This window comes from Citrus sinensis, chromosome 4, assembly GCF_022201045.2.
Source record: "Citrus sinensis cultivar Valencia sweet orange chromosome 4, DVS_A1.0, whole genome shotgun sequence".
In the NCBI taxonomy this organism is placed as follows: domain Eukaryota; kingdom Viridiplantae; phylum Streptophyta; class Magnoliopsida; order Sapindales; family Rutaceae; genus Citrus; species Citrus sinensis.
In genome coordinates, this window is record NC_068559.1 from 1394999 (window position 1) to 1675573 (window position 280575).

General features: G+C 34.3%; 38 protein-coding genes, 2 long non-coding RNA genes, 2 other non-coding genes and 1 pseudogene across 65 annotated transcripts; 16 read left to right on the top strand and 27 right to left on the bottom strand.

The window, feature by feature from the left end:
* The first annotated feature begins 5001 nt into the window (after positions 1–5001).
* Positions 5002–5976, top strand: LOC107178029 (pentatricopeptide repeat-containing protein At3g56030, mitochondrial-like). Its single transcript, XM_015532717.3, has one exon. It carries the CDS (start codon positions 5002–5004, stop codon positions 5974–5976), a length of 975 nt encoding a protein of 324 aa, XP_015388203.1.
* Positions 5977–6658: 682 nt separating this feature from the next.
* Positions 6659–9498, top strand: LOC102622297 (hypothetical protein). Of its 5 annotated transcripts, none has more exons than XM_052439961.1 (2): positions 6659–7599; positions 8205–8430. In XM_052439961.1, the coding sequence occupies exons 1-2, from the start codon at positions 6858–6860 to the stop codon at positions 8339–8341; spliced, it is 879 nt and encodes a 292-aa protein (XP_052295921.1). In that variant the 5' UTR covers positions 6659–6857; the 3' UTR covers positions 8342–8430. The 5 variants fall into 5 exon arrangements, with proteins under 5 accessions (XP_052295921.1, XP_024956958.1, XP_006486291.1 ...); XM_025101190.2 differs by lacking the exon at positions 8205–8430 and adding an exon at positions 7882–8186 and having other exon boundaries at positions 6662–7599; XM_006486228.4 differs by lacking the exon at positions 8205–8430 and adding an exon at positions 9132–9498 and having other exon boundaries at positions 6663–7599.
* A 777-nt stretch (positions 9499–10275) lies between these two features.
* Positions 10276–11157, bottom strand: LOC102621996 (LOB domain-containing protein 21). The gene has a single exon (XM_006486226.4). It carries the CDS (start codon positions 10964–10966, stop codon positions 10415–10417), a length of 552 nt encoding a protein of 183 aa, XP_006486289.1. The 5' UTR covers positions 10967–11157; the 3' UTR covers positions 10276–10414.
* On the top strand, positions 11038–11111 carry TRNAI-AAU (transfer RNA isoleucine (anticodon AAU)). The gene has a single exon. It is a non-coding gene; the product is annotated as a tRNA-Ile (tRNA).
* Positions 11158–15629: 4472 nt separating the features above from the next.
* LOC102616229 (U-box domain-containing protein 1-like) lies at positions 15630–18406 on the top strand. Its single transcript, XM_006486464.4, has one exon. The coding sequence runs from the start codon at positions 16198–16200 to the stop codon at positions 18259–18261; it is 2064 nt and encodes a 687-aa protein (XP_006486527.2). The 5' UTR covers positions 15630–16197; the 3' UTR covers positions 18262–18406.
* A 125-nt stretch (positions 18407–18531) lies between these two features.
* LOC102621707 (UTP--glucose-1-phosphate uridylyltransferase 3, chloroplastic) lies at positions 18532–24928 on the bottom strand. Its single transcript, XM_006486225.4, has 17 exons — positions 24190–24928; positions 23886–24063; positions 23650–23799; positions 23396–23557; positions 23115–23287; positions 22963–23029; positions 22626–22792; positions 21839–21997; positions 21201–21292; positions 20898–20992; positions 20357–20434; positions 20136–20231; positions 19762–19836; positions 19590–19681; positions 19343–19505; positions 19039–19099; positions 18532–18929 (listed from the first exon to the last, which is right to left on the bottom strand). The coding sequence occupies exons 1-17, from the start codon at positions 24873–24875 to the stop codon at positions 18817–18819; spliced, it is 2607 nt and encodes an 868-aa protein (XP_006486288.1). The 5' UTR covers positions 24876–24928; the 3' UTR covers positions 18532–18816.
* Positions 24929–25763: 835 nt separating this feature from the next.
* On the bottom strand, positions 25764–28474 carry LOC102621221 (uncharacterized). Of its 2 annotated transcripts, none has more exons than XM_006486224.4 (7): positions 28235–28474; positions 28038–28147; positions 27599–27712; positions 27074–27272; positions 26884–26929; positions 26696–26771; positions 25764–26192 (listed from the first exon to the last, which is right to left on the bottom strand). In XM_006486224.4, the coding sequence occupies exons 2-7, from the start codon at positions 28081–28083 to the stop codon at positions 25948–25950; spliced, it is 726 nt and encodes a 241-aa protein (XP_006486287.1). In that variant the 5' UTR covers positions 28084–28147; positions 28235–28474; the 3' UTR covers positions 25764–25947. The 2 variants fall into 2 exon arrangements, with proteins under 2 accessions (XP_006486287.1, XP_006486286.1); XM_006486223.4 differs by having other exon boundaries at positions 28021–28147; positions 28235–28473.
* A 2769-nt stretch (positions 28475–31243) lies between these two features.
* Positions 31244–33342, bottom strand: LOC102620939 (uncharacterized). The gene is made up of 4 exons (XM_006486222.4): positions 32742–33342; positions 32542–32618; positions 32397–32433; positions 31244–32295 (listed from the first exon to the last, which is right to left on the bottom strand). Exons 1-4 carry the CDS (start codon positions 33085–33087, stop codon positions 31592–31594), a joined length of 1164 nt encoding a protein of 387 aa, XP_006486285.1. The 5' UTR covers positions 33088–33342; the 3' UTR covers positions 31244–31591.
* A 4373-nt stretch (positions 33343–37715) lies between these two features.
* On the bottom strand, positions 37716–41538 carry LOC102620586 (uncharacterized). 2 transcript variants are annotated; one of them, XR_371475.4, is made up of 5 exons: positions 40882–41538; positions 40009–40494; positions 38697–39209; positions 38045–38202; positions 37716–37924 (listed from the first exon to the last, which is right to left on the bottom strand). XR_371475.4 is itself a non-coding variant. In XM_006486221.4 (4 exons), exons 1-4 carry the CDS (start codon positions 41389–41391, stop codon positions 38119–38121), a joined length of 1593 nt encoding a protein of 530 aa, XP_006486284.1. In that variant the 5' UTR covers positions 41392–41538; the 3' UTR covers positions 37716–38118. The 2 variants fall into 2 exon arrangements, 1 of the variants encoding a protein (XP_006486284.1); XM_006486221.4 differs by having other exon boundaries at positions 37716–38202.
* An 864-nt stretch (positions 41539–42402) lies between these two features.
* Positions 42403–45867, top strand: LOC102620294 (uncharacterized). Its single transcript, XM_015532654.3, has 6 exons — positions 42403–42660; positions 42810–42954; positions 43213–43370; positions 43600–43684; positions 43759–45006; positions 45726–45867. The coding sequence occupies exons 1-5, from the start codon at positions 42563–42565 to the stop codon at positions 44989–44991; spliced, it is 1719 nt and encodes a 572-aa protein (XP_015388140.1). The 5' UTR covers positions 42403–42562; the 3' UTR covers positions 44992–45006; positions 45726–45867.
* Positions 45259–45937, bottom strand: LOC102615938 (hypothetical protein). The gene has a single exon (XM_006486463.4). It carries the CDS (start codon positions 45935–45937, stop codon positions 45410–45412), a length of 528 nt encoding a protein of 175 aa, XP_006486526.1. The 3' UTR covers positions 45259–45409.
* A 2030-nt stretch (positions 45938–47967) lies between these two features.
* LOC102620011 (probable inactive receptor-like protein kinase At3g56050) lies at positions 47968–52602 on the bottom strand. 2 transcript variants are annotated; one of them, XM_015532713.3, is made up of 10 exons: positions 52325–52602; positions 52071–52209; positions 51564–51635; positions 51304–51447; positions 51068–51211; positions 50076–50490; positions 49906–49993; positions 49303–49493; positions 49088–49220; positions 47968–48753 (listed from the first exon to the last, which is right to left on the bottom strand). In XM_015532713.3, the coding sequence occupies exons 1-10, from the start codon at positions 52416–52418 to the stop codon at positions 48155–48157; spliced, it is 2019 nt and encodes a 672-aa protein (XP_015388199.1). In that variant the 5' UTR covers positions 52419–52602; the 3' UTR covers positions 47968–48154. The 2 variants fall into 2 exon arrangements, with proteins under 2 accessions (XP_015388199.1, XP_006486282.1); XM_006486219.4 differs by lacking the exon at positions 49906–49993 and having other exon boundaries at positions 50012–50490; positions 52325–52600.
* An 8431-nt stretch (positions 52603–61033) lies between these two features.
* On the bottom strand, positions 61034–62587 carry LOC102615634 (F-box/FBD/LRR-repeat protein At1g13570-like). The gene has a single exon (XM_052440158.1). It carries the CDS (start codon positions 62514–62516, stop codon positions 61575–61577), a length of 942 nt encoding a protein of 313 aa, XP_052296118.1. The 5' UTR covers positions 62517–62587; the 3' UTR covers positions 61034–61574.
* A 2476-nt stretch (positions 62588–65063) lies between these two features.
* Positions 65064–66484, bottom strand: LOC102619734 (uncharacterized). Its single transcript, XM_006486218.4, has 2 exons — positions 65639–66484; positions 65064–65549 (listed from the first exon to the last, which is right to left on the bottom strand). Exons 1-2 carry the CDS (start codon positions 65696–65698, stop codon positions 65190–65192), a joined length of 420 nt encoding a protein of 139 aa, XP_006486281.1. The 5' UTR covers positions 65699–66484; the 3' UTR covers positions 65064–65189.
* A 399-nt stretch (positions 66485–66883) lies between these two features.
* Positions 66884–69520, bottom strand: LOC102619031 (F-box/FBD/LRR-repeat protein At5g53840-like). 2 transcript variants are annotated; one of them, XM_006486215.4, is made up of 5 exons: positions 69356–69520; positions 68393–69271; positions 68150–68296; positions 67489–67863; positions 66884–67351 (listed from the first exon to the last, which is right to left on the bottom strand). In XM_006486215.4, exons 2-4 carry the CDS (start codon positions 69239–69241, stop codon positions 67537–67539), a joined length of 1323 nt encoding a protein of 440 aa, XP_006486278.1. In that variant the 5' UTR covers positions 69242–69271; positions 69356–69520; the 3' UTR covers positions 66884–67351; positions 67489–67536. The 2 variants fall into 2 exon arrangements, with proteins under 2 accessions (XP_006486278.1, XP_006486280.1); XM_006486217.4 differs by lacking the exons at positions 66884–67351; positions 67489–67863 and adding an exon at positions 67932–68057.
* A 727-nt stretch (positions 69521–70247) lies between these two features.
* LOC112499032 (uncharacterized) lies at positions 70248–72008 on the bottom strand. Its single transcript, XR_003066559.2, has 3 exons — positions 71897–72008; positions 71321–71489; positions 70248–70577 (listed from the first exon to the last, which is right to left on the bottom strand). It is a non-coding gene; the product is annotated as an uncharacterized LOC112499032 (long non-coding RNA).
* Positions 72009–74562: 2554 nt separating this feature from the next.
* On the bottom strand, positions 74563–75270 carry LOC102618729 (uncharacterized protein At5g39865-like). Its single transcript, XM_006486214.3, has one exon. The coding sequence runs from the start codon at positions 75268–75270 to the stop codon at positions 74563–74565; it is 708 nt and encodes a 235-aa protein (XP_006486277.1).
* A 1672-nt stretch (positions 75271–76942) lies between these two features.
* LOC102617117 (sister chromatid cohesion 1 protein 1) lies at positions 76943–82077 on the bottom strand. 4 transcript variants are annotated; one of them, XM_006486208.4, is made up of 21 exons: positions 81811–82077; positions 81580–81648; positions 81430–81488; positions 81288–81332; positions 81164–81183; positions 80987–81063; positions 80718–80838; positions 80391–80466; positions 80184–80262; positions 79881–79990; positions 79466–79539; positions 79228–79380; positions 78879–79047; positions 78706–78791; positions 78444–78630; positions 78252–78327; positions 77963–78105; positions 77779–77866; positions 77561–77673; positions 77322–77409; positions 76943–77227 (listed from the first exon to the last, which is right to left on the bottom strand). In XM_006486208.4, exons 1-20 carry the CDS (start codon positions 81861–81863, stop codon positions 77327–77329), a joined length of 1881 nt encoding a protein of 626 aa, XP_006486271.1. In that variant the 5' UTR covers positions 81864–82077; the 3' UTR covers positions 76943–77227; positions 77322–77326. The 4 variants fall into 4 exon arrangements, with proteins under 4 accessions (XP_006486271.1, XP_006486270.1, XP_052295980.1 ...); XM_006486207.4 differs by having other exon boundaries at positions 77300–77409; XM_052440020.1 differs by having other exon boundaries at positions 76943–77409; positions 81883–82077.
* Positions 82078–82915: 838 nt separating this feature from the next.
* Positions 82916–84612, top strand: LOC102616614 (protein VAPYRIN-like). 2 transcript variants are annotated; one of them, XM_006486205.4, is made up of 2 exons: positions 82916–83917; positions 84158–84612. In XM_006486205.4, exons 1-2 carry the CDS (start codon positions 82985–82987, stop codon positions 84578–84580), a joined length of 1356 nt encoding a protein of 451 aa, XP_006486268.1. In that variant the 5' UTR covers positions 82916–82984; the 3' UTR covers positions 84581–84612. The 2 variants fall into 2 exon arrangements, with proteins under 2 accessions (XP_006486268.1, XP_006486267.1); XM_006486204.4 differs by having other exon boundaries at positions 82924–83917; positions 84134–84612.
* Positions 84613–84652: 40 nt separating this feature from the next.
* On the top strand, positions 84653–86959 carry LOC107178031 (peptide-N4-(N-acetyl-beta-glucosaminyl)asparagine amidase A). Its single transcript, XM_015532729.3, has one exon. The coding sequence runs from the start codon at positions 84868–84870 to the stop codon at positions 86626–86628; it is 1761 nt and encodes a 586-aa protein (XP_015388215.3). The 5' UTR covers positions 84653–84867; the 3' UTR covers positions 86629–86959.
* Positions 86960–87090: 131 nt separating this feature from the next.
* LOC102616227 (probable methyltransferase PMT23) lies at positions 87091–91626 on the bottom strand. Its single transcript, XM_006486203.4, has 8 exons — positions 90975–91626; positions 90047–90196; positions 89535–89805; positions 89236–89346; positions 88843–89014; positions 88394–88642; positions 87885–88079; positions 87091–87733 (listed from the first exon to the last, which is right to left on the bottom strand). The coding sequence occupies exons 1-8, from the start codon at positions 91485–91487 to the stop codon at positions 87535–87537; spliced, it is 1860 nt and encodes a 619-aa protein (XP_006486266.1). The 5' UTR covers positions 91488–91626; the 3' UTR covers positions 87091–87534.
* A 1372-nt stretch (positions 91627–92998) lies between these two features.
* Positions 92999–96157, bottom strand: LOC102615936 (eukaryotic translation initiation factor 2 subunit alpha homolog). Its single transcript, XM_006486202.4, has 7 exons — positions 95634–96157; positions 94546–94602; positions 94343–94429; positions 94120–94266; positions 93875–93979; positions 93515–93613; positions 92999–93357 (listed from the first exon to the last, which is right to left on the bottom strand). Exons 1-7 carry the CDS (start codon positions 96015–96017, stop codon positions 93202–93204), a joined length of 1035 nt encoding a protein of 344 aa, XP_006486265.1. The 5' UTR covers positions 96018–96157; the 3' UTR covers positions 92999–93201.
* A 1469-nt stretch (positions 96158–97626) lies between these two features.
* On the bottom strand, positions 97627–97708 carry TRNAS-CGA (transfer RNA serine (anticodon CGA)). Its single transcript has one exon. It is a non-coding gene; the product is annotated as a tRNA-Ser (tRNA).
* A 385-nt stretch (positions 97709–98093) lies between these two features.
* Positions 98094–100797, top strand: LOC102615345 (protein MID1-COMPLEMENTING ACTIVITY 1-like). 2 transcript variants are annotated; one of them, XM_015532720.3, is made up of 7 exons: positions 98094–98787; positions 99414–99766; positions 99856–99971; positions 100089–100160; positions 100254–100360; positions 100451–100544; positions 100653–100797. In XM_015532720.3, the coding sequence occupies exons 1-7, from the start codon at positions 98401–98403 to the stop codon at positions 100703–100705; spliced, it is 1182 nt and encodes a 393-aa protein (XP_015388206.1). In that variant the 5' UTR covers positions 98094–98400; the 3' UTR covers positions 100706–100797. The 2 variants fall into 2 exon arrangements, 1 of the variants encoding a protein (XP_015388206.1); XR_008054182.1 differs by having other exon boundaries at positions 98095–98787; positions 100254–100381.
* A 276-nt stretch (positions 100798–101073) lies between these two features.
* LOC102615443 (uncharacterized) lies at positions 101074–105467 on the bottom strand. Of its 2 annotated transcripts, XM_006486201.4 has the most exons (12): positions 105118–105467; positions 104939–105026; positions 104439–104732; positions 104152–104310; positions 103514–103654; positions 103341–103397; positions 102771–102909; positions 102119–102223; positions 101826–102016; positions 101512–101553; positions 101337–101424; positions 101074–101182 (listed from the first exon to the last, which is right to left on the bottom strand). In XM_006486201.4, the coding sequence occupies exons 1-12, from the start codon at positions 105228–105230 to the stop codon at positions 101163–101165; spliced, it is 1437 nt and encodes a 478-aa protein (XP_006486264.1). In that variant the 5' UTR covers positions 105231–105467; the 3' UTR covers positions 101074–101162. The 2 variants fall into 2 exon arrangements, with proteins under 2 accessions (XP_006486264.1, XP_006486263.1); XM_006486200.4 differs by having other exon boundaries at positions 101074–101424; positions 105118–105466.
* Positions 105468–107933: 2466 nt separating this feature from the next.
* Positions 107934–110685, bottom strand: LOC102615169 (ferritin-3, chloroplastic). The gene is made up of 8 exons (XM_006486199.4): positions 110255–110685; positions 109830–109913; positions 109667–109727; positions 109481–109568; positions 108789–108850; positions 108564–108629; positions 108393–108456; positions 107934–108253 (listed from the first exon to the last, which is right to left on the bottom strand). Exons 1-8 carry the CDS (start codon positions 110563–110565, stop codon positions 108201–108203), a joined length of 789 nt encoding a protein of 262 aa, XP_006486262.1. The 5' UTR covers positions 110566–110685; the 3' UTR covers positions 107934–108200.
* Positions 110686–119502: 8817 nt separating this feature from the next.
* Positions 119503–120673, top strand: LOC102614863 (LOB domain-containing protein 12). The gene is made up of 2 exons (XM_006486198.4): positions 119503–119768; positions 120141–120673. The coding sequence occupies exons 1-2, from the start codon at positions 119613–119615 to the stop codon at positions 120483–120485; spliced, it is 501 nt and encodes a 166-aa protein (XP_006486261.1). The 5' UTR covers positions 119503–119612; the 3' UTR covers positions 120486–120673.
* A 2428-nt stretch (positions 120674–123101) lies between these two features.
* On the bottom strand, positions 123102–129196 carry LOC102612805 (cytosolic endo-beta-N-acetylglucosaminidase 1). Its single transcript, XM_052439489.1, is given in 11 exon segments — positions 123102–124081; positions 124399–124534; positions 125247–125302; positions 125488–125568; positions 125691–125772; positions 126281–126393; positions 126924–127031; positions 127109–127220; positions 127319–127428; positions 127553–127690; positions 128427–129196. Coding segments are annotated over 11 exon segments (2262 nt in total). The 5' UTR covers positions 129009–129196; the 3' UTR covers positions 123102–123337.
* Positions 129197–129346: 150 nt separating this feature from the next.
* On the bottom strand, positions 129347–133819 carry LOC102613104 (DEAD-box ATP-dependent RNA helicase 18). Its single transcript, XM_006486192.4, has 11 exons — positions 133422–133819; positions 132776–133012; positions 132127–132387; positions 131697–131776; positions 131484–131589; positions 131266–131379; positions 131082–131180; positions 130900–130989; positions 130671–130777; positions 130444–130587; positions 129347–129948 (listed from the first exon to the last, which is right to left on the bottom strand). The coding sequence occupies exons 1-11, from the start codon at positions 133680–133682 to the stop codon at positions 129678–129680; spliced, it is 1770 nt and encodes a 589-aa protein (XP_006486255.1). The 5' UTR covers positions 133683–133819; the 3' UTR covers positions 129347–129677.
* Positions 133820–136854: 3035 nt separating this feature from the next.
* LOC102614183 (uncharacterized) lies at positions 136855–159465 on the top strand. Of its 3 annotated transcripts, XM_052439490.1 has the most exons (3): positions 156834–156986; positions 157170–157215; positions 158493–159465. In XM_052439490.1, exon 3 carries the CDS (start codon positions 158511–158513, stop codon positions 159168–159170), a length of 660 nt encoding a protein of 219 aa, XP_052295450.1. In that variant the 5' UTR covers positions 156834–156986; positions 157170–157215; positions 158493–158510; the 3' UTR covers positions 159171–159465. The 3 variants fall into 3 exon arrangements, with proteins under 3 accessions (XP_006486260.1, XP_052295450.1, XP_006486258.1); XM_006486197.4 differs by lacking the exons at positions 156834–156986; positions 157170–157215 and adding an exon at positions 136855–136963; XM_006486195.4 differs by lacking the exons at positions 156834–156986; positions 157170–157215 and adding an exon at positions 157705–157862.
* LOC102613586 (cytosolic endo-beta-N-acetylglucosaminidase 1-like) lies at positions 144434–150496 on the bottom strand. The gene is made up of 11 exons (XM_052439488.1): positions 149696–150496; positions 148828–148965; positions 148594–148703; positions 148384–148495; positions 148199–148306; positions 147554–147666; positions 146963–147044; positions 146760–146840; positions 146519–146574; positions 145672–145807; positions 144434–145357 (listed from the first exon to the last, which is right to left on the bottom strand). The coding sequence occupies exons 1-11, from the start codon at positions 150287–150289 to the stop codon at positions 144620–144622; spliced, it is 2268 nt and encodes a 755-aa protein (XP_052295448.1). The 5' UTR covers positions 150290–150496; the 3' UTR covers positions 144434–144619.
* Positions 150701–155097, bottom strand: LOC102613883 (DEAD-box ATP-dependent RNA helicase 18-like; annotated as a pseudogene).
* A 2033-nt stretch (positions 159466–161498) lies between the features above and the next one.
* LOC102610506 (SNF2 domain-containing protein CLASSY 1-like) lies at positions 161499–166388 on the bottom strand. Its single transcript, XM_052439778.1, has 7 exons — positions 166050–166388; positions 165190–165331; positions 164928–165049; positions 164496–164746; positions 163408–164121; positions 163138–163284; positions 161499–162968 (listed from the first exon to the last, which is right to left on the bottom strand). The coding sequence occupies exons 3-7, from the start codon at positions 164977–164979 to the stop codon at positions 161877–161879; spliced, it is 2256 nt and encodes a 751-aa protein (XP_052295738.1). The 5' UTR covers positions 164980–165049; positions 165190–165331; positions 166050–166388; the 3' UTR covers positions 161499–161876.
* Positions 166389–173777: 7389 nt separating this feature from the next.
* On the top strand, positions 173778–178352 carry LOC102610808 (uncharacterized). The gene is made up of 11 exons (XM_006486184.4): positions 173778–174178; positions 174619–174661; positions 175012–175065; positions 175180–175243; positions 175474–175530; positions 175752–175858; positions 175960–175998; positions 176628–176716; positions 176832–176910; positions 177323–177370; positions 177853–178352. The coding sequence occupies exons 1-11, from the start codon at positions 174012–174014 to the stop codon at positions 177931–177933; spliced, it is 828 nt and encodes a 275-aa protein (XP_006486247.1). The 5' UTR covers positions 173778–174011; the 3' UTR covers positions 177934–178352.
* Positions 178353–187782: 9430 nt separating this feature from the next.
* LOC102611110 (protein trichome birefringence-like 33) lies at positions 187783–190691 on the top strand. The gene is made up of 6 exons (XM_006486185.4): positions 187783–188128; positions 188535–188739; positions 189234–189405; positions 189502–189701; positions 189813–189971; positions 190054–190691. The coding sequence occupies exons 1-6, from the start codon at positions 187951–187953 to the stop codon at positions 190391–190393; spliced, it is 1254 nt and encodes a 417-aa protein (XP_006486248.1). The 5' UTR covers positions 187783–187950; the 3' UTR covers positions 190394–190691.
* A 4992-nt stretch (positions 190692–195683) lies between these two features.
* Positions 195684–197015, bottom strand: LOC102611406 (abscisic acid receptor PYL4). Its single transcript, XM_006486186.4, has one exon. It carries the CDS (start codon positions 196659–196661, stop codon positions 196056–196058), a length of 606 nt encoding a protein of 201 aa, XP_006486249.1. The 5' UTR covers positions 196662–197015; the 3' UTR covers positions 195684–196055.
* A 6194-nt stretch (positions 197016–203209) lies between these two features.
* On the bottom strand, positions 203210–209782 carry LOC102611707 (SNF2 domain-containing protein CLASSY 1-like). Of its 4 annotated transcripts, none has more exons than XM_006486191.4 (8): positions 209496–209780; positions 209286–209298; positions 208429–208570; positions 208167–208288; positions 207734–207984; positions 205827–207359; positions 205556–205702; positions 203210–205386 (listed from the first exon to the last, which is right to left on the bottom strand). In XM_006486191.4, the coding sequence occupies exons 4-8, from the start codon at positions 208216–208218 to the stop codon at positions 203470–203472; spliced, it is 3900 nt and encodes a 1299-aa protein (XP_006486254.1). In that variant the 5' UTR covers positions 208219–208288; positions 208429–208570; positions 209286–209298; positions 209496–209780; the 3' UTR covers positions 203210–203469. The 4 variants fall into 4 exon arrangements, with proteins under 4 accessions (XP_006486254.1, XP_006486252.1, XP_024956679.1 ...); XM_006486189.4 differs by having other exon boundaries at positions 209286–209339; XM_025100911.2 differs by lacking the exon at positions 208429–208570 and having other exon boundaries at positions 209286–209339; positions 209496–209782.
* A 1816-nt stretch (positions 209783–211598) lies between these two features.
* LOC102610198 (dehydration-responsive element-binding protein 2A) lies at positions 211599–213791 on the bottom strand. Its single transcript, XM_006486183.4, has 2 exons — positions 213560–213791; positions 211599–212998 (listed from the first exon to the last, which is right to left on the bottom strand). The coding sequence occupies exons 1-2, from the start codon at positions 213616–213618 to the stop codon at positions 212038–212040; spliced, it is 1020 nt and encodes a 339-aa protein (XP_006486246.1). The 5' UTR covers positions 213619–213791; the 3' UTR covers positions 211599–212037.
* A 5279-nt stretch (positions 213792–219070) lies between these two features.
* LOC102615062 (cation/H(+) antiporter 15-like) lies at positions 219071–222431 on the top strand. Its single transcript, XM_006486460.1, has 3 exons — positions 219071–219325; positions 220069–221061; positions 221184–222431. The coding sequence occupies exons 1-3, from the start codon at positions 219071–219073 to the stop codon at positions 222429–222431; spliced, it is 2496 nt and encodes an 831-aa protein (XP_006486523.1).
* A 5526-nt stretch (positions 222432–227957) lies between these two features.
* LOC127901924 (uncharacterized) lies at positions 227958–231724 on the bottom strand. 2 transcript variants are annotated; one of them, XR_008054274.1, is made up of 5 exons: positions 231469–231724; positions 229579–230089; positions 228822–228893; positions 228599–228689; positions 227958–228148 (listed from the first exon to the last, which is right to left on the bottom strand). It is a non-coding gene; the product is annotated as an uncharacterized LOC127901924 (long non-coding RNA). The 2 variants fall into 2 exon arrangements; XR_008054273.1 differs by lacking the exons at positions 227958–228148; positions 228599–228689; positions 228822–228893 and having other exon boundaries at positions 229501–230089.
* Positions 231725–238529: 6805 nt separating this feature from the next.
* LOC102609513 (RNA polymerase II C-terminal domain phosphatase-like 4) lies at positions 238530–246088 on the top strand. Of its 4 annotated transcripts, XM_015532712.3 has the most exons (11): positions 238530–238867; positions 240024–240215; positions 240757–240963; positions 241318–241511; positions 242304–242389; positions 242915–243048; positions 243244–243424; positions 244160–244449; positions 244790–244975; positions 245064–245102; positions 245393–246088. In XM_015532712.3, the coding sequence occupies exons 4-11, from the start codon at positions 241318–241320 to the stop codon at positions 245735–245737; spliced, it is 1455 nt and encodes a 484-aa protein (XP_015388198.1). In that variant the 5' UTR covers positions 238530–238867; positions 240024–240215; positions 240757–240963; the 3' UTR covers positions 245738–246088. The 4 variants fall into 4 exon arrangements, with proteins under 4 accessions (XP_015388198.1, XP_015388196.1, XP_015388197.1 ...); XM_015532710.3 differs by lacking the exon at positions 240024–240215; XM_015532711.3 differs by lacking the exon at positions 240024–240215 and having other exon boundaries at positions 240757–240959.
* An 8097-nt stretch (positions 246089–254185) lies between these two features.
* On the top strand, positions 254186–257274 carry LOC112498934 (cation/H(+) antiporter 15-like). Its single transcript, XM_025100812.1, has 3 exons — positions 254186–254431; positions 254744–255730; positions 255997–257274. The coding sequence occupies exons 1-3, from the start codon at positions 254186–254188 to the stop codon at positions 257272–257274; spliced, it is 2511 nt and encodes an 836-aa protein (XP_024956580.1).
* A 13467-nt stretch (positions 257275–270741) lies between these two features.
* LOC112498933 (cation/H(+) antiporter 15-like) lies at positions 270742–273173 on the top strand. The gene is made up of 2 exons (XM_025100811.2): positions 270742–271593; positions 271989–273173. The coding sequence occupies exons 1-2, from the start codon at positions 270742–270744 to the stop codon at positions 273171–273173; spliced, it is 2037 nt and encodes a 678-aa protein (XP_024956579.2).
* The last annotated feature ends 7402 nt before the right edge of the window (positions 273174–280575 follow it).

Below are 280575 nucleotides of genomic sequence, written 5' to 3' on the forward strand. Positions count from 1 at the left end.
TTTGATTCCTTGGCCAGAAAATTAGGTTTATGGGAATATGTGATCCTTAAAGTTGTATAATTTTGGTTGCTGCGTAAATCTTAACGACATGGTCCCTGCAGGGACCCCCCCCCTCCTGGCTGGGCAACCATTTTTATTGATTTATTTTACATTATAAATTAGATCCTTTAATAAATAAAGATCCTTTAATAAATAATTAACTGATGGCGTCTAATGATTTTTTTTTTTTGATAATTGAGTCCTAAATGTGGGGTTTTAATTGTCGGATATTAATTCTGATTTAGACTAATTGGTTTCTGGTAAAGGTAGGCCTCTGCTCCTGGATTTCCGTAACAACTTGGATTCCTTCAATCTCAGAATTAAAATCTGAAAAAAAGAGTAGGAAAAATCCTTTTTAACTTATCTGACCTCTCTTGATAATTTTAATTCTGATTTTTTTTCAAATCTTGGGTAAAGAAAAATTTTGAGTTAAAGAAAAATCCGTAACACGTGGTTATTGCCAACGTTATATTCTACTGCAATTGCAATAGTAACTTAATCCCTTGGATGCATAAGTTTGAAACTCAAAGCTTTTTTGATAGGAGTTTATTTGACTTTTGGTTTTGGGGTAGAATAGATTTTTCTTCTGTATTAAAGTAAGAGTAGTTGTTCGGACTGTGCCATACTATTATTATAAAAGAGAGTTTTAATTAATATCTGATTATAAAAATATCAGTAGAGTTCTAATTATAATATATTAGTATATTAAAAAAATAATAACCTAATCGTGTTACAAGGCTATCTTAAACTCAATTGTATAAGGAAACTTCTTAGAGTTTTCGATAATTAATTTCCACTAATATTGCTAGCTAGACATCACAAACTTTAATTCAAAATTTTAATCTCAAATCTTGGGTAAAATTTTCACCATAAAGAAAATTTTTAGGGTAAAATTTGGGACGTTAGAATTTCAGATAGGCATCACCTGATACTAATAACGAATTCATTTCAGCTGTGTAATATGTCTAATTTTACTATTAACCAGGGATGATTATTTTTAAAAGCGTTTTGTATATATTTTACAAAATCATTTCACTTATTATTACTTAATTTTGTAAGAAAACAGCCTCATAACTCTTCATGTAAAAGCGCATAGTAACAAGCATTGAACCGAACACGATGAAGCAAATAAACAAAACGCTGCTTCCGATTTTCCAAAGACACTTTTGTTGTTAAGACTTAAGAGTACAGGCAGAATTCATCAACTTCAGACGAACATGAAAGCAATACAGGATTTCCAGTTGCTGCATATTTTGCAAGTGTAGGCCTTTTGACATCCCTCAGAACTCCTTTTAAAATTCCCTTTTAATTAAAATGACCTAAATACAATTTAATTCATTTCTTATATTTTAAACATAATTTCAATTAAACACTTAAATAAATTATTCTTTTAATAAAAATTTTACCCCCATCCCCATTTCATCACTGATATTTATATTTTAATTTTAATAAAAATAATTTTTTGAGAAAATTATAATCGCTAATTAGAATTATGGAAGTACAAATTTATTATTATACTCATCTTTTTACTAAACTCGACCCGATGACATAAATGAATGGGCCTTTGAGCCTGAGGACCCACATCTAATAACATGTCCTAATCTAAACAGAATTAAACAATACAAGTCATGATTCTCGCCAAACTCAAATCTTACAAGATAAAAGATAAGTCTTTCTTACTTAATCATACTTTTGATTAGATATCTTATATTAAGAGGTCATTAGTCCAAAACAATATATGAGAAATAGGTATATTGCAGGACGATTATACTATCCTCCAAGCCTTTCTCTTACTCTCTCTTCTCTCTCTCTCTTATTATTTATTTTTTATCGTGTTACTTTCGATCTCTGACTTAAGCATCAAAGAGTATACGTCAGTAACACCCTTGGCGACCATTGATGGGTTATTGTTTTGTAAGATTCTGATCACTGAGATCTTCATTCTCAACAATGGCTATGAAGCTCTCTTACAGTTTGTTCACAGAGTAAAACAATTTTTTTCTAACTCTTATTGTCGATCTATATTTTGGTATCAACATATACAATAATAAGAAAATAATTTAAGATTTTAGGTTTATATATATTATATAAATAAAAATTTTAAAAATAAACATCTTATAGATAAAAAATAATTAATGAAAAATAATTAATTTAATACATAGATTTATAGTTTATAACTTGAAAAAAAAAGAATATTTTAAGAAATAAAATTTGAAAGGGGAGTATAATGATTTTTGAAGATTGTTAAAAGGTCCACTGATTTTGCAATGTAGAATATAGAGCCCATCAGCCCAGTTACGAACTTTGGTGGGCCTAATCCAAGGCAGACAATTTTTCTTCTTTTTCTGAAAAGCTTTTTTTTTTTAAAAAAAAAAAACATTTAATTGATGATAAAATTCGGGATCCTGAATTTTATACTTTCAGTGTCAAAGTAAATACACTCGCACTGTAATGATAAAAATCGATTTTATAAAGAAAAATAACACCTACACTCCCATGTTTTAAGAAAATAGTCACAAATACTCTCAAGTTTTCAACGAGAGATACTATTATACTAAGACCTTTTTTTAATCATAAGACCTTTTAACTCTGTAAATCCTCAAAAAAATAACTCCAAAATTTTATATAAATGAAAATATGCCATTAAAATAAATGTAATAATATATAGACATTTCAAAATAATTTTAATATTTAAAAATATTTTAATATTTTTCAATATGGTAGACCTATTTTATTATATTAAAGTATTTTTAAATAGTAGATAAAAACATAATATTAAAACAAATAAATTAAAATTATTTTGAATATTATGTAAAAATTACTTTTAATATAATTAATAACGAAGATTTTTTAATTGTAAAATCTATTTAACCCAAAGATTTATTTAAAATCTTTATAATATTACAAGTATATTATTAAAATAAATATAATAATTTAAAATTTGAATATTATTTTAAATGCCAACAATAATTGAATATTATTAGACTAAAGATAGATTATATTGTTTATATTAAATTTGTGTTAATTAAAATTCTTTAAAGTTAATTTTTTTTATTACTATAGTCAAATGATATTATGAGTAAAAAGGGGTCTTAGTGTCATTTTTTTTTTTACTTTAAGATCTTTGTGACCATTTTCCCAAACCTTGAGAATGTAGATGTCTTTTTTTCATTTTGGAATAAAAAGGGTAACGGTCCAAGTCCCCAATAATTAGGGATGGCAAAAATCCCCACGGGGACGGGTACCCTCAGGGATTTTCCCCATTTGGGGAGGATATGAGGATAATTTCATACTCAATTTCTTATTCGGGGAGGGGACGGAGAAATTTTTTTACCCATTTCTTATTCGGGGAGGGGACGGGGATGATGTGGAATCCCCATCCCCTACCCATTTCCCCATTTTAATTTTTAATTTAATTTTAATTTTTAAAAATTACTAATAAATAAATAATAAAATTTAAATTATAAAATTATAAATATTGGTAAAAATAAAAAATATCAAAATATTTATATTATTAAATTTTTAGGCCTAATTAACTAATTAAAGTCCTAAATTTTTATTTAGGACATTAAAAAGATCGAGTAGATTCTATTAGCCAAACATTTTTTTAATTTTAATATTCTTTAAATATTTTAAACTTAAATCTATTTATTATTTATTTTTAGATGTTATAATTGTCCACAGTGAATCACAATTTTAATATCTAATCTAATCTAATATTTGTTTTTAATTTGCTCCGATTTAACTATTGTGTTGTAAAGGGAATAGTCCACATTTATAAAGTGTCCACGCCGCCATTGAAAAAGTTAATTTTGAATCTAAATTCGATTTTATTTGTAACAATTTTGTATTAAACTATTAATTTGTTCATGATAGTTTGTAAAAGAAGTTTGTATTCCTTGCATGTTGCGTTACTTACTAATTTAATGTATGTGACTTTTGTAATAGATATTAATGCAAGATATATTTCGAACTTTACTTTTATTTGAATTTTTTATTTTAATATGATTAACTCAAAATTGAAAAAAAATGTATTAGTTATTCGGGGATCGGGGACCCTCAGGGATCCCCTGTTATTATTCGGGGAGGGGATGGGGATTCTCTCAAGTAATTCTGACGGGGACGGGGAGGGGACGGGGACATACGCAAAATATCGGGGATGGGTACGGAGAGATCGGTCCCCTCCCCTCCCCTCCCCATTGCCATCCCTACCAATAATAGAAGTCCTTTTACTGACTTCATAATAATAATAATAAATTAGTAAATTGATAACAATATTAGGTGATTTAGTAAAATAGTTATTGAACCTCTTTATACTTAAAAATTGTCACATAACTTTTTTTGGATAATTATATTATTAATTTATAATGATCTATCCGTATTTCATTAAGACATAATTATTTAAAGAAAATTTTATGTAATCATTTTTTTTTTAAAAAGTGTCGCAATCATTTCACTAAAGCATAGAGTGTCGTTGTTTTCCTAATAAATTGCATATTTTAACCTATAATTTTTTATATTGATTTGGTTGTTATGATTTGAATAATTTTACATATTATTATACTTGAGCTCTTAAAGTGTACTTTTATGGTATAGTTGGCTCCTAGATGCTTAATTATAGTTTAGTCTTCTCCGGTAAATAATTTCTCGATAGCCCATGCAATGGATCAATATAATACTACAAAACTCCACAAAAAAAAAAATCAATATTGTAAGGATATTTCTTGCAGTTAAAAATAAAATAATTTTTATCATCTACTTGCAACAGCCTCAGTCCTTTGGGGAGGTTTTTAAAAATTACCCTAAAGAATTTATATGATACAAATGAACCAACTATGTCATTATTCTAGAAAACGTGAAAGATAGGGACCCAGTTGTTATTATCTCACTTCCAGTAAACAGCTCGACGTGATAAACCCTAAGCCCAATCGTCTCTCAAAATCTTGTTAAACCCTAAGCGTAATGTCACTTCTCAGAAAACTTCCGACCAAATTTCTTATCCCCCAATCTGTCCTCGTCACTCGTTCATTCACCAAATCAGGTGCTTTCCCGGACGAGCCCACCAGCGCGTATTACGACGATCTCGTCAACGCCGCAGGGCATGAACGAGACCTCGAAACTGTGCGATACCTCCTCAACAAGCGCGCGAGAGACTGCTGCTTCAACACCGCCAACACCTTCAACTTCATCACCAACACGGAGAACTCTTTATCGGTCCTCAGCGATCTTTGCAGAACCCTGGCTCGTCTCGACAAGGGCTTTCCTCGGAAAAGCGCGTACGATACACTCATTGCGCGTCTGTGTAAGTTAAAAAAGATCGATGAGGCGTTGCGCGTGGTGGATATCATGGCGGAGGGAGGGTTTGGTTTAAGCGCGATTACTTTTCACCCGATATTGAGCGTGTTGACGAGGGGGAAAAGGATGGAGGAAGCGTGGGGTTTGATGGAGGTGATGACAGAAATTAGAGTTTCGCCTGATCTAACGGCGTATAATTATCTGTTGACTGCGTACTGTTTTAAGGGGAATCTAACGGCTACGAGCGGTGTTCTTAAGAAAATGGAGGAAGAGAAATTGGGTGCTGATGCGCGTACGTACGACGCTCTCGTGCTCGGCGCGTGTAGAGCCGGGAGAGTGGAAGAAGCCTTTGTGTTGCTGAGGAGGATGGTGGATGATGGACAGTCGGTGTTGTATTCTACATATGCGCACGTTATGGGTGCGTTATTACGGTTGGGCTATTATGCGCAGGCGGTGAAGTTCGTGATGGTTTGTGGAGGGAGGGATATAAAATTGGATACAGAGCTTTTTGGGTCATTAGGCAGTAAGCTCATTGGGTTGGAGAGGTTTAATGAGGCCAATTTTATTTTGAAAGAAATGAATAAAAGGGATTTGAAAATGGGCTTTAAATTGAGGGATTATTATGAAATCAATGTTAAGTGAGGACCGTAGCTCTCTGGCAGCTATTGGTCCATTGGAGAATTGATAGTCTTAGTGATGAGTAACAACCATATTTGTAAAATGATTTATTTATTTATTTATTTTTTTAATATGTACTATCATTTATTTTTTTAATTTCAAATGCGATAATTGCTTTTGTCTCTCTATTAACTGAAAAAATATTGTAGAAATTTAAAATAGTATAAAAATATCTTGTAAGCATCATTAAAAATTAAAAATATGCATAAAACAATATAGGACTCAACTAAAATTAAGGTGATTCGAGTACGAGTAAGCCTCTAATCAGGGATTTGTGATTGCATTAGAGTTTTTTTTTTTTATATTTTTTATATTTTAGCTCATTCCTAACTTCAGTACAAGTAAAGATAGTTACAGCTCTTTAATTATAAAATTATGTATTTGAGTGCTTTATATATTCTATCAATTTTGTCAACATCCTATTTTTATGTTAAAGTATCATTAATTATCCATAAAATTTAGAAGACAAGTAGTCCATTTATTTTTTTCTTTAGGATTTTGATATAAATTTTACCAAAATATAAAAAATATTTTTTTCTTTTTAAAAACCGGAATAATTTAATTTCTCGCGGTAAATTTTGTTTGGCGGTAAATTTATATTGACAGTTGACAGCCCAAGCCAACGAAACAAGATAATCCAAACGCACACCCTTAAATTCCAAACTATCCAACCCCGTTACGGTTGCTGACGTCACCGGCGGTCACAATGCACGGCCATCTCTTCTTCTACTTCCACTTTCACTGCCCACTTGATGCCTCCTTCTTCACTCCCCCAATTCGTCTCTGTCCCACTCCAACACCTTAACCTACATCCCACGGCGTAAGTTAGCAACGCAGCGAGAGAAATGGAACTCCGTGGGTCCCACAACGTCCGTGGCACTCACGCGGCAACCACTGGCGGAGGGCGCGAAGACTGCTGGTCGGAAGGCGCGACTGGAACGCTAATCGAGGCGTGGGGAGACCGCTACGTTAGACTTAACAGAGGGCATCTCCGTCAAAAGGATTGGAAAGAAGTGGCGGAGTCCGTCAACTCCCGTGAAAACGGCGTCAAGCCTAAGAAAACGGACATCCAGTGCAAGAACCGGATCGACACGTTGAAGAAGAAGTACAAGATCGAGAAAGCCAAACCGCCTCCGTCAAAATGGCCATTTTATTACCGTCTCGATTCGCTCATCGGAAACGACGCCGTTTCTAGTAAAAAGCCAGCGAATATCACTCTGCGAGTTAAATCCAAACCCAGGACGAGTTTTGTTGGAAGATCAGTATCCACGGAGAATGACAATTTGTCATCAGACGGTGAGGCCGATGATGATGGCGACGATGATGAAATCGTGGTGAAAAAGGTGCATCGGATGGAGGACGTAGATTTATCTGATGGAGCGGCGTGTAGGGAATTGGCGAGGGCAATATTGAAATTTGGGGAGATTTATGAGAGAATTGAGAGCGCAAAACAAAAGCAGATGATGGAATTGGAGAAGGAGAGATTGGAGTTCATAAAAGATGTGGAGTGTGAAAGAATGAATATGTTTATGGGAGCTCAGTTGGAGATCCAAAAATCAAAGCGAAAACAGCGCCCTGCTAGCTCAGGTGATTGTTTTTTTTTTTAAAATGATTTTGACTTTTGAGTCACCCCCTTAAAAGTTAATCATTATAAATTTGTTGGGTCTGTCTGGGGTTAGTTGCTTTGATAAATCAACTTGAAGTTGTTGAATTTGAGTTAATTATTATGCTTTTTGTTGGTTTTGCATGACCGCTGTTAGTATGAAGGCTTAGGAAATGTGTATGGATTCAGAATCTGAGTTCTGAGTTTTGTGGTTGAATCTGTTGATGTGTTTGATTTATATGAGTTCGTTCTTGTTTCATGAGTAGATGTGCTCAGCTTAGAAGCTTTGCATGACCGCTAAACTGGAAACGGAGAAGCAGAAGTTTAGAAAATATTTTTACTTTACTGAAAGTTGATGGCTTCCTAGATTTGTCCAAGAACTCAGGGAAAAGAGCAGTGAAACTGACACTATTTATAATTTAGGCTCAACAGTGTTCCTCAATTCAATTCTGGTTGATTTTAAGCTGAGCTCAGCTTCATAGATTAGATGATCGAACAGGTTTAAAAAAAGGCCTGTTTTAGCTTATTGTGGTGAATCAGTTGATATTGGGTTGGGATTCTCCTCTGGAGTTCTGGTTTTTGTTTGCAGAAGCTCCTGAAGCCACAAAATGCTTGTGTCAGGATTGCAATCTTTTCATGTTCATTATGAATTTTCTTATCTACTGTGCAGAAGGTACTAAAGAGCTCTGGAAAGATATCGTTTGTCATTTGCTTACTGAATTTTAATCCTGTATTTGTTTGTCCTGAAACTGTGATGTTCTTAAATAAGTCAGATTGCTCTGAGCCTCCAATATGAAAGCACATCCTTTTGTCAATTGCAGAGACTGTTTGAAATTTTTTGCTTGATTCCAGTAGATGGAAGCATAGAGTTACAAAATACCACCAACTCTCTCTCTCTGTCTCTCTCACACACACACACTCTCCCATGCAGACTCTGAAAAAGTCGTTGGTGAATCAACTTCTAGATATTGTGTTCTCCTGTTACTGGTTACACTGTGATTTGTTTATTATTTGATCTGCAGCTACTGCTTAGCCCCTGTGATAGTTTACCTACCATGTTATGTTGTCTAAAAGTTGAGATTATAATTCACGATGGTCTGCTGAGCATTCTGTGAACCTTTGTACTTCAACAGGGAAGAAAAGTCAAAGTTGAAATTACATGAACACTACATTTCAGTTGAGAATTGCCACTTGATGATCCATTCCTGCCAAATTCCACTTTGGATTCCTTAATCTAACAATCGGTAGATTCAAATTTGAAGCTTTTGAAGACGATAAGCTTGCATTGTATCCATGTGTATAATGTGTTTGTAGATGAATGGCTGTTTCAGTACAGGTTTCTGTTAATTTGTATTTCGTAATCTATGAGGCGGTTGTTGTATTATTATTATTCTCTTACATTTATATATTTCCCAGTTTTTCTTCTTTAAATGATCTGTGTGATTGATTGTCAGTCTCAAGCTCACTTGCTGATGTTTTTATCTACCCCTTTTCATGTGTGTGTGTGTGTGTGTAGCCATGAGATCCAATTGATGTTGAGAAATTCAAAATACAACCATCAGCTTGTAGAGAATCGATATCTCGACGGCAATCATCTGTATACACCACAAGTATAGGCAACTCGAATGCTGCATTTGTAGTTAATCAACTCACTAGGTGAACAGATGACGATTGAGCTTTTGCCATTCGGTCTTTTGCCTGTAGCCAAAAAGTCTCAGCGTCTGTAGTGTTCGTCTGTCTTCCGTACTTCTCACTATTAGACTGACCCAAAAAAGTTCCTGGGTGAGTCTGTGGACTGTATATGAACATTACATGACTTTCGAATCTCAAGAAAAATTTGGAGTCTGATAATTCTAGTGTATATACACATATTTGATGATTAACCAATTGTTATGGTGATAATAATATGGGTTAATTTTGGATTATCTCTCATAAAATGATAAGTTTTCAAATATCACTAAATTATTATAAATTTCAACTTATTCTAATTTTCGTTAAAAAGATTAAAAAAAAAAATTTCATCACCGCATTCTTATTTTTTCCTTATTTTTTGAATAAAAAATATGTGAGTTACAATAATTTTAAGGGTATTTTAAAAATTATCATTCTATCGAGATAATCTAAAATTAAAATTAATAATAATGAGAAACGAATTTGAAATACATGAACAGGAGGGATTGTTGCTCTATCCGAGTCTTTATGCCTCGACAGTAATTGTTGCTTTCAACTTTTTCACAGTAAACAGATATCAACAACTTGATGTACTACCTATACTTATGACTCCTCAGCCATTTGGGGCAGATGATGATTCATTTCATTCAAAACCAATCTCTTTTTATTTGACTTTATTCCCGTCTTATTCTCTCTTTCATATTCCCCCACAATTTATTTCCAAAACCTGTCGTTTCACCGATTGAAAGAACAAATTACAATGATGGAACAACTCAACAGAAGGGACACACACACACACACACACACACACACACACACACACACGCACAAAACACACACGCATCATGATTCATGTTTCAAGGAATTTGGCAAAGATTTTTGTACAACAGCATGTGACTGCTGGTTGGGTTACAGTAGAGAGTACTCAAAAATCAAACGCTTTCAGTCTTAGTACCATGTATGGTATTTGTGTTGTTGCCTAAAGTAAGTAAACAGTGCAATAGTTCATCATTTGGTTTCATTTCCCCTGCAAAAGCACATTGATTCTGCACACAGTTATTCATAAAATTCAATATTTTCCCACATAAGTCTAACTAAATTCTAGATTGGAAACAGAAACACAGATAATTACATATATGGGACTTGGCTAAAATCATACATGTCCCCAACTCGATTCAATTCCAATGAATTCTGGCTAAAACTGTCGAAAAAATCACCACAAGCAGCGAGATCACTGAAAGCTGGCGACCCGCCGACGCAAAGATCGTTCAATACGGCACAAGAGCTAGCAGCAGGAGTAGTATAGCGAGCAAGCCTTGCTCTTGCAACGGCCAAATCCTGCTGAAGCTCAATCATCTTTCTTTGCAGCAAAGCTATGGCACCAATGCACCCATAAACGGGGTCTCTAAGCCGAGCCTCAGCTTCATACGCAAGCGAGTTCACGGTGTCCTCGCGTTGCTCTTCAGGAACTTCCGTCAGGATCTTGCTCACATTGCTTGCTCCAAACACCTTGTGTACTTTGGCGAATTTCTTCGGCTCATCGGACCGAAAATAAGGTGCAAAAATACAGGTGGGAATGCATTTTCTTTTCAGTAACTTGCAGGCTGCACAAGATGAGCTTGACCGAGGTTCGTGTCCCCTCATGGCTTTATAACACATCCACTTCTTCATATCTTCCATTTAAATAGGCTGGGCTGGCCAGTAAGCACAAGGTTTACTGTACATAGTCCCTAAATTAGGAGCAATAAATTGGCCTATTAGCTCAGTTGGTTAGAGCGTCGTGCTAATAACGCGAAGGTCGCAGGTTCGAGACCTGCATGGGCCATGACTTTTCGCTTTTGGAATTTTCTTTTTTGGTGCCTGCTGAATGGACTTTGCATAATAAAATGTGAAGAAATTATTGTTCTTTTCTTTTTCATTTTCATAACAAATTTCATCACAAAAAGTAACCATTCCCAAAGAAAGTTGGCTTTTTACGACAGAAAGAGAGATACCGGAGAGAGTGAAAGATCAACTAAAAAGATTCTACAAATTTACAGAAATGACCAAATATTTTCTTTATTTTCTTTATAAAAAAAACACACACACACACACAAATCTAAATTTTTCCTTATTTTTGTAGCCAAAGAAGAGCATTTTAGATAACAATGTTCTTGAATATGATCTCATGCTACTTGCGTTTGCCTATTGTGGTATGTAGTTGACATGCTGGCAGTTGATACTGAGCCACAGTCTTATATTGGTGCTTGCCCCCATTGCCTGTTGATGAAAAGATATACAAGATATACCTATTTTCTGGCAAGATAACTATGCATGGACGTTAGGTGGTTTTAGCTTTCTTTAGTCAAGACAATGAAGGCTTATCAAGGACGAAGACACACGTCGGTGTCGAAATTAATTGATGGAATATGATCCTCTCCTAATATAAATTTTACGAAATTTTTAAAATTTTTTACAATATATCTTTTAACGATAGTATAAGACACATTGTGATTTTTTTACAAATCACTAGGACATCAAGAAATACAACGAATCAAACTATTTGAATGTAGTTTTTACGCATTATTTAAGTGATTGTTATTTGTTGATGTCCTAGTGATTTGTTCCCACAGTTTTCGTGTAAATTTATTTAATTAAGCATTTAAATTGAAATCTTAGAAAAAGATATAGTGATAATCGGTCTGCACTAATAGTCAAATCCCGATAAAATAATATATGGCTAAATAAATTTAGAAAACAAAATTGTGATTTTTTTTTTTTTTAAACTTTGATTATCTTGTTTTACCCATATAAGCTATAAAGATAGAAAATTGTCGCTTCCGGACAATTTGTGGTAGGGAGGGAGAAGGGGCCAAAGTTGAAAATGATGCAATGCTTCTCCAAAAAGCCACTTGTGCATTTAATGCCTGTCGTTTTCTGAAAACAAACAACACCCAAAAAGGCCAAGGTCATAACTGCGTCACACGTGCCGTCACGGATGCATTCAACAAATGAAAATAAGAACTTGCCCACCACATCAACGGACCGTGTGCTACACCCTCCGAATCGAGCAAGTGGTGGTGAGGCCTACGGGTTTTGATGCAGAAGAGAATATGGGCCGGGCCCAAGTAGTATGATTAGTAAGCGATAGGGTTCCACTTTGGATGATGATTTTAATTTTTCTTTTTATTTATTTTAATTTTTTGAGTGATAAGACATAATTGATAATTCTTGTTTTTATTTATTTTTAAATAAATAAAATAAAATAATATAAAAAATAAACAAAACACACTTGATAATTGACGAAGAGTTAGGGACTAGAGTGTGCGGTGAGTGGCTTGACTTTGGCTCTCCATTATATGTTGCACTTTGGACAAAGCTACGTGCACGTTTGGACATTCGACTTGTTGGGGCCACATTAAGATAAAAGAGAGTGTGAGGGGGGTCGGCTACTCGAGTGGGCCTAATAATGGGCCTCGCATTTGCCACATCAAATAATAAGATTTGTGGCACTCGGACGCTGGTTTTGAACAATGTACGACAATTAATGAAGAGGAGAGGGGACGGACGGAAACTCCAGTCTTGACACTTGCTGATTTGAAAGAAAGGGCATGGCAATGTCATTGGATCCATTTGGTTTAACAAATTATTAAGAATTATTTTTTTGTGAAACCATTAAAGAGATTTGAACCCCTTCCCGGAAGATCGGAAAAGAAAAATGAAAATAAATAAACTTATTTTCGAGTCTTATCAGAGAAAATCAAATCTCAATATTTTAAGATGCATGTACACATATATGTCCAATATAAAAAAAAAAATTGATATTTGACAAGTTGATTTAGTTGTTTAAAAGCATGATTTTCACCATTAAAAATGCAAGTAGGGGACACATTTGAGTGTCACATTACATATAAGAAGACTTATTGAAACTTGCTTTGGGGGGACAGAAATTGAAATTCCTTTCAAAATGCTTTTATTGCGGTACAAAAAAAAAATAAATTAATTTCAAAGTGCTTTACTTTTGTTAATAAAAAAAAATATCAAGTGTAGATAGACGTCATAAGCAAAAGCACGTAACCAAAAAGAAAAAAGGGCCCTCACACATGTTCGTACCGTCATGTCAATTAAATGAGCAACAAAATTGTGTCCCTCGCCATAATTTTTCCACCTTGTTCTAGTGGCCATATGAATTGATGGTTCATCCATTGACGCATCCTTTTCGATTTTATTTTACATACCAACCTTATCAACTACCCCGTCATGTGAAAATCTTGAGTGCAATCGACATATTACATCATTTGCACTTCATTGGGCTCCCTTTTTTTTTTCTCTTTCTTTCTTTTTTTGTTTATTGATATATTACAATCTTTTTATTGTCTTCTTAATAATTTTATTATGGCACGATTTAAAATTTAACTCCTACTTAATTTTATTGTGAGGAGAATTGAGTTCCAATCATTATTGGGACTCAAACCCACCTTGAGTAGATGGGTTACTAATGAACTACGAACTCGGCTCCATTTCTTTTGGCTTTTGCCAACACAATTTATTATTTCTTAAAGTATGATAATTTTTTTTAAAGTCTTTATATAACTCTATAGTCTTATTCATATCATAATTTAATAATTTTTTTTAAAATTATAAATATAATTATTATGATATTTTATTAAATTAAATATGACTCTATTGTTACTTTTTTTGTTTGACATTTAAATATAGTTGGATTTAATATTTAATTTTACATATCGCATCTAGAAATTTCAAGGTTGAAGTTTGGAATTGAATTAAATTCTTTTTGTTAATTTAATATATATTTAATGGATTAATTCATTTTAAATTGATTAGATTGATAAAATACGATAAATTTTTAATTTATTAAAATGTATGTTCATTGAATTGTGTGTGTGTATACTGTTAATTTATCGATAAAATAATACATTTTTAAATTAATAAATTTTGCATGATCTTGACATTATTAATTTATAAATACGATAAAAGAATATCTTTTATTTGACAGTTAGTGGCGATTATAAAACATATATTGATTTTTTTTTTTTACAATTTTCAGATTTTAGCACCTATACCTAAACTATTGTGACATTTTGACCACCGAAATTAACAAGCCTCCAAATTTTTCTTTATACTTTTCAAATTATTGGTTTTCCTTAAAAAAAAAAAATTGAAAATTGTTACCATCTAAAGCTGTCTACTACAATATCGAGAATATGCAATCTGACTTGGAAGTGGAATGAAAAAAAAATAGAGAAATAGGATCAATAATCTTAGGAGCGTACCGTGAGGAGAAATTTTAGAATACATTTGAGGTATCATGTCAACCATACAATAAGTAAATAATGTTATAACATGTGCGTATTTATTTTTAAAAGTCATCATGCAAGTAGTGGTTGTATTAAATTCAACTACACATATCATTCATGCATCAATTGATTGTAATAAATATGAGGTATTCTACAAATTTTTCTACGGTCAGATATGGAAGTGTGTTGCATACTATTAACAGCTATAACTTGTAAGGTGAAAATACAGGAAAAAAAATTATTAATAAAAAAAAAAAAGAAGACTATGATAAGAACTTTTCTTCATGTGATACGTTACTTGTATCATGGCAGTTCAGGCATCTGGGCCCTTGGTGGGTCGGGTAAACTTTAGCAGCCACACGTGAAATTTTTCGGCATAAGTTAAGGAGCCCCAACCCTGAAAAAATTAACCACATCAATTATTCAGCCGATTGATTTGGTCTTGTCATTTACCTCCCCACCCCCAAAAAAATAAAGGGGGGGGGGGGGGGGGGGGGGGGGGGGGGGTGGTGGGGGGGCGAACCTTGTACTATATTAATATTGTATAGCAAATGATACACATTTTGTCGTTTGTATTGTCTTTATATAATGAAGCCGAACATATTGACCTAGATTCTACTACGGCTGTTAGGCAATTGAATAATACAACCATTAGAAAATTAGCAAGAGAGAAAAAACAACTTAATGCATATAATCCAAATACAAAGTTCCAATTCGCTTAGCAGCCAAGTCAAATGACGGAGCATTGAGGCTTATGCCTTTTATAGCAGCCATTGCACATCAGACCGTTGATCACAGACAAAGTCAAATGATGGATCTGCAAAGCCGATGCGAGAAATTAGAAGCAGAGATTTGAGGATTTGCTATATTATATTATATGTATCAGCCAAGAAATTGAAACGATCTGCTGAGGTCAACACATTAAAACATTCAGTAAAACAAATGCTTAACGTGTCAAATCTAAGAATGTTTTAAGATAACTTGGCAGTGAAGCAAAGCAACAGACACATATTTTCAAAATCATCAAGTGTTGCAAGACTAGCAATCAAACCCAGAAAAAGTTTACACACAGTCGAAGGACGAACGATATACGAATTATTTTGATTGATGATTTTATCTATGATGTCTGACCTAAGACTTTGCAAGATCGTGAAGGGTAAAATGGACATGTTAAGAATATCTGGAAGAAAAATGAAGCTCCCCGCTTGAAAATCAGACTTGCTAGTAAGACATTCTATAAGTGGACGATAATTTTATTTTTTATTTTTTAAATTTTTTTCCAAGCTACTAGAAGTAATCCAACAGCTAGTTTGAAAGGTTCGTTCAATATTTTAATTTGAATATAAAACTGGCGGGGAATATAGAACTAGCCCATCAAGGCCGGTAATTCCTCCAAGTGGCAGCAACCCAGCAGCTTTCTTTCTCATGCAAGTTGGCTGTCTCATATGTGCACTGTACAAACAGAAACAGTCAAAATTCATGCAACTTCTATAGTATTTTCTTTGTTGAAACAAATACTAATTAAAAATGCTTTTCCCAAGTAATCTAAAACCTAGAAGAACTTGTTATGATAATAACAATGAACAAAAACAGACTCTAAAACAGTGACCAGAAATGATGGATATGGCTCTCCCTCCATTCATGGGAAGCTCGAGCCTTTTGCCAACTGGAACTTTGCTGGAATCTTTGATTCATACATCCCATGAAATTTCTTCAATGGAAAATCTTCCTTCAGTACAAATGAGGAATGTTTCAACAATGATTAGGAGGATTAAGCTTCTTTACTCTTTGCTTGATGAAATTCAAGAAACCAAGTGTCCACTTCCTCCATCTTCAATCCTGTGTCTCACTGAGCTTTTTTCAGTGATTCGAAGAGTCAAGTTGTTGATCCAAGGGTGCAAAGATGGGAGTTCACTTTGGGGCCTTATGCAGATAGATTTAGTTTCGAATCAATTCTATGTGCTAGTGAAGGAGATGGGAAGGGCACTTGATATTTTACCTCTTAGCTTGCTTAATATAACCACAGATGTAAGAGAGCAAGTTGAGCTTCTTCACCGGCAAGCAAAAAGGGCAGAGTTGTTTGTCGACGCAAAAGAGCTTCAAAGAAGAGACGATCTCTTGGAAATAATGACCTCCAATAATGAGAAGAATAGCAAGAACAAGGGATTCATTGATATGGGAAGATTGAAAGAAATTTTAAGCAGCATTGGGTTGACAAGTCCATTGGACTACGAAGAAGAAATTTCCAAGCTAGAGGCAGAAGCACAAAAGCAGGCAGGCACTGGTGGACTAATTGTTGTTTCGAATATAAACAACCTTATATCCCTTGTTTCATTTTCCAAGTCAATCATTTTCACAAGTGGAGAAAATGAGAAGATCAAAGAAGACATCAAGCAGCGTTCCACATTGAACAGATATGATCCGTCCTTGATTTCACAATCAGTGCTTCCTAATATTCCTGATGAATTCCGTTGCCCTATATCACTTGACTTGATGAGAGACCCAGTGATTGTAGCATCTGGGCACACATATGATAGAAATTCAATTGCTCAATGGATTAATTCAGGGCATCACACTTGTCCTAAGAGCGGACAAAGGCTAATTCACATGGCCCTTATACCCAATTATACACTAAAGAGTCTACTGCATCAGTGGTGTCAGGATAACAATGTCCCGTTAGTTGAATCTGCATCATCATCTTCCACAGACTTGGAGAGAAGCAACAACAAGGGGAAGTTATGTGAGAATGCTATCGATCACATTTCTGCCATGAAAGCTGCCGCAGATGCTGTCAAAATGACAGCTGAATTTTTAGTGGGGAAACTAGCAATGGGGTCCCCCGAAATCCAGAGTCAGGCTGCTTATGAGCTGCGGTTACTTGCCAAAACCGGCATGGATAATCGTAGGATAATAGCTGAAGCGGGAGCTATTCCGTTTCTTGTAACCCTACTAAGTTCCCATGATCCAAGAATTCAGGAAAATGCCGTCACTGCTTTACTCAACCTTTCCATTTTTGACAACAACAAGATTTTAATAATGGCAGCTGGTGCTATTGACAGCATAATAGAAGTTTTGCAATCAGGAAAAACCATGGAGGCAAGAGAGAATGCAGCCGCAACAATCTTTAGCCTGTCCATGATAGATGATTGCAAAGTGATGATTGGAGGTCGTCCTAGAGCAATCCCAGCTTTAGTTGGGCTCCTGAGAGAAGGCACAACAGCTGGAAAAAAAGATGCTGCAACTGCACTTTTCAATTTAGCTGTATACAATGCTAACAAGGCCAGTGTTGTCGTGGCTGGAGCAGTTCCACTGCTTATAGAACTATTAATGGACGATAAGGCAGGCATAACGGATGATGCCCTGGCAGTGCTTGCTTTACTTCTTGGGTGCCGCGAAGGGCTGGAGGAGATAAGGAAATGTAGAGTGCTGGTGCCTCTTCTTATTGATCTCTTGAGATTTGGGTCTGCCAAAGGGAAAGAAAATTCGATAACTCTGCTGCTGGGGCTCTGCAAGGATGGGGGAGAGGAGGTTGCAAGACGTCTGTTAATAAATCCGAGGAGTATTCCTTCTCTTCAAAGCTTGACGACTGATGGGTCTTTGAAAGCTCGGAGAAAGGCTGATGCACTCCTCAGATTACTCAACAGATGCTGCTCACAATCTCATAATCCTGTAGGATAACCACTATCAGAAAAACTATGAAGAAGTGTAAATTTGTCAATTTCACAAGCATCATACGGGGTGTTCAACTGTTACTGTAATTGAGTTGAATCTTGAATATTTGCTGCTTCATTTGGTGAATTCTCTCACTATTTACAATAGCTTCTCTGTAGCGGAACTTTGCACCATAACCAAGAATTTGCCAAACAAGGACATTCACAAATATGCAATGGCCTTACTAGCAAATCAAACTTATAATAGAAGAGGAGAGGGATGGTGAAGAGAGTGAGCTATCAAACATATACTTTCATTTCTTGAACTCTTACAGTGTTTTTACAAATATATTACACAACCAACTGTAAGAAGAAAAATAAAAAAGATGATACATCAGTGGTAGCCAGGACCTTAAAATTTTTACAGAAATATACCCCATATTATTGTGAAATGACCTGGTTAAATACGGTTAAACTTATGTTCAACCAATCAGGACTAAACATTTGACTTGATGACGATAACCTCTGAGAAATTTTGTGAACCATAATTCACGTAAAGCAGAGGTGAGGATCTTTCAGCATTTTACAACTCCACCAACTCAAGGACGATATGGGAGCCGTTTATCTTATAGTTCCAGTGCCAGCTTCCAGTATCCATCATATTCTGTTCAATAGGATCTAATTGGACCACTAAGCCTGAATTGAAATTAAAATGTAAAGTCATTTTCACTGGGATGTTCAATGATCCAACACTATATGGGAATTATTTGATGAATATAGTATTACACAAAAAGTAATAAAAAACCTGAATTTCCTGAAGTAATCTTCAATTTGTGGCCATCGGGGACTTCAAAGACATGATTGCCCTGCACAAGAACAAAAAGGAACCAAGTAAATGCATTATTCAATGGATGATTAACATTTGCGGCATTTGTTATATAAAAAACCAGTATGCATGCACACTTCTTAGAACGAAAATTGTTGCATTCCTCATTTAAAGATTATGTTAGGGCCTCTCCAAGAAGGTCCTACTTATCAGGCAGACAAATAATAGTAATGTGTATAAGTTATCCCATGCTTTATATTAGCCTGTATCATGTGAATCTAACCTGTAGAGTAACATCGCTAGCCTCAAATTCAGCATTTCCATGCAGGATGACCTTCAATGCCTCAAACCGCTGCACATCATGCTTCCAGTATGTATTGTCTCCACAATCCCAGTCAATTCCTTTATTCAGTACTTTGACATTATTTAATTTACATCTTCCACACCTAGATAAATTAACTCACATATGAACACACAAAATATCGGTGATTGTTATAGAAAATTCTACGTGAGAGAACAAGATATCCTACCTGTATCCATACTGTAATATCGATTCACCATTGTCAGCAATCCTAGTTGAGCCCATCACATTTTCAGCCACAATGATAAGACTGCCGTCAAGCTGAAAAAGAGAACACAGATTAGCATAAATAGGAATGATCTGTCATCACTTAATTCAACAACTAAGCAGAAGGGTATAACCTGAACATTCCTCCACAAAAACTCTGCAACCTCTATTTGTAACTCTGAGCCCTTAGAAACAGAACCTCCTTTAAACTGAAAAAAGGAAGACAATGATATTACACATGTAACCAGTGATTAAACTAAAATTACCACAAAAAACTACAAACACAAAGGGAGAACAAGGAATGCTTTTCAAGAGAGGACATTTACATATAGGGCTTACAAGCTGCATAACAGCAAAAACTTTGTAGAATGCAAGACCAAGAGCCTTAAACATTGGGCAAGTGGGTGGACTAGATATTGAAGATATAAAATGAAATACCATTCACCAAGTAAAGCAGGAAAATTTTATAGACTGGTGATAGGTTTTGAAACAGCCACAATAAATTTACCTTCTGTCTTGTGACCTCCCAAAGTAGGCCAAGGGCAGGATGGAGAAGGATAAGATATGGAGGTCCATCATCAATGTATTTGTCATTACCTTCAATCTTCACAATGTGAGAAAATACTGTCATTTAATATAACTTCAAGAAGATATTATACCAGCAAACTTCCAGAGTCTGCATCAACTGGGATAATGCATCAAGTTAGGGAGATTAAAGAGGATATATACCTCTGGTAATTTAATATGACATTGGCACAGGATATCATAGGCATTCCGCAAGATATCCAAAAACGAACCGTCTGGAGTCTGCAGAAGAGCTGACTTAATCAAAATCAGATACACTGAATTTTATGTCACACTACAAGGTTCAACATTTTGTTCATCACAATTGACCTATAGGCCCTCACCCTCTGGTGGAGGCACCTTGTGAAGGTGTTGGAATCATAGCTTTTTCCAGCAGTCCCATTACAACAGTTTCGAACATTCAAGCACTAAAAGTTCATGGTAAGGAGCAAATGTGCTCCGCAAAACTTAAAAATAATCTTAATGCTAAGAAAAGAAATAACAGGTTCATTTTCAAAATGAAGGAGCTTAGAAAAATGAAAACTATACTGTGATGAATTAAAAAGGTTAAAAGACAACAAACGCATGGTATGTACTACACAAATTATTGACCTATATAATTAGTATTTGACCAATAAAAGGTCCAACTTTAAATCAAGTCCCATTCACCATGAATAACAGAAGACAATATCAGAAAAGCTATAACCTGGTGTAGAGACATGTCTGCACGTTTTCTCTTCTTCTTTGCAGATGATGTCACCCTTCTTCGTTCATTGTAGACCATAAATGTATCAAGATCATCTGTAGACATAAATATCCAGGATGGATTATTTAGTGAAACAAAAGCAAAAGTTGAATAAGATAATTGGAAAATTCAACGTGAAAATATGAATGCATAAAGATCATCTGTAGACATAAATATCCAAGATGGATCATTTAGTGAAACAACAGCAAAAAAAAAAAAAAGATAATTGGGAAATTCAACATGAAAATATGAATAGTCTTATACCTTCCACACCCTTATAACATCTAGATGAATATGTATTCAGAAAATTGTCTGCAATATTTTGCATTGTGCACTCCAGCCTTCCACCAGGGACACTACAAGCGAAAAGACATAAGCACTTGCTGTAACACATCATAACTGTCAACTGATAATATAGCTATATTTAATTACCCAAGGGTATAGTATTTAAAAAAATATATGTTACAACAGGAGTTTTCGCAGAGCTCTAAAGAACTCACACCCATTCAACATTCACCAAACAAAGAAATAGTACCCCATCTACTAATTCAAACCACATATCAACAGAAAACCAAATCTAACTAGATCATGGTATTGGCAAAATGAACAGTTTATACAAAGATAAATGTCATATTGACCTTTAGATTAAGAAAAATCATCAAAATAAATTTGGATTTGACAATTCATTCAAATTTAATGTGTTTAAAATATTCTCAATCTTTCCATGGTAGTCAAAATCACATCAAATAATTGAAGACACGTGTTTTAAGTTACATTGACAAGGAAAACCAAAATCTTGAGGACACACATTTTAAATGAAACTGACAAGGAAAACAACACAAATACGTCTAAAAATATAAAGAAAGAAAATCCAGCCAAATGTTGTTCAACAAATAATGTACCTGTGAGTCTCTCCAAAATTATCCATATACACAATTGGCTTCTTTGTATTTAGCACCATTCCTGGTAAGCTTCTTTCATTTTTGCTTGAACCAACTAACTCTGCAGAAGCCAAATCTACATATAGGATATTTGTATTGGCAGGGAAATCCGTCCGCAAGCTTAAACATAACAAACAAAATTTAAATAGATCATTTTTCAACCTCGAGCTTTAAAAACTAAAACAAAGGAAACTGAAAGATATTAGATCTAACTACCAGGATCTGGAGCAAGATGGCGTGAATAGAAAACAATAGAGATAAAAAGGGGAAAAAATTCGTACTCAAGGACAGCATAAAACCACAAAAGACGAGCATATAAACTCATATAAAAGAACACATATTAATTGGAGAAGACTCGTCTAGCAAATCACTTAATATATCCTAAACCTGTGATAGCAGAAAAATATGTGAGTAATTGAAAATTATCAGATCCTCAAGAGTATTCTTTACAAAAAAATCCCTACGCTCCAAACGACACCTCATGTGAAAGTAAAATCACTAACCCCAATGAATATCTGAGCAATTGTTAAAATTCCATGAGGCTTGAAAAATCCTACGAGCAATTAGATATTCTGTGTTGCAAAACTTTAAATCATGTTGCTTTACAATTTAGAGTATGCAAAAAAATAACATGTGAATAGTAAGCACAAGCAGTCATCTTGATTAAATTAATTTACGGCATGAAAAACATTGAGACATATCAAATAAAAAATACATCTAACACTGCAAGCAAGAAATGGCAGCATACCCATTCGAAGAAAAAGGTCCACGTGTGATTCCAAACTTATCAAACTCAGTGTACTCAATGCAGGATAAACCATATGCCCACTTGCCATCAAGATTCTTTTTCTCAATTAAGACATTTATTCCTTCCGTAGCCCCTGAGCTCCTCTTGCAGGACGCAAACCCCAGTTTCTGTAATACTTCAAATTAGCTATGAGAATACAAGCAAGGTACAGATCAAGGACTCAAATTTCTCATTTACTTTCTGTTTCATGATCCGCTGAAATGACTAAGAGTTTTCCCAGACATGTACAAAGCCATAAAGAGAAGGATTTTGTAATCACAAGATGATATAAAAATACCTTTCCATGATGTAACCCAATCCCTGCCAATGCCAAAAGTGTCAAATCTGTTGCAGCCACAACATTACTGCGTACCCACCAAGTCCACGTCAAGTCCAAAGATTAGCAATTCAAGAAAGTTAAAAACATTCAATATACTAGATATAGCCAACCTGACTTGGCGGACAGTTGCACCTTTTCTCCCATTATCATGAAACCATTTGAAGATTCCTTTGTCGTGAGCAAGTTTCCATATAGCACCATGACCACCTGGTTTGCATACAGGAGCAAACGGTCTCATGACCAGCCATTGCCCATCCTCCGCATCAACAGCAGGAACGAGAGGCTGGCAATTCATACATCATAAATGTTAAATAAGCAATATTCATTAAAGGACATTATTTTAAAGAAATTCTATTTTAGAGATATAATCATAGCTTTTCCTTCTGAAAACCTGTTCAAAAAGTTGGAAACTTGATTGACCTCTTCCAAACCATCTAAGTCTTTCACATAGAGAAGTGATACGTTCGTGGTTGTTCTTCGCTGAACTTGTCATGATGGCAACAGGTGTTATACACTGTTTTCCATACAGCTTGAAGTACAAAAATTCTCTGGCCTTGCAATTTTGAAATAAATGTTATTAGTAAAAACAGAGTTTCAACAGCATAAAAAGAAAATTTTCAGGCTTGAAGAGCAAAGATTTTATACCTGAAGATCTCTAATAAGACCTTCCAATAATGTCCTTCCACAATAAGGAAGCATTGCAGCAGGAAGACATTCACCCGTTTCGTGATCAACAAGACCAAGTCTATCGGCAGAGCCTCCGAGAGGGTAAATTTCTCCTAGCTCTGGCAGACCCTAAGAAGAAATAACTTCTTATTATTCAAGAAACAAAAGATGATATCCTTTCAGTCAACATAAACAAACAAACTTTAGCCACAAACCTCAATTCCCCATAGAGCTGCTTGAGCCGCATACTCCGTGTTCTGAGAAAGATCAAGCCCACTAGGAACATGAATTTCCAAAAATTGGCATTCCATTGATTCATGTACATGCTGTGATTTTGTAGTCTTCCTTTCAAATTTTGATTGAGCAAGAAGCTCCAGCACCTCCACCTGATATCTGTAGCATGTCATTTACATTACATTCACAAGGAAGTTGAAATGAATGTTTGAATAAATAGAATAATTGCAATTTATTTTTTTTGGGAGGAGGGGGGGGGGGGGGGAGGGGGGGGATTTAACTAACCCAATAATGCCACCAACGCAATCATAAAACTGCTCAATTTCAGCCAAAGTCTTCAGCAACTTATTCAAGTCTTTAACTTGCTCAATTTCCAAAACGGCATCTTTTGCTTCACTATTTCTGCCATTAACGTCCAATCTGTCAATGAATTCCACCAATGCGTAAAGCGCGCTTTTAATATCACTCCTCGCTTCGCTCTCTACATATTCAGGCTCCAAATTCAGCACGTGCTCTTGCCCCGCAGCAATTACGCACTTTATTAAAAACAACTGGTCTAAATTCAGGGAAGCCAAAACCCTAGCGAAGTAGTTGCTATGTTTATCGTTAAAGAAGTTTTTAAGGCGGGAATCGGAGTCGAGAACTGAGAGCTTGTGGCTTAGAGATTGCGAAACGGCGAGTCTCGAGCGGAGTTTCTTAAGGCGGGAGATTTCTTGGTGGAAATTGAAGTCAGGTGGGGGTGGCGCGTACTCTACAGGCGCGGTAGAGACGCGCGTGATACTTTGGTGTTGTTGCGACGAGGAGGAGGAGGACGAGGCGGCAGAGTATGAAGAAGAAAAGGAAAGGAGAGGTTTTCTTTTGAAGTGGAGAGAATGTAAGGAGTGAAACGGTGTAGTTTTGGAAGTGAAGGAGAAGAGCAAGCGGTGCCGATGGTGGTTGTTTTGATGAAGAATTGGGGTCGTGGAAGACATTTTCTTTTAGTGAGAGGAGGAGAAGAAGAAGAGGGGGGGGGGGGGGAGGGGGGGGGGGGTTGGGTTTAAGAAGGAAAATAAAATAAGATACAAACAAATTAAAAATGAAAAATGGAGGGATAAGACAAGATGCTGGAAGGATATACCGAGGCTGAACAGATGGACTTAAAAGAGAGAGAGAGACGACAAGAAAAAGAGAGGGAGATTTTTTTTTTTTTTTACCCGCTTTTAACTGTCAAAGAGTCCACACAACTGTGTGTTCCGTTTGTTGTTAGGGTGCGTTGTTGTGCTAGAAGAGAATTTGGAACCTGATCTCTGGTGTTTTGTTTTCGGGCTAGGATTGGTCGGCTGCGTGTCGTGTATGCTGACTTGGCATGCTACTGGGGGATTGTTCGTTAGTGTCAAAACAGTCATTATTTGGGCCAGCGACTTCATGGGAGCACTTGGTCTAACGGGCTCGATTGGGCCAGATTCATATTGGGCAAAACAAAATTCAGTTTTGAATAAATTTTATCGGAGTGGTGCCATACTAGGATCAATTGTTACCCAGTTGAAATTATACAGAAAATAATTATCTTGCTGTGTCATCAGAAACGCTGAAAAGACCCAATGTTCGTATTTTAATTGCAAAGAGAACATTCATTATCTTGCACAATCTTTCGTTCCGCTACAAAAATGGTATAGTGTTTTTGGTTCCGCCCTACACTATCACATCATCAGCTATGAAACTTGAACAAAAACAATCCTACTGTTAGTTTAAAAACTACAATTTTGTCCAAAAATACCCAGCATAGAACCTAACATAGAAGCTAACCTAACACATATGTACCTTTCCTGGTAAAATCAACAAAATCAGGGAATGTTTTAAATCTAGTAAATCAGAAATGCTTTGATCGGGAAGTTAAATCAGATGCTTTGATCGGGAAGTTTTAGGCTTGAAATGCGTTAACCCTGAGGGCAGTTTAATAAAATAAGAAGCCAACCATATTCACTTTCTAAGTTGATGACTTACTGGACTATACAGGTTTCTGCATTTTAAAGTTTCAAGATTCCTGCTAACTGATCTTCCAGACTAAGCCTGAAATAGTAGCTGTTCCAATTCTTGTCCAAACTCCTCATCACCACCTTGCTCATCATCCTTCACTTGCAGCTGTCTCTGTTCTGCTGCTGGCGGCTGCTGGTCCATTCGAGTTTGTTGATAAAACAATTCTCTTTGTACATTCCAGTTCTCAGTGATCTTCTCCACTACGTCTCCCATCAATTCCTGATCATCTACTATATGCTTAACATTTTGAACATCCACCACCTCACTAGCCTCTTTAACAAGAAATTAATTTGAAACAAAGATATAAGGATATTGTTAGATGATTGACAAAATAGAAAGATAAATAACAGAATTTGCAATGCCAATATTCAGGCAGTGAAAGTGAAACCATTCTGATGTGATTGGGGAGCAAGTGCAGGGCAAGAGAAAGTCAGAAATCATGCCTTAACAGTAAATATTTATGTTGAAGGCTGCACTAGGTGTTGGTGATTTCCTGAACTACGTTGACAATAATCAGATTAATTATGAATCATCATATTCATCCATGCACACAATTCGTAAACAAATGTTAATAAATCTTGGTTTCCAAGTATTTTATTTCTTCCTCTAAAGAAGAGGTCAGAGATAATTGTCACAAGATTCCAAAACTGGAAAACAATAGAATGTCTAATTTCATGGTATTAACATATAGCATGCATTTGCATATCATCTGTCCAGACGTTTTGTAACTGCCACCTAGGAAATAAACAAAAGAAAAAGCAAGAAAGAAATTTACCTTGAATGGCTTGTTTCTTAGCCTCTGCATATTCTGTTGACATTTTCTGGAGCACATTGAGATCAACTTCCATGCCCTAGTTTGAGGGTCACAAGAATGGATATCAACTATAGTTTTACTGTCAGAGTACATAAAAATTTTCCCAAGAGTGCCATAGACTTCCATTCATGAGGAGTTATTTAACTTACCAAGTCCATGTGGATAAAGTGCTCAATTCGAGTGCTGGCAAATAATCTGTAAGTCAAAGGAAGCAAATCGCAAGGAGTTAGTAAAGTCAATTTACAAAATGATAACATATATATAATCAATATTTTGACACATACTTCTCATATGCAACAGAAGGTTATATAAATTTAAAATTAATATTTTGACACGTACTTCTCATATGCAACTTGTACACGAGCATTTTGCAAGCCAGTGAGCTGGTTCACTGTCTCAGTAATGGAGCTTTCATTTAAGTCTACAAATCCAAATAGAAAATTTTTCTTTTCTAGCATCCTTTTCACTAGAGCAGGTACAACTCTTATATCCTTATTTTTTGCCTCAACAACAAGCTCTTTAAGCTTCTTCAACTCTCCTGTTAGTTAAATAGAAATAAGAGAAGAATAAAAACCGAGAGAAGTATGCACTAATCATCATGCCAAATTACATCACGCTATCCTAATCATCCCTCATAATCATTTGACACCTATTACATGTAAATAACAAATAGGTAGTATAGGACTAATTTGTGTTTCATCTAACCAAAATTCACATTTATAATTTACATTTAACTTGTCAAACAAAAGGCATAAGAATGCCACAATCTATTTCCCAAACAAGTCAGCTTAATACTGTGCTATGGTACACTGGCATCATCAAAATAGAGTTAATTAAAATATCAAGCTTGGATTGAAAATGTACCTAAAGAGATGTAGATATGAAATGGGGGTTTAAATGGTTGAGTCTCATATAGGCAATAAAGGCAATATAATCCACCTAGTCTGCGTGATAAAGAATCATTACTGACCATGTGACCTGCATATGAGGAGAAGAGATTAGGGCTGGCGGAGACAGAAAATAAAATTAATCGAGAACGGGAATTTCAACTCTCAAAAGATTTTTAAAACTTCATAATAATGCTTACAATAGTATCATGTTTAGGGCACAATTTTCAGAGTTCTCAATTAATAGGTGCATATAGTAAGATCACAAAACATCTAAACCTGTAGGATGTGGAGCTGCAAGAAAGGAAGAGCAATATATAATACATTCAAGTAACAAAATTTAACTGCAGATAAGACACATCACAAAGATTTAAAGAATCAAAATATAACAAAGCTTACGAGTTGTATGGGCGTACAAAGATTGCATGAAAAAGGATAAATTGGTAGAAGGGCTTGCTTCATAAATGTATGTGAACTTTCTGGACAGCCACACTCTCTTCATATCAGCCAAAGTTCTCAATTCGTCCTGTGAGTCACAAAAAATCCCAAATATTAGAACAATTATAGTCTCTTAAAGAAGAAAAATAATAAAAAAATAAAAAATTAAAGGCACCTGAGCAAATTCATCTATGAGCTCATCAATGTCCTGCTTAAACGGAGAAAGATCCATTGCTTTTAATGGGATTTTGGGAGTGTGATTGCGAAAACTTGGGTTTTTAAATTTCCGTTATTAGGGTTCTAAGATTCTGCGACCGAAAGGGTGAGGGCCAATTTTGGAATAAAATTTGATTTGAGAGCTACAAATAATAATGTACGCGCGGCAACGCCAATCCTGCAGTGAGAAGATGAGCGCTAAGGTGAATTTTCTTGTCATCTCAATCTGCTTCTGCATCTTTGTTTAGGCTACTGGATCAAAAGCCCAATACTCTAAGCATTAATACATTGGGCCAATGCTTATGTGATTTTAAAGAGCAATGCTTTCTACACCCCTTTAATATCCTTATATCCCCCTTCTGTTGTTACAGAGGACAAAAATGAATTTAATCAAATTAAATTATCTTTACAAATCACGGTCTAACTATTTTTAAGCTTAACATATCATACAGCTAATTTCGTTGATAAAATTAAAGTAGTTTTCAAACAATGAAGAAACGGACTGTCTAACAAAAATAATTTTATTTATGAAAAATGTGTTTAAAAAATTTACTCTAAATGATAGTGATTTAATTAAAATTCTATTGTAATTGTTTAAAAAGAGAGAGAGAGAAAGAGAGATTGGGGTTTCTTGAGAGTTTAAAAAGGGTGTTAGAAGCTCTGCTTTATTTTAAAATGTGTTGTCTAATGTTAAATTAATATCATAAAGTTAATTAATTTGATAAACATCAGATTAATTCATTTTTGATCGATTGATCTAAGTAGAAATGGATTTCCTCAATTGAATTGGTCAGTTTTTTTTCCCTGTCTTTAAAATGAAACGAATGTTTTGAGTCCCCTCTAAGGGGAATAAGGGAATTTACATAATATTAAAAAAAGAAAAAAAGAAATGGATTTAATTTTGAAAAGTATTGCCAATTTCTTTTTAAATTGTTATAATCTATAGATATCTATTGTAATTTAAGGTCTATTGATTTTCTTATTTTTTAATAAAAATAAAAAGGGTAGCCAGAGCTCAAATTTATTTTTTAACTCCTTTATCTTCTCCAAGATTCGAATCCAAACAACTAGTTAAATAAAACTACTTAAAACTCACTCATACGTTAAAAGTAAAATTTAAGTCTATAGATAGCCTAGAGTTTTACCAAAATTAAATCTACTCCAAGTCTATGAAAGCTACCTCGGTAATTTTTTCCTATTAACAACATCTGAGCAGAAATCTAATCCTATTCTATATTTTATAAAAGGATTTAAAAAAAAAAAAAAAAAACTGCATAAGGGCTCAACCTGGAGTCCTCATTGTTAAGGGCACCAACCCATTCATGGGGGACAAGCCCAAACGCAACAGCGAAGCACTACGGAATTGGAAATGGAAAATTTGATTGATTTCGCTTTGTCAAAGAATACGGGACGTTCATCATACCCATTTAGTGATTTATGCAACCTTATTTTGGATTCTGAAATTAAACACTTTCAAATTCGAGAGACAACTGGAATTCAAGTCATGGGCATGTTCCCTATTGACTGGACTGGAGGAGGTGAAGGTCATTTGCCGACACACCCAAAAAAAGAAAAAAGCTTACTTCATTTGGAATCACTTTTTCGCACTGTATTCACTTGTCTAAGGTTAGCAGCATTCACAGAAATTGAGATTAAAAACTGGGCATATTACATGTAGAAAGAATGTTCATTACACATTTCAATTTCAAAGAGAGGAGAAATTCAAAGATTGGAAGCTTTATTTTCTTTTTAAGGATGGCATTGTCAACAATTAACCATGTAGTCCACATTGCGTTGAAATTGAGCATGAAATTATTGACCAAAATCTCTCCCTCTCTCTCTCTTTCTTTCTTTAATTTCCTCCTTGCACAAAATATAAGAACAAACTTGTCAAGTAACTAATGATGATTAAGTATGCGAACGACCAAGAAATTTTAGGCCTTTGTTCCCTAAATTCTATCCTTCATGATGGTAAATCAAGATGAGATTGACCTCATGTACATTCGCTGGCATTATAAATATTCCCATCATTATGTTTATGATCCACTTCTAATTTAGTTTGAATTATTTAGCTTCCACAACAAAATTAACTCCATTTTTTCATAGGCCATTATGGGGAATAAGCAGTTCAAATTATTCAATGGAATCCCTAGAATATATAGGACTAGCGTGTAGAAATAATTAAAACACAATTGTTCTTCAAAATCTATTGCCTGAAAATGGAAATTTCATATGCATATATATGGGGTACAATAACTCTAAAGTCAGACAATCTCCCAAGAATTTATTTAGTGATCAAGGTTCCTTATTGTTAATCATTTTGGCATTTGTTTAAATAAAACATACAGTTTTTATCTTTTAATCTCTGAAGTCAGCAATAAGATCTTTAAACAAAACTTAATTATCTCCCTGCTAAATTGTCTTCTAATTTTTATTTTATATTTTTAGGGTTTTTTTTTTTCTAAAAAAAAAAAGGAAACAAGAAGATTCGAAGAAAGTGCCTAAAGCACTTCAAAGTAAAAACAAACAAGGAAAATTATGAGTTTGGCTCAAAACATGTTAAGACACAGAGAAGTGAGAGACCAAATGTATATATTCAGCAAATATTCTTGACAACTGCGATGTTATATTTGAAATTAAGAACTTTAATTAATTATTACCTGCGGAGAAAAAGAATGGCAGAAATGGGCAATCAAGACACTTGTGGGAGGTTACTTTTTGAATCTATTAAAAGGTCCATTAATTATACTCAATTGATATGATGATATATATCTTAAGTATTGGATTTTCATGCAAGCTAATATATTCATATGATTTTATCCTACAATATCCAAGACGATAGGATTAGAAAGAGATTAAGTTTTGGATTTTCATGCAACATTTTCTGACAAAAACATATAAGAAAAAGATTTATTTGTGTTAGTGTAAGACATAGATCTTGTTTCCCCATTTTCTGACAAAAACATAAAAGAAAAAAAAAATTAATTTCTTCTTGTTGAAAATTTCTGGCTAGAATTACGTACAACTAACTAGAACACAAGAAACCTTTTAATTCATGAAACTGACCAATGTTCAGTACATTTCTAGTAATGCTAAATCTGTTCATCATATTTATATATACACACACATCGATATTCAACAATTGCATATAAAAAACAATGAAATATACATCGATATTCAACAATTGCATATACAAAACAATGAAAAACACATTAATTAATATGTAATTTTATTACCTTAATATAAGCTGTGAACATGACACTGATCATCGCAGAACAAGTACTTCAAGATCTCACTTAGAATAATATTGTCTCATTCATAAAGTGAGATCCAGAGTACTTGCGGATGCCGCCTTCTTGTCTTTCTTCTTCAATCTGCTTAGCTTTGAGGGTGAAGATGAAGACAGAGAAAGACACAAGCTACTCTCAACTTCATCACGACCATCATCATCAATTTTGTTTGGTTTTATTTTCAAAGATAAATTCAAATCCAGGTCATCACATTCTGAATCCCAATTCTTCTTCCTTTTCAGCTTATTGCTTCCAAATTTTTGATCCATTAATGGCCAGCTATTGCAACCGCATGAGCTGCCGTCATTCACAGGCTTTTTTTCATCTTTTGCATTTTCCTGTACATGGGTTTTGAGGTTGGGTTCAATTGATGAGATTGGCCTGCTTGGCTTGAATCTTTGAAAGAACTCACTCTCTTCAAAAGTTTGATATGTTTTGCTGGTATCTTGTTCAATGGAATCACGTTTAAGTGATTTCTTATCTTGGCTGCTAAGAAGTCTCTTAGCTACTGCAGCATAAAGGCCATGTTTGGCTCTATCAAACATTGCATTTTCACCCGTATTAAGGCCATAACTTCGATCCCTCTGCCCTCTCCAAGAAGCTTTATCATCGAACCTTAAAGTGGAAAAATTCCTTTGATTGAAATGTGGAATCATGGGAAGCTGGCTGAAGTTACAAATCCGGTGATCGCCGCCACCGCCGCCGCCGCCTCCCAGTAAAAGCCCTGGTTCTGTCAAATGAAGGTGTGATGGCAATCCTTCAACCCTAAAAACAAACAAAACCCTAATATTTGCAGGAGTGATGGGTGACAGAGAAAATAAATGAAAATACCTTGATTAGGGTCATCAATCTTCTTGTTCCTGTACATCTAACATCAAATGAAACCAGAATAGTCAGCTAGCAAAATAATCAAACTATATATATATATTTTGTGATTATTGAATTTCATCTGAAATTTTTTCGAAGACGAAAGCACCTGAAGATGACTCTTCACGTGGGAGATGCTAAGGCCTTTGATGTTCATAAACTGAAGAACCAACTTAGGTGTTGCTCCTGCAATAATTAACAAATTAAATTAAATTAAATCGCAATCATTAGTAATTAATTCCTCTTTCAACTAAGCAACTCTTGATCTTATAATATTGAATTTGATTATGTACGATGATGAGCACTCACTGTCTTGTCCTCCTAGTCTTTCTACAGCTTGGACAAAGCAAAGATGAAGCTCAGGAGTCCAGCGTAGCCGTGGCGTCTTGGAGCGATTGTACTGCCTCGTAGATCCAGAACTTGCGGCCTTGTTTTGATCATTGACAGTCTCTTCAATGGAGCTGTTGCTTGAACTCTCTCCTTTTATCGACTTGCAATAAATATTTGGATCACTTGTACCAATTTTGTTTGAATGGTTTGTCTTCTTAGAATGATCAGAAGTACTATGATCAGTACTTCCTTTCATCTTCCTGTATAATTGGCTATAATTCTCCTCCCCAGTTTCTAATAGAGCGTTATATATAAGTGTGGGCATCTATTCATTCTTCTTCCCCTCCCTCAGACCAAGCACGCACTTGCAGTACCTAAATGTGCAACAAAAGGAATCGATAATTTTAAACCCTAGCCCTTGACGGATGGAGGATATTTCTCTCTACATGCATGATGCACTATGCATACATGAATGCGCATATTAACCTGAAGAGAATGGTACTGATGAAAGAAATTTTGCTTTGATTGATATCGATAGCGTATACAACACGGTCTAATAACTCAATAGTTTGATGAATTGATGTTGAGGGAAAAACAAAAAAACAAAAAAAATTATGAGTCAAGCTGACCGTTTGTAAACGTTTATGCGAAATTCTAAATTTACATATCTTTATTAAATATATAAGCATGGCTGATTATTACAAATTATTCGAATTTGCATGGCATTTTTAAAGCCCTCCAAAACAAAGGCGGATATATCATGTGGTTTTAATTAAGAGAAAAATGGTTGAAAATTAAACCCTTAATTTTAGATTGAGCAAATATTTTATGTTAGATCAAAGGTTATATATTTAGTCAGTGAGAACATGAGGATCGAGGGGTTAGGTAAAGAAAATTATTTGAAACTTTTAGCCCTCAACCTTTCCATGATAAATTCAAGCTCGAGTGACCAGCACCTAAAGAAAATTACTTGAGAAAGAGCATGTAATTAGATATGATGATTTTTAACATAAACATACATTGACTTAATATTATTGGGTTACTGTATATGCCTGATGCTGTACCTCCAATGTTGTGATTTCTTTCGATAATTAGGTCTAAGTTCAAATTAGAAGACTAGAATGCATGTGCATTGCATACCCAAATGAAGCGGAAGCTGTTCTTGTTGCTGGCCTGTCAGCCATTCACAGGAATTCACACAAACAAATTAAAGAAAAATGAAAAATATATATATATATATATACACCCAAGACCCACTGCGTTTCCGTCGAGAATCACGGATCTGTCTTTCGTCGCTATTTGAACTTTTGAAGACTCTTTATCAATCCAACGTCAACACACACTCTCTCTCTCTCTGGGCTCTTTACTGTCACATAATAAGATTAGCGATGTATGTTCGATCAGTCCTCATATTCCCATGCTGATTGATCAATCAAGCTGGCCTCTCGCAATCTTTAACCCGGACCCCACGTTATGAAAACACGAAAAGGGCAAGCTTCTCACATCCTGATTGGTCTTTGAGTGGGCCACCTAACAACCAAAGAAGAACGAACGTGCGAGGAATTTAAGCCCTTTCGATGTCGATCATCATCATCACCACCACCACAACAGTAGTCATTACATTAGTCAATAAGTCAGCCAGCCTCACCTGTGTTTTTTATTCTCCGCCCTCCAGGCAAAATCTAAGAAATTTTTTTAATACGATGTGTCAGATATGCCCTTGGGCTTCGAGTACATTGTTATTTTGTCTATTTATTTTTAATTTATTATTCACTATCATTTCTTTCAGTTTACATCCCTTTGTTTTGGATCAAGGGAAAAAAAAATTAATAGACCATTATTAGTGCCTGTTACAACTAATGAAGCGTCACCACTAACCATCTAAAAAGAAGAATTTACCATCAAGTCACTGTGATAAACTTTTATTTGGTTATTATAAGATTAACGTGATATAGATCAAATATTAATATTGAATTCAATATAAATGTTGTGTCATGTGTCTCATTGTTCCACATCTTGACATATTTGTATACAAATTGTCACCTCTAATTGAATATTTGAATCTATGAATCTAATTATTCGAAGGTTGGCAGATTCGAAGGTTGGCACAATCTTTACCCATGAATTCAGCATTCAAAGTTTCTAACTAGCAACAGAAGAAATTTAGGAGGAAAATTAAATTGAATAATCTTTAGTTTTCATTCACGAGCGATAACTTTGAGCCAAGGTTGGCATATTTATTAATGTCAACAAGAATTCTACACACGTGTAATCTCACACGAGTTAGTGGATTTCACATGCAACTTTACATTAATACACATATATCAGATAACCACAAACAGAAAGGTTTTCACTTTTCTTGGCTCAAAAGAAACTGCTCGCATCACGGGCATCTTGAGGGAAACGAGAAATCACAGCCGTCCAAGAAATGCTTTAGCTATATCAACTATCATTTGAGAATTCACTGGTAACTTGTAGCCACTAATGTGGGGGGAGTAATAATTAATTCCATTTGCTTACACCCCGACCATTTGCTCCTCGTTCAAACCCCAAAGTTTTACATTACACTTTTCAATTTTCCCCATCGTTGAATTTAAAGTTTTTGTGGACTACATTGATTCTCATTTGAAAATTTTACAGATTATCTTAACAAAAATTAACACGTTTGTTATGATTTTATTGATTAGTCTGACAGAATCAATCATACCTACGACTATCTCTAATTTTTCCATCACAATAATACTATACTTACATATACAGCTTTATATCCCAAATGATATGTCCACGAAGCAAAAATTATCATATGCTAGGTAGATGCTATTGATATTACTCTCCATAATTAATGTAATGCTCATACTCTATTTACTCATAATAACAAATTATATATCACGTTAATTGAACTGTACCCTAATTACGTGCGTACAGCATTTGCACATTTCAATTGGAAGAACAGACAAGAGTTGCGAGCAAATGGCCAAGCGTGTGGGTCGGTAAGTATGAGCTAAGTAGCCTGTGAAGATCATTAAAGAAAAGGTTTAAGCTGACAGATTCCGGCCTCACGCGCACAGCCTGTGAGTCAACCCTTAAATGTTCTGTGTTTTTTGTTTTCTTTAATGTGATTTTTATATTGTGCCTTAGAATACGTGAACCAATTAATGCGGATGTCTGTCTTTTCATCGGTACTTTCAAAACATATGAATACACATCATCACATCATCATCCCTTGTTTAAGTAGCCATGCATTTGCATGTCAAACCATAACCATAAGCACAAAAATATAACCACCATGCAACAGGAAACTCTTGATGCTATGGTAATATGACAACAAGAGAATCTAAGATGCACGATGGGTGAGAAATTCTTGTCCTTAGCAGCTGAGGAATTCCAAGCCTTTAAATTTCTAAATTAAGATAAAACATTTGTTCTTCTAACCAAGAAATTTTAAGTAATACGCAGAGACAATAACAACTCCCCGTGGGACTTCTAATCAACTGTACCCACCATTTATAATTCTAGTTTGACGTTTACAAGTCTGGATTAAGAAAGCTTCAGCTGTTAAGAGTCACAACTGCTCCCAAATAGTTTACCATATTTTTGGCATTGTATAAGGAATATTAAATATTGCAGTCCTACTTACGCTACAGAAACTTTCCACAAGTATCAACTCCCTAACAATAATTGAGCAAAGCCTCAAATCAACAAGATAAATATTATACAATTATATAAAATAGTACAGAGAGTAGAGTAATGCGAGCAGTCACCCCAAACTTATGATAAAATTTGAACCCAAATGATGTGGCAGTCCGCATTTGGAGGGTAAAATATTGAATGTTACACAAAATTATCACTCACTCAACAGATGCTGCATCACATAACACTTCGTATGGAATATGATGTTAGGGTGGTTAGCATTACTGGTCCGCCACATACAAATGATTGATAATAAAAAACAAGATAATGTCGCAATGATATAATGGGGTCACATTAGATTGTATAGATAATTTGTACGTGTAGTGTTATTCTATAACTACATGACTGAGGATAAAGAAACGTATAACGCAGTAGCTATGCTGACAATTTCACATGAACCAAGAGCTTTTAATACCAGCATCACTATGGTTAAAAGATTCATCAGTCACACATAAAACTAATCCGGGACTACCACAAGTGGAACAACTCTAACAACAAAATGCTGCACATTACCAGAGTTATTTCTTTGGGTAACAATTTTATACAATTTATCTGAAAAGTGAAAAAAGTAGAAATATTCAGATCGAATTATGGAAGTGATAGCTATTCATTAATTTACAACTTAATTAATTGATATGTAACAATCACATAAAACTGTATGCACGAAGTGAATGGAATAAAGAGTTAAAAAAATGCATTTTAATTTCACAGGTAGTTTCAGCATCCTTTTCAAGCACGATGTGTGCCCCCACAAATGAGACACGTTACCTGTCATTTATAATTCAATGGCATAGAAAGAATATCATTTCACAATTGCAATACAGTGTGACAGTGGAAATAGTGAGTATTAAAACATTGATTGCAACGTTGGGGGCTGAATGCTGCATTTTTAATTATATCTTTCTCTTTTATTGGCATTGTAAAATCTGAACTACTTCACAAAACACCAACCAGATATACGAACTTTGTGCATGATGAAGTATATTAAGCCAATTTTGCCCAACCCCCTACCTGAAAAAAATGAGTATATTAAGCCAATTTTCATGCTCTATGGCCTTCTGATCCATCAGCTTTTGTAAGGTAGGTCTTGTGGGTGTCTCAGGGAAAAAAAAAAAGATGTAGGTCTTGTGGGTGTATCAGGAGCAAAAAGGTAGATCTTCTGGGCATTTAATTATTTTCCATTAACTCTCACATTTAAAGGGAATAGGGATAAACTATTAACTGAACACATACTAAGAAACTGTAGTGAAGATTTGAGGAAAATATAAATAAATGAAACATGTTATTTTGAGCATTCAGTCATAATACCAACTCACAATGAAGTATGATTTCCTTTTGGAAATTAGACCATTCAAAAGTTTTGTCAAACACCCTGAAAAAAGGGGCCAACACACTTATCCAATATCTGAGATACCACATTATTGCCTCTACCTTCATGCATCATAAACTATCATTCTTTCTGGACTTCCTGTCTAAATATAAAAGTACATTTCAAAGAAGAAACCAATTGCTGTCTCCATTTACGTATCCAGGCCCAGCCACAAAAAGGTGAAATTACCGAACAGCCAAAACAACAGAAAAACTCAAAATACCTGAAATTGATAGGCTTTGTGTCAAACTCAAGAGGTTGCCAGACATCAGATATCAATCCAAAAGAGCTTAAATCCTATAACGGGGCAGATAAGCTAATCTGGATGCCATTTTTCCCATGGTCATGACTGGACTTTTTCAGTATGCGGCAATAGTTCACCTAACAACACAATAAAGCTTGTCAACTTAAGGATATAAGACCTTAATCTTGTTAAAATAAATAGTAAAATAACTACTCTTATAGAAAAAGGGAAAGGGAAATTCCTTGTGGTTGCACTCATGCAAATAGAATGATCTATTAATTGAATTGGATCTTTCCCAATTATAGAGTTACATGTTTGCAAATATCACTTATGGATAATGACCCACAAAGTAAAAATCAAACATTTCCCTTAACAGTTCTTGATTAAGGAAGTATAGGACCTCCTTTTCTTCTGAAATGAATTAACTTTTAATCGTTTTAAGACAGTGTTCAATCATAATTATTTTTCAAAGAAAAATCTGGTCCTGAAGAACTCTAAATACTGAGGCCAAGATACCTTCAGATCCTTGATTGATAATGCATCACATATCTTTCCTCAATCTTACAACCACCCAGATCAAAGCATCATATGTTGCTTAAATTCCATAAACTTAACAGAACAGATAACTCACCTCCAGGCGGAATAGGTTTGTCGGAAAAACAATCCCAGCTCCAACAGAACTTCGAGTTGACTCCAAAAACTTTGGCAAAGAGAAATTCCGGTATTCATTCTCTGTCAACTTGGCAACGTTCCCAGCACATGCAAAAAGATGTCCATGAATTCCTTTTTCTCTAAACCACCTCAATGGAAGATCAAAAGAAAGATCTGCAAAGGCTGAAACAGCAAGGTCTCCTCCAAGAAAATCCCTTTCAGAAGCATCAGCATTCTCATCAGAGGAATCGCCTCTAACTTGCCTTCTTGGCTCTGCAGGGCCCAATCCCCTTGTCTTAAACCCCCACAATGCCGATGGCCCTCCCAAAGAGCAAATTGGCGATAAATTACCACCCAAGAAGAATCTCTCAGGCAAAGATGTAGACATCCTCAAGAAATCTCTTCCAATTGGAAGAACAACACCACTAGATATCCCGAAATTTAGTGCAGTACGATAAAATCCAAATGGAACAGCAAAACGAAGATCAAACTCCTGTTACAGTAATAGGCAAAAGAACTAAAAAGGTTCAGTCAAAATAATGATCGACCAAATACAATCCATACAAGGACATATCATTCATTTAGGAAAATATGAAGTTGTATGCACATGCATGAATGCCCACGCATACACACACAATGGATAAAAGCAGAGCCAAGTCTGATCCCATGAGCAGCCTGTCACATTACTGATGAGCAGTATCCTGTATAACCTGGGGTTCTAGCGCAAACAATGTGATGATAGACTTTTGTGACCAAAAATACAGGATGGAAAAGGAAAAGAATCACTAAAATGGCCTGATTTTCTCTTTTTTACTCTCTAGGATTTTATTCTCCTAACTACCTAATAAAATTACTAGATCGTGAAACAAAGCAATTTCAAAATAATAATCACAGGAACCACAATGCAGTCATTTGCATGTGGAAGGGTTAATACATGTAATCTAAATGAAGCACACTGGGGTTCAAAAGTAAACCATAGTGATTTTCATTCTAAATCATAAATTAACAAAGCCAAAGCAATTTCTTCTAAGTAGAACAACAAAAATATCAGAGATATGATAGAAAGAAAGTCACAACCACACTGTCAAATCATAATGTATGCATCAACGATACTACACAAGTTAAAAATTTTTAAAAAAAAAAGAAAAAAGAAAACAACAACAATAACAAAGTAAGTGTAACAAAAGAACAACAATAGCAGAACACTTAAAGTGTAACAAAAGAACAACAATGGCAGAACACTTACTACATAATGCAAAGGAAAATAGCAGGAACGAGCACAAGAATCAAACCTGGCGCAGAAACCGTAAGCATCGACTGTCAGGTGCAAGGCCACCAATTTGAGTGGTAGAAACAAAAGCATATCCTCGAGTTGGCCGCAGAGGAGAGTTTCTCTTGTCAAACTTAAATGTATACTTTAAAGAAGAAAGGAAATCGTGTCCAAGCTGCCTCCTAACAGTATTGGATGACATATGTGATGGATCTGTTAAAGTTCGCCATGCAAGGTTGTATACCAAGTCATGATGCCTGATTGAAAATAAGCCGAGAGAGAGTCCCAGTGATTGCTCTTTGTAAGATGAAAATTTCAGCCAGTCTTGTGATTGCAGAAATACTCGCGCTGTCATAGGAGTTACCAGACCTTTAAATCTTGGTAGATACACACCAGCACTAACCTCAGCAGATCGGTCAAAGCCATATGCCAAAGAGGCATCCCACAGATCCCCATAACCAAAACCATTTTTATACTTGAGTGATCCTTCAACTGTTGAAGATTTAGCCTACAAAAAAATTATTTATATTAAGAAAACATTGAAGCAATAGCTGGCTCATAAGCAATCATTGGTCATTAAGGATCAAAGCATACCAATTATTTAAACAGACAAGCTATAAGCAAAAAACTTAGATATTTTGTCTCAGATAATTGTTCAATGCAACACATTTTCCACTTTCATTTAATCAAAATTTCTCACAAAATGCAACAATTCAAGTATCGAAATGCAACTTTCATAAGGAAGTTCTTAGGATTCTCATCAATTAAACACGCAATGAGCTTCATTCATAACCTAGTGAAAACTCCCAAAAACAAAACCCCAATAACCAGCTATTTCAATACTTTTTATCCTAAAACAAACACAAAATAAGCAAAATGCGCTACTTGTATATACCTCCCCCTTGGTGTAAGTTCCGATTTGACCGGAAAGTGGAGTCTTAGTCTCAACGACCTGGATGATCACATTCGACGTTCCCGGCAGCTCTGGCGGTCCAGAGTCGAGCGTTATCTCGACCGAATCAAAGCACTCGAGCTCTCGCAATTTGTAATTGATAATATTCGCGGCCTGGATAATCTCTTGCATTGTAGTCGCATTCCTAATCGCATCCAATTCGGCTTCGATTAAGCTGTCCTTCGTCTTCGTGTTGCCTTTCACGATGACGTCGTGGACGCGCAGTGGAACGGGGCCGTTCCGTATCCGCCGAAACAGATTCTCAATCTTCGGCCTGTCCACTCGTAATTTCCTTTGCGGCTGGGCCGCGTCGGAGTCTTCTTCAAGATCATCGTCGTCTTCTTCTTCTAAAACGTCGTCGTCTTCTTCTTCCTCTTCTTCTATTTCGTCTAAGTTAGGATTAAGTGCATCGGGTTTTTGTTCCGGGCCGGGTATTCCGCCTGCGTTAGCCATTGAGAGGGGCGCGCTAATTTAGTTGGGAAACCACTAAGGAGTGAAACGGTGGGATTTCGAGTGGAACTTGATTTTTAAGAGTGAGAGAGACGAGGTCTTTGCATTTGACAACAACTGCCCTTTTTGGTGTGGCTCGTACGAAAAGAATTTTTTGAGGACTATATTGATATATTATTAGTGATTTGGGAGTTGAGACTGTAATTGATATATAAGTGATTTAGGGTGGAAATGTTTTTGAGATTGTTTTTGACTTTTTTGGGAAGTTAAAAAATAATTTTAAAAAATTAAAAGTTAGTTTTAATATTTAGTAAAGTTTTAGAAAGATCACTTTTAGTTAATAAATTTTATTTATATTATATTCAGTTTAGTTATTTATATTTTTACAGTAATTTAATAATAAAATTTATTAGTTATGTACGATTATTTTTAAAACTTAAATTATTTTTAAAAATAAATTTTATCAATGTTTAATTAATTGTCTTTGCAGTTGATTATTTTTATAACACATGTAATAACAATTATTTTTAAAATGATAACATTACCAAAGCAGTCCTATGTCTTATAACAAATTTTGAAAAATAGTTGTTTTTCAAAGTTCTACACTTATTACAAACTCTATATATATATATTATCACATGTATTATAAAAAACTAAAATGGTCTTTATTTAATTAAAAATAAATCAAAGAAATTTAAAGAGATTAATATTATTATCAATAATATTGAGATAAAAAATAAATTAAATAAAATTAATATTTGTATTCTTACAATAATTTGATACTAAAATTTATTAAACATATACGATTACTTTATATAGAGTAATTTACATGACATTTTAGGTAATTTTTTAAAAATATAAAGATTATCTTTGTGATGATTTTCTTTTATATTTTTCTTCGAAAAGAGGGACTGCAATGTCAAATACCCAACACAAATTAAAAAAGAAAGGTACTAAAAACAAATTGAAAAACAAGTGATAAAAATCAGTCAACGACGATCGTCGATCAACGCAAAAAAGGATGGAGGGTCATGATTGGATTTACAGGCTCGCATAGGCAAACTTTCCCCAAGTAAGCGCCAACCTACACGAATTCAAAATCAAGTCACTCAGACCGTAGTTTCAGGTCCAGTTCCAAACTCGCCATCTTCGAACAGCGTCTCTCTCCAAAACCATGGCCAAATCCGACGCCGTTTATGATACTTTCTTCTCTTCATTGATACAAGACATCAAATCTTACTCCGGCACCGACCCTCTTCTCCCTTGGCTCCAGTAATATTCAATCCATACGACGTCGTTTCATTTATGTCTTCGCCTCAAATTTATTGAATTTTAACTTAACATTTACGATTTTAATGTCTATGAAATTTTGATTCATTTTTTTTGCTTTTATATTTGTGGATTTAACATGTTATTAATAGAGGGATAAAAAAGATGAAGGACTCATTGCCTTCTAAGCTGTTAAAGGAGAAGCTGCCTCGCTTTCTGCAAAAATGCGCTCAGACATTTGAATCCGATCGCCGTTATCGAAACGACATGCGTTATCTTCGCATTTGGTTACATTTGGTAACTTTACTGATCTACCCTTTTGCTCTCTTAAATTATTTCTGCTATATTACGTTTGTATCGCGGCTAAAGTGTTATAAACAGCCAATTTCATTTGACAGCTAATGTTTAGATGCTATGTAATCACTGGATTAAAAGTCACGGTACCTTAATCCAGAACAATACCATTTTTGTCTTTAAGGCAAAATTTAGCAGTCATGATAATTTGCAATTTTAATTTTATTTGCTTTGTTGTGTGTGCTTGTTGACATTGATTAGATGGACTTCGTGGATGATCCAAGAGTGATGTTGAGAACAATGGAGGTGAATCACATTGGTACAAAGCGGTCTTTGTTCTATCAAGCGTATGCTTTATATTATGAGAAGATGAAGAAATTTGAGGAGGCTGAGAAAATGTACCATCTGGGCGTGCAAAAGTAAGTTTGTGTTGTATCTCTGCAAATGTTCATGCGATTGGTAAACATGTAGAGCTGGCTCAATAAATGTATTTTGATACTAGAATTCTGAACCAGCGAAAATTAGTTTTAATAGAAATAAGATAAACAAATTATTTAGAGATGTCATTATTTATGTACTTTGTTGAAGTATTTAAATGTATTTTGAAATTTGTCTAGCTCTGTTATTCTTGTATCAACTGTTGAACAGCCTTGCAGAGCCTGCCGATGAGTTGCAGAAATCTTATGAGCAATTCCTTCATCGCATGGAGAGGCACAATAAGAAGAGAATCCAGGTAATGTACAGTTTTCATCCATAGTGTAAATTAGTACATTATTTGTTATCTAATTATGGGTAGATATCTTGCAGCAGCAGGAGCGGAAAACTTCTAGAAAGCCTCTGTCTGCAAGGAGCATCCCTTTCCATTACAATGAGAATGAACAAAAGAGTGAATACATAGGCAGAGTTGACCATAAAAATGCTGAAATCAAGAAGATATCGAGGGAAAGCTCCCAGAATGTGAAGCAACTAATGCAAGCTAACCATGTTAAGCTTTCGGCGACGACGTCTAATATTGGATCAGGTGATATGAAAGAGGAACATATTGGTAACACGGGAAGTATTAATATATCCAAGCAGCAAACAACTGCTAAAATAGAAGCCCATGAACCTAGAATATCTGCTGGTGATGAGACAGTTGTGGTGAAGTTTGTTGATACTGCTATTGTTGGGAAAACTGAAGCAGAAGATGCATGCCATCATGGTTTGGTGGATCCTACAATAAACATGAAGGAGGCCATAAATGCCATTAACAGCATGTTTAGAGAGCCTCTAGATACAGCAAAAAATGGAAGAAGATCACACAGAAAACAAAATGAAGAAAATCTTGGTGTGCAAAATGGGTTTGAGGTGTTCATCGATGAAGATTTTGATAAAGGAACTGAGAGTAAAGAAAAAAAAGGAGTTTCGCTTGAGCAGCATAGTGGAGCTCAAATTTGCCAGCCTCAGCAAGAACAGTTCAAAATATTTGATGATGATGAAGACAGTCATGAGAATGGAGCAAGAAATTATGACAAAGAGAACTTCGAGCAGATTGATGATCAACATTTGTCCCAGGGCTCCAGTTCATCTGCCACATTTTTAAATGGTTTTGTGTTTCTCCGTCCAAGTGATCTTCCTTCTGAAAATTCTGATGATATGGATGCAGAGAGATCACCTCGAGTAAAGCTTAGAGAGGATACAGTTGTTCATAGGTTTGTTGGTTCCACTATCTTGGATGAGCCAGAGGTGGAAAATGTCTGCCACCATGGCTTAGTGGACCCCACAATCAACTTGAAGGAGGCGATGGAAGATATTAATAACATGTTCGGCAAGCCAATGGATTTTGTTAGGGCGAAGAGACCCAAGAAGCAGGAGAAAGCAGCAGTTAGAAATCAGGATCCTGGTGGGTTTTCAATACTTCCTGATGACGACTTGAAACCTCAACATCCGGCTCCACCAAAGCCATCCAGCAAATCAAGAGATTCTGATTTGCTTGAGCCAACTATGTGTACAAAGGAAGCCATGGATGAGATAAATAAGATGTTCGGAATGCCTTTGTAACTTCTAGGGAAAAGGGTGAGTTCTACTTCTGCTAGCAAAGTTACATCTTGGTAGTTGATATATATATAATTGATTTGGCTGTCATCTTGATATGCTTAATGAACTTGAAATAAAGATTTTTGAGAAGATGCCTCTTTGCTTTCCTGCTTCTTATGAAAATATTAAACTTCTATTTCTCTGTCTTAATGTTGCAATGAGTTGTACTCTTAGAATACATTGTGAGACAAATAACTTAAAAGGAAAATAAAAGAGGCTTAAAATCACTGCTGCGAGGAAGCAAAATTCAATTTAATAAAGAAAAAGAACAAGATAACAGCAGAACTTACTAGGCATTGTTACATCAGCAGAAAGTGAAACAAACCAGGATTGAAATTTAAAACAAAGATCAATCAAGGGTTAAGGAAAATTTTAAGTAAATTTAGTAGTGAATTGTAGGACAATCAGCTGGACGGAAAGCCAAGGGGCCAGCAGCATAGATAACAGCTTCATAGTTCCTTCCCATCAATTTTTTCTTTTCGTAGCGAAGTGGGGCACCGTACATTCCGTAGTTAAGATTGGACAGGAGGCTGCAATTTTCAAGAGGAGATGAAACAAGTTTAACCAGGCATGATTGGAGGGGATGTTCCAATAAATAATGGCTCATCTTGAAGCCTTCAAGTTCGGCAAAGAAGTAGCCGTTGCCATCTGTTTCAAAAGCCTTGTAGTAACTGACTTGATCTCTTTGGTTTTTGCAGATGACACTGACTTTAGCTGAAGGGATTGGCTCAGCATCGGACAAAGACCATGTTCCAAAATTTTTGCAGCTCTGGCAGTAGACCATGCCTTCAACAACCACATCAACTTTCTTCTCCGCTGCTGGGGCATACTCATTATCGGCGAAGGCAGTGAAGGCCAATTGAAGAAGCAAGAGTGATGAGATGACAATTGTGAGATTGTTGCTTGCCATTTTTTTGAAAGCTGCCTGAAATGAAGAGGGTATATATAGTTTGTTGTTGTACGCTAATTTTTTTTTTTTTTTTTTTTTTTAAGTTTCGATGAACGTGTAAGCTACTAAGCTACATGTCAATGATTATGTTTTCCTCAAATGTTGTTGTTTACGTGAAGGCCACCTTCCTTTACCCTTATTTTATTTAAATATATTTTTGTCTTCGTCTTCGTCTTCTTTAATAGGGTTATTTCCACCTAACCCCCAAATCTTTCAACATTTTTCACCGTACACCCAAACTTTTCAACATTTTCTACTGCACACTCAATTCTATAAATTTGACCGTTAACGGAGCTATTTAAAAGTTAATAAAATATTTGAAATACCCCTTATCTTGAATTAGAAAAGAATTAAATGAGATAAAATATTAATCCAATAATTAATATTTACATTAAAAATTCTTAATTAAAAGTAATTAATAATAATCCCATCAATTAATTTATCAAATAAATTTAATTTATCATTATCAAATAATATTTAGGGCATAAATTTCTAAATTTACCCTTTGACCGTTAGAATAAATGGTCAAGTTAACAAATTTGGGTGTGGATTGAACATTGTTGAAACATTTAGGTGCGCGGTGCAATATGTTGAAACATTTAGGGGCGACGAAATTAACCCTCTTTAATATGATGCGTATGAAAGGACTGTATAATGCCTGTGTGAGTAATGATTTTTCATTTTATTTTTCCTCCCTAATTTTCTTTTAATATTTCCGTCGTTTTGTCTTGGCGATTGGTATTTGGAATGCATGATAAGAGTATCTCAAAAAGGTTATATTAATTTTACTCTTTAAATATTTATTTTACTTTTTTATGTGATAAAAAAGAGAGTAAAAAAATATGTTATTCTCTAAATAAAAATAAGTTAATATTATTTTAATTAAATAAATATTTAAAAAAAAAATAAATGATAATTAAAATATTTTTCTCTCTCTCTAATAAAAAGTAATAAAATAAATTGAAAAAGGAAAAAACAATTCAACAAAATTAAAGAGAGAGAGAAATTTCTTATTAAAGAATTTTAATTAAAATATTTTTTAAAATTTTAAATATTGACGTGACTCTTTAAATAAATAATAAAATGTGATTCTTTAAATAAGTGATAAAACTTTAATTGAAAAGTTTATTGAAGATACTGAGTGTGGTGGCCCAGGATATTTCAAATAGACTGATTGGGATGGGTCACCGGGGATACACGCTTCGGGCCAACCGCACTCAATCGGCCTAGGCTTTGGTTCAGCCCGCTCTAGTTTTATTTTATTATTTTTTAAAATCATACTATAATTTACTTTGAATGAATATAATTATAACATAATTTAGGGACTATTGAGCATCGTTCAACAATCATCATCAAATAACGACAATTTACCCTGCACTTATATTTTGATTTAGTGAGCGTTTAACTTGAACAAATCTTTTATGTTAGGGAAAAAAAAGGTCAAATTCCCATTGTAAATAGATTCACCACGTTTGACCTTCTCTTTAACTTAAGATTATTCCTACATTTATAATTCTTTTATTTCAGCATTCTGATCAGGTCGAATTCTTAATTTGACAATGCCATAGTCTGAAAATTTGCTCCAATTAAAAAAATAAATAAATTATGAAAAAAATTGTATCACAAAATTGGGGAAAGTTCCCACACTGCATTTGTCTAAGAAAGTTCGTTTGGCCACCGCGTCGAATTTCCCTGAAACCTGGTCATTTAATAAATTAATGGGCAATATTTATTTCAGGATCCTCAGTTTGTCAAACTTAGCAACTGGCACGCGCCTTACAACTCGAGCACCTTGAAACAGTCAATCGATCCAGAGAGGCGTATCAGTCAACACCCAAAATTAAAGCAACCTCCACATTTAAAAAAAAAAAATGAAACTTCTACATTTAATTAGATGACACAATGCCTTTTTTTTTTCCTCCCCCTTTTGGGTTAATCGTATGCATCTTCACATCCAGTCACCCACCAAATTTTTTAAAAAGAGAAGCAAAAAACAAAGAAAATATCCCCGAATTTACCACTTATCTCGGATTATATTTATATACATCTGCAATTCCATCAACCTATACACAAAGTAATTGAACCAAAAGGCAATGATTTTTTTTTTTTTTGCCTAACCAAACTAGAAAACATGGTAAAATTTGAAGCTTTTCATACTTGCAATCCAAAATTCATAATCTAGATTGCCTCTGTAGATAAAATCTCAATCTCTGCCCACCAAAGAGGGGAAAGTTTTGGGATTGCTCCATCTGGTGTTATTCCGGTTATCTCTCTCAATATTGCGGCAATGTCTCTCATTGTCGGTCTTTTTTCTGGGTCGGCGCGGACACAAGATTTTATCAGTTCACCAAGTTTCTCTAGCTGCTCCTCATCAAAAGAGCTTAAAGTTGGATCAACAAATTGTTGAAGGGGTTGCACTCCACTCAAATAATCAGCTGCCCAGTCTTCTAGAGAGCCGTTGTCCACCAAATAAGGGAGCCTACCCGTTACCATTTCAAATAATAATACTCCAAAGTTGTACACGTTGCTTTCAAGGCTTGCTGAGGGTGCACTTGAAAGTTTTTTGCTAGTTGCTGCCATTTCAGCCATGGCTATCTCATTCCAGAAGCTTAAGTCTGATAATTTGGCTGCATAGTCCTCAGTCAGATGGACAGCTGAAGAGTTCAAGTAATTGTGGGCTATGGGTGGGTTCAGCTGATGCATATGCTCTAGGCAGTAAGCCATACCCATTGCAATCCGCAACCTCATTCCCCAGTCCAAATGCTCTGATTCTTTAACTGCAGCAACGAAAAAAAATAGTATCTTATGCATGATCTACCATAAAGTCAAGTACCTGAAAGAATGGCAAATAAAGGATATGCTACTAACAGAGTATGTAAACATTAGAAAAGTTAATTTAATCAAATTGATAACTTTCTTCTCCAGGATAAAATGCTAAATGTAGATGTACCTACTTCCTACTAAGCTAAAAAGACACCATCCCAGTAACAAAAATTTATCACCTTCTTCACAAAACCTAGTACTTATATTACGAGATAAGCAAGCTCATGAAATCATATGACTATATGATTTGTCCATACAATAACCTGATAAGAACAATGAGATACTTACTGTGTATATGCTCAAAGAGTGTTCCATTAGGAGCATATTCAAACACCATCATTCTGGTGAAAGGCTCCTCTTCTTCACAAAATCCAATAAGATTGACAAAATTTTTGTGGTTCACTTTTGATAACGTGTCAATCTGAAACCACAACCACAGAAAAAATACAAAAGGTCAGATAGTGTCACCAACACTTAGAAATCAGTAGTTGCTGATAGATTACCTTCTTCCTAAACTGCACTTCTAAGTTCTTAGGCCAATCCTTGGCAGATGCCACTGAGACAGAGGCCACAGCTATTTCAACTCCATTAGACAATGTCCCTTTGTACACCGTACCAATCGGTGAAGAACCAATTACATTACTGAAATCTTCACAAGCTGCTTCAAGCTCGGATCTCTTAAGCTTTGGAACACCTGAAATGAATAATCACAATCATTTGAGTATATAGACAAAAACCTGACTATCAACATGTTAAACATATGTAGCCTAGCAGGTGGGGAGCGGGGAAGGGATGAAGGGATTTGGTTCTCTGGGATCTTTGCTTGTTATGGACACGCCTGTGGTCAAACATTTAACATTTACAGCTTTAAATGCAATAAAAAAATAAAAAAATAAAATACATAATAAACAATATGATATGAAATCTATGATCATAGCCATTTAACTTGTGTTGCTTATAAACGAGAAGTATGCTTTGAATAATAAACTATAATATGTGTGATGAAAATTATTTATAGTGAAATATGCATAGCCAGTTCCTGGAGTAGGAAATTGAATGGGTCCAGGAACTAGAATGGTGCCAACCATTAAAGGATACAATTCAACCTCCTGAATATCTTCTCTTTTCAGCCACTGGTTGACTGTTTTCAATTGATTGATTGGCACCATAGATAACCTTAGAAATGATTGTCACCTGAGAAAGAATAGTTACCAGTTACAAATGCTTTCTGAAGCTGTCCGCTCAATCCTGTGGCCCAAGGTTTGACAGTAGATACCTTATTGCTTCTGCAGAGATATATGCCCACAATTGCTACCACAAGTATGGCGCCCCCTATGACTCCGCCCAGAATAGCAATATGTTTTGAAGAACTCCCACCTGATTTTTGGAGGCTTTGTGATGAGGAAGGCCTTGGAATTGAAAGGGAAGGAGTAGGAGTTGGAGTTTGATTTGGAGCTGGAGCTGGAGCTGGATTGGAAAGTTTTGGAGGTGAAACGGAATCATTACGATCAGAGCTTGTTGCATTTCCCTTTGTGTCGTTTGAGGAAGCAACAGCAGTAGGTGGAATAGCATCTGATGAAGGAAGTGGAGAAGAGGTACGCGCATTTCCAAAATTACGGTCTTTGAGATTTCTGAAAGGATGAATTTGCAGCAGTCTCCTTTGAACAGTATCTTCATCAAGGACACCATTCCTAGGAAAGATTTAGGGGAGCATTAGGGGAAAACTGTAAAAGTGAAAAGGAAAAGTACAGTAACTAATATGCAAAAATTACACTATGAAAGCAAATCACAAGTCATTAAAAGGTCCTATAGAAAAATACATAGAGCATTCTTTCTGAAACTTTTAGTTGTTTTACATCGTCAAAATATGCTGTGTAAGATGCACTGTAAGATGAAAGACCAAGACACAGTGTATTTGCACCACTAAACTTTCCTTTAAGAACCTTTTTTTTTTTTTATCTTGACTTGGCCAAAATATGGGGAATTTCTTACTTTTCTCGGAGGATCAGACCCAGCAACTGGGTGAACCTATCAATATCCATAATCTAGACCCATGCTTCGAGCTGTTTCATGCCATAAATTCCCTCCCCATCCATGTCTGTGGGTTGGAACCTTAGACTTCTTGTGTTCAACCCAATAATTTTATCAACTAAACTAGTTGGCACCCACAAACATAAATTCTCTTATTTTAAGACTACATATGATATATGATTTGGAATATTATACTAAAGCAAAGAAATGTATATCAAACGCACTTCAGCAACATACCATTTAATCGATCTTTCGTACCAAGACTGTTCCTTTTTAGCAGCACTAGATAGCTGGCCTTCATCCACTTGGGATTCAGAAAGCACCTGAAGTTTATATATCTCGGGAGATAGGCTTCCAACAAAGTCATTGTTGTCCAATAAACTGCAACGTAAACAGAGAATTTAGTCACTATACCAGAGATAAAATTGAGCTGTTTTTTAGTGAGATTGAATCATTCGATGCTATCAACTTACAGAATTGTCAGTGAATGATTAATGCCCAGGTCATTTGGGAGAGGTCCACTAAAGTTATTGTGTCCGAAATCCAACACCTCTAACTCCTCCAACTCTCCAAATCCTTCAGGAATGATTCCACTAAAAGAGTTGTTGCGTAAAATACTGCAGAGAGACACAGAGTCATCACAATGCCCATATAAATATAGAAAGGAAAAACTCAAAAACCAAAGTAACAACTGTCATCAGGAATCTGGCTAGCAAAAGCTATAGATACTTACATAGACTTTATGTGAGTTAGGCTTTGGATCTCCGGAGCCAGAGTTCCTTCAAGGCATAGATCCTTCAAGTTCCTGCACATTACACACATTTATTCTCAAAACCAATTTGAGAATATAACCAGTAGTAAACTCACGATATCCATAACTACACCTAATAACCTATTGACTTCAAACAAACACCATCATTAATAAAAAATGAACCCCTTTCATTAAATCCATAATTATCGACTACCATAAAAAGAGAATAACTCTAGCAATACTTTTCAGAACCCATCTAGTTTTGTCATTATTGTTAGGTAATAATCTCTAGCAATAACAGCTATTCAATAAGTGTTGGAAAAACAAAAAAGGAAGTTACGGTTATTTTTAGGCCAATCACAACTGGATATAACAAGCACTAACAGTCCATATTAAGGTTTAATAAAAACACTCAAAATTTAACTTGATTGCTTTTCTTTGTAGCAGACAGAGAGCAAATAAGCCAATACTTTTTGAGTTTTTACATACAAATTTACAACTTTGCCATCAGAGCACTCAACGCCGAACCAAGAACACGGATTATTCTCTGTATCACAACTTCTCCAACTCGTTAAAGCACCATATGGATCACGCACCACTCTCTCTCTCAATCTCAACAGAGCCAAACCTGCGCTCGCAGCCAGACAGTAACATAAATTCAGAAACTTTCCTCCATTTCCCGGCTAAACAAACAGAAAAGAGAATAACTTTAAGAAAAAAAAACAATATTGTTGATTTTGTACCTTCGTCGTTTAAAGACCAACACAAGCACAAACTTTGAGAAATTAGAACTACGAACAGAACTCCTAATCTGGTGAACTTCCAGTTCTGGTCCATTTTCCACCGGAGTTGAGAAACGATGTCGGATCGGAGAACTTAAAGTTTTAAATTAACTGAAGTTTTAAAAATTAAGGATTTAGATTGAAACGGAGAACACAAATGTGAAATATCTGAGTTTTCAAGTCATCTTCGCGTGCCCGCAAGCAAATTTAGACCGAAAGAGAATACCAAAACCAACAGAAACCTGTACTTTGAAAACGCGTACTGCACTATAACTGTTCTTAGGCTTTTATCATGAAGGTACCTAAGTTCTTACATTTTTACAACAGAAGGCATAATTTCTTTATTTGCATGACATATATTGATATATAGACCAACAATACCCTTATAATAGTTATACAACATCAATTGAAGGATATTTTAATAATTTTACTAATAAAATATTTAAAAAGATAAAAATTTAAAATCTAATACGATACAGTATAATAATAATATAAATAATATTTAATCTAATCATATAAAAATTAAATCTAATGTGAACTTAAATTTCTTGATTCAGATTGACATGATTGTAACACAATATACACTTATACTAATCTCTACGAAATGATTGGAATAGATGCCTAATTTAATAATATAATTCCGTGATTTAGATAGGGCTTGCATGATTGGGACCACTTTAATATAAGTGGAAAATCTAACCACTTTAATATAAGTGGAAAATCTATGTCCTTGCTTGAAAAACTTAAAAAAAAAATTAAGGGACCTAGATGACAATATTTTCGAATTAATTACGCCCCACGGCAGTGGTGAAAAACGACAGGTCGTTTGAGTAAGTTTAGGGGGGTGGGGGTGCCGGCAAAGACTTTTGAATTATGAGCTGGACTCAGTCATTTTCATTGTACGAAGGTGCAGTGGCCCACTTGCCTTGTAATTTACTGTAATTAAAATATTTCCAAATTTCTTTCTTACTGTTGCTAATATTGGGGTTGGTCGCTGGCGTTGCTTCCTTGATGCTTCCGGTGTAAATCTGAACTGGTTCTAGGTATATTTTCTTAATTTACAGGGAAAAGGACCTAGATTCTAAGATTTGTCATAATGGGCCGTTAAACTCTCACAGTATCAACAATATATCCCTAGATTTTTATTGTTTCAAAAATAAAAAATGGACATTTAGATCTTCGTATTGAAGTTCGACAATTTGATAGCCACTTGGGCTTAGCTCAAGTGGCTAGAACCACTCCCTCAATTTTTAATGGGTTTGAGACCCCGCAGGTGTATTGCAGGAGTTTAATTAAAATGTTTTTCCTTAGAGCTCCAGAACTTAAGTGAAGATAGTCTTTCTCGCAGGAGTGTAGTTGGGCGTCCCTCGAATATTTGAGAGAGTTAAAAAATTTGAGCGCTACCATATCGGAGTTGATGTAAACGGATCTCAGTAATTTATATGGCCTAAATAGCAGGAGCAATAGTTCTCTTCAAACTCTTCAAAAAAAAAAAAAAATTCGACAATTTAATTGGAAATAAAATAATAATGCATTAGATTTCCACCAAGATTAATATATTATAATGTTCTTATCTCTATTAAAAACGGATAACTTCACCAACCAAAAAAAAAAAAGTCTAATTGTCTATGTATAAAACGACATAGGATCAGACATTTTTAAATAATGGTCTAGATTTTGATATACTGCAATGCCATTTATTTTTATTAAAATAAATGGAACTCACTAACTGAAGGAAGTAAATATTTCTATAAAAAATGATATGATTTTCTCCTAAATATCTCTCAAATTTGGGCATCATTTTCCATCGTGTTTACAATTAATAATTTGTTTTACATATATTGTTGTTAATAATGATACCTAAATAATGCCCACCATAGTTATAGTTCTAATGAAATGAAGTTATGAAATAATTCAATGATTTTTAATTACATCCAACACGTTGAATGTTGACCTTACATTTGTCATTGTGCCTTCACCAGACAAAGCAAATACATCCAATAATTTATCTAAATAAGAAAATTATTATTTTTTCTTTATGTCTTTGCTAGCAGGGCAATCTTAGTGTCGAGTTTTATGTTTTAGAAGAATTTTAATTTCTGATCATTATAAACTTCAATTATATCACATGGGCTGTGGCTGTGGCCTCCGGTGGTGGTGGCTACGATTTAGTAATGAAATTTAGGCAGTCTATTGATTAATTCCAATCATGTGCGTACGAATATTACATGATTTTTTTGAACAAATGAGCCGACCAAAATCGTCAATTTAGAAATTAACTCAACTTAATCTTTACTATTTTTTGCTTCTTTTTCTTTTCTTTTCTTTTTTTTACATGAAAAGTATCAGCTGCAAACACTAACATAATTTAAAATACTAATTTAATTTATATAGAAATAAGAATAGAGATTGAAAAAAAAAAGGGTTAATTATGCTTAGGTGACACATGTTTTGACAAATTTTAAAAAAGTGACATATTTTAAAAAAATATTTCAACAGGTGACATTTCATTAACTTTTTACCGTCAATTTTAACAGAAATAGTAAATTAGTTATAAATTAACATTTATACTCCTATAATTAGCTAAAATAACAATTTTACCCCGCCTATAATTAGTTACAAAATGATGTTTTTGTCCCTACTCACTTATTTTTAATTTTTTAAATGGAAAAATATATATTAAAAAATCTAAGTAGAATTAATAGGGTATTTTTTGGTTAAATCAAATAATTTTTTTTTAAAAAAAAAATCTTGTTGAATCAAACTGATTTGTAAACATAAAGAAGTAGATCTATTATGAATTGTAAAATATTAGATAAATCCAATACTTTTATCACTTTAGCTTTATAAAAAAAAAATATTTTTTTTTCAATTTTACCTTTCGCCGGTTAAAGTTAACTGCAAAAGTTAACAGAATGTGAGTATTTTTAAAACATATGTCATCATTTTAAAATTTATCAAAATATATGTCACCAAGACATAATTAACCCAGAAACAAAAGGTTGGTGATATTATCTTCTTTGGGTAATTTGAATGTTAATCTACTGATGTTGATGGATTCTTCATTAACTGCAAATTGATATAATTTTACCACTTTTTTAATTATTTCCTTTCACCATCATAGCTGGATTCTCGTCACAAAAAACATGCTGAGCTTTGAATGATTTTAATTATTTAATACAAACCTAACTTTTCATTAATATGAGTTGTAGTATTTATCTGCCAAAACCAAAATGCATTTTTCATTTTAAAAAAATGTTTCTTATGTTAGCAGCGCGTTGAATGAGGCAGAATAAGTTTACCCACAAGCCACCAAAACAAAGCCTAGCGGGCCACAAATTATCGACACTTGTTCAATAGCTGACAGTTTTAGAAATTTTCTATGGATACCAATTTCGTTCGTTTTTCTCACCTTGTCACCAAAATTCTTCTTCTCAAGTCACCATCTTTTCTTTTTTTTTTTTTTTAGAAATTTATAATCTAGGATAAAACTGTGGTGCAACTATGGTACCGTGCCACAATTGCACCCAACTGTTGGATTCCTACTTATTTAAGTGGACCTCACTCATTTGAGTGGATTTAACGGCTGGTGCAACTGTGGCACGGTACCACAGTTGCACTGTAGCCTGACCCTATAATCTAACACTTAGATTAGCTAAATATATTATTTGCAATCAAAATTTAGTTGATTCACAAGATACATCTTTGCAAAAGAAAAAGAAAAAAAAAAGGAAGTTGTTGAAATAATTTAACTGATATTAAATTGTTCTAGTGTATAAAGAGTTTTTTTAATTATTATATAATTCACGATTGCTTTATCATTTGAACTAAATGTCACTCAATTCTTATATAAAAAAAAAAAATTTAATAATCCTTTGATGTGAATGTCTGCATGACTTTAAAAATAAAATTGAGGATGAACTTGCAATTTAGTCTAAAATTTTTATCTTAAAATAGGTGGACAAGTACAGTAATAGATGACTTATGCACATCAATATTGTTGAACTATAAGTTGATAGCTAGCTTTGTACCTGTCAAAATTAAGTGCCCCGACCTGATATGTTATTTTATAATCTTTATAATTAAGACTCTATTTATCAATGTTTTGAGCAACTTTATTTCATATCTGAGTTAGAAAATAAATAAAAAAATTTTAAAAAAAAGGTCTTGACTTCAAGTAAGTATTAAAGATTATTTGCATGGAGAGGGTCATCAATCATCATCCACCACGAGACTAACTTGTGCATCAGCCTACACGGCATTAAACATACGTGGACGGCCCGGATTGTCTTTCTTCAATAATGGTTCAAATTATAAAGCAATCGTGAATTATATAATATAAAATTCCAAGTCAAGGATCATGGCTCTGTCTCCCTCATGACAACTTACCCTTGGACTTGATATGGGACTCAATTGATTTTTCTTCTTCTATCTTTATCTAGTTGTTGCTTTGTCATTTTGGTAACTTTTGGATCCATAGATTGTATAGGGAAGCTTCTCAATTCTCATTAGTCAGGTCGAAGACCACCTCTCATCTACGTAGGAAAATCGAGTTTCAGTGTATATTTGTAAAACATATACATACATACATACATACATACATACATACATATATATATATATATATGTGTGTGTGTGTGTGTAATTTTCCAAATATTAGAAGGTAGATTCAATCCGTTCTAAATATAGATATTTAGAATGTTTCGGTTAATTTTTGGGCTTAAATATTTAGATTACATCGTAATAGTCTAATAGAGCACATAATTCTAAACATAAATATCTGGTTAATTACGGCGCCTTATGAACATATATATTTAGAGTATGTCAGCAAAAAGTTGAACTACAAAAATAAATGGTTGTAAATATGAATATAGTTGTAATATTTATACTATATTTTTAAAAATAAAATCAATAGAAAAAACAGTAGTTCGACTCCAAAGCAGCAAATATTTATTTTATTTATTTATTATTTTTTTCGTTTTTTGGTCAGCTTTACGTGGTGGAACATTAAATCGAATTACAGGTGGGATTGCAAATTTCTCTGGAACCAAAATAGTTACCTCTTTCAACGGTAAGATATTTAAGTATTTCCTTCTGGCAATGGCGATCATGTAGACCATATGTAACATATTTTTCCTGAGAGCGACATGAAAGGAAGCATTAGCATAAGTCAATGGCATTTTATTTCCGAGTAACAAGTCAATCCCTTCACTTTCAATCAATCAATTTATTTATTTATTTATTATTACAGTCCTTGTGCTTTATTCCAGATTCAAGAATTTTGATGCAATCTCTGTTGTTGACCTTGTCAACATTCATAACAAAGCAAACGATGGAGAGATAGATTAGGTTCACTGTTGATAAGTAACCTCTCAAGATAAGGGAAAAGTACCATCAGCCATTCATCACAAAGCACAAATAGTTAGTGATAAGCTACTGCTTCCCTTTTTACATATATTACTGCTGAAACAGTTCATGAACAGAAATTATACAAGCTGCAGTTTCGGATAGCACATATTTGTTAGCTAATGCAACGACGTATAGTTTTATCAAACAGCGACGACACCGCATGAAAATTTGAGAATTGAGAGTGCGGTTTGAGGGTTTTAACTTCTGATGGTGAAATGATTGGCATGTTTTGAAACTTCTGCTTTTTCCTACAACATCATGCACGCCCCTTAACATTTTGTGGGATTTCTGGACAAGTGAACTAATGAGCCTTAAAATGTAAGCCACACCTTGCCCACTTATCAGTTGTATTAAGAGCATAGCCATTGACACCCTTTTAAGGACAAGGAAAATCACTTGTAAGAGTGATTTCATGCATTGGGTTCAGCATGGTAACTAATGCATTCTAATAATATTGCAGAATGCGGACAACCCAACCTGCTCAGTTGGGTTAGTTAAGAATTCAGTTGGAAGCATTGAAATTGTTTTAACTATTACTATTGCTCCGATAAATAAAAACTGATCAAATTATTTTTTTGAAACGCTTTATTTCAGATAAAAGAGTAGCAGGGTCATATCTTCAACAGTGTATGAAATTTTAAGAGATCAGAAAATTTCCGTTGAGGGAGTTTTGATGGCAACTCAATAGCACTCATACTGATGATGTGACTCTTTTTTGTTTTTGTCCCCATGGGGCAGGTATCACATTTTACATCTCAGTATGAAAGGAATATGAAGAATCATCAACATTTAAACCTTAGGGTTAGTGGCTTAAGGATGGAGGCACAGCTCGTGGTGTTGAGTTTATGGCAGACTTGCTTGAGAGTGCTACACATTCGGAGAAGGTAATTATTCATCTGGTGTAGATTACGCTTACGCAGGAAGTATTCACAATCATCGCATGCAAGAAATAGAAATCTCAGAAAGAGTACTTGGAACGTTTTTAAAAATAAACATCTAACTCTGCTCCCTCAATAGTGAAATTATACGAGATTCAAAATTTCTCAAAATGATTTAACTCTTTAAGTACTGCAACTCGAGCGATGGACTAGAAACTAAGACTGGTCAGAAATATCATACACCTGAAGCGACAACAGACGATAAGATAACAAATTTTCAAAATCCTCTTTTGTTACTTCAACATTTGCTAAGCGTGAGGATGTTAGGGAACTGAAGCTGGAACCAATATCAAGATGTGATAGAAAAGTGCTTGTGTGTGTGTGTGTGTGTGTGTGTGTGTGTAAATGTAGTCATCTTTCATTTCGAAGTCCAAATCAAGCCTTTGAACTTTCTACTCCTCGATTTTCCTGTGCAACGATTCCCTTGGATTTCCCAAATGACATAGTTCAAAAGTATTACCTTCTCCAATAGTGTAGCACTCTCAATCTAGTCCATCAGAAATTATTTTTGATATTCAAACTACTTGAACCCAATCAATTCTACAGCCCTAAGGGTATGTTTGGGATTGAAGCTGTAATTTAAAAGTTACAGTACTAAAGTGTTTGGTAAATACTAGCTGCTTTATCTTGTAAGCTATGTTAATATGATTTTTCACTTATACAATAAAAATTTTATTATATTTTTAATAATTTTTTCAAAATTATTATTTAAATTTTATATTTACTACATATTATCTATTTTTGTTTAATAATTATAATTTTTTTTTCCACAACAATTATAGCTTAAAAGTTGCAGCACCTTAATTTCAAAAGGGACCTAAAGCCCAAATGTAAAGGATTCTTCAACTTCCGTTTATATCCACGTTGTTCACGTAGCAATATAACATTATAAATGCGAACAAACAAACAAACAATTATTTTAAACTGGAACAAGATCACGAATACTCAAGAACATTAAGCCACACGGCCATATATACACCCCTTCAGAGTATATATGAGATTTAACTCTTCAGTTTAACACAAAGATTCAGCTCTTCTCCAGAATACACAAATGATATGAGATTCGCGGTATCGAGTTCAAGGTATTTTAAGTTGCACAAATTCTTCAACTCTAGAACTTCAACTTGAGCGATGCACTAGAAAGTCTAAGACTCGTCAGACAACTCATACTCCCAGGCTTGAAGCCCCAAGGAAGGGGAAATCACGTAACAAACTTTCAAGATCCTCTTTTGTTACACGAAGTTTTGCTAAACGTAGGTGGAAATAATTAATTGGTAAAAATCTCCATTTGAACAAATCCTTAAATTTGACATTTTAGGGATCCCAAAACTTGATCGATCGATGTGACTAAAAGAATTTTTCCGTCTTACATATAGATTACTGTACAAAGTAATCACGATATGAATCTAAACTCATCTCCAAAGCCTCTCATGTCGATAAGATCATGAACCATTAAAAATGTCCGTAAAAATCTCCATCTACTTGATAAGACGCTAGTTTTTGCTGCCTCTTTAATTATTAAGAGACACAATAATTATGATAATATCTTCGAGTAATTTACTAAAACTATCTTCTGTCTCATCTTGTTTTGCTTTCTAGAAATTTTGGGTTTTTTTATTATTGTTTTAAATTGTTGTTTCAATTTCGAAATCTTATAGTATTGGGATTTTGATTGCAATTTGCTTTTCTACGTGATCACGGATTCTAGGTCGGCTAATAATTAAATTTTGTTAGTACCGAGTAGGAGGATTGGTAGCAAAATCCTTTGTTTCTAGAAAATCCAAATAAATAAAATAAGGAAATTAACAGAAATTACTGAAAATTTTAATTAGTTTTCAAACAATAAGACCTGTTTGAAATTGAGATTAGCATTAAAACATTTAGTAAATACTAGCTTTTGTAACTTGGAAACTAAGTTAATTTAATTTTATAATTGTATGATGGAAAATCTATTATATTAATTTTGTCAAAATTATTATTTAAAAATTATATTTACTAAATAATATTAACTTTTATCTTATAGTTATACCTTTTTTTTAACAACGATAACTCAATCCCAAATAAGCTTTTGGTTTTTCTTACTTTTTGTAAATGAAAGAAATTGTAATTTAATTTGACAATAATACCCCATGTACATGTACGATGGCAGGCGTCTGCCAACAATTGACGCCCATATCACAAGTTAATGCAACGAAATGTTGTTAAGTTACATAATTGTGTAACATACATCAATCCAACATTTGTTATTAGTAACACAAAAGTATAACCAATAAAAATTAATTATGATATCTCAAACTTCAATTGAGGGAATATTGATGCCAACTCCATGGCCCGCGCTCTGGCAGACTGATACTTGGAGCTATTCCTGTACAACAATTCCCTCGGACTTCCCAAATAATGAGGCCTGCAATTATCAATAATTACCTTCTCCATCGTCGTGGCACTCTCATTCAAGTCCATCAGAAACTCAACATCATCCGTATGCCACTCGAACCCCACGAATTCCACAACCTTAAGGCTTAGATGTGGATTGTGCTCGTTGATCTTCCGTTTATATGGACATGATAGATCTGATGACTGCATGCAATAAGGGAAACTAGAAATTAGTCATATCATAAAATATGAACATTAATTGCAATTATTAAAAACAACAACTGTTTAGAATCTCAAATCAACGGCAGAGGAAACACAATCCACCTTCAGTGTGAGTTTATGTAAGAGAGGACATGATTTCAAGAAAGCAGCACAAGCAAGAAAGCGATCTTCAAATATAAAGAATGCCAATTCCAAATGCTTCAGATTTGGTAATTTAGGAATACCGTAAACGGCATCCTCAGGAACCTGAAACAATAATTAATAAATCTTTAGGATGAAAAAAAAAACACATAAACAGAAAAAAAATAATAAAAAAAATTATAAATACTAACTGTTGCAATCCCCAGCTCTAGTTTCAGCGTCCTTAGTTGCCCAAGAATCAAACTAGGAAACTGGCGTACATTGTTCACAAATGATTCACAATAACAGCCTCCCACAGACATCCGAACAAGACTCGGAACATGCTTAAAAGAAAGATTATTCAAATCTTGTCCAGAATATTCAAACGATACGAGACTCGCCGCGTCGATTTCGAGATCCTTCAACCTGCGCAGGCCCTTCAACTGCAAGTGCTTCAGCTTGAGTGAGGGACCAGAAACTACGATACTGGTTAGACAAAAGATCCAGCTAAGGCTTAACAGCCCGAGAAAGGGACAGTGACGTAACAAATTTTCAAGAGCCTCTTTACTTAGATTAACCATTGTTAAACGCAGGGACGTAAGGGAGCCGAAGCTGGAGCGGATATCAAAATGCGAAGGAAAATTAAAAGTGTACTCATCCCTCCTCCTCGGGCCACGGAAGTCCAGTTCAAGCCTTTGAACTCTTTTCCGGATAGCAAAATTAACCCAATTATTAACATCGCAGCGGGGGTTAATGGGGAGACAAATCTTTAGCTCTTCTACGGCACGGGCTTCAAGTGATCCCAAAACTTTATCAATACAGCCAAGCACCCTTTGCCTTCTTATTAGGTACGCTTTGGAATAAGTATATTCCGTGGTCGAATCTAGGCTCATCAATACGTACTCCCTCATGTCGACGATATCGTCGAAGTCCAAAGAACCTGTAAAAAATGTCCACAAATATCTCCATCTGCTTGATAAGACGCTGGTCTTTGCAGCCTCTTTAATTGTTAATCGAGACAGAATATTTATCAAAACATCGTCGGGCAATTTACTGATACCTTCTTCCGTCTCCTTTTCTTTTGCGTTCATGTTTTCGAGGCAAAACGGAAGCACAGCGATGCGCGGAAGCAAAATCTCCAAAAGAAAGCAAGAAACAATTTTATTTTATTTTTCCTTTTGCAAATAACGAAGGAATTTCGTAATTAAAGAATGAGATTACCTTGTACGTTTACGCTTCTATTGCTATCTGCTTGTTAGGGTTTTGGAATTGCTTTTAAGGAATACAGTCCCTGTTGTTTAATGAAACAACAAAATACTAAACTTTCAATTATTATTAATTATCTCAATATTTTTATTCAAATTATCAAGTGTCATTAATTCATTGTATGATGGATTTTATTACTAGTAAAACTATTTCCATTATTAGTGAAAGATCAGGATCATCTCATGATCTGATCATGTCCTGAGTAAATAACTCAATCACTGATTGATTATTAAAAAATAAAAAAATAAAAGAAGTTAAATTTTACCCATACACTACCACTAAAAGACATGATAAAAAATCATTAAAAACTCAGTAATGCTTAGATCAGGAGAGGATCTTATTCTTATTAGTGAAACCTGATAGGGGGTAAATTCGTAGTAGGCATGACGGATTACTCTAATTACCAAAATTATTAACATTAGGAAGTTCTAACTATAGATAAAAGAAATTACCTTTCATTGATAAAATCATTAACTGTAGATAATTTAAAATTTTGGACATTTCAGACTAGAAAAATTAATAATGGGCCTTAAGATGTGAGCTAGACCTGGCCCATCAGGCTTGTACGATGAGACATGCAGTTCTTTAAACACCTCCTAAAAGGGTGCAACTATTTGAACTCACTAAACTATTCATTAAACCTACTTTTGAAAATAATTTTTTTATGATTAAGATACCCCTAAAAAAATTACGGTTATGAACATTAAAATATAATAAAAAGAGAAAAACAGAATTTTTACTCTTTGAACCCATCTTTATATTCAACATAATTTTATTAAATTCTAATCATATTTTCATTAATCTCTAATCAATTAAGAGGTGTGATTCTTATGTGAAGTCATATATTTTTGTTGCTCTTTTGCCGTAATTGGAATTGCAATGGCAATAGAAGAGTCAAAAGCATGCACTCCAAAATTAATCATATTTTTGTCAATCATATGTACAAGCATTAATCAAATACCCAAATATTAATCCACATGATAGCAAGTATCAATTGTAGAAGGATAACATCTAACCGAAATCATTTTATCATTTCAATTTCTTAGTCCAAAATAATTTCATAAACTGATCTGGAACATGCCGAAGAGCAAAATCCGTTGGACGCATATGCAACCTACCTTGAAGCAACGGCGCAGTAGAAACTGAACTGTCATACCCTTAAGCATGATGGATGCTGCAATAACGGGACCAATAGAAGGGGTAACAGAAAAATCTTTGTTTGCAGGAAGAATTTGCCCTTTTCACGATATTTTCAACTTGCTTTTGTTCCAAGGGCTTTCACTAGGAGTGCTTTTGCTTTGCTTGTGTTTTCTCTTATGTTTGAGAAATAATATTACTTTACCTTTCTTGGTAAAATGGTGTAGAAAAAAGAGTGTTGAATTTTCAATGAAATACCACTATTATTATAAATGAAGTTAATGAGTTTAACGAGTAAAATCACTATTGTTATAAAAATTGGGTTTATGAAGGGTATATTAAATATTTAAGTGTTCTTACTGCGTAAAATTTAAATTTTCAAAATTTGAGAGTAGGTTTATTTAGTAAATAAGTTTATTGAGTAATTTGGTGGGTTTAAATATCCCCACACCCCTCAAATTCCTCACAATGCCTTTTTTTTAAAATTAATTTCATTTCCTAAAATACCCTAGTTACATCAATAACATACAAACCCATGTATTAAAATTAACTATCTTCTCATAAAATTTCATTCTATTTTTTTGATAGAATTTTTTTAAATTTTTTTACAAAATTGTACAAGTCCTAAAATTCTAACTACATACAGTAAGGGATCAAACTACTACCATCTTATGATGATCATTTACATAAGCTGCAGATAAGAGTAGCTCATACATTTGTCTTGCCCACCGCAGCAGCACATATTTCATCAAACAGCCAAAACGGGGCATGAAATTTTAAAACATCACAAATTCACATTGAGGGAATTTTGCAGCCAACTCAATTGCGCGTTTTCTATATAATTTATACTCCGCGGATTCCCTGTACAAAAGTTCCATCGTACCTCCTGTAGAGAAGTCAATAAAGTGGCTTCCAAATTCAAAATTGCAAGCTGTAGAATACCTGATTTTTTACAATCATGAACCGAATGAAGAAAAATGAAAAAGGTTAGCAAAATTTATCAAATTGACAGATAGGAGAATTGACAAATTGCAAAGCAGATGGTGCAATAGTGCAACATTTTTTGCTATAAATAGAGATGCATTCTTCATTTGTAAAGCATCCCAAAATTGTTAAGTTTATAAGTTTCTAAGTTTTTGAGAGAAATGAGAGAAGTGTGTCTGAGGAATTTATCTTTCCTGCAGAGTGTGAGAGTACTGGGTATATTTAGGTTTCTGAAAAATAAGATTCGTCACTCAAATATTTGTACTCTATTAATTGTTAAATAAACAATTATTCTTTCTTACCTCCGTGGATGTATGTTTAATTACCGAACCACGGAAATTTTGTATCCTTTATTTTTCAGTAATTATTTGGTGCGCTTAATTCCACATTCCACGCACAACACCTCCAACAAACATTGGTTCCATAGGATCAATAATTACCTTCTCTAACCGTGTACCACACTCAAGCAAGCCTGATAGAAACTCAATTTCACCTATAACCCATGTGAAACCAATCAATTCTACAACCCTGGGACTTGAATGTGGATGCTTCTTCATCGTGTGTCTGTGTTTATAAGTTACATCTTCCACCGTGACTGTGAGTTTATATAACGAAGGACAAGCCTTCACAAAAGCAGCAGCAACACCGAGAAAAGAAGCGGGACGTATGTTGCCTTGCAATTCAAAATGCTTGAGATTTGGTAACTCAGGAATGCAGCAGAATTCATCAAAAGGCACCTGAAACAGATTGATAAAATAAGGTAGAAAAAAAACACCAGTGATGGTAAACATCTAAAGGTACGTTAGAAATGGCAGCCACCACTCACATGTAATTTCAGTGTCCTTAGATGCAGGAGAAGCCTAGGAAGCTGGTACAGTTTGTGCATCTAGTAATGACAACAGTCGCCATCAAAAGACATCTCAGCAAGACCTGAAACATGTTTAAAACAAACATTTGACGCTGCCCCAGAATATACAAATGATACTAGATTTTCAGCCAGTACCAATGTGAAGATTCTTCAACTGTTGCAAATGCATCAACTCTAAATACTTTGGCTTGAGCAATGGACCAGAAACTCTAAGACTCGTCAGACATTTTGCATAGCTAAGACTTAACACCCCAAGCAGCGGACAGTATGATAACAAATTTTCAACAGCTTCGTTTCCTACATCAACCCTAGTAAAACGCAGGGATGTAAGAGAACTGAAGCTGGACTGAGTATCAAAAGGAGACGGAAAATTGTATGATTCACATTCCGTCAAGCAAGAATTTTCCGAATCAAGCCTCTGAACTCTCTTTTCAACTGGAAATTTAACCCAATTATATACATTTCTGTTGGAGTCGAAACAAATCTTTAACACTTCCAACAGTTTGACCCTTTGAGGGACCCTATAATTTGTTCTATCCAGCTCACAGACTTCTGCTTCCTCCCATACAAATTATCAAAATAATCGGGGCCCAAACCAAACTTCTTTAACAATCCCCCCATGTCGACGAGATCGTTATTGTCGATAGAACCAGTGAAAAATGTTCACAAAAATCTCCATCTACTTGATCAGATGCCTGTACTCGCTGCTTCCTTAATTGTTAAGCGAGACAAAATATCTATCAGAAGTTCATCTGGCAATTTACTTATAACATCTTCCATCTTGTTTTCTTTCTTTTCTTTTCTTTTCAATCTTCACTCAGAGAAGCAAAATCTACCAAATATCCAATCGGAGCACACAATTTCAGCTGGAAACTAACACTTTTTTACAAAAAAGCGAAAAATCTTGGGAATTTCATTACGAAAGAGAAGCGAATTACCTTGCTAAAAGGTAAATTTTATGCTCCCCATTTCAAATCCTCGTCTTCGTCTTCTTCGATCTCGTGTCCGATTATTAGGTGTTCTAAAGTTGCTTTATCTAGTATGAAGTTTATTATCACAGCTTTTGCAACTTGCAAGGCAATAAAAATTCATTTTCACGCCCACTTTTTAAATATCCATCATTAAAAATTTAAAATTAAAAAGAAAGCTTGTACTTTAGGCACCTCTCGTAAGACTAAAAAGAGATGGCCAACATGCCGAATGTGTTAAAATAAGGCGATAAATTAAAATTTTTTAAAAATAAAGGAGTAATTCAACCGACAATCAATTGGTGGATCATCTCAAAATTAGCACAAATATTTATGCCACCACAAATTCCCACCGTGGGAATTTTTGCTGCCATCTCAATTCCACAACCCTCAGGCTTGAATGTGGATGCTTTCTTAAATACTCATCCGAATGGTTATGGGGAAACCATAAAACAATAGGTGGTATACACACCAAATACTAAAATTTTGTCAACATTACCAAATAATATAAACAACATATGTTTAAAATCTAAAACCAACCGCAGATAAAAACATCCACCTTCAGTGTGAGTTTATGTAGAGAAGGACATGCTTTCAAGAAAGTAGCACAAGGACGAAAGCAATCTTCACTTAACAAGGTCGTGAAATCCAAATGCTTGGGATCTGACAATTCCAGAATGCTGCAGAGGACAGCCTCAAGCACCTGAAACAATTTGATAAAGTAAGAGACAACATGTAGCAAAACTCTGTTATACAAAACAAAATATATGAGAGAACACAAGCATGGTGGTTCTAATCACATAATTGATCGACGTTATTTCTAATAATAATTTCACCAACATCTATTGGAGTATCTCATATTTGTCTTTGCAAGTGCCACAACACATTTCATCGATCAGCTAACGGCACAAAGATTTCTGGTATTACAAATTCCACATGAGGGAATTTCTCTGCCAACTCAATTGCACGCTTCCTAGCACACTTGTAACCCTCACTTCTCCTGTAATACCACATCCCTGGACTTCCCATAAAATGATATTTACAAGGATCAATGATCATCTTCTCCAGCCTCACAGCATTCTCAAGCAAGTCTTTCAGAAACTCAACATCTACCTCGCGCCCCTCAAACCCAATGAATGACACCGCCCTAAGATTTAAATGAGGATGATCCTTGATGTTCTGTACATATGCACACGGTTCCACAGTATGGGACAACTGCAACATGGGAATAAGACATCATAAATATGCAATTTGAAAATGAAATTGGAACACTCTCAAAATGGTTACAGGAAAATCATTTAACTAAACACGTGCACACAGAAATCTGGATTATTCAAAAACAAAGACAACAAATATTTAAAATCTGGATTATTCTGTACATATGCACATGGTTCCACAGTATGGGACAACTGCAAACACGTGCACACAGAAATCTGGATTATTCAGAAACAAAGACAACAAATATTTAAAATCTGAAATCAAAAGCAGAAGAAACATCCACCTTGAATGTGAATTCCTGCAACAAAGGAGATGCTTTTAAAAAAGCAACACAGGGATGATAGCAATCAAGATCACCATTAGCGAGAGTCATTTCCAAGTGCTTGAGATTAGGAAATTTAGGAATACTGTTGAGGAAATCCTCAGGCACCTGAAACAATTTGATAAATTAAGTACATAAAAGCCTTCATATTGGCTAATCCTTGAAGGTGTTTAGAAACAAAAAGAACAAAAAAAACATACTTACAGAAACAACCATCAGGTTTAATTTCAGCGTCCTTAATTGTGGAAGAAAACTAGAAAACTGATGAAGGGTATACACAAAGTATGTGCAATAATCACCTTCAATAGACATCTCAACAAGACTTGGAACATGTTTAAAATTAACAGTCAACTCTCCCGCACAAAACTCAAATGATATGAGATTGGGTGCATTAATTTCAAGATTGCTCAAGTTAGGCAAATCCCTTAACTCCAAGTACTTCAACTTGAGTGATGGGCCAGAGACTCTAATACGGATCAACTTCTCGGCACCCTTAAGCGTTAACACCTCGAGCAACGGACAGTAACATAACAAATAATGAAGAACCTCTTCAGCTATATCAACATCGATTAAACGCAGGGACACGAGTGAACTGAAGCTGGAAGTAGTTTTGAAATATGGTGAAAAGGAATGCAACTCATGACCTTCTGTCTTCGACTCACTAAAGTCTAACTCAAGCCTTTGAACTCTCTTATCAACAGCAAATTGAACCCAACTATCAACATCGTAATCAGAATTAACGGGGTAACAAATCCTTAATTGTTGTAAAGATTTAGTTTGAAGTAATCCGATAATTGGATCGACAAGATTTATAAAGTTTCGCCTTTTCGCGCGAATGAAATAATTATCTTCACACTTGTAATATGGGTCAGACAAAATTGCCAAGCGCCGAATTTTGTAGGGGTCAACAAAGTCCAAACAACCAGTGAAAAATCTCCATAAATATCGCCATCTGTATGATAAAATGCTGGCTCTTGCTGCTTCTTCAATTGTTAAGCGAGATAAAATACAAATCAAAATATCATCTGGTAGTTTACTGATGCGATCATCCATGTTCTTTTCAAGGGCAAATGGAATCACAATCTTCAAAATCAAACAGCAAACAATAAATAATTAGCGTTTAAAACTTAATCTGAAAGACACAAATTCAAGTTAGAGGAAAATCACCTTTGTTCTGTAGATGGTAGAATTATGCCGCCATTAAACTCGCCGCCGTTGTTGTTGTTGGTTTTTTTTTTTTTTGGGGGGGATTTCGAGTCCTATTTTTTTAGTTGGGTTAGGCACAAGGCAGAAGAGGAGTCCCCATCTTCTAGGAATATTTTATGGACCATTGAATCAATGAAATTTTAACGGACGACATTTTGTTTTAAGTGGGCTAGACTTGATCTCAGCCGTTGAAACTTACCAATCTCTCTCTCCTTTTGTTTACGTGGATCAGTCCGCCCAACGGTGGTAATTACCCAGATACCTAATACAATTACGGTGAAACTACTAAAAGCTAATCAAAATGGGTTTTAAATGAAATGAAAAATTAAAGTTAAAATAAATTAACTGTATGAATTAAAATCAAAATAAGTTTTATTGTTATTTATATATTTACTTTTTTCTTAAAATTAAAATAAATTATTATAAGTTACAAAAATCACCTTAATTTATTATTGTCATTATTTATTATAATAGTTTTGATTATTAGTATTGTTAAAATTACTATTACTATTATCATTATTAATATTAACATTATTATTAAGAATTAAATAACAACAACAACAACAACATTTTATTTAAGGACAAAAGTGAAATTATCAAATTTAAATTGGGTAAAATGAGAAGTTCATGATTCGGCAATTCGCTATCTCTCTCTTGAGAATCAAGTTTTCATTTTTTATCCCAAAAATATGTAGACGACCTCACATATTCCGTTTATATTCCCACCTCTATTTTAATAAGTAAATAATATCAATTATTTTTATTTTGAATTCTGATCTCCTAATGCAGTAAGTAAACGCATCATTTAACAATTATATGGCTAACAAAAATTTATGACAACACAATACTTGCAACAATTTCAAATTCTGCAGTTAAAAAGAGTAGAGCACATTAGTCTTTGCTGTTGTCAAAAACTAAACAGTTCGTCAAGCAACACAATACAGTGAAAAGTCATGTCATCGTAAATTAACAGCAAGGGAATTTCTATGCCGACTCGCACAGAAGCTTTCTACTTTCTAGCGGATCCACACACCTCAGTTTCCCTGCGCAGAAACGTTTCCACGAAAGTCACACTTGGTTTGACAGTCATCTTCTCCAGCAGCGTAGCACTCTCAATCCAAACAATTCCACCACCCCAAGACTTAAATTCCCATCCTTGATAGATGAGCGTGACCCATTATAACTGTCACAAGGGAAAGGGCATTCGTATCATATATATGACCATACAGAATGACTTATGAACATTGTAAATGGAATAAGAAATTGTTAGATTTATTTCTCACATTATGTGGACTGACATAAATTATTTTAATTATTTTTTATATTTTACCGAATTAATACGTGACTAAAGTTAAATATTATTGAGTAATTTTGACAGACTCATTTATTAAGTGATCAAATATGGTGTTAATGAGTCTAATTTTGACATACCCTGTACAGTAGTATATTATGGACAAGTATATCTTTAATTGTGTTATTTTAGCCCATAATGAGATGGGCAATTTTGTACTAACACATGAGGGGTCCCTGCGCTCAACCGCTGTATTTAAGTAACTTCAGCCCATTTTGGAAGTTAACTGTTGAAAAATCAGTTGCATGTGCGCAGTGCACCTCTCTCTCTCTCCCTCTCCCTCTCCCTCTCGTCTCCCGTGTGTGTATGTACAGTAAATTTTGAAGCAAGCCGATCCTTGAGCTGAAGCAAGGGAAACTGAATTCAGAAGCTAGATCAAGCTTGTAACAACTCGATAAAGCTCCATAACAAGCTTCCAAGGTCGGATTCATGGGAGATCATGGTAAATTTCGAAATTACCTAAAATATGTGTTTGCTTGGAAATGCACGATTAAGGGCATAAAGTTTGTTATTGTTTCAACAGAATACTCTTAAAATGATGAAGATCTTAAATCAATAGCAAAGACGAGACACACCTTCACTGTGTACAACGACAGAGATGCTTTCAAGAAAACAGCACGAGTAAGAAGGTAATCTAATCTTCATGAAGCAATCCAATTACCATATCCAAAAGCTTGAGATTAGGTAATTTAGGGACACGGCAGAGTTCAACCTCAGGCAACTGAAGCAATTTAGTAAAGAAATCTACAAAAAAGATCATCAACGAAGGTAAATATTAAGGAAGAAAAGAAGCCATTTAAAAGAATCATAAACAGTGTCAATCAGCCGGTGCAGGCGTAATTTCAGTGTCTTTACTTGTGGAAGAGCTGGTTTAGAATATTCACAACATGTTCCTATATATTCAAAATTTTCGGCTATATTAACATTTGATAAACATAGTTTTGGAAAAGCGTATTGCTGATTGATAATTCAACTCAACCCTTTGAACTTCCATTTTCATGACCACAAGCTAAGTATAACAGCAAAACAGTTGAAGCAAAATTAAAATTTCAGCCAAAGGAAACCGACCAAAAAAAAAAAAAGATTTTACAGAACAACTTCCAAGTTTCATTAACGAATTGGAAGATAAAAAGAATTGAGAAGAAAGTTACCTTTGTACACGGTACGTTTCTGCTGTCATTTTAATTTCTTTCTACCCATCTTCGTCTTTGGCATTTGGGAGATTTTTTGCCGCTTTTTAACATGGATTACCCAACATGCCCGTTTTAGGCTTCGGCTTCAGGTATCCTTGTCAAATTTACCCAAATGCCCCCCTCTTTTCATTTTCTTTGCTTTATATTAAAATACACAAAGTGTATATAGATTTTAAAAACAATTTCTAAGAGGAAAATATCATTCATGTAAAAAATTACAAGGTACCACTGGAATGGCAGCGGGTCAAGTTGGATTCATCACAAGTTTGGCTGATTGGCTGGAATAACAACTTGGAAAAAATTAAGCTCGAAACTGGTCCAAATGAGATAGGTCTTTGGGCTTTGGCCCCTCCTGTCTGAGTGATTTTAAAGACATTTATTTAATTTTTTTCTTAAATAAGAGATTAAAAGTTAATTTGATCTTTACACTTTAGGGATGGCAAAATTCTCCATAGATTTTGAGCCTTGTAAGGTGAATTTTGAATAATTTTTAAGGAATGAGGCGGGGAATAGGGGAAAAAATAATTCTTAAATTCTTAATAGGGTGATGTTTAGTTTTGTATTCCCCACTCTACCCCCACCTCAATTCCAAAAAAAATATAAATATTTTTTAATTTTTATTTTATCTATTACAATGTTGGTTAATAAATTTTCATTTTATTTTTACATAACATAAATAAGTTATAATTAAAAGAAAACCCTACATTATAATATATATTCAACCTTAAAATATTATTATATTTTCTTTTCTCTCTTGTGTTGCTTTCTTCAAATATTCTTTTTAGTTTTGACATCATTTAAGAACAAAAGGATCAAAACTTGTTGATAGGAAAGGAGAGAAAAACAAAGCAATGCTAAGAGTTCGTCAATCTGTTGTTCATCGATAGACAAAGCTCTCTCTTTATCATCTTGTGCCATATGCAACAAAGGATGCGTTCTTTTTCCTTCTCGCTAACCACGAGAGTGCCTAGTGCCCAGAGGACGATGAATTTTCCTTTCAAGGTAAAGCAGCGCATAAAAAAGGGTTTGTCCGTCAAAAGCAAATGCCCAATTCCTTCACAAACAAAGTTTAGAATCAACGAGGGTCGTAGAAAAAAGGGGGTGTATAACTGGAAGAACCCACTTTTTTGTTCGTAACAAGGGAGAGATAGAATGGAGTTCTTCATGAACTTTTGGAGATTTTTTAAATAATTTAAATATTTTATGATATAGTAATGATTTTATTTAAGTCTTTAAAATTTATTTACTGAAATTATTTATCTATATCTATTATAAAATAAGTAAATGAGGAATGAAATGGAAATGAAAAAATCATTCTCCACATGAGAATTCTCTATCCTCACCCCACTAAATTTATTGGCAGATGAGGTGGGAAATGGAGTCGAAATTTTTAATAAGGTGGGGAATAGGATATGCCTCTCCGCTCCCACTCTACCCCGTTGCCATCCCTATTACACTCTCCATTGCATGATAAATTTTCAACCCTAATAAATACTAATTAGTAACAACACTATGTGTTCATACTTAAGAACTAACTTAGTTGGACTCGAGCCGATAAATTAACCATTATTAATTTGATTTTTTGAGATATCGGATAAGTTCATGAATATTAAAGATATTAAAATAACTTATATTATTATGTAGCTTAACAAGATCTCTTGTTGGGTTTGGATATGAGAGGCAAAGTCGGATCCACCTCAAACCCCCACTAGAGAAAATAATTTTAAAAAAAATTAAAGAGAAAATTATCTAAATTACTTATTAGGTCTCGTTAAATTTATAAAAATAGTCTCATAAGCTTATAAACCCATAAAATTTAAACTTTAATTTCAAGAATTATAAAAACCCACACCGTAATTAAAAATAAAAGCTCATAACTCATACGGGTGGTTTTACTATTATTTAATTTTATTCCCACTAAATTTATGAAAATAACCTCTATAAACTCATTAACTCTAAAATTTTAATTTTACAACCTCTATAAATTTATTATCCCATAAAATTTTAATTTTTACATCTTAATGTTATTATTGTTATGTAACTTAACTTCAGCAAACCATTGAGGTAGTAATGCTGATGCAGAACGTGCTAACCATATTTTAAAATTTTTGAAAATGAAAAAGCACTCACTAATAGAAACAAATTAATTAATGAACACAACATGGGAACTAACTTATTATTTATACATATATACATGGACCCAAAATGGAAACTCATTAACTCCATTACAGACAACCCACCATGCCTTAAATGTTGACTTTCATCAATTTACCATTTTTTACTTTTTCGCCATTTCCACTGGAACTTTCTGGAATCTTTCTTCATAAACCAAATACATTATTAGAGAAATTGACGAATTTTCAGAAAGTATCTTTTATAAATTTAAAAATATTTAGATTTACTTAAGAATTTTTCCAAACCATTTTTCAACCTCCAAATAATAATTACATTGTGAGGGTACATGTGAAACTATTAACATCTACAATATTTGTCACACGTCCATAATCATAATGTCACCATCCAAAAATAAACATGGGTTATTTTCCTTAACGGCTATAGAAGGAGAAAAAAAAAGAAAGAGAAAATAACCCTATTTTTCTATACTTTTTGTCCTGAAGCTACAATCAGGTGCATCGGCGGAGCACGGGACAACAGGAACGACACCTGATCAGACCGTTGACGTTACAAGCCGTGCAACTCCTGAACCCGTACTTCTCCGTATAGATCTTATGACTCCCGCTGCACTCTTCACAGAGAATAAATCTCAGCCCTCCACAGAAATCACAGAAAGTTGAGCCCACAAGCTGGAGCCCACTGATGAGCTGTAACAACTCCCCAGTCTCGTTCATCCGTTTAATCTCCTCGGCCCCACCTATGTATCTCCCGCCAATGAAAACTCTAGGCAGGCTCAAGCTTCTACTATGATTATTGTTACAACCGCCAATGATACCCTGCAGCTCGTCCAGGAACTTGTTATCCATGGACAAATCTCGTTCGTCGATCGGGACACAGAATCCACGGAGGATTGATCTGACGGTCCTGCAGTCCTCGTAAGTCCTGCGGACAACGCGGAGGCTAGTGAAGTACACGACAATGCCTTGGTTGGGGATTCTGAGGGACGAAGGGATTGGGTTTTTGTGGGCCCAGGAGCGGAGGACAGAAGCGGAGATCCTGACCCGGTGGAAGACGGAGGGGCTTCTGGGGGACCTGGGTTCGGATTCGGGTTCGGAATCTTCGGTGAGAATGGATTGGATGTCTTTGAAAGATGAGCACGAGAATGATTTTGAACGAGGGTGACCCCTGCTCGGCGATCTCAACCAATCGGGCCACATTTGGTCTGAGTGGGAGAATGAGAGAGAAATGGGGTTTTGCGTTTTTTGGTGGGCAAGTGAACTGTGGGAGGGTGACAACAGAGGCGTTCCGTGGATTTAAGTAGAGGTATTTCGAAGGAGGGCTTGTGGATTGCGTGGGGGTAATTGTGTCATTGAAACTCTCGTGGGGTATAATGGGAAGGTAAAAATATAAAAAAACCCTAGATAAAGGGGAAAAATGGGGATAAGGGATGATTATATGGAATATTAATAATGTTTATCGCAAAATGTATATTTATGTATGGTTCACGAATAATGACTTTTGTTATATGAGTTGGTGATTATTTATTAGTCCTCAATGATTGAAAAAAAATGAGTAAATGACCAAATATGTACAGATGATATAATTTTTATCAAGATGAGAATTCCTTTTAAAGAATATTTCTTTATTTTTAAAATAAAAATTTGAGTTCATTCGAATTATATTAAAAAAATAAAAATTTGAGGTTAGACATTAGATAATGTGGACTAAGGGTGCGTTTGGGATTGAGGCTGGGCAGCCGTACTTTTAAAATATTTAGTAAACACTATCTACTACGGCTTAGAAGTTATATTGATATGATTTTTCACTTGTATTATGTAAAATTTATTATATTTTTAATAATCTTGTTAAAATTATTATTTAAAATTTATATTTACTACAAATTATTAACTTTTGTTTCATAGTTATAGTTTTTTTTTTTCACAATAACTGTAACTTACAACACCTCAATCGCAAATAAGACCTAACTATATTGCCCTATAAATAATATCAAGAAATATTATTTGATTCAAGTCCGCATTTTAAAATATGTGAATTTTGAATGAAAAACGATTATTTATATAAGAGAACACCACACTTCCCAAATAATTTTTTTAAGAAAATAAAACCTAGGTAATAATTTCTCAAAAAAAAATGCATCCAAATAATGTGTCATTTATTTATCAAATGATAATTTTTCATAAATTATGAATTTATTTGTTTATCTAGCCATCCTACCACCTCGCGAATGAATACGAAATTGCTTTACAAACAAATTTACAAAGGAGGATAAGTTGTGTGTATAATGTATACATATCTGATGCCCAGTGAACTGAGATCCGTTTGCTGATTTCATTTAATTTTTAATTTTTAACAAAACTCATCTGCTACAGGCAGCGCTAAAAGCTTTTGAGTGAAGTTTTTTTTATTTTCTCTTCAAAGGAATGCCATGCATACATATCCTGTGGATTCATTTTGCCAGTTTGAGAATTAAGGGAGTCAAAGCATGTGCAGGAACAACTAAGAAAAAGTTATCAAATATTTAATTAAATGGTGGTATATGAGTTGTTGATGAGTGTTATATAAGGTGTCAGTCATGTGACCATATTTTCATCTAATCAAAATCATTATGGCTCCTTTCTGTTATTCCCATCTTTGCTGTCCCCAATTCCCAAATACCCACCTACCATGATAATATTTCCAGTAATGCAATTAAAACTACTTCCTTTAATGATTCAAAACTGCTTTCAAATTGCAACAAATTCAGAAAAAGTTACTTTCAATTTCAACAAGTACTGTATTCTGTTCATATAGCATTTAAATCTTAATTTATTTATCATTCATGTCCTTTTGGCTCTAGGATGGCCGCATAGATAACGGAGTCTACTGATATTTCCCAAAACATAAAAATTAAATTGATGCCGCGAAAAGCAATTACCGAAATATAGACAGATTCTAATAGACAAAGAACTGACTTCAAAATTTGTTTCTCTACAATCTGAAACATCGTTCCCCAAAATCAACTGACAATTTTTTTTAGCACAATATTGCATTTACAAACAGATTAAATTCTTCATTTCCGAATAGTCCGCATATAAAGTGCATATGTCATGTATCTTCTATCTATCTTTACTAGTTTACTAAACCGAACAAATGTGATGCTGCAGCATAAATAACCTGTTGCACTATCAAAGTTAATTATTTTAAAAGTCTTATGAAGATTGAAGAAGGAAAAGATTAGGAAGGTACCATTTGAGATGCTTAAACTCACTTCCTTCACATCCTCTTTCCTCTGGATATGAGAATGTCACCGTAAGGCTTGTTTTGTTCAACTTTTAGGACATCAGATGTAGCAAGAACTGCAAGACATTCGGCCACTCATCTCTGTTATTTGTTAATAATAGCTGAAACTTGAGATATTACTTTTGGATCACTGAACAGAGGAGCAGTCTGTTAAATCAAAAAAAAAAAAAAAAGGACGGCAGGGAGAAACATAAAATGTATAAATACCACAAGTTTGGTAAAAAAGCATAGCGGCTGCTTTTCGGTTCAATCCAGCGGCTAGGTTGTTCAGTGATTCTACTTTAGGAGCTCCGGGCATCTCAAAATGTGATTTCATCTGCCTGTAGGCATTCAAAATTGGAAAAGGGACTAATATTTATCAATCATACTACCAAAACCATTACTGTTGAACAAAGGGAACCCAACAGAAGTGAAAGGAATCATACATTCGAATAGAGTCAGTAATCTTGTCAACAGGAGGAGGATTGGTTACAGGAACTGGAGTAGGCGTGGGTGCTGTCTCCACCAACAATTCTGTTGAAGATCACACCAGTTAAGTAATACTTGATAAGGAAATGATTTCCAAATCTATGCTATTGTAACTTAAGAGTAGGATTCAGATTAATTTACCTGGATCAGGTGTCGAGCTCCTTTCAGACAACCTTGATAACCTGAAATTTGGATCAGGGAACCGCGATGGATTTTCCTCAGCAACTGGTTCCAGACCACTGCCACTGTGCCTAGATGAAGAACGAGGCCTCTTCTGGTTGGATCTGTTGGCATTCAGCATGTCCAATTCTTGAATTAATATGAAGAACAACACTCTCTGTTAAATGCTAAATTTGATGACTCCATGTAATGTGAAAGAACAGATCTTCAAATTATCACTTGATAGTTTGTCTCGAGATGTTTTACCGACCTGCTTGAATTGACTTCTGAGTTATGGGAGAGGATTCCATGTCCGGATGCTGAGCTCGGAATGGATCTTACATCATCTACAGCAATTTACATCAAGGAAAAAAAATATTTATGATAATAGTCATTTGATACCTTTAATGCTCTCACGAGAGAAGTAACAAATGCACAGAGTACTAAGAAAGGTGAAGCTTACCTGAATTCCCAGGTGTGACCATCCCATTAGCCTCATTTCCTCCAAAACCAATGTTAATAAAGTTGGCCCTGATTTCTTGCATCAGGTTTTCGATTGGTTTGTCATTGTTAGCAACGTTTACCCTTATCTTCTCAAGTGATGCTCCAAGTGACTGGGAGCCGACTCCACTGTGAATATCTTCGAAGGGCTTCACTTTCAAAAACTCAAATCAGACATAGTTCAAGTACTTTTCCATGCAGAATAAAAGAGTTTAGTGTCTTACATATCCAGCTGCAGGTTCTTCATACCGTCCTAACCCAGGTGGTGATGACAATGATGGCTCTGGTGGTTGTGGTGGAGAGGTTCTTGCTGCACACAAAAAATACATAAATTTCAATTCCTGTATATTCTACAACTGAGAAATAGCTTAAGAAAAAACCGTGAGGAAACTTTTACCAGAAGGCGAGTCATGGGGAGGCTGGGTACTCTTCATCCATAGCTTTAGCAGTGGATCTGGATAATGAATTTCTCGATTGCCTTTTGTAAATAAATCTTCAATCAATACCACAGGTGGCATCTCCATGACGCTAGCTATCTTCATGGTAGACAACAAATCCGTGCTTGCCTACATCAAATTGCATAGATACTCATCTTTTAATCAGTCAACATGAACGAAGAAAGTTATAATAACTCTTCATGTATCTGTCTATCGTATCATGGAGTCAGAAATAGTGTCTAGGCTATTCACAAACTTTGGATGGAATAAGATGAAATGGAAAGATGCATAGTAGAAATAGTTATAAACCTTCCTCTTTCTTCTTCTTCTTGAACTAATATCTGAAGCATCTTTGAGCCAGGACTGGTATACTTCACCAGGAATCATTGTTTGATCATAATCCATAGCAAAGGCAGCTTGTTTTCTTGTTTTCCTTTTTAGCGGACCTTTCCTCTGTTGATCCTGCTCCATGCACATTATTGAGATTGGTTTGTGCAGTTTCTTTTACTATAATGTTCACAGAATGCTTCATAGATCCACATATTACCTGTCTAGCTTCTTCTTTGCTTTCATTAGATTGCTGATTTTGTTGTTCTGGATGCTGGTCATGGATTACATCAGCTATAGGACATTTGGAAGTTAGCAGACAAATACAATGCACAGATTTGATGTTTCAAATGCACAATTACTAAAGTATGAAGAAGGGTAAAAGAGCAAGCAAGATATGAGAATGTTGCTGGTGGGGAAAAGAAAAGGAAGAAGCGTGCAAATAGACATGTAAACACAGTTCTAGTGACTGTTTTGTTAAACATTTAATGCAATCTTACTAGTTTGCCTAAGATGAAATAGAGAGGCTTAATGCAACATGAAGAGAGTCCCCTGCCTAGCAAAACCAGGGAATAGAACTGCATAATTGTTAAAGTGAATATTTCGTTTGATTCTTGTCTAGAATTAGTGCTGACCTCTCTGGGGTTCATCTTGATGGGGTGGCGACGGCATAAGTTTTGGTATTTGTGTTTGCTCTCTGGATGTGAAGTTCAGCTGTGTCTCCGTGTCCTCTTCGATATCAAATCTGTTACACAATCCACAGAATCACACATAGAGGTACAATGTTTGAACGAAATGCAAATATTGGAAGATGTGAGATCACTTGATGATCTCATGGAACCTCAACATCTTCACCAACTTCCACATGAATATTTTACCTATCAGAACTACATTATGTTAACCTAATGATCAACAATGAATCATGACTCGAAATTTACCTTTCAAACCGATCATAAGTGTCTGCATTTGCCTGATATGTATCAAAACGCTCGGTCAGGGTAATATCATCAACATTTGCTGGGAGAAAGATGACAAAACTTTAGCATATGGGAGCATATTTGGATTGTGGGCCAAATGTTTGTATCTCTGTCACTCTGTGGTCATAATTGATAACTAGGAAGGCAAAAGTTGGAGGGAAATAAAACCTTGATGCAAGTTTTGTAACGAATCGTCCACTCCAACATTGCTTTGAAGAAAGGAGTCATCTACATCATCTAGCCGCTGCAACAGAGAAAAGTTATCAATAGATTGCTTTGAATATCACTGTGGTGAAAAGGCCAAGGCAAAAGATTTAATGGGTAATTACTTGGGTTTATTTGTCAAACACTTCTCAAACAGGCAAAATATTTCTAACATCAGTAAAATAAAACCCACATGACACAGATACCCAAAACAGAACTTGCATCATAAATTCCATTCTACATTTGAAACTTAGAAGTTGAATGACGTAATACATGAACTCTTAAAATTACCATAGAAAAATAAGCGTTTTGTTGAAACTCCATGGTGGCTGTAGCGTTTGGGTAATTAAGGAACTGTTCAAGATCCTCAACATCTGTCTCCTTGATTTCGGGCAATGTAACAGCTTCTCTCCTGCAAACATGGACATTAAAACTAATTTAAGCAAATTAATCAAAATAAATAAAATTAAAGTTTATAAGTAAACCTAAACCATGCTAAACTACACCGTTTTTGCGCTTTCAGGAATAAGAAGTAAGAGATGTTTGCTTTGCCTGCTTACTTGGCTTGTGATTTTCCTTTGGGTAGCAAAGTTGGGTCTCGAGCTACTTTCGTTTTCCATGCCGCGTTTATTTCAATCTGAAAACGTCCGATCAACAAAACGACACGTCGTTAGGCGATGTTATTCAAACGAAATATGAAATGGATTCATTTCAATTTTCGAAGTTTCTGAAAGTACCACAAGACGATTCACATCATCTGCGACAAAAGAATTCACGGAAAAAAATTAAAAAAAGAAAAAAAGCAAAACGCATCACATAAATTTTTTGTTTCACCGAATTTTGATCAAAAAGAAACATTACCGTAGAGGAGCTTCACTTTTTTCTCGTATACAATTACAACTCCACCTGAAAAACAACAAAAATAATATAAATTAAACATTAGATTTTGAAGGACGAGAAAAAAAAAAGTATAGAGAGAGAGAGAGAATGAATGAATTACTACCCATGAGAATTCCAGAGAGCCTAAGAGCCATAGGAACCGCTGGATTCAAAATTTCTTCACTGAAATTAATTTTTAAAAAACTCCGCATTAAATAGAAAAGTTAACTGAGTTGAAACATAAAATCATAAAAAAAAAAAGGGGAAATGAGACCATATTTTGATGAGGTTAAGCTTATTGAGCTTCTTCCGATTCATCTTCGCGTGCATGGTAGCAGCCATCCTTCATTACAGAGATGAGTGAAAATAACTTATCATTATTTTGGAATAAGTTAATGTTCTATTAAGTTCAAAGAACTTCGAAAAGCGAAAACAGAGAGATGAGCAAAATTTACAAAATATTAGTTGATAAAATATTAGTCGAGAAAATTTGTAAAATCATCACCATATTTGGCCAAGAGAAGCCTTGCGAGCGAGAAGCTGGTGAGAGTAGAACATTTTTGGTTCAGAAGCTCACCAGTATAGAAACCAAGAGAAATTTGAATTGAGTTGTTTTGTTTGATCGATGGGTTTTACAAGAAAGAGAACGAAACGCAGCGTTTATAAAAAGGAGGAGCTCGCGAGTCACGAGTGATGTGCGTTCCGTTGATTCTCTTCATTCTTTTATAACGATTTTATGTACCCGCCCATTGCCGAAATACAGAGGAGAGGTGAGGGGAGAGGCGGGGAGCACTGGCCACTGTGCTGAGTGAAAAAGTCTTAAGTGTGATAAAGTTACCTATTTCAGCATGGAAAGTTTCGTGCTACTAAGGTTTCTAGTACGACACGTGTTATCCCCGATGGATATAGCTCATGGTGAGTTTCCTATGATTGAGGGATTGTAATGGCATAGCCGGGTGACGGTAGTAGAATTCTTGTGCAGCAGCTGGGTTCGTTATTCTGGGCCCCAAATTTGTCTGACGTGGACGTGGACGATATTCTCATGCATTATGGTGTGCGCCACAAGCTCCTTGCTGGGCAAGATTCTGAGTTATTTTGTACTTTATTAAAATGTATCTCAACCACTTTTCTTATAAAAATTTCGACGATAGATGAATTACAAAAAAATTGGCAGGGGGAAGTTTTAATCTAATTGTAATTATCATAGCATCTTTGTAATCGCCATTATTATTTAAATCGAAAGTAGATCTATTTATTCCAGTTCAAATATTCGAACTACTCAAAATTTAATTCGTGAAATTTTAGAAAGACAAAATATTGATACGAATTTTAAAAAGTACGTGGGGCATTTCTTTGTCAATGGTAAACGAAGGTTCAATATTTTTGTTTCTTACATCCATAAATATTTTATTTGTGGTAAAAAAGATAAATTAAACGATGAATATCATAATGTTGTGATACAAAATGATACATAATCACACACATCGACGGTGCTGCGCCACCCCCACTTTATTCAACCAAAACGACAACCCCAAAGACCGTTTTCAATTTGTCACTTTCCCGCCTTTCTGGTCCCCACAAGTTCACGTGCGTTCAATCCCCATACCCAAAAAAATCGAACACATCTTTAATTCTTTGTACTCATAAATCGAATCAAATTCTCTCTCAATCACTCAACGATGGAGAGACTACTAGCAGTCTCAGAGCAAGAAGTGCTCATAAACTTCACACTGAACTCCAAGTGTCGCGCTAACGTGCGCCTCATATCACTCTGCGCCACCAGCCCCGTCGCCTTCAAAGTCCAAACCTCGTCCCCTCACAAGTTCTTAGTCAACCCACCGAGCGGACTCGTTCAGCCGTTAGCACAAACCACTCTCCAAATCATCCTCAAGCCCCAGTCCCAAATCCCTCCCACTTTCCCGCGGTCTCCCTCGGACCGTTTCCTCATCAAAGCGACCGTTTTCGGCTCGGCCGACTCGGTCAACTCATTATGCGTGACTCTCCCCGACGGGTCAACTCAGGACGTCAAATTTAAAATTGCCTTTGTCGGCCCATTCCTTCTGAGACATGCGGTGAGTAACGGAGATTTTAACGCCGTAAAGAGTATACTCAAGCGGCAGAAGATGATTCTCGCTGGGTTGTCGAGTGCCGAAGCCGAGTCACTCTACCGAGTTGCTACCGAGTTGGCGGCTAACTCCGAAGATATGGTCAGTTTGTTGCTTCGGGCCGGACTGAGCATTGAGATTGACGAACGTGTGAAGACAAAAGATGGGTGGAGTGAGTTACACGTGGCAGCGGCATTTGGTCGGACGGAGGAGATTTCGAGTTTGGTGAGAATGAAAGAGTACGAGTCATTGGATTGTAGGGACAAGGAGGGAAGGACACCGTTGCATTTGGCGGTAAATAAGACAAGTATTGGGTGCGCTAAGGTCTTGTTGGAATCTGGTGCGGATAAGGAAGCTAAGGGTAAAGATGGGAAAACGGCATTGCATAATGCAGCAGCTAACGGTGACCGTAGGATGGTGGAGATGTTGATCGAGATGGAAGCCGATCCTACCATCAAGGATGATCGTGGCCGTTCGTGCTTTGACGTTGCTCGCGACAAGGGACATGTAAGTAATTAGGAATCTACTAATTTTATCCTTATGTTATACAATTTTTTTTTTTTGGTCTTTTAGGACGTTATAAATCCAATTGCTGACTGTTAATACTCTCATTATTAAATTGAAAAAAGCAGATCTCAAATAAGAATTAAAAAAAAAAAAACCAAAAATTGATACTAGTTAACACTCAATTAGAACGCATCCTTGGATACTTTGATTATGCAGATTGAAGTCTTGGCGGTTTTACAGCGCGGAGAAGCGGTGCTGACGGCAGCAAGACGAGGAGAATTGGAGGGTCTCGAGTCGCTGCTTGATAAAGGTGCCAGCACGAACTACTGTGATCAGTACGGCCTGACGCCCCTCCACGTAGCAGCAATCAAAGGGCACAAGCATGTAGTGTTGCTTTTAATCGAATTCGGAGCCGACGTGGAATGTCAGGACAACGAAGGCCACGCGCCGCTGCATTTGGCCGTGGAGGGCGGCAGTACAGAGACGGTGGAGGTGTTGCTCGACAACGGAGCCAATGCTAATGCCAGAAGCAAGAGTGGAGCCACTCCTCTTTATACGGCTCAAGCTATGGGGTACGATGGTATCTCACAGTTGCTAATGAACAGGGGAGCCTCCGCTTCCCTTCCTCAATCTTCCATGCTAGCTTCTGTATTAGAAGACTGATTATTTAATAAGATCTGAGTTAAGAATTTGAAGACCTATCAAAGAAAATGAACACTATAGTTTCACTCGGGATTTATTATGAAATTTAGATGAGTTAAAAAAGGAAGTAAATTTGAAATTACACACAAAGGCCTTAGCAATCATATACTGTTACGTATATTATGATACAGTTAAATTCTGTTAAAACTTCTCAATCAAATTGAATTTAACCAAATGGTATAACCTGGCATCACCATAAAGGGCCTACATTCGAATTCCACCCGTTTTACCCAAAAAGGCCCGAAAAGATGCATTACACTTTCGCTCTATTTCTCCTCTTCACCGCCACGTCACCACCATTCTCCCTCTCCTTCTCCTCCCCTTCCGCCCCCGCGCCCGACCGGTCTTTCAAGCCATTTCCCAGTCGAAGCGCACCCCAAGAGTTCATCGAGATCACCCACCCACTACCCTCCGATTACGCGGCTCAATTTCCAACGTGCACTCGCGCTCTACTCAGCCACTCCTTCGCCGACACCATCAACAAACCTCCCTTCACCACCCGCTACTCTCCGCCGTCCAATTGCCCCCGCCCCTGGGCCCGCGTGATCCTCGAGTTTCACGCTACGTGCAAAGGCGAACAATACTCCCGCATTGCTGGCTTGTGGCTCGGCGGCTGCGAGCTGCTCCGCACGAGCACAGCCGAGCCGAGCCAGTCTGGAATTTTCTGGACTGTGCGTAAAGACGTAACGAGCTACTCCTCTCTGCTTGCTCGATCCAAACTTAAGGTTACGATGATGCTTGAAAATGTCGTTAACGACGTTTATACTGGCATCTACCACGTCAACTGCACTCTCTTCTTCTACAACGCTGGCGCCGTCATGGTTCCGTCTATTCTTTCACCTCATGATTTTAATTCAAAATTGGGGCCTCAATCTTTTAAATACTTCGGCACACCAGCCGATTTGATCATTCCAATAGCTGATGATGGCGAAAAGGGGCATTGGTTTCGCATTGAATCTGCATCGGATTTGAAATTTAAAAAAGTTAAATTCCCACTTAATGCTTATAGAGTGGTCTTGGAATTGTATGTTTCGTTTCATGGGAATGACGAGTTTTGGTACTCAAATCCGCCAGATTCTTACATAGAGAGTAATAATTTGCCTACTGATCGAGGTAATGGAAATTTTAGAGAGGTTTTTGTAACAATTGATAGGAATTTTGCTGCGTCAGAATTTCCATTGCCGGTTATTTATACTGGTGGGATCAATCCGTTGTTTTGGGAGCCTATTGTGGCAATTGGTGCTTTCAATTTACCGACTTATGACATGGATTTGACCCCCTTTTTGGGGAGGGTTTTAGATGGGAAGAAGCATGAGATTGGCATTGGTGTTAATGATGCTATCTCGTACTGGCTTGTGAATGCGAATTTGCATATTTGGTTAGATCATAAGGCACCTAGGGTTTGGGCTCGGTCATCTGTTTATCATTATCCAAAACTCAGTATTGATCGTGGTGAATATTTTAAACTGCTTGATGGGAGATTTGAGATTAAGGCAAAGAGAAAGACCAAGTTTGCGGGGTGGGTTAAGTCAAGTTTAGGTAATTTGACTACTGCTGTATCTAGGCACTACGGACTCAAGAGCATCATAAAGTTCAAGAATAACGGTACTTATAAGTTGGTTCATCAGAAGGCTAAGGTTACGGGAAGAGTTCAGGTGAGGAATGAGATGCTTAATTTGACTGCTCACGTGTCTGTTAGGAGGAGGTGTCCTCTTGATGTCGCTACCGCAACTTTGCCTGGATCGAGGAAGGATAGATATTTGCAACATACGAATCTAAGTCATCTTATTAGGGAGACAAGTACGGGTGAATTTCGGAGTTCACTTGCAAATCATCAGGTTTCCACTGGACGGATGAAGGTTAAGGATCATTCTGTGCGCTCTGGTAAGGCAAATACCACGCAGAGTTTTAGTTATCGGGATGCCTTCGCTTGCTACAATAGGTATGTTTTAGCAAGCAATGGTAAGCTCGTCAGTGACAAGCCGAAACCTTGTGTTGCTTCTTTCTAGTTTTGTTCTTGTAGTCTTTTGCGGCCCGAATGATTTCTTGTTTGAAGTGCTCTCACTAAGTCTTTGTTGTTTGTATCAACGAGTGCGACATCTGTTACTGTATTAAAATGTAAAGCTTTTGAAGCTCCAATCTACAGATTTATGTTGTCCATATGAAAAAAAAAAAATTATGCAGAATTTTTAGCGTCGTTCATTTTGACCTCTCATTTAGGATCTTTTTTTTTTTTTTTTTTCTCAGCATCTGGTTTCCTTGTTATTTCAGGTGTTTAAGGTAAGATAGTCTAAATTTTCATCATTTAACTAACAGATATTAACTTATGGGATCAGATTACGGTGGAACTGTGGTACCGTGCCACAGTTGCATCCAGCCGTTGGATGCACTTGGATTGGTGGGATCCACTGACATCCAATGGTTGGGTTGATCGAGTAATAACAAAGTAATTGGCATTTTCTGAGATCGAGTAATAGCAAAACGGAGAGGCATATATTTAATCTGCATTAAATTTGAATGCACTAACTTCCATATGAAGCTTGATGACAGTAATCCTAATTGTCCTATATAATTTCACATGCTTTCTTGAAACTTCCTAGAAATCACTTGCCTGGATTTTATGGGGTACTTTTCAGAAACCTCCCGAGGTTTGGTGTATTCTCAACTAGATAGAAAGTGGCATACCTTACCACTAAAGCTGACCAATCTGATTCAGTTCCTTGTTTTCTTAATCCATAAATGCTTTCTTACCTCTTCAGATAACTGGTTCAAAGAATATTCACTTTAATCCCCAAAACAAGGGAATATGGCAGACCACGAAGTGATATCTGCAAACTGTAAATTCTCACCATAATCGGCAAAGAAAAATCCTTCAAAAGAATATTTAAGCCTGTGGGTGACATCTCACATGCAAATCATGTTTCGCCACCTGTTGGACGCCAGAAACCCTTCTTGCCAACAAGAAATTGGTCATGGTAGATGTTTGTAGACCACTGAAGTGAATGCAGTACTGGTTTAAGCTTGTTAATCATTTCTAAGGTATCTTGGACCAAAACGTATCCACCTGGTCTCAAAATTCGATCCATCTCTACAGCCACATCTGCAATATCGCATCTGAAAATTGCAAGTGTTAGATAATATAACAACCATGAAACCTGCCTAGTACTCAAAATGGAAATGCTTAGAGAAAATTAGTCCCAAAGAAGAAGCAAGGTCTAACTCGATTACAATTATAAATCTGAAGGGTGGGTTGGTGAAACAGTACCTTTGTGTTACATCACTAAGCAGAAAACTAGAATGCAATAGATCGTAAGTTCGAGGGTAGGTGTTAAAGGACTCGCACCAATCATGGTACATTCCAATCAATCCTCTATCAAAAATAATGGATAGAGTATCTGGTGCATCAATAGGGACGACATTCATGACCCAAAGAGGTTGATCAATAAGTGCTGCCGCAAACCTGTGAGAAAGAGCAGCAGCTCTAAGTAAGTGTGAGATTGCAATAACAAAGCACCAATAGTATCACCAGATACCAATAAAATCATCAAGTTAGAGAGAGCAGTGGACAAATGTAATCGTGCTACACCATTCTTGTCAGGTGAATGTTGAGTGGCATCTAGATGTTAGAGGTTAAACAGAAAATGAGAGAGGAACAATGAGTCAAAACATGATGCAACTAGGATTAACAACTATTCGATAAAATCATCACAGTCAAAGCAGTTCCACAGTAAAGTATGAAGAAGAAGAGTTAATTTGCATATCAATATTTCTTACCCTCCATAGCTGGCATTCATATCCATCACATTTCGCACGCTTGACCAGTTTATAGCTAGGCCCCCCACATAAACATCTGACACAAGTGCGTACCAATGTGTGGTGTCCTTATTAAACGCTTCTTCAGAATCTGGTGGAAGGCTAGGAGGTTTACTGCTAAGCCTTTGAGGCCAAGGTGTGGGCCAGCTGTGCAAGTTACCCTTGCTATCTGTTGGAAGTCTGGAAATGCAGTTGCTTAGGGGCACATACCTAGCACAAAGAATAACAACATCTTAATGGAAATTGATAAACTTATACAAGAACATAACACATGAAGGATTATAAATCAACTTGCACAGCAAGTGAAGTTACTCCATTCCTGAAATCTGACCAGCCAAAAATTTCTTTTTGTTTTTTTCCTGTGTGAATATATGAAAAAAAATTGTTGATAATATATACCAAAGAATTACCATGAACTATTCAGATTATTTTTCCCATCACACAAAGGTGGAGTATTTTCTTCCCGATTTTTATAGCAGGAATACGAAACGGGTTTCTGATATATAACAAACCCAATTCTATTGGAGTCAACAGACCTAGCCACAGCCTTCCAGCACATAGATTCAGTAAGATTTACCATAGCTGCCAAAGAAAAACGGATATGAACATTAAAGCTTGATAAATTACAGCATTCAAGCCCATACGATAGGTTAACCGCTAAAACTGTTACCACCAGTAACAGTGTAACACCGAACATCAATATTAAAAGAGAAGAATAGCACAAGTCATCAGAGAAAATTAAGTAAGAAGTGTGTTTTGTATGTGCGTGATGGCAGGTGCGTGAATGAGAGAGGCTAACAAACCATTCCAAACACTACGATGTCTATCATCGTGACGATAAACTGGTGTAGCAGACCAAATAAAAAAACCTCCAGGCCTAAGAATCCTATTCAGCTCCAATAGTGGTTTCCCACCTGCATTTTTCATCCCAAAGCATTAGTTTCAACAATTCCATCACAGGCTTGCACAGAGAGACAAATTTTTCCAATAAAAGATTGTAATATGAAAAAAAAATTATGATTTGTGATCTTGATGGGATTTACAACAATAAAATAATGCAAGATCCTTGAGCTTAATGCTGCTACGGTATAATGCAGAATACCTTGTGCATCCCAGTGAACTCTACATCGTGCACAGTGAATCAAATCATATGCATCATCTGGAAATGTCAGTTTCTGAGTTCCAATGACAGAAAGTATGGCTGGAATTCCTCGCTCTAGAGCAAACTGTATCTGCGCTTCATGTTCATCCTTTGGGGCCAATGACATGGTAATGACATCTCTGTCCAGTAAATAGCCACCAAAGCTAGCAACACCGCATCCAACATCTAAAATGACCCGTATGTTCTTCCCCCATTTAATTTTAGGTAAAGTCTGGAGAAAACCCCCCCAAAAAAAAATTAGAAGAAAAAGGGACAAAAAAAGAACAGTAAGCAAAGAGATAATAATATAACCCAACTCCTTATCCAATGTTTTAAAATCCAAAACCTTATTTCTTCACCCAATCTTGAGCCACACAAGAAAAAGATATGACAAATCAAAAGTTTTGGTATACTACATACACTGATATAGAAAGACAGACATTTAGACTAAAAAGTCTGTGTATAATAAATACCTTTTCTACAAAACCAACATAGCGAGAAACTCCTTCCTTGAACTGGGTACCACCTCCAGGAAAAACAAAATAATCACCAGACTTACGCACCCAATTCTGATCCTTCTTGTATTCAACAAGCTTAGGGTGAGGAACATTGTTGTACCAGATCTGGACACAAAGTTAAGAAGCCACATCACCAACATTTTCTAATCTAAGCAGTAATAGACATTAATGAAAACTTGTTATCCTAACAAATTGCCACTAAAGTAATCATGGGAACTTCATTTTGGGAAATTGATTTCTTTGTTTCGTCAAAGTCAATATTTCAGTTAATAGATTTCACCTACACTTGAACCTTTAGCTCCGATTAATCAATATTTAATAGAAAATTTATAAAATCAATAGAGACTAACACATTGTTATCTGACCTCACTAATAATTAAGCTAAATTAGGTCCAAAACATCTATGAAGTCTTTCAAAAAGATCAACCTATTCAACACTCACTCTATTCTTAACCAAGAATCTAACTAGTACCAAATAGAATGAATTAAAGATGCATCAAAATAAATATTAAGCCAACTTAGCCAATAATTCAGCCTATTTAAATTCAGATTAAACACATTAAGCACACTTCCCATGCACCAATTCAAGTAACTAATTAAAGCAAATTAGGAGGAAACAAACAACAACAGCAACACTTAACACAATTAGATAATTAATTAATCTAAATGAGGTCCCACATTGTTTATTTATTTACTTATTTTGTCTTGAATATTTTCATTCTTCCACTACTTCACCAAAATTTTACCTAATTAATGATTAATTACAAATTAAACATCAGTATCAATTCAAATCTTAAAGAGCAGCACCCCACCACCCCAAAAAAATGTAAAAATTAAAACAAAGCAAATCATCTTACCAAAAAAAGGTATCAAACAATCTCACCATGTCCTTGCTCTTTGGCCACAGAACCGGCAGCTTATATCCAACAGGCAACGGCGCCAAACATCTCGGGCTCGGACTCGGGCAATGCCGCTCCCGGTGCTCCATGTGCCGAATCGATGGCAACTTTTTGACCGCTTCAACATTATCCAGACACGGAATATAATCAACGGCCATCGGCCCCGTACACACGTCCCATTTTATTAAATCGAAAGCCGCGTCATCACCAACGGCGTTACTGCTATTATCATTTTGATCGGTTGTTTCATTAGTGATGAGTGGTGGTGGAGCGGCGGCGTTTTGGTTAGTGTCGGTGGATGAGGTGTCGGTGTCGGTGTCGCGGATGAGTGGTGGTGGTGAAAGTGAAACGGTGGCGTTTTGAGGCTGAGCTTGGAAGTAGGAGACGATAGTGGAGGTGTCGGTGGAGGTGGAGCTTAAGAGAAAAACGACGACAGTTAAGAGTAGAAGTAAGAGAGCGACAATGAAAGGGTATTTTCTGTGTGTTATGAAGTCCATTTTTTCGGTTGATAGCTTATTATTCTCGGTTAATTTTGAGATCTCTATACCATGTTAATGAGAATCTTGGAGCTGATCGAGATCGACCGAGATTTAAAGACGATGATGCATTATATTTTATTTATTATGACGTACGCACGGACCCGCTATTTTTTGACTTTGGTTGCCGCGGGTTTAATACGTAAGTTGCCAGTCCATTTGATTGGGAAACAGTGTGTGGCCCCTGCCCATTGAGTTAGCGGAAACGGTGTCGTGGACCGCAGAGATACAGAAACCGGTGCCGTAAGTTTTGGGCTGGGGCTTTGCAACTTGAGTAGGAAGTTACAGTAAGATTATTGGATTTATTATAATTAAACATAAAAATTTGGACACGTCGTGTAATTTTTTTACTTTGAATATTGTGCACATAATAATACAATATAAAATATCTTTTAGAATGGACTTCGTATTGTGAAGTATGAAAGATCGATTGCTTGTAATTGAGACGATCGACTTGAATTATCAGAGAAACGGTATCAATTGATATGACGTTATTATTCTCGACTAAGCAAGGAAATTCAAGTTACGAAGAGGAATAAAACAGATCGATGGCTAATCTCTCACCAAAGACAAAAATAAAATACAAAAATATCAGAGAAAATTATCAGCTACTAGTACTAGAGCATGCACAATAACACAGGAGACTGGAGAGGGGAAAGGTAATCGCTAAAGCATCATAAACTTGGTTCATTCCCCACTAGCACTAGCACTAGCACCTTCCTTGGAGTGAAGGACTACATACAAAATCAGTATGCTGCTTGAAGAAGCTAAAACACGATGGCTGCCCGAGGATATGCTGTTTATATTACATAATAACAAACAGTGGCCCAACCTGAAAATCACTGAAAGGCCACCTTGTTTTTCTTCATAATAGGAGGAAGCCGAATTTTAATGTATTGGCCATTGGCGTACGAAGAAGGAGCGAAACGGTGCCAATAATTAAGGGGAACAAAAGGATCAAGCTTGGAGATTGCTTTTGCATGCGAAAAAATTATGGATAACAGCTTCCCTTCAGTCAGCTAACCGGTGGATAAGGAAAAATTGCAGACACCGCCAAATCTGATTTTCCGAATTTGTTTGGAAAGTTTTTTATTATGAAATTACCAACAAGAAATCACACGATGCCAAATGGAATACAAATAAGAAGGGAGATACAATCTATGGACGTGATAAGACCCTAAACCTCAGGGAGGGCATCTAAAAAACTATGAGCATTTGCCTCGTGAGCATTCATTCTTATACAAACTACAGGTAACACAAATGTCTATAAACTTCATAAGCAATTTAGCAGAAAATGAGAAGAATGTACTTAACTAACGCGAGCTCCTTAAGGACATACTTTTTAAAAATACAACAGACAAGAGATGATAATCAGTAAGCATTCACTGAGACACACTCAGCACCAAGCGAGAACAGAATATGTATTCAGTATTCAGTTCATTGCAAGCACATTAACAATCAAAGCGGAAGACTCAGAGAAACAGCTAGTTTTTCACATAATTATGAACTCAGTTGTTTGAACAATAATATATTCTTGTATTTCCCTTGCTCTAATCCGCCTCATGAATTGCTAAACACGAAAAACAGCTCCAACCATACAATGGTTTAAAAATTGTCTTAACGAACCAAAAAAAAAAAAAAAAGGAAACAAAAAAATCAAGCTACACTGCACTTTTCAATCCATAAACCCAGAACTTGAATTTTCCACATCAACTTCTCCCATTCCTGTGTCTTCCTCTTCTTCGCTATCTTCATCACCACTTACCTCCTCATTATCTTGATGTAGCTTAGCCATGTGCTCGGCGAGCAATTTGTCATCTCGTTCACTCACCTGAATCAATGAAACAGAAGTCAGAACCCCAAAAAACAACAATAACCACCCATATTAAGTAACAGCTTGACCCAAACTGAGGGTTTTCAATCAATGGATTCCCATTGTCAACACATCAACGGTTAACTGGGAGTAACAAAATTTAAAAGACACTCACCGCTCTGGGCTCTTCCTTCACAGTAAGTTTTCCCTTGTGCTTCTCTATAGCTTCAGTGCAAGCCGCAATTGCTTTATTGAGAACTGAGATCCCTTGCTCCTGTCCAACCAAATATAGTGCAATAATTTCAATATGATACTGCTCTTCAATCATCCATAGATAGCCTAGTGCAGGCAGTATCCATGCATAAAGTACAGGAACAACCCAGTAGTATGCCATATGATTGATTAAGATATCTTGAATTATACATGATAGAGGTTTTTAAGATACAAGTATATGCAGGGACACAAGGGCAGAGGCAAAGTTCAGCTACACATTTTCATTATAGCAACCTTCCAGGACAAAACTAGTGGTGCTGACCTTGTCAAGGGTCTGAGTGGTAAGCACATACAAGGGGGGAGCAACCAATTTGATTTTCACAGGGCAGTCATTGTTGCCAGCAGCCTCAGCTTTCCGCATGGCATCCTGCAATATCAAAAATAAACATAAGCAAAAACATAACAGCAATCTAAAATTAGTTGCCTTCACGGCTAAACCCTATAACTCTAAATTAATACCAATCAAACAAAGGAGTACAGGGAACAAGAGAAGGATGTAAAAACAACCTTTATATGAAGAACTCCATCAAACTGGAAGCATTTCATTTCAACGTCAGCTCGAATCTTCAATGGCTGTGGGGTCATTCTTCTCCTAATATTTTTTACCAAAGCATCTTTCACTTCCTCCGTCACAGCAGGAATCACCTTAGTTACCTAGAATGGGACAACGATGACCTGAGTAATCAATGAAGAGAACGAGACAAAAAAAAGCCTACCAAACAAAGTTTACCTCCTGTCCATCAGGGCCAATTTCTTTGACTTCACGAGTGAGGGAATTCAAAACAGAATCAGGATCAGTAACAATGATTTTGAATGCCTGCACGTAAAATAGAATAGAAACTATAATCAACAACTATGAAAACAATACAGAACTTCAGATCTCCAATTACAAACTTGGAAAACACATCTCAAAAAAGTTGTTAGCTCTTTCACCTCAAAAGCATGACCATATTTCCAGTACAAGGGCCAGCCAATATTGACATACAGTTCCTGCAATTGAAAACTTATATTTAGCAGTGGCCAATCAACTGATACCTTGGGGAAAAAACCATACACTAAGCTAGACAGGATAGAAGCACCAAACCCCAAACAATAAATTGTGTGGAGCAAGTCTTTGACAAGCCAATGAGAATAAGCATAATAATAACAAGTACAAGTTCAACAGCAACTAAAAACACTAAAACAACTAAGCAGGTTGCATGGATTAGATTTGTCCAAACTCTCTTTAGGCTTCAAAGAATTGTAATTTTTAAGTCATAAATATTGATCAATGAAAAAGCCGCCAACTACAAGTTTACATAATTTCCAAAATATGAAAATAATAAGAAACATCCAAAACTAAAATCTCTCAAACTTGCTTCTTCAACACTGGGATCCAAGAGGACATAAGACTACTCTGCCAACCCCAATCTCTTTTGAAAAACAACATAAAATCATAAGAATCATAATTTTCCTGTATTGAAATTGATTTCATCCTCCAAAGCACAATTTGTAAATTACTTCCATAAGTTAACTAATCCACATTTTCAAAGGCAAACTAACACACACATGCAAAAGCACCAAAAGTTTATTTCCACAAACCTCTCAAACTAAACAGAAAGTATAACATGAGAACTAAACAAACCAACGTAACACCATGTGCCTTGCAAGATGACTGAAGCAGAAATTATTCCTCATCCCGCACTCTCAAAAACTAAGGCCCTAGTCAACTGACACTAAATCAGTTACAAAAGCCAAACTCTTCATAATCTATCCAATTTGCCTTAATATTCCCATCAAATAAACAACAGCAAAAGAAAAAAAAAAAACAAGCATTATTACCCAATTCATTCAAATCTGAAAGTAAATGCATAAAACCAAAACTTAATTCGTCAATAAACCTAAATTACTACGTAATTCATATTCATAACCAGTCAATCATTATAAAATATCAAAAAGCAAATCCCAAAAGTACTCCAATTAAACCCCCAAAATTACTCAAAAAATTAACAATATTTCAACAATCAAATCAAAATCATTACCTCTAAATCGATGCCCAAAGTCTCAGCCACGTGTCGCATGATAGAGTGAACGAGCTTGCTCTTGTTGTACCTCTCCTCACAGGCTTGAATATCCTCTTCACTAACTCTTCTTTTACTCAAATCAATGTAACCTTTTTCCTTGTCGACACGCAGGACCATGACGGGCTCTATGCGGCCGACTTTAATGAGGCTACTGACACTACGAATACGACGTCGCGAGAGCTCCGAGAAAAGGATCATCCCTTCGATGTTGTTGTACTCGAGCAGCGACACGTAGGCGCCCATGTCGGCGATGTTCTTCACTTGGATCATCACGGCCATGTCGACTTCCGGGTACCTCGCCTCGTACATCCGGCACTCCAGGTTGGGCGAGTGGCTTGCCATGATTGGTTGCTCGGAAAACTTTTTAGCTTTTGCGTTTTCTCGGGAAAATTCGAAGGGAGTGGGAAGAAGAATTAGGGTTTTAAGACAACCGGAGAGAGAATCCGCGAGACAATGCAGAGTAGTATGGTGTTGTGCGTTTTGTTGTTTTCGATGGATATATGTGTAAATTATAGATAAGGGAAGGGTACAGAGGTAGTTGCACTACGGTGCCGTTTATAACAAAGCTTGAAGCTCAAGCTAGGGTGCATTTGATTCGATTTTCCTCTCCGTGCTTATTTGGCATGTCTTATTTAATAGTTATAAGTATCTATTTAATCTTATAAATTCTTATCATAATTTTTATTCTTGTTTGGTTGTTTTTCTAATAGAACTTTTTAAGGTTAAATAAATTATTTTGTCTTTATTAGTAAAAACTCAAATTTTGAGCTTTTGGAAATACATGTTGAAAAAAAAAATTTAAACGTTAAAATATCTCAAATATCCTTTATTTATTTAATAATTTTATTTTATTCTTTTGATAACATCATTTTTAAAAAACTTACCTCTTAAAGTAATTTAATAAATTTTTAATAAAAGCTCTTATTGACAACCAAACAACTAAATTGTTTTATAGTAAAAACTTTCTTTATAAAAGCTATACTAACAATAACTCTATTTAAATAAACTATACTTGAAAAACTGTACCAAACGGAGCCTTAGCAACAATTTTGTGTTAGAAACCTATAAGTCGAACTGTTTTATAAAAATAAAAAGTGTTAGCTATCTATAAGCCGATCGGTTTTATAAAAATAAAAATAAATCAAGTGGTAATTATTATTTGTTAATTATTGTTACATAACTTCCCAATTTCTTAAAAATAAAAACTATTTAAATTGGGGGAGCAATGATTGCGTGGGATGAAGCTATGATTAATCAAAGTAAGGGAACAAGGATTTAGTTTAAAGTATTTTAATTTTAAATAGAGTATGCATTACTTACCTAGTTGAGATGTTTGTATTTCCAATTGATGTGATAAACGATATATCACTATCTCATTGGCTCAAGTGATAAATAATTATTAAATCTTATCATTTATAATACAAATAATAAATTTTTATTGGTGACACATCAATTGAAATATAAATTAAGTATTGCAATTGAGTAAGCATACCTATCACTCATAAGAAGGAGTATTGACATAAAATTAACGTAAACTGCAAAAGTAATAAGATGAATAACAGTGGAAATATCTCAAAAGATATGTTTTGTACGTTTTGATTTTTCGATGGAGAGATATATGTAAATTTAGAATATGGGAAGAGTATATGCGATAATTCTACAATGGAAGCGTATACGGTGAAAACATTTCAGAAAATGTGTCTCGTGCGTTTTGAGTTTTTAATTGAGAGATATATGTAAATTTAGAATATGGGAAAAGTATATAAGATAATTCCACTATGATAAGGTATAAAATGAAACTTAATGCCCTGAAAATATTTAAAAAGATGTGTGTTGTAAGTTTTTGATTAAGAGACGTGTGTAAACTTAGGATATAAGAAGGGTATAAAGATAATTCTACTACGACAACCTCTAAAAATGAAACTCGATAAAACTTAACAAAATAAATGCTCGTCGACAGCAGGATTCGAACCTGCGCAGGCAAAGCCCAACAGATTTCGAGTCTGTCTCCTTAACCACTCGGACATATCGACCATTTAGTGACTTAATTACGTCTAGTAATAAATATCGATATCTGCAGCCAAATTTTTTATTTATCATATGAATTAATTTTGGAATTGATAATAAATTTAAAAGATAATTAAATAATAATTTATTAAGAATAGATCATGTGTTGTAAAATCCTTCAAGTTCATTAATCCACCTACCAATAGCTTTTGTTTCTTAAAGATGGAAAATAGATCCCTTAACCCCATTAGAAGTCCCAACATTAAATCATATCAAACAAACTCGAAACTTCTACTCAATTGAAAATTACTTAGTTTTTCCTAATCAATCAAATCATTACAATCATCTTAAGTAATCATGTAGACATTCTCTCAAGTACACATAATTAATTAAACAACAAAATTACAATTACGAATTTATGGTAGAAAGCATACAAAATAATGAGATGATTAGTGTTTTATTACTTGTGATGCAACATACACCTTACTATTAAACTGAATTACAAATCCGAATTTTCTTTAATACAATAGTGGGTTAATGCATTAACCATTAAATTTGCACAATATCTATGAACCAAAAAATAAAGTAAAAGGAAAAAGCAGCAGAAAACAAACAAAGCAGAGCAATATAACCCCGAAAGAAACAAAACTGATCAACTCACTTCCAACACAAAACCACTTTCTCTCCAAGCTTGATACGCACTGAAAACACTACTACCATGGCAAACTTAGCAGTGCAGGCAGTAGCAGGAGTGGATGCTGTAAGCCTTGTGAACACGATCATATCATCGGCTCGAAAGGCAGCAGCTCACCGGAGGAACTGCGAGCAGCTGGCTGAGCACGTGAAGATGATAGGAAACTTGTTGGAGAAGTTGAAATCAACGGACCTGGTGAGCTTGCCGGCGATAAAGGAGCCGTTGGATTGCTTGGAGGAGGCTCTGAAGAAAGCTCTGGACTTGGTCGAGAGCTGCAGGGACAAGAGCTATTTGTACATGCTTGCCATGGGGTGGAGCGTAGTGTATCAGTTCCGCCAAGTCCAGGCTGAGATCGATCGTTACCTTAGGCTAGTGCCCTTGATTTCTCTGGTTCATGAGTTTCGCATGCAGGTCAGTTAGTTCAAGCATAATCATTCGTTTTTGTTTTAGGACTTTTGGTTCAACCCAGTACTTCCCTGAAGTTCACTAGAATCTGGACCGCTCAATATATGTGGGTCCTGAAGCGGTGGTGGGGCCTCTAGTGATAAGATTTCTTGAATCTTGCAAGGCTTATAATATGATTAAAGATCAAGAAATTAAATTTAGAAACTCGCAACTTATTATTGAATAATTTGTCGGTGGTATTGACAAAACTTATACGTGTGTTTTCCACTTCTTATCGCATGTCATTTTCCCTTTCTCGGTCACTTACAAGAGGTTGGAGAAAACTTACATGGGGCACCACATCATCCTTAAACTCATTTAATAAAATATTTTGATATAAACATATTTATTTTAAAATTGACTAATTGCGACGTAAAAAGAAAAATAACTGAAAATACATGTATTTATTTGACGATCTAATTGCGGCCATCCCATATAAATTTGTTGTGTCTAGATTAAAAAAAAAAAAAAATTGCCCAAGTTGTCACTAAAAACTTTTATCGTTCTAATTTTTGTCGGAAAAATTCTTCATGCAATTTTTACTTTGACGATGCCACCAAATGATCTTTCAATGGAATGGTGATTGAACCCAGCATTTGAAGGATGGCCTGCAAGCCATTGAAGCGGATCAAAGAGAGTACACTCTTGATGAAGAGGATGTTCAAGCACAGAACGTGATACTAAAACCTGATCGTTCAAAGAAAGATGCAAGCATATTGGAGAATTCACTGTCAAGAAAATATCCTGAGCTGGGATTCCAGGAAGCTCTCCTCGAAGAAAAAGAGAAACTGCATATCGAGCTCCAGCGATCAAGAACCAACAATGATACCAAGCAGTGCCAATTGATTGAACATCTCATTGATGTTACCGAGAATGTTGTTAATGAGCTTCCAGGGAAGAAGATGCAGAAACTTGTTGCTAATGAACCAACTTATGTCATCTCAGGGTAAGCGACCAATGCTGTGCGAGAGTATATTGTATAAAGACCAAATGATTTTGAATGATATACTAAAATGTGATTTGATTATGGCACAGTTACGTGACCAATGCTGTGAACTCTGGCTATGGGGACCCGGGATCAAAAGCTGCAGATGAGAGTCGATCAGAATGGGAAGCTGATCTTTTTGGTTGTCTTAGAGAACCTTGTTTAAGTGAGTTCTTATAATTAAAATGGTGATAGCTAGTCTAGAATTTTTTTTTTTAACTTGAGCTGAATTTATTCTTTTTGTTCTTTTTTTTTTTTGGGGGCTTGATCTGTGTTACTGCAGGCTTGAAGACTTGCATATATCCCTGTGGAACATTTTCAAAGATAGCTAATGCAGTGACAGAAGGGAAAATATGTAAGCGGATAGAGTATCATTATGAAATTGTCAATGTAGTAGTGTAGATCCAACTAGATTCTGATGAAGCTGCCTGTTCAATTGTTGCTACAGCTCGTGAGCAAGCAATCAATACTCTCATGGCATATTCTATCTTCTGTGGATGTTGCTGTTATAGCTGTTGCATAAGGAAAAAATTGCGAGAAACTTTTAACATTCAGGTGCCCTTTTCCCCATTTTAGGTGAATCCTGAGACCTCGGTTATGATGATTAGAAATGAAAGAACCCCTCGACTTAAATCTATTTTGCAGGGCGGTTCGTGCGATGACTTCTTAACTCATCTCATGTGTTGCTGTTGTGCGATGGTTCAAGAATGGCGTGAGCTTGAACTCAGAGGGTTTGAAGGCAAGTGCAATACGTTTTAACTTGTATTTATGCAAAGATTTATTTATTTATTTATTTTTAAAATGAAAAAGTTCAATGTATCATGACACAAAATTCATTGCTTTCTAGGTTGCCAAGGGAGAAAGATGATTCCTCCGCCGTACCAATATATGAAGCCTTGAATTCATTATAGTCATATACCATGGCTTCTTTATCAATCAACACATGCATGTAAAGAGATATTTGAAAAAACAAGAGTCAGTTTGATAAAGAGTCTAGTGTTTCTTAAAAATTAGCAAAACAAATTCCAGATAAAGCAATTAGCACCATCCATAAGATCGAATTCCTAAAGTCACTAATATTTTCATATAAAACAAACTAGTAGCCAATCAAATAGTTAATCATACAAAGCATGGCCAAACGATCAATTTTAGAAAGGAGAGCCCTGGATAAAACTTGGCTCGAGGCGGCTGAGTAGCAGGAGCAACTTTTAATTTATTATGAGCCCAAACGATGGATTCAATAAGTTCTTGCAGGTAGGAATATGGAATTGAACCAGCAAAGTCCTATTGTGATTAGCGGCAAAACTGTTATTGATTATATAGGTTAGAAGTGAATTCATTCCAAAATGGAACTCTGCTAGGAGGAGCTGGCCATGGCTGAAAATCACATCAAGGAGTGCCAACAACGAAAAAAGCATGTAAGAAAATACAACATTTTCTTAGTTTAAAAATAACTACAACTCTACTTTGTGAGATTGGGTATCATCATTCCACCGTGGGAACAGCCAACGAAGCAGTAGTGACAACTTACTAGTTTTAGACTTATGTATGGCTTGTTCCGTCTGAACATTACAGAGCGTATTGTAGTCATACTTTAAATGTGGAGCAACAATTCTTTCCTGTGGAAAGACAAAACAAAACGGTCGCATGATTAACATGTGGGAAGCAATAATCTCTAATGATATGAGTTTGTAAGATTTCTGTACCTTAAAAACATCAAATGGACAGAAATCTGTACCATTGCAACCCTATTCACAAATATGAGAAATATTAGTACATATAGAATTGCTATAGCACAAATCAGAAGGCAGACAAATAATAAGGCATGAAGTAATAAAATCAGCTAGGCTTTACTTTGTAATTCATATTTAATCTGGCCACTCAAGCACATGACAGAAGTAAAATTCCATATCTTTCAAGTAATGAAAACATACGCATGCAATCAATTGCAGGTGAAAAACCACACACCACAAACAACGCGAATCACTTAAGAAAAGGAAAGAAAGAATCCAGAACTTACTGGCATTGAAGTCGGATGTTCATTGTGCAATACTTGTACAAAGTACTTGTCGGAAGAGTTGGCAGGACAGCTGTACAGAACCAGCATGTTATTCCCAGTAAAGGGTGCCAGAATGCTGCCTCTCCAATTTCTACTCTGGGGAGGCTTTGGCGGGAGTGCCAAGGGTTCTTCCTTTTGTATTTGTTGGAATTCTACAATATTCAAAAGTTCATTGAGAAAAAAGGAGGTTTTAAACAGTTTAATCCTTCCAAATATCACACGAGAATTCAAGGAAGTAATGGCAAGGTCCTCACCAGATCTTTCAAGGAAAAGTCCAAGCAAACAAGTAAAAGGAATCACAGTTTCTGCATGTGCAAACCGAAGTCTCGCCTTTTCATAATTTCCAGAAGTATGTTTCTCTACAAGATCCATAGGCAACATTAGAAGCTAGAGAGAAAAGATGCCATTAACGATAGTACAATATCCTTTCACTGTTCCACAAGCTGAACCAACTTTTTTAGACAAGGGAAGACAACAAGCAAAAGCTTATAAGTGCATGAATAGAAAAATCAGTTGCCAGAGATCTCAAAAGCAAAGCCTGTGCTATTCCTGAGGCACAAGAAGCGGGAACTCACTAATTATCAGAAAATAACAATAGATATACATCTGGGCAAGCCAGCAATGGTTCGAGAATTATTAGCAGGTAGTTTGGCAAAACCTAAATAATATCCATAAACAGTTGATAGTCGCTAACAACAATAATTGGCACCAATTGCACTTCTAGCCCACTAGTTTTAGAGCTGTTCCATGGAACCGGCTGTTCTAACAGCACCATTCCCTAAGAATCTCAATTGCAATAACCCACATGAAAGTCCAAATCTCCCCCCTTCCATTAAAAGTAAAAAATAAAAATTTGTGGGATCATGCGTGTTGGCAAGCAATAAGAAAAACAGAGATTTATGATACCTTCTTTAGCATTAATAGCTTGTTCCATTGATTGAACAATGTCCTCAAGCAGAGGAACTCCCATTCGATAATTTAATGATTTACCATAACCCTTCAATATAAACACCTCTAAGTCATCTGTCCACTCCAGCAAAGCAACCTGCAACATGTGAACACATTTTGCAAGTTAATAACATGATGCAAGGAAAATAGAATAATTCTTGTATTGATGGAATGGTATTGATTGAGAGGTTTAACTTACAAATTATTCAAACATACAACAAAAATCATAGTTTTCTTAAACTAATCAACTATATAATGTATTAATTACTTCAACTTAATTTTTATAGTCAAGAGACAAAAATGCTGATTATCTGAAAGAAAAAAAAATGTGATCTAATTAAAGCACTATATGTTAATGTGCACAAGCATTACAATCAGTAATAATAAGAGTCAACAACCCAAATCTTAAATAACTTCAATTTAAACACATGATAATGATTTATCACTATGGAAGGACATACAGAGACAAAAGAACAAAATAACAAGAAATATGATCAAAGAACAAAATGAAGATATCATTTCCCGTACCTCAGAAGGACTGAAGAGGCCACAAGCTTGATCAGTTATATCCAACAAGGATGCTTCCTGTCAAATTGAAAGCGAGTAGGATATCTCAGCATAAGTATATCCCAACGGGATATTAATTTTGGACTCATGAGAGAATTTTTTTTGTTTGCAATGAATGCGAATTAAGAACTCGCCTGTTTACATAAGAACCAAAGAGAGGAAACATCTTGTCTTGTGAAATTCAGTTCATATTGCCTTGCTATCGAAGAGGTAATTTCATCAAGAATCGGTTCCTTAAGCCTCTCAACTGCAGGGGCCTGACTTATCCTAAAATCCTGCATCCATAATAACTTTTAAGCAACTTTAGGAAAGAAAAAAGTAGGCCACAGCAGCTCAAGCTTCTATGATCAAAGATCCATTTCACCACATAAATTTTTAGAATATCAAAATCAAGAGCTGTTTTATTATCTTGAAATTTCAGATTTTGCCAATTGTAAGATTTAGGTGTGACAAGGTAAGATCACTCGACATGATTCTTCACATCCATCAAGGGAAACTGAAAACACCAATATTGTAAGCAGACATGAGAGACAAATGAGCAATGGTTGGGGAATTGGAGACTATAACTATAGATTTATAACAACTAATTCAGAATATGGTTAATGCAAAACCAATATGAACAGGAAATAAGTAATTCTCTCCTTCAGCCATCATAATAACTTTAAATTTAAGTAATTAGATTGAATACTAACATCCTGCTAGAGAACTAAAATATAAGAAATTCACTAGCCTGACGAAAACCCAAATAGAAAACACCAAATCATATAAATACCTTGTAGTTGTCACAACAATCATGAAACCTCAGCTTTATATCACTTGCACGGCTTTCACTTGTAACAGCAAATGCTCGATGGCGCCCAGGTCCTAGAGTCCCTCTCTCGTTAAAGAGCCCCATGCCAAATGCTACTGCACTCGCAGATGCGCGAGGAACCTATTTCGTCAAAGAAGAAACAAATGTAAGACAGTAATATATCTAATATGCAAATCATCTTAGAGTTAAACACAAGAAGCATTTCAATATAAGGCAGAATTACATGATTAGAAGAGAAGACACCCAACCTGAGTAGCCTTAATGGGATAGACATCCGGGTGATATTCCTCGCTAAACAAATCTGGATATTTTTCTCTAATCCTGATTCCGAGATCATATAACTCATCTTCTCCTTTGCTAATCAATTCACCACCCTTCAGTTTCCCTTGCCAGGGAGACTTCCATCCCTGTAACCAGCCCGGAACTTTCTGTAAAGACGAACCCTTTTCTTTGGCTTCCCTTATAAGTACTTCCAAATGATCAGCCAATCTTTCCAACTCCCTCATCCGTTTCTTCGTGGGTGCACGAGTCCCGTGCCTTGCCTGGCAACCCAAAAAGACAATTACTTTCATTTTGCGCCATTTTACAATAACATGAAGCTAATTTTTTATCTCACCGCTCACTAGCTCAGCCGTTGTTAATATTAAACAAAATGTAGTGCTTTCAGTAAAGAGACAGGTAACACATTATATATATATATATATATGTTAGATGGAACAGAAACTTAAATTTTAGAAAGAAAAATTACCACAAGATTTAAGTGAATTGGAGTACATCCATCGGGAATTTCAGAAGGTACAAAGTTCTTATCAACGACGTCTTTTACGAAGTCGTATCTGCATACAAAAATAATAAACAAGCAAAAATGCTAAGGAGAAGAATTAACAAGAAAGAAATTTAAAGCTGTGGCAGCAAAACGGTAAATACCTTGAGACAGTCGAGAGGTGCCGTCGAACGTCGAAATTTTGAACGGCGTCGTTTAGATGCGTCAACAAAAGTACGCACAGGATCAACATAAAAGAAGCCGTAGCTTTCTTCATTTTCACCGTCTCTGGTTTTGTGCTTTGATGATGAAATAATTTCTCAGCTTAGACGCTCCGCTCACGAACGAGTAAGATTCGGTGTGTCGGTAACTACAGTGCTTATACAATCGGGGATTTGATTGACGATTGATTTGGTAGCAAGCAACGTTAGTGCCCTGCCACGTATTTATAGTTTTTACACCTCGACAATGACGCAATCATCAAATTAGGGTGCCTCGCGGCGGACCGGCAGTAATGTTTATGTGCTGCTTTTAGAATTAAATCATTAATTTTCGTCTCCTTTAAAAACAGAAAAAAGAAAAAGAAAAATTTCCACGTCGGCAAAGAATTTGACCTTGCTTGGGCCTGGGCCTAGGATCGGGTTTAAAAATTAAGAATAGACAGGCCAGTGCGGGTCGGGTAAACTCCAGGGGTTGTTATTTTACTTGTCAACAACCTGCAATTGCAGTGTCCTGGCCTCCTGGGTGCATGAAGGCGACATACACGCAATGCAACTAACCTATGAATAATGGGCAAGTAACAGTTCCCAATTAAAGATAGATTATAGTCTTTTATTTTAAGATGATTGTTAAGTTATATAATTATGAAACATATATTAACCCGACAATTATTACTAGTAACACAAAAGTATAACCAACAAAAATTAACTGTTCGTTACTGATAATAACTATTGGGTTGATGTATGTTACATAATTATATAACTTAACAAAGTTTTTATTTTAATGAATAAAATTGTTAGAAGTAAGAAATAAAATTATGCTTAGATTATTCATATTTTTTTTCAAATCAAATAGGATCAAGATAGGTGTGGTCTTTTAGCTACCAAAGAAAGTCTTCTTTGGGACAATCTCAATAGGAGACAAGGGTAATTGATAAAGCAAGGTCATGTGTTTTTTAGCTCTCTCACATATGATAGCCTTGATCATAATTAGTGAATTTGTCCTTTAAACAATTAAACGACTAATTTTTCAGAAAATAGAAAAGACATCATCTCGTTTTAAAGCTATGGTTATATGACATGCAGTGCATTGACACACATTCAAAATGTGACTCATTTGTTAAACAAGTAAACGACTTGTCGTTTTTAATTTGACGTAATACTTTTCTCTCTGTGGCGGGCTCATGAGTGATGACAGTAGGTCGGCAAAGAATTGCTTGGGCCTAAGCCCAAGACGGGGTTTGAGGCTATGAAAGAATTTTTGGGTTTAAAGTGTGACATTGCTGTAGGCTCTTCCAATTTGTTGCCTCTAAAATCAAGGGTAGCCTTCAATAGAGAGTTCTAAACTTGGCCCAAAAATCAATTGTTGGAAGCTGAAGCTTACGCCCTTATAGGAGTGATGAAACTGTGCAGGCAGACAGAGAAAAAGAAGCAGCACATTCAGGGATTAGGGATTGTTGATTTTGAAAAGTTAAAAATTAATTTTGGTGTTTAATAAATTTAAAAAAATTAATTTTAAAAAAATAATTTCATCTTATAACAGATTTTGAAATATAAAGAAAGAATAATTTTTTAAAATCTAATTTTAAGAATTACTTTATATTTAATACAATTTCATATACACACACTCTATAAAAATATAAAATTATTCTTATTAATTAGAAAACAAAATCATTAATTTAAAAAAAATTATTATTATTACCAATTATAATGAGATAATAAAATAAATAATAGAAAACATTTTTTTAATTTTCAATTATTATATATTAACAATTAAAAACATTTTATATACATGTTTAAAAATATGTAAATAAATTTTATTCAACATTATGTCTAATTTAGTCATTAATATTCTTACTACAGTTTAATTGTAAGATTTAACAAATACATATAATTATTTTTAAAAATAAATTCTACCAAATATTTAACTAATTCTTTTCACAGCCAATTATTTCTATAAGTGAATTTTACCTTCTTCCATACAAAGAGATCTATAAGTGGGTAAATCAATTATCTGTGTGCTTAATCATAATACGATTGACTTGAATTCAAAATTTTGAGCTTCCTATAGAGACCCACAAGTGACATGCAATGTCATCCAAATGAGTACAAAATTAACTTAATACAACATATAAGTAACCAGTAAGTGAATGAGTAAGTGACAGCATCAAATTATATTCTCAACAGTTTAATGAATAAAGTTGCGACAAGTTGTTATAAAACTCATAATTTATTTTTTAAAAAATCCAGATGGGATGGTGATAGGTCTGATGTTGCTTTGTTCAAAGTATCCGATGCGCATCTGAATCCATGTTCGTTTTCCTCAATCGCAGCCTTCGACAGCTTAATAGCGGGCTAGATTTGGTGGGCAGGTGGCGGATGAAATAACCTGATGATATAATGGAGCATAATTTGTGGCTTGTATGTTTCTTTCAAGTCTAAAAGGTCTATTCAGCGGCGTTATGTTTTGATGCAGTTATAATAGAGGAGACGACACTTATGGCCATAACCAGAACAAGTAGACACATCAAAGCAGATACCAATAATCAATAATGGTCCCTCCTTGAGTGAAAACATGTCACACAATGCCACTTGCTCATGTTGCAGATTGCGACAGAGCTTTTACAAGAACGGCATGTCATATATGACCTTGGTCCCCATAAAGGGGACCAGGTTCCATGCCCTCCATGAATTCAACAAATAGAACATTCGCAGCCCAGAATACACTGTCTAGCTGAGATATTATGAGATCAAGCCATTCATCAACTTAAAATCAAGCAACAATTATATATTATATAATTCACCCAAATTGCAAGATTGAACTTCAGAGGACTCCTACAGAGAAAGAAAGTCAGATAAGCCTGATGTACCCCATATGCCATTCATCTATCAACACAATGTAAAAGTTTCTGCACTAATTGCATGCCTGAAAGTTTCTAAATTAAGAACTAGTGAACAAAAAAACAAAAACAACATAAAGATCAAGCCTTAGTAGGGATAGTCAGGTGACAAGCAAGATGTGTCCACCATCATGCGACGACTTCCTCCCCATGGAGCAGCATTTGATCAAAGTGCCAGACACCTGAAATTCCCCACCATAACAACCCGTTTAGAAGGAGAAGACAGAAGACAATTCAGATAATTGATGATCATATTTAAAAGGGGGGAAAAAGTCAAATTTGTAACATTAATTAAGAAAGAAATTTTGTTTTGGTTCCTACCATGCCCCTGGCCAACTCTTCTCAGCTGAGCAACATATTCAGATATCTTTTTGATGGCTTCTACCTGCAAAAGACAAACAATTGAAATGGCAGATTTGAGGTCATAAAGCAGTCTTCTCAGGGCATGGAAACAAATCCATAACAGCAAATAAAATGAAAGTTTTACTTTACCTGCTCATGTAAATACTCGCTTTCAACGAAATCTGCCAACTGCACATCATGGTTCTTGTTGGCCACCTGTTGGTCCAAAATAAACCGTGGTTCAAGAGAATTGACGGGAAAACAAATCTCAACTTAAGCATTTGCATTTCTAAACACTATGACCTTTATGAACAAGGCTCTGATACCATCTGCTAATTTAACATCATAATATGTTCGAGGAAGTAGTGAACTTACCTTGTGCAAGTTGAGGAGTTTCTCATTTGTTAGCTTCTCCAGAGACAGCGTAAGCTCCATGGCTGAATCATCACAGTTGCAAACAATTAGTGTCAAAAAAATAGATAATTTACTCACAACAAGTGCATCGTAATGGGCAGTTCTCAAAGGTCAAAAACAGCTCCATGACTTCATCTATCATCACCCAAGTAACCACTTGATTATTCATCTACATCTAACCACCACACATGCAAACCAACAAGACATTCAGATATTATTGTCTACATCTCCCTACATGTTATCATCATAAGATCAAGTCTGCACTCATTAAACAAATTTAACATGCATTAATGACGTACACCCCATAAAGACTTGCATAGAAAGCATTCCGTATTCCATATTTACCAATAGTCTCATGCAACAAAATGCAGCTAAATCCTTTAACAACAGTAACAGCAATGCTAGGTGAACAGATATTAATTCACAATTCTCAAAGTAGCATAAATGAGATATTGCTCGGTGCATTGTATTGAAGCACATTCCATAAGTGATCAAAATCATACACAATTCACATTTTGGGCTAATTTTCAAAAAATAACCATCCCTCCAGTAGAGTATACATCTCACTATGTCAAATGATACTTCGTAAAATGCAAGATAGCATCATGAAAAACATGCGTCATGAAAAGCATGCATTGAATCATGACACTTACCATACAAAGCATCTCCTTTCTCAGCATGATCAAACTCAGAGAGAGGCATCAATATTGATTGCAGCTTCACTTTACCTCCTCGTTTGTTCTAATGATTAGAAACAAAGAAAATTTAGAAAATCAACTAATGAACGTCTGATGCACAAAAACAATCACAAAAAACCATGAAAGCTGCCAATTAAACACCTGATATTCCATCAATTTCTCAGCATGCTCTCTTTCCTCTTCACTTGATTCCTTGAAAAACCTATTTACAATGCAAAATAAGAAGTAAGCTTTAACCAAAACAAGGAGAAAGCCAAAACAACTTTAAAGTGTTGTAAAATTTTTTTTGGAAAAAAAAAATTACTTGGCGAGACCCTTGAGCGCGACATTGTCTCTGTCAAAGTAAGCAAACATGGCATGATACACATAGGAGACATTGTATTCCACACTGTCACAGCACCCAAAAAAAAAAAAAAAGAAGTCATTAGAAGAAAACAAACATCAATACATAGAAAAGGCAACTTTTTTATCACGGAAAAACAGAGCTTTTAAGCAAACACTGAAAGTTACAAAGAAACTTTACACGCCTAAAATACAACAGATTAAGAAAGGAATCCAACAATTTTCACAAGCATATAACAGAAACTAAGACTGCATGAACAATCTTGCAAAAAAAAGAACTAATTTAAAAACAACATGCAAAATAACCTAAAAAATAAATATTTTCGAGGAAAAAGATAAATTTTTAATTATCTAAAGCGTTCAAAGCGAAGAGAAAAAGCAACCCACTTGATCTGCTCGTTGATTGCGGCCTCACAATCGTCAGTGAACTTGTGTCTGGCAAGAGACAGTTGAGGCACAGTTGGGACCAAATCGAGCTCCTTTTTCACCTCTTCAAAGGGAGCAAAAATGACGCCGGTTAAGGGGCTGTTGTTAGCATTTTTAGAGGCGCAAACCACCACGCCGTTATCATTTTTCGGTGAAGAAAAACGGAGACTCGGGTTCGGCGGAAAGGCTGAAGAAACAGAGGAAAACAGAGGATTTAGAGCCTCCTTTTGGGGGCTCACGAGGGATAAAGCTGAAGATGCTTCGAGCAACATTTTTTTTTTTTCAAATGTTTTTGTTTACGGATTTCAAGGACAAAAAGATTTGAAAAGAGGAGCAAATGAAGTGAAACGCAACGGTGGCTGTGAGGCTGTGAGGGTTGATGATGATGATGGAGTGTGGTGTGTGGTGTGAATATAAAATACGAGGGTGACTGCTAGCTGGAGATGGGGTGGGCCATTGGATCGTAACACGTGTACGGCTATGATTGTGAGGTGGCTGTGGGCGCGTGGCGTGCTCGTGTCACGTCATCAATAGAGGTTTCTAGTAGAATATTTGGGAAATATCTGGCCTTCTGGGGGGTATTATGGGAATTCGATATGACGAAAATTATTGTTAATTTTTTTTCTATTGTTGGCGGTCTAATCACTTTCTTAGCTGTATGGCTAAAATGAAGACAAAAATTTTAAGAACCAACCATGAGTATCGATTCTATTATAATTAGCAAATGACTGTTAATAAGAAGTGATTGACTTATCCAACTCCATAAACTTTTATTTTATTGCTGTTTAGCTTTTGTTAGTAGAATTTTTAAAATTTAAATAAATTATTTTATTTTTATTAGTTTGAACTTTTGAAGTGGAGATTGAGAAGTTTTTTTTAATATTAAAATATTTAAAATATCATTTATTTATTTGATTATTTTATTTATTTTTTTATAATATAAATTTAAAAAATTTACATATTAAAGTAATTTCATAAGTTTTTAATAAAAATTTTCATTGACAACCAAACAACTAAAACTTTTAGGTTAAAACTCTATTAATAAAAGATTTAATTAAATAAGTTTTACTTCAAAAGCTGCAGCAAATGAAGCTTAATAGTAATTTCAAATTTTTATCTCAAATTTTATTCTAAATAATATTTAACCAACTAATGAATGTCATATTCTTATTTGAGATAAAATTTTACAATGTGTAACACTATTTTAATAAATAATGTTATTATTTAAAATAAAATAAAAAGTCTTTTTATATTTGTGTAGATTGACCTACCGCAGATCTAAATATATATAATTATATTATCATTCAGAGGTCTATTTATAATAACTAAAATATCTTTAATTAATAAAGATAAATAAGTTGAGAAGATAGGGATTAAAAAAATTGATTTAAATCTTATTCGTTCCCCATCTTTAAAAAAAAAAAGTAAAATAAAAAAATCTTATCCCGTATCTGTAATTATTTAATATTTTAATACATATAGAAATGGATTTTTTTTTTCTTTTAATTACTATATGATATTGACATGTTAATAAGTTATTGCTTTTATGGAAAGGCAAGTGTGCTTTTTTTAATTGTGGGAAGCAGGTGTGAAAGGGCCTGTCAAAACGATCTTTTGGGACTGGTTATCAAAATGATTCGATAGGGAGAATAAAGTAGATATGGGCTTATAGAGTATCTTAAGGATAAGATGAAAATAATCCACACTAACAATCAAGCTAATCAAACATGGTTAAGGTGGGAGTATTCATAATTGCATAATAAAATATTTGTATGTCACCTGTAGATATCCTTATTTACCAATTACCATATTTGGACTGATGTTAGCAAAACGACATCGTGTGACTTTTTTTTTTTTTTTTTTTGCCCTTTTGGGGGATATTGATTGAAGATGGTAATAGAAATCATACATATAGGAGCAGTAAAGAAGGATTCTCATATCGAAAAGGAAAAGAAAGAGGTTAAAAAGATCGTGACTGAATAATCCAGCCCACTGGATCATTCCATTTCACAATGATTTGGGCCATCAGAAAGGAATCCTATGGGTCTGCCAAGTCACCCCGAGTGTTCTCTAACTAATTATTGGGCTCACAAACATGCAAAATAGATTTTATTGGAAGGGGTCTTAATAGCACCAATCTTTTAAGAAGGAAAGTCCAATTGCAAAAACTCCGAGCCCGTCCAGTTTATAGTTCGATAAGGAATTTTAAAGAAATTAGGTTATAATTTTATTTTCAAATATAAAACGTATTTAGTATTTTGTAAAATTTCGGTACACTCTTGATGCTAATATAAAAAAAAATTGTTTAGTGAGTTTTTGGATTGATTTTTAAACCTATAAACAATATTTTATTGCGTTGGTGTCGAGTTATTTACCATTGTAATTTGAATTTCATTTTTTAAACGTATAATAAACAAAATAACTTTTTTTTCGAAAATGGATGACGTGAAAAAAAATAATAGTTAATGAAAGAGAATACTTTGGTTTGTTTATGGAAGATAATTACTATTTTACTTTACTAATTTAAGGAATTGATTTTAGAAAACAAAAGAAAAAAATCTTGGCTATCCACGCAACTTATTGCTACTTGTGAGAAGATCCTCAAAGGACTAGGAAGAATGAGATTAGGATAAAATCCACATCCAATAAATAACATTGTTAAATGACATCTTATTAAAAAAAGTACTAATTTTAGTTAATAATCTAATTTTATTTAATATCCTCAACAAGAACTTCAATGCTATATAAGATTATGACGGTTTATCGTATATTTGTCAATGCAACCCTATTATGAACATATTTCTAAGATCTTAAACTCCTATTCTTATTGAAAGTTACTTTGTATAAGCTATAAGCTAGTTTGAAATATGGTCAAAAGAGGAATTTCAGTCAAACACCCATCTATATAAATTAAACATGTACAAAATAAATTTTTTAAAAAATGCACGAAATTATCAAAATTTTACTGACCATTGACATGGATCTCGCTTTGCATATCTAAAAGATGAGGAATTTCATTGAATACCATTCGATAGGGGGTGAAGGTAGAGGTTAAAGTTCTTTGAACCCCTTAGCCAGATGTCTCAAAGTACGTAGATAAACTTGTTTCAGAGCTTATGTGGTTAGATTTTCAACATCATTTCCCATCTCTCTTCACACATAATCTTCAACTCAGTAACTCAACCACTCGCATCAACTTATTACTTACTCTTCGCTGCTCGTCACACCTCCACAACTTGGTAACTTAAGCCGCTTATGCTTTTTCTTAAGAATGTAATGGGAATATAGGGTGGCAAACAACCGACAAGAAGCAATTTTGTTATATTATTTTTAAACGTAAAATCAAGACTCAGCATCAGCAAGGGCTTATGTCGTCCACGTGTCGTGCTGCTATATATAGACCTCGTGTCATACATATTTTGTGTTGATATAGGCCTCGTGTCGTGCGTGTATCGTGCTTATATCGTGCATGTGTTGTGGACAATATATAGACTCTTTTATATATGTTTGATGTATTGTATGTACCTTTTTAGAACAAAAGATTGGTGTTATTATATACATATATATATATATATGAAAAGATAACATTATATAGAAAGCAGATCAGAAAGAGTCATAACAACAAGGACGATTATTACAATTGGATAGCTATGGTGATCACTTAAAAGTCACTTAAAGTCACATAGAACTTTTAACTTAGATAGTGGATAGAAATAAATAATAAGATCAAAATAAGAGCAAAATTATTTAAACAACAGTAGCGACTTACTAATTGGCGGGAGGCGGAGCTATAAATTCAAATTTTTCCACATTGCCACAGGCCACTCTATTGCCTTGAGTGCAATAAAAATCGAGTATTCCAAGTTCATCTCGGGGTGGCATAGTGCAAATGAAGTGAGCTAGTGTACCCTTTACCACGGGAATTTCACCGATCATGCAGCATGATGTTCTTCTATAGTGAGTATGGGTTAAAGTGACGAGTTGGTTCCATTTTATTAAACCTTAGTCGGATGAAATTCAAGCACATTAACAAGCAATTCATTTCCATTATTGTTAGCCATTTGTTGACGAAGGAGTTTATTCATTTCCATCCTTAGTCGGGTGAAATTAAAGGATAACGAGCAGCTATCGGCGTCACGTCTTGCATATTTCATGCTGATATAGCCTCATGTCGTGCATGTACGGTGCTTATGTTGTGCGAAAGACCATAAGAAGACATTGTTCTAATTAGACGCTTTTTCTTCTCCTTCAAAATGTAAGTGTTGATTATGTGTTGCAATTTACCTGTACTCTAATATGAAGTCCATCGGTCCAACTAAGTTTGAAGTTCACAAAACGTACTTTCTTACACCACTTGTCTCTCTCGGCAGGGTACTTTTCGCCTATCTAACTAGCAAACTTTTTTAGTGTGGGCTAAGATTTTTTTAATTACCATTCATGGTCAAAGTGCAACGATATTTTTAACTTTACACTATAAAATAAAAATAAATTATAACAAAAACAAACCTTTGATTTTGCATTATAACATTAAAATAAAAAGCAACAAGAAACTAGTCATATTCATATCTCTCATTAAAATGTTAAAGTAAAATTCTTGTTTTTCGAAAGCTAAAATAAGATAATATCTTCTTGTCATCATCTCCCCCAAATTTGTAAAATAAGTAGTCCTCTTCTTCTCTAAACTCAACAATACTAAGTTGGTGCCATCCTCACATTAGAACCTGAAAGTCGACCCTTACTTCACCTAACCGTCAATGGTTGCCCTCCGTCAATGGATCCAATTCATGGAGCCATCAACACATTTAATTGCCAATGCTAAGCCGCCGTTAGTTTACAATTTGTTATGTTTAAAAAAAATTTAATGTCAAGAAATTTTTTTTATAATTTTTTTTTTCAAAAATCTTAACCCTAGGTTAGCCTCTCTTTAGCTTCGCGGCTGCTCCTATCATAAGCTTCTGCTACATGGCCTTTGAATAGGCTTTGAAACAGTCAAGAGGTTGTGCTACTATTCATAATTTTTCAACATGCATATGGGAAATGATTGAAATGGCAGATTTGAAGCGTATTAAATGCATTATCGTATTAAGATAATATAAGTCATAAGAAATGAAATGAAAAAAAAAAAGTTGTATCGATCCAACTCATCTGAAGTTAGAACTGAACCAAATCGAATATATCAGTTCAAACTAAAGACTGGCCCAGTGGCCAACCCTAAAATTGAATCCCATCAAATTATTATCTTTGATTATTTTCTTTTAATGTAATATGTACTCCCGTTAAAAAAAAAAAAGGAAACCTTTATGTTATTACAATTATCATACTAGCCAAAAAATTGTCGTGCACTCATTTAAAAATTTGCTCTCTCTAATTTTAAAGATAGATAAATCCAAATATTTTGAAAGGATATGAAGTCTAATAAGAACGTGAATACGACAGGACGATGCACCTAAATTAACTCTAGAACCATTTAAAATGAATAAGAGTGAAGTTTATCATATTTCTCTATCTTGTACACTTCACAATTCTATACCTACGAAAGACTTTTTCGTACAAAAATGAGCTTTCTACCAATCTCGTCTGCTAGTAGTGAGATTACCAAAACGAAAGACAAAACTATGATCATAATATCCTGATAGAAAAATATGCATCTCGAAAACGAATCTTGCTTAGCCACGATGCTCATTTAATGCATGCATTGGATGTCTCATGTTTTCTCTTATTTTCCTTCAAAGTTGATAAGATGTCTGTTTTTTTCCTTCTAAATTATTGCCTCAAATTTCGAACATTAGTTCACAGAATCCAATCAAACAACAGAGATCTAGTTTCTTAACGTTGTCTTTATGCATGGTCTCATCTTTCTAGAACTTCGGGTTTTGTGATTATCAGAAACCCCATTTGATTCCGTTTTCTTCTTCTTCTTCTTCTTCTTCTTCTTCTTAATTGTATAATCTATGATAAAAGAGACCGACATATTTAATGAAAATGGAGCTGTTTTGTACTGGAAGTGAAAAAAGAAGCTTTGGAATCATGTGATGGGTCATTAATGCAATAGTGAGTAATAGAACTTAGGGTTCCACAACTCGTATGCAAATTTCAATATTAATCTCCCCCTCGAAACCGGTTTTCATTTTAATAGTCATCACAGCTTAATTTCATGTCAGTATAGCATTAATTTCTTAGTGGGGTTGCGTGTTTTCTTCGATTCCATTATCATGATCGGATTATTAAATTTCTGCTGAGATTCATTAGCTTACCCTGCAATTGCACATTTGTATATCTTGTATCTAACAACATTGTTTCTTACGGCCAATTGGTCATTGGTGTGCAATGTCATGATTCATGACTAACAACTAATGTTTTTGAATGTGAAATGAGTCAATGCTTTTAGTATAATTAAGTTGGGTTAAATCCCTTTACAGGATTTGGCATCGTCTATAGTTTTGAATAACTAAATTCAATTGAGAATCAATACCTAATTCTAAATATTAAATGAGAATTTATATGATTACAAGTTTCATCATAACAAGCGGAAGCAAAAAATGTGTTTACTCATAAAGATAGAGTACTCATTCTTTTGAAGATAAAAAGTTCACTTAGTCTTCATATTTTCGGTTAAATATCTGTTTATTTTATATATTTAAAAAAAAAAACTCAAAACATCCTTACTCTTAAATATATTATACTCCTAGCATTACTTTTTCCTTCCTTTTACAATAATATCCTTACAACGATATTCTTGGGGATATTAATGAAAAAAAGATAATTTATCTAATTAATTTTAAAAGTAACATAAAAATTGACACAAATATTTTTATTGTTATTTTAATTTTAAGATTAATTTAGTAAATTAATTTTTTATAAAATAATTATCAATAAGATTACTGCAAGAATATTAGACATTGTTTTAAGTTTACTTATATTAATTTATTTATAAACAATTATTAGAAAGATTGTTGCACTGTCTAAAAAATGCTAGTTCTTTCACACTAATAGTTGTTGGTTAATTTAATAATAAGAGTCACAAATTAATTAATGTCAAGAATATTGTTGAAAGGATATTATTATAAAAGAAAGGAAAAAATAAGAGTAAAACTGTAATATATTTAACTACATGTTGTTTTGAGGTACTTTTTAAAACATAAAGACTAAATGGACATTTAAATAAAAATATAAAAAATAAACGAACACTCAATTTCTTTTGATTTTGTATTATTGTTTAGTAAAATAAGAGTCACAAATTTCTTCAAGCCATATAGCCAAAACTAATGATATAATGAAATCAGAATGAATCTCTTCTGCTATTCTGTGAAAACGATTATGAAAATGACTCGTTCACGGGTCAGTCTACACTCTCCACTTACCCACTGAGAACTAATTATGAAAGCCAAAATATATGAAGAAAAATATTAGCAGATATGTTTGGCTGGTCAATTAACTAATTCTTGATGCCGAGTATCTATTTCTCAGCTTGTTTACTTACAAGTCGTGTTATTATTATTGTCCTTTTTAGAAGACGACAAGTCATGTTATTGAATCAACTATAAAACAAAGCTAAAGCAGCAGAAGCACTTTAAAGTGTCCAAAAGAATAAGACGGTTCTTATTTCTTCTGTTATGTAACTCTAATCATTGAACATCACAGATGAACTTTAATTATATATTGTTTAATTTATATATTGTTTGTAATATCGTACTGGTTAACATCTCAACGTTAAAGGGAGTTCTATCGATTTTCAAAATGAGCAGAAATTGGTTAGTTTTAGCTATCTTCCCAATTCATATTTGCTTATCAAAGGTTTTTACCAGTTTTATACCAAAATATATAATTCTGAAATCGATGGTAATTATCTTTGAAATTAACCATTTATATCATGGGAATAAGTCGAATTTTAATCTGTTGATGCACCACCAGATTAGTTCCTCCACGCATATAATAATGAAATTGTTATTTAAGTTAATATGATTATTTAATATGACCAGTGTTTGTTTGATCTAAATAATGATTTTGAGTCAAACCATGTGGTCTGGGGAGAAAATTAAAGAGGTGTTTGTCTTTGTTTTGTGCATTCACGTGAATGTTTGTGTGCTTAACAAACATTCACGTTGAGCCTCTTCTTTGGTGTCTCGGTCTTGGTCTTGGTCTTGGCTAATTAGGGTTTCCCGTAGTTCACAACTTTTTTCTTGACCATCTCTTGCCCTAATTTAAGAAACAAAAAAAAAAAAAAAAAACCCAAGCTCATGCACGCACAAAGAGGCTTGAAAATTAACATTGGCTAGAGCTCTTTGATCAATTTTATTAGAGCTAGAAAGAAGATTAAAATAGGGAACGTGGATGCCATAAAAAAGCCTATTATTAAATTTAGTATAGGTGCCAACCCAACACGCCTTTTGGTTAAGGTCAACTACAGTTGGGTTCACTCAAACTTTATATTGATTAGCTAGGTATATATGTATGTAAATATTTGTTTTTGAAATATTGTACATGGCAATTAGTGTGGTCTACGTTTTATCAAGAGTCTAATTAAATTATTATAATTATAGCATAATTTAGTGGTTCGTTTAAAAATCTGCCTCAAATTAAGACTTATAAAGTTGAAAGTTTGAATCATTAAAACTCAAACCCATTAATCCCATTCATTATGAGATTAGAGTTGATTCTACATTCAATTTGTTGTCTCTATTTTCATCCTTTTTGAAATTCTATAGTCATACTTAATTACTGTAATTAGCTAACAAATGAAAGGACCAAATTACTTGAAGTATACCATGGGCAGGTTTTTATAATTTATTTTAGACAGAAGCTTTCTTTCAAGATTTGTCTTGAATATTCTTTAGCAAGTTGTTCTTTTATGAAAAACTTTGATTTTTTCAAAGTTTATAGATCCTTCTCCTACATCGTCATAATCAATAGTTCATTTTGCACTCATCCAATAATCTATAGCCGCCCTCCTGCTTTGATCTATAACGTGCTGCTACAGCATCAACATGAGGCCTCTCTTAATCAATACTCAATCATATACTTAAATCAATTACTCTCCTCCCTCAGATATTAATATTAATTAATTAATCAACTAAACCCAACTCATATCTTTAATAATTATTATCATTGGTATGTAGCTCCTAGCCTTTTTCTTTTCTTTGCTTTTGATCTATAGTACACTCGACTCACACACTCATCACATGTCCTTAACTACTATAAATACACAAACCCCCTATCTCATTTCTCTTCAAGCCCTTAAAAGCTAGCTCTGTTGTATCTCTATAGCCATCTTCTCCTTCCTAGAAGCACTTTTTTTTTTTTTCTTTTTTCACAGAGGAAAATGGGTGGAAATTCTCCATGTGCCTCTTGCAAGTTGCTGCGTCGCCGTTGCGCCAAAGACTGCATCTTTGCTCCTTACTTCCCTCCTGATGATCCCCACAAGTTTGCCATTGTTCATAAGGTCTTTGGTGCTAGCAACGTTAGCAAAATGTTGCAGGTCTCTGCGCTTCTCTCTCTCTCTCTCTCTCTCTCTCTCAATCATCGGCATAACATGCATACGTACATAGATGCACATGTATATTTATGTATATCTAGTTATGTCTTCGTACGTGTATATATGTATGTATATAGTTAGATGTGGGTGCTAGCTAGTTAGTGGCAGAATCGTGATTTTCCTTTGGGGGAGACACAACGTATAAATGACAAACCTAAGAGGGCCATATCATAAAAACAGTAAATCTGACTATCTGAGGGGAAAGGGTCTCAACATAGTTCAGCCCCTGATACTAGTTGATTTAACAGATAAAATCAGAAAAAAGTTTGTGGGGTTTGAACCTCGCTTAACCTTGTATGTTTCATGATGATGCAGGAGCTTCCGGTGCATCAAAGGGCAGATGCAGTGAGCAGTTTGGTTTATGAAGCAAACGCCAGAGTGAGAGACCCAGTATATGGCTGTGTTGGTGCCATATCTTTTTTGCAAAACCAAGTGTCTCAGCTGCAAATGCAACTAGCAGTGGCTGAAGCAGAGATATTGTGCATCCAGATGCAGCAAGAACCGATGATGCCAACTCCACAAATAGACCCAGATGACAAGTCGTTTCTTCTCCAAAATAACCTCCCCCATCAATACCTCAATTTTACTTCATCGAGCAATAATGTAATTCATGACTCCCTCAAGAGAGAGAGCATCTTTGGACATGACATGGTTTCTTAATTAAAATCTGCCCTCTGTACGTTTTTCAACTTCTTGTTAATTAAATATTATGACTGGTAGTTAATCATTGTGAAAGTAGGTCATTAATTTGACACAGATGAATTTGTCTTAAACAAGGGTTGAGTAAATAGGGTCAACTTTAGCATGTGCATGTGAGAAGTTAACTAAACTAAAATCTTTTTCAAGTACGTACTTTAACTTGCTTATTAAACAAATTATGCTTCTACTTGTAAACTTGTGAGAGTTGGCAGGGCGGGTCGGTGACTTCTTAAAACTATATTAATTGACATAAATTCTTCAAGTTAATTTATTATTAGTTTATCAAACACCCATCTACTTTTCCTTGATAGCTAATGCTTCCATTTCATAACAGCTATAACTTCAAAGTCATGAAACCTCAATCCTGAAGATGTCCTACTAAGCCAACTTCTTGTAATCTTTTATTTTCTCAAACAAGTAAATATAAGAATTCTCCAAGTTACAGAAATAAAGCAGTGTTTGGTTGGCATGTAAGATAGGGCCGCTATTTGTATATATGCTTTTACATTTTGCAAAGATATAACCATTAATTCCACTTGACAAGGCCAAAATCTATCTCCCTACCACCAATGGAGAATGACCAAAACCAAGACTCCAGCATATAAATGAATCTAAGCGTAGATCATTGAATAAATAATGTGGCTTAGGCTGATATGCATAACATAAATTAAATTTTGAGGTACCAAAGTTTGCAATATATATATAGAGACACACACACACACACACACGTATATATAGGAAACAATAGATATTATTATTATTTTACTGTAAAATAATGTCGTATTACTTAATTTTTGTAGTAACTCGATTTCGTGTGAACTCCACAAAAGTGAAGAACTAATGCTTAACAATAGCTACATATTTTCCAATTATATATATTATCTCTAGACTACTTGCATAAATAAAAAAAAAAATCTCTAGAATACTTGCAAATCAAACTATTGATTATATGCTAATAAAATAGAAGAGAAAAGCATGAACTTGGCTTACTAATGCGTACGTGCCATCAGCTCACAAGTTCGTCTTCAAGTGTGTTCACGTGGGGCAGTGTGAGCAAGTGCTCAGTTCATGGGAAGTAGTATATGTGAAATTTTCAATATTATAATTTAATTTCTAAATCCATCTCTGATACAATTATGTGTCGAATCAAAGCAATAGTTTAAAAGAAGATGATATGAAAAAACAAAAGGGGGCAGGAACTGAGTGAAAGATTCCTCATTTGGCTTTGTTTAATCTTAAAGCATTTTTACAAGTCAAACTTGAAAGTTTTGCAGCAATATCCTTATCAACATACAGCTTTTTGTATAGCCCTTTTGAAGCAATTTGTAGCTGTACGCATGAGCTTATCAAACTCTATGATTATAAATTAGTGATTGATAGGCTTTATGGCTAGTTTGATTTGTCAACTTGTGTAACACATTCCACTGAGATCACGTCTTTTATGATTTGATTTTTTATTTTTTTTGTCTTTCTTTGCATTGGCTTCTTCTGACTCAACGTGTTTCTCTGGTGTTCATATATATGAGCTGCAATGAACATGCAATAAGTGTTTCATTCTTTCATGCTTCAATCGGACGCTTAAAATTTGTTCATCAAAAATTTGAAAATTACACGATCGTGCCACGTACTGGTATTATTCTCTAGAATGGTGATAGCGTCCTTGGGTACTAGAACAAATAATTTCCTAGCAACAACGGAAAGACAACATTTACCTAGATCTTAAGGTTTATTTTAATGGACAATTAGATTTTTTATTTTCCCTAACAACAAAGATAATGTTCACAGCTTAAATGTCTGTGCAAGTTCACATGATTCTGTTTGATAATATGCACATCAAATACTCGACCATTCTTATGAAAAAGTCAAGGCAGCCGAAAAGAAGCCATAAGATTTAATTATCTAATAAATAAGACAAAATTCGGGCATAGAACTTCTAAGAAAATTGACCCATTTTGGTTTAGTACATGAATGAACTTCCCGCCGGCTAGATCAGGATAGAGGTTAAGTGAGAGTCAAATGAAGTTTAAAGAAACAGAATTTAATTAAAAGTCACCATGAAAAGACTAAGGAACGCGCTTGCCTTTTTTTTTTTAAAAAAAAAAAAAATCAACTTCCATTTTTTTTTCTTTTTCTTTTTATAAATCTCAATGGAGACAAGAAAGATATGGAATCCTCATTTTCTCTTTTGAGGGCTCGAGGATAATACTTCCAATTCAATCAAATATCTTTCATTCTTTCGATTAATTATCTTATTTCTTGATCACTCTCATTTCATATAGGTTCCATTTATTTAAGGCCCTGTTCACGGTGTAGCTCTTCCTTTTTATTGTTCTATAGCAGTTAGTTTTGGAACTAAGCGCAGAGTCCAGTGTTCTTGATTCTTCAAGCCATGCATGCCTATACCCTCTTTCAATATCTTTGTTTAGTCTATGCGTTGGGGACTCACTGAACTCGAGAAAAATATTACCTAGACAAAAGACGATAGTCTCTAGTTTTGACTAACTCAGCTCTGCTCTTTTTCGGTAGAAAAAATGGAGAAGTTTGTTGTGTGGTAAACATATTACTAATGCCAATGTGTCATCACAGAACAGTTTTAGTGTAAGGAATAATCATACAACAGTTGCCAGATACAAACAACATTATTCTTCTTTTAAGGGGATGATAAAGTGCTAGAATATTAAGATTACTTATCTTTGACATCCAGTAGAAGAAATGGAGACTTGTCCATTTCTTGGACAATCATACAACAGTTGCCAGATACAAACAACATTATTCTTCTTTTAAGGGGATGATAAAGTGCTAGAATATTAAGATTACTTATCTTTGACATCCAGTAGAAGAAATGGAGACTTGTCCAGATTCTGGCTTGTCCCCTCAACACTGCATACTTGAATAATGAACTTGAGAGCATCAGTGTTTGAAGGAATGATGAGGTCGGAAATGTAAAATGATTCAACTCGTGCCACCCCAAGATACTCTTGTGTTGACTCTACCCTTCCATCCAGACTTCCGACTGCCTGTTTTGCTGGTTTCCCAAGATAGATATTATACTGGGGGAATACAGAATCATTCCCGTCTTTTAGTTTCCAGATGATCTTAGCACTTAGTGTTTTAGTACCCTGAGAATCTGAAGCAAATTTAACATATTGTGCCTCAACGAGCCATGAACTAGACAGAGGGAAGTCCGAGTTCTGTCCACTAGTTTTAATAGAAATATCCCCAAGGATTGCAAAATATTCTGCCGGAGTGTGAACTGATGCATTATCTTGAACATTTGATGCGGACTCTAGAGTCCGCCTGCTGTTTTCAGGCTCTGGCCTGTAGCATACAGCACTGATTCCTGTTATTGTGTATCCACCCATTATAATTCTAGCTTCCCGTGTGGCCCATTCTGTGGTAGTTTCTAGCATTTTAACTTGGCGTGGAACAATCAATTCACTGAATTTGGTTGAAGATTGGTCAATTCTACGGGATGCAAGAAGTACTGACTTTCTTTCTTTTCTGGCCGAAGAGAACTCGAGAAGGAGGCCAAGTAGAGAAGTTTCTTCTGATTTTACCTGCAATGGTGGTAATTCTCACAGTTAGTCTAGATGGAAGTAGAATTACACTGTGGATTATACTAAGGTAATTGGTGGGAAAAAGAAAAAGAAACTCAAAGTTCTTGCATGGATCCTAATGCCTGCTTGTGTACAGAATGTTCTAAGTTTCTAGTTTCAGAATGCAGGCATTGAATCAATCTCATTTGCACGCATGTTCTCATCAAATGGCCAGGTGAACGTAAGACATCAACATAAAACTTAAGTCTAGTATTAAAGCTGGTAATAATCATTTGAAATTGTGCTTTTCCTTCTTGATCTATAAAGAAATAGCTTACAGAATATGTGATATAAACAGGCAAATTCCCCAACAGAAGCTCTGCCTGAAAAAGCCTTGCAATGAAACTGGCATTCTCTTCAAGAGTTCCTTTAAACGTTACATTCCCCCCTCCACTATATGATGCTTCCTTGAAACTATAATTGCAAATAAATGATTAGGTGAGGCAGAGCTTTGATGCACAATATAGATCAATGGGTAAACTTCAATTAATCCCCTACTTAGAATGACAATCTTTAATCTACCCCCTTTTGCTGTTAAGAAGACAAAAAAATTCCTCAAGAAGCCCTCCATTTACCCTCATTTTCTGAACGAAAATTGGGGTAAATTGGGGTTTCACACTTTTGAGGGGTAAATTGAAGATGGTTATTTTATTTAGGGATGAATTGAAGTTTACCCTAAACAAATTAATGAAAAATAGAGATTGTGAACGAGGAATGCACTGTTGAGGTAATGTATGACAGCTTAAGCAACTAACAGCAAATCCCACCAAAACATGGAGATACTGATGTATTCTAATTCCATGCTTAGATCTAATTTTACTTTGGATGCTTTGCTCTTGAGTTTTGATGGCAGGAAAAATAGAGCTGTGCAAGAGGTTGAGCAGACCATTTTTCATCCTTTGGGACAACATACTTTCTTATTCTCATGATAAGACCTATAATCTGATGTATCACAGAAAGATCAAAATATATCAAATCAGATTACAGTACTTAATGGCTTAGACAACTTCCCATTACCCACATAAGAAAATGTATATCATGTGGCATACCATCCATGGAAATGGAAACTGTAAATCAGTTGAGATTTTACAAATATTAGGAGAAATAAACGATCTTTAAAACTTACTCAACAAGGACTTGAATAGTATCTGGATTAGGGTCATCTTTAAACTCAAGCATAGGCTGCCACAAGTATAGGGGAAAGTTAAAGCGGATAAAGAGTTTGATGGCTAGAGCAACAACAGGTCATGTTTACGTAGAACATTTTCATTTCTGGAGTAGTATGACTATTATTATTGTCAATATGACCACAGTTTTAAACTACAAAAAGTAAGAACAAAAGAAACACAGGTCTAATCAGTGCTTACCTGAAAGCCTTGGGAAGAAATGTTATTCCACGGAGTGTCTAACATTTGCTCCCCCTCAAGAGAAATATGTAAACCATGACCCTGAACAATGTTGTGATGGTCAGTATTCTATGAACTGGCATCTTATGAGCAGCAATTGACTGGTGCCCAGCACTAAGGTTTTAAATACAAGAACAGAGTATGAAATTTAACATAGTTGCTACCTGATCAAAATTTGAGTAGAATGGTAATACTTTGGGGTAATTTTGTAGAATTCCCCATGACTTTTCAACAAGGGACCACCAACTGCAGAAACGAACGTATATGAAAATGAAGCTTACCAAACCATTGTATAGATATTAGAGGAAACTATCTCAACAATGAAAGTAAGAGTTACACTGCTATAGATGAGCAGCATTGGAAAGATCTTCAAATAATTGAAGTAGTAAAACAGAACATAAATCATAGTCCGGGACAGGTCAGGTAAGAGGAACCCAAGTATCATTGAAAGAATTCAGCAAATTTTGAAAATTTGTGTGGCTTTAACACTAAAAGATATGAAAATCTGTTGCTATGAGGAAAAAGAGGAAAGTTTTGAAGACGAGAATAAGTTCAGAAGTGAATAGTGACATTTTTCAGCTATTTATGCTCCTAAGAAGAGGGTCCATATGGCGTCCCAGATGAGTGCTGTTCCCACCTTTGTGAAATACAGTAAACAGGGTATACTGATAGTAGCAAAAATACACAGCAGCTGTGTGTGTATGTGCGCAGAACTTCCACATTCATGGAATTTCACAAAGGATAGGAGGATTACTGATTTTGAGCAGTCTGAAAGTCAGGTGGCTGCTTAGTCTCATAGATCCATCCAGGAGCAAATATGGCAGCTGACACATCATCCTTCTTTATCACATCCAGAGCGACATTTGTCTGATTTACAAAGAATATAGTTACGAAAGAAAACTTTCCACACTTCAAAAAATTCAAACTACCAGAACTTGTACATAACTCTGTTTTACATAATAATATCTGGCATCATGATGTGAATATACTTTAAAACATGTCTAGTAAGTAAAGACTCAAAAGTACATATTACATGGGAGTTGAAGATAATTTCGCAACCAATAAATGAAATACGTCGAAGTATGCTACTTCAACAAGAAAAACAATCAAACAGGTAATCTTAATTTGGTTTGACAGAAAGATGAGCTAATTTATCTTGCTTACCGAACTAGTATGTCACCACAAGTGGGTAGAAGAGACTTTTGAAAAAAAAAAAAAAAAAAAATTCATAGAAGCGACTTAGAAGATGGAAAAATTCAAACTTCTCCTAATAGGGTCCACATTGAATGAAATCAATTGGAAGATTAGATATAATATAATATAGAATTAAAACGTAGACTGTAAGAAACTTTTAAGATGAAGATTCACAAATCTCATAAAGTTAACAGGTCACATACATTCCATTTTCCACCTCCAAAAGTGTTCCTTCCAAATACATCTATTCCCATGTAGACATCAAACTTCCTATCACCTGCAACAGCTGCTGAAAGCTTTGGATAGTCTTCCTACGAGGCAACCAAGAATTATTGAATACAAGAATCCACCATTAAGTTCCATACAAGGGGCAAAGATAAGGGCTTACCTTCCATGTATAGTTTACAAATATGCCGTCACATATATCAAAGAAAGGTTTATTTTTTTCATTCAGTTGGTCTTGCCAGTCAAGTTTCCCATCAATTGTAACACTGTCATACCTGCAAAAACAATATTAATCGATAAAATATAAATTCAAGACAAATTACTACAGCACAAAATTCAAGAGAACGTAGCATATCCTAATGGTCACACTCACCAGATAGCCAAAGATCCAGGCACTGAGGAGTGCATAGTTTGAGTTAAATGGCTGACAAATTCTTTCAAGTTAGGGATTTGATCTACATCCAGTTCAACCTCCATATTAATCTGCAAGTAACAGTTCCCATATCAACAACTGAAAGGGAGTGCACAGACGACACTCTATGTAGCACATAAAACTGAAAAAAGCTAGAAGAAAATCAAAAAGTCAGAGATTTAATAAAACCTATACCAGCCACCCATCAAAGCCCAAAGCAACCGCAAGCTATGCCAAGCGCTCAGCATAAGTATGAGCAGACTCCTTTGTAGATAGCAATTCAGTGGCAATAACTTTTCCTTCATCCCCTTCTGTGATGAAAGTCCCTAAAACCTATTATTCCATGAGCACAAGAGAAATATCATCATATACAATTAAAATTCCTCAAGTCATTCACTTATCACTCTCATGGATTGAGAATAAAGTACACCATCAATATTCAAAATGTCAAGCTACCAAAGGAATAAAAAATAAAAGGCAAATCATGGTCTATAATAATAATTAAAAAAAAAAACTCCCAATTGGATAGCCTTGCACCACCATGTCGTAATCATATCATGGATACCATCTAGACATTGTGAGCTTACACTGCACCAACTGTAAAGCATAGTACTTGCCCTCGGAAAAAATTTCTGCTCAGTCTCTATAATTATTGTTATAACAGCTATGGTCATTTCCCATAATTGATCAATCTTTCATTCAAGAATTTAACCCCCCACCCCCTACTCACACACAAACTCACAGAAAAAAAGGAAAATCGTCTTGATGAGTACATTGTCGTTGAACATATTATATTAAAAGATCATTAATAAAGTTGAATAAAGAAAAAGCAAACACTACAAAGAGTAAAAGCTTATATGAGGTTTTTATCCACAATCAATCATTTCCTCCCTTAAACTCCATACACTACAAACAGTGAAAGCAAACACAAAATTAAAACCAAGAAGCAAAGAAAACAAAAGCAAAACATAAAAGGCATGTCTTTTAATTTTCAACTAACTAAGCACTTATTGTTCAAGAACGAAATATAAATTAAAAAAAAAAGAAAAAGAAAAAGAAATTGCACTACCTTAACGCCATGTCTGTGAGCAGTGTTAGTCCAACAAGGAGGAGGCAAAGTGACCAAACTATGAGAAAAATAAACAAAAACATCCATCAAATGCCAATGCCAAATAGCGTAGGCGTCGGCATTGGTCCCACCTTGGACCCACTTATCATCCACGTAGCCACCTTGCATGTCATGGCAAACCAAAATCCTCGGCCTGGCAGGTAGAGTTGGAGACGCACCGTTCAGAGGATGAAGAGGAACAGTCGACTTATTAAAAGGGTAGTGAAAGGAGTCAAAGTAAGCGCGAGAGTGAAGATCTTGGAGGGTTTTAATGGGGTAAGAGATGGGAATCGACGGCTGCAATGGGTCGAACGGAGGAGGATCGACGGCTGAGGAGTCGTCGTTGGAATTGGACATGGTGATGAAGAGAACGAGGGAGTGGAGAGTTTTTTTAAGTGAGAGGAGGGAGTTGCGGAGAGTTTTTAGAGTTTGACGATTGATGTAAGTCCGAAGAAGATGATGAAGTATTATTATTATTAAGATACATGGGACGACGACGAAGACGAAGACGAAGGTCAAGTCTTGACAGTGAGTTTGGAACATGGCAGGAAGCTTCGCTTTTGCTGTGCCTTTAAATGCTTTTGTTGACTTCGTTCTTGGTCTTCGTCATCGCTTACAGTCAGTCAGTCAGTCAGTCGACTGTACATCAACAACTATTCTACAAGTGCTGGTGAATATAACATTGAAGCTTGAGACTACTCAGACACCTTCACCATTATAGAAGCATATTTCTTTCATCCATCTCTCTGTTACTATTCAGTTCCGTAAATTTTACCAACAATCACAAGGAAGAGCAAGTAAGCTAAGATATTTCTGGAAATTCGGATCCAATCAATTTCATTTGTACCGGTGTTTATCACATGCTTTAAAGTCATGGTTACTTCATAGCGAATGGCATAATTTATTCAACTGAATATAACAAGATCAAATACAGAATTACTGATTATTAAGAAATGCACAGGGAACTCCAGTGAGAGACAGTTCTTCTAATCTACAAAATTATTTAAATATTTTTGTATTAAGTGCCAATGGGGCAAGAAATTTCCCTGAGGTGTGACAGAACACCAATAATGCATATCATTAGAGGAGGGCAAAACAAGCTTTACATGGGTTGGGGCACAACCAGACGGCAGGTTAAGATTTCTTCTCATTGAGGGCTGACAACACCCAATCAACATCAAAACTTGCAGAATCATGACCTGCATGATGCACTTATAGCAACTCTTCTGTCCCCGTCATCTTTGCAAATTCACTTTCATCTATACTACCCTTTTTTAGCTTTTTTAATAGGCGGTAATCCCGGGCCAGCTCATCTTCGTCTTCGATTGCCTGGGTAGCACGTCTCTGTTTTGCTGTTTTCTTCCTCATCACAGTAGTTGCAGCATCTGAGGCCTTGTTTGGTTTCTGTCGTTTTGGTTCTTTCTGCTGTGCCTCTTTCTTTGCTTGCAAATTCTTCTTCCTTTGTTTCTCACGTGATTTATCCCTGATTTAATATAGTTATCAGCTATGGTCACAGGCGTACACAGATCTTAAAAATAAAAAAATAAAAATTAATTCCATCAATGCTGCATATGTGAAAAAGCATAAATGATAAGAGGAATGTGATGTTGGATGATTCTTATACAAAAATCATAAGGTTTCCCATCATTTTCCTTTCAATACTGAAAAAAGAGGCAAAAGAAATTCAGCTAATTTTGCTGCAAGTTTGCCTTGGAAACCAAAAAGGTTTTGAACAATGGTCTGTCTGAACTTGGTTGAAAAAATAAATTTATCTTTTAAAAATATTGAAAGAAGTCAATATCTTGCTAAATGAAAAAGAAGAAGACTGGTTGTGAAGTGAAAGCATTTAAGAAATTCACAAATCGAATATGGGGTTTCTTCCTCTATGATGACTTCCATGTCAATTGTCAATGCAAATTATTAGGCTCTTTGATTCTATTTAATCAACAAATTTTGATAACACATTGTTAGTTCTTACTTGTACTTGATGTCCTCCAACTTGATGTCTTTAACTGGGACGAAACCCTTGGTGGAAAGAGAATGGATCTTTACCTCAGACATTGAAGGAAGTTGTAGTAAGCCATAACCCATAGCCAATTTCCCGACCTCAAGTTCTTTCCACCTATATAATATGATGGATAAAAAACATTATAACGAAACAATAAAAAATGCAGAGAGAAATTATGGATAGAAGGCAGTAGTGACCTGAAGATATACGAGCAGTGATGCTCTTTATATGCACGTATATAAGAAACAAATGCTCTGAGACCTTTCTCCATGACATCACGGTCTTTTTTTGCTGCAGATCGAATCTGAAACAAGTTTTGATACTATGTTGGATCAACCATTTTCTTCTCACTACACACCGGAATATATAGAACAAATTTCCAAAACCAAAAACAATGGAAGAGAATAAGATAGAAATCATGATCACCTCAGGAACTACATCAGAAGCATCATCAGAGCATTTCCTCTCTTGAAGAGGAACCCTTCTTATCCGCAGGAATTCTACATAAGCTTCCTCCTGAACAAGTATAATTAAATTAATTTCCCTAGAAATTTTTCTTTAACAAGAATAGTACATGATAAGGGAGTCAGTATGCGGGTGAAAGACACCTTGGGTGATAGGAAAACAATGGAGCGCCCTTGTCTACCCAACCTAGCAGTTCGACCAACTCTGTGAACGAAAACATTTGGATCTTGAGGGGGATCATACTGCAAGATAACAAACACATTAACCACCACACATAAAGTAACACGGATAATGACTGGTCTACTTTTCTGCAATTTACAAAGTCACCTGCACTATACAATCAACACCAGGAATGTCAAGTCCACGTGCAGCAACATCCGTACATAGAAGAATGCCACTTGAAAGAGATGTAAATGAAGCTAATGCTTTCTCCCTAGCAGTCTATTTGTAATCAAAATCAATCAAAATGAGTAATAATATACACCAGCCGACTTCTGAAATTGTAATATAAGATTCTGAGGATATTTCAATAACTAACATCCTACCTGCTTCATCTTTCCATGAAGAGGAATCAACGAGAGACTCTTCAAAACAGCCAGACGTGGAAGAACAACTCCCCAGTAGTCAACACAAGCACAAGTCATGAAATATCTGAAGACATACATTAATCCTATTATGAAATTATGATTAATCATAGGCCATTAACTACAAAAAGATAGCATCATCCATCCTCTGAGAAATTTCCATGCTGAACTTACATTATAATCTTTTTAGACTTGTTCTTTATAAGCAGATCAACAAGTTGTGATGGTTTCTCATCTGGTTCACATTCCAAATACTGCAGAATCAGAGGAGAAATTAATTCAGAATAAATGCAGAACTTACAAAGACTATTAGTGTTCAAATCATAACAAAGGGTTACTATTTTTGTCAAATTAGGGGGGGGAAATCCAATTAGTCTGAAATGACATCAAACATGAATATTTAGCACAACCCAGAGTTTGCTTTATGGCTTTGAAGAAGAGGATAAAAAATTAATTCAAGTGACTTCCAGATTCAATAAATGTCTTCCAGGATCTAATATGTCAAATTAAAATTCCAAAAATCATTATTTGAGTTTATTTGGCTTCAATTCTGTTTAACCACATGCAACGTAAATTGCAACCAAAATATATTCACACACAACACCTCAAGATGAAGGCCTAAAGGTGTTTTCGAAGAGGCTAGTTGCTGCGATGATGCCGATACATGATGTGATTTTGATTCTGCTCGCACTTCAACCCTCACAGGATTCCTCAGCCCTGCTTTGGATAGCTCTTCAACTGCCTCAGTTTGAGTAGCTGAAAAAAGGCCAGTTCTACGAAGTTTAGGCAGGCGAGATATGATGTAACTGATCTGTTTCTGGAATCCCATATCCAAGAGCCTGTCAGCCTCATCTAGAACCAAAATCTGCACAACCAGCAAGATGAAGCTGTAAGGTCACCAAAGTACAGGATCCAAGTATTATCTTTGTGAAAAATTGTTCAAAAATTACATTCTAAATTAGTGTAATCTTCAGTCATAATCATTAAACATCTGTCAATTGTCTAGTTAAGTCTTCATTAAACAAATCCAGAGGCTACTGATCCTTGCACTCATTGTGCATTGTCAACTGACAAACTATAAATTCAGCAACATGGATTAAAAGTCCTCTAGATAATCACTAACAACAAAAACAAGGTGTGAATTGAAGCCAAGATTTCCATAAAATAGAAAAGACAATGAAGATCATCAATCTCTATCCAAACCAAGATTAGAAATTAATACATTATAGAGAATCAAACATCCAAGCAACTACCTCAAGGTTCCGAAAATCCAAGACATCCATACGTTCCATTATATCATATAGCCTCCCAGGTGTCCCGATCAACAAATTTGCTCCTTCTTCCTCTATTTTCTTCACATCTGCTTTCACCTCCACACCTCCCACAAGAAGCACAGACTTAACATCCGGTAAAGTTGAGATGAACGGCTGTGCAACATGGTATATTTGCGATGATAGCTCCCTTGTTGGTGAGATAATCATCCCCATTATCTGCTCTCAATTCAAAAACTAATTTCTCAACAAAGTAATCACTAAAAGCAAATGCAATTCACTCGATACATAATAAAATTGCCAGTGCAATGCAATCAATTTATTTAGAATCAACTACAACTAGAAGTAAAAACTATTCAAGTACTTAGAAGAACTATTTGACTATTTTCTAGTGCGGTGCTAAGAGAAGCAAAAGTGCTCACGCAAAGTGCTTTTCAAAGAATCAGTAAGAGTTTTTGTAGAAAATTTAACTGAAAAATAAATCATATGCATTTTTTGGGTAAAAAGTAAAAAAAAAAAAAAAGCTATTTGAGCTCGTTGAGTTCATTTAAATATAAATTTCTATGTTTTAATTTAATTTTCCTGAAGCTTCTAGGCAGCCAAACACAAATGAGAAAATGTTTTGGACCTGGTGGGGTTTCCGAGCAGAAGAGGCACGGCGGAGGATCTCCACTAGAGGGACGACAAAAGCTAGGGTTTTGCCAGAGCCGGTGGCGGCGTCCACGGCTACGTCCTTGTAGCTGCATAACAAAGGGATTGTGGCAGCTTGAACAGGCGTGCAAAACTCAAAGCCGGCTTCAGCTAAGGCTTCGAGAACTGGCTCGGAAAGCGCCGGCTTCAAATCGGAAAAGCGAGTTTCTGTTAACGCTTTGTTCGGGTTGGACTCCATTCTAACGGTTCAAGGCAAGCGCGGATTCGGAGTCAGATAGCATCCATTGATACCTACTGAAAACATATCAAATCAGTCCCTTAATTTTATATTTATTTCTCGATGAAAAACAAAGGCTTCGGTAGACAGTGGAGTTGTTCTACTGTAGAGAACTGACGGTGATCCTTACGTTATAGTAATAAGTGTAGATTTAATATTTATTTTTATGATCGTACGGTTATCAACAATATTTTACCATTGAGTAGATAATTTTTTATGATTGAGCGGTGAAAATTATGAGCATGACCCTATTATTGAATAATGTAGTATAACTACTATAAATTAACATTCTTTGAACCATAAAAAATCTATTAATTTAATAAATATTAGTACATCGAGTACATCGAGTAAAGTTGTATGATACATTTTAATTAAATCTTGTTTAAATGTATCAATCACTTAATAATTCATTGATTAGATTGTACAACTAGATTACAATTATATAGTAACACATTAGAAGAGCACTTGGAGGAAATATATTAAGTTGACCTCTCTCTTATTCCTCTTCACATATTACATTAGTATAATAACAGAAATTAATTTCAAGCACGAAACATTGAAAATTTATTTATCAAAAACCTCATAGACATATGATATATATTTAGTTTCAATTCAGGTAATTATTAATATACCTATTAATTGGGTCGGTAGAAAAACAAGAATGTTTTGAAAGTTTTTTATTTAATAACTTCTCAAATGATTAAGTTATCATGTTGGTCCCAAGTTGGGAGAAAAAAGTAATTATTTAATCAAGATTATGAATTTATCGAGTATTAATTTAATGAAGTTCTGTTGTATAGTCAATTTTTTTATTTTTCTATTTTTTACTAATTTTATAGTCAATGGACAAAAGTAGCCATCATTAGAACCCCCTTTGGGATTATAGTTAAAATGCTATAAATAATTTATTTCATAAGTTTTGGTAAAAATGGTGTTTGATAAATTTTTTAAAATGTTATTTATTTTATAAGTTTCTACATTTTTGCAGCAGACTTTTAAAGTTTTTTATAAACAACTTATTAAATAGAGTACCACACTTTTTTAATTTTTTATTGTAATTTTAATATTTTAACAAAAGGATAAGTATATCTTACTTTTTCACAAACTCTTATATGCTTATATACAAACAAAAGAAAATTTACACTTATGTTTATTTAGGCCATTATATAATAAAATAGTACTTTGATAATAAATTTACCAAAGACACATACTTTTTTTTTAAAAAAACTGAAAGTAATTACAATAACACAATTTACTAAACACTGAGTTATTTTTGTTAACATATATGTTTTCATAATGTTGATTTTGATGATAACAAACAAGATTAAGAATGATATATTTTTTAAGCTCAAATTATTTTTGTGAAATCATTCTTTAAATACATGAAATGTTTGTCATCATAAAAAAGGGGGAGATTGTTAACATATATGTTTCCATAATATTGATTTTGATGATAACAAACAAGATTAAGAATGATTAATCTTTTAAGCTCAAATTAGTTTTTATACATTTTAAATAAATCATTATTTTTACATTATAAAGGTTTTATATTTAATGGAAAAATGATTTTATGAAATTGATTGTTTTTAGTTTTTTAAATAAATCATTATTTTCACATTATAAATATTTCATATTTAATGGAAAAATGATTTTATGAAATTGGTTGTTTTTCAAAGTTTATGGTTTAATTGAAAGAATTTTGAATACTTTGAAATAAACAAGTATTGCTTGAAATTTTGGTAAATGACTTATTTGAAAAGTGTCATAGCATCTTTGGCAATATCATAATTTCAAAAAGTTTTGGGATTAACAAAATATTATTTAGAAATTCTGAAATTGGACTTATTTGTAAAGTTTCATAACGTTTTGGGCCGTAGTATAGTTTTGTAAAGTTTTGAGGTCAAACTATAATTTCAAAAAATAATGCACTGTGAGTAACGGCTAGTTTTTGAGTTCAAACTATATAAACTCAAAACCAATTCATTTTTGCAAATCCAAGCAAGCAAGAACAAGTGCACACAACATATATTGAGCTTCAACTTCTTGAATCATCATTCATTAAATCATCTTTGTTCTTCAATTTGTATATCCACTCTTAAAGAGAGATTCATTGTTGTGTTTTTCATTTCTCATCAAATTGTGAGAGTACAAGTGTGAAAAACACTTGGGGTGAAGAGATTGAAGATATAATCTCTTGTTGTAAAAGTTCATTGACACCTTGAAGTCAATTGTAAACGTTTGAAGTCTTAGAAAGGCTTGGATAGTGGAATCCTCAAGTTTGGATCGCTTGGAGGCGTGGACATAGGCGGGGATTGCCGAACCACGTAAAAATTCATGTGTTTGTTTCTCTTCTCCTTTACTCTTTAATTATTGTGCTTTTGTTGAACTTATTGCTTTCAATTTTTATTAAGACATTAGATTACTTGTTGTGTGAATTTGCTAGGATAATTTTTAAATTTCCAATTCACCCCCCCTCTTGGGTTGCAAACTTGTATTTTGAATTTTTTCAACTAGCAACTTATTTCAACCGCACAACATAAAACATCTTATTCCATCCACTACAAGAATTCTAAACTAGTCCTGAGTCTATTGCTTAGTCATTTGTGTACACTATTTGAAATGAAGTTGTGGGTTTGAGTTTTCATGTATTTATGGTTTTTTCGAAATCCACACAATAAAAACTAATGTGGGTAAGCAAATAAGAAGTGTAGGCCAACAACCTCATTAGGAAAGCACTGGCCATGGTAATGGTGTTTTAAGGTTTTAGGATTTTATGGGTGGGTAGAGAATGGTGCATTTTAGAAAGTGAGTGTCCATAGTATTGATATTTTATTAAATAAGAATATAATTTACTTATTTATATTAAATGTGTGTTTTTAAAATTTTTCCAAATGAACTACCAAACAGTTTCTTAATCTTAGACCAATGACCAGCACTCACTAACGTAAACTCCTGAGACCGGGAATTTGGTCTTCTTATGAGGACTTGGTTAACAGAGCACTGCAAATTATGCATTTAATTAATAAAATATTAATGGGCAGGGATCTAAATGATAATATCCCCATAATAAACGAAAACCATTCATAAATAGTAAAAAGGATTAAACAACGTCGTTTAAAAGCCCTATAAATTGTACAAAGACAAGCGGCTGCAAAACCCTTTAGCTTTTCTTCTCTTGAACCTCTCATCACACTAAGCAGTAGCCGACATAGACATCGAGGAGAGAAGACGGCTCGTATCTGGTAACTTAACAGCCCTTCTCTTCGTCATTCATTTAACTTTCTGTCGATGCAAAATGTATAAACCCTACTAACCTTGAATAGTACTTTTTTTTTTCTTTTTAATAGAAGAAGTCGTCATATGTATTAGATTGAAAACGAGTTCTATTTATTTATTTATTTTTGTTAGGCCGAACCTGTGATTGCTTGACTGATTGATGTCCGTTAATTGGTTTTCACTGTGTTAATTTGATAGTATGTTTTTGATTCTTCATGAATAAAATTATAAATTTTGTGCGTGAATTCTGTATACAACTATTATTTGTGTGCTCGAATTCAATATTACATTAACAGAGATGTATTGAACAAATATGATGTTCTGCCTGATTCCCAAATTATTATGATTATGATGATGACAACGATGATGATGATGATGATGATGACAACGATGATGATGATCATGATGATGATGATGATGATGATCATGATGACGACGACGATGATGATGATGACGACGACGATGATGATAACGACGATGACGATGATGATGACGATGACGATGATGATGATGATGATGATGATGATGATGATGACGATGATGATGATGACCATGATGACGACGATGATGACGATGATGATGATCCATAGAACCCAAATTAGCTCAACCATCATGGAAGGCCAATCTATCACTAGACCTCCATTTTTCGACGGAAATGATTATCCTTATTGGAAAATTAGGGACTGGTCGTTGAAACAAGACATCTGTGCTTTAGCAGCAAACTAAAGTCGCAAAGGGGCAGCTGATGTAAATAGCTGGTGATGCGAAGGGTAGATCAGGGATGAAACTTTAATTGGAGTTTGGTGATGGACGGATGTGATTGGTGATGAGTCAGGATTTTGTCTGTGGGACAGGTTTTGAATTGCGAAATTTGATGCGTTGGAGCACGTGTGAGAGTTGTCACTCGCTCCTTCTGCACTTCTTGCTTTTACTAATTGTGGCTTGATTATGGCTTAATGGGTACTTCCATAATTGCTTACCCAATCTTCAATTTTACAGCGAAGGTGTGTGTGTATATATACATATATAAATATATCTCTAAAGGCAAGTCAAAAAAAGGGAAAAATGCAAAATTGAGTTACTAATAAATATTCGTAATGCGCTTTTAAATATGCTCAGATTTTTTTTAATCTTTTTATCGGATAAATCTATAGAAATTTCCCCCCTTAAGATGAAGTCACAACGACTATCAAATAATCCGCACACCCACCCACCCCTGTTATGGCTTAATTTGACTCCTAGCTTCAATTAACTAAACACGGTTCAATTAAAAAAAAAATTGAAAAAACAAATATAAATGTTTGTAGGGTCCAACTATGATATCTATTTGTATCATATGTTACACTGCTAAATGATTAGAAAATCAAATAAAATAGATAAAATCTGATTATCTAATAATGCCTTCACAACCTTAACTTTAATGCAGAATTTAAATAATTTTAGAGTAATGATATAGTCAAAAACTCTTGTACAAACTTATTTTGTATAAATTGATGTGCCATAATAAAATTGGTTAAAATAAATATCTCTTGCCCCACATAATTTATTTATATTATTTTATGTTTTCATTCAACCAATGAATTGATGCCACATCATTTTGTATAAAATAAATTTGTATAAGAGTTTGTAGTTGTATCATCAATCATAATTTTAACATTTTTTCAAAGTAAAAATGTGTTAGATCAAGACTTTTTGCCGACAATCTTCAACTTAAGAGGAAGATATTTTGCAACAAAGGTTTTTCTATTCTGTAACTCATTGGCACATCAACCTTTATTTATGCTCTTGTGCTTCTTCTTCTTCTTCTTCTTACGACATTTGTATGTTATGTATGTTATGTATAATATACATCACTAAGAAGACAAGTCGGACAAGTGGGAAGAAGAATGGAATAAAGAAGCGCAATGATCTAACTAGATAAAGAAATTTCATCCATTCATTAATCTTACAACAGTTGTATGTTATGTATAATAGTCCTCATCGACTTTTCACTACGATCTTATTACCATGTGATAAATTTGTATCGAATGTAAGATACAACTATTCGAGGGTAGCACCTCTTCATTCCATACAATTATATCATAAAAAAAAACTTTAAAAATAACAGTTGTATAAATGTTATAACAGTTACACATTTGATTTTTTTTTTTACTCAATATCATCATCGTGGATCTTATTAAATTACATATGATATAACTTGTAGTAACCAATAAATAATTTTTTTATCTAGCTCAATTGTAGTTAGCCAAATAACTAATGCGTTATGGGAAACAACTCATAGGTTGATCGTTGATGTAAGTTACGTTTGTTGTAACTTAGTTGTTTCCCATTATTGTACCTTTCAATATATATATATATATATATATATATATATATATATATATATATATATATATATATATAATCAAATAAAAATATTTTCTTTTTAACAGAGCAAATATGCTACTAATAAATAAAAAAATACAAAATTTTAACACATTAACAAATAAAAAGATGTAATACAGTTAATGTAATAATGCAAATCAATGCGTTAAACGCATTGAATGTCAAAAGTTTGACAATAGCACTAATCTTTTAGTCTATTATTTATCCTCAAAATATTTGTCTAAACAATCTACAGTCTAAACCGTTGATAAAAAAACAGTGATCTAACTAGTGATGTATTAAAATCCAACAATAACTAATTTTTTTTTCTATGGCAACTTTTAAGTTACAGGATGAAAATAAAGATAAGAGTCGACAAAATTTTGTACATATTTTACAACGTTTGATTAGTGAAGTTTCAAAAATTGAATCAAGTCCAATCCGCTTAGAACCAAACGACGTCGTCCGTCAAAATTTCGTTGATCAACGCTCCATAAATTGTCTAATATAATTTCCTAAAGGATGAGGACTATGCCTGTTGAGTCTAGTCTAAACCCCAGCTCAAAACATTAAAAAATTTGACATTTTGCCCCTAAAAAGAGCATGGATGATCGTATTGGTGAATTGCCAGATGATATTTTGATAAGTATTTTATCTCGCTTAACAATTGATGAGGCAGCAAGAGCCAACGTTTTATCATACAGATGGCGATATTTATGGAGATCTTTCACTGGTTCTTTGGACTTTATCAACCCCTACTAAATTCGGCGCTTGGCAATTTTTTCTGATCCATTACAAATCTGAAGATAATTATTTCATTCCCGTGAAAAGGCGAAACTTTATAAATCTTGTTGATGCAATTTTGGGATTACTTCAAACTAAATATTTACAATAGTTAAGAATTTGTTGCCCCCTTAAGTCTGATTATGATGTTGATAGTTGGATTCATCAAAGGCTTGAGTTAGACTTTAATGAGTCAAAGAAAGGCGATCATGAGTTACATACTTTTTCACCATATTCAGATACTTCCAGCTTCAGTTCACTTATGTCCCTGCGTTTAACCGATGTTGATATACCTGAAGAGACTCTTCATTATTTGCTATATTACTGTCCGTTGCTTGGGGAGTTAAGGCCGAAGGTTACTGAGAGATTGATGCGTATTAGAGTCTCTGGCCGATCACTCTATTTGAAGTGCTTGGAGGTTCAATTTTTTAATGCCAGTTAAGCTAGAACAATCCATGTTAGTTGATCTACGCGCTTGTTGGTAGTTTTCTTCCACAATTAAGTACACTGAAAGTAAACCCGATGCCTGTTACTGTAAGTAGGTTCAATTTTATTCTTTTTATTTTTACATTACCCTCGTGCATTAGCCAATATGGAGACTTCTATGTATTTCTAAATTTCCTAATCTGAAGCATTTGGAAATGACTTTGGCTACAGCTGATCGAGATTGCTATCATCTCCATGTTGCTTTTTTGAAAGCATCTCCTTTATTTTAGGAATTCACGTTGAAGGTGGATGTTTCCCCTTCTTTTGATTTGAAATTTGAAATATTTGTTGTTTGAATTGCTGAACAATAAAATTTCACTTTTGATTCTGTGTGCACGTGTCTGGTTAAATGGTTTCCCCATAAGAGTGTTCCTATTTCATTTTCAAATCGCATATTTATGATACGAATGTGTTAATCCCTTGTCTGCTGTTATCCCATGCAGTGGAACCTTGTATATACGTACAAAACATCAAGGATGATCCTCATTTAAATCTTAGAGGAGTATCATTCATTGGGTTTGAGGGGCGTGAGGTAGATGTTGAGTTTCTGAAAGACTTGCTTGAGAATGCTGTGAGGTAGGAGAAGATGATCCTTGTAAATCACATTTTACGGGAAGTCCAATGTGTTGTGCGCGGAATGCGGAATTAAGCGCACCAAATAATTATAGAACAATAATGGACACAAAATTTATGTGGTTCGGTAATTAAACCTACATTCATGGGAGCAAGAGAAAAATAATCGTATTATTAACAAATTTGAGTAAAGAAATCTCACTTTTTCAGAACCCAAATACACCTAGTATTCTCACACACACTTTTCAATTGCTCACACTCTCAGAACTCTTAAAAGCTTATAAACTTATAAGCTTAACAATTTTGGGATAATTTAGAATGAAGAAATGGCTTCAATTTATAGGCTTTAAGCTTGCACTATTCCACCTAATCCCTCTGCAATTTGTCAATCTTCATCTCGGTCAATTTGACAAATTTTGCTAACTTTTCTATTTTTCTTCATTTGGTGCAAGATTGTCAAATGCCAAATATTTTACAGTTTGCAATTTGGTGCCGACTTTGAAAAACAAAAACAATACATGTGACTCACTTTTCTTTTTCAACCAAAACTCTTTGACTTTTCAACACAATGGTGTGGTCTTACAAGAGAAGTAAGGGTTACAAGTGTGGTAGGATGTGTGAAATTGAGTCGGCAGCGAAATTCCCTCATCTAGAACTTATGACGCCAGAAATCCTTGTGCCATTAACTGATCTATGCAATGTGTTATGCTAGATACCGAGACAAATACGAGATGCTGTAATTGATGTCTGCGAAATTGTTATCAGAAATAACTTCGATCAATTCTGTGATTAAAAACACCATGTTTGTGTACCCTATATTTTACTTTGTAAACCACCACACAAAGCAACCCAAAACCCGAGAGCTCCCCACTCAAACGATGGCGACCTTATCCACGTCATCATCGCCACCAGAACATTGCTGGAATCCTTGGCAACAACATGATGAAAGGCGCTGCTGCCTACATATGCAAGGAGCACCGGCTTAGCTAGCGAAGGGCTAACTTCGTGTAGAACCATGTATCTTTAGTTAATTAGATATAATTGTTTAACTTAAACAGTATTATACTATTATTTTATTCTTAATATCACGTTCTTCCAATTTTTTTTTTAATATTTTTATTTGTATGAATACTTGTTTTCTGAAAAAACAAGCAATAATGGTGGGAAAAGTGCCGAAGTCCCAAATAACGAATTCTAACTATGCCATTAGTGTGTTAGCAGTTATTTAATCTTTTAAGTTTTTTAATAGTAGGTTATAAAACACCATCGTATTGCGATGCAATTTAGAAGCTTTAACTCGTATTAACATTAATCAAGTAAGAGACTAATATTTTAATTAATTAAATGCAAATCACTTTCGCATATTATTTTTTTATTTTCCAATAATGTAATATTAGAGTATAGATTATAGAGGCGTTTGACCTAGAATTCGGTTGAGTGATTTCAAGCATTTTTATTTAATTAGTCACCCGTGTTTAAATCTTGGATGAGATAGGAGGTTATAAATTGATTAGAACTTTGTACACTCGTCAGTCTTTGCACTAGAACTTAGAATGAATTAGTTTGGCATTAATCTCATAGTTATCTAATTGAATTGTTTAACCAAAGCATGTTAATAGATTTGATTTTTAAGAAAAAAAAAATTAATGAAGTTATTGTTCATAAAATGATAAAATGACAAAGGTAATCCAATTAAAGTAGTTTTTTCACCGAAGATTTTACCAAATTTTTACTGTTAATCATTTCTTTCAACTTCCAAATGGATGTTCCAATATATCTTCTTGCTATTTCTTCCCCGTTACTAGATTTAATAAGTGTTCATGACGAATTACCAGAGCGTCGGGATAATTACTTTTTGCTTCCCTTTTTCTGCTGCAATATGTCTTCAATGATCGTAACACCGAGCACTTTCATGCTGTTGATCATGTCGTCGGAGATCATCATAGCGTTGTCTCTTATCAAGTCTACCAATTATAACCTCTTGAGACTGATGTCGGTAATTTGTGCAAATGTGCTCATTGTAGGTTTGTTCCCTTCGTTGGTATGGTCACTTAGTTGAGCGAAGCTCCTCTATGAGTTGTTGTACGAGCTATCATTTGTCGTTGAGAGCATATTCTAATTGTTCTTGCCACTAATGCATGTCCTCAAGTTAGAGGAGCTAATTCATTTTCAACTTGATCTCTGTCATCCTTGGGATTATTGGTGCCAACATCTTCAGAGGATCTAGAGGAACAGTGCCATTCAAGTCTTGAGTCACTATTATGAAGGAAATGGCGGAGGCCATAGGCATTTTGTGTTTCAAGAAATGAGGTTTTTTTTTTTCAACGTTCCCCATAGACGGTGTCAACTGTTGACACCAAAAATTCACATCATATACTGTTCACAGCTTAAATGTCTGTGCAAGTTCACATGATTCTGTTTGATAATATGCACATCAAAGACTCGACCATTCTTATGAAAAAGTCAAGGCAGCCGAAAAGAAGCCATAAGATTTAATTATCTAATAAATAAGACAAAATTCAGGCATAGAACTTCTAAGAAAATTGACCCATTTTGGTTTAGTACATGAATGAACTTCCCACCGGCCAGATCAGGATATAGGTTAAGTGAGAGTCAAATGAAGTTTAAAGAAACAGAATTTAATTAAAAGTCACCATGAAAAGACTAAGGAACGCGCTTGCCTTTTTTTTTTTAAAAAAAAAAAAAATCAACTTCCATGTTTTTTTCTTTTTCTTTTTATAATTCTCAAGGGAGACAAGAAAGATATGGAATCCTCATTTTCTCTTTTGAGGGCTCGAGGATAATACTTACCAATTCAATCAAATATCTTTCATTCTTTCGATTAATTATCTTATTTCTTGATCATTCTTATTTCATATAGGTTCCATTTATTTAAGGCCCTGTTCACAGAATAGCTCTTCCTTTTCATTGTTCTATAGCAGTTAGTTTTGGAACTAAGCGCAGAGTCCAGTGTTCTTGATTCTTCAAGCCATGTATGCCTATACCCTCTTTCAATATCTTTGTTTAGTCTATGTGTTGGGGACTCACTGAACTCGAGAAAAATATTACCTAGACCAAAAACGATAGTCTCCAGTTTTGACTAACTCAGCTCTGCTCTTTTTCGGTAGAAAAAATGGAGAAGCTTGTTGTGTGGTAAACATATTACTAATGCCAATGTGTCATCACAGAACAGTTTTAGTGTAAGGAATAATCATACAACAGTTGCCAGATACAAACAACATTATTCTTCTTTTAAGGGGATGATAAAGTGCTAGAATATTAAGATTACTTATCTTTGACATCCAGTATAAGAAACGGAGACTTGTCCATTTCTTGGACAATCATACAACAGTTGCCAGATACAAACAACATTATTCTTCTTTTAAGGGGGATGATAAAGTGCTAGAATATTAAGATTACTTATCTTTGACATCCAGTAGAAGAAATGGAGACTTGTCCAGATTCTGGCTTGTCCCCTCAACACTGCATACTTGAATAATGAACTTGAGAGTATCAGTGTTTGAAGGAATGATGAGGTTAGAAATGTAAAATGATTCAACTCGTGCCACCCCAAGATACTCTTGTGTTGACTCTACCCTTCCATCCAGACTTCCGACTGCCTGTTTTGCTGGTTTCCCAAGATAGATATTATATTGGGGGAATACAGAATCATTCCCGTCTTTTAGTTTCCAGATGATCTTAGCACTTAGTGTTTTAGTACCCTGAGAATCTGAAGCAAATTTAACATATTGTGCCTCAACGAGCCATGAACTAGACAGAGGGAAGTCTGAGTTCTGTCCACTAGTTTTAATAGAAATATCCCCAAGGATTGCAAAGTATTCTGCCGGAGTGTGAACTGATGCATTATCTTGAACATTTGATGTGGACTCTAGAGTCCGCCTGCTAGGCTCTGGCATGTAGCATACAGCACTGATTCCTGTTATTGCGTATCCATCCATTATAATTCTAGCTTCCCATGTGGCCCATTCTGTGGTAGTTTCTAGCATTTTAACTTGGCGTGGAACAATCAATTCACTGAATTTGGTTGAAGATTGGTCAATTCTACGGGATGCAAGAAGTACTGACTTTCTTTCTTTTCTGGCCGAAGAGAACTCGAGAAGGAGGCCAAGTAGAGAAGTTTCTTCTGATTTTACCTGCAATGGTGGTAATTCTCACAGTTAGTCTAGATGGAAGTAGAATTACACTGTGGATTATACTAAGGTAATTGGTGGGAAAAAGAAAAAGTAACTCAAAGTTCTTGCATGGATCCTAATGCCTGCTTGTGTACAGAATGTTCTAAGTTTCTAGTTTCAGAATGCAGGCATTGAATCAATCTCAGCACGAATGTTCTCATCAAATGGCCAGGTGAACGTAAGACATCAACATAGAACTTAAGTCTAGTATTAAAGCTAGTAATAATCATTTGAAATTGTGATTTTCCTTCTTGATCTATAAAGAAATAGCTTACAGAATATGTGATATAAACAGGAAAATTCCCCAACAGAAGCTCTGCCTGAAAAAGCCTTGCAATGAAACTGGCATTCTCTTCAAGAGTTCCTTTAAACGTTACATTCCCCCCTCCACTATACGATGCTTCCTTGAAACTACAATAGCAAATAAATGATTAGGTGAGGCAGAGCTTTGATGCACGGTATAGATCAATGGGTAAACTTCAATTAATCCCCTACTTAGAATGACAATCTTTAATCTACCCCCTTTTGCTGTTAAGAAGACAAAAAAATTCCTCAAGAAGCCCTCCATTTACCCTCATTTTCTGAACGAAAATGGGGGTAAATTGGGGTTTCACACTTTTGAGGGGTAAATTGAAGCTGGTTATTTTATTTGGGGATGAATTGAAGTTTACCCTAAACAAATTAATGAAAAATAGAGATTGTGAACGAGGAATGCACTGTTGAGGTAATGTATGATAGCTTAAGGAACTAACAGCAATCCCACCAAAACATGGAGATACTGATGTATTCTAATTCCATGCTTAGATCTAATTTTACTTTGGATGCTTTGCACTTGAGTTTTGATGGCAGGAAAAATAGAGCTGTGCAAGAGGTTGAGCAGACCATTTTTCATCCTTTGGGACAACATACTTTCTTATTCTCATGATAAGACCTATAATCTGATGTATCACAGAAAGATCAAAATTTATCAAATCAGATTACAGTACTTAATGGCTTAGACAACTTCCCATTACCCACATAAGAAAATGTATATCATGTGGCATACCATCCATGGAAATGGAAACTGTAAATCAGTTCAGATTTTACAAATATTAGGAGAAATATACGATCTTTAAAACTTACTCAACAAGGACTTGAATAGTATCTGGATTAGGGTCATCTTTAAACTCAAGCATAGGCTGCCACAAGCATAGGGGAAAGTTAAAGCGGATAAAGAGTTTGATGGCTAGAGCAACAACAGGTCATGTTTACGTAGAACATTTTCATTTCTGGAGTAGTATGAATATTATTATTGTCAATATGACCACAATTTTAAACTACAAAAAGTAACAACAAAAGAAACACAGGTCTAATCAGTGCTTACCTGAAAGCCTTGGGAAGAAATGTTATTCCACGGACTGTCTAACATTTGCTCACCCTCAAGAGAAATATGTAAACCATGACCCTGAACAATGTTGTGATGGTCAATATCCTATGAACTGGCATCTTATGAGCAGCAATTGACTGGTGCCCAGCATTAAGGTTTTAAATACAAGAACAGAGTATGAAATTTCACATCGTTGCTACCTGATCAAAATTTGAGTAGAATGGTAATACTTTGGGGTAATTTTGTAGAATTCCCCATGACTTTTCAACAAGGGACCACCAACTGCAGAAACGAAGGTATATGAAAATGAAGCTTACCAAACAATTGTATAGATATTAGAGGAAACTATCTCAACAATGAAAGTAAGAGTTACACTGCTATAGATGAGCAGCATTGGAAAGATCTTCAAATAATTGAAGTAGTAAAACAGAACATAAATCATAATCCGGGACAGGTACAGGTAAGAGGAACCCAAGTATCATTGAAAGAATTCAGCAAATTTTGAAAATTTGTTCAGGTTTAACACTAAAAGATATGAAAATCTGTTGCTATGAGGAAAAAGAGGAAAGTTTTGAAGACGAGAATAAGTTCAGAAGTGAATAGTGACATTTTTCAGCTATTTATGCTCCTAAGAAAAGGGTCCATATGGCGTCCCAGATGAGTGCTGTTCCCACCTATGTGAAATACAGTAAACAGGGTATACTGATAGTAGCAAAAATACATAGCAGCTGTGTGTGTATGTGCGCAGAACTTCCACATTCATGGAATTTCACAAAGGATAGGAGGATTACTGATTTTGAGCAGTCTGAAAGTCAGGTGACTGCTTAGTCTCATAGATCCATCCAGGAGCAAATATGGCAGCTGACACATCATCCTTCTTTATCACATCCAGAGCGACATTTGTCTGATTTACAAAGAATATAGTTACGAAAGAAAACTTTCCACACTTCAAAAAATTCAAACTACCAGAACTTTTACATAACTCTGTTTTACATAATAATATCTGGCATCATGATGTGAATATACTTTAAAACATGTCTAGTAAGTAAAGACTCAAAAGTACATATTACATGGGAGTTGAAGATAATTTCACAACCAATAAATGAAATACGTCGAAGTATGCTACTTCAACAAGAAAAACAATCAAACAGGTAATCTTAATTTGGTTTGACAGAAAGATGAGCTAATTTATCTTGCTTACCGAACTAGTATGTCACCACAAGTGGGTAGAAGAGACTTTTTTTTTTTTAAAAAAAAGAAAAAATTCATAGAAGCGACTTAGACGATGGAAAAATTCAAACTTCTCCTAATAGGGTCCACATTGAATGAAATCAATTGGAAGATTAGATATAATATAATATAGAATTAAAACGTAGACTGTAAGAAACTTTTAAAATGAAGATTCACAAATCTCATAAAGTTAACAGGTCACGTACATGCCATTGTCCACCTCCAAAAGTGTTCCTTCCAAATACATCTATTCCCATGTAGACATCAAACTTCCTATCACCTGCAACAGCTGCTGAAAGCTTTGGATAGTCTTCCTACGAGGCACCCAAGAATTATTGAATACAAGAACCCACCATTAAGTTCCATACAAGGGGTAAAGATAAGGGCTTACCTCCCATTTATAGTCTACAAATATGCCGTCACAAATATCAAAGAAAGGTTTATTTTTTTCATTCAGTTGATCTTGCCATTCAAGTTTCCCATCAATTGTAACACTGTCATACCTGCAAAAACAATATTAATCGATAAAATATAAATTTAAGACAAATTACTACAGCACAAAATTCAAGAGAACGTAGCATATCCTAATGCTCACACTCACCAGATAACCAAAGATCCAGGCACTGAGGAGTGCATAGTTTGAGTTAAATGGCTGACAAATTCTTTCAAGTTAGGGATTTGATCTACATCCAGTTTAACCTCCATGTTAAGCTGCAAGTAACAGTTCCCATATCAACAACTGGAAGGGAATGCACAGATGACACTCTATGTAGTACTTAAAACTGAAAAAAGCTAGAATAAAATCGAAAAGTCAGAGATTTAATAAAACCTATACCAGCCACCCTTCAAAGCCCAAAGCAACCGCAAGCTCTGCCAAGCGCTCAGCATAAGTATGAGCAGACTCCTTTGTAGATAGCAATTCAGTGGCAATAACTTTTCCTTCATCCCCTTCTGTGATGAAAGTCCCTAAAACCTATTATTCCATGAGCACAAGAGAAATATCATCATATACAATTAAAATTCCTCAAGTCATTCACTTACCACTCTCATGGATTGAGAATAAAGTACACCATCAATATTCAAAATGTCAAGCTACCAAAGGAATAAAAAATAAAAGGCAAATCATGGTCTATAATAATAATTCAAAAAAAACTCCCAATTGGATAGCCTTGCACCACCATGTCGTAATCATATCATAGATACCATCTAGACATTTTGAGCTTACACTGCACCAACTTTAAAGCATAGTACTTGCCCTCCGAAAAAATTTCTGCTCAGTCTCTATAATTATTGTTATAACAGCTATGGTCATTTCCCATAATTGATCAATCTTTCATTCAAGAATTTAACCCCCCACCCCCTACTCACACACAAACTCGCAGAAAAAAGGAAAATCGTCTTGATGTGTACATTGTCGTTGAACATATTATATTAAAAGATCATTAATAAAGTTGAATAAAGAAAAAGCAAACACTACAAAGAGTAAAAGCTTATATGAGGTTTTTATCCACAATCAATCATTTCCTCCCTTAAACTCCATACACTACAAACAGTTAAACAAACACAAAATTAAAATCAAGAAGCAAAGAAAACAAAAGCAAAACATAAAAGGCATGTCTTTTAATTTTCAACTAACTAAGCACTTATTGTTCAAGAACGAAATATAAATTAAAAAAAAGAAAAAGAAAAAGAAATTGCACTACCTTAACGCCATGTCTGTGAGCAGTGTTAGTCCAACAAGGAGGAGGCAAAGTGACCAAACTATGAGAAAAATAAACAAAAACATCCATCAAATGCCAATGCCAAATAGCGTAGGCGTCGGCATTGGTCCCACCTTGGACCCACTTATCATCCACGTAGCCACCTTGCATGTCATGGCAAACCAAAATCCTCGGCCTGGCAGGTAGAGTTGGAGACGCACCGTTCAGAGGATGAAGAGGAACAGTCGACTTATTAAAAGGGTAGTGAAAGGAGTCAAAGTAAGCGCGAGAGTGAAGATCTTGGAGGGTTTTAATGGGGTAAGAGATGGGAATCGACGGCTGCAATGGGTCGAACGGAGGAGGATCGACGGCTGAGGAGTCGTCGTTGGAATTGGACATGGTGATGAAGAGAACGAGGGAGTGGAGAGTTTTTTTAAGTGAGAGGAGGGAGTTGCGGAGAGTTTTTAGAGTTTTACGATTGATGTAAGTCCGAAGAAGATGATGAAGTATTCTTATTATTAAGATACATGGGACGACGACGAAGACGAAGACGAAGACGAAGACGAAGGTCAAGTCTTGACAGTGAGTTTGGAACATGGCAGGAAGCTTCGCTTTTGCTGTGCCTTTAAATGCTTTTGTTGACTTCGTTCTTGGTCTTCTTCATCGCTTACAGTCAGTCGGTCAGTCAGTCGACTGTACATCAACAACTATTCTACAAATGCTGGTGAAGAAAAAATTGAAGCTTGAGATTAATCAGACATCTTCACCATTATAGAAGCATATTTCTTTTATCCATCTCTCTGTTACGATTAAGTTCCGTAAATTTTACCAACAATCACAAGCAAGAGCAAGTAAGCCAAGATATTTCTGGAAATTCGGATCCAATCAGTTTCATTTGTACCGGTTGCTTTATAGCTAATGGCATAATTTATTCAACTGAATATAACAAAATCAAATATGAAATTACTAATTTTTAAGAAATGCACGGGCAACTCCCGTGAGAGCCGGTTCTTCAAATCTACAAATTTATTTAAATACTTTTGTATCGAGTGCCAATGAGGCAAGAAATTTCTCCGAGGTCTGACAGAACACCAATAATGCATATCATTAGAGGAAAATAATAACAAATCAACAGCTGAATCTTACAAGTTGCTTAGGCCCCCCAAAGAGACTAAAACTGGGGGGAGTAGCTTTCTTCATTGAGGCCTGACAACACCCAATCACCATCAAAACTTGCAGAATCGTGATCTGCATAATGCACTTTATAGCAACTCTTCTGTCCCGGTCATCTTTGCAAATTCACTTTCCTCTATACTCCCCTTTTTTAGCTTTTTTAGTAGACGGTAATCCCGAGCCAGCTCATCTTCATCTTCGATTGCCTGGGTAGCACGTCTCTGTTTTGCTGTTTTCTTCCTCATCACAGTAGTTGCAGCATCTGAGGCCTTGTTCGGTTTCTGTCGTTTTGGTTCTTGCTGCTGTGCCTCTTTCTTTGCTTGCAAATTCTTCTTCCTTTGTTTCTCACGTGATTTACCCTGATTTAATATAGTTATCAGCTATGATCACAGGCTTACACAGATCTTAAAAAAATAAATAATTCCATCAATGCTGCATATGTGAAAAAGCATAAATGATAAGAGGAATGTGATGTTGGATGATTCTTATACAAAAATCATAAGGTTTCCCATCATTTTCCTTTCAATACTGAAAAAAGAGGCAAAAGAAATTCAGCTAATTGTGCGGCGTGTTTTCCTTGGAAACAAAAAAGGTTTTGAACAATGGTCTGTCTGAACTTGGTTGAAAAAATAAATTTATCTTTTAAAAATATTGAAAGAAGTCAATATCTTGCTAAATGAAAAAGAAGACTGCTTGTGAAGTGAAAGCATTTAAGACATTCACATATCGAATATGGGGTTTCTTCCTCTATGATGACTTCCATGTCAATTGTCAATGCAAACTACGAGGCTCTTTGATTCTATTTAATCAACAAATTTTGATAACAGATTGTTAGTTCTTACTTGTACTTGATGTCCTCCAACTTGATGTCTTTAACTGGGACGAAACCCTTGGTGGAAAGAGAATGGATTTTTACCTCAGACATTGAAGGAAGTTGTAGTAAGCCATAACCCATAGCCAATTTCCCGACCTCAAGTTCTTTCCACCTATATAATATGATAGATAAAAAACATTATAACGAAACAATAAAAAATGCAGAGAGAAATTATGGATTGAAGGCAGCAGTCACCTGAAGATATAGGAGCAGTGATGCTCTTTATATGCATGTATATAAGAAACAAATGCTCTGAGACCTTTCTCCATGACATCGCGGTCTTTTTTTGCTGCAGATCGAATCTGAAACAAGTTTTGATACTATGTTGGATCAACCATTTTCTTCTCACCACACACCGGAATACATAGAACAAATTGCCAAAACCAAAAACAATGGAAGAGAATAAGATAGAAATCATGATCACCTCAGGAACTACATCAGAAGCATCATCAGACCATTTCCTCTCTTGAAGAGGAACCCGACTTATCCGCAGGAATTCTACATAAGCTTCCTCCTGAACAAGTATAATTAAATTAATTTCCCTAGAAATTTTTCTTTAACAAGAATAGTACATGATAAGGGAGTCAGTATGCGGGTGAAAGACACCTTGGGTGATAGGAAAACAATGGAGCTCCCTTGTCTACCCAACCTAGCAGTTCGACCAACTCTGTGAACGAAAACATTTGGATCTTGAGGGGGATCATACTGCAAGATAACAAACACATTAACCACCACACATAAAGTAACACGGATAATGACTGGTCTACTTTTCTCCAATTTACAAAGTCACCTGCACTATACAATCAACACCAGGAATGTCAAGTCCACGTGCAGCAACATCCGTACATAGAAGAATGCCACTGGAAAGAGATGTAAATGAAGCTAATGCTTTCTCCCAAGCAGTCTAGTTGCAATGAAAATAAATCAAAATAAGTGATAATATACACCAGCCGACTTCTGAAATTATAATCTAAGATTCTGAGGATATTTCATAACTAATATCCTACCTGCTTCATCTTTCCATGAAGAGGAATCAAAGAGAGACTCTTCAAAACAGCCAGATGTGGAAGAACAACTCCCCAGTAGTCAACACAAGCACAAGCCATGAAATATCTGAAGAAATACATTAATCCTATTTTGAAATTATGATAAATCATAGGCCATTAACTACAAAAAGATAGCTTCATCCATCCTCTGAGAAATTTCCATGCTGAACGTACATTATAATCTTTTTAGACTTGTTCTTTATAAGCAGATCAACAAGTTGTGATGGTTTCTTATCTGATTCACATTCCAAATACTGCAGAATCAAAGGAGAAATTAATTCAGAATAAATGCAGAACTTACAAAGACTGTTAATGTTCAAATCATAACAAAGGGTTACTATTTTTGTCAAATTAGGGGGAAAAATCCAATTAGTCTGAAATGACATCAAACATGAATATTCAGCACAACCCAGAGTTTTCTTTATGGCTTTGAAGAAGAAGATAAAAAATTAATTCAAGTGACTTCCAGGTTTGATACATGTCTTCCAGGATCTAATATGTCAAATTAAAATTCCAAAAATCATCATTTGAATTTATTTTGTTTCAATTCTGTTTAACCACATGCAACGTAAATTGCAACCAAAATATATTCACACGCAACACCTCAAGATGAAGGCCTAAAGGTGTTTTTGAAGAGGCTAGTTGCTGGGATGATGCCTATGCATGATGTGATTTTGATTCTGCTCGCACTTCAATCCTCACAGGATTCCTCAGCCCTGCTTTGGATAGCTCTTCAACTGCCTCAGTTTGCGTAGCTGAAAAAAGGCCAGTTCTACGAAGTTTAGGCAGGCGAGATATGACGTAACTGATCTGTTTCTGGAATCCCATATCCAAGAGCCTGTCAGCCTCATCTAGAACCAAAATCTGCACAACCAACAAGATGAAGCCATAAGGTCACCAAAGTACAAGATCCAAGTATTATATTTGAGAAAAATTATTCAAAAATTACGTTCTAAATTAGTGCATTCTTCAGTCATAATCTCATTAAACATCTGTCATTTGTCCAGTTGTCTTCATTAAACAAATCCAGAGGCTACTGCCCTACAAAGGCTACAAGGAATTTTAGCTGATCCATGCACTCATTGTGCATTGTCAACTGACAAACTATAAATTCAGCAACATGGATTATAAGTACTCTAGATAATCACTAACAACAAAAACGAGGTGTGAATTGAAGCCAAGATTTCCATAAAATAGCAAAGACAATGAAGATCATCAATCTCTATCCAAACCAAGATTAGAAATTAATACACTATAGAGAATCAACCATCCAAGCAACTACCTCAAGGTTCCGAAAATCCAAGACATCCATACGTTCCATTATATCATATAGCCTCCCAGGTGTTCCGATCAACAAATTTGCTCCTTCCTCCTCTATTTTCTTCACATCTGCTTTCACCACCACACCTCCCACAAGAAGCATAGACTTAACATCTGGTAAAGTTGAGATGAACGGCTGTGCAACATGGTATATTTGCGATGATAGCTCCCTAGTTGGTGAGATAATCATCCCCATTATCTGCACTCAATTCAAAAACTAATTTATCAACATAAGTAATCACTAAAAGCGAATGCAATTCACTGGATACATAATAAAATTGCCAGTGCAATGCAGTCAATTTATTTAGAATCAACTACAACTAGAGGTAAAAACTATTCAAGTACTTGGAAGAACTATTGACTATTTTCTAGTGCGGTGCTAAGAGAAGCAAAAGTGCTCACGCAAAGTGCTTTTCAAAGAATCAGGAAGTGTTTTTGTAGAAAATTTAACTGTGAAAGAGCTTCATATGCATTTTTTTGGGTAAAAAGTAATTAAAAAAAAGCTATTTGAGCTCATTGAGTTCATTTAAATATAAATTTCTATGTTTTAATTTAATTTTCCTGAAGCTTCTAGGCAGCCAAACACAAGTGAGAAAATCTTTTGGACCTGGTGGGGTTTCCGAGCAGAAGAGGCACGGCGGAGGATCTCCACTAAAGGGACGACAAAAGCTAGGGTTTTTCCAGAGCCGGTGGCGGCGTCCACGGCTACGTCCTTGTAGCTGCATAACAAAGGGATTGTGGCGGCTTGAACAGGCGTGCAAAACTCAAAGCCGGCTTCAGCTAAGGCTTCGAGAACTCGCTCGGAAAGCGGCGGCTTCAAATCGGAAAAGCGAGTTTCTGTTAACGCTTTGTTCGGGTTGGACTCCATTCTAACGGTTCAAGGGGAGCGCGGATTCGGAGTCATTTAGCACCGATAGATACCTACTGAAAACATATCAAATCAGTCCTCATTTTTATATTTATTTCTTGATGAATAACACAATTTTGGTAAGGTTTCGAGGTGGAGGTAGTGGGCCTTTTATACCGTAAAACATGATAATCGTTAGACCATGTCAGCATAGTAGTAAATATAAATTTAATATTTATTTCTACTTTACTGTAGAGTAGGTAGTTTTCTATGATTGAAAGAGGTAAAAATTAAAAATATAATCCTATTATCTAATAATGTAGTATAACTTCAATAAATTAATAAATGCTTTTTATTTTTTTTGCAGATTCACGGATTTTCAGAAGTAGATCCATATCCAATCTACTGATTGCGGATGATCAAAATTTTAATCCAATCTAATCCACCAATCCACGAATCAGATTTTTACGGATCAGACGAATTGAGCGGATCGGATAGAATTGTGAACAACCCTAATAAAAAGCATGGTAGAGCAAATAAAAAGTGTAGGCCAACAACCTCATTATGAAAACACTGGCCATGGCAATGGTGCATTTTAGAAAGTAACGGCTGCTGAGCTTTTTGTTTTGCAAGAGAGAAGCTTGACGCTGATTTGGGCGCTTTCTTATGAGGAGCTTCGTGCTTATATGTAATGTGAGCAGATTTACTTTAATATGTTTCTTTTGAGTTTTGGCAAACTTTTGATGTATTATCAATAACTATAACTTGTTTTTAAGTGAGTGTCCATAGTATTGATATTTTATTAAATAAGAATACACTTTACTTATTTATATTAAATGTGTGTTTTTAAAATTTTTCCAAATGAACTATCTAACAGTTTCTTAGTCTTAGGGCCAGTTTGGGAATGCTGTAGCTTTTAAAATAATTGTTGTTAGCTGTGCTGTAGAAATAATCAGCTGTGAAGAGAATCAGTTAAGTGTTTGGTAAATTTTGTTTCAAGAAGTACTGCGAGTTTTGAAAGCAGTTATGGACGTTTGGTAAATTTTACTGTTAAACTGCTGAGAGAAAATAAATGACTAAAATATCCATAATATAAGATAAAATTTACTTATATATATAAAAACATGTACATATAATATTTTTACTTGTGTATTATAATAATTTTTACTAAAAATAAAATTTATAATATATTTATTTTTTTTAAATAATTGATAATTAGATTAATAATATAGTGAAATAAATTTAATAATAATTCGACCAATAAATTGATATTAATAAATTTATATTTATGAATTATAATACAAATTTTTTTATAAATTATTTTGTTTCCAATTTGAATAAAGATAATTTTGGATTTAAGTAATAATTTTAAGGATATTTATGGAATTGTATTAAATGATAAAATTGATTTTCAAAATCACAATCTAAAAGCTACTCCTTCTCGTCTTTTCAAAATCAGCTGTAGGAGAAGCTGATTTTGACAAAAGTAATTTTGATTTTTTTTTACCAAACACTAAAATTAGCTTTTAGAGTTTCAAAATCACTTTTAGGTCTCCTAAAAGCAATCTCAAACGGGCCCTTAGACCAATGACTAGGGATGGCAGTTTAACTCGGACCCGGCCCGGACCCGGATGAACCCGGAAAATCCGGGCCAGGTTGAACCCGTATCGGATTGTAAAAAATTCGGTATCCGGAATGAATTTTAGTAACCCGGATATATCCGGGTCCGGTTCCAGGTTTGAGTTAACCCGTATATCCGGAACCCGGACACGGATATCTTATTTTAATATTATTTTTTTAATTATATTAATTAATTAATATAAATACAAACAACAAAAAAAAGAAACCTAATTTTATCTATTCCTCTTTCTCGTATCGCAGCTGCCGCCTGCTGCAGGAAAAGTGCCTATTCATCATCATCGGTCTAGGCTGCTGCCGTCGCAAGCTCGGGTTCGCCACCGTCGTCGACGCCTTGCGTCTTCTCTCTTCTCTCAGATCGCTCGCAATTCGACCTCAACGCCGCTCCTTCATTCGGTTTGCCCCGCTCTCTGTCTCTCTTAAACTCCATTCGTTTACATTCGATTTGGCCGCAGGAGACCAAATGGCTTGATTAATCTTTAACTAATCCATGGATCTTCCTTCACTTCTTTCGCAACCAAACAGGGGCTTTACCTTGGATTAAGGTGCTAATTATTTTTGCTTTGTCACATCATGCAGGACAAGAAAGTCGTCGCTTTCAAGACATCAAGCCCGCTGCTTGCAGGTTTCATAGAAAATGGAGAAATATTTGTGTTTGTTTTATTAATTGAAATATTGAAATTTATGGATTTATATTATTGGATGTGTTGTTGCTTAGAATTTTGTATTGTTTATGGATGATTTACAATCCGGATGTGTTATTGATTGGATATGTATTAAGATTTTACTTTTAGAATTTTAGAAACTGATTCATTGATCCGGGTTCAAAACCCGGAATCCGGAAACCCGGATTGTTCCGGGTTGAACCCGGTCCGGACCCGGATGAAAAAATCGGGTTTTAATCCGGGTCCGGGAAGAAGAAAATGGTGTCCGGGTCCGGAACCGGGAAGGCCAAACCCGGACCCGGACCCGGATTTTGTCATCCCTAACCAGCACTGGCTGACGTAAACGCCTCAGACTGGGAATTTGGTCTTCTCAGGACTTGGTTAACAGAGCACTGCAAATTATGTATTTAATTAATAAAATATTAATAGTTAGGGATCTAAATGATAATATCCCTTTAACATATGAAAGGATTAAACAACGTAGCCCTAAAAATTGTACAAAGACAGCTGCAAAACCGTTTAGCTTTTCTTCTCTTGAACCTCTCATCACAGTCACACTAAGCTCTAGCCGACATAGAGATCAGGGAGAGAAGACAGCTCGTATCTGGTAATTTACAGCCCTCCTCTTCTTCATTCATTTAAGTTTCTGTCGGTGCAAAATGTATGAACCCTAGTAACCTTGAATCGTATTCATTTTTTTTTCTTTTTAATAAAAGAAGTCGTCAGATGTATTAGATTGAAAACGAGGGTTTCTATTTGTTTATTTATTTATTTTTGTTAGGCCGAACCTGTGATTGCTTGAGTGATTGATGTCCGTTAATTGGTTTTCACTGTATTAATTTGATAGTATGTTTATGATTCTTCATGAATAAAATTTTAAACTTTGTGCGTGAATTCTGTATATAGCTATTAATTGTTTGCTCGAATTCAATATTACATTAACAGAGATGTATTGAACAAATATGATGTTCTGCCTGATTCCCAAATTATTATTATTATTTTTAATTTTAGTTTGAAGTTACATTTTGTGGGCTTTTTCTATTGTTTATAATAGGAAAGAATTTGATTAACATTAGTCTTTTAAAGGTTGGTGTTCTTGCTCGCTTCTTGTTCGTTTTCTTGCAAGGTTGAATGTTCTAAATATGAAAATTAAATCAATGAGTTATGGAAGGTTTTCTGGTAGTAACTTGCTGATGTTTCTATGTAACTCCTATCTGTTAAATTTTCTGTGGAGCAGATCTTGTGGTTGTTCACAATGCAGACTTCCATGGACATTGAAACAGTTCCATCTCAACTGCAAAATGAATCCGGGTCTCTGCCACCAAAGCCCCTGTTTGGGCCATTGAAGGCTCATGAAATGTCTGGTGGTCGAGTTCAGTTTCGGAAGGTCAATGTTACACCTCATCGGTACTCGCCTCTCAAGAAAATATGGATGGAAATATACACTCCAATTTATGAGCAGATGAAGATTGACATCCGTATGAACCTCAAGGCTCGTAGGGTTGAATTGAAGACTAGAGCAGACACACCCGACATAAGTAATCTACAGAAGTGTGCGGATTTTGTTCATGCATTCATGCTTGGTTTTGATGTTATCGATGCCATTGCACTTTTGCGTTTGGATGAGCTGTATATAGAATCTTTTGAGATCAAGGATGTTAAGACACTAAGAGGTGAGCATTTGTCACGTGCCATAGGAAGATTATCTGGTAAAGGTGGCAAAACAAAGTTTGCTATCGAGAATGCCACAAAAACAAGGATTGTGATTGCAGATTCGAAAATTCACATACTAGGATCCTTTGCCAATATTAAAATTGCAAGGGATTCCCTTTGTAGTCTCATCTTAGGATCTCCTGCTGGAAAGGTGTATTCAAAACTTAGAGCAGTGACTGCCAGATTGGCAGAAAGGTTTTGATCATTCTTATTTTTTGTTGTGCATGCAAGGTTTCTCTATGGTGAGTATATCTATGACAGTGTAACCTGGTGGTTAGGATTTTGTCCGTCAAAGTATCAACCAAGTAACGTTAAATCATAGTAGTATTATCATTACAAGTTTTTATTATATTTTGTATGTTTGAATTTGTTTTGTGTATCAATTATCTTTCTGTGCTGGTGGATTCACTTTTTTCCATGTCAAACACTTATTGTTATTGTGTAGAAGGGATTATCAGTTATCAAATAGACGGTGACAATTTGGGTTTCTAAGAACACTTATTGCTAGCAGCATTTTATTATGACTTATTGCATTCTGTTATTGACTTATTGCGCAAGTATATTAAGCTACTGATCAGATAATTTTTATTTTCAAAAGGATGTGGCAAGTCATTTAACCTAGATAATTTTTATTTCCTATGTTCAAGTTGGAATTTTTTTAAATTGTGCCGACTTGGTTTTGGTGTTTGGTTCATAGAAGCTTCTGGAGGGAAAATTAAAAGATTTTCCAAGTGCTGTTAATTAAATCATACTTGATTATAAGCTAAAAATTTTGTGCATGGTTGGCGTCATCGCATTTCTTAATTAGTGCTTACACAATCTTTCGGCCGCCCGCATATTTGACAACTTGAAATTTCTCTCCGTCTTTGGAAATCTAAGATTTTATAAAAAGTTTTTATTCTTTTGGGCATAAAACATGGAAGCCAAGACAAGATTTTACAACTTTAAAAGTTTATCTCAAGCTAGATCGACCCAGGTTTTTCGTATTTATCGCCCATGGTTTTGGTGCAAGAAATTTTCTCAGCCACTATTCTTCTAGCATGTTATAAGGTGAAGCTTTACACCCATTTTTGTCTACTATTTCCTCTTTCCTTTAGTTTGATAGTTAGATTATATAAATTATCATTTTTCAATAGGGATGGTAAAAAATCTTAGGTCAGTCCGTCTATTTTCACGGGCTTTAGCTGGAGCCTTCTACATTAGAGGTTCAATAAGGATTTAGGAAAAAAAGTGTGGCTAGATTCAAGTCCTCTATTTAAAAAATAAAAAATAAATTTATAAATTAGAATAATAAATTTAAATTTAGAAAATAATGAAAAAAATAAAAATAAAAATAAAAAATCTTAAATCACTAATTTATATATTAATAATGAATCAAAGAACTTAAAATTATAATATTGAACTCAATTTTAAGTATTAATTAATTAAGAGAGTGCTTAAATTAGAGAATCTAATACTAAAAAATTAAATCTCTAAACTTTTGTTCGCTTCATTTTCTTTATTTATTATTTCATTTTGAAATATTTATTTTCTTTAATTCATTATTGATTATAACAATTTAATTATTATTAACTGATTTCAAATTTATAATAATTTTTAAAAATAAATCAAAATCCAAACTCAGTCCAGGCCCAATCCTTACACTTTTACTCTAATGGACTTGGGCCTAAACTTGAAAAAGCCCTGCCCAAGTCTTTAATTTGCCAACTCTATTTTCACTTGTGGATACTTTTTTTTTTTTAATCTAACATACCATTAAGCCATGCGGATGATGGATGACGGATGTCCGTACTTACCATTTCGTCTTTCCTTTGGTTTGACAGCTAGACACACACACACAAAAAGAGAAAACCTTGTAAATAAGAGTTATACGGATGTCCGTATTTAATAACATGTGAACTCGAACTCGAACTTGGCTCCCTAGGAAAACAACATCGTTTGGTTATAAAACAAAACTGAAAATTGTATCGCTCTCAAACTGGTTCAAATGTATGTGCACTTTCATGAAATGCCTCTAAATGTACGAAATTTATAGCAGGATCTACTGTAAAATATTTCCTTCTGGCGGTCCTGGATCAACCTTTCAAAGGGGATTTGGCCTAGTTCAATTATACATATATATAAGCATGGCAAGTTGGAGTAGCAACATCATAATAGTTTTTTATTGTCTGATATAATCTCATTTTTTTCTACCAAGACTTCACAATGATGGCAAAATTCTGTTGATTTGGAATTCTCTGTTGCACTCAAAACTGATACATTCGATCTAAGGGCTGGGTTTTCTCAGTTGAGTGGTTTAACAGCTAACAGGAGTTGTAGGAATACCAGCATACACAAAACTTTAAGATGCACTAGAGCAAAATTCTGGATGACGCGATTAGAAAAAACTACGTACTAGATAGTCTATATGCAATGTGCAAGTAATGTAATTTCAGGTGGGAAGCATTTAGATCAAAAGCCAGGATATGTGTCACCAGAAACTTTGGTGTATAAAATTAATTACCAGCCAACAATTTTGTATAAAATCAGATAGTTCAATAAGACTTTCATAAGAGATGTATAAAATGATTAGCAGGACTTGCATAATACATGTAGTTATGCTATAAACCGCAAACATGGTTATAATGGCGATCAGCAATGAATTACGGTAATAATAATCCATCTCTTTATTAACATCTTGTCAACAAACAGCATAAATGAAAGACACACACAGACACAGAGAGCGAGAGAGAGGATCTGTAACAAAGATGAGATGGCTTCTTACACTTTGTGTTGTTGTTTGAAGCTGAGCTCTGATCAACTCGTTGAAGCCTTCTCGTTTTTCATAATCGCATGGAAACATAATCTTTTGTAGTTTCTGCAAAACCTCAACTTGTACTTCAGTAGAATTCATCAACAAAGTATATATTTATAAACCAGGGAGATTGTCAGAAGCTCCACCCTCGTAGACATCAATAAATCCACTTGTGATATTTCTCAACATGTTTAAACCTTGGATTCTCTCTTCTCCATTGTCAGAATTGATCTTCCTTGCAATGGTATCCACGAAAATTTTTCTTGCTCGTGATTCTAGCTGGCGGGGATTCTTCATCCGCATTTTCTTTCTCTTGAAGTTCTGATCTAATTCCCTCAACACTTCATGGATAAACTTAGGTCGAGCCAAGCAAAGGGTGTTGAAATATTCACAGAAGTTATTCTGAAACAATGTACCTGAAAGCAATACTCTCTGGGCGGTTTCAACTTTCATCAGAGCCTTCCTTAATCTTGACTTAGTACTTCTGGGTTTGTGCCCTTCATCTAGTACCACAATGCCTGGACTTTCCCGCAGCACTTTAGCCATATATTTTCTATGTGCAAACTTTGCATCTTCATGTATTAGTGTTAGAAATGAAGTGTAACCCATAACAAGAATACTGGGTTGCGCATGCCACTTCTGTATCTTCTCTAGGAAATCTAAAATGTGCATGACATCAGGAGTAGGTCTTACATCTCCTTTGAAGGAGCTTATCCTTTTCTGTCTGAAGACTCTATGGGTTCTACGACCATGGATCAGATGAACTGGTAAAGGAATTTTCCACTTAATAAATTCCTCGCACCAGGTATAAAGAGTTGTCTCCGGGACAAGAACTAAAGCTCGTTTTCCTGGGAATAACTTCAAGTAGCTAACAAGGAATGCAATAATGAGAAAAGTTTTTCCAGCTCCAGGTGTATGAGAAATCACGCAACCACCTGTGTTCTTGGATTCTGCATCCATGCTTGCTGGTACTAAAGAGCCAGCGATATTTCTCCATAGAAATTCAAAAGCCTTTTTCTGGTGCAAGTGTAATTTCATTTTAAGTTCAGGAATTAAGGCCCACACATTGTCATTCTCATTTGGCGAGAGAATATCTGAGGATGCCAGATTGCAGCAAAGATTCAAGCCCTCATTGCTATCAAGTCCATGCTCAGTATCTTCTTCATTGTCCACCTTATTGCTAGTAATCCAGCGTTTGGGTTCCAACTAAACAAAAAAGAAAACAAAGGTAATCAGAAATGTATTTGTATTTGACTTTATTTAACACAATATGCTCACGAGGAAGCACAAGGATAACAAAGGTTTGCCAGGACAAGTTAAAAAAAGAAAAATAATAATAAATAGGTAACATTCTTCAACTGTAAACTTGACTTACAAATGCTGGCGTCACATATTTTATTTCAGTTTTCACAAAACCACATTTAGGACATAAAATACCAATTTCTTCATCTAGTGTGAACTCGTGTTGGCAGACTATACTTGATATTTGCGGATCCTCAGAGGATAGTCCAGCATTAGAACCCTGAAACCATTATCAAAACTGGCTGAGCCATAAAGGGAAAAAACTTAAATGCATAAAATGTCATGAGATGAAAATCACATAAAACAACAATCTGATCTCGATGAAAAGTTATTTGCAATACACCTCATTGTCCTCGAGAATATAAGCTTCAGCCATAGCTAATTCCATTTCTTTCCATAATGGTTCATTTTCTGAAACTTCGCTTTCATTTTTGCTTGACGATTTTTCAATTTCCATTTCTTTCCATAAGCGGTCAGGTTGTACATTTCGACGTTTAGAGCGCTGCAAATTCATAACATCGTAAATTGGCAACAGTCCAACTTCTTCTGTGCCACCAGCAATGCTGACTTCTTTAGTATCTGGTGGAATAAACTGGAACAAATGCGAGGAAGAAACACCGTCTTCAACTTTAAAATTTATAGCATTCAGATTGTTAATGGAGTTCAGCGAAGAGTTGTCATCATCACTACCCAAAATTTGATAGACAATTTTCTTTTGCACAGATCTTATGTCAAATGCAGTCTGCTTCAAAACTGATGCAACAATTAGAAATGAAAGATCAGATGAGAATTTCCCCAATAACATTTTAGTTTTTTGCAATGAAGAGCAGTCCTCAGAAAAATTCCATCGATAGTATTGATCTTCACAAGCATCTCTTCCAAGCTTTTGGAGGATAGTTATTTGATCAATGCCAACTAGTTTAGTCTCTTTACTAAGTGCTCCTCTCTCTAAACCAAGAGGACCTGGGTTAACGTAGAACTCAACATAAAACCGGCACGAGCATTGACCTTCATGGGGTTTCCTCTCAATAGAACTTATCTTAGCATCAACCCATACCTACATAAGAAAGAGAAGATAAAGGCCAAAATTAAATTGGGTAATAGAACTTTCAAAGCAAACAAGTATTTCCAAATTAAACATTCATCTAGTAAAGCATATTAGTCTTATTAGCATAGCAATCTATCATGGCATGCATAGTAAACTTCAATGCTGATATAAGAGAGGACTTTAAAATACTTGGAAAATATTGCAACATGCAACACGTAAACATTCCTTTTAAGGGAATCATACCAACCAGCGAAGAAAGTATAGCTCTTCAAATCAGTACCAAAGATTTTTTTTTTTCCGTTGCCACTGAATCTAAGGAATTGAAGTCCCTCTTATCAGTAGCAAGTGGAAAAGAGATCCATACAAACTAAAATGTAACTTACAGGTTCTTCATTTTCTTCATCCAAACACTCTGCATCTTGAGAGGCTGAAAGGACACAGACATCAATCCCCGGCCTTAAAAAGCAGGTGCAATCTGATGACGTTGCTTTCCTCGATCTTATACGAAGATTCGAGAATGGCCGTCTCTTCTCAGTATAACATTGATTATCCTTGAGATGCATGGTCATAGTCCCATCCTTGATTCTTATAAGCTCCACAGTTCTCCATGAGTCATGAAAAAAGGCCTCAAAAGCTAAAGATGGAAATCAGTTAAACAACATTCAAATAAAATCCTTTGCCAATTTTCTATAGTGACTTTCTGTTCAATCTCAGTATTAAAAGTTATTTTAAATCGCCTTGATGAATAAAGGAACTTCCAAGATTTGTGTATGACCAATTGCAGTAAGAAAACAAAGAAAGGAGGAAATGCTTACGATGATCATCAAAAGGTTGCTTGGATTGATACAAATGCCTTCTCCTCTTCATTTTTTATCAAGTCCAAAGAATTAATATCTCCGAAAATCTCAGCTACAATTATAACAATGAGGACACGTATCTGTAATAATAGTCGGTTAAGACACATTATAAAGTTAACATGAAGCTCACCTGCCATATTCCAGAAAATATGAAATCCAAAGAACCCATCATTTATGTGCTTTGAGAAATGAGATCATTTACGTCAAATTACATTACTACCTAGTACAACATTTTCAAAATGTTTGACTGCCCTTGTGATGGGGAGCACTGACATCCGTTGTCACACCTGCCCTGTTATTGGTCCAAATTAGCGCACGCCCTGACCTAGTTCCTCCTCCACATGCTAAATATACGCTGAGCCCTGATGGTACACGTGGAGGGCAACATTACGATTATACAACTTACAAGTGCCACAAGCCAATGATTGGCATTAATTCTCCATCAATAATAGCATTTAAGCCACAATGACATTACCTAATAAGAAATGTAACCTAAGATCACAACATATACCAACTTTTTCATTCTCAATTTTTTATTCTTATCATACATATGCTAAAAAGAAAGGGAAAAAATCAAGCCAAACAGTCGTATCTTTCCCACGTTTTGTTACAGAGTTTACAATATAAACAGAAACTACAGCCAAACAACATTTTTCCGGGAAAAAAAAAGTGCATTCAACACAAAAACACCCATGTTTTTCTTTTCTTTTCCCCTTAATTATTATTATTATTATTATTTTCCAAAAATCAATACATTACCAAACAGAGAAAGCTACAGTCCTCACTAGAAAAAGATGTTTGATAGCATAGCACTAATGCTACAAAATAATATTACATCATCTAACCACCGAAATATCAGAGAGAGAGTAAATATTTTACTTCAAATGGCAAATTATGCATGTGACAGAAAACCCAACGAAACAGGAAATCAGAAATAAAACAATCAAACACCGCAACAAAACAAACACTCATCATTGATCAAATACAGGTTCGTACAAAGTACACCAAGCAACAGCATCAGCCAGAGCATTGGTAAGATTAAGAATCATCAGTGAAGCAATGAACTTTGGAAAATTTTACCTGAAACGGCATCTGGGTAGCAGAGAAATTGAGATTCCGGTTAGATTCTGACCTGAAAACGAAGATTCAGGCAATGATAAAAGTCTGAAATTTACTGATTGATCATAAAAGAGAGAGAGAGATAATTTAAAAAAAAAAAAAAAAAAGAGAGAGAGAGATGTAAAGGTGAGCAAGTGACTCAAAATGAAACTGAAACAAAAGTCAGTCGGGACGGACAAACAAAAATTGCTGTGAGTTCTGTGTCTGTTGTCAGAATCTGGGTTTCTGTGCAGAGCGTTTTCTGCCTGTTTTGCATAAGAATTGAAGTTAGGGACTGGTCGTTGAAACAAGACATTTGTGCTTTGGCAGCAAACTAAAGTCGCAAAGGGGCAGCTGATGTAAATAGCTGATGATGCGAAGGGTAGATCAGGGATGAAACTTAATTGGAGTTTGGTGATGGACGGATGTGATTGGTGATGAGTCAGGATTTTGTCTGTGGGACAGGTTTTGAATTGCGAAATTTGATGCGTTGGAGCACGTGTGAGAGTTGTCAACTCGCTCCTTCTGAACTTCTTGCTTTGACTAATTGTGGCTTAATGGGTACTTCCATAATTGCTTACCTAATCTTCAATTTAAAGCGAAGGTGTGTGAGTGTGTGTACATATATAAACATTTCTCTAAAGGCAAGTCAAAAAAAGGGACAAATGCAAAATTGAGTTACTAATAAATAGGATCAGGCTACGGTGCAACAGTGGCACTGTGCCACAGTTGCACCTAAGGGGAATCCTAATAAATATTCGTAATGCGCTTTTAAATATGCTCAGATTTTTTTAAATCTTTTTATCGGATAAATCTATAAAAAATTTCCCCCCTTGAAGATGAAGTCACAACGACTATCAAATAATCCGCACACCCACCCACCCCTGTTATGGCTTAATTTGACTCCTAACTTCAATTAACTAAACACGGTTCAATTTTTAAAAAAAATTGAAAAAACAAATCTAAATGTTTGTAGGGTCCAACTATGATATCTATTAGTATCATATGTTACATTGCTAAATGATTAGAAAATCAAATAAAATAGATAAAATTTGATTATCTAATAATGCCCTCTTGACCTTAACTTTAATGCAGAATTTAAATAATTTTAGAGTAATAATATAGCCACAAACTCTTGTGCAAATTGATGTGGCATGATAAAATTGGTTAAAATAAATATTTCTTGGCCCACATGATTTATTTTTATTATTTTATATTTTCATTCAACTAATGAATTGATGCCACATCATTTTGTATAAAATAAATTTATATAAAAGTTTGTGATTATATCATCACTCAAAATTTTAACATTTTTTCAAAGTAAAAATGTGTTAGATCAAGACTTTTTGCTGACAATCTTCAACTTAAGAGGAAGATATTTTGCAACAAAGGTTTTTCTTTTCTGTAACTCATTGGCACATCAACCTTTATTTATGCTCTTGTGCTTCTTCTTCTTCTTCTTACGACAATTGTATGTTATGTATGTGATGTATAATATACATCACTAGGAAGACAAGTCGGACAAGTGGGAAGAAGAATGGAATAAAGAAGCACAATGATCTAACTAGATAAAGAAATTTCATCCATTCATTAATTTTACGACAGTTGTATGTTATGTATAATAGTCCTCATCGACTTTTCACTACGATCTTATTACCATGTGATAAATTTGTATCGAATGTAAGATACAACTATTCGAGGGTAGCGCCTCTTTATTCCATACAATTATATCATAAAAAAACTTTAAAAATAACAGTTGTATAAATGTTATAACTGTTACACATTTGATTTTTTTTTTTTACTCAATATCATCATCGTGGGTCTTATTAAGTTACATATGATATAACTTATAGTAACCAATAAATAATTTTTTTACCTGGCTCAATTGTAGTTAGCCAAATAACTAATGCGTTATGGGAAACAACTCATAGGTTGATCGTTGATGTAAGTTACGTTTGTTGTAACTTAGTTGTTGCCCATTATTATACCTTTCAATATATATATATAAATAAATATATATATATATATATATATATATATATATATAAATCAAATAAAGATATTTTCTTTTTAACAGAGTAAATATGCTACTAATAAATAAAAAAATTACAGATTTTTAACACATTAACAGATAAACAGATATAATACAGTTAATGTAAAAATGCAAATCAATGCGTTAAACGCATTGAACGTCAAAAGTTTGACAATAGCACTAATCTTTTAGTCTATTATTTATCCTCAAAATATTTGTCTAAACAATCTACAGTCTAAACCGTTGATAAAAAAAACAGTGATATAACTAGTGATGTATTAAAATCCAACAATAACTAATTTTTTTTTCTATGGCAACTTTTAAGTTACAGGATGAAAATAAAGATAAGAGTCGACAAAATTTTGTACATATTTTACAACGTTTGATTAGTGAAGTTTCAACAATTGAATCAAGTCCAATCCGCTTAGAACCAAACGACGTCGTCCGTTAAAATTTCGTTGATCAACGCTCCATAAATTATCTAATATAATTTCCTAAAGGATGAGGACTATGCCTGTTGAGTCTAGTCTAAACCCCGGCTCAAAACATTAAAAAATTTGACATTTTGCCCCTAAAAAGAGCATGGATGATCGTATTGGTAAATTGCCAGACGATATTTTGATAAGTATTTTATCTCGCTTAACAATTGATGAGGCAGCAAGAGCCAGCGTTTTATCATACAGATGGCGATATTCATGGAGATTTTTCACTGTTTCTTTGGACTTTATCAACCCCTACAAAATTCGGCGCTTGGCAATTTTTTCTGACCCATTACAAATCTGAAGATAATTATTTCATTCGCGTGAAAAGGTGAAACTTTATAAATCTTGTTGATGCAATTTTGGGATTACTTCAAACTAAATATTTACAATAGTTAAGAATTTGTTGCCCCCATAAGTCTGATTATGATGTTGATAGTTGGATTCATCAAAGGCTTGAGTTAGACTTTAATGAGTCAAAGAAAGGCGGTCATGAGTTACATACTTTTTCACCATATTCAGATACTTCCAGCTTCAGTTCACTTATGTCCCTGCGTTTAACCGATGTTGATATACCTGAAGAGACTCTTCATTATTTGCTATATTACCGTCCGTTGCTTGGGGAGTTAAGGCCGAAGGTTGCTGAGAGATTGATGCGTATTAGAGTCTCTGGCCGATCACTCAATTTGAAGTGCTTGGAGGTTCAATTTTTTAATGCCAGTTAAGCTAGAACAATCCATGTTAGTTGATCTACGCGCTTGATGGTAGTTTTCTTCCACAATTAAGTACACTGAAAGTAAACCCGATGCCTGTTACTGTAAGTAGGTTCAATTTTATTCTTTTTATTTTTACATTACCCTTGTGCATTAGCCAATATGGAGACTTTTATGTATTTCTAAATTTCCTAATCTGAAGCATTTGGAAATGACTTTGGCTACAACTGATCGAGATTGCTATCATCTCTGTGTTGCTTTTTTGAAAGCATCTCCTTTATTTTAGGAATTCACGTTGAAGGTGGATGTTTCCCCTTTTTTTGATTTGAAATTTGAAATATTTGTTGTTTGGATTGCTGAACAATGAAATTTCACTTTTGATTATGTGTGCACGTGTTTGGTTAAATGGTTTCCCCATAAGAGTGTTCCTATTTCATTTTCAAATTGCATATTTATGATACAAATGTGTTAATCCCTTGTTTGCTGTTATCCCATGCAGTGGAACCTTGTATATACGTACAAAACATCAAGGATGATCCTCATTTAAATCTTAGAGGAGTATCATTCATTGGGTTTGAGGGGCGTGAGGTGGATGTTGAGTTTCTGAAAGACTTGCTTGAGAATGCTGTGAGGTTGGAGAAGATGATCCTTGTAAATCACATTTTATGGGAAGTCCAATGTGTTGTGCGCGGAATGCGGAATCAAGCGCACCAAATAATTATAGAAAAATAATAGACACAAAATTTACGTGGTTCGGTAATTAAACCTACATCCACGGGAGCAAGAGAAAAATAATTGTATTATTAACAATTATTTGAGTACAAATTTGAGTAAAGAAATCTCACTTTCTCAGAACCCAAATACACCAAGTACTCTCTCACACACTCTCTAATTGCTCACACTCTCGGAACTCTCAAAAGTTTATAAACTTATAAGCTTAACAATTTTGGGATAATTTAGAATGAAGAAATGACTTCAATTTATAGGCTTCAACCTTGCACTATTCTACCTAATCTCTCTGCAATTTGTCAATCTTCATCTCTGTCAATTTGACAAATTTTGTTTACTTTTTCATTTTTTTTCATTTGGTGCAGGATTGTCAAATGACAAATATTTTACAGCTTGCAATTTAGTGCCGACTTTGAAAAACAAAAGCAATGCATGTGGCTCACTTTTCTTTTTCAACCAAAACTCTTTGACTTTTCAACACAATGGTGTGGCCTTACAAGAGAAGTAAGGGTTACAAGTGTGGTAGGATGTGTGAAATTGAGTCGGCAGCGAAATTCCCTCATCTGGAACTTGTGACGCCAGAAATCCTTGTGCCATTAACTGATCTATGAAATGTGTTGTGGTAGATACCGAGACAAATATGAGATGCTGTAATTGATGTTTGCGAAATTGTTATTAGAAATAACTTCGATCAATTATGTGATTAAAAACACCATGCTTGTGTACCCTATATTTTACTTTGTAAACCACCACACAAAGCAACCCAAAACCCGAGAGCTCCACACTCAAACGATGGCGACCTTATCCACGTCATCATCGCCACCAGAACATTGCTGGAATCCTTAGCAACAACATGATGAAAGGCGCTGCTGCCTACATATGCAAGGGGCATCGGCTTAGCTAGCGAAGGGCTAACTTCGTGTAGAACCCTGTATCTTTAGTTAATTAGATATAATTGTTTAACTTAAACAGTATTATTTTATTCTTAATATCACATTCTTCCAATTTTTTTTAATATTTTTATTTGTATGAATACTTGTTTTCTGAAAAAACAAGCAATAATGGTGGGAAAAGTGCCGAAGTCCCGAATAACGAATTCTAACCATGCCATTGGTGTGTTAGTAGTTATTTAATTTTTTAAGTTTTTTAATAGTAGGTTATAAAACACCATCGTATTGCGATGCAATTTAGAAGCTTTAACTCGTATTAACATTAATCAAGTAAGAGACTAATATTTTAATTAATTAAATGCAAATCACTTTTGCATATTTTTTTTATTTTCCAATAATGTAATATTAGAGTATAGACTATAGAGCCCGTTTGACCTAGAATTCGGTTGAGTGATTTCAAGCATTTTTATTTAATTAAGTCACCCTTGTTTAAATCTTGGATGAGATCGGAGGTTATAAATTGATTAGAATTTTGTACACCCGTCAGTCTTTGCATTAGAACTTAGAATGAATTAGTTTGGCATTAATCTCATAGTTATCTAATTGAATTGTTTAACCAAAGCATTTTAATAGATTTGATTTTTAAGAAAAAAAAATTAATGAAGTTATTGTTCACAAAATGATAAAATGACAAAGGTAATCCAATTGAAGTAGTTTTTTCACCGAAGATTTTACCAAATTTTTACTGTTAATCATTTCTTTCAACTTCCAAATGGATGTTCCAATATATCTTCTTGCTATTTCTTCCCCGTTACTAGATTTAATAAGTGTTCATGACGAATTACCAGAGCGTCGGGATAATTACTTTTTGCTTCCCTTTTTCTGCTGCAATATGCCTTCAATGATCGTAACACCGAGCACTTTCATGTTGTTGATCATGTCATCGGAGATCATCATATCGTTGTCTCTTATCAAGTCTACCAATTATAACCTCTTGAGACTGATGGCGGTAATTTGTGCAAATGTGCTCATCGTAGGGTTGTTCCCTTCGTTGGTATGGTCACTTAGTTGAGCGAAGCTCCTCTGTGAGTTGTTGTACAAGCTATCATTTGTCGTTGAGAGCATATTCTAATTGTTCTTGCCACTAATGCATGTCCTCAAGTTAGAGGAGCTAATTCATTTTCAACTTGATCTCTGTCATCCTTGGGATTATTGGTGCCAACATCTTCAGAGGATCTAGAGGAACAGTGCCATTCAAGTCTTGAGTCACTATTATGAAGGAAATGGCGGAGGCCATAGGCATTTTGTGTTTCAAGAAATGAGGGTTTTTTTTTAAACGTTCCCCATAGACGGTGTCAACTGTTGACACCAAAAATTCACATCATAAAGTGATTAGGCAACAAGAAGGTCGGGATTCAATGAGGCTGCTAGTTGAAAGAAATCCTGAACTCTAGATTTAACATCCTTACTTGCAAAACAAGAAAATTGTAAGGGCGCCAATGTTATTACCGATAAAAACATTCTCATGCTTAAGTTCGGGATCAAGAATTGCCAAGATAACAACTTGAGAGAAAAAGTTTTTTTTTTTTTTATGCTTCAGTATCAGGATGCTTACCTGTCAAACAGTATGGTCTTTTTATAAGAAAACCTCCTTAAATCCATTTTTTGTTAGAATATTTTAAGGAGGTGACACATGTGCAGATTATTCATAATTGAGGTAGGAGAATAATATCATAATTATAGTCTTACTAGGTTTTTCAGCCTGAGGAATGTGGAAAAGAGGATTGAGAAAATAGAGTACAATAGTCATAAATAATGGAATCTAGTACAATTTTCTAGTATTCCACATTTGATGGTTTTTGCTTACAATTAGCATATGACAATTGCCTGCAATAAAATCTGCGAATGTCTTACAATTGCCCGAATCTTATGGTTGCTGCATTCAACTGTAAGTGTGGGCAGTCATTGCCCTCGACCAGAAATGAGCCATCGAGACCCAAGATAGGGCTGATGAAAAAAAATCACATACAGTAGCCTAAATACTTGACAATTTTAAATAGGGAAAATATCCACCGTCCCGTTTTTTACACATTTTTTAAAAATATACAATTCCTTCATTTTTTGGCTGGAATCCACCTAAAGTTATATTTTGTTTCACTTTTCCACTTCCGTTTAAAATCCGTTAAGAAAACTAACGGAAACTTAAAAAAACGACTATTTTACCCCCAAAACGAAAATTACAATTTCACCCTAAAAATGCCAAAAATAATAAGATTTAATGATGAATATCATTATTGGTACGTTAATGAAGTACAAAAAAATCTTAACTACTAGAGATTATAACTCAATGAATAATAAAACTCTACTTACCTTAAATTCAATTGATGGTTTGAGAGATTGGACTATTTTTAATACTACTGTTATAATTTAGCATTCTAATTACATAAATATTTTTAAAAAAAACATGCATTTGATGGTTGTGGAATTAATTTCTTTATTGACCAATGGGGAAAATAATTAGATTTAATCTGATTATTTTTGGTAATTTTTAAGGTAAAATTGTAATTTTTGTTTTGGGGGTAAAATGATTATTTTTTTAAGTTTCTGTTAGTTTTCTTAACGGATTCCAAACGGAAGTGGAAAAGTGAAATAAAATGTAACTTTAAGTGGATTCTAGCCAAAAAATGAAGGAATTGTGTATTTTTAAAAAGTATGTAAAAAATAGGTAGACGGTGAATATTTTTCCTTTTAAATATCCGAAATTGACGATACAGGTTTGTAAATTTCTGTGTCATTTTTGTAAAATCCAGTATGTGATTTGGGAGACATCCACGAGATGAGATTCAATTTTGTACACAAATTTTCAACGCGGATTCCTTAGCTTACCGCGATCTGAATTTCTTAGAAGTTTTAGGGGTCTAAATGAAAATAATTTAAAATTAAGTGGTGTCACTGTCCATGATTAATGCATCGTTAATTTAGCGAATAGCGACGGTCATTTCTCCTTACGTCCCGCCCCCATCACGGTGAAATAAATAAAAATTAGGAAAAGAAAACCCGGGAAAAAGGAAAATCTTGGCTACTTGTTGATTACGGTGACGATGGGTGGCGATTCGATAAAATGGCTCTGCATCTTAATGATTCTTCATCGAGTTAATTGGGTCTGTGGCGTCTGCGAACTCAGCTTAATGCACAACGACAACGTTTATAACTATAGCTTGACCTCTCCCCTTGATAAATATCCCCACGGAGTCCTCAGCGAAGATGGGTACTTTCTCTTTCTCTCAATTTAGTGCTTCAGTTTGTTTCTTGGCTGGGAAGTCTTTGTTTTGCATGAAATGTGATTTGGAGCAAAGAAATTGAACCATTTTTTGTATTTAGAGTTGATTTTAGTACACCATTTTTTTATTATTTTGTGCTTTTAAGAAACTGTTAGCTCTTAGTACCCAAAGCTTAGCTCGTGGCCGTAATATTTAAGCTTTTACAATGCTGTAATGGGTTGCAAGAGTTGCAACAGCATCTTGGTTTTAATTGCTAAGTTGAAGGACTTGGAACTATTGACTTCCATAGTTTGGATTTGGGTTTTATGGGCAACTAGTGCCCACATTTGAAGACTATTAATTTGGGTTTACTTTGCTTGCATAAATGCATATGTTAGTTTGGTCCTATTTGAATTAAGTGGAATATGTTTATGCAACTGTTGTGCAGGTTCTACAAGGTGGCAGTGAATCAGACTGTGCTCTGGTTTCAGGTTGGCTCCATCAGGTTACATTTTAGTTCTTTATATTCTAGTGATCTTTCTTGTTAAAATTGTCTTTGTACCTTTTAGGGTGTACACATAATGTTTCTTGTTTGACTTGCTTATAGCAAACTAGCTAGTTTACTGATTTAAATATTTGGATGCTGACATAGGCTCTATTAAAACCTTGTTTGATTGAGAGACAAGATTTTGTTGATTAAAGTCCAATTGTTCAAACAATGAGGTTGGATTCACCTAGATGGTGACCACTTAGAAGCAGCTATTCACTTAATATGGTATTATACTACTGCTTATACTACGATTTCTTACTGAGTTTCTCTTTCTCAAATTCTTTGGAGCAGCTTTGCGATGGGATGATTTTCAATCACGACCCACCTCTATGTGTTGACTGCTTGGTAAATGCCCATAGAATCTTATTGAAGTTATAGTCTTGTCATTGAAGAACTTGAATCAAGCAAGTAAAGCATTTAACCCATTGGAACTTAATTGATTTTCTCATGATGTTGTAGGACTGTGGAGGTCCATCACACTGTGGATTGGGATGTAGTGCACTTGTAGAAAAAAGTATTGGAGGTAAATACTATTCAAATTTGAAATGAACTCAATTATTTCAAAACCAAAATAGGAACAAGGAGCAGATATGTAGAGGGATCTAAACCTAATAAAGATTACATAACCCATTTTATTGTCAAAACCAGAAGTTAATTGAAGGTCTATGTTACATGTTTGGAACATGACTGACAATATGCTATTGTAGGATATGATCATTCTTATGCCTCTAATAGGAGCTGTGACATATGCAGGTTACCCTGTATGCACCAGTCTCGGGCATGTCTCAAGCACAAATATAACTATCAGGGGTAACAAGAATGATACTTATTATATTCTCAATAAAATTTCCTGTGTTGTATTTTAGCATTGATGATGTTTTGTTCACCATTCGCCAATGTAGCTCTGTTATAGCATCGGGTGTTTTTCATCTTCTTTTATGTCATGGCTTAAGACAGATGATTATTTACCATTCTATATTTGAATTAAGTTTGAGAGCTTGATTATTTCTCTGTTCCCATGAACACGACAGATAAAAATCATCCCAACAATGGTGTCATTGTTAAGATGACACACAGCGGCCCGAAGTACAGTTGCTCGCTCTCTGTTTCTGTCATCTGTGATTCGAATGGACTTCAAGTAAGGCCTTGTTCCTTGATATCATTCTAAAATATGATTAGATACTTCTGCTGGAGGGGTTTCTATATGATGTATGACTTATTTACTATTCCATTTCACAGGGGCCACAGTCTATGGAAAAATTAGGTACCTGTAATTATGTGAGTATCCAGTAACTAATTCCCTCTTTCACTTATGTTTTGTAACATGGGTTTTTAACATGAATTGACTGTCATTGGCGAGACAAGATATATTTTGGTGTGTGGTGAATGTCTGTGCGCTCAGATATGCATGCACACATTTTGTAGCCTTCAACTGTTATACTTTATGATTCCTGCAAATGTTGCATTAATAGATTTTATAGGACTAGTTTAATATCTATTTTCGATATTTATCACATCTGCATTGCATGTTGGTATGAGAACTATATGTCTTGCCTTTTCTGGTAATATGATATGTTGGTGGAGGATTCATCTGTGATTTTGGGGTTAGAATTTAGGGAAATACAGGGTGTCAGGCACTGCAACAGTATGACAATCGTTTATGGGAGTCTGAGCGAGGAAGGGACACCATTGTTTGGAAAAAAAAAATGTTGGAAAGTTAGCTTTCCTGAATTGCAAGCATAGTGCATGTTATATTTCGAAAATTGATTTGGTAAAGGCTTTGAATTGCTATTTTGATTTGCTTAATGCAATATCCATTGTCTTTTTCCTCTACACATGAAGAATGGGTAGATTGGTAGTTGTTTCATGCATGATTAGCATTCAGGTTGATTATATTAGTTTAACAGGCTACAGAGATACGGCATCCTTCTGGTTGTGCCACAATTATACCTGCTGAAGGAGGAGGATGGGGCTGGTTTGGAACCTTCGTAACTGTGTAAGGGGTTACCATCTGATCTTTTTTAACTTTTACTTACTTTCAGTGGCAACAATCTGGCTCATGTTATAGTTTGAAGGAGAAATCTTAATTGACAATTTTCATTGGTTTTCAGAATCTTATGCCTTTTTGGGATCTATCTGCTTGCTGGTACAGCTTATCGATATTTTTTCCTGGGAATTCATGGTCTACATGTATGATTTATTTCTTATGTATTTTTATAGCTTATCTCTTCAGTTAAATGCATGTTAACTTGATGTCACTCGTTTCCCTTTTTCATTCTAATTATAGGCAATTATGAACATTTTGCTTCAATTTTTCTTGGTGGTATATGATTCCCTATTTTCAGACTGTTATGGTTCATTTAAGTCTCCTGGAAGCTGTTCCATGTAATGTGAAGCTAGTGAGCACATTGTTATGTTCTTCTGTTAGGAAGACATTAATAGTCTTACTTACAAATTAGTGATTACCAACTGACTTAGCAATTCGAAGACATGTAAAGTTTATATGTAATAAACAACCTGTGTGAGTAGTTAGACTTTTTGGTCCCTTGATACTTTGACCAATCTTCTATCTTTAACTTTATCCTCCATCTTGTTGCTTTAGGCACTTCCAAACTTGGATTTTTGGGGCAGCATACTACACAGAATGCAGGTACTCTTTTTTTCTGCTTCAGTATCTAGAATCTCTTCTTCAGTGGTTGTATGTGAAACACACTATTTTAAGTATAGTCATTTCTTTATGCAAAATTTGTATCAATACGAGTATATTTAGGGTGACTTCTCACTTAAGGAGTCGGAGCCTATGCTTAAATTTTAAATCCTTGTCATTTCCTGGCACTTTCTACTCTGAAGTAGATGATTGCACGTATACAAATATATTTTCACTGGATTTTAGGTGCAGAGGAAGATGACCGTAAGAAAGATTCAACCGACAATTTTAATATCGGGTCATATGAATAGACCTTCTTTTTATGGGAATATCATATAGTAAGCTAAATAAATCACAGTGATGCCAGGGTTAAGTAATCCAACCGCTAGTTAAATTTATGGACACGTCTTCTATTCAATCCCAACATTTAAAATACTATCGTGTCACGTTTTAACTTTGCAATTATTTATCTTGTTCTCATGCAGAACTTTTTTGCATCATTTGTTCGGAGATTTAGAGGACCTTCTGAGGGGCATCGAAGCACCTATTCTCGCATCAACTTCTGAGCAGTTACAAGCTTACTCCGGGATATATAATTTTTGCAATATCTCAGTTTTTCTGTGAAGAATCTGCAGAAGACTGCAATTATAGTTTTGTAGTACCTGGGCAGTGGCCTGCAGTTTAGCTTGATTAGTGATCACTTCGTTGAAGCAGATTCTTGAAGTTAATAGCAGAGTACCGCCTATTGGCTATTGTACACTGCCATATAAAGGCACTCCTGGTCTCCTTCATTTCCAAATCAAATTGATCAAGGATGAAATGATTTTATTAGGCCAAGTAAAAGAATCAACGACAATAGATTGTAATCACCGTTAGAAATGCTGACTAGAAAATGTGTTACCATTTTTTATTCCGACTTTTAATGTATTTCTTGTAGACATTCTTTCAGCGTTGCTCAAAAGCTCAGACTTATAATTTCTGTTTCCCCTTTTCTGATAAGCCTGGCCTGCAAGTTTAGTGCTTTCCCTGCCTGATTTACATATAGAGTGTAGTATCTGTGATTTGAGAATTCAACGGTTGAATTTCATGGGGCCACTATGATGTTTCTCTTCACAGTAAACAAGTTCTGCTTCTATCACATTCTGTAGATGGTGCCCGAAGACTGAAAAGCATGCAGCGAGATAAGATCTCCTGCTTGAGGACCAAAAAGAAGAATAATAAAATCTAGAATTAGCCAGTGAAGCAGCATAGCTTCTGCAGTAGCAGTTTCCCTTTCCTTGAGCCAATTAGGTTTGGCCTTGGTTATTGCAACCTATGTGCACGAAACTTGTAATGTGAAAGGTTTATTGTGTTTAAGGATTCAAGTTTTATGTTTTAGGTTGTAATAGCTATGCTATTAACACTAACTGCGAACTGACTGGCACCAGAAATATATAAGCTTACCTAATGAGTTCAAACCATCAAATGGCTCTGCATCTTTTTTGACATCAATTGCTGTAAACTTTGAAAGCAAGGAACTAGTGTATCAAGTTGAGTTGAATTAGTGGGTTTCGTAAAATTTAATCATAGTAAATCAACACTTAGGCAGCAAGTTTTGGTATGAAATAAAATAAAGTTGGTTGGGTGAAATAATTGCTTCGATAAACAGCAATCGCTTTGAAAAAGCCATAAACAATTGAAGGGTTCTTCATGATCGTGAAAGCAAACCAAAGTTTGGAAGCAATAGTGTCTTGATTAAGCATAAGATTCTTCTAATTTATGCATAAATAATATGATAGGTAATTTATTAATTAAGCCGGCTTATATTTATTGTATTTACAAAGTTATATGTGTTACTGACATGTATCAGGTCTATTTAGCGAAAAATCGTGATGATGATTCAGATATTGTTCCGATGATGAAATTATTGTGACCAGTTTGATTTGAAGAACGTCTCCAAAATCAATCAATCATACCTTCGCCTTAATATTTCTAAGATTTTGAAGGCTCTTAAAGCAATTGGGGTGGTTGGGCTATAGATTCTCTATTGGTTCATAAACCTGGTACCGTTCACATGATTTCCAATTTTTGCTTTTTTTTCTCAGTTATTTACGATTTCTAATGGTCCTGTTCAGACTTATCTTTACTATTTTTTAACTCAGGTTTTGGGTCAAAATGTTATTTTGCACGTGTACACAGTTAAAAACTTTGATCTTGTTTAATATTATAGTTTTACAGTTATAATTTTTAAACCACAATTTTAAAGTTTTTAGTAAATACTTATTATTGTGGCATAAAAGGTAATTTAATTATATCTCACATTTGTAGGATAAAAAACTTATAATTATCTTTTATATTTTATCCAAATTATTATTTAAAATTCATACTTATCATACACTATTAATTTTTATTTCGTAGTCACTATTTTATTTAATTTTATTTTCACGACAGTTATATTTTAAAAGACACAACACCTTAATAGTTAATACCAATAGAGCATTTGTCTTACGTGTATACCGTATGGGTGTTACTTTCATTAAACATGTACAACAACAACAACCACGACGTATGATTTTATCAAGATAATAAAATTTTGAGTTTGTTTAGTGGCAGAAGTTTAGTTTAATTTTTTTAATTTATTTTATATGTATATCCTCCCAAGAGTTTTTAGGAATTAAATTGCATATACTTTTTTGTTGATATTTTTTTGAATTAATCTCTTAGATGTTAGGATACTCTAACTAAAAATGTTTGATAGAAAATTTAACGTAATTATCAAACGACATCATTTAAAGTTAATAGTGATGTCGTTTGATAATTATGTGATAGCCGTTTATTTTTATAATGTTAAAAACACTGTACATTTTAATGGCACCAAAAACATTATAGCCGTTGACGTTACTTTCTAATTTGGCTGCAATTTTTTTTTTTTTTTTTTGCTACTTCGTTTAACAAGGTTTTTTCCCCAATATTTGGAGTCATATTTTCAACTTCATAAAATGTGTTATAATCTTCAAAACCATATTCATGTTTACAACACCAACAACATTATGGTTAGTAACATGTGGTTTTATATATAGGCAAATAAGGTGGTCACCTATATTTTTTTGAGTATTTTCTTAATAATTCTCTAATCAATAAAGTTTTTTTTTTAAATTATGCATTTTAAGAAATCAGAGAGCCTATTAAACTTCTCTCTAATTATTAGTTATCCTATAATTAAGAATTATTTTTATAAAAAAATATATGTTTGGTAACCTTGATGTTAAAGAGATATAATTTATAATATTATTTAACCATTAATTCATTCATTATTAGTTTTTCCGAGGAAAAAAAATTAAATTATTTACCTTTTCAATTTCCTAAAAAAATTAAATTATTTAATGTTAAAATCTTTGACTTTTAATATTTCTTTTAATATTTATTAAAAACCTTGTAATCTAAAAAATTAGTAGATGAAAAAATTTGTTGCTCTCTTCTCTCCAAAGAAAATTATTATATTCATTGGTTCATTTAAAAAATATTAGTTTTTTGAAATATGAAGTACATTTCTATTATCTGATCATCAATTCATCATGTTCTATCATTCTAAATATTCTATTGAAAATAATATTGTTATTTATTTGTTTATTTTGTAATGATTCTAATGGAATAAAAAAAGATATTTTCTTCACTATTTTTTAGGTTTTATTTTTGAAATTTTTTATCTTTTTTTATTATTGTTGAAATTCAAGAATTAAAAAAAGAATGAATTTTGAGCCTTTTTATATTTGTTTGAGTATTAAAATTGCAAAATAAATAGAGGCCTCACAAAAAAAAAAAAAATTCTTAGGCCTCAAATACTTTAAAGCCGGCTTTGGTCATTAACATCGCTTTCTATTTTTTTTCAAACACATTTTGCCCATGTTTGGAATCTTTTTTAACATTATAAATAAACTTATTATCTTGTTCGCCTAGTTCTTGAGCCGCCTATATTTATAATGTTGAAAACATTATTCGCGTTGATGACACTAACAATATTATGGCAATTAACCTAATTTTGTGACTATTTATTTTTTTTTTACCAAATTTTACGCATTTTGTCTCTCTTATTTTTTTCTTGTTTACGGAACATCACTTATATAATGCATTACCAATTCATTTGAAACAGTAAATCACAAAGCTAGCCAGCTTTAGGTAGCATGTGTTGATGGAGCCCTAATGAGCTCGTTACCGCCTTATACGGATTCTAGTTCACTCGGCTTCTTTGCACAACAAAAGCCTGAGCCAAAACGATCAAGAGATACGTTCTCACCAATGCTCTAAACTTCTCTTTAAAGACAGCCGTTTGATCGTAAGACCTTTCTTGCAAGCCGTGCTTGATCCTGTTTTGACAGTACCATGGCAACATGTTACAACTAGGTTTCAAAACAATGATCCTACGCCGTTTGACACGGAACATGGGATGGCGATTCGGGAGTATCAGCGGCGCCGACCGAGCATCACTTGCCATTGCTTCGTTGAAGAAATTGTCCAGCTTTGGCTCGTGCCTAGCATGCTCCAAAACGACATTCCGTGTGTTGTGTCAAACCACGTAGGATCGTCGTTTTGAAATCAAGTGCTAACATGCCGCCATGGTATTGTCCGAACGGGATCAATCACCGGTTGCAAGAATGGTGGTACACTCAACAGGTTGTCTTTAAGGAGAAGCTTAGAGCATTGGTAAGAACACAGCCGTGGTCTTGGTCCTATTGGCTAAGTTTTTGTTGTGCAAAAAACCCCGAGTGAACTAGTAGTGCAATAAGAAGTTCAGTAAGGCTCATGGGTTTGTGATGATTTTGGATTATGTCTGATATGCCTAATTGAATTGCAAATTAGTTTGAGAGACTTGGAGTTTATGAAGTTGAAAATGTGATTCCAAACATGAACTTTTGCTTGAATTGCTTACTATCATGCTCTCTTTCTATCAACTTCATCTTTAGAGTAAGTAGGGTTAATATTGATGCAAACTTAGCTGAATTTGAGCTCTACGTGTGGTAGCGCAAGACTCATATGTAGAATGCATAATTTTTTTTTTTTTAATGATATTGCTTTTAGTCATATGTAGAATGTATACATTTTTTTTGAGTAATGCTACACATTCTAAATTTTTTATCCCAAAAAGTTATTCCAAATGATGTGTCATTTATCAATTAGTTGGTGAGATAATACAATTAATTCACTTGGATTTTATAAAGAATTATCAACCACTCAATTAATGACACATCATTTGGGATAACTTTTTGAGATAAAAAATTTGGGATGTGTAGCACTACTGATTTTTTTTTTTATGATATTTACCTTTGGTATCATTTAAAATTGTTTCTTAATGTGGTTGTATGTTTTCATGCGATCTTCTTAATGTAGTTATATGCTTTTAGACGATCTTCATTAATGATCGATATTTTTTGGTATGTGTTGTTTTGTTAATTTGTTATATCAGTGATAAATACAGTTTAATCCTTGTATTTTAACAATAGTACCCGTTTACTTCCTTTTTTTTTCTAAAAACTACTTCAAAATAATCCTGCAGTTAAATATGTAACCCTTACTTGTTGTTTGCTAGCTTTTGCAATAATACCCTTCCAGCAATATTTTTGACATTAATTAATTTATTTATAAAAAAAAGTTAATTAGTAAATTAACCAATAAATATTAGTGAGAAAGAGCTGATAATAATTTTTTTGTGCATGTGAAATAATCTTACTAACAATTATTTATAAATAAATTAATATCAGTCAACTTAAAGCAATGTTTAATATTCTTACAACAATCTTACTAATAATTACTTTATAAAAATTAATTTACCAAATTAATCCTGAAAGTAAAATGATAGTATAAAAATTTGAGTAAATTTTCATGTTACTTTTAAGATTAATTTGATAAATTACTTTTTTTTTCTTTTCATTGATTCTAAAAATTAATCCTAAAAGTAAAATCATAGTATAAAAATCTGAGTAATTTTTTATGTTACTTTTAAAGTTAATTTGAAAAATTATAATTTTTTCTTTTCATTGATGCTAAATTTTTTTACTAAAAGCAATTTGATAAATTAAATAGATAATTAGTTAAATTTAATCATGTACATATGATTAATTTTGTAAATTTACAATTAATGATTTGCAGCTGATAGAAGATCAGCTTCTGATATAATAATCTTATCAAAAACAATATAACCATCAGAGAATTATGATTAATTTTACAAATAAGATTGTTTGGCAATTACTGATCAATGATATAATAAACGATCTTCTGAATAATTTGCTAATATAATTGAGGACTTTGTGTAGGAGAACAGCCGGTTGGATTTTGATATATAATTATTTGATTAAAAATGAGCTAATTATTTGGCAAAAATCATCTTGATATTTATCTATTTTATTAACCTGTTATAAAATTGCGAACTATTTACCAGATAATTAGCTAAAGTATAATTATACCAACTATAATCAGGAAGATCGTTTGTTATATCGGCTAATTTAATTAAATAATGAGCTGATATATTTTCAAAATTTAAAATCTACAGGATCAACTTCTGGTATAATAATATATAATTAATCATCAGATAATTATGATTAATTTTATAAGTCCTATGTGATTAATAACAAGGTCGTGTAGGGTGTAGTATCTGTGATTTGAGAACAGTAGATTTCTTCCTCTCCGTCCTTTGATCTAACAACAAACGTCCCGAACTCATCGTCACCGTCTGTTTTCTTAGACTCCGAATACGGTTTGTTCACTATCGTACGGATGCCTGCTTTTATTTTTTGCTTTTGACGATCATAGTGCCAGTCTTCCTCGTCATCGTCTTCTTGAGGAGCGGCGCCGAAATGCTTAGGGAGGCGTTCGAGGACTGGAGGGAGGGAGTCGTCGTCCTCCATGACGGCGTTGCTTTGCGAATAGTTGGTTCTGGAATCTGAGTTGTATCTGTTCTCTTCTTCGTCATCGTCGTCGTGAATTATGACTGTTGAGTAGATTTCCGATCTCGACGGCGGCTTCGGACGCCCATTTTTCGCCCAAGCAAATTGCAGCCGTTATTAGAGTATATTAATATATCTCAAACGAGTTAAAACAACGTTCTACGTTCGTCCGTGGGATTGAAACAACATTTTTCTTTAATACAGAAATAAGGAAATTAAACTCGCCCGATGCATGCATATTTTCCAGGACTTACTTGTAATTAAAACATTCTACTACGTACGTACCACTAGCTAAGCTAAAGCTAGTGGATGTTACAGATTCTGTAACGTAGCAACCTCCATTAAACTAATGCTTAATTTCTTTGAAGGGATGGGAGTTCTTACTTTTTGACGGCAGCAAAAGCACTTCCTAATCAATACGGAGTACACTCATTTGGGCTTATTTGAACCCATTAAATTATTTTTTAAATTTCTTTCACTTTTAAATGAGTAGTGATATTTTACTCCTTTAATTCACCAAATCAACCACAATTTTTTTATGACATACATTTAATTATGATTGTTCAAGGTCTAATTCAATCTCAATGAATTCAGTTTTTATTGAATTGATATTTTAATTGGATTGGATTGTAAAATGAGTGGTGATATTTGACACCTTATTTCATAACATACATTTAGTTGGGGTTGTTCAAGATGTAATTCAATCTTAATCAATCCATTTTTTATCGACTTGATATATGTTACTTTTTTAATCATAGATGAAAATAGTTTTCAGCATCTAATAGAAGAAGATGAAGAAGTAAGTTTAAAGTTTTTTTTCACCTTTAATTTTTGTACTCAATTTTATGATAAGCATTTAAGCTTATCCATTATTCGGAAATTAAAATTTAATCAAATTACAAAATTTCAGAGAAATTTAGGACTCTTGCTCTATCATCTCGGGACAAATTCATGCATTCCAATTCCTAGCCCCCACAAATTTCATCGCTATATAGCTCTACTTGGATTCAAGTCAGCAAAATTCTAGTCTGGACTGCAAGTTTAGTGCTTTCCCAGCCTGATTTGGTATAGAGTGTAGTATCTACGAAGTACGAATTGAGAACTCAACGGGGAGTTTCACTGGGGCACTATGATGTTTCTCTTCAGAATGAACTAGTTGTTAGTTCTACTTCTATCCCAATCTGTAGATGGTGCCCGAAAACTGAAAAGCATGCACCCAGATAAAATCTCCAGCCTGAGGACTGAAAAGAAGAATAATAAAATCTAAAATCAGCCAGTGAAGCAGCATAACTTCTGCAGAAGCAGTTTCCCTTTCCTTGAGCCAATTAGGTTTGGCCTTGATTTAATATATATAGGCACGTCCACATTGCAACCTATGTGCATAAAACTTGTAATGTGAAAAAGTTATTTCTTGTGTTTAAGGTTTCAAGTTTTATGAATTAGGTTGTAATTGCTATGCTATTAACACTAAGTAACTGCGCATTGACTGCATCATTTTTTAAATTAATTGATGTAAACTTTTAAAGCAAGGAACTGGTGTATCAAGTTCAGTGGAATTAGTGGGCTCCGTAAAATTTAATCATAGTGAATCAACATTTAGGCAACAAGTCTTGGAATGAAATAAAATAAAGGTGGTTTGGTGAAATAATAGCTTAGATAAACAGCAATCGTGTTGAAAAAGCCATAAACAATTGAAGGGCTCTTCATGATCACGAAAACGGTCCAAGTTTGGTAGCAATAATGTCTTGTTAAGATTAAGATTCTTCTAATTTATGCATAAAAAATATTATAGATAATTTATTAATTAAGCCGGCTTATATTTAATGGATCATGAAAAGATCCCTCGTTTGCTGTACAAGAATCATTTAAAGAAATTAAACGCTTCAATAACGTAGTGCTTGATGACAAGAAAATGAAATCTAATTCTAGTAATTCACATTAACATTGAGGTATAAAAATTAAGCATTATCCTTATTGTTGAGGGCCAGACTTGTGGCAGCTACTCCATCGTTTTGGATAAGAAATATTGCACTAATTAATTAAGATATAAGAATGCGAGTGCCCACCAACTGATTAATTAAATAATATTATTGGTGCGTTTGGGATTGAGGTATTGTACCTTTTAAACTATAGCTACTGTGAAAAAACAAACTGTAATTATGAAATAAAAGTTGGTAATATATAGTAAATATAAATTTTAAATAATAATTTGATAAAATTATTAAAGATATAATAGATTTTTTATTATACAAGTGAAAAATCATATCAACATAATTTTAAAGTTACAGCAGTTAGTGTTTACCAAACACTTTAGTGTTGTGCCCAACCTCAATCATAAACGTACCCTATATTGAATAAAGTTAATCACCTGCCATCCATTACACTATTTAAGTGGATGGTGATATACTACTGAATTATTATGAATTCTTTAATCACACAATCTTAAGTGCTCTTTGTTTGCTTCTCAAGAAAAAAAAAAAAGTGCTCTTTGTTTGGAGTTTAACCATTGCCTTTGTTGGCATATATGGTGTTTGGTAATATAATAAAAGAACTTAATTTAAAATTAATAGATTCTTGAAACCCAAAACATGACTATAGCTCGCGTTACATTAATAAATAGTATTACATTTGTAACAGTACCTCTTCTATATACCTAAGAAAATTCTTACTAAACTAATAATCATTAGATGTTAATTAATTATTCGATCTCCTAATTAGTCAATACGTCGCTGTTTTTCTCAGCTGCGCAACAACTGCTCCATTGTATATATGGGTGAGGATTAGGGAAAATTAAGACACATGGTGAGAGCCAACTACTTGAAGCTGATATGTAACCATATGCTCACCTAAAATCCTAAGAAAAAAAATAAAGAATTATGGTTCGAACCTTTTTTTCATAACGTTGTGATCATTATGAGTTAAACTCAGAAAGTAAAGACAATGATATACAAACTTTCTTGACACACTTACCTTACAAGTTAAGTGATTTCATGTCTTCATTCACAATCATGAATATTATCCCCACTCCACTTTTAATTAATATTTTTCTCAATGCCTTTCTTAAATCTAGCATGCATATGGCGTAAATCTAACCCATTGTGTGATACTGCACATTCATACTTTATATACTGAGTGACATGATGACATATGAGATGTCATCATTTAATAAATTATACATCACTTGAGATGCAAATTATGAATCTCAATTATGTAAAATCTAATACTACGCAAACACAAAAGACTTAAAAATAAAAATTACGCCATCCTAGAACTATTCTAGGAGGTTTTGATAGATTACTAATAATAATTAACAATAAATATATATTTAGAAATTTTTACGAACTAATCACTCTATAACTATCTAATATGAAAATTAACAACATAGTTATTTGGCACGTAACCCATATGATTTCACTCATAACTAGCTTTTAGAATTTAAGTTAAATTAATTAAACCCACTAATATCATTTCATTTAAAAAGTACAAACCTAAATTTAAAAAAAAAATTGTAATATACACATGAGCATCATTTCATTGAGTAGTCCCACCTGTAGTCATCCTATATTTATTCATCAACTACATAGAAACAACTCCTGAAACCCACTAGCCATCGTTTCATCTTCATTCACACACACAGAAACTTGTACACAACGCCTCAAAACGACAATGAAGCCACCGTTTCCTTCTTCTTCTTCCTCCTATGTTCTCAGAAAAGCTCGGCTCTCTCCTTATCTCTTCACTCTGTTAGTTTTCATCGTCTTCGTTACCATTCTATACGGCGAAGACATCGGGTGCATCTTTGGTCAAATCGACGCCATCCCTCCTCGACCCATCAGGACAACCAGTGAGTCAACTCATACCAGTTTTTTGATCATTTACAGATAAGCAGACAATAGCAGCATAGTCCCTATATTTCTTAAAAAAGAAAAAATATAAGCTCAGTTTATATTTTTTTAATTTGGACGCCTTCATCATATTAAGTCAATAATTTGACTACTATATGTCTTCTATATCCTCCAAATAAACGTCAAGTGATTATAAATTAGGAAGATGCTATTTGCACATGACATTTACATTTTATGTGATGTGCAGTCCAATCAATAGTTATAAAAGAAAATCCTTAACAAAATCCGATGGAAGGACTCGGGTAAAAAATATATTGAATGTAACTTTGCTTGTGATATTTATAGAAATTTAAGGGACTCTGATGCTATTACCCTACTGCTGAGTTCGGTTTTGTTTTTGGGTAGGGAAGCTGCCGTTCGCGATAGGGAGGACGCCGGAAGGATGTGACGTGTTCAGCGGTCGGTGGGTCAGAGACAAGGCAAATCGGCCGCTTTATGAAGAATCAGAGTGTCCGTACATTCAGCCGCAGCTGACGTGTCAAGAACACGGCAGGCCTGAGAAAGATTATCAGTACTGGCGATGGCAGCCTCACGGCTGTGATCTTCCAAGGTAAATAATATTTCTTATTATCTAAATAATAATTTTATTTATTAATTATTACTGGATATTTTAACTTGTTTATTAAGATTAAGCCTTAAAGAAGAGACTTCGGTTTCAAGAATCTAATTTTATATATATTCTTTTTCTGAACTGCTTTTTGATTTATTGTCTCGTTGAAATTGGGCGCCGGCCAATGCCATGCATGGCACGTACGTGGCCAATTGGCGGAAATTTTTTTTGCTTTTGTTTTGTTTGTTTTTTTTTTTCTCTCATGTCATTAGGTAATGGGACCCATATTATCAAATAAATGTGAATTCATACAGACGGGACGTTCATTTCATGGTGTCAATGCATATCAATCCGTCAAAAAAAACTTGCCACGTATATATAGATTCATCATAAAATGGACAGATTGATTACAAAGTGATATTGGTCATGATACTGGATTTTCAATTTTAACTTTTTAAGAAGATTTGTACACTAATTGACGTGAAATTATGCAGTTTTAATGCTACATTGATGCTGGAAACACTTCGAGGAAAGAGGATGATGTTTGTTGGTGACTCGCTGAATCGTGGCCAGTATGTTTCCATGGTGTGTCTTCTTCATAGACTCATCCCTGAAAATGCCAAATCCATGGAAACTTTCGATTCATTAACAGTCTTCACAGCCAAGGTAATTGAAATGTACATATGTACGTATTAAACTACAGAACATTGATTATTTTCATATCCCTGATCAATTGATTTCTTTGTCCAATTTATTAATTAGGACTACAATGCGACGATTGAGTTCTATTGGGCACCATTTCTTCTTGAATCAAACTCGGACAATGCTGTGGTTCATAGAATTTCTGATAGAATTGTAAGGAAAGGTTCGATTAATAAGCACGGACGAAACTGGAAAGGAGTTGATATTTTGGTGTTCAATACTTACCTCTGGTGGATGACGGGTTTGAAGATGAAAATCTTGTAATTAATTAATCAACTTCTCCTCTAAAACATGTATTAAATATTCATTATTCTCATGGCATTTGCACCGTGGCTTACGTTACTTTATGTTTTGTCTAATTTAATTTACAGGAAAGGATCTTTCGATGATGAAGAAAAAGAAATTGTGGAGATACCAACTGAAGATGCTTATCGAATGGCAATGAAGAGTATGTTGAGATGGGTGAAACTGAACTTGGATCGGAAGAAAACCAGAGTGTTCTTCACTAGCATGTCGCCATCGCATGGCAAGTGAGTAAAATAAATTAATTGTATTAAAATTTGATATGCCCCCTGAGCACAGATTTGAAACTAATGTTTTGAAGTTTGGTAGGGGCATAGATTGGGGAGGGGAGCCGGGGAAGAACTGCTACAACGAAACAACTTTGATCGAAGATCCCAATTACTGGGGCTCAGATTGTCGAAAGGGCGTAATGCGAGTGATCGGAGAAGTGTTTAGTCGTTCAAAGTTTCCGATTACATTTCTGAATATCACTCAGCTATCGAATTATCGGAAGGATGCACACACGTCGATTTACAAGAAGCAATGGAATGCACTGACACCAGAGCAGCTTGCTAATCCTTCTAGCTATGCTGATTGTGTTCACTGGTGTTTGCCTGGCCTTCAAGATACCTGGAATGAGCTATTGTTTGCCAAGCTATTTTATCCCTGAATATGTACTTTCAAATTATGATGGGCACCTGTGATCATGAGAGCGTGCAAATGGCATTGGCATCTAAACTTTTTTCAATACAAGTTGTTGCTTGATTGAATGAGGAAAAAAAATGGGAAAGTGAGGATCTGTGTAAAATGATAGAATTGTTTCCACTTCATGCTGTGATTGGACTGAGTGAGATTGAAAAAAAGGGAAAGAGAGAATCCTGTTTGTTAAAAATGATGGTGATGTCGTTGCAAGGGGAATTTGAGAAAGAAATTGAATTGATTTATTCATTTTTGTTTGAGTTTCTGAATTTCCGAAATATATATTTCTCTTCACTCTCTCCTACCATCATGGCACAGCACATTAATGTGAATTTTTTTGTACACAAATTTTCACGCGGATGTGTGTTTTAACTTTTATCTTGGCATGTATGTATAACAGTTATTAATTTTTCACACGTTTCGCCATATCACACTGTTCTTATACTTTTTTGATATATTACACTGTGATTCACTAGTTTTGACAGATTTTACCGCGCACCCAAATCGCTATTTTTTTTTTTTGGTGGCCATTGACTTTGACGCGGGGGGGGGGGGAATGTAAATTTGCTCAAACGATGTTGTGTATGAGCTCGTAATGTTAAATCTATTCGAACATTCAAGAGAAAGAACGAATGTTGTTGAAGTTCAGGATGGATTAGATGGAATCCGAAAAGACAATAAAAATAAATTCATTGTTCGTAATGGTATGCATAACGTATTTCAACATCATAACTTTTATTAGAACATAATCAAGTTATTAAAATATGTGGAAAATGCACTTTTTTCCCCCAAATTGTCTATGTAGAAAGTTTTGTGGTATATACAATCTTTTGATAATTTACAAATTGTAAAACGTTAGGTGGTCTTGGATCTATCTTGGACCTCTCTCAACTCTAAAAGATAGCTCAAGGGGTGAGTTTTTCCCTCGTATTTATAAAGTCACTACCAACCTCTTCCATCTCCCTCATACGTCTGGTCTTAGGTAAGAAGTATAGATATTCATTCTCCCTATTAGACTATTGGGTTGAAGCACATCGGGCCTTGGATTAGAAGCATAAACATACATTCTCCCTATTAGACTGTTGGGTGGAGGCACATCGGGCCTTAGGTCAGAAGTATAGACACCCATTCCCCCTACTAGATTATTCGATTAAGGTGTTGGTGAACTTGGACTCTAATACCAGTGTTAGGTGGTCTTCCCTCACAATTATAATGTCACCAATAGGAACGGCAATGGTTTGGGTCGGGCTGGCTTGACCAGAAAAAATCCCGATTATTTACATTTTGGGTCGAGTTGGGTCAGACTTTTTTTGAGCCTACACAATGATTTCTCTCTCACCTTTAATATTTGGCTTTCTTTGTCCGATTTTGCTTTGTTTGTCAATGATGTAACACAAAATTACTTTGTTCTAGAACTATTATATGTCCATAATTTTTCAATAAAAAAAAAATTCATATCTTATACAAATAAAAACACACAATTCCACAACCTAACAACAACAACAACAATAATAATTATTATTATCCATAATTTTTGCCCTATGTATTGCACCCAAAATTACTCTTTTATACATACACACACACACACACACACACACATATATATATATATGTATGTATGTATGTACATATGTATAAAGTGTGTGTGTGTGTGTGTATGTATGTATGTATGTATGTATGTTGTATTCACAACTCAAAATTTCATAATTTTCATAATTTTTTTTTTTAATTTTGGGTCAGGGCAGGTCGGGTCAATGAAGGCTCGAACTTTGACTCGAATTTAATTAGACCTTAATTTTTTGGCCCGAACTAGACCCAAGACCCGAATTCGGGTCAAAGTCCAAAAAATTTAGGTTGGGTCAATCAGGTTAAAATTCGGACCAAGTCAAATTACCATCCCTAGTTACCACCAAATCCTTTTTACAACTGATGTGGTATAACCCAACACAAAGTCATATCGACAACAATGAAATTTCAAAATTAAGAAGATTTTGTATTAGTTGACATGAAATTATACACTTCTAATGCTTCAGTGATGTAGGAAATAGTACAAGGAAAGAGGATGATTTACGTTAATATGTTTCAATTGAAAAAAGAGGATGTGCTAATATTGTCTTAGCTATTCTTGCTCAGCTCCATGATCACCACGACGACCATGAGACGAGAAAAAGCAACAAACTAAATCCTGAGAGAGAGAGGATATGAATAATTTTGGTAATAAACTAAATTAATTAAAAAGTAAGAGCTGGAAAGATAATTCGAGCTAGCCTAATATCTCTACACAAACATAAAAGGAACCTGATTAAATACCAATGAGGCCCATGAATAATAATGGGCCAAAATCCGGCCTAAACAAGCCCACCATTTTCACGAGTGAGCCCTAACGTGTCGGGTTGTAATCTATATTTCCATAACGAGTTTCCCAAGTTTCTATGTATAAAACTTACGGCTGCTCGCGGATTGGATTTTATGAATTGAATATTAATTTATATCCGATTCATGATTTTACAGATTCTAAATTTTTAATTTAATATAATCCACGAATTAATGAAATTCAATTCAAATCCAATCCATACATATGCAGATCAGATGCAGATTTGACCAAATTCACCATTTTGCAGATTGATTTACGGACTGAAAATTTTTAATTATGTCAAATTCATGAATTAACTAAATAAAAAATAATATAAAAATAAATTTACTATCAATTAAATTTAAAATTAAATAAGATTTAAATAAATTAATTGTTTAAATAAAGTTAGAAAATACATTTAAAGTTTCAAAATATAACACCCCAAAATGAAAAAAATCTCATTCGTTTAGATCATTATATGGAAATTAACTATTGAGGAAGCTATATTTGTTTATTTAATTATTTTTATTTTATATTATTATTAAATAAGATATAATGTAATGTTAATGTAATTATATTTTAACTTATTTATTTACTAGTAAGTACTAATGTCGTATTTACAAGTTTCATTTTTTAATTAAATAAATACATTTATTTTTTTGTGGATTCGCGGATTTTTACGAATTTATAGAAGTAGATCCATACGCAATCCACCAATTAAGGATTACCAAATTTTTAATTCAATCCAATCCACCAATCCATGGATCGGATTTCTACAGATCAGACGGATTGAGCCGATCAGATTGGATTCTGAACACCCCTAATAAAAACAACAGAACGCAAATCGTGTTTTTTTCTTCTAATTGCAGCTGCAGGATAAAAGATTAATTGTCTAAGAAAATGAGACAATTGCAAAAGATTTCAAATTAATCTGCTGGTAGAGACAATTGGGCATACTTTTTGCCTAATCCTTTAAATGGAAGCAAAGCAGCAACAGCTCGAAAGGGGTCCCAAAATATTAAGGGAGTGAATATGGGCCATATGGCCACTGCTGCTTGCTGTTGACTGGTTCTACAATGGGTAATTTTTAAAAATCTCCCCTGAGGTTTGGGCTTGTTGCAAGTAGATGGCGAGAATTTGTTTATTTGTAAAAAACTCCATACCGTCAGTTAACTTTAACATTGACCGTTAGTTGACTGTGTAAAGACAATATTACCCTTAACAATAGTTTGTAGATGGAAATAACTAAAAAAAAATTAAAATTATTGGCTATTTTATCCTATTTAAATTATTGATATTTTCTTAAAGTTCCTACAAGAAAGATAAAATTAAAAATTTGAAAAATCCTCTTTAAATTATTGATATTTTCTTAAAGTTCATACAAAAAAAATAAAATAAAAAACTTGAAAATGAAATAGTTATAATATTTACCTATGATATTGTAAATCTTTGAAATTGACAAGGATAAAATTGTCAAAAAATAAGGTTTGTGCTTTTCGCGCCAACAATTTTAATTTTTTTTAGTTATTTCCGTTTACAAACTGTTGTTAAAGATAATATTGTCTTTGCACGGTCAACTAACGGTCAATGTTAAAGTTAACTGACGGTAGGGGGTTTTTTACAAATAAACAAATTCTCGTCATCTACTTGCAACAAGCTCAAACCTCAGGGGAGATTTTTAAAAATTACCCGTTCTACAATATACGTGTATTAGTTATCTCTTGGGTTGAAATACTGCTCCATATAAAAAATTACCCAATGAACACTATTCTTTGTAACAATGACTTTCGCCTACTAAAGCTCTCTCTGCTATGTATACAGCTTTATCCCATAATTCGTGTTACATGAATCTCTCACTCGGCTAGAAAGATGGCTTGCGGGAAAAGCTTAAAGTTCTGCTTTCTTTTTACAACAATCTCACTATCCAAACAAGAATTTTCCTGGAAAAGTCGATCCATATTGCAAAACCCTGAAACATGTGATATCATTCATATATAAAGCGGGCAGTAATTGTCAAGTTGATTGTACACATCACATGTTGGCTCGAGAAAAATTTGAGTGATGATGAATTCAAATGCGGTCAAAATCAAATCCCCATAATATATGGGACAGAAACGTATGGATAGCTTTGAAATTCACTGACTAAACTTATTGAATTGAGGATTCATTAAAAGCCCTTTTCCCACTTGCAAACCCAACTTGCAAAAACCGTCCTTTCTCACAACACAAAAATTAAAACACAAATCACACGCCAAAAAAGAATAAAAAAAAAGGTGGCAAAAATAAGCAAGTTGCCTTGTTTTTCTATAACAAGTCCAAGTTGCCTTGCAGCTGTTTGATTCCTCCCAAAAAATAATAAAAATAATAACAACAACAACATCAATAATGAGTACTATCCCATTGCAGTATTCAAACTCTCTCAGCATGCGGTGATAAGAAAATTAAAAGTTAGGGTTTTTAAATTTTTTTAAAGTATATGTAAGTTGAAATCTTATTCTTCAAAATTTTATTGCCTGATACATAATGATCTCACCGACTGTGCCATAAATGACCGGCGAATAGGTGAGATACAATTTGCAATTTATTTATTCAAATAAGTCGTACAATTTCTGTTTGTATAATATTAGCCCCCAACAATTGCAATTAGATACTACTATTTACAGATTGTCATTGAGAAGGCATCTTGTCAACATTCAACACTTTGCCTTATCTTATTTTTGTAACTTTCTTCAATGCATATGCTTTCTAATTGCGTGCATCACATGGCCGTAGCTAAAAGTCTTAAAACTATACGGGCATGGTTAATTATTGTACTCAGAGAATCAATATGTATTAATTCCCGGTGAGATATAAAGAATATAAAGTACAATATTAATGGCTCAAAAAATACATACGGTACATAAGTACAAAGAGGAGAATGGAACTAGCATGAAATTAATTAAACTGATAGATAGTTCAAAAAGACTATCCACTATTTTTTGGTCTAATTAAAATTAACAACCCACTCCCCATGAATCAAATTAACCACAAAGAAAGAAAAAAAAATTACATAAATGGTAACCACATTATATAATATGGAAAACATAAATTTACTGTATATAACTATTTAAACTAATGTGACCCAACATATCAACGATCTACAATTTCCGATTGAGCAGGCATCAACGATCCATCATGATTGATTGTTAAATGATCGAATTGAACCGAACCCAAATCGAAAACAAAAAAGAATATGAACAAGAAAATCATTCATGATGATGATGATGATCGAGTTTCTTTTTTACTTGTTCGATCTAGCAGCCATGTTCTCCGAAATTTGAGCCAAAGATTGTAAGTTGCAACGTACTATAGTCTCAACAAAAGTGCAAGTTTCCTCCCTAGTGTTGCCCGGCGGTACATCACAAACGTATGATTCGACGACAACTGTGCCGGTGCCGCATGGCGAAGCGTGTAGTGTGGTGACAGACCGGTAATTATTAAGCCTGTGATCACCCCCGATGACACTGAAGCTCAACACATGATGCTCATCATCAAGAATCTCAAGCCTCTCCGTGCTGTTAGCTGCGGGCAACCCGGAGATGACGTGGACCTCACGGAGAGTGCCCACGTGCCCATCTCCGTTGATGACGTGGCAGCTCTTGAGAAAGTGCTTGTAAGCTTGAGGGTTATCGAATCGCCTGACCACGGACCAAACGGCTGGCAAGGGAGCGTTGATGGTTTGGACTGCATAGGAACAGCACTGGTTGGGGCCCACAGTGTGCTTGTGGTAAAACGGCAGCGTTTCCGGGACCGGGAACCGACTTAGGGTTGTGGGTTGTGGTTGTTTTTGTGGTGGTGTTGGGGTAGTGTTGTTGGCCCTTCGGACTTGTATTGATGAGGCAGGCATTGCTTTCTGAATTTGTTTTCTTTGCTTCCTTTGTTTTTGGTTTTGGCTAGGGTTGCACCTTCATCATAATTGTGTCTGTGTACGTGTATATATGTGAAGAGATCGAGAGAGAGATCAAAGGATTGCGTTTAATATTTTTGACTACAAGTTGGGAATAAATTTGAGAGAAAAATTAAAGAAGAAAGTAGAGATTGAGAAATATTATTTCCTAGGGGAAAAAATGTAGATGGGATGGTCTTATCAAACAGGCTTACGCTGGAAGATGCAAGTGGATGAGCAAGTTGCAGCTTCTTTGGACTAAGTTTAAGAAAGATTATCCTTTTATTTGTTTAATTCAATCAACCAGACCGCTACTTTATTATTATTATTTTTAGTTTTTAGCTATAATTATTTTTAATACGCATGTTGTTTTGGTGATGCTTATTTTAATTGCCAACTTTGTATTTTGTTATGTGTAGAAGATTGCATGTAGATATTTGATTTCTCCCTTCACTAAACAATATTAAGGGCTGTGTTGTATTAAATAAGCAATTTTTGTTATGCGGATATAATAAGCTCCTAATTAAAAAAGTAATTTGATGATTGGTAAATTATATTGTTGCAGGTTGCTGTAAGTTTAAAGAGTAGTGTATATGGGTTTAGTAAATTTTATTACAGACGTGTTATTTTATTATTTAATGACCAAAACAGACGTAAGTTTAAATTATTTTTCTAGAGTATGTTTAATAATGTTTAGACATGTCTTCTTTTTTTTAAAACACATAAAATTACATAAAGTCAAAAAAAAAACTCAATTAAATAAAATCTGATGAAATTTATAATTTGTTACATATAAAATATGATAAAATTTCATACTAATACATAATACAAATAAAATAAAAAATAATATGCATTACATTCACATTAAACTTGCAATATACACCATAACTATAGAAAAAAATATATATAACCAGATTGAACATTAAAAGCCATGATTATGAAATTGATTTTAAAAGTTATGGTTAACTTTCATGTGAAATTGTGCATAGTTAAAAAAAAAACTTTACATAATCATATGCAAGTCTTATTGAATCTTATAATAGAAAATAAAAGTAAAACATTAAAAAAATAACTTTATTAGATTAAAACTTTGATACGGGAGAGAATACACAATAGTTGTGGCAGTAGTTTGGTTGTACTAGTAATGTGATATCTAACGGCTTATACATTAGGGTGTATGAAAAAGTAAGACATAATGATTATTTTTTTAAAATATCAAAGTTGTAATGAGAACTTCAAAAAAATGTGGTAGCTTATTTAATAAGTTGTTTATGAAAAGCAACCCCCTAGTTGTTTTTAAAAGTAGCTGTAAAAATGAAGAAAATTATGAAATAAGCAGTTTTTATAAAATTTACCGAACACTAATTTTATCACAACTTTTGAAATAAACAGTTTATTAAGTTTCAACTTCAATTCTAAAAGGGGCTAATATACTCTTTTTTTTTTTCTATGTGAGTGTGTGTGTCTTTTTGATGATCATATACATATGGTGTAACTATTATTGTTGATAAATATATGAATGCTGTTTTACTGCTCTGCACAACAAAAAGTAAATTTTAGAACTTATGGGGTATGTTAGCCGTCGGATGTGCAAGAATAGATTAGACTAATATTTAGGAATACATTAGAATAGATTGGCTTTATATATAGTACGACTATTGATTTAATGGGTGACCATGTTCACCTGGTTAATCTACAACTTAAGTATTATTCATAGAAAATTATAAAATTATGTCACATATTCAAGTGTACACCATATGATGGACACTAGTACACACTAGTAACTAAATCATATATACAGATTGTACTATCTTTTTTATTCTATCATTTTTATTTGACGAATTAGACTAAATTATATTTAATGAAAATAGAATGGATGAAAATGCGATTCCCACTTAAGATAATATCTTATTTTTTGTAGTTTTTAAATTCGGGGATGTATTTTATTTTTTAAAAAGTTATAAAAAAACTAAAAATAAATCTTCACTTCGTTTTGTGTACCATTTGGATCAGTTTTGACAGTGCAAGTATGGCCATGATCAATTGTCGCCCTTAATCTCTTATACCAAACATAATCGTGTATTTCTTGTGCACTGCATTCTTCTTTTTTTTTAATTTTCTCTATTTCATTTTTTTTTTGTTGAAAAGTTGTCTCTTAATTATCTCTAGAATATTGAAAGTATAAGTAGCCACCATGAGTTTTCGATAATTTCTTAAAACCATCTCAAATTCTAGTTTTATATTAACTAACTACTTTTTTGTTAACTCCATTAACCACGTTAAAGAATATAAGATAAAAAATTATGTTATCCTTGGATTTATAAAAGAAGGCAGAGCAATGTTTTGGAAGGCTCAAGGGATAAAATTATCTTTAATCTTAAATTATTAAAGAAAAAAGTGGCTGGTGGATATAAAACTAAAATTTGATGTAGTTCTATGATATTATTAAAAACTAATTAATGTCGGCTTCTTATACTTTTGATATTCTGAATGTGATTGGGGGATAATATCCCCCTTTTTATTTTTCATAATTAACTTGTTAACGTCCATTAGTTTTACAGTTCTATTCTCATAATCAGGGCAGTCTCATTCGCATCCCTAAATTTGCTTGAATTTGATTAAAAAAAAAAAAAGTTCTATGACCGTATTAAATAAATAGGCAAGCCTGTATCAATTGTAAGGTTTTGTTTAACAACTTCTACTAAAACTCGAGCCGTTTTTATGGGGAGGGACGGAGTTCGGTGTGTATTTGTTAGGTTGAATTTCTTTTAGATATTTGAAAATTGATTTCACCTAATCTAAAATTAGATAGCGTTATCACAAAATTTATTTACTATATTTCCAATACATCTCTTTTTTCTTTTTCTTTTTTTAAAGCAATACACTTTTTTTTTTTTACTTTCATTTTGTCATTGTTTTCTACTCAACCAACCGATATAAAAATATCCTGAATGTTGACGGGAATTTTTCTTTTTAAATTATTCACGTTTTAGTCTGGGGTTATTAACAGACGATATTATTGTCCATTTATTAATCTACATATTTCCTGATAGCGGCTCTTTGATATTTCAAATGGTGAAAGTGATTGAATTTAAATCAAAGATAAAACGCACACACACACGCATCAAGGCCATTAAAGAGGTATGATGTTTGCTTAAAATTTTCACCCTTAACAAAGAAACTAAAAACTATATAAAATGGTTTAGCTGATTGATTGTTCAACGACGATAATGAATGTTGAATTTAATAATTGACACCAATTTCTAATAATACATTAAAAATCAAATTCCTATGGAAAAAAAAACAACCTCGAAGATATTGAAAAAGAGATAGAAAATATCACGGTAAAATCAAGATTTTAATTCCGTCAGCTTCTAGACTCCTCACCTGCTTCCTACTTGCAATAACTTAGTAGGGATGATATTATTAGCTAGCCCACTAGTTGACGAATGCTCTTGATGTACAAACGTTATGGTGGTGATAATTCCACCCCGAATATAGAGTTATAATGGAAATACAAAGAGCTTATGGGGTCAAGTGATCATAGAAATGATATCTTAAGATAACAAGTTGTAAGTAATCATCCTTATTTTTAAAATATATATATATTTTTTAAATTTACTTCCTATGTATCGTTAGAGGCCAAAAAAGAAAAAAAGAAAAAAAAGAGCAAATGGTGATGTTTTGGGGCCTAATTTAATAAATTCATCCATCCACTTTGTCCTATTTTATTACCCTAATTGTCATTTGTGTATTTAGATTAACCTTTGACATGATTAATGCTCCATTTACTTTTAATTCTCCTTTCTTGTTCAGTTGTTCTTTGTCCATTTCATATTTTTTTTCCCACCAACTTCCATCAACTTGATCGTTTTCCTAGTTGAAAATTTGAAAAGCACATTTTCCTTTAGTGCTTTTATTTGCAACATAATCTCTTTAAGCTAATTGGTTTCGCAAGCACATCACCTGTTTATTTGTCTCAATCATAAGTTTGAATTTTACTTCAACGTTTTATTTAAGGGAATTTTGGAAAGAGAGTTTTTGACAAAGACTATTAGTTTGCATATTAAATTAACTATACATTGACAAAAATATTGTAATAAAAATAAAAGATTATCAACTATACCATACAGTGCATGTGGTGACAAAAAAAATCTATTCATCCACGACTAAGCATAATAAAAATAAAACAATAAAGGAAAAAAAAAAAAAAGGCATACAAGACGATCAATTGTGTGAATAAACAATCAATCAAATTGTTACCTTAATAACCAACAATCGAGATATTAAAATAGTAGCCAAGTTGACTCATTTTACCTCATATATAGATGTTAATGACGTGCCATGGATTTTATTTATCTAAATATACATGGCTAAGGACATGAATCTTGTTGAGACAATTAATGTGTAATACAAAGATACGAAAATATTTTCCTATGTTCAAATTGGAATTTTTTTAAATTGTGCCGACTTGGTTTTGGTGTTTGGTTCATAGAAGCTTCTGGAGGGAAAATTAAAAGATTTTCCAAGTGCTGTTAATTAAATCATACTTGATTATAAGCTAAAAATTTTGTGCATGGTTGGCGTCATCGCTTTTCTTAATTAGTGCTTACACAATCTTTCGGCCGCCTGCATATTTGACAACTTGAAATTTCTCTACGTCTTTGGAAAGCCAAGATTTTATAAAAAAAGTTTTATTCTTTTGAGCATGAAACATGGAAGCCAAGACAAGATTTTACAACTTTAAAAGTTATCTCAAGCTAGATCGACCCATGTTTTTCCTATTTATCGCCCATGGTTTTGGTGCAAGAAATTTTCTCAGCTACTATTCTTCGAGCATGTTATAAGCGTGAAGCTTTATACCGTGCGTGAGACGATTTTTGTCTACTATTTCCTCTTTCCTTTAGTTTGATAGTTAGATTATATATATATTATCATTTTCAATAAGGATGGCAAAAAAACTCAGGTCTATCCGGTCTATTTTCATGGACTTTAGCCCGAGCCTCTCACATGAGAGCTTTAATAAGAATTTAGGAAAAAAAAAAATCAGGTTAGACCTAAATTTTTTATTTAAAAATAAATTTATAAATTAGAATAATAAATTCAAAATTAGAAAATAATGAAAAAATAAAAAAGCTTAAATCCTTAATTTATATATTAATGATGAATCAAAGAACTTAAAATTGTAATACGAAACTCTCTTTTAAATGTTAATTAATTAAGAGAGTGCTTAAATTAGAGAATCAAATATTAAAAAATTAAATCTCTAAATTTTTTATTCGCTTCATTCTCTTTATTTATTATTTCATTTTGAAATATTTATTTTCTTTAATTCATTGTTAATTGTAACAACTTGATTATTATTAACTAATTTTTAAGTTTACAATAATTTTTTTAAAAATTAAAAAAATAAGTTAAAGTTCAAACTTGGTCCAAGCCCAACTTAGACCTGCAGTGGGCCCGACTCAAGCTCAACCCTTATACTTCTACTCTAATGGTTCAAGCTCAGGCCCAAGTCCTTAATTTGTCAACCATAATTTCGAGTGTGGATGCTTTTATTTTTTTCCAATTTAACAAACTGTTAAACCATGCGAATGAATGATGCCATGATGGATGACGAATGTCCGTACTTACTATTTTCTCTGTCCTTTGGTTTGACAGCTAGACACACGCAAAAAGAGAAAACCTTGTAAATAAGAGTTGTACGGATGTCCCGTATTTAATAACATGTGAACTTGAACTTGGTTCCCTACGAAAACAACATCTTTTGGTTATAAAACAAAACTGAAAATTTGTATCGCTCTCAACCAACCTGGTTCAAATGTATGTGCACTTCTATAAATCCAAACGTCCGCACTTAGATAATTATATATTGTCTTCAATCCCACTTCACTAACAGTCACTAACTACCGCTTATATTCGAAACCTTTGATTGCGCACATTCAAGTTACTAGAGTCTTACCTTCATGAAATGCCTCTAAATGTACGAAATTTATAGCAGGATCTGCTGTCAAATATTTCCTTCTGGTGGTCCTGGATCAAACTTTCAAAGGGGATTTGGCCTAGTTTCAATTATACATATATATATATATATAAGCATGGCAGGTTGGAGTAGCAACATCATAATAGTTTTTTTTTGTTGTTTGATATAATCTCATTTTTTTCTACCAAGACTTCACAATGATGGCAAAATTCTGTTGATTTGGAATTCTCTGCTGCACTCAAAACTGATACATTCAATCCAAGGGCTGGGTTTTCTCAGTTGAGTGGTTTAACAGCTAACAGGAGTTGTAAGAATACCAGCATACACAAAACTTCAGAAGCACTAGAGCAAAATTCAGGATGACGCGATTAGAAAAAACTGCGTACCAGATAGTCTATCTACAATGTGCGAGTAACGTAATTTCAGGTGGGAAGCATATAGATCAAAAGCCAGGATATATGTCACCAGAAACTTTGGTGTATAAAAATTAATTACCAGCCAACAATTTTGAGCTCAGAGAGTTCAATAAGACTTTCATAAAAGATGTATTAAATGATTAGCAGGACTTGCATAATACATGTAGTTATGCTATGAACCGCAAACATGGTTATAATGGCGATCAGCAATGAATTACGGTAATAATAATCCATCTCTTTATTAACATCTTGTCAATAAACAGCATAAATGAAAGAGAGAGAGAGAGATAGAGAGAGAGAGAGAGAGGATCTGTAACAAAGAAGAGATGGCTTCTTACACTTTGTGTTGTTGTTTGGAGCTGAGCTCTGATCAATTCGTTGAAGCCTTCTCGTTTTTCATAATCATATGGAAAGATTTCATCCGATCTGCCGCCACAATCTCTCTTAATACATCATCTTCCATCTTTTCTGCTTGCCAGCGGGAAGGATCCTCCACAAGTTCCTCACTGAAAATCATACGAGACACCCACTCCTTCCAAGTTGTCCTCCGATACTTGTCTTCTTCGAGTGTCCCTGATGCCAAGAGCTGATACACATAAACCATCTTTTGCTGACCGGGCCGAAAGGCACGCGCAATGGCTTGCTTTGTCTTGGAGGGGTTCCACTCTGAATCCAACATAATCACACGCGAAGCAGCTGTCAAACTAATGCCTTCAGCGCAAGCTGTAATTGATGCAATAAGTATCCTTGAAGGCCCACTGGGTTCCTCAAACTTATCCATTATTCTTCCACGTTCAAACAGCTCTATGTCCCCTGTGAGGATCAGAATTTCTCTACCCCTCTGCCACCTAAAAATTTTCTCAAACAATTCTGCAAACAACATGATTGGTGCAATGTTGTGGCAAAACATCAGAACCTTCTCTTGCTTGATAACTCGATGCACAAGATTTAGAACAAACATCACTTTGGACCCTTTTCTAATTTCATACTTGTGCTTCTCAAGTCTTGCCAGTGCTTTGAGATCAAAAAATTTATTAACACAATTTGATGTTTTAACCAACCATGGATGTATTGCTGCAAGGGTGATCAAAAGCTCCAGTTCAAGAGGATAGCCATTGTATGTAGACATAATCTTTTGTAGTTTCTCCAAAACCTCAACTTGTACTTCAGTAGAATTCATCAACAAAGTATATATTTGTAAACCAGGGAGATTGTCAGAAGCTCCACCCTCGTAGACATCTATAAATCCACTTGTGATATTTCTCAACATGTTTAAACCTTGGATTCTCTCTTCTCCATCGTCAGAATTGATCTTCCTTGCAATGGTATCCACAAAAAATTTTCTTGCTCGTGATTCTAGTTGGCGGGGATTCTTCATCCGCATTTTCTTTCTCTTGAAGTTCTGATCTAATTCCCTCAACACTTCATGGATAAACTTAGGTCGAGCCAAGCAAAGGGTGTTGAAATATTCACAGAAGTTATTCTGAAACAATGTACCTGAAAGCAATACTCTCTGGTCGGTTTCAACTTTCATCAGAGCCTTCCTTAATCTTGACTTAGTACTTCTGGGGTTGTGCCCTTCGTCTAGTACCACAATGCCTGGACTTTCCCGCAGCACTTTAGCCATATATTTTCTATGTGCAAACTTTGCATCTTCACGTATTAGTGTTAGAAATGAAGTGTAACCCATCACAAGAATACTGGGTTGCGCATGCCACTTCTGTATCTTCTCTAGGCAATCTAAAACGTGCATGACGTCAAGAGTAGGTCTTACACCTCCTTTGAAGGAGCTTATCCTTTTCTGTCTGAAGACTCTATAGGTTCTACGACCATGGATCAGATGAACTGGTAAAGGAATTTTCCACTTAATAAATTCCTTGTGCCAGGTATAAAGAGTTGTCTTCGGGGCAAGAACTAAAGGTCGTTTTCCTGGGAATAACTTCAAGTAGCTAACAAGGAATGCAATAATGAGAAAAGTTTTTCCAGCTCCAGGTGTATGAGAAATCACGCAGCCGCCTGTGTTCTTGGATTCTGCATCCATGCTTGCTGGTACTAAAGACCCAGCGATATTTCTCCATAGGAATTCAAAAGCCTTTTTCTGGTGCAAGTGTAATTTCATTTTAAGTTCAGGAATTAAGGCCCACACATTGTCATTCTCATTTGGCGAGAGAATATCTGAGGATGCCAGATTGCAGCAAAGATTCAAGCCCTCATTGCTATCAAGTCCATGCTCAGTATCTTCTTCATTGTCCACCTTATTGCTAGTAATCCAGCTTTTGGGTTCCAACTAAACAAAAAAGAAAACAAAGGTAATCAGAAATGTATTTGTATTTGACTTTATTTAACACAATATGCTCACAAGGAAGCACAAGGATAATGAAGGTTTGCCAGGACAAGTTAAAAAAAGAAAAATAATAATAAATAGGTAGCATTCTTCAACTGTAAACTTGACTTACAAATGCTGGCGTCACATATTTTATTTCAGTTTTCACAAAACCACATATAGGACATAAAATACCAATTTCTTCATCTAGGGTGAACTCGTGTTGGCAGACTATACTTGATATTTGTGGATCCTCGGAGGATAGTCCAGCATTAGAACCCTGAAACCATTATCAAAACTGACTGAGCCATAAAGGGAAAAAAAATTAAATGCATAAAATGTCGTGAGATGAAAATCACATAAAACAACAATCTGATCTCGATAAAAAGTTATTTGCAATACACCTCATTGTCCTCGAGAATATAAGCTTCAGCCATAGCTAATTCCATTTCTTTCCATAATGGTTCATTTTCTGAAACTTCGCTTTCATTTTCGCTTGACGATTCGTCAATTTCCATAGTCTGCTCCGAAGATTTTGCTGCCTTAAACTCATTCCACTGGTCAACAACATTTGGTTCTTCGTCTGTGATTGTGGAATCAATGTTCTTCATGTATGAATTTATCAGTCTATTGAATGCCACTGCACTTAAAGTTGATTTTTTATGAGTCCCTTTTTCACTGAATTCCTGACTCTTTAAACTCACAGGACGATATTTGTTACTTTTGACTTTCTTGTTGGAGGGCCTTCCCCATGACCTTCTTTCAAGCCCCATATCCTCTACCTCCAAAACATTCTCACCCTGAACTTTCTTGTTGCTAACTTTTTCTTCCCACCAATCATCAAGCTCCTTATCTTCGAACTCAGAAGTAGTCCTCCTCTGTACTGAGTGGGAAGTATTTCTCCCCCTCACTGAATGGGAAGTACTGCACCTCCGTACTGAATGGGAACCTTTCAAGTAAAACTTAGGAGAAACTTCATTAATTTTTCTTGATAAATATGAAGGAGTCTTGGAAGGAAGAGGATCTGGATAGAACGCTAGTGGATCACCTTCAGTAGGCACAGGAACAATAGCCAATTCTGATGCATGGTCCATTTCTTTAGTCAGACTTGATTCCATCTCCCTTAGTCTACTCCGACTTTTTCTCTTGATGGGATTTCTAATTTCAACCTCTGCATTCTCTTCTGAAAGACTAGAACCCAATGGTCCATCTAACAGGTGTGATAATGGTAAGTACAACTCTTGCTCTTGTGCTTCTTCTTCTTCTTCTTCTTCCCACTTGTCCGACTTAATTGGAAACATTCGAACCCAGCCAATGTCTGATTCTGGAGGAATATCACAGCCAATAAAGCGGTCAGGTTGTACATTTCGACGTTTAGAGCGCCGCAAATTCATAACGTCATAAATTGGCAACAGTCCAACTTCTTCTGTGCCACCAGCAGTGCTGACTTCTTTAGTATCTGGTGGAATAAACTGAAACAAATGCGAGGTAGAAACACCGTCTTCAACTTTAAAATTTATAGCATTCAGATGGTTAATGGAGTCTGGTGAAGAGTTGTCATCATCACTACCCAAAACTTGATAGACAATTTTCTTTTGCACAGATCTTATGTCAAATGCAGTCTGCTTCAAAACTGATGCAACAAGTAGAAATGAAAGATCAGACGAGAATTTCCCCAATAACAGTTTAGTTTTTTGCAATGAAGAGCAGTCCTCAGAAAAATTCCATCGATAGTATTGATCTTCACAAGCATCTCTTCCAAGCTTTTGGAGGATAGTTATTTGATCAATGCCAACTAGTTTAGTCTCTTTACTAAGTGCTCCTCTCTCTGAACCAAGAGGACCTGGGTTAATGTAGAACTTAACATATAACTGGCACGAGCATTGACCTTCATGGGGTTTCCTCTCAATAGAACTTATCTTAGCATCAACCCATACCTACATAAGAAAGAGAAGATAAAGGTCAAAATTAAACAGGGTAATAGAACTTTCAAAGCAAACAAGTATTGCCAAATTAAACATTCATCTAGTAAAGCATATTAGTCTTATTAGCATAGCAATCTATCATGGCATGCATAGTAAACTTCAATGCTGATATAAGAGAGGACTTTAAAATACTTGGAAAATATTGCAAAATGCAACATGTAAACATTCCTTTTAAGGGAATCATACCAACCAGCAAAGAAAGTATAGCTCTTCAAATCAGTACCAAAGATTTGTTTATTTCCGTTGCCACTGAATCTAAGAAATTGAAGTCCCTCTTATTAGTAGCAAGTGGAAAAGAGATCCATACAAACTAAAATGTAACTTACAGGTTCTTCATTTTCTTCATCCGAAGACTCTGCATCTTGAGATGCTGAAAGGACACAGACATCAATCCCTGGCCTTAAAAAGCAGGTGCAATCTGATGACGTTGCTTTCCTCGATCTTATACGAAGATTCGAGAATGGCCGTCTCTCCTCAGTATAACATTGATTATCCTTGAGATGCATGGTCATAGTCCCATCCTCGATTCTTATAAGCTCCAAAGTTCTCCATGAGTCATCAAAAAAGGCCTCAAAAGCTAAAGATGGAAAATCAGTTAAACAACATTCAAATAAAATCCTTTGCCAATTTTCTGTATTGACTTTCTGTTCAATCTCAGTATTAAAAGTTATTTTAAATCGCCTTGATGAATAAAGGAACTTCAAAGATTTGTGTATGACTAATTACAGTAAGAAAACAAAGAAAGGAGGAAATGCTTACGATGATCATCAAAAGGATGCTTGGATTGATATAAATGTCTTCTCCTCTTCATTTTTTATCAAGTCCAAAGAATTAATATCTCCGAAAATCTCGGCTACAATTATAACAATGAGGACACGTATCTGCAATAATAGTCGGTTAAGACACATTATAAAGTTAACATGAAGCTCAACTGCCATATTCCAGGAAATATGAAATCCAAAGGACCCATCATTTATGTGCTTTGAGCAATGTGATCATTTACATCAAATTACATTACTACCTAATATAACATTTTCAAAATGTTTGACTGCCCTTGTGATGGGGAGCACTGACATCCGTTGTCACACCTGCCCTGTTATTGGTCCATATTAGCGCATGCCCTCACCTAGTTCCTTCTCCACATGCTAACTATACGGTGAGCCCTGATGGTACACGCGGAGGGCAACATTACAATTATACAACTTACAAGTGCCACAAGCCAATGATTGGCATTAATTCTCCGTCAATAATAGCATTTAAGCCACAATGACATTACATAATAAGAAATGTAACCTAAGATCACAACATATACTAACTTTTTCATTCTCTGTTTTTTATTCTTATCATACATATGCTAAAAAGAAAGGGAAAAAATCAAGCCAAACAGTCGTATCTTTCCCACGTTTTGTTACAGAGTTTACAATATAAACAGAAACTACAGCCAAACAACATTTTTCCGGGAAAAAAAAAGTGCATTCAACACAAAAACACCCATGTTTTTCTTTTCTTTTCCCCTTAATTATTATTATTATTATTTTCCAAAAATCAATACATTACCAAACAGAGAAAGCTACAGTCCTCACTAGAAAAAGATGTTTGATAGCATAGCACTAATGCTACAAAATAATATTACATCATATAACCACCAAAATATCACAGAGAGAGTAAATATTTTACTTCATATAGCAAATTATGCATGTGACAGAAAACCCCACGAAACAGGAAATCAGAAATAAAACAATCAAACACAGCAACAAAACAAACACTCATCATTGATCAAATACAAGTTCGTGCAAAGTACGCCAAACAACAGCATCAGCCAGAGCATTGGTAAGATTAAGAATCATCAGTCAAGCAATGAACTTTGGAAAATTTTACCTGAAAACGGCATCTGGGTAGCAGAGAAAATTGAGATTCCGGTTAGATTCTGACCTGAAAATGAAGATTCAGGCAATGATAAAAGTCTGAAATTTATACTGATTGATCATAAAAGAAAGCGAGAGATAAAAAAATAAAAAAGAGTGATGTAAAGGTGAGCGAGTGACTCAAAATGAAATGAAACTGAGACAAAAGTCAGTGGGGGCGGACAAGCCAAAAGTGCTGTGAGTTCTGTGTCTGTTGTCAGAATCTTGGTTTCTGTGCAGAGCGTTTTCTGCCTGTTTTGCATGAGAATTGAAGTTAAGGACTGGTCGTTGAAACAAGACACCTGTGCTTTGGCAGCAAACTAACGTCGCAAAGGGGCAGTTGATGTAAATAACTGGTGATGCGAAGGGTAGATCAGGGATGAAATTTTATTGGAGTTTGGTGATGGACGGATGTGATTGGTGATGAGTCAGGATCTTGTCTGTGGGACAGGTTTTGAATTGCGAAATTTGATGCGCTGGAGCACGTGTGAGAGTTGTCACTCGCTCTTTCTGTACTTCGTGCTTTGAGCCGTTTGCATTGATATCTAGTCATGGCTTAATGGGTACTTCCATATTGGTTACCTAATCTTCAATTTTACAGCGAAGGTGTGTGTGTATATATACATCTCTAAAGGCAAGTTAAAAAAAAAAAAGGGAAAAAAATGCAAAATTAAGTTACTAATAAGGGAAAACTGTGGTGTAATTGTGGTATTGTGTCATAATTGCATTCAGTTGTTGGATGTCAATAAACCCCATCAATTTAAGTGCATTCAATAACTGGATGCAACTGTAGCACAGTACCATAATTACACCATAATCAAATTCTACTAATAAATATACAAAACTCGCTTTTAAATATGCTCAGATTTTTTTTAATCTTTTTATAAGATAAATATATTGAAATTTCCCCCCTTGAAAAGATGAAATCATTACGACTACCAAATAGTCCGCACACCCACCCCTATTGTGGCTTAATTTGACTCTTAACTTCAATTAACTAAATAAGGTTTAATTTTTTTAGGGTCCAACTATGATATCTATTTTTTTTTTTTTAAGGAACTATGATATCTGCTAGTGTCATATACTACACTGCTAAATGATCAGAAAATCAAATAAAATAGATAAAATCTGACTATGCAATAATGCCCTCACAGCCTTAATTTTAATGCAGAATTTAAATAATTTTAAACATTTTTTTCAGAGTAAAAAAGTGTTAGATCACAATCTTCAACTTAAAAGGAAGAAATTTTGCAACAAAGGTTTTCTATTCTGTGACTCATTGGCACATCAACCTTTTTTGTGTTTTCATTTATTTATTTTTATTAACTGCTTCACTAGTCAATCCACTTTTACTTGTTGGATTAGTCGGCACGCACCTTTTTCCCCTTAATTATATAAGTGTTGTAGAGTTTTTGAGTTTCCTCAATAGTCGTGGTGAATATTCTCTTAATTTCTCATTTTGGATTTTAGTGAACTTCAATTATTTGTTAGATTTTAATCGGATATTTATAATACGCCTTGGGCTTTTCATTTTGTATACAATATTATTAAAAAAAAAAAAACTGATAAACATAGAATCCACTAATAACTGTTTTATTTAACTAGGAAAGATATTACATCACTTCCCTTAAAAGAACGAACTTAGATTTTAGTTTCACTTGCCTGAGAAACATAAAATCTGCTGCATAGAAAATAATTTATTTTCCTGTTCGATGGGGGACTAAATAACCTTATATTTGCTCCACAAGTAAATCTTGCTGTATCATTAACCGATAAAATTATGCGAATTCGATGTCTTCCAATTATGATGAGGCTTAAAATCCTCAGAAGTCAGAACTCCGCTGATATGAAGGGCTCTCTTTTCAAAGAAGCCAATAACTCTCATTTTACTTTGTGTTCCATTGTTATAATGATTTGATTTTTCGATCATTTTACTTTTATCTGCTGAGGGGGTAAAACTTTGACTTGTTCAGGAGTTCATCTGACCAACTATGGCCAACCCCCCTGTTATCCCTTGGTTTAGTTTCATTTTCACTGCGAATATATACACACACAAGCACGCACGCACACAGGAGATAATAAGAAGCATTTGACGAGCAGATTATTACGATTCCCACAACCTCTCATCAGAATTAACGTTATATCTTACTCTTTGTGCAATCTACACGCAGCATCCCACGACACTGAAGTAAAATTGTGAAAACTAAAGAAAGCACCCTCTAACAAGAACATCACATAGTCAAACAACAAATACAATACACCATGAGAAGTGCACTCAAACCAAGAGTATCCCACTGAAACACATATCTTTTTTTTTACATAAACACTGAACTATGTAGAATTCCCACCGAGGTCATTTTTTACTGCCATATACAGTCAAAGAATTTCAATTAAACTATAAAAGGATAGAAGCAACTTTCCAACCCCATATCTGCGGTAGCTGGCTTTAACAAATATTGTGGCCATATTTCTCCAATCTTAAAAAACCTATAGAGAATAGCCGTTACACCGGTCAGTACAAAAGAACAAAAGTTAATGTTTATCATCGAAAAACACCTATATATTTAAATAGGTATCCCAGCCCTCTTAGACCAAGAGATCAACAAAACTTAGAAAGAGAAATCAACTATGGAAACACATCACTCTTCAACTTAATCAGCTGGGACATACGACACAGCTTAGTCCTGGCTTACTGAGCTACAACGAACATCCAGGATATGGTACACTCAAAATCCAAAATCTGATTCCTCCTCTTTCAAGAATTGAAGTCCATAATCTGAAGCACCATGCTCAGCATAGTTAACTCCAACAGGAAGCTCCATATCAGGATTCCGCAATTGGAAAAACGGGTCCAATGGTTTCTCGTATCCAAATTGGCTTTGATCAAGTGATCCTGCTTGAAGATTATAATAACTCAACTCACTCTGCTGCTCGGAGCCACAAAGGGGATTATTATCTAACAGATCTAACAGATCATTGACATCAAACATTTCATCCTTAGACCAGTCGTATCCCTCCAGCCAATCAATTCCTGTAGCATCTTTACGCTCATCCCCTGTCTCTGGTTTAACGTCACAAATACTGCCCAGAATAGGTTCGTCTCTTGCTTCCGGCTTGCAATCTAGCTGTTCACCCCAGTAGTACTTTTCATTATCCTCAGCCTCATCTTTAGCTTTTGGTTTGACTGGACTACTTAGTAACTCGGCCTCAGGTTGGGCAATTATTTTAGATTCGGCTTCTCTTGCGTCATTCTTCACTTTAGCATCCTCAATCTCAGACTGGTTTGATGACGTCGTTGAATCAGAATCCTTCGAAGACTCATTCAATCTTGAAACATCGGGCAAATTAAGCCGTGCACAAGGACCATACATAGCCCTAGCAGCATGATCATAAGCAAGGGCAGCCTCAACAGCACTTGGAAAAGTACCAAGCCATAGCCTATTTCCCCTGTTTGGCTCCCTTATCTCCGCAACCCACTTACCCCAGGTCCTCTGCCTCACACCTCGATAATCACACCGTCCATTCTCCGGTCCTCCTTTACCTTTCATACAACCCTTTTTCGAACCCTTGGCCGGAACTCTTCTCATTGGTTTATCCTCGCCATTGCCAGATTCAAGCGATTCATTATATCGCCTCCACCGTTCAAGAGTCTCAGCAACATTAACGCCATCTCTTCGTTTCCTTTTCCTGGAGGAATCAATTGCAGACACGTTAGAACCTTGCTTACTACAAACAGCCATCTTCCTAATAACCTCGATAATGTGGCAAAGCAACCACCTTTATATAGAAGGAAACATTTTTATGGGTAGGAATCCAAAAACAAGTTGGCAAACGCTACGTCGAAAAAACATTAAAAAAAAAAAGGTTTTTGTCCACTAGTGATAATAATCCATTTTAAAAACGGAATTCCTTTGGGGGCAAGTAATATCCTTTCGCCTAACTTTAAAAGGATTACTTTAGCTCCAAGTAATTAAGAAATGAAATATAAAAGTCAGATCCTATAGACACAAAACCGGGTAATTTTTTTTTTATAAAAAAAAAAAACAAATTATAAACCCTAAACTACTCAAATTTTGATGTATTCAAAAATCAGAAAAATTAAACGCAAACTCCAAAAAGCCGTTTAGGATAAAAACAAAGCCCTAATTGATTAAATGCCCACTTAAAGAAAATCTAATCAGATCAAGGAATCAAAAACCCTAGAAACAGAAATAAGGGAAAAAAAAAAACTCCAAAAATCAAACTAACCTGTCACTACTCAGTGGCATCATAAGAGACGGAGAAGAATCTTTGCTTTGAATAGCCATTGTGGTTTCCGTTCTGATAATCACAGACTCAAAAGTGTTTTTGGTCGCCTTGTTTTGTGTTTTTGGTTCGCTTTTCGCGTTTTTGTTTCGCGTTTTTTCGAGAGCTGTCTTTTTTTCCGTTTCTCTGCTCTGTCTTAGGCTTTGAGAAAGTTTCAGATTAAAGGAGAAATCTTAAGATATTTGCGGGTTGAGAGATATTTATAGCCTTTCCCTAGATATTTATTCATTAAAATATATTTTTTGGGTTGGATGACGTGGTAGATCTCTAGTCGCGTCGTGGCGCTTCGCTCTCCGTGCCCGGAGGCACGTGTCACCTCGAAGCTTCGCGAAACCACTAAAACCCCGCCACCATAGTTTGCTTTGCACTGAAGTAATTTCCCAATTTTAGTCCCGCTCGCTCAGCTCTTGCCATCGACTTTCCACGAAACCTCGATTTTGCCACTGAGCTTCCCGGCACCAGGATTGGAATTGAATTGGGTCAAACTTTATCGCCACAGCCGCAAATTACCAAATTTGGAGAATTTGGGTAATATTGTAATTATATATTTGTTAGTACTTTTAACTCGACTAAATCACCAAGTCATCACAATTTGTTCCAATCCGAATGCTCGACAATTAATAAACGTCCAATTGCATGATATGTGCCTAATTTAATGATGAGATTTAAACGCCAACATTTGTATATATCTTAGGCTTTTCTTTTAGAAGAATATTACGAGAAAATAAACTAAATTCGACCTAAATTTTGACGTGTAGGTTAATGGTAAACAATGATTATTAAGTAAAAGTGCTGTCTATATAAATCTTAGTTAATGTGCTCCGAAAATTGCGCCAGCATACCTAAGTCTGTGTTCTAACTTATATTTCGTAATATTAGAAAATAAACTTGAAAATTGGTTTGAAAATGAGTTGTGTTTAGGTTTTGTGTTATTTTCTTATCGTGGCGTGTTAAATTGTACTTACTCAAATTTACTTAATAACTTTTTTGGATATAAAAATAACAATTTAAACTTATTTGTTATCATTATTATACTATCCAAATCAACTGGTTTAGACCATTTTTTTTCAATTTACTTATTAAACACAAATAATAATTTAAAAAATTAAGAATATAATACTAAATAAGGCAATAAAATTCTATTTGGTATTGAGGTTGAGCATTGTAAGTTAAAAGTTATAGCATTAAAAGATTTGGTAAACATTAGCGCAGCGGCCCTAAATAAATTCTAAGTTGTTTTGATCCACAATTTATATGATGAAAAATCTATAATATATTTACTATTTTTATCAAAATTATTATTTAAAAAGTCATATTCATTATAAATTAATGTACTTACAAATTTTTTTTCACAACAATTATAATTTTTAAGTTACAACATCTCAATACCAAACAAGGCTTAATTCTTCATCTTTAATACGATGTAGTACACGGAATTATTATTAAAATTCAAAAATTAAATTTTAAAAAAATAATATGGTATTTTGATGCTCTTTCACGAGAGCAAGAGAGACACAAAAATGAAAGTTTGCTTCCATAAGCCTCATTCATCAATTGGCGTCACGGTAGAGTGATCATGCTTGGGCCAAAAAAATTGATACAGTAGCTGCATGTAATTTAAAATCACTCTCTCTTTTCCGTAAAAAAAATTAGTAATTATTAATGCTAAACGTGTTTGAACGAACAAAATATTTTCCGATGATTTAAACCAAAATTAATTTGTATAATTGGAATGAGAAAGAGAATCCTAAACTCCAACCCAAGTTCCTAAATTAAATTTGGGAGCTTAGGATTCGTGGGGCCGGAGCCCAGCAAATGGAGTTCAGGAAAACTAACAATTATTTGTAAAATCGCGACTCTTCTTCTACAGCATACTATTGGAGTAGTATCAGCGATCTGGAAGGACAAACCAAAAAAAAGGAACACGTGTAAAATAAATAAAAGAATAAAAAAGGTGGCGCTGTCTCCTCATCCTCATCAACATCAACGGCGAAGCAATAGTAGCCCAGTCGATAGACAGCTTAACTGCTCCAGCCTTGCATGTGCTCCACGTGCGTCCCCAAACCGGCCAACAAATCATCAGTGACGTGGCAACTGCTTAAGCTAGTAAGATGTCATCGGTGACCTCTGAATAAGAGGCAGCTATTATCAATAAGCGGCTCTGCTGCTTCCGGCTGACGTATCTGCTTACTGTCACTAACGAACGTCTAGAAGAATTGTAGAATGGAAAGTTTAGTTCCACATTATCTTGAAAAACAAATGTGCGTTGAACATTAAAAAGTTATTTTGACCAACCTAGGCCTTGGACAAGGAAGGCAGCAAGTGGGGTTTTATTTGATCCAATTTTATTTCCAATTTGGTCTCTCTCTGTCATTGTCAACTGCTACTACCGAATACCACCAATGAGCCCAAATGAGTTAACTAACATGGTACCATGGTTTATAAATCAGGGTCGGAACAAGCCAACTTTAACTATGGGGGTCGAAGAATTTGTATAAAAAAGCGCGACAGATATTATTTTGCTCATTCATAGAATAATTCCATATTTATTGACACAATTTTGGATCAGGTTGTACAGAGTTTAAATTATCATCTTTTCTTGATTCAATTCATGGAGATTTAAAAGAGATGTTACTATTGGTTAAGAGTTAAAGGTTTTACATTAGTTGAACTCAGAGTTAAAGAAATTAGATTTTTTATTGTATCTTTTTTCTTAAAGAATGCATCTAGAATCATTTGTGATTTAACGATAACCTACGAAAAAATTATTATTTATAAAAAGGCTGCATCTTTTCTCCTAAAGAATGTATCTAAAGTCTTTTGTGATGTAAGAAAAAAATTATTTATATATATAAAGGTTATTGGATTATTAACAATGCGATGTGAAAAAATTATTATTTATAAAAATAAGTGGACTTTCATTACTTTTTAATTTCTAGTAAGTGGAGAGGAGATTCTTTTTTTTTCTCTCTCCTAATTTGGCTAGCTATTAACTATTTGCTAGTGGTGGAAAACTGAAAACTAAAAACTGGAAATTCATTATTTTAGAATCAAGATAATTAAAAACTAATATTAATAAAATTAATTAATTCAAAAAATAATAATAAAATTAATGTTCAAGGTCAAGATTTGCCTTCAATCGAGAAGTTCTACTAATTCGTTGCCACTAATTCGTTGCCAATCAAGCATTACCCATGGTAAGAAAAATGATTTTAAATTTGGATAAAAAAATTTCTTTTTGGGTCTTCTTCTTCTTCTTTGACTCTTTTTCTTTTCTTTCTTTCTTTCTTTATTTTTTTTTTAAATACAAGTAAATGATAATTTGCAAGTCTATAACATGGGTATTAGATTGACATCAATTCATTTTGATAAAAAATATTGAGTATTAAAAATTTTTAATTTTTTTTAACAAGTATCGTGCCCATGCTAGTACTTTAAAAGACCAGCCCCTAATTTAAATGTTATCACATATAATATCACGTAAAAGATAAATTGCATGCCATCATAGTGTAAGAATTATGTTTATTAAAATTAATTATTTTGATTCTATAAACATGAATTAGCGACACTTAAAAGACAAGAAATTTTATAAAACAAGATAATAATTAAAAAAATATAAAACCTCTACTAAACATCAGTTGTATATTATTTGAATATTTTAAAATTGTATTGTATTTTTTAAAAAAAAAAAAGGTGAAAGTTTCGGATAGAGCTGGATAGAGATGAGAAATCAGAATTTACTCTTTATTATTACTTAAACTGAGCAAAATACCTTTACAATCAGTTAAGTTGCATTTATAGTCCGTATTCGATATAGTCAGTTAAGTTATATTTATAGTCTAGATTGTATGATGAATTGCCCTAGTTGAAACAATTTTCTGACTACGTCCATGTTAAGTAGAATCATCATGTTCACCTACCATGGTACACTAGATTCACACACTTCAATGCAATTTTGTAACAATATAGACGTACTAGATTTTGTGACCTTTTTAAAATATTATTTTACAACTGGATAATAAAAACATAGGTTTAGGCCTCATTAAAATTTATGGTCATGGCTCACATGAGATAACACTTAAGATATGTTCACTTCCCAAATTGAGGAATCAGAATCTAGAATCAGATTCAATGACAACGTTTACTTTGCAAAATAAAGTCGCGAATCAGAATTGAAATCGTAGAGTCCACCCGAATTTAGGAATGGGGAATGAGAAATTGATTCCTATGGGGGGTGGTGGGAATGAGTCTCCCATTCCCAAGAATGACCAAAATCCTCCTCCCCCCAAAATAAAAATTCTCATTTCATCATCAGTTATAATTAATTAATATACTATTATAATGATTAATTGATATATTAATATATTATTAACAATAAATTTGAAAAAATAATCACTATAATTAAAATATAAACTAATAATTATGCAATAGTTTATTAAGTACTTTTTAGTAATTTTTTACAATCTAACTCATTCCAATTCCACGACAAAATAAATACATTAATGGCAATCCAGCTTATTTCGATTTCGATTCTTACAATTTAAATAAACAATTTGTTCTGATTTTTATTCTCCATTCTCATTTCACCCCACTTCCATTTCTGCCTATCTCGATTCTAATTTAATAAACGCACCATTAATCCATTATAACCATATTAGGTTTGGTAATTCATATATACCCCACCTTCCGCCCAATCCCAAAAAAAAAAGGAAAAAGAAAAAAAGGAAAAAAGAGTTTTCGAATTCAATTTTTGGCTATACGTATCACTGTATGAGCCCATAGTCCCCCAGTCAATATTTCACACTCATGGGCTGGGCCTATAAAAGTTAACTTCAAGCCCGTTAAGAAAATATTCACCTACACATATTATACAGACATATAATAACGAAGTTAAATATAAAATTTGTTATTTTTTATAACAATGCATTTAATATAAAATTATATATAACTTTTAACAATTTTATTATATTTACAGAGTTGGGTTCAAAAACTTGAATCTCAATATATATAAAGTTATAAACTTTTTTCTGGTTCAACGAAATAGCAAATTGTTTACAATTTGTTTTGTGAGTTTACTTACAAACAAGATAAGGGATTATTCGCTAACACTAAATATATAAAGATAGTTCTCTAAATTTATTCTCTTGATGAGAAGCCACCACCCTGGTTACAGCTCATTTCATATTTTCACTCGGAATATGGTTTAATATTTACTAGGCCAAAAACTAATAAAAAGAAACTGCAACGAAAAAACCAATTTCTTGCTAATTGCCTTGTGTGCGCTTCACAAAATCTTTTCACATACTGCTTATCGTTAAAACGTTTAACATCCAAAGCTTAACCTCTCTTTTCGAGTTGATGTTGCAGTTTAGTTGTTGGTTACTTATATAAATAATACTTAACGTATGCATAAAGGTGATATTAATCAAGAATTGAAGAAAATAAATCACAGGAATGGCGACCAACTATGGCTATGAATCATATTTGCCGAGCAATACAAACATCGGCCTGAATTACACGATCTGCGTGATGTATAACTCAGGGGTTAAGTTCTTGAAAGGCATTCATATTGGCAAAGAACCTCGCGTTCCTGACAGTTCTGTGTTTCCATATGTTATGCTTCAATTAATCTTGTCTTTTTTCATGTCCCGATTGGTCTATTATCTTCTCAGACCATTGAAGCAACCAAAACTTGTCTGCTATATCTTGGTATGTTCTTGGCCTCCGGTTCTATATTTTGCAGATCGAATTATACTGCTAGCTTTTGTTCTTTATTATAAAATCTAAATCAGATACGTTGTTGCTCATGAGAGCGTACGTCCTCATTTCACATGTTGTCATGGATACAACGACTATACATTGTTCATGTGTTTTTGGATTTTTAAGAAATCAAAATATTATTTATTATAGAAATGTTATTTTGTCAGGGAAATATTGCCCGAAATTTTTTGAGCAAGCCAAACGTGAGCCTCGCCAAAGCTAAGAGTTCACCTTGCCCAAGAAAATTTCGTGCCGTATTTTCAGGAGAGTAGCATTGCTTCAATATCTATGCCTACTCTACTAGGTGGAGATTTCCTGAAACACGTATTCAAGGGGGTTATATTAATACAGTATAGTATTTCCTGCAAACTCTAACAGGAAAATTTTTAAGTGCAAACATTTTGATAACGTCATAAAATGTTTGGCATTGTTTAATTGTAATTTAAGTGCAGAGACATTCTCATGTTTTAAAGTGTGGATTTTCGTTAGGAATGGCTAACTGTCTTAACTATAATTTAACATCATATTATAACTAGACAACATTATTTAGCTGTAATTTAATGCAACATCATATCTAGTTGTCTAGTTAAGCCATTAAAACTAGACAGATATTTTCCAGCTCAAATTAGCATTTTACAGATTAACTGTTAACATATTATATATTTCTGAAATTGAATAATTTGGTCCTGCAGGGTGGAATTGTACTAGGACCGTCGGTTCTATCCCGTAACAAGATAATCATGGACACAATTTTTCCTCGAAGAGAAATGATGGTGATTAATACATTGTCCACTCTTAGCGGTGTGTACTTTATCTTCATCATTTCAGTGAAAATGGACACCGTTAAAATCTTAAGAGCTGCAAAACACACATGGTTTATCACCATAGCATGCCTTGTGATTCCATACATGATTGCCATGTTTCTATCTCGTATTCTATCAGATTACACTCCTGGAGTTGAAAGGGGACTGTTTCGATTATATTTTACCTCCCTTTTGTCAATGACTTATTTCTCTACTGTTGCGGATGCCGTTAGTGAACTCAAGTTGTTAACTTCAGAATTAGGCCAACTTGCCATGTCTTCATCAATGTTGGCTGAGTTGCTGGGATGGATTGCGTTAATGGCTGAAGCAGTGTTTAACAAAAGCCTGGGGCATAAAGCTGAAAGCTCGCTTTGCTTAATTGGATTATTGTTCTTCTCATTCTTAGTTGTTCGGCCAGCGGTACTGTTGGTAGTTAATAGAACGCCAGAAGGGAAGCCTGTGAAAGAAGGTTATGTTATAGGATTAATGATTTTACCCATAGCCATGGGAGCTTTAACTGACATGTTAGGCGTTTCGTTTGCGCTTGGGGCTCTAATTGTTGGCTTAATAGTACCTGCTGGACCACCTCTGGGTTCAGCACTAGTAGAAAAATGTGATTTCGTCATCTCTAATATTCTTTTGCCTTTCTTCTACCTTCGAATTGGGTTGCTCACGAATGTACATTCGATCAAGAATTTTAAATCTTTTGCAGCACTTGAGACAATACTAGTTGGGGCCTATGTTGGGAAGCTTGTTGGAAGTTTATGCACCGTGCTCTTCTTCGGAACAAGTCTAAGATTTGGTATCTTGTTCAGTTTCATTTTGAACGTCAAGGGTATAAATGAGTTCATGTTACTCAACCGGTTGCGAGTGAATTTCAAGGTAAGATTTAGAGCCAGCAGTGGATTAGGGAATTTTATGTTTTAACTTTAATTTTTGGAAAAAAAACAACTTTTATTAATGAGATTAACGGAGCATTGTTATGGTATTAATTTATTTTGCAGACAATAGATGAAGCCTCTTATGCAACGATGGTACTGTCCCACTTGGCTGTGAATGCAATTGTCACGCCTATTATATGCATCTACCACAAGCCTCAGACGAGATGTAAAGTGACTGAAGACAAACAAATGAGGACATTGCAAACCACTCCAATCAGTAGTGAATTACGAATCTTTTGCGGAGTTCACTTTGAAGGGAATATCCGCAGCATCGTCGCTCTGCTTAAAGCATGTAACCCTTGTGAAACAAGCCCAATGTGCGTATATTTAGTCCACCTAATCGAGCTTGTTGGTCGAGCATCACCAGTATTAGCACCTTACAACGCCCAAAAACTGAGATTAATAAGGGAAGATTCCACTTACCGTATTATGCATGCTGCGGAGAAACAATTTAGAAGCTCTGATATTCCCTTTACTATTTTGCCTTACAAAATGATTGCTCCGTATGATACCATGCATGAAAGCATTTGTGAGCTAGTGAAAGAAAAGTTCATCCCTTTGGTTGTGCTTCCGTTTAATAAAAAAAGACAAGGAAGGACAACCAACTTACAGAATTTTAACATGAACATTCAAGCACATGCACCTTGCACTGTTGGGCTCTTGGTAGATAAAAGCTCCACTACCGGCCATTTCTACTCAATCGGCCACTTCACTTATAGTCTTGTAGTGCTCTTCTTAGGTGGGGCTGATGACAGAGAGGCATTGGCGTTGGTCTCGCGCATGTCTGGCCATCCTGGTTTGAGCATTACTGTGTTCAGAATCACCGTGATAGAGGATGAACAAAGTGAATATGATTGCGAGAGGCATTTAGATGAAATTGCAATAAATGAATTTATTACCAATAATATCAGCAATGCATGTGTGGCGTGTAGTCAGGTGATTGCCAAAAACACAACGGAAGTAATAGATGTGATTAGGAGAATGGACGGGTACTACAACCTTGTAATTGTAGGCAAAAAGCGAGCGGTGACCTCGCGATTGGAGGAAGAAATGAAGCTTTGGGTTGAGTATGAGGAGCTTGGAGTTATTGGTGATACGCTTGCTTCGGTGGATTTTTGCAAAGGCATGACATCTGTTTTGGTCATACAATGCGGTATAGGTTCAGTAACAATTAGTGAAGCAAATAAAAGTAATCAATATTCACCGAAACGAAGCGATCATTTTTCCTTCGCCTCATCAAATAGCGATAGAATTATTAGTAATAATGCAGTATCCGAAAAAGGTGATGGAAAAATTTGTACAAATGTATAATTAAATCCACTGCTTTAACTAGTTTTTGTTTCTAACTCTCGTTAGTGTGAGAGAATCAAGATTTCTAGACCTCAGCTGGATAACAAAATGTGTTAGATTTTGTTAGCCGAAAAATCGTTAATTTGTTTCTATTTATATATGTACATATTTTTTTCTACTAAGTATTTTTATGTGGCATTTGAATTGGTTTTTGAATCTTAGATTGATCTTTTACAACAAGCCTCGATCAATTTCTACACAAACATAAGAGAAAAAAATGATTATGTGAGAAAAAAAGAATTATGTCATCCTCGGAGAGAATTAACTTTCATCTTATTTATTCAACCACGAGTCCTTTTGAATATAATATAACAAAGCTAAATAGTCGAGTACCATAATGTGGTATTCATTTTTTCATATTTCAAAGCAGATAATTTTTAATTGAGTCCTTACTATTTGTAGAAAAAAATTCTCAGACCGGAAGTTTATAAAATGAATCGAATAAATCATTTCAAATACAAATTTATGTCATTCAAGTCCTAACCTAATTCTTCTGTTAAAAAGTTACAGAAAATGTTAACTTAAACATAAAATGACAACTATACCCCTATATATTATATTAATTATTTAACATACAATTTTACCCTTGGGTATTATTTCTTTTTCAGTCTAATTGCCTATTTACCAATTTTCGGTTACAAAAATCTGCAAGAAATTAAACAAAATCTTTAGTCAATTTTTATAAATTAATTCAAATTTAAAGAGCATCATTAAAAAACATAACCATTATAACTCTTGGAAATTACACATGAAAATGTAACTTGCTATCCCTATAACTCCATCACATCTATAAAATAACTATGCCTAACATGATCTTTTTTTTTATCTTATTAAACTCAAAAACTCTTGGGTTGCATATTTCACCATAGCCTCTTTTAATAATGCAATAGATTCAAACGTATTTTCTACTTTCAGACTACCTAAACTATTTGGATTTGGTTTCCACTCATTATCAACAATGGATTCATACATCTATAAGAGATCATTCTCTTCATCAGACGAGTGCCCTATAATAAAGTGATCCTCACTAAATTTTTCAAACCTATCACTACCTACTCTAACACCTATATTGACAAGATTTTCAGATCTTATTAAAACACTTTCATGACATGACTGACCACCTCAAAATCAATGACAGGACAATTACTAATAAGAAAGAAAAGCTCCTCAAAAACCCAATATAAAGGACTCCTTAAGTTACTTGCATAACTTACAGTCCCTGATTTGATTAACTAACCAAAAAAAAGTGCCATATGTACATAATAGTAAAAAAATGTGACTGACTGAAACAGTTGGAGACGATGGCAAAAACATGTCAACCCAAACAACTCCTTTTTACAATGGTCGCCATAAAGAAAAACAACCTCGTTTCACAATTAAATTTTCAAATATTAAATTAAAAAGACCTAAAAATGGACTTACAAATCAAGGTGGCGCAAGCTGTTCATGTCTTCAATCATAAGATCGAATCATACAATCGTGTGGTAGTGAATTAGTAGCTCGTTTAGTTTCAACAAACCGACGCTGCTTGGGAGGTTTCCACTTCTATCCTCATCTCTGATTGCTGGTCCTTCCTCGCCGATTTCAAAGTGGAGTTCTTCGTGCTCAGATTCTTAAGAGAAAGGTAAATTTCTAGGGTTTCGATTTTAGTTCTACACTTCTTGTTGCAATTTTTTTTTTCTCAATAACCTTTTTTTTTTACTTTTTTTTTTGTTAACAAAATGGAAGCTATTATGTGGGGGGAAATACAAATTCATAATATTTTTTTTTTTGACAACTGTTATGATAGTCAAAACATGTTGTTTTGTATATTTTTGGATGGTAGAATTTGGGGGGGGGGGGGGAGGGGTGGAAGCAAACATTTTTTCTTCATACTTGTGCGTTTTCAATGGTTTTCTCTCAAAAATACTGATTTTCAAATACATTAATCGCATTTTTGATATTTGGAAGTACAGATTCTATTTCTCATTTTTCACTTCAGACTTTTTTTTTCAACAATTACCAAGAAGAGCCTTAACTTTTATACTAATTGTAGTAGTTAAGGTCTTAATATTCTAGCTTGGAATATTTCTCCTATAGTTATTTGTATGCATGTTATCTTATATAAGACACATTTTTTTTACTTACACCATAGTGCTAATTGCAATCAATACTTGTCCATATATCGTTTTTTGGGTTGATAGAGAGATGTTGTGACTGGGCTTGTAAATTGAACCACTCTTACATTGGGTAAAGTTTTGGCTCCTGAATAAGTATAAGCTAAAGTATAGCACATGGATTACTGGTCTTTTATGATGAAGGAGCTAGGGAAAATATTATTTTTTTAATGATAAAGTGATGGAAGAACTAGAGTTAGTATTAATGACAATGAGGTTGAGTTTAAAAGAAGAAATTGGTTTCAAATGTTACTGTCTTTCAGTCGGCTTAACCACATAGGAAATAACAAGAGAGTGATTTACGTGTAGAATAAGAATTCCTAGTCAAGAAAAGTTTGAACAAAGCTAGTTTTGTAATTTTAGATGATATGGAAAACATACTTCTCATTGTCTAAGTTGTGACATTTGTAAGTCCAGCGCATTAATAACACTGGTTTTCTTATTGAAAACCATACGGTGAGTCCTTTGGCAGTTTTAGCCATATGGATGATAGTTCAATCGATGTTCCTCCTATATTCCACCACGATAACTCTATGAAATGAGAGTTATCATGATTCTTTTAGCCGCAAACCAATATTACTTAGAAAGTAAATGATGTGTTTTTATTGCATGAGAGTCTATTTAAGTATATTTTCAATAAATTGATTTTTTTAGATCATTTTGTGCTCAGATTATATGCATGATTGTAGGTGACCAGAAAACTCAAGTTTTATGTATGAAATACTGTTGCAGCAGACTTGTAGAGATGATTAGAGAACTTAACTGTAGTGGAATTAAAACAAGTTTGAAACAGTAAAGATGTTGTAGCTGTTGCTGCAACAATTTCGTAACAACTGCAGTTGAGATTTCGTGCGTGTTTACTAAAAGATTACGATCCAAGGTTTCCAAAAATGGAAGACATACAGCTACACAATTCTGGTTACTCTAATTCTAAGATATAAAAGGAGCACGCATGAAAAGAAAGAGAGAGCCGTCACTCAAGGAAAAATAGTAGAGAAAAATAAAAAGAAAACAGAGAATAAAAGAGATTTGAGGGCTGCAACATAGGATTTAAGGAGAAAAAGAAGGAGAAATCGCAAGATAAGCGAACTTCACTTTCTCGTTTTTATTTTCTTGTTTTTTAATATTTATGAGAATGTATCTGGTAGCTAAAGCAATTCTTGTTCCTGTTTTATTGCAAATCATGAACTAAACTTTGTTGTGGTTGAGTGTTAAGCAAACTTAATGATTATTTGACTGAAATATGTGTGTTGCGTTGTATTTACTATAACATTTTGTATTAATTTTACTTATTGCAATTCCCTATTTCGGCTGACCGCCCATTTAGTGGGATATTAGCTAAGAAATAGTCTAAAAAATGTCTGACTTAGTGGAACAAATTAAGACAATACATGGTTTTAGATTGGATTTCTCACGTTGAGTTAATCTCGATTTGAATTGAGGCATGCCTGATCTAAAATTAGTGGAAAACTAGACATAAGGATTCACCTTGTAGGGCAATTAGAACCTAGTACGTATAATGTTAAATCTAATGTTAGCGTAACAACTGTTCATTGTTAGGTTGTATTTAGATATAAGATATCTAACTGACAACAACTGAGGATACATAAGAGATTCTGTCTAATGCTGTAGTAGATGTTGTAGCAACATAATCTTAATTGCAAAAATAGTAAAAAACATTCAGTGAATTTAATCACTCAACTACTCATTTCCTATTGATTACATCCTTATATTTGACTTAAAATTTTCCTTATTGCATTTTGTTATTTCCATTTTTAATTTAATTAGTTCATAAGTTTCATAAATTATTTTAATTTAGAGTTAAATTACACTATTAAAATTGTTGTAACAAATCCGATAACGTCAATCCCTGTAGAGACGATATGAATACTCATCAGTATATTACTTGTTGTGTACACTTGTACATTAACATGACAAGCATTTATTTATTGATTTTACTTTCGATGATTACGGTTTTAATTTTAGTCCTAAACTTTTATGTCATTCTATTTGAACAGTAGTTGTAATGGTTATGCCAGTGGTATTGATTCTGTTGCCCCAAACTCTTTAACTCAATGTTTGAACCAGTTTAGTACCTTTGGGTTCCTGCGAATGAAATGATCTTGTTATTATGTCAAATATTGATAAAAATGTCAATTTATCGAGCTTTACCAATTTAGATTTATTATCTATTTATCCTTTATATGTTCATTTAGAGCAAGTCTCTAATTTAGATTCTAAGATGAAGGGATGAAATTAGAGAACTCATTATTCTGCACAAAAATTGTTTATAATTAGAGCATGATTCTCTGAATTCCCTTTAAATTATAGAGGTATTGCAAGATCCCATAAGGATCGTACAACTTTATATTATCTGATTTGGATGTCCTGTTTTTCTTCTAAATAGCATATAAGTTTCTTATGCAGTTGTTCCATAGACTGAAGAGGAACATCAGATGTCTTTACCGGATTGTATAAACTGGGCAAAGTTGATTGGCATGGAATTGCTTGCAATTATGCTATATCTAGAACTCCTATTAAAATTTCTATCAACGCTCAGAAATAATTTTTCAGGCAAAATAACATGTCTAGCAGAAAAGATGTTCCAGCTTGTTTGATTTTGTTGCAAATGAAGTTAGTAGTCTTACTCTCTCTCTCTCTCTCTCTCTGTGTGTGTGTGTGTCTCATGTATGCTTTGACTAGGATGTCATACGTTGCGTGCACACATGTACAAAAGTACAACGTAGTGGATACTCCTTGCTCGTGGATGTAGATAATATTGTTGGATAGATTAGTGTATTTTTGAAACTTTACTTTTGATTAGCTTTTTTACTTTAACTGATTGTCATTCTCACCTGCATAGTTAATATGTTTTTGATTTTGTACGCTTTTGATAGTCGAGAAAGTGTTGTAGATCTTCGGACCCAATTGACTTAATACCAAGTGCAATGTTGATTGGTTATTGGTCTTGCATCTATAGAGGTTGCTCAGTGTGCTTTTTGTTGCTCCTTTCTCATTCTGTAAGGCTGCTTGAACAACCAACACTTTTTCTACTGTAAGCCCACTCGCTTTGATGCTTGAAAAGTGAAAAGAGATTACATCCTTCATTAGGATAGGACTTAAATTTTGCTTCTTTACTGGAAGTTCAATTTCACTTCTTTGCTGGAAGTTCAATTTCACTTCAGCATTATTGGCTAATATATACATTATTTATATGTTAATTGGATAGGTTTGTTTACATTTTCCCACTGATATAACTAATAGTAATTTCCCTCTCGAATCTTAAACAATTAGGAACCAATAGTCTTAAACAATTACGAACAATGTGACAATTAAATAAATTATTGATAACTTCATAAATTTACAAATTCACATATTAATTTTTAAATGAATCTATTACTAGAGCAAGAAACCATCTAGCCATCTCAGTCTCGCCCATGTTATTTCAATTTCAGCATATGGAACGAAATCAATTCTTTAGGGCTGAGCTTATTTGACCTCTTTTCATATCAACCGTGCTACCTGCAAACAAATGAAGCAAATCCCAAAAACAGCTACAAGATTAAAAGCAAAAACAATGCCAAACAATCAAAGGCCTAACCCAAAATTAAAAATTTAAATTGCCAAGTTGGTTGCCTTACACAGTGGACTAAGCTACTAATTTGGAGAATTTAATAATGCAACTATAATGGTCGGAATTCTGAATTTTCTCTTATTATGTATATAGTGTTGCTACATTAACAGATTTTATTCTATAAAACTATAATTGATTGCATAATTCTTATCAACCATCACAATGAGGAATTAATCCATTTATGCAACCATCCCACGAACACAAATATTCTTCCCATTTACGTTGACGCTAAATGTTATTTGGTTACATTATCATCATCATCATTACTACATCAAAAAGTTGCATCACTATTATGTCAAAAGGTTGTGCAACAATATATGCTTTGCAAAAGATATTACCAGCTTTAATAACAAAAAAAAGCGATCCTTAACACTTCCCCCTCTATGTCAGCAAAATAACATCACTCCTTAGTTTGTCATATCTGCAAACCTGGTTCATAATAATGATTGCAAAATTATGGATATGTTATCAATTCTTTAGCAAAAAATATGAAGGATAAGCACAATATCACAGGAATAGATTGATTATAAGCCTGTGCAGACAAAGTTAGAAATAACTTACTGCTATAGTCCTCTGAGCTGCAGTCATGGCTGATTGTTGTGAAAATTTTAATATACTCGCAAGCGCACGAATCTAGAAATAGAATAGTGGTAACGAGGTCGATCCCACAGGGATTGTTATAAATTGAAAAGTCTAATTTAAATCTAAAATTAATATTAATTCTAACCTAGTTGAGCAAATTGAGTTCTTAAGAAAATTAAACCAATTAAACTAAGGAAATTAAAATAAAGGAGAATTCAATAAGATAAGAATTACCAAGGTTTCAGAATCCACCACTATTCAACTAGTAATTATCTAATTATTAATTAATCCCCAATTTTAGAGTGACAACTCGAAATCAATCTATGTCATCTCATGGATATAACAATTAAGCCCAAGTAATTAAATCTAGTGTAGGTTCTTTTTCTGCTTAATAATATGACATCTAAGAATCTCATGTAAACATATTGAATAACAAAGAGTCAAAGTTTCCTAAGCACTCCATGTAAATAATTTAATGAAAGACATAAAATCAAAGATAATCATGTATAAACTTTATAAATCCAAGCATAGAATTAATCGAATATTAATCCTAACAATCAATAATGCATGACAGAATTGATGAAAAGATTTTATTAACATCCAATTAATCATGTGAAATAAAAACCATAATCATCAAAGAACATATATAGGGAATTAATTAAATAAAAAGATATAATTATTTCATTGAATAGGGTTTCATCCTTAACCTCAGTATACGAAAATTAGCTAGACATACTTGAATTGGGAGCAACAAAATAAATAAATTCAGCCATGGGGAAGCCGAATTGCTGCAGATTTTCTTCTCTATCTTGAATCCTTGCGTCTCCAGTTCTCCCTTCCTCCCGTGGCCCTCTTGCCTTTATATAATGTTACTGACTTGCTTAATCCTTATTGGATTCTAATTGCATTAATTCTTCTCCACCGACTTATAAAGCCCACTCACCAAGGCCTTTTAAAATTATTCCTTACTAAACTTTGAAAACAAAGCACACGTTTGACCACAAAAGCAAAAGGCCAATTAATGATTTCTTCTTTTAATGCCCAGCACATGCATTCCAAATTGCCAAATCTTTGCTTTCCAAATGCATGCCCACCGTTCATCCTTTGAAGAGATTGACTTCCAATTTTGGTCTTCTTTACTTCCATTAATTCTTGGTTGCATTTTTTTGTATTCCAATTTAATCTTTATTCCTTCTCAATTTGAAGTGTTTTCATGACCTTTTTATCAACAATCTCCAATTAATTCCCTATTCAATAAAACAATTCAATTAATTAAAAATAACAAATAAATATAACTAGCAATTATATTATTAAGGGTAAAATATGTATATAAATTATGCTCATCACTGATGCTTTCAAACAAGTTTTTAAGAGAGTCATTTGTTTCTTTTTTATCAAGTAAATCATGCAAACATGGAAGAATGAAATTGCAAACTTATACAAGCAGTATTTAAGACAAAGAAAGTATAGGCCTAAATTCAATAAAGAGATATTACCAGAAACTTCTTTTACGCATGAAATATTGAACTTGCTCTTTTCTCCTCTATGATAAAAAATTTCATATTGGAAACGCAAGCCTCATAAACCCAAAATTACTCAACATGAGAACACAACTATGGATTCATAACTACAATTGAAATTCCATGATAAAAAATTGATTATTCAATTTAATCTCTTAAATGCTCTAATAAAGACGAATAATTTTCTCTTGCAAACAGTTAAATTGAAAAACAAAAAATTCTGATTGCATGTTTCAAGCAGGACTAGCACATGTAACTGCTTCATTTTTCTTTCTCATTTCTTCCCAAATGCATCCCATTTTCCCTATTCACCAACTCCATGTAAATAAAATACCATCAAATTTGACAATAGTGAAAAAACTCAAACCAAATAGAGCTGTTAATATTTCTGGTAAAGAAAAGTTAACTATTTTCAAATTGCATTTATAATGACAATACATAATACAAAATAAGAGGTGCCTATTGCCTAAACACTAATATTGTGTAAACAAAATCATATTACTTTATATTTCCATTACTTATCATATAAAATGGTAGGAGATGGAGTTTAATCATAACTATTTTCTTATCTATTTTTTTTTAATTTCCATACAAAGTGCCATTTCTACTATTTAAAGAGTTGATTCCATTTTTCAAATTTAGCATGCAGATAAAAAATGGCGGAGTCAAATTAATGTCTTTTCCTATTATTGTAAATATTATTTAACAAACAACATATAAGTGCTAAAACCCAATACGAAAATTCATAAATACTTAATTCAACTTTGAAATCAGTATTTTCAAAATCAATCAATGACATAGATCAGTGCTCAAATGGCCAACTATCTAAAAAGGAAACAAGTTAAATAGAACATAATTCAGCAAAAACAATAATCAGTATATTCGGCAATCAAAGCAGGCAATGGGTATGTATTGAATGATCTTTGCTTTTTACTAAGAGTGACCAAAGAGAATATACAATAATGTAATGTCAATTTAAAAAATTAAAATAAAAAACAAAAGGAAAAGAACATGTAATCAATTGAATAAAGAAATATTAGCAACTAGAAATGATCGATCAAGGAATTTATCGAATCCATATGTGATATGTTTGATGATAGGCTTACGATGTTTGCTTAACGAAAAGCCAATCCGTGAAGCAACATAATGACAAGCAATCTTTCTGCCTACGTTCGACCGATCAGCCAAGCCGCATGAGGAAGAAACGCTGACAGCAACCACTTGCAGATGAATAGGCATCGACTTTGTTGACGGGGTCGATTATGTTTTGAAAATTTTCTTTCACGGATAGTTTTTTCCCTTTTGATAAACCCTAAAGCATTCCCTCTTTGATTTTTAATTTTTCTCCCTCCACAAATAGTCTTCAAACCATTTGTTCCGGTTACTTATTTTTCTAAACAAACCAATTCACCCAGTTTCCCCTCCATTGCTACTTTTGGACAAATTAAACATTATCCGTTCGATTAAATTTTAATACTTTGAGCGGGTGAGATTTCCCTGATTGTATGTTACGTTAAACATAATTTAGGAATTACCCCCACTATAATTCACTATCCTTTGAGATGAGCTTCCTCTGCCTACTTGTAGTTCATGGTAATACAACAGAAATTTCAATCATATCCATATGACTGTATCCATGCTTAACCATGATTTCTTGAACTTCTTGAAACAACATAATAATCTTGTATTCCTTTGGTTCCCCTATATCCTATTCCTATCTCATACATCACCCCCATTAACTTTAACCAACAAAAGAAAAGGTAACACAAGTACCTGTATCAATTTTAAACAAAAAGTATTGCATCAAAAAATGCTATACTAATACAATTTTATTTAGTAAAAAAAAAAGCTCAACCTCAATGAAATTTTAAATGTAATTTGGTTAAAAAAAAATACAAAAGCAAATTCAATCTAATACATATAAAAAATAGAAACTGAAAAGAGAAAAATAACCCAACAAAAAAGAAAGCAAGTAACAACTATGGTGAATTTAGTTTGATATGTATAAATATTAATACTGATAATAACACATAGAATTCAGTTTTAAATGAACAAAGAAGCAAATACGATGAATTTAGTCTTATGAATATAAAGATACCAATTAATTGAAAAGAAATATAGTATATATACAACAATTTAGGAAAGCCCATAAAATAGGCAAATTAAGTTCAATAAATACATAAACAAATATGGTATATTCGGTCTAATAATTACATAAATAGCAAATTATAAAAAGTAAATTAAAAAAATACAACATTCAATAAAAAAATCCACCAATAATTAAACATAGTTCATCATTTAGAAAAATGGACTTGACAAGCCTAATTTTTCACAAAGATCATTAAACACGGGAACAACTTTACCAGAAAATACTTGCAAAAATAACTAGAAAAATGGAGTTACCAACCTTTAAACTTAGGTTCTCTCCAATAATTGAACTCAATCAATGCTGACAAAGGTTTGGTCAAAGTCATGGTAGATTTATACAACATTTTTGGCGCGATCCCATGTTCTTTCGATCTATTCTCTCACACAAAGAATGCGGCAATTTTTGTAACATTAACTTAGATTACTTGAGTTTACTTTAAACTATTACCTCTTGTCAAAAATAAAGAATGACGATGTGCTCAATTATTTTTTACTAAAATGTCCTCAATGTTGTTAATATTTTTAACGGAGGAATTAAGTTAAGGACTTGAATGACATAAATTTGTGCATGAAAGGATTTAATCGATTCATTTTATAAACTTCTGATCTCTGAATTTTTTTCTACAAATAATAAGGACTCAATTAAAAATTACCATTTCAAAGCACATAATATGATGGTCATGATCCTTGATCGAGAACAATCGCATAATTTATGTGGATATCAATAATTTTTGGAGAAATTATAAATTCACTTTTCATAATTTTTTTAAGGATCTTTATCCTTATTTACAGGTGGCAGAAAACTCTTTAAAAATTCAAAAGAATTTAAATTAAGACAGGATTCTAATCCAAAAATTATATACAAAATTCTCTTTTTTTTAAATTAAAAATTTCTTGTTACTAGTTAATTAATTAATTAATTTTAAATAACCAAGTCAGAGTTAAATATGCAAGAAAGACCTAAATTATAGTATTTTCTAATAAACCATCCATCATTATTCAACACTTCTTTTTATATGGGAATTAACAGCATGTGATTAGGAAAAATATTTCCGCCACCTTGTATGTGTGTGTGTGTGTGTGTAGGGGATGGATCAGCAGCCCCCCAAAAATATTTTCAATTTTATACTAATTAATATCCATTAGATTTGAATTGAATCAATAGATGAGATTTATTGAAATTAAATCTTCAAGATCTTTTAATATTTTATCTCTCCATATGGACCCCACCTCAAATCTTTCTCACTCTTTTATTTTCTCCATTCCTTCATGTGATGTGCTCTCTCTCTCTCTCCCCTCCACTCTTCTCTTCTCTTCTCTAATTCTCTAATTCTTTTTAATCTATAACTTTTCATTTGCTTTTTTTTTCCTCAACTATTAAAATTTTTTAACTCTCTCCCACAAAATTCTTTACTCTCTCCAACTATTAACCTCACAACTCTTGGTGAAAATACTTGAAAATATAGAAGATTTGATATGTTGTAATATTTTTATTTATTTTTTACAGTTAATTTTAGCTAACTTTTCTAATTCATAATTTTTTCAATATTTTTATCTTTTATAAATTATTTATTTTTTCATTTTATTAAATCATTTTGTTATTTCAATTATTTGACACATTATAGGGGAATAATGGCGAAGAGGTTGAAAAAAATCTTGAACAATTAGGCACTATATGTGGGGATGATTTTTTAAACATTAGAGCAGGCTAGAAACTACTATGAAGATTACGGTAGATATGAGGGGTTTTGGATTCGAACTCAATCTTCTTCCAAGAGTAGAGTGGGCTATAATGAGGTGACCAGTGGACAATTTACTTGTGTCCATCAAGGGCAGTATGTGCCTAAGAGTAATAAGCCTAATTTTATGGAAGAACACAATGAAAAAGATGCAAGTGAGGTAAATACAAAAAAAGAGTAGAAATTGTTCAACAGTCAAATACGGGTGTGAAGCTAGTATGCGGGTTATGTATGATAAATGGTCAAACAAGTGGAAAGTTATGATTTTCAAGGACTCTCACAATCATAAAGTAGTTACTCCTGCTAGAAGAATGAAGATGAAGTCAAACAAACATATGACTAAAGCTGCTAAGAATTTGACTAAAGCTTTTCATAGAGAAAATTTGCTTATTGCAAAAGTTTGTTCAATTCTAGAAGGTTCGAAAATGAGATTTAACAATAGAGATTGTTATAATCATTTGAGGAAAGTGCGTCATAGGCAATTAGATGAAGGGGATGCCCAATTAGTCCTTACATATTTTAGTAAAAAGCAAGCTGAGAATCCTCAAACTTTTTTTATGCAATCTAATGTGATGAAAAAGGGCAAGGACATTAGAAAAAGGGCAAGCAACCAATTTTTTTTGGGTTGATACTTGATCACGGTTGGCAAATCACTGTTTTCAGAATGTAGTTTCATTTGACACAACTTATAGAACAAACAAGTACAATATGCCATTTGCACCATTCACAGGAGTGAACCACCATTTACAGTCAATACAATTCAGTTTTACACTTATATAAGATGAAACAAAGGTAACATTTCAATGACTTTTTGAGGCATGGCTTGAAGCCATGGGAGGACGTACTCCAGTTTCTATCATTACTGACCAAGACTTAGTAGTGAAAGGGGCAATTGCGAGGTTTTTCCAAATACTCACCATCAATTATGCCTTTGGCGTATTAAGAAGAAGTTTGTCGAGAAACTGTCATATGTGTATTTCAAGAAGTCCATATTCAAGATCGGATTGAAAAAATGTATCATGTTTACTTACAAAGTAGAGGGATTTGAAGAAACTTGGAAGAGTTTGATTATAGAAAATAAATTGGAAGACAATGGATGGCTAAATCATCTATATGAAATATCTGCTTCTTGGGTACCTGTTTATAATCGTAGTATTTTTTTTTTTTTTGCTAGAATGAATACTACAGGACAAAGTGAGGGCACTAATTCATTTTTTTATGGCTTTATAACATCCTCGACAAATCTTAGAGTGTTTGCTGTGAAATATGAGGAAGCATTGAAAAGGACTATTGAAAAAGAAAGTGATGAAGATTTTGAATCAGAACACAAATATCGAATTGTCAATGATGGATAATTTCTTTTGAAACATGCATCACAATTATATACCAGAAATGCTTTTAATAAATTCAAGGATGAATGGAGTCAAGTTAATCAATAAAAAGTTGAAGAAAGTGAATGTGATGCCGAATTTCTCAAATACCTAGTGAGAACAAAGTTTGGAGAATCTGAAGAGTTTATGGTAAAGTTAAATTTGCAAACTTATGAGGATACTTGTGATTGTAAAAAAATTGAGTTTGTTGGAATACTTTATAGACATATGCTGAAAAAAGTGTTTGTTTGTTTAGACATTGATAAGCTGCCAAATCATTTTATTCTTTCAAGATGGAAACAAGAGGCAAGTAAATTTAGAAAGATAGATTTGAAAGATTTTTTTTTTTTAAATGATGGTAAAGAAGAATTAGAGGCTTTGAGACTAAGCCATATATGCCACCAAGCTACTAAATTAGGATGTGTTGCTGCATCTTCAAACAAGGCATACTTTATTTACATGGATGGTATAAACGAGCTAGCCAAAAAGCTGTCATGTATTTCAAACCAACCAGCCACCGTTTGGCAACAAAAAGATGATCTTGCTTTAGTATTAGTTCATCTCAGCCATTACTTTTGGATCCAAATATTTCACAAACCAAGGGTCGAAAGAAAGATGTTAACAACACTGGCTGAATCAAAAGTGGTATTGAGTTGGCTCTTGGCAAGAAAAAGAGGAAGTGCAATTTATAAGGTAAACTTGGATATGATGAGTGTATTTGTCCTTTGAATCCAATTAGAAAAAGTATTGAAACATGAAATCTAGATATATTGCAAATAAATCTTGTGATAATTACCTTTCAATATTAAAGATCTCTTTAAAAAGTTTATTTTTAATTATTTGCAGAAATATTAAAGAATGAAGCAATGCGTTAAATTGGTATCAATAGAATCATGAAGAGGATTGTTGTAAGTATGCTTAGACTTTGATTGATTATGTTCACTTAAATTTATATGTTTAATAGCCAACTTCTTCAATTCCTATAGTATGGTAAAATGATGATTATGTTAGTGTACTAGTTTTGTGATTGAATTCTTTTAAACCACTTTTTGTTATTGTATTGTTTTAAAATATCCACTGTGTTAGTTCATAAATCTGTTATTTGAGTTTTTTTTAGATTTTTTTTTTAATATTGAACTAATTTAATGCAAAATGTTTGAGTTAAACATGTTGTAATATTTTAGGGCCTACCTCCATTATATATGGGATATCATTTCCAGACTTGTTACACTACTCATATATGAAGTTGTTTTGGCTTTTAGTTCTTCACTTGTATCTGTGATTTGAGTTTTATTGTGCATAGTGATTGCCTCAAGCTATAGGCTTAAGTTGTATTCTGCAGACCATTGATACTACTTATTTTTCTTCGTTGTTGTTTTCATTCATTTCCCCTCTTATTTTCTTTTATTGTTAGTTTTGTGCAGCATTGTTGTTGAAATCCTTCTAGGATGACTGAAGGAGTTGAGCACCAAAGTCATTGATGAGGAAGATTGAAGCAACCAACTTGTTTCATTGGTTAAAGAAGTCCAAATTGCTTGTCATTTTGTCTTATTAAGTTGTTTTGGACTTATTTTATAGACCACTTAAAGCAAATTCTCATATTAATTATGACCTAATACTATAAATGTTAAAAAGCATAAGGGAAAGTTTCTATTTGTTTGCTCAAAATTACTATTATTTTCTCTTTCTTTATTTGAATTCATAATATAGAGTAGAGATCATGTTCCCATTTGCACATCCTTTTTCATGTACTTAAGATTATAAATTTGATAACTTAGAACTGCTCAGTTCTTTTATTGTTGTCATATATATTGGCAATAAAAGTTATTAGCAAATACTTAATCCAAATATTAACTGCCCTAAAATATGAACATTGCAAGCAATCATCTCATGACTCATGAGTCAACTAAATTTCATTCCCTATATTCTCAAATAGATATGTTTTCTTGAATTCACTTTCACGTTGAACTGGCCTTTACTAAAAGAGTTCTTTAAACCATTCGATCATTCACTCTTGCAGGGGGAAAAAACTTAAATGGGCTATGACTGTGTGGTAAATCTTTTTACCAATCAAATCTAGAGTTGAGATTTGAAGTAAAATTTCTAATACCATGTATAACAAATTAATTGATTCCAAATCATATTGAAGCAAACACACAATTTGGTAGTAATGCCGTTGTCAATAGACAAGCATAATCACAAATTTTTTTGTTAGACTTGTGTTTGATGAATTTTTCGGTGGGGGACGACGAGTTCTGGTGGTTAAAATTAATAATTTTGTGCTTTCAAATGATATGTAGAGAGGAAAAATAAATGAAACAAAGGGTTGTGAGGTTAACAATCAGAGAGAGTAAATAATTTTTGTTTGAGAGAGTTAAGAATTTTTATGGTTGGGGAAAAAAAGAAGCAAATGAAAAGTCATAGATTAAAATTGATATATATATATATATATATATATATATATATATATATATATATATATATATATATATATATATATATATATATTTCATCATCTTAAATTTTAAGAAATGAAAGACTTTAACTCCAATTAACTAAAATTATTTGGAAACTAAATCTACATAATTTTCTTTCTATTCCTTAAAAAAAAATTGTAACTACTAATTATTTGAGAAATACAATTGAGCATTATTCAAAACAAAATGTAAGGAATTTGAACAGCTAAACTACCAATTTGAATTCTCTTTTAGTTTTTTTTTTCCTCGTCCAGTTATTTTTTGTTGTAACCTTTTACATTTTTTTATTTTGATTCGGTAAATTCTAATTAAAAATCCAAATAGTTTAATCCGAAACCGAATCCAACCACTCGGTTCGATTTTTGGTTCAAAATTTCAGAACCGAAACCAAACCAATTTCCAATAGCATTTTTATTACTCTGAAAACAGGTAAAGTTATACACACAACATATATTTGAACCCTAATTTCTATTTTCTAAATTCTAACCCAAAAATCTGCCGAATTTCGCTGCCGCTTCCTTCTGGAGCTGCTGCCGCTGCCGATTTCTTCTGACCTTGCTGCCGCCTGCAGATAACTGTCTTTGCTTCCTTCTGGCTTCACGATCTAGCAGCCATCGCTGCTTCCTTTATGTCCACTGCTGCTGCTGCTGCTGCTTCGCTCTGGCTCGGCTGTGGTCACTGCCGCTGCCGCTTCCTTCAAGGTTGTTGACTCTGTTGTGGTCACTGGTCACCAAGTTCTCTAAGCCCCTCACTGCGTATTACAGCTCGCAGGTACTTTAATTTGGTTTCATTTCGTAATTTTAATTGGAGTGCATTCTATTAATAGATCAAAATCACCCTGCAACATGATTTTGTTTTTGCTTTTATACACACTCATTTTTGCTGATGTCCGTTTTTGCAGCGTAATTATGCATGGAGAATATATATATGTATGTATGTATGTATGTATGTATGCGTGTATGTATGTATGTATGTATGTATGCGTGTGTGTATGCGTGTGTGTTTGCTGTAAATTTTTTATGTTTAGTTTTTCTTCACAGCTAATTGAGTTGTGTGATTGTGTTCTGTGCATTCAATAAAAATGGTGAAAAACCATATATTTGTTGTTGCAGAGAGGAGATTCCCCAGGTCCGATCTATTACAGTACCTTTAATCAGAACTGTTACTGAACCGAACCCATCAGTTCTGGTTCGGTTATTATTTTATTTTAGTGTTATTCGGCTTTTGAAATTTTCAAGCCGAACAGAAAAATTTCGGTTTTCTCCTATGCCGAACCGACGCCCACCTTTAGTTTTACCCTCAAGTCCTCAACATTGAGCTGGTCATCAGGAAAAAAAAAAGTAGATGAAAATTTTGACCAAATTTCTCTTATTTCATTTTTTTCGTCAAGACAAAATGAAATTGAAACACTCTCCAAACTAAAAAGAATTTTAGTTTGGCAAATACAATCGGTAGTTTTGCGTTAACTAGCGCAATTTCACTTCTTGCTTGGTATATAACTGGAGGGCGAAATTCTCTTACCATGGCATTAATCTTAACAAGCGGATTATCTCTTCTGTTCTCCCCGTTGTGATGCTTCAAGTCAGCTTGGCTTTTTCAATCTCCCAAATACTTTACTTTCTTCCCAGACCTTTGAATCAAATGAAATTCGTATTTTTGATGATTACTATTTACTCAATTTTATGAAATTTTCTGGTGCAGACTTCTTTACATTTATGAAATGTGAATCAGAGGATTGTATGCAATACTGCAATCTGTAACTCCAATTCCATCGCATTTTACAAAATGCAGACATATTGCATTTTTTAAAATGTAGATGTCTGCGGAAGAGAATCTTAGGCACTAGTTGGTTGAATTGGTAAAATTTTTGCCTCTAGTAGCATATCATGTATTCATATTGAGTGGACATTATTTTTCTGTGGCACAGGGTGGAATTATCTTAGGACCTTCTTTCTTAGGTCGAATCAAGATGTTTTGATATCGGACCGTAAGAACTCAAGCAAGAGGGATGGTGTTTGCTCATACAGTATCGACAATTGGGGGAATATATTTTGTCTTCATAAATACATTAAAAATGGACAAGGCTATGCTTATAAGGACAGTAAAGAAAACTTGGAGTGTTAGTATGACTGCTTTGTTTGTTCCTTTATTAATCAGCCTTCTAATTTCTCATATGTTAAGAGACCACATTCCTGGAATCCATAAGGGAAGGTTCTATTACTATCGTAGTTCTCTTGCGTCGATATCTTCTTTTGCTGTTGTTGTGGACGCCACTAGTGAGCTCAATTTATTAAAGTCGGAGTTAGGGCAACTTACAATGTCTACAGCAATAATTCATGATATAATTGGATTGTTTATATCTGCATTATCACCTATATGACATGCAAAAGGATGTCATATTGATCTCAATCCAGAGACAAAATCATGTTGATATGCATATAACTTCTATTTCGCTTTTTATGATTAATGCACATAACCATTAACTCAAAACAGATGGCACACCAACAAATCATGCCTTAATAAAGGTTAATCAGTTAAATTCATTCATAACCTTTGCTTATTTATGAATTTTTATAGTGGGTTTTAGCTTTTCTACGTTGTTTGTTAAATAATATTTACAATACTAAGCATTTCACTTATTTTTATGTTTTTGATACCAGGTGGCGGCGAACAATTGGTGGGCTCTACAGTCAAATCCCGGGTCATGATTAGAATGCAGCCAGTTCCTATCCAAATATTTTAATCTTCATAGTATTAACAGTCTCTCTTCTCCCTCTCACTCTTGTCCAGCCAAAATCGACCGCCAAAGAAACCAAATCGATCAACCCTCTTGCATCTCTCAGCTGAGCGGCCACACCGTGAGGCAAGTAAGCCCCTCTACATTAACATTATTAACTTTATTCTAAAGAAAAAAATAATGTTTTTTGCATGGGCTTTCCGTTTACCACCATTTAATTGCCATGAAAATGGAGATTTTCATTTTTCTTGAGTGAAACTGAGGGTTAAGGTTAAAGAAAAACAGTGCCATTCTTTTATTTTTTTTAAAAAAAAAACTTGAATATTAATAATTGAAAAGAAATATTGATAGTTGGAAAATAATGTGTCAGAATTTTTTTTCCCTGCCTTTTGTGTGTGTTATAGTTTGTAGGTTGTACCTTTTGTTCTCCAACTTTAATATTTCAACATTTAGATTACAATGTTGTGTTTGATGAATAACTCAGATGAGCCTCGCGACTGATTCTCCAGTAAACTCATCCAGCAGTGATGACTTTGCTGCATTTCTTGATGCTGAGCTTGATTCTAATTCGTTAGGGTCGTCTCCAGAAAAAGAAGCTGAAGATAAAGATGAGGACGAAGAGTCTATCGACGAGGAAGCTGAGAATGAGGAAGCCAGGGATGACAAAGACCTCGAAAGGTAGTTTATAGTTCCTTTTGGGTTATGAATGAATTTAACTGATTAACCTTTTTTAGGGCATGTTTTGTTGGTGTGTCAGCTGTTTGAGTTAATGGTTATGTATATTAATCATAAAAGGCAAGGTAGAAGTTGGATGCATATCAACATGATTTTGTCTCTGGTTTGAGATCAATATGACATCCTTTTGCATGTGCATACTAGTTGTATTGCCATTATTGCAACATGAGTACTCTTTTACTTGGAGCATTTTTATGGTAAAATGCTTCTTTCTTTTCTTATTGTAGCTTTTTCTCATTCTATATGAATGGTGTAATTCATCAGGGTTCGTCGAATTTCATTGATATTTGTTATATTTTTCATTTTTGTGGAAGTTTTAACCTATTGTACTGATATATGATGTGCCTGTCCAAATTATTGATCTTCCATTCGATCATTTCCTGTTGAGTTTACATATCTAACATATTTTAGTTCAATTCTACTCTTATACATAACTGCTATCACATGCTTAAATTCATTTTGAATAGGGAGAGATTCTAAGGTTGCTTTAATTTTTTTTATTTTGAGAGCAAATTGATAAGCTATCTGACCATTTGGAAATGTTTGGGGGGATGAAGATTGGATGTGGGGCCAAATAATAATCTTTTGATAATACTACCTTTTTATTGGGTTATATATCGATACATATTTACTTACACTGGTTATAGAAGTCATAGGGAAGAAATGTATTCACTTTTTCTTTGTCCTTTTCCCTGTTATTTTCTTCAATCATTGCTTATATGAATTAACTTACAGGATAAAAAGGCGCAAGACGCAGATAGTTGAAACCATACAGGAGCGTCCGGGGCCAACCTTACTTGGAAATCTTGAAGAAAAGACAGGTAAACTTTTTCCATGTATGTGATCTATTTTTATCCACTGGATGAACTGTTGGAGAGTTGCCTAATTAACGGTGCAACACTGTGAGCGGTTTTGGATAGACAACCCACCCTTTGCAGGAGATAAATCATGAAGTCATGTGATTTGCATTCATTATTTTAGTTTTCTCAGGTGGTATGTTTAAACTACTGAACTTGATAGATGCCCAAGGATATGAGAAAACATTTGTTTTGGAGAAATGGGATATATAGGACTTCAAAGGAATTGTAAACCTCAATCAACATGTCCACCTGGTTGAGTTTGAACTATTGGTAATAGACTAATCCAAGTAGTAATTGGTTTTTTTTTTCTGTATTTCACTGCATTAATCTTTAAGCTGTCCAAGATATGTGTGCCTCACTGTATCACGTAGAAACCACTTTTATTGGAATGGCATGATATAATGTCTTAGTACATCATGCACTCCTTCATTTTAGGTTTACTTTTATTAATTCAAACACTCAATTGGCTGGATTGAATTGGAGCAGACATGTTGTATTGTGCAGAAGTGTCCTTAGAAATGGATAACTGTCCACATCCGGGATCCCTTGGGGGCATGTGTTACAGGTGTGGAAAAAGGTTGGAAGAGGAATCTGGTGTCACATTCAGTTACATATGTAAGGTATACTTTTCAGAGATTACCAACAAGTACTTGTAGAATCACGAACCCTGATTGTTGACTGTGCTTTCTCTCTCATTTTATCTTCCAGGGTATTCCATATCGGTATATGAAAACATGACTATACTAGCAAAGTGTAATATGCTCTCTATTACTTTTAACTTGATTAATGAGTTGTAGTAACTACTTTTCTTGTAGGGCCTAAGGCTTGGAAATGATGAAATTGATCGTTTGCGGAACACAGATATGAAGCATTTGTTACGTCATAGAAAGCTTTATTTAATACTTGACCTTGATCACACGCTACTTAACTCGACTTTGCTTCTCCATTTGACTCCGGAGGAGGATTACTTGAAGAGCCAAGCAGATTCTCTTCAAGGTAGATAGTAATAGCTTAATATATGATTCCATAATTGGCATATTAGGCACTGTTTTCTTGTTTCACATTGTTCGTTTAATTCTAAATTTTGATTATTTTTATTCAATGTTTCACATCATTGGTTTAATTCTAACTTTTGATTTTTTATTCAGAAGAATAAGCTAATCTACAAGTAAAAAGGCTTAACAAATAAAAATTCTTTGGCATTAAGAAAAGAATGAGAGAAATAGTAGTTACAAAAGCTAAAGTTCGACACTTCTAGGTTGTCTTAACTGTAGTAGCAATTGTGATGATGTTGCTAGTATGAGCATGGAAGCAACTATTTAAATCCAAAGAAAAGGATAGACCAGCTTGTTATTGCTTGAAAAAAAGGCCGAGAGGGGTAATTAGAACCATTATTAGGTGCATGGAAGAGCAGATAAGATGAAGGTTATGGTAGGATCCTTTAAATCAATGATGAATTGAAGAGTATGACAGAATTTAATTCAGAAGTAGGATTATGCTTTGTGTTAGTCAGTCCTGCAAATTTAATACGAGCTCTTATTGAGAATCTTAGCTATCAACTTTGCTTTTGACTTCATCATGGTTTGTTTTTGCAATTATGTTTTGAATGATGAGCTCACCAACATATTTGTTGGTTATAAGTTTTGCTGTGTCGGATTATCATATTCCACAATATGGGTTTTATTGGCTTCTTAATGCTTTATGTTTTTCATTTTGTTGTGAAACAAGTAGATGTTTCAAAAGGGAGCCTCTTTATGTTGGCATTTATGAATATGATGACGAAATTGAGGCCATTTGTCCACACATTTTTGAAAGAAGCAAGTGAAATGTTTGAGATGTACATATACACTATGGGTGACAGGCCTTATGCCTTAGAAATGGCTAAGTTGCTTGATCCCAGCAGAGAGTACTTCAATGCTAGAGTGATTTCACGAGATGATGGCACTCAAAGACATCAGAAGGGCCTTGATGTGGTACTGGGGCAAGAAAGTGCTGTTCTGATTCTTGATGACACAGAAAACGTAAGTTTCAACCTCCTAAATTTCCTACCTAAATTTCCTATCTGTTGTTATCTGTACGGTAATAAATCATCACAATAAAGTGATGAGAATTGTTATAATGTACATCTGAATAATACTTGGGGAGCCTATTAATTTTGAGCTAGTAAATTTTTCCCCCTTTTCTATGATTTGCTTGGGGGTAATTGCATGGCTATTCTTTTTTTTCTTGCAAATATTAAAGGGAGTTCAAAATATACAAAACATGCTGAAGAATTGTTGATTTCCTTTTTGACTTGAACTTTTCTGAAATGAAATGATGGTGTCTATCTGAATCATTTTCGTGATGACGTCCATTATGTAGGCATGGACGAAGCACAGAGACAATTTGATACTGATGGAAAGATATCATTTCTTTGCTTCAAGTTGTCGCCAATTTGGCTACCACTGTCAATCTCTATCTCAGTTGAGGAGTGATGAAAGTGAGCTAGAGGGTGCACTTGCATCTGTTCTTAAAGTTCTCAAGCGAATCCACAATATTTTCTTCGATGTACATCTCTCTTCCTCAGCAGTTGTTGATGAAATTCGATATTGTTTGTTTAGGTGCTTGACTCTATTTACTGGAAATCATTTTGTAGGAACTTGCGAACGATCTTGCTGGCAGAGATGTGAGGCAGGTAAGACATTTCTTGGATGATTGACAGTGATCATGACCAGTATCGGTTGGGTCCTTAATATTCTTCTATGAGTGATATTTACCATGACTTTTTTTGTTTTTTGGTCTTCATATGCAATCTAATTCCAATGAATCTGTTTTCTGTCATTGCAAATTGATTTATTATCTCATGTATAAATGTTGGTTTATGAAAGTCATTTCTCAGTTATAGAACTCCATTTATTTGCACACTAACTCCAATAGGAAGATCTACGTTTATGAGGACTTTTGATCATCATATCTTGCTGGCAGGTGCTCAAAATGGTCCGGGGGGAAGTCTTAAAGGGGTGTAAACTTGTCTTCAGTCATGTTTTTCCAACTAAATTCCCAGCAGATACTCACTATCTATGGAAGATGGCGGAGCAGTTAGGAGCCACGTGCTTGATAGAACTTGATCCATCAGTGACACATGTGGTTTCAACAGATGCTCGAACAGAAAAGTCTCGCTGGGCAGCAAAGGAAGCTAAGTTTTTGGTGGATCCAAGGTGGATAGAGACAGCCAACTTTTTGTGGCAAAGGCAACCCGAAGAGAACTTTCCTGTGAAACAAAACAAACCTGAAGAGAACTTTCATGCGAAACAAATGAAGGATCAATAACGGAAAGATTTATGTAGCTGCTAACCCTGCAGTGAATCTTTATGTATGTAGCAAGTGTTGATGAATTGCTGACATGGGAAATTATCAGTAGAGTTTGTCACAACACTCGAGATAACTCAGCTAGATTACGGAAACTGGAAAGCTTATGATAGTTTTGCTGCGATGCTGTTCTTCTGTTAAATTTTCTGCGTGTTTATAGCTGCTAATTGTTGACATATAGAAATGTGACAGAAACCTCAACTGCATTTTGGTTCACTTTGACTATGAGATGTAAAAAGCGGCGTTTCCTTGATCGTAGTCTCTTAATGTTTTAAGCAGCAGAAGTTTGTATAGCTGAATTAGAATTCTTTACTTGATTTGTAGAAGTCGTTTATCGGCAGGTATTCATAATAGTGAAAAAATTTCTGGATAATGGAAGCTCAAATGACACATCTTAAAACTTTTTCTAAGGCCTTATTTTCAGATTTCAAATCAAACCAAACAGATAGCACTTGAAAGTTGAAACTTCATAGTCAATTATCTTAATAAATTGGATTGAATTCTCAAATTTTGTCACCCCCTTTCCTTAGAAAAGTAGATGGCGTCGTGGATGGTTCGGATATTGTTCTCAATGTCTGTTTTTTATTTTCTAAATTTAGAAAATGCTAAATATATATTCGGTAGATTATTTCTAAAAAAATGTTTAAAAATATAAAATTTATTTTACACTTTTATCAAATGAAATAAGAAAATAATTTTTCTTGTTTCACAATAAATATTAAGTTTTAAAATGAGCAATTTTCTTCCACCATCTCTCAATAATAATAATGATACCAACAACATTATTATTATTATTATTTCTTCTAGAAAATTTTATAACAACATTACTACTACTACTACCACTACTACCACTACCACTACCACTACCACTACTACTACTACTACTACTACCACTACCAGTACTACTACTACTACTACTACCACTACCAGTACTACTATCACTACCACTACAACTACCACTACTACTACCACCACCACTACTACTACCACTACCACTACAATTATTACTACCACTACGACTACTACCACCACTACCACTACTACTACTACCACTACTACTATTATTACCACTACTACCACTACTACTACTACTACTACCACGCTACTACTAACACCACCACTACCACCACTACTACCACTGCTACTACCACTACTACCACTGCTACTACTACTATTATCACTACTACTACCACTACTACTACTACTACTACTACCACTACTACTACTACTATTACTACTACTACTATGACTACGACTACGACTACGACTACTACTGCTACTACCACTGCTACCACTACCACTACTACTACTATTACTACCACTAGTATCATTATTACTACTACCACTACTACTACTAGTACCACCACCATTATTACTACTACTTCTACCACTACTAACAATACTGCTACTACTACCACTACTACCACTAGACTACTACTATTACTACTACCACCACCACCACCACCATTACCACTACTACCACTACTACCATTAGTATCACTACTATTACTACCACTACTACTACTATTACCATCACCATTACTATTACTACTACTACTATCACTACTACCACTACTGTTGCTGCTACTACTACTACTACTATTATTATTATCAAAAAATCAATTTATCTGGTAATAATCTTTTTTTTATATACATTATAATGTTTATGTTTTAATATATTAACTAAATTAAATATGAAGAGTTTATCATTTTTCTTTAAACAAAAAAATTAACAAGATCACCTAATTTGTTTTTTAAATTAAAATAATCAAACTAATTAAATAATGAAAATGATTATACATTGTTTAATTTTAAGTTTATGAAAATTATTCTAAAAATAATTCTTTAAAATAATCCTACCGAATATGTTTTACTTTTTCTTATTTTAAAGATTATTTTTTAAAATAATACTGAATATATTTTTAAATTTTAAAAATAAATTTCAAAATAACATTTTGATTCTCATTTTTACTTCATGCAAAACAGCGATTTTGAAAAACAACATTGAACAATAATTTTGATTCTCATTTTTGCTTCATGGAAACAGCGATTTTGAAAAACAACATTGAACAATAATTTGGTCATAATACTGCAGAAGCACATGAAGCCATGCTGTGAAAACAAATTCGAATGAAGATGATAACGGGATTGTATTGCTCACGTCTTGAACACAAAAGATGGCGGAGCGCGAAACACTCTCAGTTGACAGCAAGATGATATTCAAAGAAGATTGGTAAAGCTTGTTAGATGATGAAATTTTTTTACTGTTATGAAAACACAAAGTAAGAATTTCCCGTCATCTTTTTTAAAAACGTCTTGCGTGCTCTAGAACTGCCATGTCATTTGTCAACGTCGTATCAACTTCCTACTCCAACCAATGACAAATCTCCACATGCACACACACACACACACACACACATATATACATACATATATGTATGGACCTTGCTATGTTACACATTCTATTACTAACAACTAACCGTGCTGAACCGTTGGATTTAAGGACAGAAATCTAACGCTAGTAATAAATGCTCCAGAACAAAAGTGCAACCGGATGAAAAGGTTTCATTAAAAGGAAATCAACTTACTATTTTTCTTCCTTCCTATTATTACTCCACACTTCGTTTTTTATTTTCTCATTTCTTCACCTTTGCAGTTCCTTATAACAACCCAGATTATGCACATTAAAAATCAAACCAAACATCTTCATGGGCGCCCTAAAATGACCTTTTCATCGTGGGCAATTTTTTCCTTTAGCCATCGAAACGATGCAAATTCCAGAGTTAAGAGCAAAAAATTCACAACCGCAAAATTCATACAAGAAACTGTCAAGCCTATTAATGTTGAATTCAGAATTCCATATATGAAATACTAAATTTACCGAAATAAATTATTTTAAACTTCTTGTTATTATGAAATATGTCTCATTTTTTCAATAAGAATTTTTTAAAATATTTTCCTCTTTAGGAGAATTTCTATTTTAGTAATAAGTAATGTCCCTTTGGAACTTAATTTATTCAACGAGGAATATAACTTACATAAGAAAATGAATATTTTTCTTATAAGAAACAATCACTACATATAAGGAGATTGAGTTCATTTGTTAGCATAACATAACAATCAATTTCTCTGCAAGTAGACAGCTTCTAATTTAAGAGAAACGATAGGTCTACTGAGAGATTGTGTGTTATTGGAATTTTGGTGTGAAGAAAATATTAGACTGATTATAATAATTTTTTACATTGTGAATTTTTCTCTCGTCGTCCTTAGTGACCGTGATTTATCTCAGGTATAACAATTTTCCATGTAAATTTTTATAATGTGTGATTGATTTTTTTCTCTATCTATTTTCTACTTATCATTTGTTTAATATTTTTACTCGTTGGATTTTGGGTGAGATTAAAATTCCCTAACTCTTTATTGTTATGTGAGATATTTTCGAAAATATAAGTGTTTTAGACATACATATGAGAACACTCTTACTTAATAAAATTTTGTCTCAATAGTGAAATGATTAATTATAACTCATGTATTTATTTATTTATTTTCTTATAACAATGGCATTATAATGTGAGGTACACTAAGGTAAGTGGTTACATTTGAAAGATAAAGTAAGAGGGCAAACTAGACTAAATTGTGTGATTACTATTCTAATATTTCCACGTTTTGATTGTTAATTGGTTATGCCTACTCCTACAATAATCAAAATTTATTCCAAATTCATAAGATTCGCGGCAGACCTAAGCTAGAAAATTTCGTTTATAATAATAATATATTTTTATTTTACTTTTAAATATATCCCCAATTCAACTCTTTCTTTTCCAATTAGAGTTAGAGAGTTGTTTTATGTACTAATTATGTCATATATTTATGGAATAAATTTAAGGATGGCAAAATCCAGATCTGGATCCGGATGTGAGTGCATCCAGATCTGGATCCATATTAATATTTTTCATATTTGGATTTGCATATGAATCCACAAAAAAATATGCGGATCCGGACGCAAGTAATATCTGCACAGATTGCGCGCGGATATCCCAGATATCCAGATCCACATAAATTAAAATGTAACAATTTGAAAATATAATTTAAAATTTAATAACTTACCTAATAATATCAAATAAAATCTAATCCTAATTCAATAATTAACAATTCAATACCTAGAGTAACATACAATACCATAAATTCACAAATAAAAATACCACGACATAAATTAAACATAAAAAATAACATGAATTCAAGTCGAACACAACCAAAAATTCACAAATAAAATTATAAAAATACCACAAATCCACATAAAATAATGAGGATCCTGATATATCTTATAATTTAATTTAGCTTATATATTTTTTAATTAATTATATTACTTTTTATTTAACTTATATATTTTTATTTAATAAATAATTTAATTAAAAAATAATGTGGATCTGGATATCTGGTTTTCGGATGCAAATCTGCACGGATCCTAACTTTTAATATCCGGATCCGCTTTTTTTAATGTGCGAATCCAGATTTTTCTAGATCTTTGTGGATCCAGGTGAGACCCAGATATTTTTGCCATCTCTAAATAAATTGAATTAAATTAGTACTACTTGAATTTATTATAAAAAATGCTATGGTTTTGTCTAACTAGAAAAAAATGTCAATATATATATATATATATATATATATATATATATATATATATTATATAACATTATCACTAGTATTAGAAAGTTATAAAATGATATATTAACAGTTAATAATATTTTTCATAATTTCATGGTGTATTTCTTTTATGGTCGTATTCTTTATTTCTTTTCATTAAATCAAACTATTCAAATATCTCACATTCTAGATCACTAAAATAAAAAGAATTGATAAATAATTTTTTTAATTTAACAATTGACACTATAAGCTTATTTATTGCATTATTATCATTCTTTTATTAGATATATGTATTTATTTATTGCATTATTGTCATTCTTTTTATTAAATATATGTATTTATTCTTTTATTAAATATATGTGTTTTACTAAAAGTTTTGACATGGTGTTGCTTAATATATTTGTTGTTTTACTCCTACACATGAATCAATATTTACACAAATACTTACCATAAATTTAGCTCAGCATAATAAAAAGTGATTGATCTACCCCTGTATAAGATAAGTTGACACCATGCTTGGTAGATTAGAATGAGAGTCTTGGTTTGAGTCCTATTGGCATGTCATGGGAGTCAAACCCACGTATAAAATGGTAAGGATAATTTTTTTTTTTCTACAAATATAGGTAGAGCATGCTCTTGATTATTAGTGGAAGTAGAAATCTAAGCTGCACTATAATAAAAATTGATTTAGATTAGTCTCAATAGATATTAATTGTAAGGGTCCGCCTACGTTACATGTAGTGTAACGTACACTCAGCCTGTGAAATTTCATCTAGCCCCTTATACTTTCTGTTATTTATATTTTATTCATAAATATTATAAATTTTTTGAAATGTACAATTTCGTTTAACCCCTTATACACTCAATTTTATTTTATTAAAACCCTAGAGTATGAATTCGCCCCTATAATATTAAATTCTCAAAATAACCTCTATTTAATTAAAAAATATAATTATTGTTAAATGAATTATAATTATAATTATTATTTTATTATAATCATAAATATTTTTTTAATAGATTATTGTTATTATTAATAACAAGAATAAAAAGCATTATAATTAATTAATCTATTAACAATAATTAATAATATTTTTTATTAAATTGTTAATAATAATAATAATTAATGATTATCTAGATTTTTTTTAATATTTGGTATAAAACTTATTTTTATAATAAAAATTGTTATTACTCACACACAAGTCACTATCTAAACGCAAGGTATTTTTCCAGCCTCCGCTCTCCTGGCAGCCTAAAAGTCCACACACGCATGAGACCCCCTTGCCCAAACAACTCAAAAAATATTATTATAATCATAAATATGTTAATCGGAACTAGTTTATTCAAAATAAAAGCCTCCGCTCTCCTTTCATATTTTATTATAATCATAAATATATTAATTATCATTGATTATTATTATTATTATTATTAACAATTTAATAAAAAAATATTATTAATTATTGTTAATAGATTAATTATAATGCTTTTTATTCTTGTTATTAATAATAACAATAATCTATTAAAAAAATATTTATGATTATAATAAAATAATAATTATAATTATAATTCATTTAACAATAATTATATTTTTAATTAAATAGAGGTTATTTTGAGAATTTAATATTATAGGGGCGAATTCATACTCTAGGGTTTTAATAAAATAAAATTGAGTGTATAAGGGGTTAAACGAAATTGTACATTTCAAAAAATTTATAATATTCATGAATAAAATATAAATAACAGAAAGTATAAGGGGCTCGATGAAATTTCACAGGCTGAGTGTACGTTACACTACATGTAACGTAGGCGGACCCTAATTGTAAACATCCGTAGATTCATTGTAAAATATCACAGTACTAAAAAATCATAAAAGAAGTTGTCCCGTGATTACCAATGAAATTACTTGATATTATACTATAAAAATATTTTTTTAATTACTCATTTATAAGAAAAAATATTATAAATGGAGTGAAAGTATTTCAAAGTTAATAATAAGAGTAATATAGTATTAATTATTATATATATGGGTGGGTTCTCTTAACTTAAAATGTCGACCTATAGAAGGGATTTAATTTTTCATCCATTACATCTACATACATCATAATTAGTTATTTCCTAATCATATTAAATAATTAATAATTGAAAGAAATCATCTTATTTATCTAATTTAAAAATATTAATATTTTGACCTAGATAATTACAAAGATATGTTGATGAAGAGTTCAAATTGTTTCACCTCTTTCCTTTTAACGTAAAAGGAAAAAAACCAAGAGGAGTTTCATTTTTTCCAATTCATTTGGCCTATTGCAATTTTGCAACCAAATAGGAACCGGTAAAGCCCGTTAATTTTCATTATCTGTTTGTACACGTGGCAAAATCTTATCAATTTACATGTCTTTTTCACTATCTGTTTGTTACGTAATAGAACAATTTTACTTGAAATAAATGTAAACCTCAAATTTCCCTTTCCTCTCTAAAAATTCTCATTTTTTTTCTCCCTGATTTTTTTCCTTTTTTGTGGTCGATTTAATTAATCAGAGACCAAGCAGCTCCAAAAAACTTGATAAAAACAATAGTGAAATATACAAAACCTTCATTTTACATTTAAAATCTTTAAAATTTGGTACCTTGCAACTGTTGCAAGGTAGCTGGACCCTAAGATAGAGTAATACAAAAAATTATTAATTTTTCAAAATTTTTTAAATTTATTCACCCAAGTATAGGTAAATAGAAAAAAGAATTACGAAAAAGAAATGTGGATGCGATACAATAGAAAATTGTTTTAGTTAAGAAAAGGAATAAGAGTTTGTGTTGAGAATATTTTGAGAGATTATAAATTTAGCAAATGAATTGGGAATCTCAAAATACGATAGAAATCAGAGAAAGTATTGTTTTCACCCAAAGAATTTAAGATGAAAAAATAAAAAAAAAATTACTGCCACAGCTCATTATTTGGTTGAAGCACAACATTTTACATCTAACTTTTCACGAGTAAATTTATATTTTCTAAATCTTTTGAGAGCAAACTAAATATTGTCATTCTGAATGTGAGTAAATCATTATTTATTGAGTGCTGATAGGTATCTAGAAAGGCGAAAGAAGCACAAGAAAATTTATTTTTTTATTATTTTTTATTAATATTTTTAATTTTTTTAATTAAATATGTTTCACTTGCCCTTCTAGATACTAAGCATTTTCCTTATTTATTTTTGTACTCCACCCTCATAAAGCATCCACAAATTTTGTTACAGAAGAAACTCGATCAAGGGAATCCTTGCCCATTATACGTATTTATTAATTTTAATGATGAAAAATGAAACACAAAATTCTTATGGCTATTATCTATTTAATTTATTAATTTTATTGTCGATATATATAGAATCTGTCCCGGAGTCAAATCTACGAGTGACACTTCTGCAGAAATACACTTTTACCTGCATCCGGGGACATCGTTGACTGCTCAACACTTCTGTACCTGAGAATTAACAGCATGGACTTGAGAATTAACAGCATGGACTTGAGAATTAACAGCATGTATTTCTGCCATCTCGATTTGACCCCAGTAGACCCGCATGTAATACCCTTAAATTAGCTACAATTACCTGGAATATTAAATATACATCATTTTCCTTGTATTCCTGAAAGAGAAAATTTTTTGGTTACAACCACTTGTTTGGAAAATACATTTGACTGCTATACAAACCAAAATGTAAGGAGCTTGAGAAGAAAACAAAGTTCCCAATTTGAAGTTTCTCGGCAAACAAAATGGGTACCTTCTTGTTGAATGACACAAGGCACAGGCATTGGATAGAAGACGATAGATTCACGACTTGTGTGTCATATAACGAGAGCACGAAGTTCTCTTACCATGGCATTAATCTTGACGAAGAGGCTGTCTCTTCTGTTCTCCCTGTCGTGATGCTTCAAGTCAGCTTGGCTTTTTCAATCTCCCAAATACTCTACATTCTTCTCAGACCTTTGAAACAACCTAAATTTGTCAGCAATACATTGGTTCGTATTCATATGCTTTAAATTTCCTTTTACTCCCCCCTCCCCCCTTTCTAAATTATTGTTCTAGCTTATGATCATTCACTTATGTGATAATTCTCTCGTGCGGACTTCCTCTTTTTTATGAAATGAGAATTGAAGTAATAAAATATTGTAAGATTTGTAAACCACAAATTAATATTTTTTGCTAAAGAGAAGAAGTGCTGATTTATTTAGTTGGTTGAACTGGTGAAGTCTCAGACTTTATTTTTCCTATCAGGCACGCTGAGTACGTAAATTTTGCATACCTGATGACTTTATTTTCCTGCGGTGCAGAGTGGAATTATCTTAGGACCTTCTTTCTTAGGTCGAATCAAGATGTTTGACGCATATGTTACTGGAGGAAGAGGGATGGTGTTTGCTCAAGCAGCATCGACAATTGGTGGAATCTACTTTGTCTTCATAAATACAGTAAAAATGGACAAGGGTATGATTCCAAGGACAATAAAGAAAACCTACAGTGTTAGCTTGACCGTCTTTATTGTTCCTTTATTAATCAGCCTTTTAGTTGGTCATAGGGAACAATACAAGATACCCAGAATTCATGACCAAGGGATATCTATCAGTTTTGTGGCATCAAAATGCGCTTATCCTGTTCTTGTTGATGCTATAAGTGAGCTCAAGTTGCTGAATTCTGAGTTAGGCCAACTTGCCATATCCTCTGCACTACTTCATGAGATAGTTGGACTGCTAAGACTCTTAATGGCACCTTTAAGCAAAGCAAAATATCGCTCGGTAGCGATCAGAATCGAGCTTTCCCTTTGTGCAATGTCATTGTTCACGTTCTTGGTTTTATGGCCAACAATTCAGTGGATTATAAGAAGAATACCTGAGAGGAAGCCAGTGAAGGATTTTTATATCGTTGCAATACTAACTGGAGCCTTAGTTATGGCAGTTGCGTGTGACAGCATGAGAGTAAATTACACGATAGGGGCAGCAATGCTTGGCATAGTTATACCAGCTGGACCACCGTTGGGCTCAGCGTTGGTAGAGAAAAGTGAAGCCATACTCTCAAATTTTTTCCTGCCTTTCTTCTATATTCACGTTGGCCAGCAAATTGATATATATTCAATCAATAATTGGAGGGCATTTGCCGCACTTGAGTTGATCATTATGGCAGCATACATAGGCAAGGTGGTCGCTAGTATTTTGGCCACCACTTGTTTTAGAACAAGTTTCCGAAATGCTCTCTTATTCAGCTGCTTCGTGAATATCAAGGGTGTAAGTGAGTTGGTGACTTTCTTGCGATGGAGACAACGTGAGGTAAATTCATATTATTTATTTCTTTATTTATTTTCTTTTAAGAATTACAATTTCATCAGTTAAGAGTACTTGATTAACAAAGAAGACATTTGGTAAATATGACATTTTCCTCTATAATTAACTTGTTTATTAAAAAATCTTATTTGTATAATAAACAATGTGTTTAAAAAGTCATTCTCCGATTATTTCTAAAACAAGCTAATCGTCGAGATTAATGATGTAATGGAAATCTAATAGACATGGTTCCTGTTTTAATTAATTTGCAGTTGATAGATGTACAGACTTACAGTGTGTTGGTGCTGACGAATTTGGCTGTGACTGCAATCGTTACGCCTTTAATTAGCGTCTATTACAATCCCCAGAGAAGGCTTGAATCGATCGCCATGGGGACGCTCCAAACAGCGTTACCAGACAGCGAACTACGAATCCTTTGCGGTATTCACGATGAAGATCATATCAGCGGCATCGTTCATCTGATTAAAGCATCAAATCCAACCGAAATGAACCCGATATGCGCCTATGTAGTCCACTTGGTCGAGCTTGTCGGTCGAGCAGCACCTGTCGTGGAGACTTACAGCACCCAAAAGACTAAAGCAATGGCTAATTCCACAGATCACATTATGCGTGCTGTTATAAAATACGCAGAAGGCTCCAATGATGCTGTCACAATTCAGCCCTTCATAATGATTTCACCATATGAAACAATGCATGAGAGCATTTGCAAGCTAGTTAAAGATAACTGCATCACTTTAATTCTTCTTCAATTCATTCCACCAAATGAAGAAACTGAAGGAAGAGCAGCGTGCTTGCACGGTTTAAACAATAATGTCCTCGGTTATGCTCCATGCACTGTTGGGATTTTTGTTGATAAAAGGTTGAATAACTATTCTAACTCAGCAAAGCCAGCCAACTTCTGCTACAACGTTGCAGTGTTCTTCATAGGGGGGCCTGATGATAGAGAGGCAATGGCATTGGTTTCGCACATGTCTAGCAATCCTGGTGTGAGAATTACGCTTTCTAGGATTTACTTGGAAGAAAATCTCGTGGAAGACGAGGACGACAAGTGTCTTGATGAAGTTGTGATGAATGATTTCATGGCAAGTAATTTTGGAAATCCAAATGTAGTGTGTCGTCGGATAGATGCAAATGACTCTAAGCAGCTAGTGAATGCGTTTCGTTCTTTGGTGAGTGATAATGACCTTGTAATTGTAGGTAGGCAGCAACCATTTAGCTCCCGATTGCAGGAAGAAACAAAGCCTTGGGTTGAGTATGACGAGCTTGGAATTATTGGTGATATGCTTGCTTCTGCGGATTTTGCTGAAGGTATGGTGTCTGTTTTGGTGATACAAAGTGTGAGAATATTGAAGAAGGATCCAAAAACTGTGAAGGCATTATCTAACTCTTCATCAAACAAGGCGCCAAAAACTGTGAAGGCATTATCTAACTCTTCATCAAACTGCGATATAGATATACGGACATTAGGTAAAGGGGAAGTTGAAGCAAGTGATTTACGAACTCTAAAAATGTATAAACTGAATCCTTGAGTTTGTAATTTTGCTTCCATTTTTACTTCGCTCCCTTTTTATTTTTATTTTTTCCCCTTTTTAATTTGAATAAAACCCTTGTTAAGAGGCAAAATAACAGAGTAATCAATCAGGGGGACGATAGCCCATAGCCCAAAGGAAAATGATATTCTCACAACACTTAAGCACAACACTGGTGCGTTTTGTGCTCAGTATAAAATCTGATTTTTGGGAGAAAAATTTGCCACGCACGCGCATGCAACAAACTCTCTCACGCGTCTCGCTCTATTCAACAGCCAGCGTTGCTCGAATTTTCCCAAGTTTCCTCATCGCGGAGTGTCGGCTCCGATCTCCCTCACCACGCAGCAGCCAGCAAGTCTCAACTCTCCTCACGCAGTGTCGGCTCTGATCTCCCTCACTCAGTGATAGTCATGTCTCCGACAGCTACCGTAATCGTCTTGTTAAGGTAACTCATGTAGGACATTGTGTTGTTCATGAGTTGACTGTTAGGGAGTTGAAGCTCATTGCCCTGTAATTGCAACCTTCGTGATGTTGAGGAAAATTTATCCTGTAATTGCAGCCTCCATGTTTATTTGTTTCAAAGAAAGAGTGGCTTTATATTACTCAAATCTTTATGCTCTATTAATAAATTATATTGTCCATTGTTTCTGTTAAAGTATGAGCTTTAAATTGATTTCCAGAAGATCAACCGTCATGTCAGTTTGTGGTCCTGTTGGTATACGACATGTCATCCGAAGATGATACAAGCTTGTATGACAAACTTTGGTCGTCAACCAAAGCTTTAAGTGAAGCACGTTAATGTCACGTGCTTCCACTTACTCTGAACGGCATAAAAGAATGTCGTTTTGGGGCTTGTTGTTTGTAAGAGTTCGACACGTGTCCTAGAAGCTGTTAAGTCAGTTATAAACAGGCGGGAGAATTCTGGGTTTGTTAGCTAACAAACCCAGATCACAGCTGATTGACAGGGAGTCTTGGTAACGGGCTCTAAGCTAGTATAAATAGTCTAAGGGACTGGGAAATCAGAGGGGGTGTTGCTTGTAACTTCGTCTTCATACTTGAAACTTGTTCTTGGTTATTGAATAAAAGTTGTTGCTCTGTTCTTCAGTGGATGTAGGCTGCCTCCAGCCGAACCACTTATATTTGTTGTTCTTTGTGTATTGATTCTGGGTGATTTCTTTGTGTGAATTGATTAAACCATTCATTAGATCTTGATTAGAGAGTTCAGTTAGATCCTGGAGAGTCTTGATTGGATATTAAGTCTGGTCTAGGTTCAACAAATTGGTATCAGAGCCTTATCTCTGATCTTTGATCCAAGAAATGGGAACCTCTAAGTTTGAGGTAGAAAAATTCACTGGAGAAAATGACTTTCATCTATGGCGGCTCAAGATGAGAGCTCTGTTGGTTCATCAGGGGCTGGAGGAGACTTTGGGTGATCCAAGATCTGAAAAGAAACCCAGCAAACTTTCTGATGAAGAAATGCGAGATGCTTTAGATAAAGCTCATAGCACACTAATCTTGAGTCTGGGAGATGGAGTTCTCAGGGAAGTGGGAGACCAAATTACTGCTGCAGACCTCTGGAAAAAACTTGAAGACCTATATACCAAGAAGTCTCTAACCAAAAGACTTTGTACCAAAAAGAGGCTGTATACTTTGCAAATGGAGGAAGCAAGCTCTCTGGCAACTCACATTGATAACTTTAACAGGATCATCTTGGATCTTGAAGATATCAATATGAGTCTTGAGGATGAAGACAAGGCAATAATCTTGTTATCATCTCTCCCACCATCATATGAACACTTTGTAGATACACTGCTTTATGGAAGGCAGTCAATATCAATGGCTGATGTAAAGGATTCTCTCAGCTCTAAAGAAGTCACAAAGAAGGCAGAAACTAAAGCTGGGGAAGGTCTGATGGCAAAATGAAGACCTGAGAAGAAATATTACAACAAAGGGAAGAAAAGAGACAAGTCAAAGTCCAAGAATAAAAATCTGAAATGCTTTCACTGTTACAAGGAAGGGCAGTTCAAAAGGGACTGCCCAGATAGAAAGAACAAGGGAAATGAAGGGCATGGGAAGAATGGTGATGCTGCTGTTGCATCAGAAGATGAAGGATATGACTCAGCTGGTGTCCTTTTGGCTTCTGAAACTCAGACAAACAGTAAGTGGATTCTTGATTCTGGATGTTCATATCACATGTGCCCTGATCAAAATCTTTTTACTACTTATAATGCTTTTAATGGAGGTGAGGTTCTGATGGGGAATAACACAATGTGTAAGGTTGTTCGGTTAGGAACCATTAGATTTAAGATGTTTGATGGAATGATTAGGGAGCTAAGAGATGTGAGGCATATTCCTGATCTAAAAAGAAATTTAATATCTCTAGGCACTCTAGATCAAATTGGATGCTCCATTAAGGTTGAATCTGGAGTAATGAAGGTTGTTAGAGGGTCTATAGTGGTTATGAAAGGGAATAAGCAAAATGGCTTATATGTGCTTCAAGGCACTGCTGTAACTGGGGATGTTAGTATCTCAGCAAGTCTGGGTTTGGATAAAACTCTCATATGGCATCTAAGGTTAGGACATATGAGTGAAAAAGGGGCTAAAAATTCTAGAAAAACAGGGAGTCTTAGGGGATGATAAGTTGGGGTCCTTGGAGTTCTGTGAGGTATGTGTCCTAGGCAAGTCCTCAAGAACTAGTTTCAAAACTGCAGTGCATAACACAAAAGGGACTCTAGATTACATCCATTCAGATCTGTGGGGACCATCACAGACTGTCTCTCTAGGTGGAGCAAAATACTTTCTCTCTTTTATAGATGATTACTCGAGGATGGTATGGGTTTATGTCTTGAAAGGTAAGGATGAAGTCTTCGAGAGGTTCAAACAATGGAAAACATTGGTAGAAACTCAGAGTGGTAGGAAGATTAAGAGACTAAGGACTGATAATGGGCTTGAATTCTGCAACAAATTCTGCAACAAACAGTTTGATGATTTTTGCAAACTCAATGGCATAGCAAGACACAAAACAGTGAGTTACACTCCACAGTAGAATGGGCTAGCAGAAAGAATGAATAGGACTTTGATGGATAAAGTCAGATGTTTACTGATCCATTCAAAGCTTCCTCAAACATTGTGGGCTGAAACCTTGATGACAACATGTTATCTAGTGAATAGAAGTCTATCCAGTGCCTTAAACTTCAAGACACCAGTAGAGATGTGGTCATGAAGGGCAGCAAATTATTCAAATCTTAAGATTTTTGGTTGTCCAGCTTATGCACATGTCAAACAAGGGAAGCTGGAGCCAAGAGCACTGAAATGTGTATTCATGGGTTATCCTGAAGGTGTCAAAGGTTATAAACTCTGGTGTACTGAAATGAAGCCACCAAAGTGCATAGTCAGCCGAGATGTAGTCTTCAATGAGTCAGAGATGTTAATGAAAGGACATCAAAAGGATCCTGCTAAACCAAAAGGAGGACTTGACTCACAGGGACAACATTTGAAGGTGGAGTTTAAAGGAAAATCAGCTCTTGACTACCATGATGAAGCTGAAGACATGGAGAGAGAAAATGCTGAAGATATCAGTGAAGCTTCTGGAACTCATACAGATATTCAAGACTATCAACTGGCAAGAGACAGACAAAGGAGAGTTATCAAAACACCTAAGAGGTTTGCATATGCAGATTTGATTGCATATGCACTAACAGCAGCCCATGAACTAGACAATGATGAGCCCAAAACCTACAGAGAAGCTGTTTCAGGAAATGATGCAGATAAATGGATAAAAGCTATGAAGGATGAAATGGAGTCATTACACAAAAATAACACCTGGAAGCTTGTAAAAAGACCAGAAAACAAAAGGGTAGTAGGCTGTAAATGGGTTTACAAGGTCAAGCAGGGTATACCAGGGGTTGAATCCATGAGATATAAAGCTAGGCTAGTTGCCAAAGGCTACACACAGAGATAGGGGATTGATTTTACAGAAGTCTACTCACCTGTAGTGAGACATACCTCAATAAGAATGATCGTAGCTCTGGTTGCAGTTCATAGCATGCATCTTGAACAGATGGATGTTAAGACTGCATTCTTACTTGGTGAGCTTGAAGAACAAATAGTAATGTCTCAACCTGAAGGCTTTGAAGACCAGTCAAATAGTGATTGGGTATGCCTTCTGAAGAAATCACTTTATGGCCTCAAGCAGTCCCCAAGACAGTGGTATCTCAGGTTTGACAGCTTTATGATGAAACTTTGTTTTCAAAGGTGTAATCTAGACTGCTGTGTTTATTACAAAGAGATATCTGGGGACATGGTTTATCTGATTCTGTATGTGGATGACATGCTCATTGCCAGCAAAAGCATGGAACATAAAAACTTTCTGAAACAACAACTCAAAAGTGAATTTGAGATGAAGGATCTGGGACCAGCTAAAAAGATACTTGGAATGCAGCTGATCAGAGACTAGAAATCTGGCACTTTGTTTCTTACACAGGAGGAATATATCAGGAGAGTACTTGATAAGTTTGACATGACTACTGCCAAACCAGTGCAAACACCATTACCAGCTCACTTCAGATTATCATAACAGCAGTGCCCAACAGCTGATACTGACAAGTCTGAAATGATAAAGATACCTTATGCAAGTGCTGTAGGTTGCTTAATGTATGCCATAGTGCTCACCAGACCTGATATAGCACATGCAGTCAGTGTGGTCAGTAGATATATGTCCAATCCTGGAAAAGAACATTGGAAGGCTGTAAAGTGGATACTCAGGTATCTAAGGGGAACTTCTGGGCATGGTCTGATATATGGGGGACAGAGAAGAGATGACAATTTAATTGTGGGATATGTGGATGCTGATTATGCAGGGGACTTGGATAGAAGAAGGTCTTTAACTGGTTATCTTTTCACATTCAACAATTGCACAATAAACTGGAAATAACAGCTACAGAGTGTAGTGGCCTTGTCCACAACTGAAGCAGAGTACACAGTTGCTGCTGAAGCCATAAAAGAGGCAATATGGCTGAAGGGTATGTTGAAGGAGCTTGGAGTCAATCAGAGGTCTGTGGTGATACATTGTGATAGCCAAAGTGCTATATGCCTAAGCAAGAATCAAACACACCATGAAAGAACCAAACACATTGACATTAAGGTGCACTTCATAAGGCTGGAAGTCTCAAAAGCAACTGTAATGCTTCAGAAAATCCATACAGATGACAATGTTGCAGATATATTAACTAAAGCTGTTCCAGGACCTAAATTCAAATTCTATTTAAATTTGGCTGGCATCTGTGATAACTAAATTACAGATGGTGGGAGAGAAGAGTAGCAGGTCATGAGAGTTTTAAGCTCAAGGTGGAGAATGTTAAAGTATGAGCTTTAAACTGATTTCCAGAAGATCAACCATCATGTCAATTTGTGGTCCTGTTGGTATACGACATGTCATCCGAAGATGATACAAGCTTGTATGACAAACTTTGGTCGTCAACCAAAGCTTTAAGTGAAGCACGTTAATGTCACGTGCTTCCACTTACTCTGAACGGCATAAAAGAATGTCGTTTTGGGGCTTGTTGTTTGTAAGAGTTCGACACGTGTCCTAGAAGCTGTTAAGTCAGTTATAAACAGGCGGGAGAATTCTGGGTTTGTTAGCTAACAAACCCAGATCACAGCTGATTGACAGGGAGTCTTGGTAACGGGCTCTAAGCTAGTATAAATAGTCTCAGGGACTGGGAAATCAGAGGGGGTGTTGCTTGTAACTTCGTCTTCATACTTGAAACTTGTTCTTGGCTATTGAATAAAAGTTGTTGCTCTGTTCTTCAGTGGATGTAGGCTGCCTCCAGCCGAACCACTTATATTTGTTGTTCTTTGTGTATTGATTCTGGGTGATTTCTTTGTGTGAATTGATTAAACCATTCATTAGATTTTGATTAGAGAGTTCAGTTAGATCCTGGAGAGTCTTGATTGGATATTAAGTCTGGTCTAGGTTCAACAGTTTCAATAGAATTAAAACGGCAACTCGGATTTAAGCTCCCTCGATTTGTAATTAACTTCAATTAATTGTATGCATTACTCAATGTGTGTTGAGCTTGTACTTGTTCTGGGATTCCTTTTGTTTCTTTCTTGGTTTATAAATACCTTGTTGAGGATTGCAAATAAGAGAAGCTGATATGTTAAACCTAACTGACACTATTATTCAAATGAGGGAAGCTGATATATTAAACCCAACTGACATTATTATTGCAAATAGAAAAGCTAATATGATTACAAATAAGAGAAGCTAATACATTAGTTAAATATACAACTTAAATATAATACATATCAACAAATGTTCAACCACCACTATCTCATCTGCATTTGTCTACCCACTCTGCAGACTGTCAACAAATGTTCAACCACCAAAATGAACAAATGAAACTTGATTTTTGTCTAACCAATTACAGGCCAAACAGGATTTTGTGCAAATATTCTACCAGCAAATTCTAATTCCTCTCCAACATAATCCATCTCAGAATAATTGCTCCTTATTTCATCACTGAATCCCAAACTCTTAGCTCGTGCTTTTCTAATAGTTTGCAGGCCTTTTTAGTAAACAAGCATTGCCCCTTCCTTGGCTGCTAGCTTTATTATCTCCATCATCAAATTAACAAAATTGTTGCAACAACAATATGTCAGTGCTCACATTTTAGCTGATTAAATTAAATGAGATTTCAACATTAAGCAAAACAATCCAGATTATAATAATAATGCATTTCCTCTAGTACACCAGCAGCAATTATTGTTTCTGTGATCAAATCACATGCAGAAAAATAACTAAATTGACAAGAGTTTTTTTTTTAATCTAGGATCAAGAATAATAGCTTCTCAAGCTCCAATTACTTGGTGCACGAAAGTAATGAATTGATTTGCATTCTTACCTCCAAAATCATTTCAGGGGATAAACTAGCAAGTTGAAACATGTCAATACTTTCAGCAGATTCGGCTCCTGAGACGAAAAACACAGAACCAAAAATAAATCTTAAGACTGGAGCGATATTAATCCAGTTTCTATCGGCATTAGAAGCCAAGAACCATTAACAAATTCAAAACCCTTGACGACCAAATTTGAAATCAATGCAATGAATTGAAGAAAATTACCATAACAAGTCGATTACGGCAGCTGTCGGAGATGAGACAACAGCGAATTGCGGAGACGGGATGAGAGAACAACGCTGACTATAGATTTTTTTTTTCGTTGGGGGTGGGGGGGAAGAGAGAGGGAGCAAAGTGCTTGAAACGCGAGAGAGAGGACCGATATTGCTGCGTGAGGGAGAACAAAGCGTAGACTTGCTGTGTGGTGAAGGAGAACGGAGCCGATACTGTTGCTGCATGGCGAGGGAGAACAAAGCGAGACGCGTGAGAGAGTTTGTTGACGCGTGTGTGTGGCAATTTTTCTCCCAAAAATCAGATTTTATACTAAATACAAAAAGCACCGTTTTGTGCTTAAGTGTTGTGAGAATATCAGTACTGTCGCCCAAAATGCAAAGAAAAAGATCAAAAACGTTAATAAATAAATAAATAAATAAAATTCAGGAAATAAAATGTAACACCCTAGGCGAATCCCACATCGGCAAAGCACGGGAGAGATGCTGGGTTTATAAGGGGTGATCCACACCTTAATTGGCAAGACGCGTTTTGGGGTGTATGGGCGCCCCAAGAACAAATCCGTGCGGGCCTTGTTAAGGCCCAAAGCGGACAATATCTTGCCAGGTCTGGGTTGGGTCATGACATTATGGTATCAGAGCGGCTCCGCGTGTCCTCTTGAGCGATGGTGGGGCAAACCTCAGCGAGGACGCTGAGTAACACCCTAGGCGAATCCCACATCGGCAAAGCACGGGAGAGATGCTGGGTTTATAAGGGGTGATCCACACCTTAATTGGCAAGACGTGTTTTGGGGTGTATGGGCGCCCCAAGAACAAATCCGTGCGGGCCTTGTTAAGGCCCAAAGCGGACAATATCTTGCTAGGTCTGGGTTGGGTCATGACATTATGGTATCAGAGCGGCTCCGCGTGTCCTCTTGAGCGATGGTGGGGCAAACCTCAGCGAGGACGCTGAGTCCCCAAGGGGGGGTGTATGTAACACCCTAGGCGAATCCCACATCGGCAAAGCACGGGAGAGATGCTGGGTTTATAAGGGGTGATCCACACCTTAATTGGCAAGACGCGTTTTGGGGTGTATGGGCGCCCCAAGAACAAATCTGTGCGGGCCTTGTTAAGGCCCAAAGCGGACAATATCTTGCCAGGTCTGGGTTGGGTCATGACATTGGGGCAAACCTCAGCGAGGACGCTGAGTCCCCAAGGGGGGGTGTATGTAACACCCTAGGCGAATCCCACATCGGCAAAGCACGGGAGAGATGCTGGGTTTATAAGGGGTGATCCACACCTTAATTGGCAAGACGCGTTTTGGGGTGTATGGGCGCCCCAAGAACAAATCCGTGTGGGCCTTGTTAAGGCCCAAAGCGGACAATATCTTGCCAGGTCTGGGTTGGGTCATGACATAAAAACTTATGACCTTGTTTCTAATCTTCTAAAACCCTCCGATCAGATATTTAAGGATACTTTATAGTCTAACTTGGTTAAAAAAATTGGCTAAGTAACCATTCTCAATTCACATAAATATATATTTAATATATTTCTAATCATTAATTAGTTTCCCGATTAAACTACCCTGTCGGACTCTCATATATTCCCAATAAAATCATTGTAAAGATTCCCAAATGGATAATAGAAACTATATATAACATTTATTTATTCTTTAGTGTTTATGGATACAATAATTTATTACTGTAAGTAAATTTTCAATATAGAAATCGAAAGGGCAATTTTCCACACAAGCCCTTTTCAAGTTCTATCAAATGCAGTCCTTCTTACAAATTTATCCAAATCACTAACACCAATGTTTTAACTAGATTTTGGTATGAGAGAAAAAGAAATTAAAACCCAATTAAACACAATACATTTTTTATTAAGGGTAACAAGGGTGCCTTGCGTAGCCCAGGATGTATTATTTGAGATGTTTTTGGATGAAGGTTGAGAGTGAAGGGAGGAAGTGAGTCGGCTTTGGGAGACCTGTATTTGGAGTGAGGGTTGGCTTGATGGGCCGTATTTTACCACCAAAATGGAGAAGAGAGGTTAGAGGTGAAGCCGATAGGCGACCATGCCTCGACACTCAAGTTAGTTTATGAGCAATATTTTAGGTGTTAAAAGCTTACTAGCCCTTAATAATGATGGCTAGAGGTTGAAGAAAGCCCCAACCCCTTCTTTTTGTGTGTGTATTGTTGTAAGTATTTATGAGTGAGAAAAATAAAACATGACTGCCTTTATATAGAGTGCCCTAGGCGCCTTGGTCGCCTACCACCTAAAGAAATTTTATTAGTCAACCCTTAAGAATATGCCATTCTTTTAGCTTGTATATTCATTTGGAGCAATCATGCTTGCAAAGCAAGTAGGGCGTTTTTATTGGATTTATTCTTTTTTACACATGGCGCATTTTGCAAGGTGATTTTGGATATCTTAGCAGAGGTTGTCTGGAGGACCACTGTCCTTGATGTGTTATCCTTTACTTTTTGCAAGTGTGACAACCGGTTGTCCCTGACTCCCTTCTTTTTAGCAAGATATTCCTTATTTGATTTAGCCAAATCAAATTTTCTCTTATGGGCAATGGAGATATTTTATGCAGCGAATATTCCAAATAATTTCTTTATCCATTTCAGTTCTGACATGAGGTACCCCACGTACTAGTTCGACTATCAGGTGTACCCTGTGTAGGTTTGGTACCCTCTAGTTAATCGTACAATTTTTTATTGACACGTGGCGCTCCATTATTGACCTTCAATTTCTTCCCCAAATAACCAATAACCTCATTCTTTTAAAAAAAAATTATAAATCTACTTCATTAATGCAATTCAAATCAAATTCACGCACAAAATATGGAAAATGTAATATATAAATGGCATGCATGTAATATAAAAGATGGATCATTAATCACCTTCAAATCGGTAGTATTGTCCTACGTTCATGCTTTAAGTTTATAGCTTTAATCAAAGATCCAAAATCTAACTTCGTGTTCCTCTTTTACTACCTATCATCATTCAAACTTACGGAATTTCAACTTGAATTTAACATAAATATCACAAAAAGCTTTCTAAAATTCCCAATTTGATAGGCCTATTTGCAAGTAAACTCAAACCTTGTTTTCTTCTATATATTCTGTCTTCCTCTTTTTTGGCACATGCACTACTGTCTGCTATCTACTCCATCCTCTTTCGTCTCTTCTTCCTTTCCTCTTCGTTCTCTACTCATGATGCCTTTTTGTCGTCTTTTTAAGTTTTATCTTCCTTTTAATGCAATTTTGTAGGGCTGGTATGTGCTTTTTGGCTAATTTGTCAAGCTTAAATGTCCAATGGGGTAAATGTCTAATGGAATATTTTTAAATTTTCTGATAAAAATAATAGTATAAATTGAAATTTATCTGTATTCACTCTTGTTGATAATAATTGAGCAATGGCTCAATTTATAACTTGAAATTAACAAAGAAAAATATATTATTAATAGAATTTGAAAACAATGGTTAATTTACAATTACTTGTTGGTGAACGGAAGTTGAGATTGAAAATATAGAGAAACACCAATTTATGAATAGCCTGAAATTTTATTAATGAAAACTTTGAATAATAAATTAGGATTTTGGACTCCTTTTATACTAACACTAGATATTATCAATTTACTAAGCAGGAAAAATCAAAATATTAATATGTAATAAAATTTGTCTAATTGAAATAAGAAAAACAAAATAAACGAATATTTAAAAAAAGAAAAAAATCTTGAAAGAAATAAGAAAAATAAAAAAATCTTAAACTTACAAAATGACCATAAAGAAAGGAAATTTCCAACCAAACCATGATGTAATATGGGTTAGGTTAGGTTCGTCTCACTACAAGCTTCAAATTGATATATTATATAGTTCAAACAGACACCTATAATTCAAGTTATAACCTTAAAAATACCATACTTATCCTACAAAGTACAAACCATCCTACATCATTTATGCCAACAGCTTCTTGGTTGGGACACCTCTTTCTCTTAAATTTAAGATTGAAGGTTTGAGTCCCCTAGGCGTTGAGGGAGTTAATTTAATTTAATTTTTAATTTTGGGCTTCTTGAGCTTAATTGATTCTAAATGGACTTATTTATTGTGGGCTTTTAACTGTGAATTTGAAGGAGCTTGTATATAAATTGTATTGTAGATAATATTAAAAAAAGTATTGTACATAATATTAAAAAAAATATTTTATTAATTGATAAATATTTAGATTATCAACTTTTATGTTGACATTAATTTTTTCCCATATCCCTCCCTAAAACTCGCGAGGGAGTTTTTGGACTCCCAATTAAAAAGTCGTTCCTTTGATCTGAATTTTTTTTTTTAAGATTTGTTTTTTAACACATCAATTCTCAATGAACAACTATATGCTTTCAAAAATCCATGGTGGTGCTTATTTGAGGGGAAATGAACATACAATTAGTATAATTTGGGAATAATTAGTCATTAACATTGATTTTGACTATTAATCATTTTGTTAATTAACAAAGATTTTGACAATCACTTTTTATGTTGATTTGTCTTTCTTTCCATCTTTCTTTTCATTTTTTTTTTATATTCATCGATAACTGTTGTAAGAATTTCACAATAATGATGGATAAGGAAATTAACTGATACCTAAGGATTAATTAGCGGTGGGTATTAGCGTAGTTGATAAAATCTATCGGGTGGTACAAGCTAGGGACTAGGGAGGTCGTGATTCGAACAAACAAGAGATTTTGGCTTTTATTTATGCAATGAAATAAGAAATAACGATCGGTGACACCTTAGTTACTATATATCCAAATTGTATTAAGTGTGATTATGATTGAATTTTACGGATTAAAACTAAAATATACAAATCGTTATGTCTTCGTTACTTTTATCTTTTAATTTTTAAATTGATATTGTTATCACTTAATATTTATTTATTTTTTTATAGAAAGAATTATCATCACATATTGAAATCTATATGAGGAGAAATTTTAGAATACCTTAGATGTATTACAACCAATTGATGCATGAATGACATGTGTAGTTGAATTTAATATAACCACCACTTGCATGATGATTTTTTTAAAATAAATACACACATGTCATAACATTATTTACTTGTTGAATCCGTGACATGGTACCTTAGATGTATTCTAAAATTTCTCCTATACGAGACACTTTACACAATAAATGTTTTCAAAACTTAATTTATAGTATTGTCTCTTTTGATGAATTATCCTTGATTGCTCAACACTTAATAATATGAGAATTAATTAAGAGCAATGGAATTAGAAAAACTGTTTCTGCCACCTTGTAAATTCTCCATTAAACCAGGAATAATCCCCTTAAATTTATGGAAACGAAACGACTTTTAACTTAAATTAGCTGAAATCACCCGGAAACTAAATGGACATCCAAGTTCCCTCCATTCCTGCTCAGAATGACAGAAATCCTGATAGTCAACTGTTCTTTACAGCTAATTATTTTGAAACAAATAGTTGATTATCATTCAAACCAAAATTTAAGGAACCTGAACAGAAAAATTGCCAATTTGATTTTTTCATATTAGGGTTTTTCTCTGCTTGTACTTTTTACCCATAACCATATCAGGTTATAAGGGGGAAAAAAAAGGAATAATTTAGCCTTTATTCTCTCATTTCCTTATAGCATCATCAATCGATGAGTACTACTATCAAAATCAATGACGCAAACTTCCAAATCTTGATCGATAATCCCGATCTGACAACTTGCATATTATTCAACAAGACAACGGTTTACTCCAAAGGCATTAGTCTTGATGAAAAGGTTGTCACTTCCGTTCTCCCAGTGGTGATGATTCAGGTCAGCTTGGCATTGTTAACCTCCCACATAGTCTACTTTCTTCTCAAACCTTTGAAACAACCGAGATTCGTCTGCAATGTCTTGGTAAGTGTGTACTTATAATTTTGTTCATATTAGTAATTCTTCATACATTTATGTAAAAATTATGAGGCGCGCATGCGGACTTCTGCACTTTATAAAATGTGGATTGGAGCAATACAATCATGTATTCTCGGCTCTAGTTTAATTTTTTGAAGCGCGGATCCATGTCTGCAAGGTTACAAGAATTACTTATTTACGGATCTTGGTATAATTATAGGTGAACTGGTAAAATATCGGGTTTATTTTTCTATCATGAAAAAGTGAGATGCGTGTACCTGACAGTTATATTTTCCGGTCATGCAGAGTGGAATTATCATGGGACGCTCTGTCTTTGGTAAAAACAAGATATATCAGGACATAATGTATCGAGGAAGAGAGATGTTGGTGGTTAATACACTAGCAACAATGGGTGGGATATACTTTGTATTCATAGTTACAGTAAAAATGGATAAGGCAATGATTCTAAGGACAGTAAAGAAAACTTGGAATGTTAGCATGACCGTTCTCCTTGTTCCTTTAATAATAAGCTTTTTGGTTGCTCATATGTTACGAGATCACGTTCCTAGGATCAATTTGAAACGCTTCTATTTCTATATTTCTTTTTTGGCGTCGAGATCTTCTTTTGCTGTTGTCGTGGACGCCATAAGTGAGCTCAAATTATTAAATTCTGAGCTAGGGCAGCTGACCATGTCTACTGCGGTAATTCACGAGATACTTGGATGGCTAAATTCTATACTGTCACAGTTAATGAGGGGAGGATTGCAACGTATTTTAGTGGTACACGTGGGTGCCGTTTGTGCATTGTCAATATTCACAATCATTGTTTTACGGCTTATGATTGAGTGGATTATAAGAAGAACACCTGAGAGGAAACCTGTGAAGGATGTTTATATTATTGCAATAATGATTGGAGCCATAACTTTGGGTTTTATTTATGAAGGCCTAAATTCAAATTATATGATTGGAGCAGCAATGTTTGGCTTGGTTATACCAGCCGGACCTCCTTTGGGTTCTGCTTTGGTTGAGAAAAGTGAACTTATCATCAAAAATTTTTTCCTTCCTTTCTTCTATATTCGCTTGGGTCAGCTCACAGATATACATTCAATTGAGAGTTGGAGGTCATTTCTTGCACTTGAGTTGATCCTTATATCAGCTTACTTAGGTAAGGTGGTCGGATGTATTTTGGGCTTGATATCCTTTAAAGCAAGTATCCGAAATGCTCTCTTATTCAGCTGCTTTTTGAACATCAAGGGCATAATTGAGTTGATGCACTTCTTGCGATGGAGAAGCCGTAAGGTAATTAATTAGAGTATAGTTTGTCTTCATTAATGAAAAATCTTATACATAGGCTAATTTATTAAGAGACATGGTCACTCATAGGCTAATTTATTAAGGGACATGATCACAAAATTTTTAGTTTTCAGAAATAGTCACAGATCCCTTTAGGACGCACATAAGCGTTTTTTTTTCCCTTTTTAACAATTTTTAGGTCTGTGTGACTATTTCATAACACAAAAGAGAGTTTGTGTATCTCAAAAAGAAGTCCGTATGACTTTTTTTTTATTTTTAAAAAAATAAGAATATCTCTATGATCGATCATTGGGTGTCGTTGTCCTTAATCTCTAACTAAATGTATGGAGTGATTAATGATATCGATGATCTCATGTGTATGTATGGTTTCCGTTTTGCAGTATGTAGATATTCAGACTTTTAGCGAGTTGGTGCTTTCGAATTTGGTATTGACTGCAATTGTAACGCCTTTAATTGCCATCTTTTACAAGCCACAGAGAAGACTTGAATCGATCGCCAGGGTTGATAATTGCATAAGAACTCTGCGAACAACGTTACCAAGCAGTGAATTACGAATCCTTTGCTGTATTCACCACGAAGATAATGTCAACGGCATCATCACTCTGCTTAGAGCAACAAATCCAACCGAAATGAACCCAATATGCGCCTATCCCGTCCACCTCAAAGACCTTGCTGGTCGTGCAGCACCAGTTGTCCTCCCTTACAATACCCAAAAGTATAAATTAGCCTCTAATGCCACAGATCGAATTATGCGCGCTGTAATAAAGTACTCTAGAAGTTCTGGTCCAGCAGTCGCAGTTCAGCCATTTATAATGATTTCACCATACGATACCATGCACCAGAGCATTTGCAGGCTTCTTAAAGATAAATTTATACCTTTAATTCTAGTTCCCTTGTTTCCAAATGGAGAAGTTCAAGGACCAAATGGCACCTTGCACAATTTCAACATTAATATCCTTCATTATGCACCGTGCACTGTTGGGATTTTTGTTGATAGAGGCTTGAATAGCTGTATTAACACAGCTAAGTCAGCCAAATTCTGTTACAATGTTGCAGTATTCTTCATAGGTGGGCCTGATGATAGAGAGGCAATGGCACTGGTTTCGCGCATGTCTGGCCATCCTGGTGTGAGCATTACTGTTTTCAGGATTAACTTGGAAGAAAACATAGTGGAAAATGAAAGCGAGAAGCATATTGATGAAGTTGTGATGAATGAATTCGTGGCGAGTAATTTTGGCAATGCAAGTGTGGTATGTCGCCAGATTGTGGCAAATGACACCAAGCAACTAGTGAGTGCAGTTCGTTCTTTGGAGAGAAGTAATGACCTTGTGATTGTTGGAAGGCAGCAAGCGTTTAGCTCCCAATTAGAGGAAGAAATGAGGCCTTGGGTTGAGTATGAGGAGCTTGGAATCATTGGTGATTTGCTTGCCTCTGCAGATTTTGTTGGAGGTATGATGTCTATTTTGGTGATACAAAGTGTTGAGAGTGTTCAAGGTGCCACCCACAAAACTGTAAAGACATTAGGTAACTTGATCTATAACTATTCTACATCAAGTTGGCGATAGGGATGTATACATTATATAAGTAAAGGGATAGTTGAAGAAAGTGATGTAAAAATTTTAGAAACAAATATCAATTGGATTCTTTAGTTTGTAATATATCTTAATCTGCTTCTACTTTTTCCAATTTTGTTTGTTTTCTAATGAAATTAAACCTCAATCAAGAAAACGAGCCAACATTTTGGGAAGACGTTAATACCCCATAGAACTGAGGAAGGAAAAAAAAAACAAAAGATGCCACTAAAAAGAATTGATTAACATGGCCACAAAGAGGCCAATACCTGAATTCGGCAGGGCTTAATTAGGTCAATTGTCGAATTAATGTCAATGTGATATTTTAGGTGCGTTTGGGATTGAGGTACTGTAGCTTTTAAGCTACAACTGCTGTGGAAAAAAAGTTGTAACTATGAAATAACAGTTAATAATATGTAATAAACATAAATTTTAAATAATAATTTTGACAAAATTATTAAAGATATAATAAATTTTTTATCATACAAGTGAAAAATCATATTAATATAGCTTTCAAGTTACAGCACCTAATGTTTACCAAACACTTTAGTGCTGTAACTTTTAAGTTACAATTGTCCAACCCCAATCCCAAACGCACCCTTTGTCTTTAAGCACCGTTAAATCGACAAATTGAAATGTAAATTCTTATCTTTATTATCTAATTTTACTTTAGGTAGTTCACGTTATTGTTGTTGTGATCAAGGAAGCAAACACCCCTTTAAAAATGATTAAAAGTGATAAGAACCATAATTATAAATACTTGCATCCTAAAAATACTTTGAACACCCTTATTTTTTAAAAAATTTTATATTATTAAAATATCCACAGTTGAAATTATTATTAAGGGCAATCTTCTGTTATTAAATAAAGTATAGTACTCTTTGTGACTCTTTCATTAGCCACTCAACAAAGTATATGACTTCAAGTCCACGTTATAAATTCATTCAAGACGAGTTTCCATACATCCATATTGGCCGGCCATCTTGATGTCTTGTTCCCTTGTGAATGTTGTTCCTCTAACTACTAGAACTTTTATGCTTAGGTCCTGTTTGAAATTGAGGTGTTGTAACTTTTAAATTATAACTACTATGAAAAAAAACTGTAATTATGAAACAAAAATTAATAATATATAGTAAATATAAATTTTAAATAATAATTTTAACAAAATTATTAAAGATATGATAGATTTTATATTATATAAGTGAAAAATCATATTAACATAACTTGTAAGTTACAACAATTAGTGTTTACCAAACACTTTAATGCTGTAACTTTTAAGTTATAACTGCCCAACCTCAATCCCAAACGCACCCTTAATCGGCAATGTTTTCCTCCCAAGCTACTTAAGAAATCGTAAATGTAATGTCTCAAGATTCCAATTCTGAACTCTATCAAAGTTAGTGCTCCATATTTGTTAGTTTCTTAAAGAAGCATAGCGGCCAATTCCTGCAACTCGCTTTTTGACGCCTTCTCGTTTTACATACCTCCTTAACATTGTCCCTTGCTATCTTCCATTGTAGCAACATAAAGAAAAGAAGACCATTTTTTAAACAACTACCCTCCCTATGGAATTAGAGACGGAAAACAAGATTTGTAATTAATGAGAAACAAATTTAATATTCAAGTTTGAATAAGTTTCACGTATGAATCTTTTCTTTTATTAATTGAGTGTGGAGAGATCAAATTGACTAACAAGTTTTGGCATTTTGAAGAAAAGTTTATTTTGAAAACTTAACAATTGTGTTTTATAGTAAAAGAGCAGAGTTAAAGCTCGTTTAGTTACCTATATTTTGAGATTATTATATGTTTAATCTTTATATTTCTAAAAATACTTCAAAACACCCCTACTGTTAAATTGTTGACACCCTTTTATTATATTTTGTTTATTTTGGCTTGCTTTTACAATTATCCTTTTACAATAATGTTTTCTTAAAGATTAATAAATTAAAAAATTATCAATTTAACCTAAAAATAAAATAAAAATAAAAAGAATATATATTACTTTTTGTGAAATAGTGTTGAGGAGTTAATATATTAATTTTTTATTAATAACAAAAATAGTAATTTAATTTTTTATGATATTAATTTCTTCTGAACATACATGAGCTTCTACATTTTTATTTTTATTTTGTTTTTTGGGGTTAAATTGGTAATTTAATTTTTTAATTAATGTAAAAAAAACAGAAACATTATTATAAAAGGGTAATATTATAAAAAAAAAACCAAACAAGACAAAAAATAACGGTAAGAGTGTCAATAGTTTAACGATAAGGATGTTTTGACGTAACTAACCTCCATATTTGTTTTGACTGTTCGGACTATATTTAGGATGTAAATGTTGAGGCTGTTTGAACCAATAGAAGTACTGATTAAACCCACTTTTTTATTTTTTATTATTAAATTGCCTCTAAAATAAATTGCAATTTAAGATAAGAAATTATAATTGAATGAAATTCTTCTATTCCAGCCATAGAACCAAAACAAGGGTGGAGGACCCTCAAACACCAATTATCTCTTCGAATACAAGATTTTACTATCAAACATAGGGTTTCAGATATTTCTGGAGATTTGCAAAAGTATGCTTAAGCACCATCACTAATTACTGAAGAAGTATTCACGATTTCTTTAAAATAAAACAAAATTATACCAAATTGCCGCTGCATATATTTTTTCCGTGGATTCACAAAACCCAAAGAATCATTTAACTTTTCTTCAATGCCTAAAACTAGCCAATTTGTTGAGTGATTGTGTTTGTTATTTAGTATGATTCAAATACACTTATGTTACCAGTTGAATTTTTTTTTTTAAATAGCGTTTAATGATAAAAGTTATGAGATGTTTATTTGGAATAGAAATGAAATTGGAGTAAGCTATTGCAACAACAGAGAATTTGGGTAAAGTCATAAAATGAGAAAAAGTGAATGGATGAAAATTGGAAAAAAATTGTAACAAAAATATTTAGTAAGGCTATATTGAGTATTTTAGTGTGTTTATATATAGAGTAAAACATAAATTTTTAATTTTAAAAGTGGGTTTATTGAGTATTTTGATGAATTCAAATAGCTTCATCGGGGTGTAAAATGGCCCACTATTTTATTTTGAGGAAATGACACTTATAATCAAGATCCCCTTTTGAGTATAATATCCTTCATAAATAGTAACTAAAAAATTGATTTTAAATTTTTTAATGCATATGAATACAATTTAAATAGTTTAATTTGTCTAGTAGACTAATAGTATTAGAATATTTTTAAAATATAAAATAAATTTTAAAATGTAAATTATTATATTTATTTTAATAACATTTTCTTATCTATTACAAAAAAATTAAATAAATCTTTGGGTTAAATAGATTTTACAATTAATAAAATGTATCTCATGTATTAAAAATATTTAAATTATTTTATATAATATGGAAAATAATTACAAATTTTATATATTTATTTTAATATTATGTTTCTGTTTATTATAGAATTTAGTATAATATATTATAAGATTGTACAATATTAAAATATTTTTAAATATTGAGATTATTTTAAAAATATATATTGTTACGTTATTTTAATATTATACTTCTATTTATTATAAAATAGTGGAATCAATATTTTTTGAGCTAATAGAGACAATGGTTAATATAGTGAAAACATAGTCTTGATGTCCCTTATTTAAAACTTGTGTAACACCCCAAAAATTTACCCATGAAAACACAAAGGGTAAAATTGGAATGAAACATCACATCATTTATTCTTATTAATAAACCTCAAAATAGACAATCATTATTCATACTCCAACTGAATCATTACGTAAAATATCTAAAATAAAGTCTCCAAAGAAAAGTTTCTAATTAAAAAAAAAAAGTCTAGCTAAATTTAATCTTTAAAGCAACTCCAAAGATCCACTAAAAACATTTCTCCATCTAAGTACCCAAGCTACATCTTTAATCAATCTACAAAATATTAGAGACGAGGGGTGTGTCGTTAACTCGGTAAGCAAATCCATGCACAATATTTGAAAACCTTTATCATTATACCTTTAAACATTTTATATCATCTTACAATAACATCTTCATTTAGTATAAGGGATGGATTCATGTAAAAACATTAAAAACATTAAAACGTAAACATTTGATAGCTCATGCCTCGTAGTCATCGTCATTAATCATTCAGGATAATATACCCCACATTATTCCTCGTTAAGGGTACTATACCCCGCACTGTTCATAACATCATTGTGCACAAGATTATCATCATACCAGTAAGCTGGCCACAACGTTTCATAACACATAACTTTTGGATCTTATACATTACTATGGACTAAGAGCCAAAACATTTTTAAATCCACCTTACATCATTTCATAAATAGCATTTAAAGTCTTCTATAACATTTGATTCTTTTAGAAAAATTTTTAAGAAAACATTTTGTCTAAGAAAACTAATTTCGTAAGAAAAATTCATTTTAAAATATATTTATATAAATTCGTTAAAAGTGTTTTTATTTGAAAAAATTCATTTAAATATTTTAGAAATCAGTTTTGTAAAAATTTCCATTTAAACATAATTCTTATAATATAAATTGTATTTATTATAAAGCACATCATGCATGAATCTACTTACCTCGATTCACAACAATCAACTCAATATCTCAATAACAAACCAATGAGCTCACTCACGTCCTATAATCAACATAAAAATATTCTTATCAATATTATCTCTAACCTTAAACATAATCCCAATCATCCTTAAATCGTAGGCACTTATACTACCTCAATACTCATACATATTCTAGACTTAAACATGAGTATCCTACACATGTTGATTTTTTTATAACCTATACACATGTCGGAAGACCATGAAAATTTACAGAGGTACTGTGAACATGCATAACATTGCTTACAAAATTTCACAAAATAAGCACAAATGAAAATCAAGTCAGAATATTGACCTTTCACCAAAGTAACAAAATTGTCCAGTATTGACCACAACAGACCTTTACCACTTAGGAAATTCATAAAATATTCTCTAGTACTCGAAATGTTGTAAAAGCGTGGGTTGAACAATTACTAATATTCTAATGACTACGACTTCTGGAGAAATATAAATATGGTGATAAACAAATGCAATGAAAATATGACACAATAATTTACATGGTTCGGCGTAATACCTATGTCCACGAATAAAGTCTGGAAGATAATTTTACTAACAAATGAGAATTTACAAAAGTGGAAAAAGCTCTCAAAACCCACAACCCCAATACACCCAATTGGATTCTCACTAGAAAACTCAAGTGAAAGCTCTCTCAACTCTCTCAAATTGCTTCACTTGCAATTGCTCTCAACTCTCTCAATTGAGATGATATTTAAAGCTCTTTCTCTCCTCTCTATTTATAGGCATTGCTCACTTACCATTGCATTCAATTTGGAAAATTCACAAATTTGGCAATCGGTGCCAGCTTTGTCAAAGTCTAAATGCTAGCTCATCAATTGCATGTTTGAAATTTGCATGCTAGTTGTCTCATGAAACTACTCAACAATTGCATGCTTGAAGCTTGACTTTTTAACAATTCTCTACCTCAGCGAATAATTTTTAAATTTGAGCTGACTATCAATAAACCGTCTTTCAATCTCTGCCTTCTCATACTACTTTCAAACTTGCAGGATATTGATCAAGTTTAGACAATGCACAAACTTGATCACCGTCACTACTTTGGTCAACATATCTGCGGGATTCTCTGTAGTCTTGATTTTCTGTAAAAGAATCTTTCCCTTATCAATAATTTTCCGCACAAAATGAAATCGTACATTGATATGCTTCGTACGTGCACGATAAACTTGGTTATTTGTTAAATGAATAGCAATTTGATTGTCGTAATACACATTAATTTGCTCATGTATTAATCCCAAGTTTTCCAGCAAGCCTTATAACTAAATAGCCTTTTTAACAGCCTCTATAATTGTCATGTACTCAGCCTCTATAGTTGACAGTGCAACCGTAGACTGTAGTGTAGACTTCCAACTAATTGGCCCTCCAGCAAAAGTAAATACATATTCGGCGGTTGACTGTCGTTTGTCCAAATCACTAGTATAATCAGAATCGACATACTCGATCACACTTTGACCAAGTGTATCATCTTGCTCACACAGTAAACTAACATCCACAATCTTCTGAATGTACTGTAGAATCAATTTCACAACTTGCCAATAAACTTTACCAGGACTATGCATATACTTGTTCACTATACCAACTACATATGAAATGTCGAGCCTTGTACACATCATTGCATATATCAAGCTACCCATTGCATTTGAATACAAAACTTATAACATGTATTCTCGTTCCACATCTATTGAAGGAGATAATTGTGCAGAAAGCTTAAAATGAGAAGCCAACGAGGTACTCATAGATTTTGACTGTTCAATCGTGCGAAACTGTTGTAATACCTTCATCAAATATTGCTACTAAGATAAGCTGACTTTGCCATGAGCTCTATCTCTACATATCTCTATGCCAAGAGTCTTCTTAGCTTCACGAAGATCTTTCATCTCAAAGTCTTGATTGAGCTGAGTCTTCAACTTCTCAATCTCATCTTTGCTCTTATATGCTATTAGCATATCATCAACATACAAGAACAAATATATGAAGGATCCCTTTTGTAGCTTGCGAAAATACACACAAGGATCAAATTTATTTCTTGTGTACCTTTGTCGTTTCATAAATCGATCAAATTGCTTAACCAAATACTTTGATACACTTGGTCAAGGTGTGATCGGATACGTCAATTCTAATTATGCTGGTGATTTGGACAAATGACGGTCAACCATCGGATATGTATTTACTTTTGCTAGAAGACCAATCAATTGGAAGTCTACACTGTAATCTATAGTTTCACTGTCGACCACAGAGGTCGAGTATATGGCAATTACAGAAGTTGTTAAAAAAGCTATTTGGTTACAAAGCTTGCTTGAAAACTTAGGATTGGTACAAGAGCACATTAATGTGTATTGCGATAGTCAAAGTGCTATTAGAACCAAGTTTATCATGCACGTATGAAGCATATTGACATACGATTTCACTTTGTGCGGGAAATTGTTCACGAGGGAAAGATTCTTCTATAGAAAATCAAGAATGCAGATAATCCCACATATATGTTAACTAAGGTGGTGACAGCAATCAAGTTTGAGCATTGTCTAAACTTGATCAATATCTTACAAGTTTGAAAATAGTCGAAGAAGACAGAGACTGGAGAATGGTTTGTTGATAATCGGCTCAGATTTACTAAATCTTCGCCGATGTGGAGAATTGTTAAAAAGTCAAGCATGCTTGCATGAGCCAACTAGCATGCAAATTTCAAGCACATAATTGTTGAGCTAGCATGTAGACTTTGAAAAAGTTGGCATTGA

Coding starts and splice junctions, on each gene's coding strand:
- LOC107178029 (XM_015532717.3), top strand. CDS start 5,002: ATGTCACTTCTCAGAAAACTTCCGACCAAATTTCTTATCCCCCAATCT.
- LOC102622297 (XM_052439961.1), top strand. CDS start 6,858: ATGGAACTCCGTGGGTCCCACAACGTCCGTGGCACTCACGCGGCAACC. Junction 7,600..8,204: donor ACAGCGCCCTGCTAGCTCAG/GTGATTGTTTTT, acceptor TTTTGTTTGCAG/AAGCTCCTGAAGCCACAAAA.
- LOC102621996 (XM_006486226.4), bottom strand. CDS start 10,966: ATGGAAGATATGAAGAAGTGGATGTGTTATAAAGCCATGAGGGGACAC.
- LOC102616229 (XM_006486464.4), top strand. CDS start 16,198: ATGATGGATATGGCTCTCCCTCCATTCATGGGAAGCTCGAGCCTTTTG.
- LOC102621707 (XM_006486225.4), bottom strand. CDS start 24,875: ATGTCTTCCACGACCCCAATTCTTCATCAAAACAACCACCATCGGCAC. Junction 21,293..21,838: donor AATTTTGGAGAGACTCACAG/GTACATTATTTG, acceptor TTTCGCTTGTAG/TGTCCCTGGTGGAAGGCTGG. Junction 20,232..20,356: donor GTCATATTAAATTACCAGAG/GTATATATCCTC, acceptor CACATTGTGAAG/ATTGAAGGTAATGACAAATA.
- LOC102621221 (XM_006486223.4), bottom strand. CDS start 28,291: ATGGATCTTTCTCCGTTTAAGCAGGACATTGATGAGCTCATAGATGAA. Junction 27,713..28,020: donor TTTGTACGCCCATACAACTC/GTAAGCTTTGTT, acceptor CCTCATATGCAG/GTCACATGGTCAGTAATGAT. Junction 26,772..26,883: donor ACTTTATCCACATGGACTTG/GTAAGTTAAATA, acceptor CCCTCAAACTAG/GGCATGGAAGTTGATCTCAA.
- LOC102620939 (XM_006486222.4), bottom strand. CDS start 33,087: ATGCCCACACTTATATATAACGCTCTATTAGAAACTGGGGAGGAGAAT. Junction 32,434..32,541: donor ACGTGAAGAGTCATCTTCAG/GTGCTTTCGTCT, acceptor ATTTGATGTTAG/ATGTACAGGAACAAGAAGAT. Junction 32,296..32,396: donor GATTGATGACCCTAATCAAG/GTATTTTCATTT, acceptor TTCATTTGACAG/AACCAGGGCTTTTACTGGGA.
- LOC102620586 (XM_006486221.4), bottom strand. CDS start 41,391: ATGGCTAACGCAGGCGGAATACCCGGCCCGGAACAAAAACCCGATGCA. Junction 40,495..40,881: donor GAACTTACACCAAGGGGGAG/GTATATACAAGT, acceptor ATTTTTTTGTAG/GCTAAATCTTCAACAGTTGA. Junction 39,210..40,008: donor GCTTACGGTTTCTGCGCCAG/GTTTGATTCTTG, acceptor TTACTGTAACAG/GAGTTTGATCTTCGTTTTGC.
- LOC102620294 (XM_015532654.3), top strand. CDS start 42,563: ATGGCCAAATCCGACGCCGTTTATGATACTTTCTTCTCTTCATTGATA. Junction 42,661..42,809: donor CCTCTTCTCCCTTGGCTCCA/GTAATATTCAAT, acceptor TGTTATTAATAG/AGGGATAAAAAAGATGAAGG. Junction 43,685..43,758: donor ACAATAAGAAGAGAATCCAG/GTAATGTACAGT, acceptor GATATCTTGCAG/CAGCAGGAGCGGAAAACTTC.
- LOC102615938 (XM_006486463.4), bottom strand. CDS start 45,937: ATGGCAAGCAACAATCTCACAATTGTCATCTCATCACTCTTGCTTCTT.
- LOC102620011 (XM_015532713.3), bottom strand. CDS start 52,418: ATGGACCAGAACTGGAAGTTCACCAGATTAGGAGTTCTGTTCGTAGTT. Junction 51,636..52,070: donor GATGGCAAAGTTGTAAATTT/GTATGTAAAAAC, acceptor TGTAATGTGCAG/GAACTTGAAGGATCTATGCC. Junction 49,221..49,302: donor AAGTGCAGTTTAGGAAGAAG/GTAATCTATCAG, acceptor TTGTGGTTTCAG/ATTGACACGTTATCAAAAGT.
- LOC102615634 (XM_052440158.1), bottom strand. CDS start 62,516: ATGAACGCAAAAGAAAAGGAGACGGAAGAAGGTATCAGTAAATTGCCC.
- LOC102619734 (XM_006486218.4), bottom strand. CDS start 65,698: ATGCACAAACTGTACCAGCTTCCTAGGCTTCTCCTGCATCTAAGGACA. Junction 65,550..65,638: donor TAAGGACACTGAAATTACAT/GTGAGTGGTGGC, acceptor AATCTGTTTCAG/GTGCCTTTTGATGAATTCTG.
- LOC102619031 (XM_006486215.4), bottom strand. CDS start 69,241: ATGGATGATCGCATCAGTAAACTACCAGATGATATTTTGATTTGTATT. Junction 68,297..68,392: donor TAAACCTGATGGTTGTTTCT/GTAAGTATGTTT, acceptor AAATTGTTTCAG/GTGCCTGAGGATTTCCTCAA. Junction 67,864..68,149: donor TGCAGGAATTCACATTCAAG/GTGGATGTTTCT, acceptor CCCATGTTGCAG/TTGTCCCATACTGTGGAACC.
- LOC102618729 (XM_006486214.3), bottom strand. CDS start 75,270: ATGTGGCCCGATTGGTTGAGATCGCCGAGCAGGGGTCACCCTCGTTCA.
- LOC102617117 (XM_006486208.4), bottom strand. CDS start 81,863: ATGTTCTACTCTCACCAGCTTCTCGCTCGCAAGGCTTCTCTTGGCCAA. Junction 80,467..80,717: donor AAAACGCTTATTTTTCTATG/GTAATTTTAAGA, acceptor TCTCTGTTGCAG/CGGCTAGATGATGTAGATGA. Junction 77,867..77,962: donor GAGCTCGACACCTGATCCAG/GTAAATTAATCT, acceptor GATCTTCAACAG/AATTGTTGGTGGAGACAGCA.
- LOC102616614 (XM_006486204.4), top strand. CDS start 82,985: ATGGAGAGACTACTAGCAGTCTCAGAGCAAGAAGTGCTCATAAACTTC. Junction 83,918..84,133: donor TTGCTCGCGACAAGGGACAT/GTAAGTAATTAG, acceptor TTGATTATGCAG/ATTGAAGTCTTGGCGGTTTT.
- LOC107178031 (XM_015532729.3), top strand. CDS start 84,868: ATGCATTACACTTTCGCTCTATTTCTCCTCTTCACCGCCACGTCACCA.
- LOC102616227 (XM_006486203.4), bottom strand. CDS start 91,487: ATGGACTTCATAACACACAGAAAATACCCTTTCATTGTCGCTCTCTTA. Junction 89,806..90,046: donor ATGTTGGTTTTGTAGAAAAG/GTATTTATTATA, acceptor GGTTTTCTCCAG/ACTTTACCTAAAATTAAATG. Junction 87,734..87,884: donor CTTAGTGATGTAACACAAAG/GTACTGTTTCAC, acceptor TGCAATTTTCAG/ATGCGATATTGCAGATGTGG.
- LOC102615936 (XM_006486202.4), bottom strand. CDS start 96,017: ATGGCAAGCCACTCGCCCAACCTGGAGTGCCGGATGTACGAGGCGAGG. Junction 93,614..93,874: donor CCACTCAGACCCTTGACAAG/GTCAGCACCACT, acceptor TTGGTTGGACAG/GAGCAAGGGATCTCAGTTCT. Junction 93,358..93,514: donor TGAAGGAAGAGCCCAGAGCG/GTGAGTGTCTTT, acceptor TCATTGATTCAG/GTGAGTGAACGAGATGACAA.
- LOC102615345 (XM_015532720.3), top strand. CDS start 98,401: ATGGCAAACTTAGCAGTGCAGGCAGTAGCAGGAGTGGATGCTGTAAGC. Junction 100,161..100,253: donor AGTGACAGAAGGGAAAATAT/GTAAGCGGATAG, acceptor TTGTTGCTACAG/CTCGTGAGCAAGCAATCAAT. Junction 100,361..100,450: donor GAGAAACTTTTAACATTCAG/GTGCCCTTTTCC, acceptor TCTATTTTGCAG/GGCGGTTCGTGCGATGACTT.
- LOC102615443 (XM_006486200.4), bottom strand. CDS start 105,230: ATGAAGAAAGCTACGGCTTCTTTTATGTTGATCCTGTGCGTACTTTTG. Junction 105,027..105,117: donor CACCTCTCGACTGTCTCAAG/GTATTTACCGTT, acceptor TTTTGTATGCAG/ATACGACTTCGTAAAAGACG. Junction 104,311..104,438: donor ATCCCATTAAGGCTACTCAG/GTTGGGTGTCTT, acceptor TTGACGAAATAG/GTTCCTCGCGCATCTGCGAG.
- LOC102615169 (XM_006486199.4), bottom strand. CDS start 110,565: ATGTTGCTCGAAGCATCTTCAGCTTTATCCCTCGTGAGCCCCCAAAAG. Junction 109,914..110,254: donor GCAATCAACGAGCAGATCAA/GTGGGTTGCTTT, acceptor GTGCTGTGACAG/TGTGGAATACAATGTCTCCT. Junction 108,457..108,563: donor GCGAGTATTTACATGAGCAG/GTAAAGTAAAAC, acceptor TGTCTTTTGCAG/GTAGAAGCCATCAAAAAGAT.
- LOC102614863 (XM_006486198.4), top strand. CDS start 119,613: ATGGGTGGAAATTCTCCATGTGCCTCTTGCAAGTTGCTGCGTCGCCGT. Junction 119,769..120,140: donor ACGTTAGCAAAATGTTGCAG/GTCTCTGCGCTT, acceptor ATGATGATGCAG/GAGCTTCCGGTGCATCAAAG.
- LOC102613104 (XM_006486192.4), bottom strand. CDS start 133,682: ATGGAGTCCAACCCGAACAAAGCGTTAACAGAAACTCGCTTTTCCGAT. Junction 130,990..131,081: donor TTGTTTTCCTATCACCCAAG/GTGTCTTTCACC, acceptor ATACTTGTTCAG/GAGGAAGCTTATGTAGAATT. Junction 130,778..130,899: donor CTTCTGATGTAGTTCCTGAG/GTGATCATGATT, acceptor AACTTGTTTCAG/ATTCGATCTGCAGCAAAAAA.
- LOC102613586 (XM_052439488.1), bottom strand. CDS start 150,289: ATGTTCCAAACTCACTGTCAAGACTTGACCTTCGTCTTCGTCTTCGTC. Junction 147,045..147,553: donor TTTCAGACTGCTCAAAATCA/GTAATCCTCCTA, acceptor TCGTTTCTGCAG/TTGGTGGTCCCTTGTTGAAA. Junction 145,808..146,518: donor ACTATTCAAGTCCTTGTTGA/GTAAGTTTTAAA, acceptor TTGCTATTGTAG/TTTCAAGGAAGCATCGTATA.
- LOC102614183 (XM_006486197.4), top strand. CDS start 158,511: ATGCAGACTTCCATGGACATTGAAACAGTTCCATCTCAACTGCAAAAT.
- LOC102610506 (XM_052439778.1), bottom strand. CDS start 164,979: ATGAAGAGGAGAAGGCATTTGTATCAATCCAAGCAACCTTTTGATGAT. Junction 163,285..163,407: donor ATATTCTCGAGGACAATGAG/GTGTATTGCAAA, acceptor TAATGGTTTCAG/GGTTCTAATGCTGGACTATC. Junction 162,969..163,137: donor AATATGTGACGCCAGCATTT/GTAAGTCAAGTT, acceptor TTTTTTGTTTAG/TTGGAACCCAAACGCTGGAT.
- LOC102610808 (XM_006486184.4), top strand. CDS start 174,012: ATGGGTGGCGATTCGATAAAATGGCTCTGCATCTTAATGATTCTTCAT. Junction 175,244..175,473: donor TGTAGAAAAAAGTATTGGAG/GTAAATACTATT, acceptor TGACATATGCAG/GTTACCCTGTATGCACCAGT. Junction 175,531..175,751: donor CACAAATATAACTATCAGGG/GTAACAAGAATG, acceptor TGAACACGACAG/ATAAAAATCATCCCAACAAT.
- LOC102611110 (XM_006486185.4), top strand. CDS start 187,951: ATGAAGCCACCGTTTCCTTCTTCTTCTTCCTCCTATGTTCTCAGAAAA. Junction 188,129..188,534: donor TCGACCCATCAGGACAACCA/GTGAGTCAACTC, acceptor GTTTTTGGGTAG/GGAAGCTGCCGTTCGCGATA. Junction 188,740..189,233: donor CACGGCTGTGATCTTCCAAG/GTAAATAATATT, acceptor GAAATTATGCAG/TTTTAATGCTACATTGATGC.
- LOC102611406 (XM_006486186.4), bottom strand. CDS start 196,661: ATGCCTGCCTCATCAATACAAGTCCGAAGGGCCAACAACACTACCCCA.
- LOC102611707 (XM_025100911.2), bottom strand. CDS start 208,218: ATGAAGAGGAGAAGACATTTATATCAATCCAAGCATCCTTTTGATGAT. Junction 207,985..208,166: donor GCATCCTTTTGATGATCATC/GTAAGCATTTCC, acceptor TTCCATCTTTAG/CTTTTGAGGCCTTTTTTGAT. Junction 205,387..205,555: donor AATATGTGACGCCAGCATTT/GTAAGTCAAGTT, acceptor TTTTTTGTTTAG/TTGGAACCCAAAAGCTGGAT.
- LOC102610198 (XM_006486183.4), bottom strand. CDS start 213,618: ATGGCTATTCAAAGCAAAGATTCTTCTCCGTCTCTTATGATGCCACTG. Junction 212,999..213,559: donor ATGCCACTGAGTAGTGACAG/GTTAGTTTGATT, acceptor TGATTCCTCCAG/GAAAAGGAAACGAAGAGATG.
- LOC102615062 (XM_006486460.1), top strand. CDS start 219,071: ATGGCGACCAACTATGGCTATGAATCATATTTGCCGAGCAATACAAAC. Junction 219,326..220,068: donor AACTTGTCTGCTATATCTTG/GTATGTTCTTGG, acceptor TTGGTCCTGCAG/GGTGGAATTGTACTAGGACC. Junction 221,062..221,183: donor GGTTGCGAGTGAATTTCAAG/GTAAGATTTAGA, acceptor TTTATTTTGCAG/ACAATAGATGAAGCCTCTTA.
- LOC102609513 (XM_015532712.3), top strand. CDS start 241,318: ATGAGCCTCGCGACTGATTCTCCAGTAAACTCATCCAGCAGTGATGAC. Junction 244,450..244,789: donor TTCTTGATGACACAGAAAAC/GTAAGTTTCAAC, acceptor TCCATTATGTAG/GCATGGACGAAGCACAGAGA. Junction 245,103..245,392: donor CTGGCAGAGATGTGAGGCAG/GTAAGACATTTC, acceptor TCTTGCTGGCAG/GTGCTCAAAATGGTCCGGGG.
- LOC112498934 (XM_025100812.1), top strand. CDS start 254,186: ATGGGTACCTTCTTGTTGAATGACACAAGGCACAGGCATTGGATAGAA. Junction 254,432..254,743: donor AATTTGTCAGCAATACATTG/GTTCGTATTCAT, acceptor CCTGCGGTGCAG/AGTGGAATTATCTTAGGACC. Junction 255,731..255,996: donor TGCGATGGAGACAACGTGAG/GTAAATTCATAT, acceptor ATTAATTTGCAG/TTGATAGATGTACAGACTTA.
- LOC112498933 (XM_025100811.2), top strand. CDS start 270,742: ATGGATAAGGCAATGATTCTAAGGACAGTAAAGAAAACTTGGAATGTT. Junction 271,594..271,988: donor TGCGATGGAGAAGCCGTAAG/GTAATTAATTAG, acceptor TCCGTTTTGCAG/TATGTAGATATTCAGACTTT.